The sequence below is a fragment of the Camponotus vicinus genome, unplaced genomic scaffold (assembly GCF_025532165.1).
Source record: "Camponotus vicinus isolate PSW18456_S1 unplaced genomic scaffold, iyCamVici1.0 SCAF_2, whole genome shotgun sequence".
NCBI lineage: Eukaryota > Metazoa > Arthropoda > Insecta > Hymenoptera > Formicidae > Camponotus > Camponotus vicinus.
This window is the reverse complement of record NW_028141956.1, coordinates 2,475,770-2,730,221: the sequence shown is the minus strand read 5'-3', so window position 1 is coordinate 2,730,221 and position 254,452 is coordinate 2,475,770. Positions and strand designations below refer to the sequence as shown.

The 254,452-nt window shown below is 32.4% G+C and overlaps 1 protein-coding gene, 3 long non-coding RNA genes and 1 pseudogene across 13 annotated transcripts; 1 reads left to right on the top strand and 4 right to left on the bottom strand.

Moving 5' to 3' along the window:
- Window positions 1-6,997: 6,997 nt before the first annotated feature.
- On the bottom strand, window positions 6,998-8,789 carry LOC145966360 (uncharacterized; annotated as a pseudogene).
- A 4,292-nt stretch (window positions 8,790-13,081) lies between these two features.
- Window positions 13,082-146,489, bottom strand: LOC145966256 (dipeptidase 1). Of its 6 annotated transcripts, none has more exons than XM_083090220.1 (13): window positions 146,136-146,489; window positions 118,080-118,656; window positions 110,670-110,978; window positions 66,350-66,630; window positions 65,723-65,879; window positions 41,730-41,862; window positions 36,994-37,144; window positions 31,264-31,333; window positions 25,351-25,527; window positions 21,591-21,675; window positions 21,021-21,096; window positions 19,972-20,110; window positions 13,082-19,324 (listed from the first exon to the last, which is right to left on the bottom strand). In XM_083090220.1, the coding sequence occupies exons 2-13, from the start codon at window positions 118,395-118,397 to the stop codon at window positions 19,235-19,237; spliced, it is 1,986 nt and encodes a 661-aa protein (XP_082946346.1). In that variant the 5' UTR covers window positions 118,398-118,656; window positions 146,136-146,489; the 3' UTR covers window positions 13,082-19,234. The 6 variants fall into 6 exon arrangements, 5 of the variants coding, with proteins under 5 accessions (XP_082946346.1, XP_082946345.1, XP_082946349.1 ...); XM_083090219.1 differs by having other exon boundaries at window positions 146,207-146,489; XM_083090223.1 differs by having other exon boundaries at window positions 146,396-146,480.
- Window positions 146,490-201,826: 55,337 nt separating this feature from the next.
- LOC145967298 (uncharacterized) lies at window positions 201,827-203,379 on the bottom strand. 2 transcript variants are annotated; one of them, XR_014437334.1, is made up of 3 exons: window positions 203,208-203,379; window positions 202,177-202,523; window positions 201,827-202,128 (listed from the first exon to the last, which is right to left on the bottom strand). It is a non-coding gene; the product is annotated as an uncharacterized LOC145967298 (long non-coding RNA). The 2 variants fall into 2 exon arrangements; XR_014437333.1 differs by having other exon boundaries at window positions 201,827-202,110.
- A 15,394-nt stretch (window positions 203,380-218,773) lies between these two features.
- LOC145966583 (uncharacterized) lies at window positions 218,774-222,540 on the bottom strand. 3 transcript variants are annotated; one of them, XR_014437078.1, is made up of 3 exons: window positions 222,342-222,540; window positions 219,520-219,649; window positions 218,774-219,444 (listed from the first exon to the last, which is right to left on the bottom strand). It is a non-coding gene; the product is annotated as an uncharacterized LOC145966583 (long non-coding RNA). The 3 variants fall into 3 exon arrangements; XR_014437079.1 differs by having other exon boundaries at window positions 219,520-219,643; XR_014437077.1 differs by having other exon boundaries at window positions 219,520-219,628.
- On the top strand, window positions 222,214-224,060 carry LOC145966582 (uncharacterized). Of its 2 annotated transcripts, none has more exons than XR_014437075.1 (3): window positions 222,214-222,474; window positions 222,662-222,926; window positions 223,512-224,060. It is a non-coding gene; the product is annotated as an uncharacterized LOC145966582 (long non-coding RNA). The 2 variants fall into 2 exon arrangements; XR_014437076.1 differs by lacking the exon at window positions 222,214-222,474 and adding an exon at window positions 222,492-222,586.
- The last annotated feature ends 30,392 nt before the right edge of the window (window positions 224,061-254,452 follow it).

Below are 254,452 nucleotides of genomic sequence, written 5' to 3'. Positions count from 1 at the left end.
TTTATTTTAAATTTGAATTATATATAATTATATAATTGTGCAATTATTAAATAAAATAAAATTAAAATTGATTAATTAACATTTATTCAATGTTTCCGCATAAGGCAAAATCTATACTTATTATACAGGGTGATTCTGAACAAACGTTTGTCTTTAAAATATCAAATTCTCGAATGAATTCTAAGACGATTTTTTCTCTTGCAAAATTTTGCCCGGAGCTTAGTTTTTATACTATAAAGGAAAATAGTTAACTACTTACGGAACGAGTACAAGAGGTAGGCAGGGACGGCACGATATAGGCGATTACGTGGGTCGCTCGCCGCAATCAGCTGAATGCTATACGCGATGACTGTAACAATCAGTGTGTGTCTGTGTGTGTGTGTGTGTGTGCGTACACATTCTCACATACACACTGATTATTACAGTCATCGCGTATAGCAATAAGCTAATCGCTGCGAGTGCCCCACGTAATCGCCTATATCGCGCCGTCCCTGCCTACCTCTTGTACTCGTTCCGTAAGTAGTTAACTATTTTCCTTTATAGTATAAAAACTAAGCTGCGGGCAAAATTTTGCAAGAGGAAAAATCGTCTTAGAATTCATTCAAGAATTTGACATTTTAAAGACAAACGTTTGTTCAGAATCACCCTGTATAATAAGTATAGATTTTGCCTTATGCGGAAACATTGAATAAATGTTAATTAATCAATTTTAATTTTATTTTATTTAATAATTTCACAAATATATAATTGTATATAATTCAAATTTAAAATAAATAATTATATTAAATTTCTAAATTGAAATGTTAAAAGAATCAGTGGGTAAGTAATCATACATAACATGATCATATTTCTCTTGCAATTATCAATAAATAAAATTTTCTATTCACTTTTTAAGAAATGAATTTGATCTATTAAATATATATTTTATGGTGGATTTAATAGCTCATTTCTATTTAGCCATAATTTTTATTGTGTAAAATTAAAAAAAAGTGTCTAAAATTTTAAGCTGCCTTTAATGTTCCTTTTATACATATATTACAAAGCGCGAGCCATTTAGTTCCATCTATTATATATAATCTAAGAAAAAAGTGAAAAGAATCGGATTTCAAAGAGTTGGACACGCCCCAAACATAAGCATTTTATCTTCGCTTTACTTCTTTGCCGAATATGTTCTCCTAGTATATATACAATTAATATAATTGTTTTTTACCTTATTTACAACAACTAGCGAAACGTATTTATTGTACGTAATTGAGAAATGTATATATAGGAGTAATATATAATTAAATAATATAATTATATATACAAATACTTAAATGTATAAAACTATGTATGATAAACTTAGATAAATAATATATGTAGGACGTACTTGCGTAAAGCTTTTTTTTTTAATTATGTAGATTATATAAAAAATGTATTAGGAATTAAAAGAATTCTAATTCTCATTTCGTGTCGATTATAAATAATTCAAAAATCAAACTTCTATGTATAAAAATAAAATGCGATTTAATTTCTTAGGGAGAATTTATGTATAATATTTCTACAATGTAAGATTGATATTTCATAGAAAATATTATATTAAACAAATTGCTCTAAAGTACTCGGCTAATAGCAATTATTGATTTCAAATTTAATTTTAATATATTATTTTTTTAGGAAAATTATTTTCTCAGTGTCTATCTTTATAGAAAAATGATTTTTTGACGGAAAATTACTGTAAATTATTTTTAAGGACTTTTTTTATTAAACATTTTGTTGCATACAAGGCAGAATATTTTTTATGTACTTGTGTATATGCCTCTCCTTTTACGATATCTTTTACAATTTTCGATTTGCAAGAATAGATTCCGAAACAAAGGAATATGACCGACTCGGAACCAATCAGAATCGAAGATTCCAAATAGTTGGACACGCCCCAAGCATTTTAGCTTCGCTTTACTTCTTTGCCGAATATGTTCTCCTAGTATATATGCAATTAATATAATTGTTTTTTACCTTATTTACAACAAATAGCGAAATGTATTTATTGTACGTAATTGAGAAATGTATATATAGGAGTAATATATAATTAAATAATATAATTATATATACAAATACTTAAATGTATAAAACTATGTATGATAAACTTAGATAAATATTATATATAGGACGTACTTGCGTAAAGCTTTTTTTTTTAATTATGTAGATTATATAAAAAGTATTAGGAATTAAAAGAATTCTAATTCTCATTTCGTGTCGATTATAAATAATTCAAAAATCAAACTTCTATGTATAAAAATAAAATGCGATTTAATTTCTTAGGGAGAATTTATGTATAATATTTCTACAATGTAAGATTGATATTTCATAGAAAATATTATATTAAACAAATTGCTCTTAAGTACTCGGCTAATAGTAATTATTGATTTTAAATTTAATTTTAATATATTATTTTGTTAGGAAAATTATTTTTTGAGTATCTATCTTTATAGAAAAATGATTTTTTGACGGAAAATTACTGTAAATTATTTTTAAGGACTTTTTTTATTAAACATTTTGTTGCATACAAGGCAGAATATTTTTTATGTACTTGTGTATATGTCTCTCCTTTTACGGTATCTTTTACAATTTTCGATTTGCAAGAATAGATTCCGAAACAAAGGAATATGACCGACTCGGAACCAATCAGAATCGAAGATTTCAAATAGTTGGACACGCCCCAAGCATTTTAGCTTCGCTTTACTTCTTTGCCGAATATGTTCTCCTAGTATATATGCAATTAATATAATTGTTTTTTACCTTATTTACAACAAATATCGAAACGTATTTATTGTACGTAATTCAGAAATGTATATATAGGAGTAATATATAATTAAATAATATAATTATATGTACAAATACTTAAATGTATAAAACTATGTATGATAAACTTAGATAAATATTATATATAGGACGTACTTGCGTAAAGCTTTTTTTTTAATTATGTAGATTATATAAAAAATGTATTAGGAATTAAAAGAATTCTAATTCTCATTTCGTGTCGATTATAAATAATTCAAAAATCAAACTTCTATGTATAAAAATAAAATGCGATTTAATTTCTTAGGGAGAATTTATGTATAATATTTCTACAATGTAAGATTGATATTTCATAGAAAATATTATATTAAACAAATTGCTCTTAAGTACTCGGCTAATAGTAATTATTGATTTCAAATTTAATTTTAATATATTATTTTTTTAGGAAAATTATTTTTTGAGTGTCTATCTTTATAGAAAAATGATTTTTTGACGGAAAATTACTGTAAATTATATTTAAGTACTTTTTTTATTAAACATTTTGTTGCATACAAGGCAGAATATTTTTTATGTACTTGTGTATATGCCTCTCCTTTTACGGTATCTTTTACAATTTTCGATTTGCAAGAATAGATTCCGAAACAAAGGAATATGACCGACTCGGAACCAATCAGAATCGAAGATTTCAAATAGTTGGACACGCCCCAAGCATTTTAGCTTCGCTTTACTTCTTTGCCGAATATGTTCTCCTAGTATATATGCAATTAATGTAATTGTTTTTTACCTTATTTACAACAAATAGCGAAACGTATTTATTGTACGTAATCGAGAAATGTATTTCGAAATAAATTAGCGAGGGATAAAGTCGATCATTCGTAACCGATCTTCGAGTAACCGTAAAAATGATCAAAAGAAGAAATAATTTAAATTATAAGCAATTATTTCATAAAAGTATCATTTAATATTGAAAATATTAAAGAAAATATGTTTCGATATAAGAAATAACAAAAGTTAGATTACACTTTTTTAGGAGAATCTTCTTATGACAGTAAACTGTCCCCGAAACTGAATATCAATCGAAGCGGTAGCGTTGCGACGCCAATTAAACTTTCGGTTAAGATATTTTATAAAGCCGTAATCAAAAATCTAACGACACTTTTGTTGACAATTTTTTTGAGGGAATATTACTGTAAATTATTTTTGAGAACTTTTTTCATTAGTCTTTTTGTTACATACAAGGCAGAATATTTTTTATGTACTTGTGTACAGTAAGCGACAAAGCCGCGCTGCTGATTGGCCAGTTCTACGCTCCCTTTGTGCCGTTTAGGAAAGAATCGTTGTCGCTGACTGTACATGCCTCTTCTTTTGCGGTATCTTTTATAATTTTCGATTTGCAAGAATAGGTTCCGAAACGATGGAAAATGACCGACTCGGAACTAATCAGAATCGAAGATTTCAAAGATTTGGAAACGCCCCAAACCTAACCATTTTAGCTTCGTTTTACTTCTTTTCCGAATATGTTCTCCGAGTATACAGGGTGTCCTAGACCACCCGTACACTCCTTTTCTTTCAAAAACTAAGCATTTTAGAGAAAAACGTTTTCGACAAAAATTGTATGGTTTTGAGGGGAACATAAGATGGTGTCATTGGTTTGACCTTGGATGGTATCGTTAAGGTGAGGTCAAGGACACCTTTAATTTCTTAAATGGAACCACCTATTTTTTATTGCATTTTCTTATAGCTTATGTCGAGAGCTTTCCAAAACACTATAATAAAGTATTTTTTCATCAAGTACTTTTCGAGTTATAAGGCTTGAAATAATTTCTTAATTTTATATAAACCATAAAATATCTAGTAAAATATTCATTTTTCGATTATCTTACCTTAATACTTTTATGTACAAAATAATGAGAGGAATCGATTGGTGTAAAGAAAACACATAATTGTTTCGAAAAAAAAATTTAATTGTTAATTGCAAATTACATTTTTTTTTTCTATCAAACGTATAATAAACGTTTGATAGAAGATAATAGGAATTGTAAAAAGGCCTATAGTTGCTAAACAATGACGATTATACATATTTATTTTCTAAAGAAATGAGATTGTTGAATTATTATATTGCGTCTGATTATTACATTTCGCTATTTGTTGTAAATAAAGTAAAAAAACATTACATTAATTACATATATACTCGGAGAACATATTCGGGAAAGAAGTAAAACGAAGCTAAATTGGTTAAGTTTAGGGCGTTTCCAAATCTTTGAAATCTTCGATTCTGATTAGTTCCGAGTCGGTCATTTTCCATCATTTCGGAACCTATCCTTGCAAATCGAAAATTATAAAAGATACCGCAAAAGAAGAGGCATGTACAGTCAGCGACAACGATTCTTTCCTAAACGGAGCAAGGGGAGCGTAGAACTGGCCAATCAGCAGCGCAGCTTTGTCGCTTACTGTACACAAGTACATAAAAAATATTCTGCCTTGTATGTAACAAAATGACTAATGAAAAAAGTTCTCAAAAATAATTTACAGTAATATTCCCTCAAAAAAATTGTCAATAAAAGTGTCGTTAGATTTTTGATTACGGCTTTATTAAATATCTTAACCGAAAGTTTAATTGGCGTCGCGACGCTACCGCTTCGATTGATATTCAGTTTCGGGGACAGTTTACTGTCATAAGAAGATTCTCCTAAAAAAGTGTAATCCAACTTTTGTTATTTCTTATATCGAAACATATTTTCTTTAATATTTTCAATATTAAATGATGCTTTTATGAAATAATTGCTTATAATTTAAAATATTTCTTCTTTTGATCATTTTTACGGTTACTCGAAGATCGGTTACGAATGATCGACTTTATCCCTCGCTAATTTATTTCGAAATACATTTCTCGATTACGTACAATAAATACGTTTCGCTATTTGTTGTAAATAAGGTAAAAAACAATTATATTAATTGCATGTATACTAGGAGAACATATTCGGCAAAGAAGTAAAGCGAAGCTAAAATGCTTGAGGCGTGTCCAACTATTTGAAATCTTCGATTCTGATTGGTTCCGAGTCATATTCCTTTGTTTCGGAATCTATTCTTGCAAATCGAAAATTGTAAAAGATACCGCAAAAGAAGAGGCATATATACAAGTACATAAAAAATATTCTGCCTTGTATGCAACAAAATGTTTAATAAAAAAAGTCCTTAAAAATAATTTACAGTAATTTTCTGTCAAAAAATCATTTTTCTATAAAGATAAACACTCAAAATATATAAAATTACACAAAGTTAAACGCTCCCCAAAATTAACAAATTAAAATGAATAATAAGAGGCAATAAGGAGCCAACGCGGTTGTAGGGCGTGAAAAAAAAATTTTTCCTCCAGACAGTCAATTGAAACGATCTTTCTTCTTTATTTCATACGTTTCGGCCTCATTTCGAGCCATCTTCAGTGATTCTAATACAATCAAAAAATGCCAATTAAGACAGTAAAAAGGATGCGGTGTCATTACAAAAGAGAAAAAAAAAGCATAATCACATACATACAATAGTCTATAGGAGTGAACGCTATCCCATCCAAGTCGATCCACCCGAAAAAGACCGATGCAAGCAGCACTCTCAACGGTAAAAAGCGCGAGGAGCGATGCACTGACAAAGTAAAACAGAGTCATATATTTGCAATAAAAATTGATTGACAACAGTCAAGGGCTACTCACTCGGACAACGAGAAGACCGACAGAGACGAAACGAACATCCAGCACGCAAACAATCAACTAAGTCGAAAATTCAAACAACAACGGAAAGCGCTATCAAACTGTGGTCGAACAAAAACAATCCATGTACATGGAGGGCAAACATCAGCTCATTAAATCTTAGATATGTTTTCAATAATCGACAGACACGATGTGTTCAACTTTAAAGTATCGCTTTGGAGGTTCAACGAATTCCTTTGGCGCTTGATATGAATCATTTCAGATATTAGTCTTTTACCTAAAAACATTTCCTCATCCAAAATGTCAACCCTATCAAAATCAAAAGTGTGATCAAGCGCTCTATGTTCCGCGATGACGGACGTAAGATTCCTTCTATGTTCTTTGATTCTCGTTTTCAACAAGCGTCCAGTTTGTCCCACGTAAGAAGCGTCGCAGTCCATGCAGTTAATTTTATACACTATATTACTGCGCGAATCTCTCTGCAAACCATCCTTACCGACCTTAATAAATCGGCGTCAGTTATTGATTCCCGTGTAAGAGAGCCTAACATTAAGATTCCCGACGCAATGTCGAAAACGTTCCGATATGTTCCTCACATATGGGACATTAAAATATGTAACCCTGCTTCCCCCACTAACATCATCTGTCCCGATCTCACAGTCCGTCAGAATGTTATTGCATTTGTCACTGAATCTGTGAAACAGAATATTAAGCCGGTCAGCAATAGTGTGAAAGATAAAAGAGAGCGGATATCCATTGTTCAAAAGAATGTTAATGACAAATTCAAAATTTTCTTTATGGAATCTTGGATGAGAAAGCCAGAAAACCTTATCCGTCAAGCCGATTATCGTACCCTTCTTCTGGCAAAGGGGGTGTCGCGACTCAAAGTGGAGGTATCTTCCGGAAAAAGTCGGTTTATGAAACCAATTAAATTCGATAAATCCATTTTCTAAAATGATTGTGATGTCAAGAAAATTCAAACGGTTGTCGACACTCTCCTCCATAGTAAACTGCAGCCTAGTGGAACGAATTGAACGTGTTCATAATAGTATTAAGTATCGAGGGGGGAGCCGCCAACACAATATCGTCAACGTATCTGAAATAAAATGGAAGATCCACATCAAGAGTCGCGATCGCCCTAGCTTCTAAATCTTGGAGCGTGATCTCCGCGATGATCGGGGAAAGAGGAGAGCCCATGGGCGTGCCAAATGTTTGTTGATAGCAAACATCATTAAACATAAAAAATGTAGAGTTCAAAATGAGGCGAACCGCCATTAAGAACTCATCGCGAGGTATCTGGCAATTCCCTACTATATAGTCCCATCTGACACAAAGACTGTCCAAGGCCATATCTAACGGTACGTTGGTGAATAGAGAGACGACATCCAGTGAAATCCATTTTACATCACCATCGACATTTCTACCCTTGAGTCTGTCGACAACTTGTGCGCTATTGATAATTTGGCTGTCAGGTCTCGGAATAGACTTATAAATAATGTTATGTAAAAATTTGGCGAGGCCATAAAGAGGCGTGTTCTTAGATGAGACTATAATGCGTAACGGATTATTTTTCTTATGAATTTTCGGCAGCCCATAGGCCCTCGGTAAAACGCCATCCGTACAATTTAACGCTCTGTATCTCGCAACAGAGATGTAATCACGAGCTCTCCATCTCACTAACAAATCATGCAAACTGCTAATCACCTTATTAATCGGGTTCTTATTTACTACTCTATACGTGTTTTTGTCTGCTAACAAAATAGACATATTAGAAAGATAATCGTCCTTATTCAACGCGACTGTTATATTGCCTTTATCGGCTCTCGTGAACAAAATGTCAGGATTCTCCTTTGTGAATTCTTTTACAGCATTCAAAGAACTCAAAATAATTTCATCAACAGGAGACTTTTTTGAAAAGGAATTATAAAAGGTACTTATAATAGGGAAAGATCTGTTTCTCAACGTCGTACGTATCTCTGTGGGCAGCCTGTTGATGTTATACTCCACATTCTTCAGTAATTCGACAGTCGTTCTTTCCTTGTCAACCACCGGTAAACAAAATTTCTCTCCAAGTTGTAGTAAACGTTTCACATCATGGGGTATGGGCGCCGAAGATAAATTAACAAACCATTCGTCTCTTAATTCCAAGATCGGAGAAACACGTGGCGAGAAAGATGAAGGATCAAGGTTGATACAAATAGAAGAGGGGGAGGGTAGGGGATTAAAGGAAAAATTCACATTATTATATATTGCTGAAGATTGACTAACTGGATGCGTCACAACTGCAGATTTATGATTCGGATGCATGTAAAAATAATGAATCGGACGAATATCTTTCAGTGTCTCTTTCAGTTGTTTATTTAACAACCATTTAAACTTCTTGTCTAGTTTCGAACTTACATAGAGATAGAAAGCGTGTGATTATGCTTTTTTTTTCTCTTTTGTATTGACACCGCATCCTTTTTACTGTCTTAATTGGCATTTTTTGATTGTATTAGAATCACTGAAGATGGCTCGAAATGAGGCCGAAACGTATGAAATAAAGAAGAAAGATCGTTTCAATTGACTGTCTGGAGGAAAAATTTTTTTTTCACGCCCTACAACCGCGTTGGCTCCTTATTGCCTCTTATTACTCAAAATATAATTTTCCTAAAAAAATAATATATTAAAACTAAATTTGAAATTAATAATTACTATTAGCCGAGTACTTAAGAGCAATTTGTTTAATATAATATTTTCTATAAAATATCAATCTTACATTGTAGAAATATTATACATAAATTTTCCCTAAGAAATTAAAACGCATTTTATTTTTATACATAGAAGTTTGATTTTTGAATTATTTATAATCGACACGAAATGAGAATTAGAATTCTTTTAATTCCTAATACATTTTTTATATAATCTACATAATTAAAAAAAAAAGTTTTACGCAAGTACATCCTATATATAATATTTATCTAAGTTTATCATACATAGTTTTATACATTTAAGTATTTATATATATAATTATATTATTTAATTATATATTACTCCTATATATACATTTCTCAATTACGTACAATAAATACGTTTCGCTATTTGTTGTAAATAAGGTAAAAAACAATTATATTAATTGTATATATACTAGGAGAACATATTCGGCAAAGAAGTAAAGCGAAGCTAAAATGCTTATGTTTGGGGCGTGTCCAACTCTTTGAAATCCGATTCTTTTCACTTTTTTCTTAGATTATATATAATAGATGGAACTTAATGGCTCGCGCTTTGTTATATATGTATAAAAGGAACATTAAAGGTAGTTTAAAATTTTAGACATTTTTTTTTCATTTTTAACACAATAAAAATTATGGCTAAATAGAAATGAGCTATTAATTCCTCCATAAAATATATATTTAATAGATCAAATTCATTTCTTAAAAAGTGAATAGAATATTTTATTTATTGATAATTGCAAGAGAAATGTGATCATGTTATGTATGATTACTTACCCACTGATTCTTTTAACATTTCAATTTAGAAATTTAATATAATTATTTATTTTAAATTTGAATTATATATAATTATATAATTGTGAGATTATTAAATAAAATAAAATTAAAATTAATTAATTAACATTTATTCAATGTTTCCGCATAAGGCAAAATCTATACTTATTATACAGGGTGATTCTGAACAAACGTTTGTCTTTAAAATGTCAAATTCTTGAATGAATTCTAAGACGATTTTTCCTCTTGCAAAATTTTGCCCGGAGCTTAGTTTTTATACTATAAAGGAAAATAGTTAACTACTTACGGAACGAGTACAAGAGATAGGCAGGGACGGCGCGATATAGGCAATTACGTGGGGCGCTCGCCGCGATCAGCTGATTGCGATACGTGATGACTGTAACAATCTGTGTGTGTGTGTGTGTGTGTGTGTGTGTGTGTGTGTGTGTGTGTGTGTGCGTACACATTCTCACACACACACTGATTGTTACATTCATCGCATATAGCAATCAGCTGATCGCGGCGAGTGCCCCACGTAATCGCCTATATCGCGCCGTCCCTGCCTACCTCTTGTACTCGTTCCGTAAGTAGTTAACTATTTTCCTTTATAGTATAAAAACTAAGCTCTTGGCAAAATTTTGCAAGAGGAAAAATCGTCTTAGAATTCATTCAAGAATTTGATATTTTAAAGACAAACGTTTATTCAGAATCACCCTGTATATTTTTTAAAATGTCTAAAAAAATAATAAAATATCAAAAATTCTATCGACAATTATATACGTATACACACATACATATGTATATATATATATCTTTTATCTTCGATCAAAGAAATATTATAGTTAAATATTATAGTGTGTATACTTTTTAATCGTCAAAGTCATACAAATAAATTAAATATTAATTATAATATTAAAAATTATAATGTCAAATAAACTTTGCCTGTTTATACTATTATATTCACTATTTTGCCAATTCGTTTTTAATTGTATATTATATTAAATAAAAGTAATAAATGAAACTCATATAATATATATATATATATATATATATATATATATGTATATAATAAGTATACTATATTTAGATAAATATATTATTATAGTACATAATTTTTGTTTATTACTTTTTCATTATTATTTATTAAAATATTTAATATAATATATATACATATATATATATATATATATATATATATATATATATATATATATATATATATATAAAATTTCCAATTTTTTATTCTACACATTTTGCAAAGATTCTCTAATGTAAATAATATTGTAATTTTTTAATATTTTTTAAATATATTTAAGTATATTTAAGAAGCATTACTTATACATATATTTCTCTATAAAAATTTATAGTATTACTCGGGGAATCATAAAATGAATATTGCGTCAATAATTTGATTGATTTTGTAAATAATATTTATTAGATAATGTGTGTGCTTACGAGTATTAGGTAACATAATGTACTCTAGGGTCCTTCATAGAAGGCGTACAAATCATTGTTCCAGCAATGTCTTCTAGATTAACGTAGATAAAATTGTCGCCGTTGCGATCGTCTTCGTCCTTGCGAAATCCATTTTCTTACGCAAATTAACAATTTTTTTTTTTTAAAGATTGGCACCTAAAATCGAATCTATTTTCTTTGTCGAGGTGTCGCAGATCACTTTTCGCATTTATCGGCTAAAGTTTGCAATCTATTTGTTCTAATAACTTGATCTATATGCCGTAAAATGGCATAATAATTCGTTTTAATTTGCAAGCTTTACTCTTTAGAGCGCACGCATAAGTGAAATGTCTCTTTAAATATATTTCTTTAAACGCTTATCTTTTTTACTTGTAACAACTTTCTTTACTTGTATATGTATATATTGCTAAAAATTCAACAATCATCTATTAGTAATAAGAAATCGAGTAGAAATGTTGCTGATCATTGCTAAAATGCTTCATAGTATACTTATTGTGAAATCGAATTTCATAGCAGAGTACGAGTGTCTAATTAATATAATACAAGCCGCTTAATTGCAGGAGGTGATTTATAGCTATAATGCTTCGACAAGTCAATGCGCAAGTTTAAGAGAATATTCTTTTTGCAAACTGCCGTCGCGAGAAGGGTCCAGCTTTATCCTTCGCGGACACGATCGTGAATTAATTGATACGATTCGATTTTATTGCCGCAAATCACGATTTATCACGACGTACATGACGATCGACTCGACGCTCTTTCGGATCATTTCTAACATCAAACCAACTCAAGTGTCTAAAATTAGTTTATACACGATCTAAATTTATCTTTCTCACTCTCTAACTAAAACTGCTCTCAAGTAAATGTATCACTTATAAATATTTCCCTAAGTTTGTCAGAGTCGGCGAGCATGAGCTCGAAAAACGCGACCCCGACCTTTTTTAAAAAATTCTCAATTAGTTTATTCCTATTCTCTTTGCATTCTCGCGCGAGTTGTTTTTCATTTATACATTCACACTGTTTTCTCTCCTTCTTTTTTTTGTCATATAGGATGAATCAAACTATTGCCATTCTTTTTCTTTAAAAATTTTTTGATTAATTTAAATCCTAGTTTTTTTAAATGAAGATATCGATATAATTTTTGATAGAATTATCGATTAAAAAATAAAAAAGTTTGTTTTGTTAATACTTGATAATAAAATCTTATTTTTTATTTTATTTTGAGATTTATTCTTTCAATATACTAGTTGTCATAGTGTTTTAACACATACAATCTTAACCTACATGTATAAGAAATGTACTTATATCAAAATATCTCCAATATTCTTTACAATATTTAATATTAAAAAAGTTCGAAGAATATGAGCTCAAAATTAATCGAAGAATCCTAAATAAAAAGAATAGCAATAGTTTCTTATTTAGACATCCTATGTGTATATAGTATATATTTATCTGTTCTTGTATAGATAATAGCAAGTGAGTTAGTCTCATGCACATTTTTATGTCCGCAAGTACATCGATGTCTAATCTGCATAGATATTAATGTAATCACGCACATATCAGTATATATTTATAATTATTTCATAGGATGCCATGTACATGTGTGTTTATGTTTCTTTTTTCCTCTTTCTTCTCTCTTCCTCTCTTTCTTTTTCTGTTGCTCTCTCTCTTTCTTTTTATCTTTCCTCTTTTCTTTCTCTGATTGTGTGTAGGTGTATATATTCGCGTATATATATATATATATATGCTATGTTTCTTAGGTAATAGGTATCAATAGTGTCTCTTGTTTATAGCGTTAAGAATTAATTTATTAAAACTTTCTCTATTATCTTCATTTTCATAGTCTCTTTAATTATTTCTGGCCATGCATTAATTCCTTGCAATTTATTTTTATCGCACAAATCTCACAAATCTTTCTCGCTTTCGCTTACTCTCTCTCTCTCTCTCTCTTTCTCTCTCTCTCTCTCGCCCCATCACATAGTTAAATTTTTCTAAAAACTTTTACACGCTGTATATAGTCACATCGAACAGCTCGAGGCATCCTGCTGATTGTACTTGTATTTGTTGATAATGAGATTTCCATTAAACGCCTTCCATTCCATCCTTCGTTCTCGAGTTCTCGCAACGATAAACTGCAACACCCTTCAGAACGGCGTTTCTAAAGTGCTCTAACTCGTAATCGTCACTTTTTTTTTCTAGGATTCATCTCGAGCGTTCAACAGAGTGATAAATCGAGAATGCGAGCGGTCGAAAGTTTCTCGTCGTATCTTGTTGGAAGTTTACCGTAGAAATTTACAGCTATTCCCCCCTGGATCAACTTGTACGACTTCTCGGTATCGATTCGACTCCGTTGTTTATATCGGTAACAATCTACGTCACCTCTGGAATCTCTGGTGTCAAGAGAATCGGTGAAGGATATCGATCTTTCATAAACTGAAATTATTATTTTACCTGAATAAAATGTTAGGGGAGATGAACTCGGCTGCGAAGGAAAAGTCTTCGTAGCGACAAAGTCTCTGGGAAAAATGGAAAATGCATTTAACTTAGTGTCATAGTGATCATAACTGATTTTTCTTGCACTTGCATTATTGAAGTGCCAAGAGAATATGAGATGTATCTGTGAGACGTTTAAGTTTTTAAACTAGTAACTTTGCCCAGATAACGGGCAAAATCGGCTATAATATTGATCGACGTTTATCTTTGCTCGCATTGCTCGATGTATCAACGTTCGACCGCAAAACTTGTTTCGCGGTGAGTAGTCGGGAGTACATAATTCTCGCCAGATGAAGTGAAAAATCGTAGCTACGGTCAGACACGTATTATAGTCTCTCGAGTACAGTTACGATTACTGATTCGCTCTTTCCGTCTGTTATACGAGGTATCCCAAAATCACCGGTACTTTATTTACTTCATTATATCGTAGAGATGATTGTTAGTGAAAGTCTCACAAAGTATAATTTATTTCAATTTTATTTTATGACATAAGATGTCGTGATAATTAAAATTTTATCAAAATAAAATCGGTTTAAATATTAAACAATATGACTTTTTTACTATCTCTTTAATTTTAAATCTTTACTTTTTGATAATTATATTTTTTGTAGAACTTATAATGATGATTAAACTAAATATTAAAGTTTCGAATATATATTTCGAATATATTTATATATTTTTTTCTTAACTTGCATGTGTAACCTCTATTATCTATTGAAATATATTCCGGTAATTTTGGGGTACAATTCACACATAATCATGATTGGATATATTCTATTTACATGCACGTCTTGTCTTATTAAACTCGCCCGTTGTTGTGCGTTTAGACATGTCATTAATTATATATAATATAATAAGTATAATATTTTATATTAATCTGAGTTTCTAGGCAGTTGTGTGTTTTATGTTATATATGTTAAGGTTTATATAACTAAGATTTTTCTTTTCCTCTTTTCGCCATTGTTTTTCCACCTTTTCTGCCTTTTTCTCTGATTCTCCTTCGATTAAGTCATCTTAGAAAAAATGGATTCTACACATGCGTGATTGATCATCCTACTTGTTAGGTTTTACAAAATGAACACGTTGATCGAGAGAATAATGGTCGAGCTGTTCGAGAAAAGAACGTTTACACCCATCTTTTCCAAATTTGATTTTTTTCATATCTCAAGTAATAATGCGATCATTAAACGAAACTTATTTCAAGACAAACAAAATTTTATGATTATATAGATTGTCGGAGACGATACACGAGATACAGATATATCGATAAAATTCATTTCGCGCGCAAATAATTGACATTATTCGGATACGATTATCGCGCCCTTCTCGAAGCGCTCGAAATTATTCCGGTCTTTGATAATACATCTCTTGTCTTGTCTCGCTCGCAAGTGTTACTGATTCATATACCCTCGAAATGGTCATCTATGAGTGATCTTGATTCAAGTCGTCTTTTAGTATTTGTCTCGGCATCTGCTCGCGTTTACGCGCGCGAGAAGGAAAGATCTCATAAATTATTTATAAAGAATAATTGTGATAGTCGCATTTGTTTATCTAAACATGTGATAAATTACGAGGGTTTATATTACGGAAATGCTACGAAAGAACAGTATATATGTGTCTCCTCTCCCCCTGATGTCCTAATTGGTGGTATTGAGCAAAGTGCCGTAATTACGTACTCGTTAAACTTACTCCGTACGAATTAGAAATTATGCGTATCCTCCTATTGGTCGTTTATCGCTACTTAACAGTAGACTATCTGGCGATTACTTGCGTTATTACTGCTAAAATGTATGTAAAAGGGAGCTGCGTCTCGCTAATATTGATTAAAATTGTAAACTCTTTTTTTTTTTTAATAATTTTCAATGTATTCGCTAGATCTCTCTTGGGATAAATGCATGCTGATAGCTTTATTAGCCGAGGGAAGAAGGATTTTTTTTTTGCTGAATCGAGATTCAAATGCAGCCGCGGGGAAGAGTACAGTCAACGATATATTTTTAATTAATTAATGACTAAGCATTTTAAACTCTTCTAATGTTGCAAAAACATGTTTCTCGTCAAGAGTCTAGTTCTTTGACAGTTCGAAAGTGCGGACGAAAATTCCGTTGCTCGTAAAATAACGCCGCGAGTCGTCGAAGGCATCAATCGTTTTACACAATACACAAATACGTGTGCTTGCGTTAAGAATATTCAGTAAAGTATTTACGTATGGAGAAGTTTCTCTCGTAGATGTACGGTCCACGATTAGATTAAGCTATGTTTCTCGTCGTCTTTGTTACGAATCTATCCTTTGCTATCATTTAATGCAATATTACAAAATTGTAATCCGAAGATTTCGGCGCATCGACTAAATGCACGCTCCCCTTCTCGCATTGTCTCGCTAAATTTGTTCGATTAAAGCGATGTGACGATCGGTTAATACTGTAGTTTTTTATCTAGAAATTGTTCGCATAATTATAAAAGCAGAATTATCGCTTGCAAAAAAATACGTGCGTGCAAAATTAAAAATTTCAGCATTTCTTTTTATCTTTCTTAGAATTTATTGAAAATATTTTTGAAGTACCTTTTATATAAGCTATCTTCTATCTTCCATTAAAAAGCATTTTCATTAAACCGGCTGTTACATCACTTTAATGAATCGACCGTAACGTACCTATATATCTTCGACTCGTAATAGTCGTACATATACACTTTTTTTTCGACGATACGAATTTTCTCCCTTCAGCGACGCGTCCCGATTTGTTTAGATGGAAGCACGAAATGTTTCACGAGGCCCGCGGAAAATATCACAGTCCTGAGGAAAGTCACGAAACTATTTGCGACGCATCCAGGAGTTGTTGGTCGGGTAGCTATTTTGAAAGTAGCGTGAGTCCAAGTTTGACGCGTCTTAAATTCTGAAATACAAATTCGTGCGATGTATCTTCGTAAGTTCTTCTGAAAATTCTTACACGCCATTTTCAAAATTATCAGTTTACGTAACGCAACTCTTGCGAAGAATATAGGTCGCATTACGTGTTCCATGAGATTTGTAAAACCGATCTTGTTCTCAAAGCACTTATGGCTGTAGGACGATTCAGAACGACGGTTCGTGCAATCGGTGCAGCAAGTGCGGCGGTGGAATTCAAGCAAAATGGCGTAACACCCAATCCATTATGCTTCGATAAACTCGTCTCCGTAAATATGTAAATATATTTTAGCTGCAAATCATAATTGGCGATTCTTCTCTCTGTTGCAATTATTATTGAGTTGTCAATTTAAAAAAATATATTGCTGTAATTTTGAGATTTTTGAAATTGAGAATAATGCATCATAGATGTAAATCAAGTTTTCGTAAAGTTTAATACAAGCATAGCTCGGCAGTGTTTAATCAGCAATGAATCGACTCGCGTGTAATGTATATACTCGTAAGCGTAATCAAACAGCATGAAATAATGAAGCTGCAGATCGAACAGATTTTGGGAACAGTTGATATTCTTTAGCAATCTTATTCAGTTGAAAGACTATACAGTAGCATGTGTTATGAAATAAAAGGTAACTTTTTTATCTCTTATACACAGTAAAAATTTAATTAATTTAATTAATTTAGTTAATTTTGGTCCAATTTTAAAACTATAGATCAGATGCGAAATTAGCAAGGAAAATGCAATTCGTTGCATTGCTATCAATTATAGAAGTTTGCTATAAAGCGAGGTTTGTATTTCTTTTTATTGACACGTAGAAGCTATTTCCGGAGTTTTTTAGTTTATCCCTAGAAGCTTGGTATCTGTCTTATATTTTTAATTTTTTCCTTGGAGATTTCGTTATATTCGCACATTATAAGTGCACTTGTCTGACCGTTATATATTATATAGAGTATTTTAAAACTGTACTCTCTCTCTCTCTCCCTTTCTCTTTCTGACAAATGCGAATTCATGGTGAATTCATTGACAAATTTAGAGTCATTTCTCCTTAAAAACTAATATCAATTTATCAATTATAAGCAATTAGATATATATGAATAATTTTTCGTATATTATCTTCAAAGAGTACAAATAGATGTAACGAAACTTTTTTTATTCGCGAAGCATATTTAATTTTAAACAAATTTTATATAAGAGGTTTTATTTAATATTTATCTATTAAGGTATTAAATGTTGCAAATTAAAAATGCCTAAGAAATTTTGTATCTAATTGTAATGATGTTTGATGTATGATAGTAATGTCATTTATATTTGTCTTCAAATCAAAATATAAAGAACAATATGGCTGCAATGACAATCGTGCTGCATTCAATACGTATTTTGTTTTAACGCCAGGAATTTTATACGATTAATCTGTTCATATTCTTGCATATTTAATATATGGCTGTCTGATTCTGTATTTTGTTAATTTAATATATGGAAATCGTGTGTTGCGCATGTTGTAAACGCATAATATGAGATTCAGGTGACCATAATTGATACTAAGTGTGCGTGAAGAATTTAATCTTTATCTCTTTGAAGGAGAACTTTTTTGAAGATTTTTCCGACCGCCTTGCGATTAATAAAATAACTCAAGTATAAGCTAGCTGTGTCTTTGCGAATTTATCTTGATGCGCCAGAAATGTAGCGAGATGTTACGAAATCGTGATTCATGCTTTTATTTCCATGTGTTTTCTGATTATTATTTATTTCAAGTTAGAATATATATATAGCACGTGTGCTTTAATCCTGATGCAAATTGCGAAATGATGAATATGTATATCCGGATTATTAAGTTAAGTTTGAAGTCTGGACGGAAATGCCTGACAAATAATCGCAAAATCATGCCGAATAATTTATAAGCGTGTAAGAAGTACCGAGTTAAAAACAGTCATTAATCTTTCTTTAACATTATGAGGTTATTACGCTCGTCCGATATTATAAAATTAAGTGACGTTTATAGGAGGCGGATAATTATCTTTCAAATGTGACCGCAATTTACGTTATCGTGAACGGCGCTGATCTTGACATCTTCCTTTCGAATCCGATGGCGCGTATCATCTTGAAAATAATCTTCCAAGGGTCCTTTCTCGACGCCATTTTGAAGAACCGATCGCGTTTCCGCGCTGAATCCTCGTTTCTCGTTGGAGGCGCGATGGAATCCCTGAAGTAGAAGTCGGCAGTTCTCTCGGTGTAGATTAGTTGGTCGTTTCCGTTGGAGATATCCGTGGATATCCTCTTCTTATGATCTTTTGGCGATTCAGGACACGCGTCCTCACAGGCTCCAGTAATGCCACGGTACCCGCAGGATCCTCGGCGATCGCGTAAAGTCGAGAAATCCCGGCACGAACGTCCTCAAAGAGGATCAGGACGCGCCATACACGCAGGCCGAGTTGTCTGGTGGACTGATCTTCTCCACCGGTAATACCGCCGCTCTGTGCCACTCGTCACGAACCTGTTTTCCGGAAATGACAATGATTGCATACTGTAGCAAGATAAGAGGATGAAATCGACCTACGGTCAACATTACATTTTTGAACTTCTTTTCTAAGATTGTGAAGAAAATAAACTTTTTGGCAAGAATATTATCGGGTTCCTATCAATGTTTGCTAATTTTTATCTGCAACAGCAGTTGAAATAATACGTACACATTATTTTACTATTATAATTTTTAATTTTTTTTTACACTGATTTCTAAAAATGTTTATCCTGACTGTATTTAATTAATTCTTGTTGTTTTTTATTTTTTCTATGCAAGTTTATCTCCCTTATTTTGTGTATAAAAACAATTTCAACGAATAAATAATAAATTGCGAAAATAAGAGCAAGTCATAACACGCTCAATTAGTTTGACAAGCTTGCGCAACAAAGAGTGCTAAAACTTTGAAACGTGCTTTAAAGAATGCTAAAACAATTGTCCGATAAATTTAACGTGTCCGTGATTAATCTCAGATAGTATCCCGAATTATGGACCACGTCGCTGGAACTCATTGTCATACAGGATTATATGTTTTGTTGGAGTAAGTAACTAAAACGCTTTTTATTTACAACTGTCGTAAATGGTGATCGTAAAAACTGCATCCGTTTAAAAACGAGCCGTACCTGTTCAACTTTCGCGAATACTCTCAGTAAATTGAGACCGGCCAGTTTCTTGATGTCGTCCTCCGTCCATGCTGGATCTTCCAGCAGAGTGGCCAGTAGTTGTGGATACCTCGAGACATCTTCTAAGCCCGTGGGAGTACTGTGGAAAGGATAAAAATCTCGTGTAAGGGTTAAACGATTCATTTCGCTGATTCGAGTGGATATTCAGAGAAAGATAGTCGATACCATTTGACTTTGAATTGTTTACATTTTTGAAAAAATATTGTCTAATAAATAAAGCTGCTTTTTTATTTCTTTTCAGTATTACAATTACATTTATTGATTTAAATTTAAACCATAAGCTACTATAACTTTACATTAATTCTGTGAACAGTCTTCTTATTATTATACTAAGCATTGAATTTGAATACAGAAATGTTATCCTTGTAAAATTAGTTTAATATGAAATGCACATTAATTCAAGTATAACGAAACATTCGCATAAAACCTTATGTTTCTACTTGATGATGAATTTTGACGTTTTTAGAGCACATAATAACAACAGAAATATAAATTAAATTTTTTTTGTCTAAAATAATAAAGTATTAAGAACTACATTAAATGTTATAAATGTTAAATTGAAGCCGATTTAACATTTAAAGAGTATCATGAGATAGAATAAGGAAAAGTTATATTAACAGCGATATATTTTGTAATATACATTATGAGAATCATCATAAGTACTTTGTGAAAGTTTCATGGTTATAGAACAAAAGCAGCTCCTTCGTCATTGTTTCATGAGTCCCCCGTAAAATTAACCTCCCGGGACTCATACCCTTTTCAAAACAAGCGAAGCAATTATTCCGAGTGTTGTAAAAGAGCGGAACTCTGTGGGTTAAATACATATTTACGTATATTACGCGGGGACTGTGGATTTATTGCGCGATTCGTATCTTTCAACAAGATTAATCATAAATATTATTGAATTGAATTATGCGACAACACGCCCCCTCTTTCTCTGAATATCTCTGCCTCTTTCGTATGTAGAAATATAGTGAAAGAATAATTACAAATTTATCCCGTCGAAACCTGCCCCGATCCCGACGTGATCAATCCCCGCCACCTTTCGAATATGATTGATGTGTGCTGAAACAGTGCAGAACCTTAATCATTCCCCGTCATGGTGGCGCGTAAAAAGCGCGCGCGTCACATAAAATATTTTATTATATTTTAATATAAATGCATATGCGCGCGTTTACCGGGGGGAATAAAATGTGACTGAGGAATAATGCGCGGTTATGAAGTAACGCGCTTATGAGATTGTCACGCATGCACGCGTAAAATAAAATGTCCTTTTATTATCATGATAACGAATTTTTCAAATATTTGCGAGCGTTAAAATGGAAGCAAATATTATATCCCCTGTAAAAAGATAGGTGAATAAGATGCATTACACAGTATTCTTGTAAAATTGAGATAAATGCTCGTTTGAGGAGTATATCGGACAAGTTTTTTTTCTAAAGAAAAAGTGACTTTGAAATGAAATTTGCAGCGAAGAGATTATTTCGTGACGTAAAATACGACGAATATGATAATTGCACGTGCAATATCGATACTTCGCAAATAGCGTTTGTACGTACCAATAACGTCTTTTATAGTAGCAGTGCTGTTGCATGTTATGAAGTAGGTATAAAAAGGGACCATCGCCACTCCGCCGTTCTTAGCCTGCGAATAAATGTCATTAATGTCATACACGTTGTGATCATTTTTTTTTAATTTTTAAATACATAATAAAAATATGTTATAGCACCACACATTTATAAAATTATATATATATATATAATCTATCATATATAGAATTTATCTATAAGAGATTACCGAGATTATCGAGAAAAAATCTTAATTTTATTGCTATTCTTTAAAAATATTATATAATCTAAAATTTAAATAGCACAATACAAAAATAAGTGAAAAGTATTTTACTAATTTTGTTGATTAAAATTAAATTGTTTTACTATTACTTATCTTAAAGTCAAGCAAGAATTGAAAAACTTAATAATACGAAATTAATTTTTAAGATTGTTGTTGTATAATCAAGGATTAGGATTAATTTGCTATAAGTATCCTTATTTTTTTAAGTTGTTTTTCTTTAATAGAAGCATGCAAAGTCAGCAATTCATATTTTGAATATTATTCATATTATTATAGTTACGTTTCACAAATCTTATATCATATTAATTATTTAAAAAATGCATTTAAAAATTTGTACGAACGATATGTATTGTGACTGCATTAAATCTTGGAGATGTTCCAAGAAAATAGTAAATGATAAACACAATTGAAAGCCATATATAAAATAAATATCGAAGAATATTGTAAACTTTATTCGAGATTATGTTATCTTTTTGTATCAGTTTAACGGAAGTTATCAGGAAAACTATTTCAAGGGACGCGGTTCGCAATTGTCTATTTGATACCTAACTTTACTTAAACTACATGGGCAATGTTAATTAGGGCAGCAGGACGGCACGGTTAATAACACGTTACCGGGCAAGCCATCCGGCTTAGATCGTTGTTACTCATCCTCTCGTTCTGCGGGTATAATTAAGGGAATATTGATCGTTCGTGGAAGAGGATGAAGTTCGTACGGAGATGTTAGACTGACTTCTCAAGAAGCTGAGGAAAACGTCGGTTAATTAATTAGTAACTAGGTACCTTCTTTCTTGGAGGTGTCCAACAATCATTTATTTGTATCATTTTAAATTGAAGATGCGTTTCAAAAAGATAAAAGATATTCATGAACAATAAGTTTTAAAAAAGAAGTGTTAGTATACACAGTAGTTTTGCCTCTAAATTATCTTTTTATGTTTCTAAAATTGAATATATGATTTTCTGAAAAATAATCATCAATAGCTGATTACTCTGAATGCTTATTAAAAATATTTAACAAATAATGGGAAAAGGAAGAGGTAACTAATCTAAATTGTAACATCATTAAATGTGAATGTTCATACGTCATCCATGTATCATCGATTATTTTATTATTTTCGATATTTATAATATATCTTTATATTTGTATAATTTTAACTTGTTTCTGAAAAAATAATAAAATAATAAAAAATTATAAAATTATATCTTAATTAATTTTTATACAACTATATATTTTATTTATATCTTTCTTTTTCTCTTTTTAAATCAAACTTTGATTAAAATTATGTATTATTCTGATGAATATTGAATGGCGATATATTATAGAATGTATTATGAAGCTTAAAATTATTGTATACCGCTTACGAAAGTCGAAGTGTTGAGCTAATCGGCAATAAGTTGAATTTAATTTCGCTAACTTAGTGCTCCTTGAGCTTAATCGTCGGTTCGTCAATCGTTAATCGACGAGCACGCGCCGCGAGAATGAGATGAAATTTTAATGAAGCGTCGTTTAAGTTCTCGCTCAGCCAACTGTTACACAATTAATCAGACGTCAATTATTACACCGCGTTTATGCTTCCCGCGAATTTAATGGAAAAATTTTGGTGTCGCGATCAGAAGAGAGAGAGAGAGAGGGAAAAAGGGAGAGAGAGAGAGAGAGACAGAGCGAACTAGATTAGCGCCAATTGGATTAACGCCAATCGTTGGTAGTGGGTGTGCGCAAAATTAGCGATAATAACGTGGATTAAGCTTCAAACTTCTAACACACTCGTGCTATTTTGGCGCGTTGTTTCCGGAGTCGCAGTAGCTCGAAATCATTTTGACATATCTCCCCCCGAACCTCGTTCCATCGATTACGAATAGTTTGCGATTACTCGAACAATTTCAACGTCTGATACTTTTGTGTACGTTAATATAGATCCTACGTTCTTGTATGCTTTCAAACACACATACACACACACACATATATGTATTACCCCACGTACGCTTTACAACTTTGTGGATTACAAACTATTCTCCTATCACATTCGATTCGCACACGGTTTGCTTCACTTCGCTTGCACTCTACGAATTTAATTTTGACGTTACGCATCTCGCTCCCAGAGATATCAGATCTGTCGATAAAACTTGCGTTTAATCACCGGTACAGCCCGTATATCTTTCGTTTTGCTTTCACATCGTTTTTATTTCTCTCTACATACGTTCAAACGATTACGATACATAAAAAAGGAAACAAAAAAAGATTGCCGGCGGTTATTTGTTTTTGCACACATACGTATTATTTCTTCTCATACTTGTGTGTGTGTGTGAATATTTATATCATATCTTAACTATTCAATATATTTCAGTCTATCTATATATTTTTCATTATAACGTTATTTTAATATTATTCCTTCTTTAATTATACAACTTGGTCAGATTTATATAATAAATTGCAATATAGTAATTTTATAAATAAATTCTTGATAAAGTTATTTTGTGTTATCGTAATAAAATTGATAATTGCATCGTGAGTTTATACTTTACGTGCAATTGTCGATATTGAGTTTATTCTCTTCTGTTTCTTAAGTATTATACTATTATATTATTATACAATTATATTTTATATATATACTATTATATTATTATATTATTATGTTATTATATTTTATTATATTATTATACTATTATATTATTATATTATTATATTATTGTACTATTATACTATTATACTATTATATTATTATACTACATTAAGTTTCTGATAATATTTAAGAAATAGAAAAGAATAAATCTAGAATCGACAGCTGCACGTAAAGAATACGCTCAAGATTATCGATTTTATAATAACACGAAATAGCTTCATCAAGAATTTATTTATAAAGTTACTATATTGCAATTTATCACGTAAATCTGACAAAGTTATATATATATCGCGGTTCTACGGGCAGGTTCTCGCACATTAATATTAACTTTTGTTAAAATCGAGCTTCTTCGATCTAGTTCGTCCGTGGCAAGCACACATACATATGTGTGTGTGTGTGTGTGTGTGTGTCGGTCCGCAATTAAATAATCTTGATGTTGATCGAAGGGTTACATCGCAGCGGCGAACTTCCGATTTACACTCTCGAGAGCATGCTTTGATTTTTTCCATCAGTCGTTGATATTGCTTGCAGTACAAAGAGATATTCATTCAATTTTTTTCTGTAGTCTGTTCGTACTCTGTATAGTGTTTTCTAACTGACGGACGCGGTATCGGAAAAAGATCCGAATAAATAAATAAATAAATAAATCTGTCTGCACACGTACACATAGTCGACGTAACGTTTTTTTTTTTCGTGACAAACACTTTTCGACTTGGCTCGCTATCTGTTTTCGGAAAATGTGTAATATCAGCGACGCAGTGATCGAATGGATTCGTTTTTCTAGTTCTTTTTTTTTACGTATTTGATTGCTTCCCGTATTCTTGCCTATGTAACGTGAAAAACTCACCAGGTTTCTGAGGACGTCGTCCGGCACGTTTCTGGTGGAATTGCATAGCGCCCTGGCAGCGCTGTGCGAGAAGATTACCGGCGCCCTCGTAGTCTGCAGGGCCGCTCTCATCGTTCTTGTCGAGACATGCGAGAGATCGACCAACATGCCCAGCCTGTTCAATTCCCTGACAACTGCCTGGAGAATAATGAAGCGCGCGTTAAATCTCTTCCATCTTTTATCTGTATAAATAGGTTCACACACACGTATGTATTCATACATGTTTGGAAAAAGATAGAGTAAAACTATATCAACTGAAGGATCATGTTAAATTTACATCGATACGTGTATTAAATCGCTTGACTTCTTTGCAAAAGATAAATTAAACTTAAATAAAAAGCAGAATGGATAGATAAATAGGTAGAGAAAAGATGTTGTACACACAGCTTTTTCAAATTTTAGCCGATGCCTTTCACGTGTTATCGTCTTTTAAATATCGTTTTCTAAGCAACAAATCAATAGCAAAAATACTCTGTGAAAAAATTGGAACAATTCAAGTATCGTAAGTGTTCCTCGAAATGATTGAATATCGGATGGCATGCTGGATTTGAGACGAGGTGCCTTTATTATGGCGCAGAAGCACGTGGAAAGGATCGAGGGGAGGCCGAGAAAAAGGTAGCACAGGGAAGCGAAGGAAACACCGGCGTTTCAACCAGCGAACATTAGTCGAGAACGCAAGCAACCGTCCAATCATTCCATCGTCGAAATCGAGGGAAAAAACTAGGACGTATTGGTGGATAATGCATAGGATCGAGCTTCGTGTATTTGTCTAAAGCCTTCTGCTTTGATAAACACGTAAATCTTCACTTGCATCACTTATCTTAAGAGCTGAGTAAATTTAATTTTGAAGCGCTGCGAGGGAGTTTCAACGAGATATAAATTGGCGCATTGACCCCGATCAATCATCGAAACTTGACTCATCTTACTTTCACAATTAACGAATTATTAATTAATCCTGTGCAGGATTGTTGAAAATAACTAATTAAAGGTAAACAAATATGGTTTAATTAATAATTTCTCTCCCATTATTTTCTTTTTATTGTTAAAATTTAATTAGAAAGTTATTTTACAAAAGAAAAAAATTATACTACGCGTGAAAAACTGTTAAATATTAATATGCGAAACAATGATGTAAAAGATATCTCGCTGATATTTAAAAATATTGTTGTCTAATATTCAATTATTTATTTTAAAAGCTACGATACGTTTGAGTGTTCTACATGAATTCTTTACAGAAATAGCGAGCAATTTTTGATAAAGACAGCGTCCTGTCGACGCGAGCGGAAAAGGAAATGGAGGAAGGTGGGTGGAAGAACGAATCACAATGGTCCCGTTTTTCCGGCTTTAAGAGAGAGGGTGTAGTTGGCTTTTCTCGGCGCGCACGATTTCATCCGAACGATGCGAGTCTCGATGCGTCGATGGCAGAAACGACGCGCATTGTTTTTGCAAGAAGCAGCCTCTGACGCGCGTCGTTTCAACGAGACGGACGATTACGCAAGGATTATACAAGGGGTTATACAAGGACGATTATGCAAGCGGTTATTTCTTATCAATAGCATTAATAAATGACAAGCATGAAAATTGATGGGGTAAATAGCTGTGAAATTTTGCAAATTATTTTAAATTATTTTTATTAACGAACAAAAATCAGCTGATTGCTTGAGAAGGAATTTGACATATCGTACAACTAAAAAAGAAAAAGTACCATTTAAATAATATACGCTAATCTTTCCATCAATGATTTAACTTTGTTAAGTTAATAATATTGCGTATTTAATATTCATCGATGTATTCGATATCACGTGGCAATTCTTGCGAGAATCGAGAGGGAGAAACCGAATTTCGCAGTCGTCAGTATCCCGTAACGGGCGAATGGCGAATTTTCGGCCGTAATCCGATGCCTGTTGCTGGATATCGAGCGCGACGAGGCTGGACGAAACTAATCGTCACATCCAAAAGCCGCAATAAAATCAAGCCCACGTTGAAACCGTGACAAATACTACGCCGCGAGCTATCGCCATAATTCCACGATATATCACCGCGATGCGTTAACGGTGATTCGAAGTGGGGGTGTGCGTGCGTGGGTGCGTGCGTGACGTACACTCGTGTCGTACATGCGCACCTGGGGAAACGCGCGCATGCCGGAAAATACGGGTTTCGTTCGATAGAAATAACAGGCCGAAGGAACAAGAGGGTAAAGGGTAAAAATGTCGAATTGCGAGCGCGTTTTGTGGAAACAAACATACACGCGCGACTAGCATCGTCCGAGTTGCTCGCCGTCCATTGCCGGAAGTGCACATGTCGGTATTTACAACGGCAGGACATTACGAAATATATATGTGTATATATATATATATACACATGCGAGGGGATACGAGAACAATTTTCAGATAATTCCATTTATCTTTCCGAACAAGCCGTAAAGTTGCGACTTTTTTTTTGTAAATGGCACGTGATATCTACTGTTTCGTCCGTTCGTGCTACGCGAGTAGATATTTTCAATATATATTTGCACTTTGACATATTGTAATTTAGAAAATTATGTATCGAAGTTAAAAATTTTTGGGAAATTATTGTATCAAAATCGTTTATGATTCTATTCAATTATTTACATTACGAGCCTCAATTTTCATGTCTCTTTTATTTGCTATTATTATACTTGCAGTTACATGAATTTGTTTCTTCTTTTTATTTGTACTTCGAGATTTAGAAAGTGTAATGAGAGAAAAATCTTTCTTAGAATGATTAATCTTTGTTGAAAACTGAACCAACATACAAAATAACTTATGCTTGATAAAAAAATATTTTGATATCATGATGAGGGGGTGAGGGCAGTATTATTTTTTTGATAAATTATTACAACATTTTATGGTAAAACTATAAAAATATTTTGTCAGTACTATGCTACTAGCAATAACATTTTTGTATCGCCGATGTTTCAATGTAGCTAGAAATATGCTACAATAATCGAGACATGTCAGATTTTTTGTTCGTAAAATAACAAACAGTAAATAACACAAGACAAGATTGATACCATTTCACGAGTGGAATATTTTTTTATAGAATAATTTACTAGCTCGACTCTATTCTTCTTAATTAATAAACATGTCGGAACGATACATTTGGATTCCGGCAATATTTAAATTAATTAATTCTATTTTCTGTCTTTTTTATAGCAAGAAAAATTAATAATAGATAATAGATTAATGATAAATAATAGATTAGTGAACAATTTTGGAGCTAGGGAATTTAAAGTGTTTGTAATTTTTAATTTAAATAAGAGGGTTAAAGGGAGTAAAAAATTAATACATTTTTACGTAAATAATGCATCAAAATAAGCTACATTAACTATAGAAAACAGTTTTTTATGGCTAAATATATGGTGTATAATATACATAATATGATATATGAAAAAATAAAATCTTTTAAAAATAATATTTTAAATATTATATCTTCAAATTTTAGAATAAACAAATTTCAAATTTAAAGATGTAATATTTGGAAAGACATTATGTTTAAAAGATTTAATTGTTGAAAAATTACAGATGGCAAGAATATCTATTTAGTATTTCACGAGAACGAATATCAGTGACAAACTATGGAGCATTTAGCGACGCGCATCGAATTTTTCCCCAGAAAACTTGTCATTTATTAATGCGAGATTTAGCCGTTGCAAGGGATGCGAGATAACGGAGGTGGACCGTTTGATTTACGTCCTCACGCGTTTCCCTCGTCCGTTTTCCTTTTCCTCCTTCCTCATATCTGTTCCTCCCATTAAGCTTTTCGCTTTTTTTTTCACTTTTTAAATCAGAGCCCGCTATTGCCGCGAGAGTACGAATTTCGACAAAAAAAATTTAATCGATATGATGAAATGATCCGGATGCGGATAGGATTCGTTTCGTTTTTTTTTTTTTAATTTTCAGACGGATCTCGGGATTCACGTAATGTCAGAAGGCGCGCGCGGCAGAAATCCGTTCCGACGTGATCGTCGAACCTGCGTTAATGCTCGAAATCCCTCGACGAATTCAATGCGCTAAAGTGGGTCGAGATATAATTTTATGAACGCGGCGGAGCGATGAGAGTGATAAACGGAATGTAGGTCGGACGCAATCGGTCGCGCGTTTGTTGACGATCATTTTCCAGGTTACGTAGCGGAAAAATAATTCGAGCCATCGAGACGGTGAAATTGCAATCTAAATCCTGCCGTAAGAATTGAAAACGCAGATTCCCGACATAATATGGGCGTCCTTCCCTTCACTCTTTTCGCTCGTAACGTCTCGTTTATCAGGGTCGAAAGTCATTGGAAAATTTTAACGCGCAAACTTGAGACATGATAAACATTTTGTCGAATATTTCTTAATCCTTACTTCGTGTACGGGGATCATTTTTGGGACCCATCATTTTTAATGATATTAATTCAGTCAAAAATTAACGATAGGATCGCTGTTCCTAAAAAAGTTGTTAAATAATCGAAGAAATGAAAGCGAGGAAAGGCTACTTGCGTTAGTTCTTTTTGAATGGAAAGCGAGAAAAATCTTTCGAGGACAAAAAAGACCCTCTTATACATTTGTATACTTTTTGTGAAGAGACATGAATTTTTACTTTTCTTTAAAAACTTGTTTTATTAATATTTTATTTTTAAACATATTTTGTTTGGTTTGGTTTGGACAAAAAATATTGAATATCTTTCTTCGTAGTTAAAAATATAGCACAATGCTCCGAGGAGATATCCCAGGTTTTCCACTTTTTACATGTGTACTTTATAAATATTTTTTAAATGTAAACAACCGATATATATATATATATGGCCACTTTGTAATAATAACAACGTTTGTCACAAATAGAAAACATTTTTTATTTACTGGAATCGACTTTGATGTTTGAAAAATTACGACTTTTCCCGAAATTAAGCATCTAATTTTAATTAATTTATATGATATATTTTTTAATCATTGCTTAGATTCTCAACTTTCATTGCAAACAAGTTTCGTTTTGATTTAATCATTTGTTTAAAAATTATACTTTTTTTTTTCGCAGCGATGCACTTTGAATATTTTGCTTCATGTATTTGCAAATAAAAATATATTGAATATATTGAAAAATATATTTGCAAATTTATTATTTTAGCTTTCATTTAAAAGGTTCAAAGAAGGTATATGAATTTTTTTGAACATTTTGGAAAACACAAAAATCGGACAAAAATAACCTGTACCCTTTGAAGGTGTTAAAAATAACAATGCAATATAAAGGTTAATTATTATATTATAACACAGTAGCTAGCTTATATTTGAAATTTTGCAAACTGTTCTCTCGATTTTGGAATACGAAATTAATTGGGGTATTCTGCGCATGAATGAAACTACCAGAAGGAAATCGTTCTTTAAATAATATTCAGCATTGATTTAGAACAATAGAGCATATTATTGTGAATTACTAATGAGAATTATTGTTTAATATATATGTGACCATTGTGCATGTATGTGCGGTACTGGTTTAGAAATTTTGATCACCGGCTTATCTCTCTCTGGTATTCCATGCGCTGATATTATTATTTCCCCGAGGAAATCTCGCACTTAGCAAAAAAAAAGTTGTAAACTTATAATGCAATACTCTCTTATATATTATAAACTAAACTGTCGCGCGGTCGTTTCGCGAAATAATACCGAGGCGCGTCTTGGCCGGAAGTCTGCGCGGTATTATTTTTCTGCAGGATGTGTCGCGTAAAACCCCATCCGCGGTCGTAAAACGGAAGCTCTTTTGGAAACGTGTATGTACATACACGTGGGCATTTTTTTGCGAACACGATATCTCTCTGTTCGCCGAAAAAAGGTGAATCCGCAGCGGAGCTAGTACATAATGTAAATGTTGACTCACTTTCCCAAATTCGCTGAGACCCGGTGTTGAGTCCTGAGTGTTGTTCGTCTCGCCAACAGAACAGACTGCCCTGCCAAGAAAATATCTGTTAGAACGTCGGTTTGTGCTCGCGAGAATCCAGCGGTAGCACTGCGTGCTCACGCTTGCTTGCTCTCTCTTTAGACGAGCTTTTATGTGTGGGACGAATAATATTTTCTAAAGTATCGGATCGTCTTGTGTAAACGTATTTAATACGTTGATATTTATTGTATTCAATTTCTGGCATGAAATTGTTAATAAAGTAGCGAACCATTGATCGTGGAAGTATATTACTAATTGAAAGAATTCGATCATTACCAGCGATATCCACGCTTAAAAATAGCGAGACTCTAAATTAGATTTTTATATCTAGTCTTCTTAGTTCATTAATGATTTAGATATGGCTTGAGCTAAATACTCGAATAGGCGCGAGTGGATTAAGTGATTTAGGTCAAACCTACACAAACTCTGCTTTTGCGCATTTCGTTATCTTCTAGGATCACTAAAACAAGCTTCTCTTGAAGCTCATCCGAGTTGCATGTAACTTTTCAGAAATAATGCGTGTTTCCATTTACCTATTTATCGTAATTAGCTCTCTTGCTGTCTGTTAAATATAAATTAATTGCTAGTAGAGCAAGTTTCGAGATAGCTTTAAAAATTGTACCTTGTAATTGTGAATGTGTAATGACTATTAAACAAGATATAATATTATAAAGTCATATTAATGGTAGTTATTTTACTACTGCTAAGTATAATAAATTCCATGTTTTCTTAATGGATCTTACAAGAAACTATTATTTACAATTTGTTAATTTTTCTCTATAAATATCTTAGCAATCATATTTTACAATAAATTGTTATGAAAATAATTATATTACCTGAAATTAATCAAAGTGTGATAATTTGTTATTTATTACACTCTTGATACTTAATTTTCACTGGTAAACGTCTGCGTTTGAACTCTAATCTTTGATAAATAAAAAAAATAATATATATAAGTTCATTAAAAAAATTATTAAAAAGTTACTTTTCAATCGCAGTTTGATATATTGTGTCTTATTTTTTTTCTTACAAAAAATGGAAATCAGGAGACATACGAAATATAGAATAAAATAAGATAAAAGTGTGAAGATTAGAAAATAAGTGATATGAAGGCGCAAACGATATCGAGGATTCCCCATTCGCTCCCAGACGAGGTGGAAACATCAGAGATGATTTGGCATCATCATCTAGAACTGCGGAAAATTCAATCGGGTCGACAATCTCACGTCCCTGGAGAGAAGAGGAAGAGGGAAGGAGGACACGCGACCGAAACAGAGGAGGGACGATAAGAGATGAGAGAGAATAGGGTCAGAGGCTGACATTAAACCACGGATACACGTCGGAAAGCAATTCGGATATTGTCCCAATAAAAGCGCGCTTTCCCTCATATGGATGCTGGAAATCTCAGGCCGCAGAGATGAAACCGCATTTTTATGACGAGTTTTCTTCAGATGTTCTATATGTTACGGTCTACACTTTCATAGGCATGCACTTTTCTAGATGTTCCAAATCATTTTGTTGTTCGAGCAACTACTATCATCTTACTTGGTTCTCTTATATAGAAATGCGTAGATTTTTTTGAAAAGTAGAAAAATTACTTATATTTAATTTAATTTTAAATTAATTATAATTATATTTAAATTAATTAATTTTGAAATCAAATTATATATAATCTTTGAAAAATAATTTAATATAATCTAATTTTAATATATGAGAGAAAGAGACAGAGAGAAAGAGAGAGAAATAAAAAAAAAATTATTTCCTCAATTTTTAATGTTATTACGATTTTTAATTTTCCAATTTTTGGTCACTACAGAGTTTTATAATATACATTTATTACAAATATCTTTTATTCGTATTGTATTTCTTGATTAACACAATTTATTTAAATAATAAATAAAAATATATAATATAAAACAAATATAAAATAAAACACCAAAATAAATAAAAAACATATAATATAAATATAATAAAATAAAAAACATATATTACTGTTAATCTATTTTCCCTTCATATCGAGAAAACTTGATCTCAAACCTGCCGAGAAAAGATTACCTTCCGTGTCGTGTGTGTGTGTCGTAAGACAACATTGGCGTAAATTAGGGAGTCAGAGGGGAAAAATATGTATTGTACTATATCCGAAGAGAGATTTGCACGTGAGAACCCGACGTGACTCCGATTCTTATTTACTGCGGTAAGCATCGCAGCGTCGAGGGAAACATAAAGCAGGCGAAGATCGAAAAGTGCACGGCACAAACCAGGTCGGTGCCCATTGCCGTATAATACTTCGACCTTAAAGCGGCGTTAGAGTTAGTGACATTGGCGGTCACTGTCGTAATTTACATCCCGAGAGCCAAGCAACGAGAGCGAGGCATCTAGCGCCGCTCCTCGAGGTGTAAATCCTATTTCGTGTGGCAGGCCACAGAGGGTGAGATTATTACGGTTCGAGCATGAGTCCCCTCGCTCGTAAAAGGTACAGTGAGCGATGGGTTTTCAGTGAGCAAGGGATGAACGTGGTTAGTATTTTCCAAACTTCGACTGATGAAAGATCAATATGGTGGTTGAGAAAGAGAGAAAAGAATTGAATTTGCGTGTGTGTGCTGCGAGAAATATCTTTTGTTCGATATTACATTTATTATCTCGATAACATCGATATCGCAGCATCATAATGATCGTTTCGTGAAGAAGCAACGCGCGAATGTATCCCAAATTTCCGGCTACCTTCGTTCTTCATATATGAGTGTTATGTCGGAAGGATAATGGGGAGCTTTGAGGAAATAGAAAACTTGAGCGCGGAATTGTTTCAAATAGCTGCGAATAAAATTACCTTTGACGAGGAAAATTTGTAAAGTGGCCGCGATCTTTGTACTAATTAATTGAATATAATCACATGGGAGTCGAATGTCGTTGTTTTGCTCTCGTATTTAGTTCTACTTTATGGCTCACGCAGCTCGCAAATAACGTACGTTGGATTTCCCGCAAAAAACGCAACTCGTCGCGGGTCACGTGATTCAGGATCGAACGGATGCATAAAAGCGGGGACTTTATTTACAACTCCATGCGGTACTCGGCATCAGGGGATGCATAAACTTCGGGTTAAGGATCGATGTTTGAGGCAAAAGAGGAGAAGCGCTTTTATTCCACCATTGTTCCTCTCACAGTCGCGGAGACGCGAGCGAGCATGTATAATAATAAAGTGCGCAACTTGCATATTTTTAAATTCTGATTATACCGCGGAGAGTCGAATAACTTTTTTTAGTATTTCCCGTTGATATATCGCCGTGAAAAGAAATATGGAGTTTTTCACGATGAATTGAAATTGCAGCAAATAAATGGTGTCTTTAGAACAATGATATGTAAAGTAAGATAGAAGCGGACTGCAACGGATTATTGCTCTTGTACATTGATGATTGAATATAAAAACGATGCTAAGGCAAAGGAAGAAAGCATCGGAAAAAAATCTTATTTAATATTTTTTATTTGTCAAATAAACAATCATAATTATTATTTATAAAAATATTAAAAGAAATTAATACACACAAATATTTTCTCTTTTTTATTTACAAATGAAAAATATTAAAGCAAATGAATTATTAGAACTCAACAAATGATAGATCGAGTAGTCAGATAAAGCCTAACAAAATTCTAAAACACGAGTAACTCAAAGAAATATCTTTACAATGATAAATTAAGGAAGTGAAATTAAGAAAGTTAATTTCTAGACAATGCGAAGATCGTAGTCTTCTTGATAAGAACATTGTTCTTTTCTCTTTCTCCCTTCGAAACGAAATTTCTTCTTCCGTAATTTTTTTCTTCGGATGCACTAGGAAATAAGTGGCGGCTTTGGGGCGCTTCCGAAATTACTGAATAGAACTTCCGAGCGTCCAGATTTCAGGTTACTTCGGCTCTCGGTTAAGCCGATCAACCGTGGAATTGGTTTGCCTCTAAGAGTAGATCGTGATACGAAGCACAACGAGTCTCGAGTAAAAAAACTGGATGCTCGATGAACGAGCGGCTTGTACATCGAGAAAACTTCTTGAGCGCGAGGTAAGAGGCGATAAGAACGATGTCGAAAAACGTAACATCCTGCGGAGTTTTGATGATCTCGTGAATGAGAAACTGCAATCTCCCAACTTTAATGAAACGTACATCAGAGCAGTAATGGTATCGAGGATTATATTAAAATGCATTTTTTAATTTAAAAATCAAAATTTATTTTAGAAATTAATAATATGCAAATAATTAAAAAAAAGATATTTTTTTAAGTCGGCGTAAAACGATAAACTCTTTTTATTGTTCACGTTTTCCCTTTACAAATTTTAAATTTGTATTAAGTTTGATGGGTTAAACTGGAAGCAGTCTCTATTATATATACAAAATGGAACAATAATTTGATCTACTTGTAATATCTCTTGTTATTTTTAGAGATACGAAAATATTGTAATTACGAAAATTGTACGGTATCAAAAGGATCAAAAGGATATTAAAATTGTACGATATCAAAAGGATCAAAAGGATAATAGGCCAATAATAATTTTTCTGTGGGTGAAGACGCTTCGGAGTTTCAAGATCATCTTCATTTTTTTATTAAATAGAACCATCCTAATTTGTTTATATAAATCGATTCCTCACAATTTTTGGTATAAAAAGTTGCAGGATGACCAAAAATTGAATAGTTTACACGATATACTTGAATAATTTACAAAATATACTTTAATTTCACATAAATTATGAAATTTCCTGTAAAATATTCGTTTTTGATTATCCTACTTCAATACTTTTATGCGTAAAAAAACGAGAAGCATTAATTAGTGTAAAAAACATATAGTTGTTTTAAGAAAAAAATTGATATAAAATAATTAATGCATGCATATAAAATTTAAAAAAATGTAATTTTTTTATACCAATTGATTCTTATCATTATTTTGTGCATAAAAATATTGAGATAAACCGAAAAATGAAATTTATAAAATATAGTTTTTATGTAAAATTAAAGTATGAAGATATAGTTTTATGTGAAATTAAAGTATAAAATGTTTCGTAAACTTTAAATTTTTGACCAATTTTTTACTTTTATAATTTTTTACGTCAAATATTGCGAGGAATCGATTTGTATAAACAAATTAGAATTTCTTTCGCTCATTTTAAAAAATGGTATAAGTAATCTTGAAATTTCCGAAGTATTTGCTCCACTTGCAAAGAAAAATTATTATTAGCATATTATGACTCTCTTGATACCGTATAACTTTCGTAATTACAATATTTTCATATCTCTAAAAATAACAGAGATACTCCAGATGAACAAAGTTATTGCTCAACCTTGTATATGTCTATATATATGAAAGTGTATAAAAGATTTATTTTATATTAATTTAAATACCTTCATCTCTTTTTCTCAATATAAAGAATGCTAATCTATTTTTAAATATGCTCAATGTAGAAAATAACATAATAATGTAAACTTTTATTATTACTTTAGTTTTGCTCGTAGATGATTAAATTTGATTATAGTAAAATACTTCTTTATTATCAAAATTATAATTCTTTATTAATTTTCACGTCATGCGATCGCTTTGTTATAAGTCTATTATTTCTCGTTGCGATTTAAAAAATCACGATAATTATGTTGTTTTCGAAAAAGGTTCTTGTACACTCATAATTCATACTCACCAGGAGGTGTCGCACGCATGTGTCAAGGTAAGATATCGCGCTCCCAGACCGTAAAACGTCCTGAGAACGCCCAAGGAATTCCCCAGGGAGTGACCCCCTTCTACTCCGATTAGACTTGCGATTTTTCCTTCTCTATGGGCCTCAATGAGACCTATACAGATATATGTCATGATTTAAATAAAATCTATATTGATAACATTTTGATACATTAATTTTTAAGAAGAGAAATTATTTGATAAATAATATAAATTTTTTATTTCTCTTTTTCCTTAAAATGATAAATTGCAGTAATTGTTTCAAAATATTTTACGAATGAGAAATATTGATGTAAAGCATCATATACACTGCTGTTAAATACTATATAAATCGTATTTATAAATATAATTGCATCGAAAGACTCTAATTTATTAATAACACTTTATTGTTCGATATATTACTGGATATAATAAAATTAATATTATTTTGAATTGATATAATATTAATGTTATTTTAATAATCATTTTAATAATCAAGGACTTTTACAATACGTTTTGGAGCGTATTATTTTTATCTTACATATAGAATTACTCTATGATTATATAGTCGGTCATGTTTTAACGATTAAACGTTGTAAACGTGCTAAAAATTGCGATACTGTTGACAATAAATTCGCCAAGAATACTCGAACCTCGGGGAACACGAGTTATTTGAGGCTCATCCCCTCTCGTAAAACTTCGAATCATCTTCGGTGAACTTTGTTCTCGGCCGAATTATGTTCCTTCCGTGAATCAGCGAAGTTTCGTCTGTTTCTTCGTCATATCCCGTCGGCGCGAGTTTTATAATTCCTCCTTTTTTTCTTCCGTGTAAGATTAAAATGACACACTTTATGAGATTGAGCGGGACTTCTCGGATTCGGAGGAATTATGGTGTTCATAGATTATTTACAATCACGATCGGCGAGGAAATCTCGGAAAGTCACTCCCTCTTCGGACCGGTTGAAAAAGTGAATGAAAAGATCGGTAAAAATCGGCTTCCAGATCCGCTTTCGAAAGTGCTTTCAGGAGGGCTGTCGATCGCCTCATTGAAACTTTCAGGCGGCATCGAAACGACGGTGGGTATTAAGCTGGTTGATTTATCGTACTTTACATCGAACATATCGATCCGTGCGAGTTATTTATTTAGTCGTATATCCTGGAAGTTTGCTTTGCTGCGGTATTAACGATATATACGTTTATCTATCTATAATCTCATAGATTAATGATAGATTCGTCAGACACGTAAACTTCTTCATCATCCTGTTGCTTTTCACTCACTCCCTCAATAAGAGTTCTCTCTCACTCTCTACTTCTTATTACCGAACTTATGCGATTCACGATGTCTCGTTCATCTCTTTGCACAGCTGTCGGTAGAATGTTATTGATGTGTTAGTTGATATAATTGATATAATTGAATTTGTGCAGACCGCACGAGAGAGTCGGATCAATTTCAAGGATATGGAATATACATCTCTGTCTTTCCTTTTTGATTTCTTTTTCTCTTTCTTACAAGATAATCTAGTTTTAATAAGTTTGCTTGCCTTATTCTTTTATTTCGCAATATGTTGTAAAACATTTTATGACATTAAGCAGAACTTAATTTTTTATTTAGAAAAAGAAAAAAGTGGAAAAAGAAGGTAATTAATGGCTCAACTGTAGAATTTCTTAATTAATGTGATAGAAAATTCACAATATGAAATATTTGTAAATTGTACAACAATAAATGTAACTTGAGAATATTATTGAGGATAATTCTGCAAAAAATTCTGAACAATTAATATTAATCCAAAGTTTTTATATATGCCTTTGCTTTATGTAATCTTTTATCATAGCAGACTACACTAAAGCACTTTATATAGCATTTAATATGATTTAATATCTTTTATCTCGATACAAGAAAGCCGTATACTATCCGCCGTATCTATTGAGAAACGCGCCACTGATCTCGAAAATTAAAAAGCTGGTAATCTCCTCTTGTAACTGTTCTCTGCTGCTTTGAACGAAGCTCGCTCGGAAGCAGCTTGCTTCTGCTCAAAAATAAAACGAATCTAAATGAATATGTCTAGTGCTTTAACGAGATTCCTGTTTTTATTATTAATTGCTATATCTCTAGCCGAGTCTTCCACCACATGCGGTGTATAATATAACATCTAAGAAAGTGCCGGTTCGCCTATAACAATTATGCATTACATGTTTAAAAGCTGTGCTAAAATATAATGAAGAAAGATCCTCATACAATTATTATAATTCATTAATTTATTATTATCAATAAGTCCGTTTTTTAGTCCGACTACTAATTATATTAAAATAATTATTTTATCAGTGTATTTTTTTGCATGGAATCAGAGAATCTACTATGTATATTATATAATACATTGTTTAACTATTAATTCAAAAAATACTTAATTAAAGTACATTGGCGTTTTTTGTGCACTAAATTTCTAAATTCAGTGCAGTAAGTTAACAATATTGCGATTTCGACCACATCCAGGTACTATTGTGGAACAGGTTTTTGTGCACGAGTCGCTGGCTTTTCTACCTTTTGCCTTCTTCGTGCCGCGACCTCCTTTTCACTTCCCACTTGGCGAAGTTTCTCGAGCTTATGAAAATGGCTGACAGCTTTCCAGACCGAGTTACTCGCGGTAAGTTCCATTGCAAGGCTTTCGTTTGCAAGGTAGCTCCAGTCCTATTTCTTCGCTCTTTTTTATATTTCAGCGACGTACATATCTTTATTTGCAATACACAACGCATGCCCAATCGATTATCCATTTACATAGGTGTAATCGCCGCAAAAGGGCCAAGTTTGTCATCGTCGAAAAATTAAACTATCAATCATAAAAAAATCTATGCCAGATAATTAATTGGATATACATTGTGCATTTGAAATAAAATTATACGTGTTAATAATGATATAAAATAATTTAAAAATTTTATTAAAATATTTTTTGCTAATAAAAAATCTAACTAATAATTTCTTTCAAAAGATTCTGTCTTTTTAGTGATGATGTATAATTTGAATCTATAATCCTAATTTTTCTACATGAATTATTTATGCAACATTTGCCAAAAGTTTCTGCTATATTCTTATCTTTTGTTCACGTGACTTCGGTTTGATTTCAATGAGCTAATGAAAATGGCAGTCGGATTCCAGTTACTTATTGTTGCAAAAACTTTCGCAAGCTTTCTGCTATCCTCCCCTGCTTGGCATTTTCTTTTCTTTCAGATTATGTGCACAGTTTGTTCTTTATTTTTGTGCCGGTGTTACTTTTGTGCCGGTATTTTTTTCTCCTTTTCCAGAAATACCTCTCTCTTTCTCTCATAAAAACAGCTACTGCATATTCGATGAAATTTATTCTCCATTAGTCGGTTTCACAAACATTCCACAGATTTAGAGTTAACGGACGATAGATTGACCCATCAATTTAAAAAAAATTTTTGTAATCAATTTTCGTTAAAAATAGAAAAGTTCAATAGTCATCGGCGCGAAGCGGTGTGTTCATAAAACAAAAAAAATATTTGCATGCAGTGTTTTGCAATCTTTTTATCTTTTTCCTGTATTGAAATACATTTTTAATACAATAGTTTACATACATAACAACATTGCTAGAAATTTGAAACAGTAGCTATAAAAAATTATTTTAAAAAATTTTTATAAGTATGAATATATACAGAGTGTAATATGATAGAAGTTGATTACTGCATTAATTGATGTTCTGTTAACATTAAAATTTTGATGATATTTATATTATTATATTATATTTTGATGATATTTATATTAATTTATATCAAGATTAGTTTGAGTTGTAAAGGGATGAAGATTCGTCAAAATTCTTGTCTGAATTGAATCTTTTTCAAGCAAGCCTCTTAATATCGTCTTTTTTAGTACAACCTATAATATATTCGACTTCATCGAATATTATAAAGTCAGATCCTCCGTGTTATCTCATGAATCAGTGAGAATCTTCGTCATGGAGCGGAGATAGCTTCATACTTTTGTCCACTGACGATAAATCTTCCACAATACAAAGTTATGCCATCGAGTCGAATCCAATAACGACTTTCCTCTTCAACTTCGGAGAAGTTGAGCAATTAATAGCGACCCTTTATTCTCTTGAATCGTCTCGATGAGAAACTTTCTCTAAGACGTCGCTCTCATATCTATTGGTACCTTGGCGACTAGCGTGTTACATTTAATAACGTAATATAATACGGTCATCACAAGAATTCTTTCGGTTACAAAAGATGCAGCTCAAGCTAACCGAATTGCTGAAGGACAACGGGAATTCCTGATAAAATACTTATGTACCAAATTCATTGTATGCGCTTTGCTATTGTTGAAGCTTCTGCTCAAGCTCGTAAATAATTCTCAATTTTTCGTATCTGCTGGATGCATTGTATTGTTCGTGTAATATAAACTATTATTTATTTAAAAAATTAATTTTATTATCATACGTGTCATTGCATTAAATATATTTTATCAGAGTAAAAAGAGAGGATACTTTCACGCTCGTGAAGAAATGGAAAAAATAAACGCATTGTATCTTTTTTAATAAAAATAGATGTGTATATATTAGAATAAATTTCTTACCGATATTAGAAAAAATAATAAAAAATAGCAAAAAATGTGTTCACGTAAAATGCAACAAAAAAAGAAAATTATGACGATAATATATAATATGCAGGAACATTGGACGTGGGTCAATGTTAATATAGCTTACTCACCTTTGACAGAGGTAACCAGGGTTAAGTGTTGAGCATTCATTTCGGCGAGTCGACGAATCACATCGATCTGTTCCAGCGAGAGTTGAACTGCGTTTAACTGAGCGGCACCGCAAGGAACGTAGGCGGACCAAAACTGAAAAAAAAGTATCGTATCGTATTCTTAGAGTGTTCCGAAATAGTTGGTTATTATTTTTAGAAATATGAAATGATACAAATCGCATATGAGAAATAAAAAAACACAATAATTAAAGTGATTCTATATGATATCAAATATTATATATAATAATTAATTAAAAAAAACAAATATTAAAAGATACGTGAAAGATATGTTTCATTGATAAACGATAAAAGCGTAATAATAACAATATTTTGCTAATTAATATTAAAATATTTAGGGCAAACGCAGTACTATATGTATATGCGACATAGAAGTTCATTTATACTCGATATTTATGTAATCGATATTTTGATTTTCATCTACAATGCAATTTAAAAAATGTTTTATCTCGTAAGATATCTACAAAATAAAAATCTTCTGAATCTAAGATAATCGATTTTATTAGAATATATAACTTTTAACTGTTTTATTAACTATTATCTTCAAACTATTATTATTATATGTATAATAATAGTTAATAATTATATTAAATTATTATATTTAACTATTATATTTTTAAACTATTTTTCTTTTGTAGATACAGTATTGATTGATTAAAAATATTTTAAAAAAATGAAAAGAGAGCGAAAATAATTTATATATATAAGCGTTGATATAAATTACTCAGATCAAAAGTAAATGTATTTTGCAAAGTTATGCAGAAAACTTTTTATAAAGAGGAAATCCGTGAAATTGCGCATTCCTCTGTTGGACATTTCATTCAGCTCTGGAGTTAGCAGCCGTAGTAAAGCATCGTGGTGGCGTATTCTAAACGGAGGATTATTAACTGTATTTCCCGCGCATTCGCGTGACTTTGATATTGCATGACTTTTATAATGTCCTATTATATTGCCACGTAATTGTTCACACCGTTTTGTAATTGTCGAGCAAGATAGATGTTACCAACATTTTATATTAAATAATCCAAATTTGATTTCCATGTGAAATAGCTGTTTAAATGAAAAAGATCGATAGTTTTTTATTTATAAGAAGAATACATTATACACGCATTTTTATATTTTATTAATCTCTTAAGTATCGATTATTTTATTCGTATTCAATGCCTATCCTTATTCTTTGTTGCCACATATCGGATAAAAGAATTAATTGAATTGAAAATTTCAATATTTAAAATCAGAAATTTTTCTCAAAATCTAGGAAATTAATCAAGAAACTTTCAAAATTTCTACTTTTTGTACTTTTTAATTTACATGCAAAAAGAAACGCAAAAATTACGTAAAAATTTTGATATCCATGGTCGAATATTAATCATAGAAAAAATAAAATATAATTTTTTTTTTATTAATATTCGATCACGAAGTTAAAATTCTTATATGAATTTGCAAATTTTTGCGTTTCCTTTTTGTATACAAACTAAAAGATATGAAAAAGAGAAATTTCGAAAGTTCTTTTAATTAATTTCCTATATTTTGAAATTTCTGATATTAAATATTGAAATTTTCAAAATTGAGATATTAGAATTTAGATATTTCTTGTTATTTGACAATTGCCTCTTTCGATTAAATCGGCATAAAATATATTCTTGCAATCCGAAGTCTCACATTCATGTTATGTCGGTTTAAATTTCTACTCACACATAATGTAATAATCTAAATATGCTTATCTATCCACAGTTTGTGCAGCTATACGTAGCCTCTCGTGGCGTTGAGTTAAACGTTCACGGTACTCAGCGAATGTTGAATTCCCCAGATCGGTCGAGCATTCGACGTGCGTCGTCGAGTAATCGAACGTCCATATCGTCCCAACGAAGGGAGAGATGCGTAGCACGCAGCTAGTTGTGGGTATACGGTATTCGGTCCGAATTTCACTGCGCTCTCTCGGCTTTGAGAGAGCTAGCGTTACCAATTACTCGATGGTCTAATTAGCGCTGAGTTGCCGCGCGTTGGCGTAAATATTGAATTTCGGTTCCGAGTATAGTCTAACGCGATTGGCATCCTCGATTCTCGCGTCGCCGGTCTTCTCTTTCGCTGTTATACTAATCTAAAGATGTAAATAGAAAAAAAATAAAAAAATTTTTTTTCATAAAATATTTCATATATTTTTTTATGAGAAAAACAACAAGCCTCGTTTTTTCTTAAAAAAAATTTTTTTTTTCTAGATATTTAACGTCTATAATATTTTGATTATTGCAATTTGATTTTTTATTTTTTAGATTTTGAACTATAGATGATAGATTTGAACTAATTACCATTATTTTAAATGTAGATCGCATTTTCCATGGCTATATAATTACGTAATTAGTATTTTTAATTAGGTAAATTCTGCAAAAGAATGAATTGTTTTTAGTTTTTATTATAAGTACAAAAAAAACGATTCATAATTTTTAAAAATGTATTTTAGTTACTATTTTAACATATTAAGAAGATTAAAATTCTTGCATTTTTTGAAAAAAAATTTAATAGATTAATGAGATTTTTTAATTAAAATGATATAAAACAACATGATTTGGAAAATTTCAATTAAATGTATAATAAAAATTTTTGTTTATCCAAATTATGTCGTGTTTGCAATTGACCGTAAATGTTTCATTAATTCATTTAAATTACTTTTAAAGAAAGATACACAAATTAAAAATATAACTTTAATTATTTTGTTATATTAAAAATAAATAAAATACGTGTTTTTCCTTTGTTGAAAAAATGATTCTTTTTACATTTCTCTATACTAATCGCATGACGATGTGGATGAGGTGGTAGGTCAGGATACTGCGAGGGGACAAAAGGGAAAGAATATATATGAAGAAAACACGGAGAGAGAGAGAGAGAGGGAATCAAAGAGAAACAGAGAAAAAGATAGAGAAAAAGAGGGGCAGGAGGAAAAGCAGGTAAGATGCAAGATGGATGATACCGGGAGTTCTATGCAACTGAAATGAATTCTCTTTCGATGGAAACATTGCTTTACCATTGTAGCATTTTACGAACAGCTTTTCGATGCTTGCACCCGTCGTATTATCGCGCATTGCGATATATATTTTCAATTTTTCGATAACATTTAATAACGCGAATAAATATGAGTAAATATACTTGTATATTATTATTTATTATTATTTATTTCAACCCCGCGATTACGGATATAACACAAAGCGTGGATGCTGAGCTCCTTAATAAATTGAAAAATTATCTGTTCAACTGTTACAAATACTCGACACTCCCCGTAGAATCCACGAACCTAATGCATACGATTTATCGCTCTCGGCAGTAACGAGCTACCCGAATTCAAATAATCCACGCGGTGTTTTGCGCGGTAATTTACGCGAGTGCGGATGTGCGTGACGCGCGCGTAGACATCTTTCCGGTACATCGCGCGGCAGAGAGAGAGAGAGAGAGAGAGAGAGACAGAGGGGGGAGGGGGGGAGAGAGAGAGAGAGATAGAGGGTTATTCGTCATGGGAAAATAGACGCGCGGGGATGCTAATAATCTGGCGCCCTTAACTGATGGAGTTAGCATCGCGAGCGGAGAGCGGATCTGACGTTTCCCATCTTCCGGACACCCCGCGCCGCGGCAGTTTGCGCGAACGATCGTATGGCAAATCGCAGTTAATAATGATATCGCGAGAGGTGGGAAGGGGATCCGGCAGATAAAGCCGTCCGACCGGAAAGTTACGTGCCTTCTTGCAGAAGGAGAGCAGATAACACACTGACGAGGCCCGAGTTGAAAACATGCGACGGCTGCCAACGGAATATCCGCTCGATAGCGACGCGACGTTTCGAGAAATCCGGGGCGGAAAGCGTGTATTTATCGAAGAAAACGTATCTCGAGAGCGTCAGCATAAACTGGATAAACAAGGACGCGGATTAAATACAAGCGGCTTCGTCGTCGCTTCGCGGAATAACGTCAAATCTTGCAGACGTAATTGCGCTAATAAACGCCAAGATGCTTGAATTTATGGGTAGCTGAGAGAAGCGCAAAAGAGGTGGATGCACGTTCATCCCCCGGCTATCTGTGACGTTGATACCTCATTGTCGACGTGTAGGAGTCAGCTGACAATAAGCGCGAAACATTATATTCCAGTCGCAAAAACAATTGTTTTATTCGAAATAAATGAAATATCTACAAATTTACATTTTTCTCCCGTAAATTTTTCTCTTCGACACATTTACGGATTTTAAATAATATTTCGAATTGTTATATTTTACACTTGTTATATTTTTTTTTTGTTATTATATTTTTTATTTTTCCAGTTGAAATTTGCCAAAACTTACCGGAACTCGGTGAAAATGCACATTATCTGTCTTGTGTGTTCACATAGGGAAAATTACAATATGTTATATATGTACAATATGTTATATATGTTATATATGTTCTCTTTGCTAAGGCAAAGTCGCGCGATGGAGGAAAGCTCTCGAAAACAAAGCTTTGATGCGTTTTGCGCGCAAGTGCATCTACAGTGAGACTTCTCTTGTTTCGTATTCCCTCGAAACGGCTTTTTCCCGACAAGAAAATCACTTTCTCACAGCCTGTGCCAAGGGATATTTTCAGGAGGAAAGTCGTGGAGAGAGACAGGTGGTAAGGGTACAGTTCAGAGTAAACACAACGGCGAGTCGGGGTTGTTAGTCGTCCAACGTGGCCGACTTTGGGGATGAAGCTTTCAAGCTCGCTGATTATCCTTTATCGCGGCTCTTCCGCCCGCAAACTTCGGCAATCATTTCGCGGTCACGGTACTTTCTCCTCTTTGTCGCCGGGAGTTAAGAGGGCCAGAGGGGGAAAAGATCGAGCAAAGGAATAAGCAGATCAGGAACTTTCCGTGTACGCGTCCCGACAAGCTGAAAGGACGTCGAAAATTTCGCTGCGAGCAAAATTTCTTCGTAAACAGAATTGTCATTGTTAAGGATATCGACCTACCCACTTGGAGTACCTGCGCTCGCGCAGCCAAGTTTGAGTGCTTTGATTCGAGAAATAAAAATAAAAAAAAGAGGAACCGAGTTTATTGTCGCCTCGACTTACAAATGCACCTCGATACAGTCGCCCCCGCGAATTACAGAGCGTTTTTCCTTGTTTTGTTATGTCGCTTTTATAGTCATACTTCTTGCACGGTAATTCGGACGACGCTAAAACGAGCGCAAAACGGGTGTACGTTTTTTTTTTTCATGCGATCTTCATGCTCATTTTTGTAGAACTAAACGGAGTAAATTTCCTTCAGCGATCGCAAATGTTTACTTAGGAAAAAATTCTACTCCTTCCGCTATAATTTTATGATAAACATTACATGTCATATATTAAAAACTTCATCTGTGTATAGTGTATATCTATAGATTTTCTCGCGATATATCACGCAACTGAAAATTGATTTGAAAATTCTATAGAATTAAAGTCATATATTTTTATTACAAATTGAAAAATACACATACCGCAAAAATAAAATTAATAATAATAGTAATTAATAATAATAGTAATAATGATAATAATAATAGTAATAATAATAATATAATAATAATAATAATAATAATAATAATAATAATAATAATAATAATAATAATAATATCGTTATATTTAATATTTTATTCATTATGTTTTGTATTATTATTCCTATTATATTATTTCAGGCTGTTTAATCGTAGAACGCTAAACAATTTATCAATAATTCTATTACAATTTTAAATGCATAACACGTTTTCATTTTTATGTAGCTGTACATATTATATTGCAGATAAAATTTAAATTAATTTATTAATGAGATGAATGCTACATTATGCTCCGCTCGTCTTTCCGTTCATCTGATGTGAGCTTCCGGCATTATCAGCGAAATTATACTGACGATAGATTAATATTCTTGAGCGAAAAAGTAATTAATTAATTAATTTTCATTAATGAATTAATGTGAGAGAATGTTTAGCGAATTCTGTTGAATTCGAAATATCTCATTGATTCATGAATTGAAGCTAATCCGTAATTGTTAATACCTCATATAATATATTATATATTAATAATAATATTATGTTATAAGCCACATATTACATGCATATTTGTATCAATCACAACACGGTCTATATAAAGGGTTTATTCATTTATTGTTCGTATTAATATTTATTGGAAATCGTATTGTGTAATTACTCCAAGATTAATTCTGAATTCATATAACAATGTTATATTGTATAAGATACACATCTTTGTTTTTTATTTATTTACAGTTTACACTTTTTTTATTACAATTAAGTATATATTCTTTAATTTTGAAAAAAGAGAGAAATACTCGTATATATACAATTTACATACGTTTTCTAATTTATTATAATATATTATGTAATATTAATTATAATATTAATTTTTTATAATATATTATTAATAATGCGGTCATTATCTCGTGAAATAAATATCCCAAAAAATCGGCAATAGAAAAAGAAGGTAAAATATTTTCTGTGACACACACACACACACACACACACATGCGATTCTTATATATATTTCCTTTACATTCTTCGTTATAAACTCATTTTGTTTCCATTATCCCAGTTTCGTTCAGTTTTCAAACAAAAATTACTAATTTGTCACGCAGCGTGCAGCAACCCCTGTCGCTCGTAAAAAAAAGTAGATCAATCATGTCCCATCAAAACGCAGTTAGTAAAATTTTCGTCGCTGGCGAAAACTTTTGCGCCAACTACTTCGCGATTCCCGGACGCTTCTCTTGTGCCGCTTCTGGTTCGCGGCGCTTTTTCATAGCGCTTTCTTCGGCTTGCCACAGGAAACCATTTTGCCACCAAACTCCGCTCGCCATGCCATTCTCTCGGCGTGCTTTTATCTATGCATAAGTACCCGCCTTGAGCCTTGAACTTTGCCGATGCGGATTTTCGCCACGTTAATGCACCTTCGATTCGTTCCCGGCTTGTTTCGTTGTAAGCACGAAATGGAAGCGAACATCCGTGCGGTGTGATAAATTGATTTTGTAAAGTAAAAAGGTTTGGGTTTTCTTCTCGAGAGAATTCGATGCGTGGTTCTTTGACGCTTTGAGGATAATGTAATGTTGTAGAAATTACCGTGATAAAAATTGCTACGTGAGAAATATCGTACAAAAATTTTGTAACAATAACAGAATGAAATTTGTAAAAAAGGTAGTCAGATTGTATTTTCCTTATTTCGAAGTCGATAAATGGACAAACGGACTGTTTTAGATAGCTTGATCGTAGAAAGTATTTAATTATCAGCTGATCATCAGAATGATCATTTTTATGAGTACGATCAAAGATGATTTTTAATTCTGCGTCGAAAAGTTTCATATCGTCATTTTCAAAAATCTCAAACAAGCGCAAATTTATATAAGCGAAGAATATATTATTTGAGAATTTTATTATCGATAGTCGCTTTCAAAAAATAAAAACATGCACCTATCAGAAATCAATCTCACATTAGAAGGTACAATTTTCAACTTTGTGAGTTTTATTATCGATAGTCGCATACATAGTGACCATCAAGATTATGGGTTTTATTATTGAAAGTTACTTTTACAGAGATAATAAAATCTTCAAGCTTCCATCGAGAATCAATCTCAGGAAATAAAACTGTCAAGCGAGCTTTATTGATAGCTGCTCTTTTGTAAAGGAAAACTCTTATGTGAACAATCATCGAGAATCTCTTAAAGTCTACATCTTACCACAAGGAATCGCTCACGAGTGGACATGTGCTTATATTAGTAATATTGATTTATAATGGACGAATAGGAGTTTTTCCGTTTAGTTTAGTCTCTTCATACTTTTATCGTGTTTTAGGGAGAGGCGGAGGCAAGAGGAGATTCCGCATTCAGTTTTCAGACATACTCTTTCTCTGTCCATTTTCTGAGCAGGCTTTTATCTGCGAGTGAGCACTCAGGGGTAACCGAAGTTCGTCTGTACGAACGTGCTTGTCGTTCCGCTTGGACCGCCATTAAGGGTGAACTCCTGGTTTAACCCTCGATGGATTTGTCGTAGAGTTTACGCTACTATGACGCGTTATTTATACTTCCGCCGGTCGTAAAATTGCTAAATAAATCGCGCCGTTCATAGATACTGTGGTAAATCATTGTTGACAAGTACGATGCGACAAGAGCTGTCCTGTAACGCGAACGATTGTGCGTAAAATTTATATTGCGTAACGTCAACGCGTATATCTGGAAGGGACTCGACGGCGCGGATCGATACGTCCTAGATGGCGCATTGTTGTTTGATAAATATTAATGGTTCAAAAGCGCGTGTTGTGTACTTTTTACGGAGAAAAAAAACCGCGTTCCTGAAATTGATACGCAAATGGCACCCGTTCATTTTACATCGCTATATTTTCTTCCATCTTGGAAAATAATGACATTTGGAACTCGCAACATTTCCCTGCTGCTCTTGTAACTGTTTCAAATTTTCATCTTCCTTAGTTTCTTCTACACAAATTATTTTATCTTTTTGTTATAAATAAATGACAAAATTGTCTATTTATTTCTAAATATTTGTAATCTGTTTTTAGGATAGATTGTATATATATTTCTAAATATGTATAATATATTTTTAAATAAGCATTGCAATTTTTATACATTTATATAATTATATAAGAAAATTTTTTATATGTAATTGTATATCCGATTTTTTTTCATTTCTTCAAAATCTCACTTTAAAAAAAAATAATGTGAAAATTATTCTTTTAATTATTTTTGTAATTCATTAAAAATAATATTTCCTTCTGTTTGACAGAGATTATATAAGAAAAAGAAAACATATATGAACATATTTTATATAATTATATGTGATGTACGAATTTTTTTCTCCGGATTATTTTTTAATATATTATAATATTTCAAAATTAGTAAATCTCAAAGAATGAAAAAGAGGTAAGAACTTAATTAAAAAAGTGCATTTTTTATATTTTTTTGTAGTTCGTTATCATTTTTATTTTCGTGATTATCTCGTTTTATTTTGATATAGTAATTTTTTATGATTCTTGATGTTTGAAGTCAATGGCCTTAGATTCAAAGAGTGAAATTACAGCTTTAATTTTAACGCAAAATGTTTAAATGATACACATGTGTATTTTTTTAATATCAATATCTTTTCATCAAATCAGGTAAAGGTTGACTCCATCAATTTACATTTTATATTTATTGTTACTTTCAATAATTTACTTGTGCACTTAGCTTATTTTTATTGCCAAGCTTTATTTAGATGTTTTCATTCTGATTTATAAACAAGACCGAAGAGCGCAGCGGAGGAAGTTTTCTTTTATCAAGCTTTAATATTTATTTGAGTCTAAAAGAGAGTGAAAGGGCTTGGACAAGCAGTCTCGGGAACTAAAAAATTGAATTTCACGAGCGCGGCTGCTTCTTGTCGGTGACAATGGCCGCACCTTTTGTCGAGATTGTTTCGATAATTGAATTAGAAGTCGCGAGTATCTCCGGGTAGGGGTTACCAGAAAAACAGATAGAAGCTTTCGCCACCCTTTCATAACGTGTCCGGAATTCTAAATCCGATTGTTCGCATTGTATTTTGTTCGGCTTTCTCTAGTTTTCTTTTGTTGTAGTCTTCGGCCATTAATACAGCATAATGCTTACGAGGATTTTCATTTAATTTTCAAAATAATCCACTGAATATTAATTCTTATAAATATTAATTCTTATAAATGTATTTAATTTTTAAATGTATACAAATTATATATATATATATATATATATATATATATATAAATATATTAAAAAAAACTATAATATAACATTTACGTGCATAAATTATATCTGTATACGTATTATGTGTATATTAAATCGAATAAATTCTTTATATTAGAATTTTGCTTGGAATAAGGTTGAAAATAATTTAAGAAGAAATTTTATCCTTATTACATCTTATCCTTTATTATATTATTATAAGTTCGTGTATGCTGTATTGAGAAAATAATAACACAATTTGCAGCCAATCGGCAACATAATGCATAGAAAAGCTGATTAAACTGTGCACAGAAATCATGTATGAAATGAAGATTGATTATATGCGTTGAATATGCGTGTTAAGTCCACTCCGCAATATGTTAACATTGTAGCCCATAATAGTGATTCGTATAATTTACAATAGCATTGCTGTAGTGCTGTTATTGGAGAGGATCAATATCCCGAAACTTTGAAAGGATGCGCTCCAACATTTGGTGTACATCTCCCAATATTTATCAACTTCAATTAATGCATTTATATTCATAACCGTTTATTTAACTCTAGAACACATGAGTTTTGCCTAACATTTAAATATTTTGCTTATTTTTGTTTGCCTTATCACGTTTAATGTTTTAAAATAAATAATGTATAAACTTGTAAATACTTTGCTTTTGTTCAAAATTGTCCTGAAATCATTAGAATTGTTTATAGATAAGTATAATTTAAAATACGATGATTATTGAAGATGATGCAAATATCACATGTTTTATCAGAAATAATTATGCATATGTATATTATTAACTTATTATTAATTAATATCATTATAAATTTATTAATTTTACATAAACTTAAATTTAAACGGGCAGTAAGAGCCAAACGCGGATGGTAGTGCGTAAGTTCAACGAGAATTAAGTTTTCGTTGAAACTTATTTGTGTGCACAGGGCACAAATTTTCTTGGTACGATACCAAGCAAATTTAAAATAATTCTCAATTCGAGACTTTATTTTAATTATTATCCCTCTTTCCCCCCCCCGCCCCCCCTCTGTAATGTTGTAGACGAGAAAAATATCGGGCCGAAAGTCGCTGAATCGGGAATTATTAATTTTAATTTATTAATAATTAATTTGAGAATATTACAACAAAATATAAAAGTTATATAAAAAAATCTGCATATCATAACTTTCGATATTTATTTTACTGAAAGATATCAAGAAGACTTCTTATATCGCGCATAGTGGTTTAATTTGCAACATAATTTAGAAAAATGACATCTCTTATCATACTTGAACGACATGAGATTTGTTTTTCGCCGTTATATGTTTATTTGTGATGAAATTTTCTATTTTCGCTGGATCCCTCTCTTTCTTGAAAATATTGTTTTAATTTCTTTCGGACTGCGTTTACATATGTATACACATATATATACATACACATTTCTGTCTTGTATTACTCGATTCCGAGAACAGGAAAATTCTCAACGCATGTTCAGTCTCGTCGTCATAGAAACCGCCGTCAATTTGTCAGAACATCGCGAGAACACATCAATGGTAGAAACGAGACGTAAAACTCCCGTGCGCAATAAAAGAATGACGGCATGGGGATAAAAAAGGTGCGGAGATCGCAAATGATACGTCGCTGCAAACGAATCTGATTATGGTGCAACCGCGTTTTATTCGACGTTACTGTCGTACGACGAATCGCGATTATCCTTTGTCTCTTCCATTCCGTGCACTCAAGAAATCGATTTTCTCACATTTCTTTTATTATTTCTTTTTTATTTTCTTTTATTATTAGTTTTGCACGCACGTTATTTCTGTTAGACACTTTTCTGTTATCGAAAGAAAGAAGATAGCTCGGCTATTCGCAAGTAAAAACTTTGTGTATGGTTGCGCGTAAATGATTAATATATTTTAACAATCATCGAATTTACTGGGTTCATGTCATTCATATGATTTGCGAAAAATATAAGTCGCTATGAAATTGATATTCCTGAAAAAATATAATTTACACCTGTTTATTGTTATTTTATTGCTAATATGTGTAATATGACTTATATTTTTCGCAAGCCACAATATATGAATCTTATTATAAAATTAATATTATTATGATAATATTAATATTGTCATAAAATTTTTGAAGGATTTTTTAAAATTTAAAGAAAGTCATACGTGATTTTTTAAATTGCTTGTGCATTTCCTTTATGTCGTGGCACTGAATCTTTCAAAATGGCTTTCCGACGACATAAATCGTGCAAAACGCAGGACCTCTCTGAAATGCACGAGAGCGATTATTATCGCTGCGGCGAACTCTCGGCTTCATCTATCGTTTTTCTCCTGCTCGTATAATTGAACGCGAATGATTCATATCGTATATCAAACATTTCTTTTTGTTTTCAACGTCGCTCAATAGTCAAGCCAATTTTATGCAGGCTGATTTTACGAATATAAAAAATATCTTTGTCTGGCTAACAAAATGAATGTAAAGTTACTAATCAATAAATGAAAAAAAAATTATCTCTGCTACTATAAAATAATGCATGTTTCTTATACAGGGTGAGCCATTTTAATTAACGCACGCAATTATTTCGGAAACAAAGCATTTTAGAGAAAAATGTTTCAGACAAAAGTTGTTTGGTTTCGAGGGGGCCATAAGATGGTATCATTGGTTTGACCTTGAAGAGTTATTTGAAGGTCACATGAAGGTCACCTTCAATTTCTTAAATGGAACCTACTATTTGTCATTGCATATTCTTGTAGCTTATCTCGATAGCTTTCCAAAACACTATAATTAAGTACCTTTTCGTTAAGTACTTTTTGAGTTATGAGGCTTGAAATAATTTCTTAATTTTACATAAACCGTAAAATATCTTGTAAAATATTCATTTTTCGATTATCTTACCTTAATACTTTTACATACAAAATAATGAGAGGAATCAACTGGTGTAAAAAAAACACATAGTTGTTTTGAAGAAAAAATATGTAATTTGCAATTAACAATTCCATATTTTTTCTTAAAAACAACTATGTGTTTTCTTTACACCAATTGATTTCTCTCATTATTTTGTACATAAAAGTATTAAGGTAAGATAATCGAAAAATGAATATTTTACAAGATATTTTACGGTTTATGTAAAATTAAGAAATTATTTCAAGCCTCATAACTCAAAAAGTACTTAACAAAAAAGTACTTAATTATAGTGTTTTGGAAAGCTCTCGAGATAAGCTACAAGAATATGCAATGACAAATAGTAGGTTCCATTTAAGAAATTGAAGGTGAGCTTCATGTGACCTTCAAATAACTCTTCAAGGTCAAACCAATGATACCATCTTATGGCCCCCTCGAAACCATAAAACTTTTGTCTGAAACATTTTTCTCTAAAATGCTTTGTTTCCGAAATAATTGCGTGCGTTAATTAAAATGGCTCACCCTGTATATTACATTTAAGGTTGTGATAAAATAATAAGCACATAAATTGCTTTAGATTTTTGAAGAGACAAGGTTTGCAAGGAAAAAAATATCTGAAGATTGATATAAAGTTCTGTTCCTTTCTCGTGCATCTTTCGACTTTTCGATTTCCTAATCTCGGAAATAGATTACATATTTCTATTTCAAGATATTTCGTTGGAATTTACAAATAAGAGTACACACTAAGTCCACAGTCAAACAATTTTTCTCTCGATATTGTCTGAAATATTAAAATTTGAAAAATTATGCTATATTCTTTTACATTTGTATAGCAACTTTATTCTCGTATATACATTGTATGCTAGATGCATCTACGTTTGATGCACCAGCGAGTCTATCGCGTCTGGATGCATTCATGCGATCATACATTGTAGTATGTATTCCGAAGCTGCAAGAAAGAGCAATTTTTCGATACTAGGAAGAAAGCGCAATTTTCCGATGCTGAATTTTCGATATTGAAAAGAAAGTCCATTCTACGCCCTGAATGCACCGCCTCTGATGTTAAACACGCAATATTATATGCATGGTGTATCTTAAATAATTTTTACATCATATAACATAATTTTTGCATATACATGTATCTATAGAATTTATTAAAATTATGTCGATTCTGGTGAACTTTTTCTTTAAGGAAATAGCTTAAATTTATACATATTGTACGTACAATATAACAGTAGACATATTTAAAGTGTAGACTACATATTAGCGCCTAATAGAGCGATTTCTAATTCCTGGTTTGGTCAATAGACAATTCGAATGCGAATGAGCAATGACTGACACGTGTTTCCACATATATACGGCGAATCTCCCAATTTCGGATTTCCATCGTCGCAAGATCGCGCAAATACCGATTCGCTTAGTTCGTTTCACGTAAAATGATAGTATGCATACTGTATTATGAATTACGCTGCGGAGAGATGGGAATGGATTATATGAATTGGATATTCGAGAGGAAATCCGAAATTCAGATTGCAAACTCGAATTGTATAATTGTTATTGTTTAACAAAGTAAATTACTTGAATTTCAGAGAAGTTGTATAATTAAAACAGAATTCACGTTTATTTGAAATATTTCGTACGCAGAATAATTTAAACCAATTTCTTTTGACAAGCTTTACTCAAATGACTTTCGTTATGATTATTATTGGATCTATTGGATATAATAATATCGAATTATATTGCAACAACTTGAAGCTGATTGTGACGGGAATTGATGCAAAAATTGTAAATACAGATGTAAAAATATTTAAGAATTAAAATTAATTATTCAAAATTAATTATTTAAACATTTATCACGTTTTAAATTACACTCGAAGAATCTATTTGCTAATGGAGAATGAATGTAATCATTATTACATATTTTTACAAAGCGAGATTTTGATAAAATTTCGATGTTACACAGAAAGCGATTTTTGCGCAGTTTTTGCGTAACAGATTGCTTGAAAAATCCTTGAATTTACTTATACATGGTACACATAAAGATTTGTAAAAAAAATTTTCTATTCATAGGCCTCCCGCATATGTATCATGTGGTATAAATATTTCTATATATAAGTTTAGTTATTTATTAGACGATGTCGAACTGGGGCTTAGTTTGAGCAGGCAGTTCTTATAACTGACAAGTGAGAGGGCCAGTGAATTTCATATAAATAAATTCGCAGAGAGGTAACATCAGGAGCAGAAGGCATGTAACTCTCGGTGGAAGTTTCAAGACTGCTATCCCTTTTTGCTAACCTACCCTTCCGACCATGTTTCCTCGTTCCTTATACAAACATTGAAATGAGTACCCCTCGTATTCTGCATGCATACTTGAGAATTCTATATGAGTGTGCTTTGAACGATTCTCATAATATAAGCATATAAAGCAAACTAATTTTTTCGATAAAAATGTTTGAAATGCCTTTCTGCAATTTATTCCAATCATGCGGAACAATTGAAAAAATTATTGACGAATAAAATCGATTGGTAATTACACGCGTCACGTAATTTTAATTAAACGAGAGAAAAATAATTTAGGTGCTTGTAATTGTCGAGGAAGTGATATTTTTCTGGTTCTTGCCGAGATTTGGTCGGGTACTCTCTTAGATCAGTAAGAAGAGAATTAGAACTTTTGGTCCATATTTCTCTTAGGTTCTGTCTGGATCCTTGTTATCCCAACACAAGAAATCGAAAATCGAATTTTACCAGAATTTTATTTGCGACTTTAAAGCAAATGGCTTCAGTGCCAAGTTACAGATCGAGGTAAACAACGATTTGGTTTGTTCTTACATAGCCAAGAAGAATAATAGCGGTAAAGAGATCATCTTTTCTCTATTTCTTTCTCACATTTTAACGCGAGAAAAACGAGATAATCTTTTCAATGCTGTTATTCCAAATTTATGCAACGAGATCGAGCCATTAAAAAAAAAATGTTTGCATCCTCTCCGATGTCACGTACCCGATCGCTTGAAAAAGCGATCGACATAAGTCGTCATCCTTCGCGTGATACCGGAAATGAAGTTTTTGGCAGGAAGCCTGGACAATCAATACCCTTTACGAACGACGCGCGATAAAACACGCGGCTCGTTATTAGCACGGCGCGTTTTACGGTCGGGAAATAGAAGGAACAACGGAAAAATAGCCGGTAGCTTCGCAGTCGAGTCAGTTTCACAGACAAGGGGAAGGAGGAAGTGGATACGCTCCGCTAATTCGCCGATAATAGTACATCCGAACTCGAGATGGTCCAAATGAAACAGCTTTTTGCACGACCATCATTCTTCGCTCGTTTATAGTCGTTCGCGGATAGTATTCTTCTCCGATATTTGATCAATAACAACGTCATTTGAACGTCATTGATCCTACGTAGCAATATGTTACTTCAAGTTCAATCGTGATTAAACGAAAACTTTAGTAAATTGCCATGAAATGTTTTCTAGTCAAGTTAAACTTTAAGAATAATTATATGCTTGAAACCTTCCTTGATTAATAAGAAATTGATGTGCAAAAGATGATATCGAACTACGTTATAGTTATCGAGAACATCCGTTACAATCAATCGAAACGCATACTCCCTCCATTTTTTTACCAACCGTAGGTTGGCAGCAGTCGGGAGTAAAAATTAGAAAATACAACGCAATGCCAATGTATTACACATCATTTCTATGTCTATAAAAAAAGAACAGACACATAATATTATATGAAATACCCCAATAGAGCAGCATTTTTATCAGTCGTAAAATTAAATATCGACCTTCCCTTTCTTCAAAAGAATTTAATTCACCTTCTGTTCAACTATCTAATTATTAATCGCTCATGGACGCAAATTAATCGAGGGATTCATTGATTCTAATATCCCTCTTTTCGAGAATACCTCCGGGAGATCCACAAGGGTCTTCTCCCTTGGAATGACCAGGTGGGGCGTTATTATCCAATATGACCTAATTATCGTAGTGGTATACCGACGTTCGCTATAAATGGAGCCGCGTAAACCAGTCCTGCGTGTATCTGCAGCACACCCACTATAATACCCGTCTCGTAATAACGGCCAATTCGCATCCACCTCGTCCCCTCGTATATCGCACGTGGCGTTCCTCATTGGCTGAGGACGCATATGCCGAATCCTATCGATCTATCGAATTGATTGACATATCGACACCTGTCGCCGCTACCACCGATTTTCGTAAAACTTGACGATCGCAATCGATCAGACTGGTTACCAAAGAGTATCTTCCTTATCCGCGATGTATAAATGTCTTTAATTTTTCATATATTAATATAGACAATAAGAGGGATTAGAAAAAATTTATTTATAATGCAGAAAATATTTATTAAAAATGATATGATATTTAATATTATATACATATGCTTAAAAAATATAATTAAAAATTTATTAAATGGTGGTAATAAAATAATATCATTAATGATAATTTTACTTACTTATTTGTTAGTAATTATAATGTATCATGTATTATAACTTTGATGTAATTAAACAATGAGGATGAAATATATTTTGTGCATTGCTCAGAGAAGACTATTGTTTGTCAAAGATAGTCGATCTTCAGAGTCTCTCCTCCGTAGAAAGGTGAACAGGGACATGAGCTAAATTCTGATGATTTTCAAAAGTGATTGACGTATCGACATCTGCCATCCGGTTGATATCGTCATTGTATCGTGCAATTTCGATGTTTCGTCGATTTTTGTACTTTGCGTGAATTGGATCGCTACAAAAATTGGCGTATCGAACAATTTTTCGTTCCACTGTTATTGTAGTCGAATTAGTGAAACCAATTAAAACTTAATCACTATATTTAGCAGATTGCATTGTAATTGCAAAGGGCAGATCAGTTACGGCAATGGCTATAAGGATTTAATTTAACTGCAGTGGTGAAATATATGACAAAATTAAATAATTTAATGCGATTAAAGTCTCAATAAATAAAATACAGTGTAACATCGCATGATTTGGATAATGACGAATGTGATGAAGCCGCAGGTAAACGTACAAAGTCAAATGAGAGACAGATGACAAGAGAGACAAGTGATAGGTTGGTTGACATTTTTGTCTGTAATCCGATATTTGAGGGAGAGAGATTGATGTATCGACATCTTTGACAGGACTGAGCTATTTTTATTCATTTTATTCATGATTTGTTCATTCCTCCGATCATTAATCAGATTTTAAGAGCAACAATCTCAAGCTTTAATTTAATTCTTTGTAATTATCAATTGCTACGATTATTTTTAAATTTTAATTAAGTAATTAAATATGTGAACGTGAACAAAAGAAATGTGACGCTAGTAAAATTCCACAATTAATAGAATAAATTTGCCTTTTTCTCAAGTGTAACATGTTCCTCAGGAGGACAAATTAGTTAAATCTTAAGCGTGATGCTTTGAGAAAAATGAACAATTTGTGTACGAGATTATAACTCTGACTTTACAACGAAAATTTAATAGCTTTTAATCATAAAGCAGCTTCTTTCTTCTCGAACAAGTGTATCAAACTTTTCGTTGATATTTAAAATTTTATCCGACAAAAACGTAATAAAATAAAAAATCAAATTGTAAAATTTTTAATTAAGTCGCTTACTAATTACTAGTTCTTAATTCAATAATAATGTTTCGCTAACAAAGTGCGAATAATTCACGACTAATCCACCATAAGTTGAGAAAGTTAATAATAAAAAGAATATTAGCGGCTCTCTGCAATAGTCGATTTTTACAAGGAAAAGCTTGCGTTACATTTTAATAGCAAATAAAAATATGATAAAATTAAAACGAAAACGGGTCATAAATGGGACTTGACTAACTGACTCTTTAGTGAAATATTTCAAAAAGAAATGTTTGTATCACTAAAACTTTTCAACTTATAGCGAAACTTTGTGGCTGTGTAATTTAGCACTATGTTATGGAAGTACTTAAAAATAAGAGAAGTTGTATTTTCTGAAATATATTTCAAATGTAGAGAGAAAGAGAGAGAAAGAATTTAAATATACAATTTGTTCCATTTAATATTTTTGATAAAAGAAGAGTAAATAAGAATGTTGAAATTTTGTTCTTGTGGTTTTAATGTTTTTTCAAAATCTATATTTGCCTGTTTATATTTGTCGAAATTCAGGCACATTTTCTCTCTCTCTCTCTCTCTCTTTCTCCAGGATCATAAAGAAATTTTAACTCGAGTTCTCCACGTGAGGCACGAGTCGGCGTAATTAGTTGTCTCGATAATCGAAGCCTAAAGTTTTCCCACGACCTTACCGGCCCATTGACACTGGCAACACTGTTACCAAGTTCGCCAACGAACTCCCCCTATCCCCCTACCCACTCTTTTCCCGACGCCCAAATAGTGTCGGCGCAAACTTGTCCGAGTTTCGACTGCAGCTGGAGTCTAGGCAGAATACGTAATGAGTACGTGGGTTCTTGACTTCGAGCTATATACACGAGTCGGCCCATTATGACTAATCGTTTGGTATGCCTCGCTATCGAGTCTCGGCTAAGTATTCGTCTGGTGAATGGAATTCGTACGTGTAAGAATTACAATTTCAACCGTTATCGTGTATTTGCATTCAAACAAATGCGACGACATTTGTTCAGGGTTAAGAAACGTTATTAAATAGCAAATTATCTTAGATAATTAGCAAATTGCATAATATATTACATAAGAAGCGAATAAACGAGGAAGTAATCAATAAATGAGTTTTAATTGCGAGTGATTGAAAATAATGACAATGAAGAAATAATTTCATTTTAATCGATCACTTTAAATCTCTATAATAAAACATTTGTTTCGTAAAATTAATTAAATACTTCAAGTGGAAGTTTAATTAACGTAAATAAATTATTATGCTATGTTAAATTTATAATTTAATAAAAGGGAGAAAAATCCTTTGCAAATATTTTTATCGTTCATTTCAAACACTATTCGGTCCACTTTTCGAGGTAATTAATATATTTAGTATTAAATATATTTTTCACCCTTGCATTTTCACCATCGGCAATTTATATAGAATATATCCTACAACCGTTCCCACTATCGAACGTTCAGTTCAAGCACGGTCGGATCAAGCTCTTACTTTACTACTTGATGTCGCTCATCGTGAAGCGCTTCTCGCACGAGATCGAAGATTCCTAGATAATTTCCCGTCACGCGATCGTCAAGTGGCCACTTACTCGGGTGCGATCTAATTTCTGGCTTAATCTCGAAGACGGGTGCGGTCCGGTGATGGGGAACGATGCGAACGCGAAGCAGTCATACGCGCAATCAGGATGCGAGAGATTGGGAGAACGATGAGAGGAAGGGGAAGTTTAGATATCGGTGGCTCTATAGTGACGTATTATAGCGATTGCCGGCAGCAACCTCAGCCTAAGTGAATGGCTCAGCCGAGGGCCTTTGCTGATTATGGTGTCGCCATTGATCCAGATCGAAATTGGCTTGCCTCTGTCATGGAACGCACCCAGAGGGCCATTAATATCCTCCGCGGGCCAAGAGCGAACGGATGCGACGCCCGTATCGATGAGAAGAGACGAGAGTTAATCGCAAATATGGCTGCAAATCGAGGTGCGAAGCCTCCCTCTCATCCATCAATTAATTAATTAGCAGCCGATCGTTTCTCGTTTCTGTTGAGATAGTCTTTAAATCACATAATTGAGGATTTAAGCTGCGAAATAAATATATCCAGAAAAATAAAACATTTTAACAAAAAATGTTATTATTTAGGAATAATATTTCGTTGTTTTATTTTGTTCATATTTTTTCAAGGATAATATTTTATCGGGGAAGCAAAAAATATTTTCTTAAATTTTACATTATAAAAATATTCCTTGCATAGCATTTTTAGAATATAATATTTGATTTTAATCACTTTTCTTTTTGAGATTTTAAAAAGTCAAAAAATGTTTCATTAATAACAAGGAAAATATGCTGCCTCTAATGAAATATTTGTATAATTATTCTCCACACATATTAAAATTTTAATCGATATCGTAATGATTTCTCTTCAATCACAGAGAAAATAGGCCATTCTTGATTCATCTCGTTATAGAGACTGCCAAATGAAAATTATTTATGAAAAACCGAACTTCTCTGACAGCAATCGATTTTTCGGCAGTCGGTTAATGATAAAAGGAGCTTTTCGATTTATATAAAACCATGATTAGGAGAATGTCGGCCCGCTATTTGTCTATCTATCAGCACGATTAATAAATTGTCGGGATTAAAAAGAGCTGAGAATCTGTAATAAACGTAGTGCTCCCGGAGATTGGATTCGGCATAAATCGATGAAACTGAAGCATAATTCTCGCTTGCTTCCAATCGTCTCGAACGTGTTCCTTCACATTTCCTTTCGCTTAATCTGTCTGTGTCATTCCTGATTAACGAAGACTAAAACGACCTACGAAAGATAAAGATGTTCCGTATTTGATGACGCTAAGTAATAAAATTACATCAAAGTGTGAAATTTATGGATCAACTGCAGCATGTCACGCGACGCAAGTAATAGATTATAAATATCGGATTGGATACAAATGCCGTTTTATTTTTCCATAAAATTTTCCGATATAGATAAATTATGCAGCATTGGAAATATGCCAATAATAAATGGATTAATTTAGATCATTTAAGGACGTTTATTGCAAACTTTTATGTCGCTTATTACTCTTTTCAGTCCAATGAATAAACTTATTTGCGGGACAAATATATAATTTTATCTTTTAGCCAATATATGTATATATAATAAAGAGATAAATCTAACTTTTTCGCAAATTTAATTCAAAGCAGAAAATTGCATACAATTATTCTATATATCAGATTATCTGCTATTAATAATAATATATAAACGTTTTATTTTATATGTCACAGTGAAATTCATTATGCTGACATTAAAATAGAGTATGCGTTTTAATTAATTTCATGTCACTTTAACGCAATCTATAAAGATCAATAATTGATTAATAAAAACTTGCAAACTTTCATTTTTTTAATATAAAACTATATGACTATAAATTTATTATATATATTCATTATACATATTTATATAAATTTATTATATATATATTTATTTATTTATTTATAATTTATACGTAAATTTATTACATATTTATAAATTTTATGTTCAGGAATGAATTGTAAGCTGAAACAAAGAATTGCTAATATATAATAAAATAAAATATATAACGTTTTGCTTAATTTGACCCATTTTATTTTAACTATTATCTTTTTAGTATCGATTAAATTGAAAATGGAATTTGTGATAATACATTGAAGCGCGATCTTTACGATCGCAGAATTACATGGAAGATGACATCTCCCACGCGAAGAATTACACGGAAAGTGAAGATGATAGATGCTTTTGACAGTTGGCTTCTTTCTCACTCTCCAAGTTACGGTACGGCTTTGTCAGTCTTTATCAGCTAATTGCAAATTTCAAAGATAGTTGTCCGCTGGATTGGATTAAAAACTGACAATCAATAGTTTCCAGAGATCAAAGAAATCTATTTTCTACTGCTCGAATAAAAATACCGCAAATACGATAAGGTTTATTATATTAATTTTATTATATTAATTAATAGTGTAATTAACGTACGTCAGAAAGATGAATGTGAAGAAAGCCATTATTCCTTAAATTATAACATATATTTTGATAGAATTGAATTTTTTTAAATTTAAATTTTTTAACAATTAAAAAAATCATAGAAATTAATCACGCACGTGATGAGTACGTGTATGGATTCTAGACTTGAAACTTTTCCAAAATTTCTCGAGATCGATAGATATTTTTTCAGGACATCCCGTAGACGCGGCGATGAAGACTCGAGGTAGATAAATGATCCTTCTTTCGTCTGTCTTTGTCGATTGCCAATATCTCGGCAAGAGACAGCGGGATCGAACAGGCGGGATTCCTGGTTCCGATAAGAGTTAGTGCTCACTTGTTGACCCGTTTCAATGATCGTAACTTATCGAGATACAAGACCGGCGATTGAGAGCAACGACGTGAAGCCAGACGCTGAGAATTTCGGATTTATTGGGAAGTCTTAATATATATATATCGCATGAAGCTTTTTACGATGACAAGTGCGATCGATCGCGCGATGATGACGCGGTCTCGCGATTGTCAGGAGAATCAGCTGATCCACTTGGCCATCAGCTGGATTCGTTAAGAATTCACGCTCGATTGAACATTCTCGTGTTTCATCGACAATCGTCGGTGGTAAATTGAGGATACGCAGTCAATTGACTGTTAATGATACCCGATTCGTCCACAATTATCACGGCAAATCGAGGGAGTCTACGATCGACCGTTTGGCGATTTTCGACGGCGAGCCGCTCAAAGCCATTAGTTAGCTTCTGATCAGCCACTCCAAGTGGCGTTGCGAGCGAGTAAATTTTCTGTTTTATCGTGTGCATGCAAATCATCCTGGGAAGGCATTTCGACACACCGTTTGGCACGATCTGATTGGATTGGCGCGCTCGTAGTCGAGTAGAATTACAGACGCGGGATATGCCGATCAATGGCAATTCGTTACAATGGATGGCTACAGATGAAACTGATAATGAATTGGAATTGTTTACGTGTTACATAGTCGTTTTAGCAAATACTAGCAACTTGCGAGTAGCGATTCCATTTGTATATAATATCGATAATTGGCGGCTTTTGCGCGTGGATCCGATTGAGATACGTTTCTACGTTAATGATGGGTCTATTCGTTGTCGATAAGATTGCTTTGCCGTAGACGAGATGCCATATGTCGTGTCTTTGTCTAAGTTGGATTGCTTCCCGCTCGTATCTAATTGCCAGCAGTTGGATCACCTTTAGAGCAGTCACGAGCATAAACTCGCTGCATCAAATAGTTTCGGTTCTGTTGAAATTTCCGTACATCAAACACCGTTGATTTTCTTAACACATACACACACATGTATAAATCAAAGTCTATTTAGGTCGATTTTCCGATGATATTCCATAAAAAGTTTACTCTGATTTGTGTTAATGGCAATAGAAAGCAGATAATTTTAGTTCTATTTTCGCCCAACTGCCAGTGTGGGAAATTAATATTTGATTGATGCTCCTCAAGATTTAAATCGTTCTTTAACAAAATTGCTTTTTTGCTATGTTTGTTTCATAAACGATAATATAAATCAATATAAAAATTGTGTGAGTAAATATTGTAATAAGTAAAAGTAAAAGTATATCTATAATAGGGGTATATTTCTTCGCTAGAAGAGCGGGATAAAAGTAACGACCGAGGAAGAGAAAAAGTAGGGAAACTTAATGAATGCCATGTTGGGTTTACCTGTGCACCGACGAGGCCAGCGCGTAATCTAGGGATGTCCGTGTGACTCCAGTCTGATCTGGCCCAAGGGTCGACCCTGCCGAGGTCGCTGCTCAGGTTGACCTCGCCAAGTTGATTGTGTACGAACTTTCTGACGTTCCAGGGCAAATCGTTGTGCCTGCGAAAATCGAAATGCGACTTATCGAGCAATATTATAATATTTCAGTATCAGATTCTTTATTAATTTTTAAATTTATAACACGTACTAGACTATGATATTTTTTGTTCAAATACCGAGTATCAAATATTATACACTCCTAATATTATTGCATACTTGAACAGTTTGCGAAATGCGTCATATATGTATATGATTCTGCAAATTATAATGTAATTGGAGCGAGCATTGAATCCAAACAGATTCTTGTCTCGAAGAGAGAAGGAGAGAAAGCCATCCATTGCGCGATATAATATACGAGATTTGGGAACAATAATTTGATATTAATGAGATACACGTGTTCTGGGAAATTACGCGAAGCTGCGTGGGATGTTGGAAAACATGAAGTAATTGATATCTTTTCGACGTTTTCACCCACATAAATCGAAACTCATTTTCTACGGTCAATCGCATATCGAATAACAAACGCTCACCCGTCGATCAGAGGCACTTCAGTGAGGATCCTCCTGATCACGTCCAGCCTCTGCTGGTGCGTGGCAGGCGCGGATTGAAGTAGAAACGGCAGACAGAGACCTCCGAGGAGCAGGACGGCCACTAAGAACAGGACAGGCGCCAACAGCCGACATCTCCTGCGAGGACTCTCGTCTCTGCGATCCTTGCTGCTGCCGCTGCTGGGCGAATCCTCGCACGGCGGCGGTAGCCGTACGGTGCCGTTGCACGGCGCCACATCTGGCAGTTCTGTTAGGCACGTGGTCTGAAAGAAAGAGAGCCCGTGTCATAAATGTTTTATTTATTCTTCATCTCTATCGATTGTTTCAAAAAATTCCTAAAATTATATACGTATAGCCCTTTTCCAGAGCCTTTTATTAGCAATTTAATTATAACTCTGGTTCTAAAATTTTCTATTTGCTCTTTATCGATCTCGATAAATTATTAATCTCGTCGCGGAGATCGTTGTTATAATTAACAACCCAGAAGCTAGGAATATGAATTTCAACAGTGTGATAAATATATTACGACATATCCATTTTAATTTGTGATAACAAAGTTGTTTTTAAACAATTATTAAAATTATATATGTACAGTCTCTTTTTAGCAATTTAATTGCCAGTATAACTTTGATTCTAAAATTTTCTATTTGCTCTCTAGCTCTATCGATTTCAATAAATTATTAATTTCGTCGTGGAGATCGTTGTTATAATTGAATAACTGTGAAGTTAGAAATATAATTGAGTATTTTAACAGTATGATAAATATATTGCGACATATTTGTTTTAGTTTGTGAGAGCAGGTTGTTGTTTTAAAAAAATGTATGCTAAAATTACATACATGTAGCCTTTTTTTTAGCAATTTAATTGTCATAATTTAAATTTTATTTTAGTTTTAATAAGTACATAATTGAGTAGTTTGATTTTATTTTATTTTCTCATGGCTTAGGGCGGGTAATATGTGTGGAGATCAAGTTTGCGTAACAGATCTCGGCTCATGGAGCAAAGAGAGCTTTTTGAGTCAGTAGTAGTATCGTACATACATTCGAGATATTTGCTTCGTTAAATTAATTAATCTAGTTAATATCTCTGCCGTAGAGATTACACGCTGTTGTCCAGTGACCGCGTACGTTTATGGGAATAAATAATTACTCGCGACTGTAATTTTATGAGTCGTAAGAGATGAAAAGATATTTTTTTTCTTGGGCAATATTAAAATGAAGCACAAGTTATAAACATTTTTGTATATCCAATAACAAATATCTTGTTAACATATTGAAACATTTCTTTTCACAAGTTTAATTAATATATTTGTATTTAAATCTATATATCTTTAAAGATATATTTTTATATATTTTATATTTTTTTGCGTTATATTTCTATTCATTTCTCTTACATCTTTTCGCGTTAACATTGTTCAAGCTCACATTTCAAACGTTGCAAATATAAGCTTTGCAATTAACTGGGACATAAATCTTCTCGTTTCGCACACGTGTAAGACTTTTCGATGCGGGTGAACACATCCGGGTGAAGTTAGACAATCGCGCGTGTTAACGACTATTTAAGCGTCTCTTAGAAAGTGCATTACGCTAGTAGTGCATGTAGCGGAAACGAACGGTACGGTGGCTGCAACCTGTCCGCGGAAAATTACAACTAACGCGGATGGAAGTGCGACCTCTCGTAGAAGGAGGGTTAGAAGGAATGAGAGCTCCTTCGCGACGTCACTGCGACGCTCTGCAGAGCAAACTTTTGTTTGCCCTCCTTTCGACCACCATAAAACACGTTAACGCCCGGGTACGTAAGATTTTCCGCGTATATAGTGTACATGGTGGAGTGGTTGCGAGCCCAAAGACACAGGGATACTTGGCGAGCCTTTGGGGGATTTTCTTAGCTTCTACAGTTGTCATAAACAACTCACCAAGTCACAACTCTCTTCGCGATGCTCATCAGATTTCGTGTGGTTTTACGATTTTATAGTAAATCAAATAAAATCATAATTTTCCGATATGATTGATAAGAGAAACATTAACGAAAAATGTATTTTCTAAAAGTTTTCTCATATATAATTATTTAATTTTAGATGATTTATTTATTATTATTTTAATTAAGCATTTAAAGAAACTAGGATTGCACGAGATACGAAGTCTTAATAAATTCGAGACAAGATCAAGACTAAATTTTCCATTAGTTATCAAGACAATACCACGATCATTATTAAAAGATTGTCCTTATCAAGATTATTGATCTTTAAAAAGCTAAAATATGTGTATTTGTAAATTAGATGAGAAAGAATCATATTATATTATATACAAACTTAAAATATTTTATATATAAAAATATTTATATTAACAAATTTAGAAATAATTATTAACAATAAAAAATAAACAATATAAAATTTTATACAATTATTTAACTACATAAAATTTTGTGTATTGCACATTTACGCGATTCTCTTCTTATGTGTGTGTGAATTGCATTTGCATTCTAGCATCATTATATGCAACTTCTCATAAAGAAGACGTATATATATATATATATATCATTTTGGAAAATAAGCGAATGACATAAATAGCAATAATTATTTTAAAATATATTATAAAAAGCTTATGTTAAATATTATTTTATAATCGTTTGGTATTAGATAAAAATTTTTAATAAAATCGAAATAAGACGAGATTTTTGCTACAGATTCACTGAAGACCAAAATAAGATTTAAGTTTTCGAAAATTTTCGATATCAATACAATAATATTTTTACGAATATTGTCTTGCGCAACTCTAAAAGAAACTTGAGTTGTGCAACTTTAAAAGAGACTATAAAAGATTGTAAATTTTGAGACATTCGACATGATAAAAGATTAAGTAGTCAAATAGCAGTAATAAAAGCAGAAAATTGAAAACTAATGTTTCGTTATCATAGATTAAAGTTAAAAAATAGCTGGGAACAAAACAAAACAAAACAATTAAAAAATATTACCGCAATAGTGGCGAAACAGAAAAATGTTGAAAGGCACATGTCGCGTATACCGCTTCCTGCGAAACTTACATTGTTCTGTTGTTTATCTTTTTTCCGCGCTGAGTTTCGCATATTTATAGCGCATAATAATGCGGATACGAGGGATGCGAGGGATACAAAGTTTTGCGAGATGCTCGTACGCGGAGAAAGAAACTCGAAGGGAACGACGAGCGCCGGATGAGGCGAATTCAACTGCGAGCAACGAGCTAAATCGCCAAAGTTATCGTCGGCATTACTGACGATTCGCAAAAGAAACGGCGGTATGCGTTATCGTCGAAGCGCGAAACGACGAAAACGCGATTCCCATTTCTAGCCGTTCTCCGTTTTCTTGTTCGCGACTCCGTTCAGTGAGAATCGATTGTCGATACTGCGGATAATTAATAGCTGCCTGGGGGTAATGAAACTGAAAGTCATGGGCTCGCCCCGTTTTCACGCATATAACTCTAACAAAGAGAGGACTTCTCGCGACAATACTCATAATTCATTGCTTAAAATCAAGATTGCTTGTTGGATTATATAGTGCGATGGTGATTGTACAACGGTTGCTGTGCCTCTTATCTTTTTCCCCCCAATAAATTTATATCCTTGAACGAATTTCGCTTCGTTCGTTAAATATAAAATATGAGATATATAAAATATAAAATATAAGTAAAGGGACAATTTATTTTTTTTTAATTTCTTTAGTAAGTGTTACATAGAGAGAATAATTTCGAACTCTTGATTTTCCTCGCGCAAGCAATTGCCGACAAATTAATTCGTACTTTGCCACGCTCCAGCAACGTTAAGATAATTATTGTCGCTCGTGATAGTAATAATGGGCGACTGCCTTTTAACACTGCTTCCCTAGAATTTAACGAAAAAGCGAATTCGACGTACTTTTATAATCGCGCTAAAAGTTTTTACCGCGAGCGTAAACGTATTAATTAAGCGCGTTAATTGAACGCGTTTAAAAATGAAACGATACGATGCGATAAAATGGCTACGAGAAATATGCAATTGTCTTAGAGTAAAATTTTTCTTGTCACTACAAAAAATCGAGCATTTCTGAAAATATCATCCTCGTACATTATTCTTGAATCTTTAAAGATATCGCAACTTATTTCTCGGGGAAAGTAAAATATTATTTAATATGTCAATACCATAAAAGTTCTTCGCAAGATAAGATAGAGAAAAGTTTATATTATATTTTCATTTTACTGATATTTTTTTACTTTTTCCTGTAAAAATAATATTACTTGCTTCTCTTTGAAAAGATTTGCTTGATATCTTCAATTCCAGAGTTATTTTCGGCTGTATTTTTGCGATATTAATGCATTTTATGTATGCGTACAAATGTCGGATAAAATGGTAAAAGTGACAAATAGCATGAATAAAAGATCTGATTTCCATATTTGAACTGAAGCATGTTTAGTTATACACTTTTTTTTACTTTGCAATTGAAAAACAGTAGTGTCACGTGCGCACGTTTGCCGTGATTACGTTGTTTCGCTTGCTACACAGCTCGTACCGCTCTAAAACTATAATAGAAGTCCTTCCGCATCTGACGTGTTCTTGCTGCGATTAAGTCTCAACCCGACTTCTCGAGGAGACGCGAACTGCGGGATTCGTAGTTGGCTCTTTAGTTACGCGCCGGGAAACCTTGAGGTGAACGCCGTCGTTGATTCTGTCTAGTTAATGGAACTAAGAAGCTCGTAAACGTATTAACTGCTGCAAAGGACATTGACTTTGATCCGTCGATGACGGGCGGCTGCCTTTGTTCCCTTCAAAATAGCGCGATCGACGAACACGAATAACTCACATTTCAAAGGCTGCTTTTTTATATAAAATTATCACACATACACACACACACACACATATATATATATACATATATGTGATGCACACAGTATTTAATATTTTAATAAATTTATTTATGTATATTATGTATATTTTAATTTTAATTTAATACATATAATATTATAAAATGATAAATGATGTTATATTATTCTGATTCGAATTATGACGTGCATTATTTTGAAATGTGTTTGTAATAACTATATATTAGTATCAGAATAATTTAAATGAGAAAAGTGCATATTTAACATTCTTATTCTAATTTAATTCTTTTATTTAAAAAAAGAAGATAAGAGATCACTTGCAATTGTAATTCTTTTTTTACGGTAAGTACTAAAACTAACCATAATATATGAAGAAATATGAGAGACAGCAGTTTCATGAAGAAGATATAACGTAATGTGAGTAAGGGCTTTCTTTTCCACTTAATAAAAAAAAAAAAAATAAAAATATTTGCGGAAGATGAATCAAGAACTTGTTCTGTGTGTCCGAGCGACAAGAGACTTAGAGTCCTCTCTACGAGATGCATTCTCGTTAAATGAGTCCTGTAACGAGGCTTCTCGCCAAACTCCTCTAACAAGGTCTTCCTTCCAGCTTCCTTGAACCGCGCCAAATTTTACGTCCCGCTACAATGACAACGGGGGATAAAAGCAGAGAGTTTGGGCACAGACGCTTATCTCGCTGTTCATAATTTCGAAAATCGGACAAGGAATATATATATATATATAAGGACGCCGCTGTGAAAATGATAAGTTTTAAGCTGTAAAGTCCTCGCGGAGTTTACTCATCGTTAATAGCCGTTGCGACGTCGAGGATCAAAAGTGGAAATGGAGGGGAAAAGTCTAATAAAACGAATATAATTCATAGTCGCGGTCGAAAGCCGCGCGCCAAACATCATCCGCGAGTTTTTCCGCCAAGTTGAAGACGCTCTCCACCCTTTTGCACGCGCGAATGTGTATGTGTGTACTTGCGCGCCCTCACGAAAGCACGTCGGAGAGGGATAGGCGAGCGAGAAGAGGGCTTGAGAGGCGACGGGGCCACAGACCGAAAGCATTGTCAAGTTTTCGTATAAATTTCTCCTCGACGTGAATTCAAAGAATACCGCGGGAAGAGGGCGAAAGAAGGGGGTAAGGGAAGCTCGTATAAAGCCGAGCCGGAAGGGGTAGTCGAGACGAAACGAGAGCGGAGGGTTGGCCTAAAGGGGAGGTAGCATTCGAGTCTGCGTAATCCCTTATGTTCCCCTGCTTCTTGCCTTTATCTAGGGTGCCTCCTTGTTCCTTTAATTCCGGTACGATTAACGGTCAACGTCGCCGAGAAATTAGTCTTTTTCTTACTTCTGTCCTTTATTCTCTCTCTCTCTCTCTCTCTCTCTTTCTTACTTCCCCTCATATCTCTATTACATCTTGATAGTTGCTATTCTTGCTTTCCTCTCTTCTTCAACTTTCTCATTCGCTTTTAAACGCGAGGAAGGAACTTCACCGTTGGATTCATCTATCTTTATCTCTTTAAACTTTAGCTCAAAAACATTAGAAAAATTAGTGTTACATTGAACGTGGATATATAACGATACTCTTATCGCTATGTTAATATGTTAATAGCGGCATTCTATAGGTGCGAGAGATTGGTACGTGACCTCTTTTATTTTATGCGCGATAAAGTTTGCGTTGTATTTATTTTGCAACGAGAGCAGCGTCTCGATGCGGGTTTTATGTTAATTAGTTTAATCGAGTGATGCTGTAACGCTGATGAGTGTGTGTATTTATGTGTGATGTTGAATCGGACGAATGAACCGTGAACAGAAGCAATTTTCTGGATGTTAAACAACGCCTCGTTCTTTAAGAAGAGATTTTCTAATTTGCCGGAAATTCGATTATCACCATCGACGGCACTTCGCGCGACTTGATTGAATGGAAATGCCCGGAATAATTTCGTAATTTCGTGCGTCATTTCGGAATCATCAACGCGCATTTGTCATCCCGAAAACAAATATCGCGAGCGGAACTTTCCTCGTTTATTATCATTGCGTTTTCGAAAACGCCTGTATTCCCATGACTCTTTTAATCCCTACCTCCCGGACCGGGAACGTTAATTTCGTCCATTCTATCTACGATCGTGTAAGCCGGTCGTTAAATGTAAATTTTCCGCGCGCGACAACAAGAGGGAACGACAGCGTGGGCGCGATTTAGACTAGCGCGGATTAGACTTAATGAATTTACGCCATTTCGACGGTCCGAATGTCGACGACGTGTGCGGAGACGCGCCAACGTACGGGACATTTAGTCGGGAATTAAGGGCGACCTTTGTTCCCGCGCGGAACCGTTCGCGAATTTACGCACGTCTGCGTACATTTTGTTTCGAGTAATGAGCGAGCACCGCAAAATTGGCACGAGAACTGACGCGAAACGGAGATGAAATGGGACTTTTCAACAAGTTTTTGTCTGGACGAAAAATGGCGGTGCTTCGTCGGTCAATTAGCCAGACGATCATTTATGAAGGCGAGAATATTCGTTGACATGTCGCAGGATATGATAATAATGGTATCATATGAGGCATCTCTGGTCCACCGCTTTTTAGAAGAGATTTCTTCCGATTAAGCAAAATTTTGGGCTGAATTTAATATCCAATTCCCAGTTTTTCGACATATCGGTATCTTATTATTAATGATATCTAATTTAATTTGAAACACGAAGAACTTTCATTTGAAACTCGATCGCGAAGAAACACGAGAGAAATTTTGTCTCAAACGCTTTTGAGTTTCTTACGCACTTACACATGTAAACACACGTTGGCTCTTGCTTGTCTTTTAGGTCACTTCCTTTAATGACGGTTCCTTCGATGCTTTTAGTTAATTAACAATTATACGACTTTGGTGGAGAAGGCGAACGAGTAAGTTACCTTTGTAAAAAGGAAACTTGTCGAAGATAGAGGAAGAGGAAGAGAGAAAGAGAGAGAGAGAGAGAGAGAGAGAGAGAGAGAGAGAGAGAGAGAGAGAGAGAGAGAGAACCGTTTCTTATTGGAATTAAATAATTTAATGCCTTGCGTAATTCTGCGAGCTCTTCTAGAAATTCCGAGCGAACTTCTCTCTCCCCGTTCAGCATTTAAATTGAAACTTTGGCCTTCGATATCCTTTTACGACAAAATAAAATAATATGCATTAACTTTCAAGCATTGCGACGCTTTTTCTACGCTCGACATTTCTTGTTTCATTTGCCTGTTATTTCTATAATCCGATTAAAATTTTATGTAACTTGGACTGTCACGTCATCTCTATCCCTCTGCAGAATATGAAATTATATTGTGATTATATATAAAAATAATAAATGTAACATAAAATAATAATATAAATGTAATATATATAAAAATATATTTAAATCTACTTAGTTAGTTTGTGCGTCGCTTTATTCGCATAATTTTTTGTATTTATTACGCGATTTATTTAAAACATTTTAATTCTGGCGTCAATAGACATTTTTATTATACACAGTTAGACAATTAAAAATTCCTCGTCTTTTTGTTTAAGAAAAAAGTTGCATAATAATTATTTATTTAATTATTTTTTCTTATTGTAATAGACTCGTTTGCAATATTTAACAATTACAAAAATGTGGATGATTTAAAAAGAGATGCTAGATTAATACTAAATATATTTGATATAATAAAAATAATAACCAAATAACAGCATTAGTTTTTATCAAATTAAATTCTGCATTAATTAATATTGTATATTATTGAGTCATATTTCAATATCAGTTTATCAGAATAATAATTTAATCACAAAAACATCTCGCGATGCAATTTTGTATAAGTTATAGTAAGAAATGGCGTTCATACAGAAAAATTTCAGAAAAATTAATTTAGAAAATCAATATAATATGTGGAAAGTTTGCAATTTCTGTCACACCAGGTATATATATAAAACAGCCTTTATATCACCACAGTATTTCCATTAAATTTGCGCGCCTTGCGCTCTCGTATATCGGCAGAGAGATCTTTTCTTCTCGCCTTGGCCCGTCTCCCATCCCGGCGATAAATTTCACCCAAGTTCTCGCGCTTGTATGTCATTTTCGCGATGACATACAATACACGATGCTTCATGCATCTTTGCAAAATCTTTCGAGAGCGCGAAGCTTCGTCTTGAGAAATTGAAACACGATTCATGGCTATACCTTCGCGTCTCTCCGAGATGTTGTTTTCCTTCGCAGCCACCATGCGTGCGAGACAATCGATTTTCTCAGTTCTAGAAAAAGAACTCCCCCGCAGACGACTGTCCCTCTCGCTCATCGCAACAGCGAAATTAATTGAAAACGCGCTCATGCATCGGTGGTAAAGCAAGCTCTTAGTCTCGCGAGGGCATTTTTCACCTCTATTAATCTATCTCTACTGTATATGTTGTATTTATTATCAAACACAGAACATAAAGCTTACATTCATATACAAATTATGTATAAATTATATATCAATTAGAAAATTGAATTAAATTAACTATAAAGTGATTACTAATTGTTTTAGTGGAAAAGCAGAATCGCGAGATGAGAAAATCATTATAATTATATACAAGAAATGCAAATATATGAAAAGTACTAATACATATAAAGTGTGCGCGTATTTTATTTTCCTTATATTAAGTAGAAGTGGATATAAAAATTTTTCGAGCGCGCTCTTACAACGTCCCATAAACTAGAGCATCTGCTTTTCATTGTCTCTTTCGCTCCGTTGAGTCTGTCGCGCATGAATTTCCATATTTTCCTCGTTTCCCGATTGGGCTATAACTTCTACGAAGTGATGACTTCCTTTTTTTTTCTTGTCTCGAGAGAGAAGAAACTTTGGTCTCTCTGCGAGAGTTAACTTTGCCGCTGGCCCAAAGTACTTTCGACCGCCACCTTGTTTTTTCCTTCTCTCGCGAATCGACAATGAGAGATGCATAAAACATTACCGAGCTCCGATTTCCTAATCCTGCAGTACAGCATGACGGCTGTATTATCCAGACTTTCCTTCTGGAAAACGTTTGTCGATAACGAGTACCTTGATCTATGCGCAATTCGTTGTACTCAATTTTAAAACGCCAATGTAAAGCTGCAGCCAATAATGTCTTCTCTTATACATGTAATATTTGAAAGACATGTACATATTTATAAAGTAATATTTAATATCAAATATGATATATTTAATATTATATATTATTAATATAAATTTTATTTAATATTAATATTATTAATATTATTATGACAAATATATATTATGATAAATATATATAAATTTTTTTCATAATTATCTTAACAAAAAATATGTCACATATGTAGCTTTAGTCTTTATATATTTAATTATTTTCTAATTATTTTCGAAATTGTAATACAAGAAAAATTAATTATTTAAATTTATTTTAAATTATTATATTAATAATATTATAAATTGAAATATTATAATATTATAAATTTATTATTTGTAGTAAAATAGTTTTATGTGTATTCTGTTGTAAACAATGTAGAACAAAGTTCATGATTATTTCATATTGACCTTAATAAAATTAGAGAATATTTATTAGCGAATTATACGTCCAATGATGAAAAGAAATAAAATAATTTTAAAAGCGGATTATAAAGTTATTGTTCTGTAATATTAAAATGAAAGCAAAGATTATTGAGATTTGCACATTAGCATAAATCTTCTCCTTATTAACTTGAAAATCATCGGCATAAATGTATGCTAATGCGCAAATTAATAATTTCTGTTTTCGCTCTTTAACATTACAACAACTTTCTAAGTCGCTTTTAAGATGCATCTTTTATCACTCGACGTATAATTCGACGTACCTATAATAAAAATTTTACTACGGATCGTAATTAAACATTAATTAAATGCGACTACTCCTATATCCAGCATCAAACATTTACATGGTGGACGGGATTACATTCATATAACATCACAGGAAGGTATCACATCCGCGAGACGTAACTTACAAAAATACAGAAAATTCTTCACGCGCGAGCGTGTTAGTGAGCAACCAGGAGGGAACCGAGCTATGAAACTCTTGGACAAGCGAGAAATTAATCGCGACTGATCCGCCGCTTCCGCTTCTTCAGTTGCTCCGTAGATGAAAGATGCATAAAACATTATCGGTGGCCGCTTCGCCGACAGCATGGCGTAATTACTGACCCGTCTCACCCTTTCGGATCGATTACCCACGGTGTGACGTTCCGATTTATTTCTCGTAATTAATTTGCCGACGATGAAAACGCGACATGGCGCAGCGGTGCGCAAGATGAAAACGCGAACATGATGATAATCTGATAATCGTAACAGGCGGAGAATCGCTCGAGCAAGTTGTCACCGTGAGCAAGTTGTGATCTCGTAACGTGCGACGAGGATCGAAGAGCTCGACGTCGCTCCTGTCGTATCTTCGATATCGAAATGCGATTTTTCTAACATGATAGACAAAGTGTAAGAGAGGAGAAGAGAGAGAGAGAGAGAGAGAGAGAGAGAGAGAGAAAGATAGGAAAACTTCGTTCCGTCATCAAGTCCGAGTGTCCTGGTCAAACTTGGCCGACTCTCGCCCTCTTTCTCCCTGACATTTTCCTTCCTCGCCCGTCCCACGATGAAAGATGCATAAAACATTATCGGCATTCTGTTAGCTGCGAGTCCAGCATCCCACCGGCTTCTCATTGAAAAGGTATCTTGCTTCCGTTCCCGATTTTCGATTCGGCGTGTGTGCGCGCGCGCGAGCTTTTTCCGCTTCCACCGCGTTTATGAAAAACGCCCGTGGAAAATGAATCGGGTTATGACCTGATCCTTCTCGCCACGTTGCGTCGAGACCTCTCCCGTCCATTGACCTTATCGCGATATCGATCACCTCGCCGATTTCTTTTCTTTATTTATTTTTACTTGTTTCTTCCGCAGCTAGTTTCTCTACCTCAGAACCATGCCATCTTTTTACTTTTGTAAGAAACAACATCCACTATTGTTTTTCATATAGAATCTTTTTATATACCTGCGTATAAAAAATTATAAAGTGCTTTATAGATTTTATATATATATATATATTAAACTACATTTTCTCTTTGTATTTTTACATAATTTGCGTTTTATATAGTTTTCATATAATTTACATTTTTATATAATTTAATTCACCAAACTATAATTTATAAATTTGTTTGATATATAAATATTTTATAAAATATTTTATATTTTGAGGGATCATACACGCACAAATACACAGTTTAAAAAAATTTATGATTGGTTATTAAAAATAGATTTTTTAAAACTATTATCTTTTAATTCCTTTGCGTAAATATATTTTTCTGTTTAAAATTTAAATTTAATATAAAAATTTAATATAATTTTAAATTTAATTTATTACATTTAAATTTAATATAAAAATGTAAAATTTAATATAAAATCATCAAATAAAGACATGATACAAATTTTTATATTTAATAATACGCGCGTATGTGTGTGCGATATGAACGGTAAAAATTGTACATCTGATTAAACAGACAATACGTAAAATATTTCGAAAATTAAATATAGTGAATACACAAGAGAGAGATACGAGGGATTCATAATAAAGTATATCTATACTCTAATGAGGAGTTGGAGTTTTACAATAACGTATATGAAAAATAACGTATGAAAAATAACGTATATGTATAATTATGGGTCAAAAATTTTTCCATTTTCAAATAATTGGAAAAATTCACATATTGCATATTTGTGATTCGTATTTTATTTTGTATTTAATTAATTTTATTTCACACACACATATCATAATTATAATATATTCTATTACATATTATTTACAAATTTTATTGGATCTTTTAATTACGTCCTATAGAGAGTAATTAATATAGAAAAAGTCGGTATATAAATATTGAAAAACTTAGCGGAAATATTGAATGAAATAATAATTATTGAATTATTGCAATTCGATTTATCTTTGTTGAATTGGTTTGACCGATTAAAAATATCAATACATATTACGCGATAATAATTAACAATTTTTATTTGACGATATTTTTATTTGATGATAATTTTTATAAAAATATAAATATATAAAACAACATAATTATATCAGTGGTTGTCCATAAATGAATAATGGGTATTTTCATTAAATTTTATTCCGAAAAGCTGGAAAAAAATATATAATGATATTTGAAATTTCTCTAGAAATAATTTTAGAGGAAACATCAAAATTTTCATGGAACAGATACAAGTATTTTTCTTAATAAGTGAGCGCATTAAAATTTTAACACAAAAAATCTAATATTTTGACGAAAATTAATTCGCATAAACTATGTCAACATATGTTTACTTACTATAAATATCTATTATTATTATCACAAAAAAGTGCAAATGTTTCCAATTCGTTTGAATTAACACAATTGTTAATTTTTAATATTATAAATTAGTTCTTTTTTTATATAATTATTTAATCTATTTATTTTTATCTATCTTCACATGAATATAATAGCATGTTAATTCAATTAATCGTTTAAATTATGTTATTCAAGGAATCTTTAAAATTTATCATTATTAGATTATAACTTTCGAATAATTTATTTTTAGATTCATTACCTATTTCTTAAGATTTGCGAATAAAATGTAAAGGATCATTAAATAATTTTGCCATTAACATTTTTTTCTTTAATAGGAACGCAAACTGTTTTCTAAAAGATGTCGATATTTTAAGTCCCGAATTGCTAGCGCGTAAATAATTTAGGCGAATAAATTTACCGTATCCGTTTGAGGTGACTTCAGAGAATCTAGGGACAAATAAGCCGGCTTTTCCTTGCGTTAAATGCTACTTAAACGATCCTTGCATGGTGCCTTACAAGTCAAATACAAATACACTATCGCAAAAGACGTATTGGCTTAACTTAAATAATATATATCATTAATACAATATATACAATATAAAAACGATATATAAAAACGTTCTTATTTTAAACATGTAATTATTGTTTAGACAATTGGAAAGGAAAATAAAATTATTACCTAAAGAGGTAATTTGTTATAATTGTCATAATTTGTTATAATTCGTTATAATTTGATATATTATGTAAAGAGAAAACAACAGTAAATTATCATTTATTAATTAATAAAATAATAAATTGTTTGTAAATTTTTTATGATAAATGATAGAAAAATACTAACTAGTAAAAATCATTAAGTTGCACTTTATTTCTAATGGTATTAATTGAAAATTTTTTATCATATGTAAAATAATAACAAAAAAACAATGTGGTAAAAATGGTGAAAAAATTTAAATTTATTAAATTTAATAAATTTAAATTTATTAAAATTGCTTCATTATCTCTTGACTTTTCAATGAAGCAGAGAAGTTTTTAATGTTCTGAAATTTTTAATGTTTAAAATTTTTTTCCAGAAGACTGACAAATCTGAAATCGAAACGCATTTGATGATATTTAGAGCGCGCGGAAAAAACGGTCGAGCGATTTCTCGAAAGAGAAAACCTCTCACAAAATTCTCGCGGCTGTAGGAGAATCGTCGCGAGGCGCGAAAATATTGTCACGGAAAAAAATCATCTCGGGACCGTTCCTGTAAACTGAAAAATCGATGCGCTCGTTAAAACGTTACCGCTCTGTTGGTTTCAGTCGTATTCGCAGTTGTATTCGAATGTGTAGTTTTGTGTTCGCACACACTTTTTTCCGATTCTTTATTGATTCCTTGGCTAATCTGACGAAAGAGATTGATCTTCTTCAAACGTTTAAGCATTTCAATTATTTTTTAATTATTTGTAACCTAAAAATTTTTCCTTAATTATCTATAATACAATAATTGTTCTTTAATTATATTTATAGTTTTTTAATTCTCCATAGAATATCCATGATTTTAATCCCGATTAACAGATTCTAGTAAGTTTTTTTCAGATTAAACAACATTTCTTAAAATATCTTGATTTGCTACTATCGAAGAAAAGATTTGGCACAATAAGAATAGTTAAAATGTAATGTTAGAATTGACTAGCCGGCTCATCATTTTCTATATTGCGATTTGTTCCTTTATATATAGTATGTCCTATTGTCATTTTCTGTTTCAATGTGCATTTTTCTTCTTACGGAAAATAAAGAGGAAAAAATTTAAACGAAAAGAAAAAGATTGATACTCTCTTTTTCGCATTATTTAGTTTATAAAAAAATAAAAATTTAAAATCGATAGTTTAAGACTCTCATCTTAATCTTTAATCGGCCATATAAAATATCTAGTATAATTTTACATAATATATGCACATTCAAAATAGAAACTTCATTATATAAATATTTATGTAAGAAATATTTGACAATTTCTTTCATAATTTGAGATCAATTTTACTTTAAGAAAATCCTTATTTTATATTCAATTGTTGGCGCAAATTATGATTTTATTATAAATTTGCAGGAATTTCAGCAAGAATTTATTTCAAATAATAAAGAACGTTTTATGTACTATACGCATAATGTATACTTACAACTTTAAAACACACTATAAATCGGTGCGAGAAAACATCTTAACCATATATTTAAGAACTTCTACAAAACCCAGCATCTCTCTCTCTCTCTTTCTCTTTCTTTCTTTTTCTCTCTTTCTCTCTTGTTGGTTTGTCCGCTATCGAATCTCCATTGTCAAAAATTACGGCGCACCACTTTGGTCACGATTTAACAGCCGCGCTATTTTGCGAACTTTGCCCAGAAGTGGTGCAAAGGAACTTCCTTCTAAAGTACGCTTAAACGATGCGGTTTTTGGGATGATTTCTCTCGCGCGCTCCCCCAAAGTAATACTTATGAAAACACTTTATAATTTGTTAAATTTTCAGAACTTTTTAAATGGCAAACACACGCAAAATATATTTATATATAAAAAATAGGAAATATAACAATACTTTCTTAATATTTCTATAAATCAAATTTATGTATCTGATACAATTTATTATTTTTCTATCAAGAGATATCGACATGTAAAATTGCAAAAATAAAAAATTGATTTTTCAAAATTTTTTAAAATAAAATTTTAATTTTATTGAATAAAATGCTTTCATTCACACGTATTTATGCTACATCAATTTGTCTCATATGAGAGTCGGATTTCCTTCTCGATTCCTGGTCTTCTTCCTGTCGCATCAGCCATTTACGATCCTTTTTAGACCTATCGGGTCTTCTACGGCCGAGCGATTTCCCGTTAAATCGCTCAGCAGTCTAGCTAAATGAAAACGTGTTTCCCGCGCCGTGCGATCGTATTTCAGTGCTAATGGTTGTGGTTGAAAACGCAATCGATACATTTGAGTATCAATAGTTTTATTCATTTGATAATTATTTTCTCTAAAAAAATATTGATATAATATTAATATTCGATATCTGAACCGCAAAATTGATTAACACTAGAACAATCAAACCTATCAAAATGACGGATTTCAGACTTTTCCGTTTTAAATTACAGAAATTATCAAGATGTGCTTTTGTCGAAACGTATATTAACTTTTATCAAAATAACAGAATGATTATACATGCCAATTTACTTTCTATCTATGTATGTATCTAAATATATAATAACCCGTCAAAATGGTAGACTTAATAATTTCATATTTCGTCACAATTTATTTGAAAACCTGATAACATGCGATCGTTAGTATGAACAAAATGAAACGACAACACAAAAGTTATTTTATGTAGAATACAGAGCGGAATTTTTTAAAGAAATATTATATGTGCATATTTTTTTTTATAAGTAAGCTAAACCGATATCATGTCGCACGGCTTGCTTGTGGCAAATATTGATGGTATTTTTATAGTAATTCAAAGGAAAATCATATTTTCATTGTTAATCCTCTAAAATTCATATGATAAGCGCCTAAAGAAAGATATATTTATTCTTAAGTACATTTTTTTTAGAGCAAAATAATTTTGTTGAGCTAATTTGAATTTTATTTTGATAACAGTTTTTAAAGTATAATAGTAATGGAAAATATTTTTGCAAAATATATTTATATATTTATTTATATCTTTTTATTTTTTATGTAACAGAATTGAATGATGGTTACCAAAGGATTGCGAAAAACATTAAATTACTGTAAATATATTATATAATATATTATAATATATTTTAAATAATTTTATTTCAACAAGGAAAAAATAAATGTAAAATATTAAAAATGTAATTGAAATATTTGAACTTTATGTAACTAAAAGCTAAAAAATTAAAAATAATAACAAATGAAATATTTTTTCAAATATTCACCAAACAAAAAAATGTGATAAAACTAAATATATATGCCACGATTGTTCTAATATTAAAAAATCGGTATCAAGAGAAGACATTTTTTGAATTGTATTCAAGATGTAAACGATAAAAAAATATTTATTATAAAGCTTTAAAAATTCAAGAATTTAATAAGAAAATTCTCTTTTTCACATTTTATTTCTGGACATTAATAAATATTTAATTTGCAGCTTAATTTGATATATGTTACGCACACTTAATCTTATAATCCAAAGATAATTAAAATGTAAAAAAAACTAAAAATTGGCAAATAAGAGCCAAGGCGGCAATAATTAATTTTTAAAATTTTTATTATTTGAGTCTTATTTTTATTTTAATTTTATTTAAAATGTTTAACACCATATTATAAGATTTTTGATTAAAAAAAATCAATTCTGAAAAATCGAAAAGAACCTATTGGCTTTGTTATATGGCGGTTTCCATTAAAATATGTATCGGTAACCTGTAGCGGTTTATATTGACATATTGACATTACATCATACATATGATGTTTATCGTTACTGTACGAATATTTGGAATGTACATGTTGACTGATGTTGATTTTAGCTGCAGTATACGTCGAATTTTCATACTAAATAATTGTTGTTGCGCGTGTGACGCTTTTCTAAATTTTGGAAAACAATTTCGAAAAATCGTTTAAAACTTTCAAAATCTCTAATACTTCTGTGATTTCTCATCACACGATTTCGTGCAAAACATATTGCGCCATTGAGAGAACTCTCTCTCTCACACACACACACACATATATATATAATTCCGTAGTAAATTATTTACACATAAAATATCGAGATGTCGGGTGCAGCCGCAGTAGACGGAGGTCTCCCGCAATGAACGTTAATCCGAAGAGTAGACGAACCGCGTGCTTTCAATCCGGATTTTTCCAGTCTCCCTTGTGCACGAGACTGGCGCATAAAGGCCGGTGTTCACAAGCCTGATGATAAAACGATGTCCCGAGCGATATTATGTAATACTCGCCGCAACTCGGCGGAGCGTGAAGTGTTTCCTTCCGCATGACGGCCATAGTCTTCCCAACCCCGCGATTTAGTCGGACACACAGGTGAGCGAGGTATGCCAGACAATTCTACAGGCACGAAGGTCGACGCTCCCTTGTCAAACTTTCGACACAAGAGACGCCTTTTGATCAGAGCCGCTGAAATCCCATGGCTCGTTGTTGAAAATTCAGAAAATACTCAAACGCATACGTAAATCGGGTATTGAAACAAAACATGGAGAAAATGGTTAAATATCGAAAATAGAAGAATATAAACAGGTGGTGTGAACTTTGACATGTACACACAATACAGACAATATAATAAGATATTTACAAATTTATCAATAATAATAATAAAATAATAATACAATAATTAATGTGTGTCCACGAATCAAGTTGTATATGGCTCCTTTAATTTATAATTGGATTTGATAAACTAAAATCTGTTTTTAATTATATTATTATATTATTGTGACTTATGAATATGTTAATTTATTATTTTGTCGATAATATTATAGTACAGTTATATGGAAATTTCGTGATACGATTCGCGCAATTTTTCGTTATTAATTTGTAAAATTTATAAGCGCGCTTATCGTTCTCAATCTCTCCCTCTTCATTTCTCCGATTCAATTGAATCTCATTGATCGTCGATTCTTATGAAATTAAATCGCGCGAGGGTGGAACGTCGCCGAAAATATGGCATGCGCGATGATCGCCTCGTTAGCTCGACATTCGCATGAAAAGGATCCATTCGTCGCGAAGCTCGAAATTTTTCAGGGACAGAGAAAGACGAGGAAGGAAAATTATGAGGGGGCGTTTTGTGAGCCAGGAGTCGCGGGGGGTTCTCACCGAACTTGTCGCTCTTCGAGGACGCTATTGTGCTCGCCTATTGGCCGGATCGCGCACGATTTTTCACAGTACACTTTTCCCTTGGGATACCTTAAACTCCTTTCCATCTCGTCCTACCACTTTTGATACCTTTGCGATAATGATTCATCGGGAGCTTGGGAAATGACGCACCGGATCCTTTATTGAATTAAATCCATTGTGGAAGTGATACAATGATACAATGATACAATATTCAAGCGCTATAGCAAATGATCTTTCACCCCTTTTTGTGAAAAGAATATTACGCGTATACGTTCCTAATTTTTTTCTTAAAATCTGCGCAAAAAATATAATTTTACATACTTGCATAATTTATTTTGCTGCTGCATTTTACAATCAGGACTTTGGGAGAATTCCGTGAGATTTTTATATGCTTACATTTTTTATTTTCGCATTCTGCCGGCTGTTATGGAATATTTAATCCTGCATATATAGCACTTGCTGTTAGTATCACTGGTAAAAAAAAAATAATAAAAGAAATAACAATGTACAACTGGATTTTATAGATACACTAGTAACACATACGAGTCGAAATTTGATAGATAGTAGTCAAGCCAAGTGAAAAATGGTTGTATTTTAAATTATTGACGACGTAGATAGATGACTTTGTATGCGTAATTCTATTAACTAAATCGCTCACTATTCACACAAATATACATGTATAAATCAAATATATGTGTTCTACCATTATTCTTTATAAATTTTATTTATTAACAGTATTATCAAGAATACGTTATTATACGAATCGTTTTTTATATATTTGTATGTCTCCATCTCTTGGCAACGTGTTTTCGATTTAAACGATGACTAAAAGAAAATAACAAGTAATGGAAAAAGATCTCGTTTTCGAAAGAAATATACGAGAAAGAAGATCGCATTAAAGATGAAATATTAAAATAAAGTCGTTATGAAAATTTACTCGATATGGACTCATGTCGATAATATTTACATCCTTCATTGGTTCGGAATGAAATCCAAACAAGTCGATTGAATTAAAATGAGTTCGCCTGTGGAAATTACAAAATACTATGCAACGATACTACACGGATGCTTACAAAAGGTACAAGAAATTAAAGCGTTTGATTATACCTAAAGCTGCCCGTCGCCGATATTGCCTTTATCGTTCTATCGTGTTACTTGCACTGACTGCACTTTATCCGCTGCATTCTAGTGAAACGTTGTCCCCATTCTGCCTCGTCGGACTTTTTAAACGGGATTTTTAAATCGATCAACCGCAAGTGATTTGTATGTTCTCGTCACTGTTCTCAAATTTGCGTTTACAATTTAACGAATGCCTACTTCATTTTCTCTCTATGAATTAAACATGTTGCTTCCTGACATGCATCGAGGCTTATTGTAATTGCACAAACAACGAGAAAATAACATAGTATTTTTCTGATCTGTTTTCTCTCTCTCTATCTCTTGCTTTCTCTGACGATAGTTTAAGGAATTTCAAGTCTAGTTAAGTTCCCGCTTAAGATTCACGCTTGCGAAAGTGCCAACTCCAGCCAGATAATTTCGTGCCTCTCTCTTCTAATTATTTGCGATCGCGTCTTTTAAATTCCATGCACGTTACCGGCCACGTGAATGGAATCTCAAGCAACGAGAACTTCATTTCCGAGATCAGACAAAGAAATATTTCCAATTGACCCTTCCTTGATTTTGATGATAATTTTAAATACGTTTCAACGTAGAAAATAAAAGACATATATTGCTTAAGAAATTAAATTTATATATAAATTAATATTTATATTTAAGCAAATATCGTTTAAAACAAAAGTAAGTTAACAAAGATGTTTCAAGCAAAAATTTTATGATTTTTAAAATATTATATGAGTTCAGATCTTGTACGATAATTGAAGGAATTGTACATAGAAGTGCACGAGGACTCGTATCAACAGTAGCATAATATTATATCTCATGACATACATCGTCCTACCATTTTCTTTATTTTCTATTTGTACCAACAAATATGAAAGAGAAGATGGATATTATCAGATATCTCTCAATATCGCAGATCTCATCTCGAATGCACGGATGCAAATTTATTACAGTCAACCGAAAGCATAGTTGAAATATTAGCCGAAATACAATCTGCAGAACTATACATCTGCAAAATGCATTAACTTTAAAGCACGGAATCCTTCTCTCGCGCACATTCCGCATAGAGACATTAAAACTACATTAAAGACCGAACATTCCTTATTTTTCGTCGACGCCGTCGACGCTTTTTTTCCCTCACAACGATTTTAAATTAATGTTCATTGTAGCGTATAAATTCCAGATACAATTTAACACCAAATTCCAATAAATACGTACTCGCGCGGATACGAATCGGAAGTGGAAAGAGAAAAATTGTTGCGCATCTCCGTTTGTTTCGTTATAGTTTGTCTTCGTCGCGTATCTATAAATATTACGAATTTTTAAACGTGTTTTTCGGCAAGCAATATTTTCTTTTTAAAATGCCAGCTTTCCTCTTCATTATTATAAATTATATTACCTATTATGTATAAGTTCACGTTATTGGGTTTTTTTTTGGCAATGCTTTACTCTTTCAGCAAAATTTCACTGTAAAACACCCTTATTTGATCTTCGACTTATGAACGATCAAAGCTGACATCATGCTTTGCGAAAAGGAAACTTTGCATATTAAGTGGTTATTGCATGACGAGTATTTTATATAAGTATTTATTGCATGACGAGACAGTAGTATTAAAAATAATATCGAAGAAGCAAATTGAATGTAAATTTTCTCATTGGAACATCCGTTCTTACAATCTCTTCTCCTTCTATCTCCAGACTTGATATTGCGTATTTCCATATAGCTTTGGTAACCGGATAAATTACCAGAGATACATTTTCCTTCAGGAAATCAAGCGATCTGGAGGATTTCCAGCACCAATGTCTCGAGGCAGTCGGAAATACGCGACTCGGTGCAACGGAGTCGCGCAAGAGGATCAATAAGATAGAGATCAAAGATTTCGAAACATGCTTTCGAATTCGAATGACAAGAATCTGAGCTGGCAGATCAATCGTAAACTGCACTGTGTGTAATACAGATAAGAGTACAGACGCAAAATAGACAGGTAATATTGCGATTAAGAGAAACATTCTGCCAATCGATCGATTAAAAATTCAATCAACCGATATTCAAACGTGAAAATAAAATTTCATAAAATTTTATATTTCCTTTAACCTCGACGCATTTACACGCAGCATTGGTAACTATTTATTCATTCGTTGCACGCATATTTGTAACATATTGGAAACGCATTTCATATTTATTCATATTTATATATAAAAAAAAATTATTTACATAATTTACTTATTATTGCATTTAATTTTTCTATTATATAATGAATAAAAATTAATTAAATTATTAAAGCCAAAAGTTTTAAAGCTGATACACACTCGATATTTTTTATAGCATATAAATTTAATTATGCGATACCGAGATTATATAGTTTACATTAAAAAAATTTGCTATAGCTTTTAATTGTTATGAACGTTAATTTACACAAGTTAGCCTTCTTCGCGCTTATAAACATGATAAGTATTTTATCATCTAGATAAAGCGATCCCTTAGGACATAAAGGAAAGAGAAACATAAGCGATTGTAGTAGAAATAAGAACAAACTTAGAAATAACATGAGAGAAGATCAGATACCAAAGTTACTTCATCTATACTTATATACAGGGTGATTCTGAACAAACGTTTGTCTTTAAAATATCAAATTCTTGAATGAATTCTAAGACGATTTTTCCTCTTGCAAAATTTTGCCCGGAGCTTAGTTTTTATACTATAAAGGAAAATGGTTAACTACTTACGGAACGAGTACAAGAGGTAGGCAGGGACGGCGCGATATAGGCGATTACGTGGGGCACTCGCCGCGATCAGCTGATTGCTATACGTGATGACTGTAACAATCAGTGTGTGTGTGAGAATGTGTACGCACACACACACATACACACACTGATTGTTACAGTCATCGCGTATAGCAATCAGCTGATCGCGGCGAGTGCCCCTCGTAATCGCCTATATCGCGTTGTCCCTGCCTACCTCTTGTACTCGTTCCGTAAGTAGTTAACTATTTTCCTTTATAGTTTAAAAACTAAGCTCCGGGCAAAATTTTGCAAGAGGAAAAATCGTCTTAGAATTCATTCAAGAATTTGATATTTTAAAGACAAATGTTTGTTCAGAATCACCCTGTATATATATATATATATATATTTTTTTTTTTGGAATGTCCTTATACATCTCGGGAAAAAAGTTCGGAAATGATATCTTAACTATCTATTTATTTCGCGCCGAAAAAGCACTTCAATCCCTATAATTACAAGAAAATTAATCAGACAACTAATTATGCAATATTGCATTCTGTTTTACCTCGGCGCATAACAGTTTTATTATTTATAATGGAATATCGATTTCTCTCTCTCTCTCTCTTTCTCTTATGATTCTTCCGTGTCATCCGGCACGCATGGTTAATAAAGCCTTTCTAGGGCGTTTCATATATGGGCCACATTATGCAAACGGATTATATGTTACGCAGCGGGATCGTTGTAATGTGCAGCATGATGAATAATAAAATGTATTACTGCCGGTTGTGCGGAATCGAGAGTTCCTTGGGCGCGCTCGTCCGATATATCTATGTAAAATTTCTCCGAAAATTTCATGCTTTCGAATAAATCGACGTTTCTTCGTATGATAGGAGAAAGGACGGGACGATAAATCGCGTTTTATAGCGCGCGAATCATTTTATCGTCGAAAACTCCGTAAAACGCCCCGTGTCCAAAACTGCAGATAATATTACGCTTCCTGAAAACGGCCGAATCGGATAATTACTCGAATAGAATAATTGGACCCGATTCATTCCGAACGTAATTCCGCGGGGCATTGTTTGCGGGAGTAAGAAGCTTACTGCTAACCATTCAATTTTACTGCATTATTTTGTTCGATGTCGTTGCAGTTATATTCGTTTGCGTATTAGTGAATCTCGTTTGTTTTCGCATTCTATTTTCTGCTAGAGGCATTTATTTGATAATGATTCCGGAAATTCCCGCTAGACGTTCATAAAAGTTCGTACGGGCTTTTTAGTTTTTATATTTCCATTGTATTACATAAATAACAATAAATAACGGTATAAAAAGTTTATGTTAAAATTGTCGATTATTATGATTCGATTTATGTGAATCGCTCTTATATATGATATATGAGAGATCGTGAAAAATTTAATAACCAGATCTAAAACCAATGTAAATAATCCATAATGAAAATTAAGTTAATTTCTCTCTCTCCCTCTCTTTAACTCTTTGTCTCTTTGTTTTTGATTAAAAGACAGTTATAACATTTAATTTTGACATTTCCATTTATTTTTAGTATTATACTGATATTTTACTGGCAGTAAAATGCTTTAATATATCCGACGATAAATTGTGTAAAATAATAACAATCAAATAAAATAATAATAATTTGCAACAAATTGAATGTACGATTGCCGAGTAAATTGAAATAAAATTGAAAATTTGTTTTTTATAAAGGAAGTATATAGTGATTGAGCATAAGGGTCACTTATTTACTTTCTGGCAAATAAAAGAATTATTAGGGCAAATCGAATTATATATAGCGGAGCAATGTGTAATTTAACTTTAATTAAAAATTGAATAAAACCTGCCATGTTTCAATCAGCCATCATTATTATGTTGATGAGAATTAATTAAATTGTCAAATGGGCTTGTGCGCATAATTCATGCTGTAAATTAATAAACAAAAAGATGCAACGTGCGATCAAAGTTACACTCATGATCTGAATCATTCTCTAGAATAGCGAGGGATATCAATTAATCGTTTCATTTCATTCAACTCGCCGAACAATAGCTTATACCATTGTCGTAAATTCCGTCCATGTCGGAACTTTTCGGCAGCGCATGTTGATGCAGATATTTTAGCAGTTTCGAGGTCGCTTATGCATATGTACATATGTGGGGGCGTTTCAGAAAATTCTTTTCTCTCTCTCTCTCGATCTTTGATAAGTTTTGATTCTTTTTCCCTAAAGAAATCTTGGAAACAAAATATAATAATATATTTATTGCATAGTTTCAATTTTGCTAAAATATATATCCGACAATTAAATCACGGAAAAGATTCATAAAGAACAAAGTTCACTTTGGGGAAGCACGTATCTTGCTATTGAAGCACGAACTCGAAACATTTCTCTTTACTTAGAGAAATCTAAAATACTGCAGAAATGTTTCACTAGAGAATCTATATCAATGAATCATTTTGTTACATCCAAAATATTTAGTTTGCATAATTCATGTAGCATAAATACATCCAAATTGATTTTGCGATATGCTGACATGCACTTTGCATTCCCATGACAACACTAACGATGTTTCAAAGGACATACTAACCAAACGTTAGTAAACATGCATTAATATATGTTGACAAAATCTATAGTAGCTCTCGTTGCAATTCTAATTCATTATATAGCGAACAAATATGAATACACTCGCAAATTAATCTTTCATTTGTATGTCTAATTACACGACGAATTAAAAGTTCAATATTGATATCAAAGTAGATGCAGGTTATTCTATTTATTAAACAAACGATCAATAGTAGAAAAAGATGTAATTGTGATATTTGAAACAACGAGCTCTATTTCTTCAGACGGAATTATTTTTAAATCCAGGTTGACAAGTTCGGGGAAACATGTCATTGAGGACATGTTCCTCATGCCGGAAGGATGAAAATGTCTCGTGTCAACTTGACGCAAGGGACCTATTCAGGCTTAGCTAGATATAATCGCTCCGAATAATTCAAATACTCGCGTCGTTCTGTTATCAACTCAAATGCATGGCCTGGAGTTCCCTTCTTCCGACAGTTCATTCGGTATAGAAGGAGGCAAACGAGAGTCAAATGGAAATTCGATAATAATTATTGCATTCACTACCAATGGGACCGTCATCCTCCCCCTCCGTCTTTCTTGTAGACCGTCGAAAGCCGCGTAGATCGTGCCTGTAGCGTCCATAAATTTCGTTATACGACATTGCGCAGCTCTCAGATTGGTTAAGGTACGCTCGAGGAGCTAGACAAATGCTCGCATTTATCAACTGGCACCTCTATTCTTCGCGCCCGATAATTCGATTAAAAAAATCATCGAACGCCACCGGAAAGACAGGCCCTTAATCGTCGGTAACTCATTTAGCGGATTGACTTGTATCCTTTAATTAAGATACTGTGTCATGGATATCATGATCAGTTCCAGATCGAAGTTGATCTTTTTTCAATATTTAATATTATTTCAGTTTTACTCGTAAACACTTGTTTAATTTGCGAGATCCAACCCACAAGCTCAATGAAAAAAAAAATTAGGTAAACCTAGAACAATATATAACAAAAATGTTCTGAATATTCCGAAATAAAATGCCTTTATGCGAAGTTTTTTATGTGCTTCATATCAATATTAATGCAATGTGTACTCTTGTAAATGTCTACAATATTTGCTTGAAATACATTGCACACACAAGAATAGAGATATTTGGTTTTATTTTGAAAACTTACATACATATATATTGTTTCACTTTTATTTACTCTATTAGTTTGCCTGATCAAATTATTTTTACACTCTATCAATATTTCTTCTCTAAGGAACACTGTTAAATTTAATTTGTTTTATTCTCCCACTTATTTGGTGTTATATATATTTACAAAGAAAGAAACATTTAAATGATTTACAAGAAAAAATATACATAAATATAAAAAGATGTTTAAATATTTTAAAAACTATTCGTGAGTACGTATTACGATTCAATTATATCAATTGATATTATATATTAATATAATTTACCAGTTATCACGTATCGTAGATTTAGACAAAATTATTATAGCGTAGAAAATCGTAACGGAAATTATAATAATCTGGTTTAGAATGGTTATCTAAAACAATTATTAACGTTATATTCGATGGCCTATAAATTCGCAATTAGAAAATATGTTACTGTGAATGATGCAGCGGAAGATATTAATGGAATTATCGCTGCTATCACGAGTATTAAGTACCTTGCGAGCGAATAATATATTTTGACGACTGATTAAGTCTGCGATTTGCATATGAAAATGCATTGAATAACGTCGGTGTAATAATGACGATGGCGGAATATGGTTATGAGCGCGATTCGATATTACGGAACGGCATTACATCGACTATAATTTCGCGGCGTGCACTGACTCGAAATTACCATCCTGACTAAACATCGCTCTCGGGTGGCAATGGCAAGTAAATTTCGTTTAATGTCGCACGAATGCGCATCTGCCTATCACGCATCTATCAAACTCGTCGAAAATGTGCATCTCGCTTGCAATAAGAATCCGAATAAGGAATATTCGTGATGGAGCAGCCACTAATCTTTAAATTTCTGTACTTTTTGCATTGTCTGCATTTTGAGGTAACGCATTCAGATCGAGAAATAGAATTTCACACTTAAATTAAAATTACACGAGAGATTTAAAATTGAAAAATAATTATTTGCAATAATTATCTGCTGATAATATTGACATGATAAAGTAAAAAAGTATTTATTTCTCTCTAAAGAAGCACTTTATCTTGTAATTCAAATATAATCTATATCTATAAAATTCATATCGATTTGAAACCTGAAACTTTAAAATAGACCATTTTGTCCAGACGAGAAATTTTGCACCGTAGACTCTTTTTGACTTTACCAGTCGATACGAGCGACTTCGAACGTTCAACTAACGTTGGAAACAAGGTCAGAAGTTTTCGACCCGACGATAATGTATTCCCTGTAGAGAAGAATCTCTGGCTTGGAGTATCGAGAAGATTGGTTTTCTAAAATTGCATCATGGCGCGTGATTTCTCCTGATTCGAGATGTTATAATAATCCACGATATATTTGAAATATCGTCGCAACGCGTGCAACGCAGATCAGCAGGTATCGCGAACGAATAAAGCACCGTTTTGAATTTACCCAGATCGGTAAATGTACGGTTAATGAGGTATGTTTGATTACGATTTGGCACAGCCACTCTTGGCGTACGTATCCGTGTACATGCATCAAATTTATGCCCGAGGCTAGTAGGGATTGAAGCGCGTGTGGCCACTTTGCTGATCGATTTAAGCTTACGCGCAATAAAGTTTCACCCTCCAGATAGCCTAGTTCTATCTTCGCATGATTATCTTATGTGATACTGCCGCATCTGGATTATACCTCTTTTTTTTATATAAGTATTAACTCTAAGATTTTTGAGAATTTGTTATATGGGATATGTCTAAAATAAGAAGAATATTGAAATATATTTTATTGCGATGGTTTTGATTTTTTAAATCGCGATTATTATTTATAAGGCAGAGCTGTAATGAAAGCACATTTTTTAGAAACAAAAAATGTATATGTATATAATAAATATTTTATTAACAACTTTTTTTGTCTGGAGTCTTTGATAAATTTTAGTTTGATATTTTTACAGGTAAAATTTAAGGAGCTAATATTAATCTTAAATTTGCATTAATCTTTTTACAGGCAAAATTTAAGAAGCTAATATTAATTTTAAATTTTCATTAATCTTTTTACAGGCTGCGTGCATTAAAAATAATTTAAATATTTTAATTGTAAGCGCAAAAGATTAAATATCTTTGGAAAGTATGTATCAAAATTTATTATTTTGTTGATAGAATAAAACCCACTTGTATCTGATTGAAAAACACAAGATTGAAATTTAGTTTGCTTAAATTTTTCAATGTCACTATCAATCCGTTTATTCTCAACAGCTTAACGACCTATTGCGTGTAATGCGTTTTATTATGTAAATGAAGAATACATGTTGAATAGATACATCAAATTTAACGAGTCCGTTAACGAGCCATTACGAAATTCGAAAACAAACACGATCAATATTGTTTTATAATGCATGCATTATTAAATATGTTTCGATATATAGTCTGTTCCAAAAATCGAATTAGAAATTTTAATGAAAAATAAATTAAAGCGCTAATTTCACTATTGATTGTTGGGAATTTTAGCAATTGTCAATATATCGATTTAATTGAAAAAACCTGTAGTTTTGATTGTAAAACAATTAATCAAAAGCAATTAATATCCGCTTTTGAATTTATCTGTTTTAACGTGAAATCGCTAGTGAATTCGCCGTATCTACCTTTGGAATTGTGTCTTCTATTCAAAAGATAGATTCTATGACGAATTCATTGGTGATTTCATCAGAAATCTAATTATTTTGTAAAGAATTATAAATTTTCAGTTAATTCGGATATATTGTCGACCCCAAAGATAATTTTTAAAATTCTCAATTCGAAGTCAATAATCAATAAATCAGTGCTCTAATTTATTCCTCATTAAAATTTCTAATCTGATTTTTAGAATAAACAGAGTGGCTCATCTGGTGACATTTTCCCTATCGCCAGTTTATTAACATACATTTTATTTGTATTATATGAAATAAGCAGCCGTGAATTAATGCACCGGGGGTAGCGGGGAGCCCCCGCGCGATTCTGCGGGCAGAAAGTCGCGCAGGAATGCCGCAGAAGAGAGAGCCACCCTTCCCCCCTTCGGGGGTGGCTCGCCATCGCGCGTTTCCCGGAGCGGAATTTTAATTTTTTCCCGAATCACCGCGCCGGCTGCTCCGTCCTTGCGACGCGAGAATATCGCGCAAGGAATTACGACAGGAGGGAACGAGGGGAGGGGGGGAATATAACCGCGGAGCAGAGGGAGTGCCGACGTACACCGAGGCTGGGGGAGTAATTATTTAAATATACGTCGCCGGAGGCGAGAGCGCCTCGAACGCGGGAATATTTCACGGCTCCGCGCCATATTACGCCAGTAACTTACGTCCGGCCGTCCCGGCCAGATGTTTCTCTCGGAGACGCCGGGATGGTGAACGAGCGGAGCCGAGCGACACGGCCTCGGTCGCCTTCGACGACGACGGCGGCGGCGGCGGCGCCGTCACGTGGTGGTCTCTCTCCGAGGGAGGCGCGAGGGAGGGGTAGGGGTTTTGCGCGCGCGGAGGGACGAAGCGGACGGACGGCCCCGGGGGTTGCCTGTTGTGCCCGATATTGATGTCAAGGTCCTTCATCTCGACCGTACTCGTCTCCTCGGCCTGGCGCGCGCGCGCGCGAAATCAATAGGGATAAAACCGTCTCCGATAGGCAGCCTCACGAGCCATCTCCGTCGTCGGAGCCTGTCGTCCGTTCAGAATTTTCGAAATCGCATGCATGTTGAAGATGGAGATTTTGAAAGGAGCCAATTATATTTATTTTCTTAATAGAAAAATCCCAGCAAACACCAAGTTATATAACAGTTATATAACTGTTACATGTTATATAACTATTATGTGTTAAATAACAATTATATTGTTGAGTGGGAAATTATAACTAACAATTATATAACTGTTACTTGGTGTTTGCTGGGATGTACCTACTCGAAATGTTCTCGTAATTAATGATTACTAAGGGATATCTCGTAATTGGATGTGTCCAAGTAATTACCCAAGAAATCACCGTTACAATGAGTAATCGTTGGGCATATTTTATTTCGATTAGATTCATGCATCAATTGCTATCAATTTTTCTCTGTCTAGGTTATAGTTCAAGTAGCCTCTCAGAAATCTCATCATTTTGTGAATCTCTGGAAGCTAATCATGTTCTATTAAAATTAAGAAGTTCCCAAAAAGTAATCAGCCTCTGAGAAGCTCATTTAGAATGATAATATTGAATATAATAATAACTGTATATGATTAAATTATTATTATACTCAATATTATATAATTATATACAATTATTATATTATTATTATAGAGCTCAGAGGCTTATTATTAGAGGCTGATAATTTTAGTACACGAATCTAGAACACGATTAGCTTTCAGAGATTCAAATAATAGTGAGATTTCAAATTATCATATAAATATAATTATCATATAAATTTGTATCTATAATTCCTATAATCAGCGACCGTGCAAAGTTAATCTAATTATCTAATAATAAAATATTAATGATCATGCGGATATATTTGTTAGGATTTTCAGAATTGCTGACAATTATGGTCTCCTACTACTCCTTGATCATCGGTCATACCTTAAACAACCAAAGGGCCGCTATAAAGCTCGTATCGCCATTGAACATCGAGATTGCATTGTGATTACGCATTCGCGATTAGAACATGACCAGGTAGGACTGAACTGGTTTTATTCTCACTGGTTGAACTCCAATTTCCAATGCGTTATCAACAATATGATCTTAATTTCGGCAGCGTAAACCGATGCGGGATTAACAATGGGCAATGTAATCGTCGGAGCCGCTCGAATTTCTAGCAATTTGCTACACTCACTTTAGTGTAACAGGGCAACAGTCTCGCGGTAGTAAACAACGCGCGACATAATCTTAATGGACAAATGTGAATAACATCCCTCCGGCGTTGTAAGCCCTGAAAATCCACATCCCTCGTGCAAACACTGTTACGGCGACGGACAGTGTTACGAGCGTGCAATGTAAAATTATAACGTCTCCGCGAACGGGTTACTCTGTCAGGTCAGCTTGACATAAGAAACGAGACCGAGGGACGGCCAGTTGTCACCTTTAAATAGAGGTGTATCTCAGCAGACTCTCACAGGTTGAACGCGCGTCTGTTAACAAAAATTATTGTTATCTACTTCGCCAGTCGGACCTAATCAACCTCTGGACACTCCTTCCGCTGGTTTTTCTACCTAGGGGAGGATAGATGGAGGGTACATCCTGGGTCGCTTCTTATTATCACATTCTTACGTTGGTACGCGACGACGCTTAATCACCGCGACTCTAATTCCAGTGTTATCACATGCAGCTTTTTCCGCCGATCCCTCCAGTGGGAGGCAGCCGTCGTGGGTGATAAATTATGCCTCCCACGCTTTGCTTCCCACGTCTCTCGCCGATTGTCCCCCTTTTTACGCGCCTGCTTCTCCTTCTTTACTTTCATTCCATTCCCTTTAGAGCGTTTCCAACGGTGCGAATCCTCTCTGTGTCTGACCCTATGGCCATGATAATCTTGATACTTTAACAATGATCTCAAAATCGTGCAATTATCGCGAAATCTTTTCTTGTTTTTACGAGACTTTGTTGATTCCTTAGCATTCAAATTGATTCAAGAAACAAAATAAGAAGGATCGCAAAGGAATATCTGTTAATTTGTACGATTCTAGCCATGTTATTCATAAAGTTGATAAAATTGTAATTATGAGGCCGTGCTCTTTTGCATCTAAAAATTTGCAAAAATAGCCGACAATCAAGTCAGATGCTATTAAAAAGATTAATTCGGTACATTTAGAAAAATGTTTTGATGATGTAGGTAGATTTCTCTAGGTGTCATAAAATTTATCACTATCTGCTGGAACATCGTTTGTAACGCGTAGAATTTATAGCAGCAAATTCTAGTAATGTCTTCTGGCGAATTTAGGTACCGTTATCAAATATTAATCACTTCATTGCATAAATATGAGCTTAGATACTACAGCTTGAAATCTTTGTGAGAGACCATTTTTCTCTGTATCACAGTCAAGTTTTATGACAAATGAAAAGCCTTAACATGGATAGGTGCCATAGAAAAGCTTCTTTTTTCTACATTTCACTAACAATAATTCTGCCCCTGTCATTTAGATTAATTAAGTAAGTGCAAAACGTATCACAGTACTTTTCAATCATTTATCTATCTTAAGTTAATTTTCCTAGAAAATTCCCTAGAAACTGTAGTTGCGAGGCCATTTTTTTAGTGTACATATCATCGATTTGCTACTCTTTACTTTTCTTATCGATATAAATTAAAATATAGTTATATAAAAAAAAGGAATGTATATGATGTAAGCTTGATATATTGGACGTGTGTTCCTGTATGATACATAACTATACGTCAGCTAAAATATATGCAAAGATAAAGCTCCTCGCGCGCAAATTTACATAGAACTACAAGCGTAGCATATAAGCGTCTTGACCAATGAAATAGCCGGCATAAATTACGAGGAACAATATGGCAAGACTTATGTTATTAAGCGTATCATCGGAGTTTATATGCTATACGTATGCTAAGTTTGTGCATGATAGAATTAACAGTCGATTAAGTCTGGTGTTTCCATTAACGATAGTCGGATTTACAAGATTGTACAGTCTGACTACAATGGTTCGTAACTACTTTGTCTCGCAAAGATGATTATAAGATTGTTTTATAATAATATAAGAAAACGGGACGCATTCAACGGACATTTTTTTCAGAGTTAATTATCTCGCGTGCATCAATAAACAAATTAAAAATCCTAATCTTTCTCTTATAAGCTAGAGTTAAAGCGATTATTTACTATTTAATTATCAGATACAATGGCATTATTAAAATAGAACTGCTAATTTTTACTTTGTCTTTTGTAAATTAGCAGAGTGAGTCAGAGAGATGCGTGGGTTGAGGCTATTAAATAAATAATTTCCTTTTACTCCTCGTCGATCAGTCGAGCGAGGCGATTTCGTCGGCAACAGGTGCAAGAGAAAAAAAAGGTACGGGAGGCCGTATCGGTCCTGCGAGGTTTCTCGATTAATGGGATAACCTGCGGGGAAGCATGATTCGCACGGAGAAAAGAAGTTTAAAATTTCAGGAACTTTAAAATACTTCGCGGACTTTGCGGATCGATAGTTCTGCGGGAATATGCTTTTACTGTCGCGCCGAAATTGTGGCCTTCTTATAAACTTTCGGAGCTTTCAGAAATCCAGAAATGAAACGACCAGAAGATCCGAGGATAGTTCGAGGACTCGAGTTTTTACGATACGCATGATATTAAGATAAGTAACCGAATATTATCTTTTTTTTTCTTTATAGAAACTCAATAATATTTTATTTATATTATTATATTATATTATTATAGATAATTATATTATTGTAGATTATTAACAAAAAAAGAAGGGCATAAAAATCAATTTAACAAAAGTAGAAACACACTTTATAAAACTAGAATGCACTTAATACATAATGTCAACTATTTATATTGCAACTATTATTTTTTGCTAAATGTGCACTTGTTTATTATTACTTATTTTAAGAATAATATTACATAATGTGATTTTAGGAATAATAATTTTAACATTAATAAATTATATAAATAAAAAGGATGGAGACGTTCTATATTTTCTTTGAATATTTATCAATACGAAGCGCTTGGAATAAGTTTCACAACGAAGCGACAATTATAGTGTTCCAAGATTCAAAGATGTCTATTCTATGATTGCATAATAAGATCCAATTATTCTTGCATTTTACGCGGACCTCTCGACGAAATATAGCCGCCATCGTTTGATTTTCCGCGCCGGGGATATTTCCCTACGAGCGGCCGCGATACAATTTTCCTACAGTCATCCTGCCAAGTACGTCGTAAATTGTGCGATTCTCTCTTTCGTGTACTTCATTTTTCCATTAATGTTTCCCCATTATTCCTATCCACGCTCTTTCCATCTTCCTATTGTCTCTCTCGTTCGGCGGAAAATAGGCTCGCTCCCCTGACGTTTTAACTCTTCGCGGCAATACTGCCCCTCGTACGTACTGTTCGCTTTCACACGCGTATAACTTTTAACAAAAATGTCGAGCGAGTATTCGGATTTAATATTCCCGAACGCTCCTTTCTATACATCATTCACGCTAGAATTTAATTTCCTCAACGCTTTTATTTGCGTCCGCGTTGCAAGGGCGTTAAAAGCTCGCGCGTGCGGCTCGCACTCACGATAACAGAGCGTTACTGCTGAATCGCTTCGCCACAACGAATTTGCAAATTACTGTTATTGGAGCCCCTTAAATTCGTCGCTTGCAAGAGAGGGAGAGAGAGAGAGAGCAGTTTTCGCTCCGACTGTATTTTCCGGTTTGTACGCGGCCGTAATCCAATTAAAAGGTGATCGAAGCGCGGGAGGGAGACAATTCGAGAGACAGAGACAGAGAGAGGAAGAGAAAGAGACAGCAGCAAGGTGGGTGTACGGGTCACCCAGCGGCAAAAATGGCGGCTCCGTAGCCAATTAGGCCGGCGGTAACAGCGTCGGTTTTGAAAAATTCGATTAGCCGCCACAATGCCCGTCGCTGAACTTCTGCCATTTCCGCTTTCAGTCTGGCGAGCACGTCTTCCTACTCGTCGATCCTCCTCGATCGGGAATTCCTCGTTCGCCGTTCAAGCAGCGACACTTCTCTCTCTCTCTCTCTCTCTCTCTCTCCGCCTCTCCTTCCGTGGTCTCTTCAGTTTTTCACCTTCGGGCTAAATATTTAGCTCGCCATTGGTGGTTGGAGGGTGAAAAACGACGAGGATGGCGAGAGGGAAGAAAGAGCCGGCCTGAGAGGTTTCCGGGGGGGTGTGAACAAAAGGCAACCCTCGTCGTCTCGGAGGCACTCGCACAGAAAGTAAAGGAGGGTCGTCGGCCCGGTTGGAGGCCTGAAGAAAGCGCGAGAGAGAAGGAGAAATAGGGGGAACGAGAAATAGATTTCGTAGCGCGTTGGTGTTTTCTAATTTCCGCGCGCGCGTGGGTGGCGGATTCGTTTTACCGCTGTGGCCGTTGTTTTTGGCGAAAGTATGCGGGGGTGGCTGATACCGTATCGGGTGTTCGGTGACCTGGAGAGCCGGAATAAATTTTTTACATTTCGAGAGAGAGAGAAAGAGGGAGATCGAACTATTCGAGCTACCGTGATTTGTGATGCTTAATACGCTTAAGCGAATTTTATACAGTCTTTGCGGGTATTATTAGTTCGGCCAATTTAAACTTAAGAAAGTGTGGAGATTGATGGCAAAAATCTTTATCCAATATACCCCAGGCGGACTTTGTTTTAACATAGAGAGAGCCTGAACTTTTATTACGCAAGAATCTTTGATGCAGAAATTACCGAGTTGCAAAGAATGATTTTCATTGTGAAAGAATCAACTTTAAAAAGATTCGTTAAGAAAATAATGTGTGCAAAAGTTGCATCGTGTTTTACACGGATTACTTAAATTATCTTATTTTTCCTCAAAATTTTTTTTTTATTTTCTTGGAAGAGAAATTTAATCTTCCTTTTTATATTTCACGCTTGTTTCTCTCATCCATGAAGGAAAAATGTTATGACTAACATATTCCAGCCTCTGCTATTACTGTCTGTTGCCTCCTATAATTCTGCGTATCCTTGTTGGAGAGTTGAATATCTCACGGGAAAAGAGCAGGAATAATAACAGAAAATTATTCGGCTCGGAGAGAGAATATCCGAATATTTTTCCGTGCATTTATAATTCACATATTTTTCTTTTTTAATTAAGGCGTGATTAAATATCGTGGGCCGTTTCTCGGCGGCGAAGGAGCGTGCGTGTATCGAGTTCTTTTCTAAATTTAGCGTACCTTCATTGAGGTAACATTTTCTACAACGGATTACCACGTTCAAACGTCGCAACGGATATCGGATTTTTCCGTACTTCCGCGTGTTTGATCGAGGTTAACCCGAGTTAACAACGCAGAAACAGCACAACTTTTTCTCCTCGAACGGTGAACGTAATGACATTATACGGTTATGTAATAATACGCGTGTAGTATTCTAAGATTATTACTGCTTTTATCAATAATATGCCGCACAGGTGCAATATTAATTAATTAATTTAAAATCTATTTTCATCAACAAACATTGTTGGACATTAGCTTTTATCGTTGCTTTTGACCTTTTCACGTTATTACATGTATACGTATTATTACGCAATTTGGGCTGAAATATTTAGGCTGAAATATCCCGACAAAGGAATTTTTTAGATTATTTTTCGATTTTATCTAAATAAAACTCGATAAAAAAGGAAAAATAATTTTTAAAAATCAAAATTAAATCTCCTTGATTAAAAATGAGAATGGTGACAATTTGAGCACATTAAATATATTACTGTATCAGACGGAAATTAAAATTCCTTATCGTAAAAACATTGCGGTAAAGTAAATAGACACGATTGGAAATGTGATTAAATTGTCCTATTTTTTAAATAGCGCGAGTCGAATTAATGGCGGAAATTATTTTCGTTACATTTCCCATTTTGCGTCATGTTGCGCTTTCCTACTGTACTAATTTTACAGATTTGACATCTATCGAGAAACAGAACAGACTGATTCTGTCGCATGCTAATGGAAGCTCCATACTTACGACTTGTCCTTGTCTGAACACTTTGGAAATTGTAATTTGCATTTATTATCTAGAGTTTCGGTATGTCCTACATCGAAATCTCTGACGTCCCCAACTTCCCGAAAGACTAATTATTTTGCTAATGAAGACAGATAAGTTCAGTTAAAATTCATAAATTGAATATAAACACTTCATCGAATTCTTCCTTCAAGAGAGAGGTGACATGTAAAATTTTTTTCCATATATTTATCATCTTTTCTCGAATGTACATATAATTATTCCTACTTTTCAATCTTATAAGAATATATTTCGTTCATTATTTATAGAATGGTACGAGTAATGGAAATAACTGGCTCGTGAAATACTATTGTTAATTAGCTGAAGTAATACAACAACAATAAGACGGACATAACATCATCGTTTAAACTAAGTTTAATAATGCTCAAGTTTAATTAGCACGAAGAAGCCGCCAGCCGCAGTGGCAATCTGTTTAGTGACATTTTATTTACCGAATATGTGTATGTACATGTATATTAACTCTTACATACAATAATTATTTATATTAGCAAAATAAAAGTAATGATTAATAATAATAATAAAATAATATTCTCTCTCTCTCTCTCCTCCTTTCTCTTAAAAAAAAATAATCTTTTTTTCTCTCTAAAGAAAAAAATAAAAAAGACATTTTAAAATAAAGACAATAAAAAAATCGAAAGCAAGAAATCTAAATATACATTTTTTTATTGAAAAATTCAGACATGTAATACATGTTTACTCTATGTAATGTGACACAAATATCAGTACTGCAAAAGTCAATATAAAATCGAAAGCGTATCATTTATACATTGTACGTTCTGAGATTAACATTGGAAATCTTGGCTGGTTATTGCGGTCATTATACTACCAAATGATGCGAATTATTCAAGCGGAGAGTATCTTAGAGCATAATCGCCCCACTGGCAATTCCATTGGCAATTGATAATTAATGATAACGACGCAACGATTTAATAATTTATTCGCTATCAACGTGACATTCCGAACCGATGATGATTAATAGCGGTTAGACGAAATTTCAGCAGTCGGCAATAATTGATACATTCCCAACTCGTTGCATAATTAATCGTTGCATATAATGATAGCATGTGCGGTTACAATATATATTTTAAATGTCTCTGCTGAGACAGATTCGTCCCGATGACTTTTGTAATTTTTTAATAGGGGGAAGGAGGTGGGGATATATCACTAATCTGTCTCTTGACAGGAACTCTCCCTTGACGTTATTATTCTGACTTGTAGTCCCGAGAAACTCGAGGATCTTCGGTCCGAAATCCTCCACAAGAGAAGCTCGAAGTTCCCGAATATAATCCATGGAATCTCTTTACCTAATTCCCAAATACACTTGGAATGTCAAGATCTATTGCTCAGCCATATATCCGTCGTGTTATATATCCGCATTCGCGACGAAACAGGAGGAAAAGTGCATTTAAGATGATCATTATTAGAGACCCTCTAATAAGAGACTGGCCATCAGGGGGCCACTTTTGATTGGCCCGCCATTTTTAGGCAACTCCCTCATGTTCAAGTTTTAATTACTCTATTTTGAATATAAATGATATTTATTAATAATAAATATTATAGATAAATAGTGAAATTTTAATAATGATCTATATATAATATTCATTATTATAACAATGAAATTTTAATTATTATAGTAATATTATATACATATTATATACATATATAGATAATATAAGAAATATTATATATATATATATATATATATATATATATATATAAAAATTATAATAATAAATTTTATTTAAATTTAAATATTAATAATATTAATATTATAAATAATAATAATTAAATTATAATGATAATTTTTATTTTATTTTAACATTAAATATGGAAAAATTATTTTGACATATATTATTTAGAAAAATTTTAAAAATTAGTATTTTTTAATATTTCTATAGTAATATAAATATTATAGAAATACTAAAAAATAATTTAAAAAATTTTTTTAAATAATATATGTCAAAATAATTTTTCATATTATTTCATATTATTTTTCACATTATTTCATATTTTTTTCATATTATTGATGAATTATTGCAAAATTCTGCTGTACATTCACCCATTTTATTTTTATTTCTTAATTACGCAAGAATATTAACAGATACATCTGCAAACACATACATTAGTGCACATTCGTGTAAGTGAAATCTAGCGGTAGTTCTATCTAGTCTCTGCATAGATCCTATATGTATCTCTTTCGCAGGATTTTGCATAAACATGAACGAAACATACTCTCAATATGCGCTCGCTCTATTTGATGGCTAGTCTCTTATTAGTCACTATCAATGTAACGAGGAATCGATTTCTTTTGTCTTTCGAATTCTTTGATTATTTGGTTATTTTAATTGCATGTACTCATATATTACAATATTTTATTTTAGAAAAAATGATTTTGATACGATATTGAATAACATCCTTTTCTAGATTTATAAACTTCATTTTATCAAACTTGATTAATTTTTATCTTTTCGTTCAATTATAACTATATTTACGTATAATTGAAAGTAGATAAAAAATCGATTGAAATGTGTGAAGTGAAAGCCAAATTGGTTTGGGCTAAAGCTCTGTTTACAAGTTCGTGTTATAGTATGTACCTATATCGAAAAAAATATTAACCATCAAATCTTTTAAAATTAATATATGTCAAAAAAAAAATATAGTTCTGATAATTATTTAATGTTGATAACTTCTCATTTAAAGATACTTTTGTCCAAATATATTCCTGCCCTTGAATATTTTACATTCAAGAAAAGAAAGAAGGGGAGAAAATATACACATTTATAATATACACGTTTATAAACTTTTACATTCTCGCTCGTGCCCTTACTATACGAATATTTCATATTCGAAAGGAAAAGGGGAGAAATACACACAGGTTTATGAACTTTTATAATCTCGCGTATCCTCGCACTATATACGGTAGCTCTATAAGTATGTTTCTACCACGCGGAAACCCGCATAGTGTGCAATCTATGCACTCGACGAAGTTTACTCGCCGCACTGCAGTAACGACTCGGCTGCTGCGCGCCTTCTCGCCTCGAGAATAGATTCCCCTCTCCCCTGCTCCCTCTCCCACCTCTTTACCCCCTCGTCCCCCTCCCGTTCTGTTCGAAATGATTTTTCGGAGAGCCTCGTGTGTACACGATTTTTGCCACTGCACGCATTTCGCTCTCTCTCGCGCAGCCACACACATACATTACACGCGCTCGATAAGATACACATACACAGACACGTACACATGCACGTATATGCACGTACATCGTCGTACCTGACAGGTATCTTGATGATAGATATGCGCATGTACCGATCTCTTTTTTTTCATTCGTTTTCGCTTCTTTCGATCCCTTCGCGATTCCCTGGCAAGCGGCCAGAATCGCAGTTCGTCCGAACCAGGACGCGGGCTCTGAAGTTCGATGCGCGGCCCCGTTAGGCAGCACCCATTTCAAAATGAATTTTTCTCCTCTCTCTCTCTCTCTTTTTCTCTTTTTCCATCTCCTTGTTCCTTTTTCTGCGCGAAATGTTCCGGTAAAATGAGGCCGCGCCGTCAAAGTTCGGAAAACCGCGCGTACTTTTCCGAGCGAATCCGTGATTTTTTGGAACGCGGCGTTTCCACGTGAAAATAATAAACAGATAAATTGGACGTGGAGATACTTCTGTTATTAATCTTTCGTAATTTTAAAATCCAGTGTACAGAATGTGGCGAATGTAATGTAGTTGAATCTCTCTCTCGACTGGCTGTGCTATAATTATCTCATTCGTGGTTAATTAAATTTATGTTTTCAGATAAAGAAAGATGATTTATTGTATAGTCTAGGGATAAGATAAAATGGAAACTTGTAAGTGAAAATTTTGCTTTTTATCGCAGACGATATATATATATTTTGTATAACAAAGAGCGTGATGATTGATCGAGGAAGAAATCATGTAAAATTCAAATGTAATCTATTTTCTTTCGTTTACTTGACGACGCTGTTGGTATAATCGCGGAATTTTATATATATTCAATACTTTTAATGAAATACTTATATGGAGCACAGTCATCACTGGCGCTTAATCCGCAGCATTAGATTTTCATAGATTTGTCATAAATGTATATTAATATTCTCACGAGATAATAGAAGAAACCTGGAAATATATACACTATATTTTGGTAAAGGTGAGCAATTTTTAATGAGAATGAAAAGAGCGGGTAAAAAACTCATAAGTTCCTATTTTTAAAAAAAATTTTTTTTCACAACACATCTCTTATCATCACTATTTTATTATCATCGTCATTTACTTTCAATCAAATATATTTTCCTCAAAAATAATTAGTTTTGACGAGATGAAACCAGAAAGTATTCCTTTGTTTTTAGAAAAAAATACGGAGAAAAATCTAAAAATATAAAAGAAACCTACCGACTTCAAAGTTTTATAAGCAGAAGTTGAAGATTTACAGATGATCCGTGCCTGGCTTTCGGATGTGATATCAAGAAATTCATCATACTATTTTAAAGCTTTTTAACATAAAAATAATTATTACATATTATTAAAAAATATACAAAAATCTACAAAATCTATAAAAAGTTATTAAAGAAAATTCTCCTCGAATTTTAACTTTAAAGATAAATATCTCGATAGAAATGTAATGTAGGAAAAATTTTGTAGGAACTTATAGGGTTATTTTTACCTGTTCTATACTTTTTCTATTCATGTCCACGAGAGATTACCCACTTTTGCCAAAATACTTGAAACATCCTTTACGAATGTCTCGCCGAGACATTTATTATCGCATAATCATAAAAATGTTAATTTTAACGCATATCGGTCGATTATTTGTTCTTGAAGAAATCCAGGTGGAATCTACAAACTACATTTTTTTCGATTATCTTTCCCGTGTTTTCTTCTCTTTTCCCGTTCGCCTTTCCTGTTTTTTCACTATTCTTCGAGCTTCCGCGAGAGATTTCACGGACAGTTTCGGTCTCACGTAAAAGATGAAACGCCAACGGAAAAAGCAAACAGCGGGACGAGGTCTCAAAGCTGGAAGCTGCTTTTGAATTTTTCAGACCACGATGAATTACCTCTGATAGCAAGCGCAGACGCGAAAGTCGGGATCTCCTAGAGAGAGGCGACTTATGGATGGGCAGATCGCGCGATTCGTAATAATTCGATGAGCTCCCGCGTCCGCGAACATTACGTATTTATCGCGGGACGAATGGCAAAAGTGACTGTATTTTGAAGACAATCGATTCGAGTAAAATTCAGACGAATCAATTTGACGAAAGTATGGAAAATTTATTAGAAATTCTAATAAAGAATTTTTACACATCGAATTTCTAGTTTTTAATTCTGTTTATAATAATCTTTTTAAATACAAGTTAAATTTGCATCAGTCAAATTATTCACGCGATTTTAAATCTACATTAAATGCAGCAGCAATTGAGAGAATATGTCACAAGGATTTTGGGTCGCGTTAAAAAAAAAATAAATGAATGTACATGTTTTCATCAATAGTTCATCAAATTGCACTATGTAAAATATACATGTAACAATGAAAAGTAGAATACTTTTAAAATTCTCTAGCGAGATAACAACTCTTGCTATAAAGGATTAATATAAGGGTTTTAAATTTGCATCTCGGGCTCTGTCTTTTGTAAGTTTTATGAATACGTTAGCAAATTAGCTCATCACAACGGTGACGTTGAATGCATTAGAATGTTTCATAAGCGAAGAGAAATGAACCATAAAGTGACAATTACACAATTCTTCCTTCATGGAAGACGGCTAAGCCAAGTATTTTTAACTTTAAATTTTATACTAGCTCTATATTTCTAAAACATGGAAAAACAATTTTTTTAATTATGTATTTTATTCTTTGGATCTTTAAAACTTTGCAAGAACGCGTAATCTCAAAATTTGAGATGAAGCAACTTGTAATATTCCGAGAAAACTCAGTTGCGAACAATGTCGACCCTACTTACGTAGTTATACGATTTGCGATAGAAAAATCTCTTCATTATATTTATATCTCGAGATGCATCATTTTTCCTTTATATTTATGAAATCTCACGAATGGCTTTCTATCCTTCATCACGAAACGTTTGCGGACCTCTCTCGAGAGAAGGATTTCTTCCTCACTCTCTCTCTCTCTCTCTCTCTCTCACACACACAGAATAGTCCTTGACAAAACGCAATATCGCATCGCGATTACAAACGCGCGTGCACGTACTTGTGTAACAAGCGCGATATTACGCATGATTCGCAACAAAGCAAAGCCCAGGTGATTTCATCATCGCGTTTGAAATGTTCCTATCATTACGAGATCAATAACAAATCGAAACTGCACAGTGAAACGATTAAATTTCCTCACTTTTTATCTACAGTTAAATTTTGATAAATGTAGACAACAATGAGCATCGTGCACGAATATTTTTTTGATCAAATACAGAGTGTTTCGGTAAAGGTAGGCATGTAGAGTAAAAGGTAAAAATAAGCCCATAAATTCACATAAAACTTTTTTTACAACGCAGCCAAGATTTCTATCAAAATTTTTGAAGTTAAAATTTGAGAATTTTTTTCCAACAACTTTTATATTTGTAGATTTTAATAATGTGTAATAATTATTTCTATATTACATAAATGTGTTTAAAAGCGTAATAGATTTCTTGATATCACGTCCGAAAGCCATGGTCTATAACTTTCTAATTCATCTATAACCTTCACTAATCATTCATCTATAAATCCCCTAATTTATAAAACTTTAAAGTCGATAGATTTCTTTTATATTTTTAAATATGTTTTTAGACTTTTTCTTCATATCATTTAAAAAAAAATGATATTCTTGTTTTATTTCGTCAAAGCTAATTGTTTCCAAGAAAAATATATTTGATCTATAGAAAGTAAATGATGATGATAAAAGATACGTTGCAGACCAAAATTTCAGAAAAGTAGGAACTTATGGAGTTATTTTTACCTGCCTTTCTCATGCTTACGAGGGATTGTCCACCTCATATATCTTCAATTACAATTCCTGTCCCTTTTTCCGAGAAGCCCTCATCCAATTTATCAATTAAATAAATTTGTCAATTGTAAATATATTTGACTCACCTGATAGTCCATGTAATTCCCATAGCCCATGTGGTTGCATGTGCAGGCGCAGGCCTGAATGTGCCTCCGCATGTCGAGCTCGACCTCCTCGCCGCATACACCTCTGCTCGTCGCCATCATCGTATCCCCCATGCAATAGCCGCCGGTGCAATACATCCTCGGGTCACTCTGATCCAGGTAACCCCCACCGGTGTCGTCGTATCCGAGCCCGCTGGTGCACCTGGAATCCGAGGCGTATCCCACCCGGGACTGAGGACGCTCGTCGTAGCCCAGTCTAGACTGGGGCCGATGGAATGTCGAGGATACATCCTAGAAAGAAATAGGAAATACAAATCACTGCGCGCTTTTGCCTCGATTACAGGAACAGAATTGCGACTCTTTTTTCGAACATCCTTTTTTGAAAATGTATCAAATTTCTTTTCTCCGTTCGTGATTGAATTTTGAGAGAGACACGCGCGTAAATCAATCAATAATGATCGCATGCGCTTCAGAGGTTTATTGACATAAGTCGCAAATTTCTCTCTAATTTTGTCGAAAGCATAAATAATTTTGTTGTGTTTTAAATATATAATTTTGTATGCTTATGATTCGGATCTTAATTTTAATGATAAATTTTTTGATAAATCTGTTTTAATTAAGAAGCGACAATTCTGTTTTTTTAGTCATACAGTTTTTGCTGTTGATGATCCGCAGAATTATTTTTTTTATGCCATGTAGAAAACAATACAAATATGATTTGTTATAAAAATAAACAATAAACAATACAAATGAAAATCCAGTCAAACATTTCCAACATTGTTTTATTGCTTCATTGATTAAAACGAGTGATGTGTACTTTTTATAGATTCGACAAAAGCTCTTAACTAATTGCAAATATGAAAAATATTGACTGAAAATAAATAATTTGGAAATAATATTGTTTTAGATAGATGTTATCTTATAAAAAAGTCTTGCGAATGGAATTAAAATATGACAAGGAAATTATTTATATTTCTTATCTATATATGTACTATATATATTATATAATATAAAATAAAGATGGTTAAAAAAATATAGACTATATACTGCTAATTACCATATGTGCAAAATCCCTTTTCAATAATTACTTCAATTATTTTATTAATTATTAATTATTTCTAACACGCAATAAAAAGTTATATAAAGAAATAAATTATTTAAGTAAAACACACTTTTGAGTTTCGAATATATTTACAATTCGATTGATTAATTTATTTTTGTAAATGAGATATCGTTCCAGTCAAACGTAACACAAATGTATATATAAATGTAAAATATCTTAAATATCTTAAATATCTTAAATATCTTAAAATGTGAGGAGATTTAATATTCAAAAAATGGCAAGCATATATATACACACAGAATGTTCCATGTAAAGTGACCATCCCCTTTTATCTTTTAAACTAAAAGAGATAGATTATAACAAATATATATCAAATTAAATGGCTCAAACTGAATTTTATTGTGAATATAATAATATAATTGCTTGTAAATGCTATCTATATTAACGAACGAATAGGTATGCATATAATCTTTTTATAATAATGTAGACAATTTCGATATAATAAAAATTGTAACGTTTGAAACGAATACAATTCGTGTAATATGTAAAATATTTGTATTAAATTAAACATCACATTGTATTTATTTCAGAGTCCTACAACTTTTATTATGTCAAAATATTCACATCATTATAAAAAAATTGTTTGTTACTACAGATAGCTTTTATAAGCAACCCCTATGCTCACAACAAAGTTTGAACCATTTAATTTGATAATATATTTGTTATCGTTTATCGCTTTTAGTTAAAAATGAAATCATGAAATACTAGCTATAATTTTTTAAATGTTGTGTTTTACAAATTATATCGATATTTTTATTACGATCTATTATTATGTATTTTTGTTGTATATCAAGCACAAGAATATTGCACAAGGAATATCGCATACATCGCGGGAAAGAGGCTACAATGTAAATGTAACAATAATACAATAATACGCCTCTTTCAAAGGAGGAAAATTTAATTGTAAGATATTAAAATATCTGAGCTTTGCATCTCTTATATGATCTCTTATATGATTTGTTTTACAAAAAAACAAATGCATATTATTACTTTAAATTTTCTTTGAATAAGCAGCCGTTAAGGATTAAATGTATCGCGGAAAAGTACAAAAGGAAGGGAATTTTATTCGCTGCGTTTCTCTCTTGTTCATTCTTCTGGTATATCCGCAGTTACCGCGATACTTCATGGCTTACGCATCGCATCCTCGTTCGATATGGGCGACGACCGTCATCGGGGATCCTGCGACATTGTATTGTCGCGCTATCTTTACATTCCGCTTCGATACAGGGCGAGGGGAAGGGGGGATGAAGTCCCCCCCTAACAGTAAAGTATCGATATCGCTAAAATAAGCGGAACGTATGTGTATGGCCTTTGAAGCCACGTACAGGATTCTGAAATTCGCCTGGTATCGTTCTACCGTCATCGCCACACGATTCCAAACGATCGAGACTGTAAAAAACAGAGTTGGCACCTTCCTCTGCGATTTCACGAGCGAGGAAAAATGCGGGAAAACAAGACTTTTGATCGGCAATCTGCCGATTTTTGGAGATTCCTTCCAAATTGGTAAATTTTGTAAATTATTCTATCAAGGCTCAGAAGGGATTATATATATATATTTTTAAATATGTAATATTAAATATATTTACACATTATATATTTAATATAATAACATCTTAATTTGTCAAACATCACGTGCACGAAATTTCTTACTAAAATTCGTTAAGAAAAAAGAATTGAAAAATATATTATTGCTTACGACAGATAAAATAGCTATATTAAAATATTCTTAAAAATCCGTATCTTTTATATCGAGAAAAATTAGCGTTTTTAAATTGCTTTATTTAAATGAATTGCTTAATTGTTTCAATTAAATTGCTTTAATTTGTAAAATTTGGAAGATTTACCGAATTCTATTGTAATAAAAAGTTTTTTCGTCCAAAAAAAAAACGTATAATGCGATGTAGGAAGATCAAATAGAGAAAATACACGTTTAGGGAACCATCTGCGATGATATCGCTCGGAAAGGAAACATTGAGGAATAGATGGATGATCTGCACGTGATCGCTTTGTATATGTGTTATGCATCCGCGAAATTGCATCCGCGGGCGATGCGGCCCCGCGGCTAGCAATGCTGAAATTTAATAGGGTATCGATATACATACTTTTACTTTTGTTTTACATCAAATACGAACATTTATATCAAGTATCGACATTTTCTACATACCCGATATTTTTTCCTCATGCATATTTATGTCGATGTTATTTGCAATAGATGAGGGGAGGGGAAAACCTTTCGCAGCAATTAAATTTATAAAAGTCGATGCAGATTAACATCTTCATTCGAGCTTCTCGAGTGTATTGGTATTATTCTTTATCCTCAATTGCGATCGAAAAAGGTAAATTTAATCGATGAAAAAATGCTCGATGTTATTCATTCCCATGTCGCGCGAAAATTAATTAATTAAATTAAACGTCAATTTATCGACGGCGCCATTTTCGCGCGATTCAGCGGGATTCGCGATCTCTCTTCTCGGCGAGAACAGCTCCCGTCGAATCGATAGTCTGCGGATGGTGTAAGTTGGAGAGCCGAAGCGCGCTGGGCCAAATCAATTTTCGGATACCGAAAATCCTATAATGGCTCTTGGAAGATTCCTGCGGCCAAGTTGAAGCGGGTCCTGTGCCCAACTTGTACAAGCTGAGAAACTCGTGGCTCGTGCGGCTACTACGGATCTGCATCCCGTAGACGAGGGATGAAAGATGAGGTTCATTCTCATTCTTGCGAACGCGTGTACCGTATTCATAAGCGTCGTTCGAGTCGGTGGAAAAAATAAATCGATAACGATTAGCAACGCGACGCTTTCAGCGGTGATGTTACATTAAGGTTTTCTAATGCTAGTACCGCTATTAAGTACTACTAGTACTCTGCTTGCGTTCATGCGATTGGCTGCTTGCGACTAATGTAGAACGACCTTTAAACTTCGATGGTATCTAGGATATTTCGAGAGCGTATTCTTTTTTTTTCCTTCGCTTTTTTCTCTTCCCGCTTGGAAAGTTCTAATTGCAGTTACTTACTGTTCTTTTTCTACTGCGGTAAAGTATTATAATATATGTGATCCGACATTTTATTAGTGGAAAAGTTATAAGCGTATTGTCTTTTGCCAATTTTTCAGCACATAAAATTTTTAATTCAATGTTATCATTGGAATGGTTTATTGGACCACTATGCATGACCAGTCTTATAACTTGTATATCTCAGTGAAAAAAAATCGTGCGACAGCAATCGAAAATGGATTTGAAAAGTGAAGACTAATGCTATACGATGTCATTGACAGAAATATTTCAAAAAATTAGATTCCCTCATAATAAATTCATGAATTTGCCGAAATAGCCATTTTTGGACTATTTAACCACAAATTACTCGAAAATCTGACATGCTGGAGAAATTCTGCGGCCAGATTCGTTTTCAGCGTCAAAAAATCTATCAGATTTACCTACTGTGCTTTTTGTAACTAATTAAACCCAAAATTTCACAGGCCTATGCTATTACTGTTATATTACTATTATATTAAATTTATTAATATGAATTTTTTTATTTAATAAATAAAATGTTTTAAGTTCATATATAATATAGTGATTTTTAAATTTTGTAATTTACAAATATACATATATTAGCTTTTTTTTAAAAATCAATAATCTTAGCAAGATCACAATAATATTTTGACAATCTTAGTCTTGATAACTAACTAACTTATTTTGATAACTAATTAAAAATCTTATTCTAATTTTGTCCTGAATTTCGAGACAAAGCAAGACAATATTATTTCTTGGTATCTCATACAACATTAGTGAAAATTTAACTAATTTTTGCTCGCAGTAACATTCAATTTTTACTATATTCCATTATATTTATTATATTTATTTAAAAATAAACAAATTGTATTTATAAAATTATATTTATTATATTTATTTAAAAATAAAACATTCATATGATTGAAAATTAAAAGAAAATTATTATTTGTATTTAATTTCGAGAAATATTGAAATGCTTTTTGGAAAATTTCGTTATAAAAATGTATTTTGAAGTTTAGAGGTAAAAATATGTATTCCATTATATTTTTAAATATAATAATATAAAATTCTCTTTGTATCTTGCTTGTATAATGCAGCGATATGTTTTGCGGAAGATAATTTCCCTTATTTGTGTTTTCATTGTTTAATATCTGAAAAAACAGCGAATATTCATGCATGAAGAGTATTTGCGATTTGTATTATCGATAGCGATCGTTTCAACTCACTGAATCATAATGATCTTAAAGTCTGCTCTTTCCGCGCTAACTAAGCTTCTACTTCCCTGGAATGGGCAAATTCAATTTTCGCTGTCCGATAATCATAAATATCAGTCTTCGTAGTGAGTTCATTATAAAACACCGAACTCGTTCGATTTTATTGGATAATTATCGTGTAACACTTGCACCTGGACGCGATATTAAATTTAATCAACATCGGGACACGTAGTGGCGAATTATTGTTATAGTTAGTGCTGCGAACTACGATTAATCGCATTGAGACGAATTGTATAATTTCTTGCCTATTAAATATAAAATCGAAAATTTCAATTCTATGAAACACAATGAAACACATTTTATTTATATTACATGTATGTACATAATATAAATACGTGCAAAATATATAAGCAAAAATGGAGCATATCCATATATTTTTGCTATGTAAATACAATATTTTAAAATTGTTTTCACAAAAGTCGCTATTTATTTATTTCGTTAAAACTTCGCATACGTAATTTAACGAATGTCTCTGCACAATAATGTATAACATGACCATTATAACATAACATCAAATGAAAAAAACTATGTTGTTGAAATTTTTAAAGCAATCAGGAATGTGTATCTACAAAGACAAACCAATTTTTGCTAATATTGGCAAAATGTTTTCCATTTTACCACATTTGTTTTTGGCAAAAATTAATTTGAAATATGGGAATACACGACTCATTGTTGGTCGAAAACTTCGCGATTAGTGATTGTATATTCAAAATTTTCTTTTACAAGCATTATAAAAAATTATTTTTCAATTAACAATGCTGTTAGTGATTTATGCAAATATTCGCAGTCATGTCCAGCATTTGTGTTTCATTTTGTCAGCATAGTTATATAATAACAAAATAACAGCACTTCTTTAGCATTAACTATCAAACACTTTTAACATATGTTTAAACATATGATTAAACAAAGTAAAATATTGATAGATGTGTTCATACTTTAAATATTGATGCTAATAATAACGTTGTAAACACGAACATATCGCGTCTCGTATATAACTGGTTAATAATAATAATTTTAATATTAATGATGTCTAATACATTTATTGTTAACAATTAAACTTCCTTGCGCTATTTAAAAAATATTTTTCTTTAAGTATACTTAAAAAAATTAATTGGTTCAACTGCCTCATGCTTGCACAAATAGAAACAGAATGAATCAGTGAATGGAATATAGCACTAAATAAAACATAATTAATATAACATAATATTACATAAAAATATTTCATAAAAAAGTTCCAGGAAAAATAATATATTATAAAAATAATTATTCCTCGTTTTTGATCGTGCTTAATAACAAAATTTTTGCTTGTGTTTGATAATAATATTCGCATTTAATTAATTTAACGAAACCCTCTAATGTCACTGACAAATTAATCTGTCCTATGACAAGAGAACTCTATGTCTTAACCTTTAGAGGACCTTTTTTGTGCAGGTTTTTTCAAAACTTTTTATGATTTTTATTTATAACTTTCATATATATGTTAGCATTATACGACGAAAAATAAGCGACCTCCGTGGGGCCTAAAAATAAGCTTCCCGTCTGATACGATAACAAAAATGGAAAAATTGCATAAAACATTCATATGATTGAAAATTAAAAAAAAAAATTATTTATATTTAGTTTCGAATGAGAAATATTGAAATACTTTTTGCAAAATCTCGATGTAAAAATATATTTCAAAATTCAGAGGTAAAAAATGCAAACAAATTCATAAAAAGGACTTTTTGATAGCTGCCAACTGTCAAATCTAAATTCGGATAGGTTATATCTTTAGATTTCCAAAACTACATATTTTGGTTTATATAGAAATTGACAATAACATTGACAGCTGTCAACTGTCAAATCCTAATTCTGACATGATATTTAAACTCAGCGACCCAGAAGAAACCCTTATATACGATATTTTAACGCATAAAGTTGGAAGTCTAAAAATAGACTTCCCATCTTCTAAAGATTAATTCTTATTTTTATCATGTCAAGACATACCTGAGGGTAGGATTCCTCCTGATACGGCGTCCTGCGATGGCATTCGTCGTAGCACCTGGCGTCGTAGCCGCTGGGCGGCCGTGGATACGGGTCCTGCGCCGCCACCGCGGCCGCGCAGCAATCCGGGATTTGCGCCTGGTAGGTCTCGTAGGGACACTTGTCAGGCTGGACCGGTCGCGGAGCCTGGTGCACGCGTTCCTGTAGCCCGCCGACGTAACCGGCTCCGCCGCCACCGCCGCCGCCGCCGCCCCCGCCGACAGTCCCGCCGCCACCCCCGCCGCCACTTCCACCGCCACCGACGCCGCCGGCGTGATGCATCCTCGTCGTCGTCGTCGTCGTCGTCGTCCACTCCCGTGGACCTCCTCTCGCCACCTGACTTCACCGCACCACCACCTTCCCCTCCCCCGATCACTGCATCCTAATCTCGCGGGGAGCGCGACGCGCGATCGAATTCGCGGCCTCGGCCTGCCTCGTCTCTTCGCACGGGTCCATCCTCATCACACTCTCCGCACTCTACACCGCGGGTCCTACTCTCGTTGGGTACTCCGGGTCGCTTTAGCCCATCTCCGACTCGTACCTGCATAATTAGCGGCGTTAATAGCGCTGACAAGGGTGTCAGCCCTCTCGAGCTCGCGACAATTCGTCGGATACGAATGGACCGAGAAGCGTCGTCTAAGCTTATTCTACCGCGCTTGCATCCCACTTGAATTAATGCACCGCAATACCGCGGACCGAACTCGGGGAAGCATCTGTATTCTCTCGTAACTGCCGAAAGTAAACTAGCGGCTCTCTTCTTTACCTACTTCGCGCGCGTATTTACGAGTCGAGGGGCTTTTTTTTTGCATTATTTACTCGAGCTCTTTTAATCTTAGTCCCTTCGGGCGCTTTTTCAGTGTCGTCTCTCAGTGTAAGCTTTTAGATACTCGTATTCGTGGAACGGCGATGCTCGATCAACATGCCAGACTTGATCCACCCATTGATCTTGCCTGACCCCTTGTCTGGCGGAGCGCACGATGTTGCTATGTAAACTAATGAGTTTGCAAGTAGAAGGATGAAGAATCGGCCCTCTCAGCAAATGCAATTTTGACGTATTAAAAACGCTAAACGTACAACTAGCTACTTAATTGTGGACTAATTTCAAAACACGTGTTAAACTGTCTCTCTTTACGTTGATGGACAACGATTGTGTGGGTATCTTACGAACATGATCCACGATGAGTTTTGGAAAGTTATCTGGAGTCTCTATTGAAAATTTTCCCCGTAAAGGATGCCTCGTCGTTTTAGAAACGACGTGGACTTTCCTAATCTAAACTTGGAGAGTTTATGCGGCCTTGGCTCTCTCTCTCTCTCTCTCTCTCTCTCTCTCTCTCTCTCTCTCTCTCTCTCTCGAGCTGATGTATCGATATATAAGATCTCGTTATAGGTCTAGAATATATGCGCGAAACTACATAAGTTGGCTGACGTATCTATGTATGAACCATAATTAGCGCCTCTTAATTTATCGCACAAGAGCCATACAGGAGCGCCTGGCTGAAACTTTGATAGAGTGATAGAGCAGCATTATAGGGAAACTGTGCAAAGAGACCGTAACGCGACTGCTTAAGACACGGTTTCTCTGTCTCTCTCTCTCTTTACCTCTCTTTCGGATATATATTACATAAGAATTGGACTGATGACCATATTTAGAGTAATTATTTCGGTAATTATTTACTTATACGGACCACCTCCCGATTTCAATAAATCTCACATATGTTATCAAGATCATCACTGACAAGTAAAGGTACCCAACTGTCACTCACGGATTCTAATGAAACTTTGTACACTTGTAAAACTATGCAAAATAATAGACACGTATTTTTTTTTATCTGCGGAGAAGCGATTTTAAGGGCAGAAACAACCCCTTGTATACCCCTTGTCCTGATCTTGGCGACGCCATCCAAGGTCAAACTCATGGCGCCAGTAAATAGATCTTTCTACACCCTACAACTTTTGTCTGAAACAATTTTTTAAGAAACTTAAATTTTTTGCGATACGAAGTCCGTATATCCACCCCATATATACAAAGGGTTGTTTCAGGGTACCTTTACTTGTGAGTAATGTTATGAAGGTTTTAGTCGGCGGTCATTGTTTATTAAAAAGATATAAACAAAAGAAGTTTCATAAGTTCATTAATACATTTATCGAAAGAAAAGTCAATTGTTGCATAATTTCACATAGATTTGTAACTTTCTATGCAAAGAGAAGTGTATCCCGCATCACAAACACGGGTTGAGTTAGGTTATATCTTCCGAAAGTGGAGCCCCCCCGCAGAGGGGCGGAACATACTGTACCTACGCATGTACTTCTTAAGATGAAGCAAAATTTACTCTTAATGGAGGTCAAAATTAAGTGAACTTTGCTTCATCTTGGAAAGTACATGCGTGGACAGTGTGTTCCGCCCCCCTGCGGGGGGCTCCACTTTCGGAAGATATAACCTAACCCAACCCGTGTTTGTGATGCGGGATACACTTCACTTTGCATAGAAAGTTACAAATGTAACATTTTTCGCGCACAAATAGTTTAATAACTCATCATATTTTGTTGTTAAAGCGAGAAACTCGTAGAACTTCATGTTAACTGTACAACAATCTGTCTTGTACTAACTCACCTTTTCTTAAATATTTTCAAAGTCATAAGAAATATCAAAAACATAGAAGCCTATCATTGTTCCACTACCTGATTTCAATATAAGAAAGATAAACAACGTCAAACGACAACACAGTTTATATACGGTGTCATAAAATTACATATTATTCATTAGACATTTTTTGTTTATAACTTTTTAATAAACAATAACCGCCAACTTCACAACATTACTCAGAGTGATGATCTTGATAACATATGTGAGAATTATTGAAATCGGGAGATGGTCCGTATAAGTAAATAATTACCCTTTTTCTATGCTTAACGTGATATATTAGGGGGGGGGGAGGGAGAGAGAAAGAGAGAGACAGAGAAAGAGAGAGATACAAATCTTGTTTTCAAGAGCAAATAGTATAAGTGAGTACAATTAAAGTCTTTAGACAACGTTGTATTTAGAGTTAAAAGTTAAAATACGAAAGATTTATTTTAAATCCATATACGTAGTTTCTGTTCTGTTCTACTTATTCGTAAACACACAAAATTCGCGCATTCTCTTTGTTTTTATGAATCAAAATAAAAAATATGCTACATTTTAAAAAGACATTTTAAATTTTCAATAAAATAAAAAGTTTTAAAATGTTATTTCTCTTACAACGAATGCTTTTGTATATGTGTATAATTAAATCAAGTTATAATATCTTTACACATTAAATATATATTTTAAATTTAAAGAAATAATATTAATTTTATTTATTTGTTTAGTTGTGTAATAAATAACACACATAATTATCACAATAAATACTGTAATTATATATATATATATATATATATATATACTATATATGTATGTGTGTGTGTGTGTGTGTATGTATGTATGTATGTATATATGTGTGTAAGAATTCGTAGCCAAAATTATATATTCTGCTTTCATTTATAAATTTAATATTATTATCGATTTTAGTATCCGGTTCAACTAGTATATATGTATGATGCTAATATTAAATTAATACATCAGTCACTATTATGGTAAATAACAGATCAGTTTAATATAGATGCCTATCAGCAAAGCTATATTGAGCGCTCATTGCCTTTTATACTCATGACTGTGGAAACCCTTTGTTGGTTCCAGTAAATTTAATTCACATAGAATATTTATAAGATAACGTTAGTGTATTTAATTCGAATAATTTTATCATTTTATTCAAATATTCATCTAAAAATAATTTATATTAATATGTACATATGTGTTATTCTTCACTTTTCGGTTATTATTTTTGCGGTCGCAACTTGTCTTTTATCCGTTTAATAAATCAACTAAGATACATAATCAATTACTAAATTATTCAATTTAATTATCTAAAGAAAAAGAAAGAGAGAGAGATGAGAATCATGTTTTGCATAATCAAAAATGCAATTTCAAAAGCAATTAATTAATTAATTAAAAAAGCAATAAATAAGCAATAAATTAATTTCATAAACAATTTTTTTATGTTAGTATTTAATTAAATATATTTTTGCATATAATTATATGAAAAGCAAGGATAAAATAAAAATGAAAATTGTACGTTTCGATGAAATACAGAAAATTACTTGAGAATACTGTCAGTTCAATGTTATAGATTTAGTTTTATATGTATTATGTATGCATAATCGCGCGTGATAACAATTAGGTTCGATTACTGTAATATTTCTTCGGCAGCGATTCGGGACGATTAACAAGGCGTCCTCAGGAACGATTGATATTCGAAGCAACCTCATTATTACCCGCAATACGCCTCTGCTCCCATTTACTCGCGCCGCGTAGCACGTTTTGGACGTTTGCCGGAAATCAAAAATCCCTCCGCAAATACTTCGGAAGATATCAGCGGCGATTCTACCTCCGCTGTATCACAGACAGCATAACTTGTTTCGACCAACAAACTCGAACGTGCTCGGAACTGCAAATCCGTTGATTTCCTCGAGTGAATTAGGCGCTAGGAGGGTATCGAGGGAAAATTTTTCGCGGATTTCCGAAGATTGTCAGATAAAGTTCCAATATGGAGTTCACAAGTTGGAGTTCATTCTCTTTTATTATAGTAAGAATAAAGGAACATAATTGCACCGAAGCACAATGTCTTAATTATCAGTTCAGTTAACCATTTTTTTTTTAAAGATTATTTCTTTTCGTTCTATATACATTCAAACTTTAATTAATCTCAAAAGTAATTTCAAGATCTTTAAGATCTTTAAAAGAAGATTGGCCCAATAATTGTATCTTTAAAGAAGAATATTAGCGGATTGACAAGAATCTTTCAACAAACAAAATCGAACATAACAACATTTTTTCCATCACTTATATTTGTTGCATTTTTGGAATTTTAATCCAAAGTTTAATTAAGAGATATTAAAATTTTACGATGATATAATTTCTCCAAAATCTTCTGAAGATAAATCGATCAAAAAATTAGTGCTTAATATGATCTATATATTATTAAGGAGCAAAAAATTACGTCACGAAGAAATCTCTTAAGATTAACCTGGATCGCTTCTCGCATGATTCATAAAATAAAAATGGAGCGGCGTGCGGGGGAGGACGGGGTGCAGGTCGAGCCTGCAGTCCCGGTGCACGCGCGCGCAAACCCGCTCTCCCGGAAACCCGGTTCGATCACGAATTCCGTGTGCGCGCGCGTAGCGGCCTCCCCCGCTGGATTTAGTTCACCCTTTTGTTTTACTTCACCTCTCATCTCTGACCGCTTCTCGTGCCGCATTCTCGCGACAGCGGCGTCGTTTTACGATATACGTGTGCGTCCTTATTCCCGATGTGTTTCCCGCCCCTTCCCCCCCTTCCTCCCTCGAGCTACCGTCCGGTGTAAACGATAAGCTCGGTCCCGGCCATGAAAACTAAAACTCTCTTCCGGATTCTCAATGATTAGCTGAGAGCAGAGGAGATGGTACGACAAGAAAACGAGAAAGAGAGAGACCGAGACCTCCCACGCGCGCACTGTTTTATTCATTGTCCGTAGTCACGACAATTGCTTGCCTGACTTTGGCTCCGGCCGATTTCACGGACGATCGATTAATTGACTAGGATTTTGTGTTTTCGTCTCGATTTATCCTTCACACTCTCGCACCCTCGGAGGGCGATCGTTACGTTCTCCCCTCGTAGGGCGAATCTCGCAACTTCTCGCTTCCTTTAAACATGTATAGAGTATCCTTTGTAAATATTGAAGAAGAAGAATTCCACTCTCTCTTTCATTTATGAAGTTGTTATTAAATAATTTCGAATACCGAGATACGCTTCCTGATGACAAAAATGTCGAGATAGAGGGGATTAATTGTGAAGGAACTTGAACGAATTAAACTACGGATTACGAGCCACCACTAAATTACGTTTTACTTCTCGGGCAATTCTTAAGACTCGGCTTTAGCAAAATTTTAAAAATTCTCTCATCAATATTTGACGCTGGAATTTCAAGCGTAGCGAGAAAGAGGATAACGTCCGCTAAATAATTTTCCTTAGAAAAAGAATCGACTTTAAATTAGCTTGAAGAATCCGATGGAAGGGAGAAAAGAGGACGGGGAAAGTTGCGGCGAAATTTCAGGCATCTTGTATATTTATGAAAATCTGAAGAATCATCGTCGATAGAGGAGCTCGTTAGTAATAAGACTCTGCGCGCGCAAACTTGGGAAAGTTTCAATAGACCGTAGAAATCTTCCCCGGCCGCTTGTAGCCCCGATCGGAATGTATTTGCCGACATTTTAATATTCCATGATGGAACGTGACTACCGCAGTGACGTTTCATACATCTATTTACTAGACGGATTTTTATGCGCTTTTCGTGCCGCGATACGACACAGGGGTCACGCGTCGCGCTTTACAACCGAAGTTTAATAAAATATCCCCGACGACGTTGCACATTTAAGCACGGCATTCAAACATTTTCCGTTCGATATTTGTAAAACATTTAGAATCCGGTCTCTCGCATTGTGTCGATGCCCATGATTTTTACGGAATCGCCCGATTAATCGAGAAGTTATGCAATTTACGATAACCCTGTAACTGGAAAAATATCGTTTTAAACGGAGCGAATTAAAACTTCTTAGAATAAATTATTCAAGAACCAAATAAAAAAAAGTTTTATATAAAGCAAGTTGATTAGTTAAGTAATTATACTGTATAATGAAAAAGATTCTTTCGTAGCATCTGGCAATTTTAAAGACGTTGTGCAGCAAATGTCTCGCAAAGTTCAAAAACAACCATTACTCGAGATTTATTTAAGCAATAACAACGATTTATTATATTTTTATTTTTTTTTATCATTCTTATATTTATTTATTATATTTTTATTAGATTTATTATTTTAGATTTATTATACATTTATTTATTATATTATTATTAAGATTTATTATATTTTAATTTTTTTATCATTCTTATATTTATTTATTATATTTTTATCAGATTTATTATTAGATTTATTATATATTTATTTATTATATTATTATTAAGATTTATTATATTTTTTTTATCATTCTTATATTTATAATAAAAGTCGAACTTGTTGCGCGAATCCATTGTCTCTCACATATGTGCATGTCGAAAAAAAATATTTCGGGCTGACCAAATTATATTATCTCTTTTCGTGTAAATATCAGGGTGGACGATACGAAGAATGACGTTTCTCGGCCGAGGCAATTTCTTCATCGTTCCATCGTCGTGACGAAATTGCCGTTAGATCGGGCAGATAATTTTCTCTCTTCTGGATGGATTCGAGGGTGGCCCGCCGGAGCGAGAGGAATCTTCATCATTTAAGGACGAAACGGCGCCCGACTCTACATCGGACGCGATCATCAATCTTCGCGAGGTAAGGGTAACACGTTCATCTCCCAATTACGAGGCCTCTTCCTTCCGGAAGGGAAGATTTGCATCCCAGAGGTGGGTGCATCCTTCGGTTTGAATCGACTCTCAGTGAGATTACAAAGACATTCAGTTTATATATGTCTTTCGAAGAAAGAGGACAGTTTCCAACAAATGATGCTCACGAGATTTTTCAATCTTTCTTTAAAGTATATATAATCGAATACTATAAATCAAATACTTGCAGATTAAGATTAATCTAGAAGTCAATAATAAATAAAGTGAAAAAAAATCTCTTTTTTTAAATGCGAATTGCAAGTGGTCTATTAAGCTGTTAAATCATACTTTAAATGATATATTAATAATAATAATAATACAACTCTCGATTATGGCTGACCTGCACGCGACAGTAGAGTCATGTCTAAAAATCTTCTACTTTAAAGAAATGGAAATGGTCACGAAGAGGAAGCCAGAAGTCTTTTTCTCACAACACAAACTGCAAGCGATGTTTCTCTTCACAATAGAAACGATCTCAATAGGAAAACTGTATCTTACTAGACATCCTTCCGTTTAAGCGCAAGGATCGATTAAGTCGCTAGTATAATGTTGTGTGTGTGTGAGAGAGAGAGAGAGAAAGCAACCGCTATTATAATACACAGTTTCATACTAGTTATGATCTTACATAACAATGTAATGAGCTATTCTACTATATAAGATCATAAACACGCTATTATAATAATAAATGATTCCTTACATTTTATTTCATGACATTCTAATTTTAGATACAAGAGAATTTTTTCAGAATCTGCTGTCTCCTCAAAATATCGATGGATAAGATATTTTGAATCGACATTTTATTGATTTAAGAGCATATCGATGGATATAATTTTCTTCTAGTCGTGTTTTTTTCTTGTTGTTGAATTAATTAAAAGATTTTTGCTTGTTTTTCCTTTAAATTCCCCATTAATTAATAGCGAATATTTAAGGGGACTTTTTGTTGGCTACATATTTCCTCATGATATACTTTTACTATTACTTGTGGCATAAATTGATTGAAAAGAATAAATCTTATACTGAGTTTATTGGTGAAAAAACTTGTTCGCAAAGAAAAAAAATATCTTCGTCAGAATGTAATCTCTAGCTAGACGCGCCCCGATTGTAAACGCCATATGCTATACATGCACAATTCGTACGTGCACGCAAGAGATATGCCATCATGTCGTTACGTCGATAATGACACGCTACAACGTGTTACATTCCGATTATGGATCGAAGCTACTCGAAATTCATGTCGAGAGCTGCAAATCTGCGATGCAGGACATGCGATATATAATCACTGGAAAATTATTAAAATTAATTTTCACTTGTCAAAACGAATTCTCCATAAAATTCAATGTTAATCGCAAATAAATTATTTATTTTTAACAGAAAGCTATATATAATTTAAATTTAAAAATCGTATTATATATAAAAGAGAGATTTAATTTCGAAGTAAATTATCGAGCAGAAATTGATGCACTACTTTCTATTTATACAGTAATAACACGATAATGGATAATAAATCGTGTAAATTGTATTTCTGTTAAAAATAAAACTTTTAATTCTGAAATAATTCGAGTATTAATATTTTCAGAATTTCTCAGCGATTCGCGTTTTCCAGAGAGATCGAATGAATCTGCAATCGGTATCTTATTTGAACGACGATTCGATATGCGTATGTTACATGTGCATAATGCAACATATCGTACCTCGCTCGCTCGAGATGTAAATATGTAATGCGGCAAATATTATCTGACAAGCCATGTAGAGAGAACTTTTTCCCCGCGTCGACTTGTCGCGACAATATATATCGACACTAGTAATTTACATATTCGAAATTACCCGCAACTGTGTACTATATCATACTTATCAATGCAAATCGAAAAGCCGCGTTCGCGCAAAATCGCACGTAACAACTGAAATTTACGATGATTCATGATCGGTTTTAACATACGTTGCCCCGGGAGTATAGAGTTTGTTAATTTAAATGTTAAACATACACAGATGAAAGAGATCCAGTCGTTGCACTGATTATATCGAATCGTTCTCGTCACAAATCATACGATGTATAAGCTCATATCGCGATGCTTCGTAGATTACGTGTGTTACTCGCATTTCCTGGACGCACGTTAACGTCACAGCTCTCCTTTTTTCCGCTAAGAAAAGACTCGCGCCCCTGACAGGACGATCAGTCAAGATCGAGCAGGGCAAGACGTTTTATCCAGAGCCAATTACTAATCTTCACCTCGAATAGGGGCAACAATTTGCCACCGTTTTTATCGCTGAATCGTTCTTTTACAATTTCAATTTTGTACTTTTAATCAATAAATGCTTCAAACAATTAAATAAACTTCTATTTTTATTATATCTACATTTCTCTCTCTTCTACTTGCGTTTAATATTAAGATAAACAGAGAATGATATTCGTCAATTTTTTCACGAGTTATCAGCTAAGAAAGGGGATCGAGAAGAACTATAATATCTTGAGCCTGCGACTGCAGCGGATTAAAATTTGAAGCAAAGTTCAAGTCGGCTTTTCTCGATTATAATACCGTCGCGATCACAGATTCCAACTATGCCGATAAGTTGGATTAATTACGGGCCGACTAGGCAAGATTATCTATCCTCGGGGGATGCGAAAATGCGTCGGATACTTCCAATAATTCACCCCGTCTCTCTTTGCAACGCGAACAAGATGGGGAATCTTTTGTCCTCGTTCGCCAGCGCGATATCATCGCGCGAATTTCCCCCTAATTTTATTTCCTTATTTCTTTTTTCCGCATATTCCGTCGCGTAGCGTGGCAGCGGCCATTATTGATTTTAGTTGCGAAAGTTTAAATGTAAGGACTCCGAACGCGCGCTCTATCCGCGTTAATTACACGCCGTTTCTCGGACGGCGTGAAAGGAGCGTCTTATAACGGATGAAACGTTAATTGCTACCGCCTAGTCGAAGTGCATGAATTACCTGTATTGCACTAATGACCTCGTTAGGGTCAGCAGTTGCGAGCGGTATTCTTATCGGGATGATATATCACGCTACCTTAATCTACAGGCTGTTGCGAAAGTCGCCGGCTTCCCCTCGAAATGCTTCCGTTTCGACGGATTTTTCGACGAATTTACAGTCCATTCGAGATTCCATCGTCGATAAATTTTCAATTAAATGCATTTTTTTAAAGCTCCCGTTACACTCGATGCACTCGTGCAACTTTTAGTCATTATGTTACAACCGGTAGGTTCGCGAGCTCCACTTTCACAAACTCGTTGACAACTCTTCGATTCGTTTCGACCATCATCGGCGAATACGTTTGTGATAACTCGTCACTCGATCCCCGACGCGGCGGGAGGGATAGTCCGTTTATTTATTTATCCTTTTTTTTTCCTCTCGCACTAAAAGCCCCCTGATATCCTGCAGGAACTCGCGTCTATATCCGAGCTTTCACGACGACGCCGCTGAAACGACGCGCAAAGAAGTCGCGAGGATATAACGGCGATGGTCGTTTCGGGATCCTTACGAGATCTTTACGAGTTTCTTACGAGTTTGTTGCGAAGAAGAAGAAGAAGAAGAAGAAGAAGACAGGAAGAGAGAGAGAAAGGGAAAGAAAGAGCGGGAAGCTCACCACGTGGATGATCCTGTTTATTGAGAATTCGCGTTGCTTCCATCATTTTAAGACACGACGCATCAAATAACAACGCGATACTAACTTCTCTAAGAGAACGTCTGTATCTCGTTCTTCCTTCGTTATTATTTTCTTTCCTCTCCTTCGCAGTTTTCATAAGCGTTCGACGGTTGCGAAAGGCGTTTAAATAGATCCGTCTCATTCTTAGCCTCAATATTATTCAGACTCACCTCTCGAACTCATTAACATCTCATAGTGCTGTAATAAGATGAAGTTCTTTCGTATTTTTATAACACTTTTTTAAGATTATAAGAGGAGGTAACAGGATGATCTAAAACGAGATGATAAGTATCTAAAAAAATCCAATATCGTCAGAATCATGAAGTTTAAACTGGGAGCGAAACAGTAATCAGATTTGAGTGAGAAACAGAGTCATCAGAAATTTATGTCCGACAGAGGGGAGATTGTTCTATTACATGTTCGATGAGCTCTCTCGCTCTTTCATATTTATAACCGAATATCTGAAATTTCGCGCGGATCTTCGTCACGTTTCTTCAAACAGAATTACATTAGTTCATACTCGGGATATGTGAACGCCATTGATCGGCGAGCTCTTTCCATTCCTTTCGAAGAGGAGGATTCGCGCAATATCCCCCGTTTCCTCCGCGCGAGCGAAACGCAAAACTACATCTCTCGCGTGCTCGCGACTTCGGAGTCATCCACGTGACTCGCAGCTCGATCCGCTCGGGTAAGAAACTTGGGGGATATTTCGCGGGAATTCCCGGGAATCCCACCGATAACTCTCCCCATATCTGCGCTGACTCGGCCATTTCTCCGCTTCCGCGAGGACGACATCCGCGAGGAGTCCGATAAAATGGGTAACGCAAGAAAGAGAGGGACATTTATTTAGCGCTTCACGATGTAGTTCCCTTAATCCCGTGGAAGGAAAAATATCGGATATGTTTGCGCAACAATTCCCTCGGCATGATACTTCTGAATCCTGCAAGCGATACATGTAACGTTTTGCGCGTCCGATCTTCTTCCGGTTAAAGGAAAAGACGATTTTCCCAACTCTTACCGTCGCGATAAAAATATATTTCCTCTACTTTATCTATTTTATATTTAAAGTTGAACTTACAAACTAGAGAGAAACTTAGTTCACTTTTGTTTCGAACATTTCATGTGTATCTTCGCTGTTGCCGCAAAGAGTCTCGGTCGCGAATATCTCGGAAATCGATGACAGAGCTTACCGTAACCCCGTTTGAACCTCGCCGAAGTCGTTATACCGGTAAATGGAATGGGACTGCCAAAGAGGAGTTCTCATCTCGAGGTAAAGCATACATGTCGCCTTTCCGAGGATCGAATTTGACCTTGCGTGATGGTTACTCGCACACGTTGCATGAATAATAAACTTTGGCAATTGTCAAAAGCGTAGATATATTAAAGCGAAGTCGTTTATTACGTTATTTTTAATAAATCGATAAAATTATAGATTACTAAATGTGTGTCTGAGCGGCAGAAATATTATATGTATGCAGAAATAATATATATATCGATCGATATTGTGTACATTTTAATATTTGAAAAAGTAATTGGAGTAAAGCGTGAGTGTATTTAGTTCCCTGCGTTGTCGAAATGTTGCTTTCGTCTCAATTCTCGATCAAATTTATGGAAAAAATTAGTATGTTTAATTAGAACAATTTTATTGTAAAAATAATTTACTTTTTGACAAAACTGCATCTAGGCATCTTGATGTTCAAGAATTTTAGAAAATGATCTTTACATATAAACATATAAATAAATGTCAAACTAATTAAAGAATATCTAAAAATCGAAAAACTTGTTTGAGAAAAATCTGCTTGAATTATTATTCAAGTAAATCTCGCGTAAATACATTTCAAATGATCGACTCGTAAAGACCTATCGAGCGGAACGATAAATCGCCGAGGAAACATGGAAGATCAGACAGAACGGCAGAGAGTAAAGTAAGATGGATGTCGGGAGAAGAACAAGGAAGGAAAAAAATCAAAGACGAAAAACACACTTTGTACTTGAATTCGGCGAGAGGAAGAACAATGGTACAAGTCGATTTTTGCCGAGTGGCGACTTCATCACAAGGTATTATATGAAAGATTTGTGGAGATAATAACGCACTGAGAGAGAGAGAGAGAGAGAGAGAGAGAGAGAGAGAGAGAGAAAGAGAGAAAGAGAGAGAGAGAGAAAATTATACAACAGTACGTTTTTTAATAAATATATCGTGCGTGTGTTTTAAGATATATATATATATATATATATATATATCTTAAATGCGGAAATATCTTGTAATGCGGATCGGTAGCATTTTTTCCAGAAATGGAATATCGAGAAAAGCGAGCATAGTAAAAAATCTTTTAACGATTCATAACACGTATAGTATGAGAGCTGTTTCCTGTCGTTAGAATCAATACCTATAAAACAATTTTTTTATAAAAAAAAGAAAAACAAAAGAAATATATTTACCTTTCGCATTAAAAAAAATAAAATACAAAGTTTTATATATTTTTAGTATAATTAATCTTTGTTGAATAGAAATAAGAAACAGTTAAAGGATCATTAATTATTAATCTATTTTCTAGGTAAATCATGAATCATGAAAATATCCCTTGATTTGTATAATTTGTTATAATTTTTTGCAAAAATATTTAAACTCTAGAAAAATAAATAAATAAATAAATAATTTTATCTTAAAGAAAAAATGTCAAATTTTTCTCATTAACACTCTCTTGACATATTAAAGGATTGAAAATAAATAAAGTAGAAATATAGTTTTTAATCGGATTCAAAATTTTCTCTTTTAGGATTAAAATTTGACAAAATATACTTCATACATAATTAAAATTCTTCTTTATGTAAAAAGAACCTAGAGACAACAAATTAATTTCGATTAATGATATCTAACATCATTAAATTTACTTTGCTTTCCTTTAGGATGTAACGCTGGGAAATAACATTGCTCGAGGATAAAACATGCGTTTGCCTACAAACACGCACGCGATCACTTCCTGTCGTAACAACTTGACGGTGTTTAATCGTTAATTAGATGTCGTCAAGTTTCGTTAGTAATTGGATAAGTTTGCGACGACGAAGACACAATGCGTAGGACGCTCGCGAAGGCAACATCGTCGTGAACGAATGAACTTCGCGTTCGAGATAGTGAACTCCTGCCCGACAATGTGCGACGATTCATCGTACCTAGGATGAACATATCTACTTTCGAAGCGTTTTCCTATTTCGGCTTTCAATACACCTCACGACACTCTATTACGCGATATCGACAGCCTCTGAAGCTGCGCGCGTCGAATTCTGCGCGCAAAATAGTCGGGAAACTCTCGCAAAAATTCTCGAAACAAATTTTCGTTCGCGTAATCCATATCATCCATATTAAGCAAATTTATACAGATTTTCATATTTTTACTCTTATATCGTGTACATCTTTGACCTTGATAAAAAATTCCAGCTTTCTATCGTAGGACTTTCAAGAATATCGAAACGTCAATTTAATATTAATTGTTTTAAATAATTTATTGTTGAAATTCGTAATTCAAATACATTGGAATTCTCGTCTTTCAATTTCAACGAGACTAATTTAATGGGATTATATATTATCCCGAATTTAGCCGAAGAAATTCACGCTTGCCGTGCAAATTCCATTCCATTCGGTTTTCCGCAAGTCGTCAAGACGAAGGAGAAGAGCTCCGCGACGTACGCGGATTTTCTCGCGATTTCCACGTGCTAACGAGCTCCGAGCTTCTTGCATGAAATATATCGCTGGAACCTCGCTTAAGCGGACTGTGGTAAGGTTTCCAAGCTATTTCTGCGAGAACCCGTGAATTTCCTAACCGATTCTATCGTCTTGTCCACAGTATTACGACGTTTTTCTCGCTTGTGGCTGTTCTTCCTTCCTCGACCGAGCTCTCTTCGAATATGAGAGAGAAACGCGTGTCTGACGTTACGAGCTCTATTGACAATCGCTGTTAATCCTCGTGTTTTTATTATTCGAAATAACAATATATGACATGTTTAAAACAACCCCCATGAAGAAAATTTACGTTTTATCAGATTCACTTTAAACATTAGCTTGATTTTTAAAAGTTTTTGTAAATTAAGGGATTTGATAGAAAGGAAAGAGAAGATTTACTTTGCATTTTGGAAAAATATGAATTTCAATATTCTATTATTCATCGAAAATCACAAAGCTCTCTCTTTCTCTCTTTAGGCGAGACGCGGTAATAGCGTTTCCCATGAAAAATCGCAAACTCCGTGCAACATATTACAGTGAGCGATATTTCAGCGAGTGGAGGCAACCTCAAAGCCTGCGGTTCGCAAACTGTTCCAACTTTAGCCTCAACTTCAGTGGAGACAGGCTCTCTTTGCACACGCTGTTCGATAATCGCTTAATTAGATAATACCATCTATAATCGGTGTCTATTTAGTACCTGCCGCTTGAAAGCATTTACTACCGCCGAAGTAGATTAAATCTGCTGTTCGCGAGGAAAAAATTGCATCGTAAATTGTATCCTGTTGTATTTTAATCCTCTAGTGTTGAATGAGACAAAAATCTAAAAATTTTGGAAATAGATGAGTCAAATGTCAATGTTATACAGGGTGTCCCAGACTTAACGAATCAGCCGTTGATGGTAGATTCCTGAGATCATTTGGAAACGAAAATCTTAATACCAAAATGTTGAGGAAGATGTAGTTTCGGCACTATACAAGATTAAAGATTACCAATTAGCGCCTTACGTTCTCCTATGTAACAAGATAGCGCATCAAGAGGCCCGCGTACAGCGCAATAATATCGATATCGATAGAGGGATGAATATAAAATAAAAAATAGGATTCTACAGTGAGCGCGATTGTGTTTTCCATGCGACAGTAGTCAACAGTTTGAACATTTTTATGAAGCCTTCCTCAACATTTTGGTATTAGAATTTTCGTCTCCAAAGGATCTCAGGAATCTATCATTAACGGCTGATTCGTTAAGTCTGGGACACCCTGTATATGATTGAAAGCAAACATGTGATCGCTAAAATGAGGTATCCTATTGATTAAGTGCAACGACGACAAGTTCGAAAATGATTACAGGCTTGAATAACTTTTAAGATCAAAGTGCTCCCGATCTGCGCCGTGGAATCTAATGGGTAGATATTAGGGAGATACACGGGGCTTTACATAGAGTATCGACTCGAGTGAAATTTCATAACTGAATTTTATAAAGCAGAAATTCGATGATACGTCGAGCGCAACGGCAGTTCGATTCATATTTCATGCGCCAGGTACAAGGCGTTGGCCATGAACGTCACGATTCCGTTTTACGCATGCGAAAAATTTGGTTCCGCGCATGATTAATGAGAGCCTCGCGATGAAACGGATGTGCCGAATTCAAGCTATCAAAGAATTTGGCACGAAAATCAATAGTAATATTCCCTTAAGTATCCTTTGAAGATTTTCCGCGAGATTGATTTTTCCTTGAGAAAAATTTGAGAAAATAATCGCTATTCATCGTGGTTTGTAAAGTTTCACTAATTTTTGTTTAGTCCAATCTCTGATATATGAAGCTGGTGATATTCGTGAATACCCTGTAAAACTCGTGGCTCGTGATGAAAAGCCGAGCATTTTCATCATCTCAGAAAATCGATTCTGATGAAACGACGCGAACGGTATTATCGGCCACAAGAAGGAATTAAGTACATTATAGACGGTGTACCTCTTTCTTATACAACGTAACATTGTACATTTTCCCTGAACCTGCATAAAGGACTAAATCAAAGTAAGAAGAAAATGTGTGTTTAAATATTAATAAAATTTCTAATAATCAATTAATACAATTTTTGTTTAAAATAGAATTTTATCTCTTTTAAAGGATATGTGTAGATAAAACTTCTTCACATTATATATTTATAATATTTATATATTTTTAAATTTTCCCTGAAAAGAGAAATTTTCAATTTATAGTTTAAAATCAAAGTAGAAAAACTATAAATGAATTCTCAATTAAATTTCCCGGATATTCAATTTATATCATTGATTCAAAGTTTAAATGATTCAGCTAAATTTCGTATCTTATTTGAATTGCCGTTCAATCGAATTGTTCAATCAAATTCTTCATATCCTGTGCGGATAGATTTTTCTGAAAACGTTGCTCGGAAAAAATCTAGATGGTAACATTTCAATATCAATATCAAATCCGTTCGCAAGGAAAGTGATTTGCATCGCGATTGCATTACCTACTTTACTCGTGGAAATTAGTATCTGAAAAAATCTCGGGATTATAACTGCGGAAATTAATATACAAAATTTTATTCGTGACGATTTATTCCTTACGAGCATCCCTCGATCGCTTTTGAAACTCGATTCACGATGGTATCGTTCGCGATCTCGCAGGATTCTGGGGCCACGATTTTTATCCGAATAAGAAATTTCTATTCCTCCCGGAGATTCTGACGAATGTGCTATCTTCAAAGGCAAGCGCTATCTCGAACAGGATTAAAGTTCTCGCGGGATACTCTCCCGCTTTTGCGCGCACGCGGTAGGCGCGTTCGCAGGAGCGGAAACTTGTTTATGGCTCGTCGAGAGAGTCGGACGACTCGCCAAAGGTAAATTGAAGATCTCGTTTAAGTGTTCCTGCGCCCACACCGCGCCGCTCCGACAAAGTTTTATCGCCATGGGGGGGTCGAGCTAAACTAAAAGCACTGGTATGGCGTGCCTTTCATTTTGCGCGAGCCACGACTCGACGGAATCGAGTCGTCGGGACATTCTCGTCAACACGAGCTGAAGTGCCTCGGCTGATTCAAATATCACTTCTCGTATCTTTCGAGAGCAACTTGATATAATCCCATATTGAGCATTCCTCGGTACAATAATTTATACACTCGCAAAATTTTACATCGATCGTTTTAGCGGTGGAATTATTTATAAAGCAATAATAATCAAGAGGATGATAGGAGAATACGATATTGTCGGAGTAAATTTAAAAGTATTGGGAATAAATTTGTGTATAATTTTATATTTTACATAGCTGTCACGTTTTGAGTTAAATCAAGTTTGATGATTAAATTATTTAAGATATTTACCCGGGATTTGGATCTCTCGTTTGTGCATTTAATTTAAATTGTTAGAGTACTCCAGTCTGAATAATTCACGAACTTTATTTCGAAATTTTTCGACGAGTTTTCAATTAATGGGTTTTTTGGTTGATTTATAATTTGGATATTTGATTTTAAATATGATTGGTTTTAATTTAACATAAATTTGTCGAGAATTGATTTTAGTTTTTAAATTATAAAGTTTTATGAAGAGAGAAAAATAATTTTGATTAGAAAATTTTTTAAAATGAAAGTTAATCCTTTTGATGGACTTGATGGTCATCTTTCTTGGGCATTTAATTCAAAATTATGTATTAATTTTGAATTTTAATTGATTTAACTGACGCACCATTATCAGCGACAATTAAAGTTATTGCCATATTTATAGCAGCAATAATTAGTCAAACTTCAAATTATTATTGAAAAGAAATTAAAGTTTTAAAAAAACTAATCTTTGGCACTGAATTTTAATGTAATTTATAAATAAATTATTATTAGATTTTTTATAATAATTCTGGAATATGAATGCCTTGATTGTTTCGCATATTTATAACAAGTGATAAGAATTCTCGCGCAGAATTTCCACCTTTACCCCTTTTAGAATTTTGAAGTAAGAGGTTATTAGTATGTTTTCGGTTTTCAATCCGAATTAAAATAATTCAATTTTAAAAGATTAAAATTTTGAATATTGTATAGGGTTACACAGCTGAATCTTTTTTATAATTATATAATTATTAAGGAGAATTTTGCATTTGAATTTTGAATCAATGTTTGATCGTTTTCGTTATTGTTTTCAATTCTTCATGTGTTGAATGTGTGAGAAACATGGCGAATAATGAAGACCAAGATGAAGATCAAAATAATATCTTTTCTCATCACGCTGAAACGAGAAATAGGATGATGCTGCATTGTTAGAATAAGTGGACCAATACAATCTCAATAGCTCTTCCGCGATAATATCATTTCGAGATACTCGTGCGAGAAACGTCTCACGAATTCAGTTCGATTAAGTCCATGCTACAAATTTATATCCATGATTATCACGAATTGCAAATTAATTCATGAAAAATATGAAAGGTTATTTTTTTATAATATAACCATTTTAATTAAAGCTAAACCTAGGCTCTTTACTCATCTTTTTACGCCATTAAATTACGAAATTATTTTAATTACTTTTCACATAACAATGAACAATTCGGTCATTTTTTCAAAGTAAATAATAAAAGAATATTATAAATAAAAATTAGTTGGAAATTTAAAGCTTAATAAAATTTCAAATACAAAATTTTCCTCTCCTTTGATATAAACCGTGGAATGAGCCCGATAAATAAATTGACTTTAATAAATGTCGCTGGATGAAAGCGATTTTGAAACGAAATCAATTTGTACGAAAGCCCTCGCAACGTTCGCGAATGACACATTTTTGAGCAAACACGAAGGAAAAACGCGAATAATAGACATGTTTAGCCATTGTGCGCGGCAATTACAAGATGACGATTTATTCGGTAACAAGCTTGGACGGTTGTAGAAATTCGCTGCATTGTATTCGGAACGCAGTTTGATCGGAAGGGAGTTTAGTCGGGGCGATTCACTTTGACAGAGGCGCGATTCGAATCGATTGCTGAATTGTGTAGTATAACTATTATTCTCAACGACGTTTCCGCTATTTTTAACTTTTATATAACTGTTTTCAAACAGCTCGCGCTTTTTGTCCGAGTCAACAACAAGCGTGCAATAATTCCCTCGAGCATACAATAATTATCTCTACAAGAGAAAAAATTGACACGTCGTGTCTATTGAATCGAGGGGAAACTGGAGAGTTCATTTTTTTTTACTTCTTTCCCTTTTTTAATACCTCCATAATTTTAGATTATTTCTATTCGCGGTTATTTCTTTGCCCGCTTAGGAAAGTAAGTGCCGAGAAATGGGGAACAAAATGTAATTTATTCACCCTAATCTAAGGACTGTGCGTTTCACGGTTAAAATCGAAAGTACGTTCGCTGTGATATATTGCATACGATTTACATGGAAAGCGACTGATCTATCGCGCGCGAAAGTGCAAAGCGAATCCTTCCTCTTACAAGTAACCCCATCGTCACCTTCTCGATTACTTGCCGCGAATACATATTAAATAGGTCCGCTGCTCTTCCACTTCTTGCTTATACGCGGCCGTAAATCGAATATAGACAATTATTTGCGGAAATCGTTTGTCAAATTTTCACGGCTCGCGTACAAGTGGAATTTACGTCTTTAATTATCGAAAATCTATAAAAAGCACGATTGTATTTAGTGATTTCTGTGAGAGACAGGAGGAATTGCCAGGATGAATATCTTCGCGAGAAGTATTGAGTCCACGATAAAAATCACGATCGTCTCGCGGCTTAATTAAATTAATAATTGCATTACCTCCGATATCTATGATTGATGAAATTTACAGCCGAATAAAAATAAAATGCTGCTCCTCGACTTAATTTAATCCCGCATACGAAGCGACACTCGTGCCATTAATATTCAAACTTTGTTTCGAAAATTTCTCGAGATTTAACGTAGCCTCGATGGCTTTAAGCGAATCGCGCGATATCATTGTGAAAATTTTTCATATTTAATACCTCGGCTTGCGATAATTTTACAACTGATATTTAAATATTAAAATAATATTTGCGTGTAATCAATATTATTTAAAAATAATATCCTTCTTGTTAAAAGTAAGATTTTTATTCTTAAAATATATACGATACTATATAAGCTGTTTCTATTTTATAAAGTATTGTTAAATTATCGGATTGTGAATTTTTGTAAATTTGCCCGCAGCAAAAAAAATATCAGGATTAAGACCACATAATTAAGAAAATAATCATTAAAAATATCCAATGAACATTGAAAGCTTAACGATTTTAATTGCTTAGATTATCTCTCATTCCCTCTATTTAATAAAATATAATCTTCTATTCTTAGTTTCGTGTATAAAAGTGGTGTTATTGCGAGATGAGAGTCAAATGGCCAACACATTTAATACTAGATATAAAATGGAGAATGCGAGCCAAAGGGAAGGGGACACCTAGTGCGAGGAAGGCGAGAAACGTGTTAAACGAGAATTCAAGATCCAGCTGTGAGAATCAGTCCCAGCAGCAAGTCCACTTTTTCAAGCGTTACAAGAGCGCCAAGAAGCTGTCCAAGACATTTTGAAATTTTATCGAGCATTTTATCGTATTCCATTGAGAGGTGAATACCGAAAGTGCTTCACTTTTGCGACAACGTTTACGAGGCGCTTCGATTGCTGCAGAAGCCAAGTATACCTTAAAGTTACTTTCTTTCTTCTCACTTTCTCCTGCGACGCTACGTCATCAGGCGTTTTTTTCTGTCTTTATATCTATCGACGCGGGTTATTATTACTCAAATATTTGGCTGATAAATGACTGATTTTCTACTATTCGCTTGATATTATTTTCGTTCGTATTGGATAAATCATAAATAAACGATTATTTTGAATACTATTACTTAAATGCTACATTTTCGATTATCGGAATATTAAATGAAAATATAACTGATTATTTTATAGCATTAAATGAATTGATATTATTTTCGCTGCCATTAATCGATTACCGAATGGCGCGTCGTGGAAAAAGGGCGCTTGTTTGGTTTTTATGCTCTCTCGCAGGCTTTCAATTTTCCATCATGAAAATATTCTGATAGGAAAAAGCGAAACGACGAATCAACTGGTTGCGACGCGAGGAAAGGAGAGGAAATATATGTAACGCGGGAAAATGCGAAGCCATGGTGGGTGCGCGTAGAAAGCGTTGAAACCCCTAGCCGGCATTTGCATTTCTTCTTACGACGTCCTTTGAATAACAAATAAGCTCCCTCAACCGCAAACCGAATGCGTGCGATATCTTGCGGAAGGATGCGGATGATAATAATAATAATAATAATAATAATAAAAGCGGAGAGAAGAGAGACAGCTCGATGCTGCTGTGTCTATTTTCCGTCTCTCAGAGCGAAAACTATGAGTTATGTTCTACAATTGTAGAAATACACGTGCGTAGATTAGATGGTTTTAAATCTTCTTTGATTATTTATTTACGTGTTAAATGAAAATGATAAATGTGCATGCATGTCTAATATACACGATAAAAATGATAAAAATTCTACTTGTTTAAAGAAAGTTAATAAAGCAAATATTTTACACATAACATACACACACACGCCTATATATTTTTTATATAATTATTTCAAATTGATATTTAAAAATAAATAATTTTTATAACACAATTTACATAACACAATTTAAATATGAATTTGAAATAATTATATAAAAAAAGACAACCGAGAAAATATATATTTCTAATGTATTTATATTTATTAAAATAATTTATTTTATATAGCTTTGGAATTATTAAGAAATTGAAATTTTTTAAACGTTGATTTTTTTTCGACTTGTCAAAAAGTTTCAAAAATTATATAGAAATACGGTGATAACAATAGTTTGAAGAACTACTTTTTTGCAGACTAGTATCATGCATCATTTTATTTTTCGCTGTTCTATCTTCTTTATCCACAAATCGTTGGGCGCGGTAACAGGAAGAAGGTTGTGGATTTGAAGAATTTCTGGTACTGAGTTCCCCAACGACTATAATCATAAAGATTTATTATCACTGTAAGAAGGAGAAGAAGGAAGCAGATGCAATTCCCACGATATTCAAGAGAGAAATTAAATAAGGAACAGAAATTTTTTCTAAAAGGCGACAAAAAATACTCAACATTGCTTATTTTTCGTGTTTTTAAATCCTTTCATAGCTCATTCTTAAAATCTCTTTCTCTCTCACTCCCTTTCGCTAAATTTAAAGAAATTGAATTTCTATTTTGAATATTTTATTTTGTTAAAGAATTAAAAAAAATCCATATAAATTATGACTCGATAAAGTTATCGATTCTGAATTGATTTTTTACCTTCAACAAGATATTCTACATACGATAAATATTGAGAGGAACTACTATAAGGGGAAAATTGTCGGGGTTGTCAGATATAATTATATAATTATTCCTCGAATATTTCTCACAATGTGACTTCTATCAGACGAAATTAAAAGACGCTTCTTGCTTGATGTTATTATTGAAACTTATCGAGAATATTTCTAATCGGGGTCATTTTAATTTTGAAAATTACGCTAGACTGCTTATCCCTGACAGAGAAAATCGGGTGTAGTTTCCGAATTGCATAGCGATCTTTAACGAGGTGTCCACTCCACGAACTTCCACCGACGCGTTCGCAGTAAATTTGTCAATTCGACGACGTACCAGGAAAATTGCGCGTCGCGTTTATGCAATATTCATACATGGCACACAAGCGGAATGCTGTTGATCCAATAGAGAGACGAATTAAAACGTCGCGCTATGAACGACAGAGAGAAATTTTAGAGCAATTTTTCTTTACGATATAATTCAAAAAGCTAGCGCAGAAAATATTTAAAAGAGATATTTTGTATACGACTAATTTTTCCTTTACATTCAGTTTTTTATCTTATGGTAAAAAGATTGCGCTCTAAAAAGTTGCAATAAAGCCTTGTAAAGAATTATTAACATTTATTAGAAACATTTATATAGATGCTATAGATTTAACAAAAATGAATTTTCCCTTCTGTAGAAATTTATGATAGGATGATGCAGTTAGGTCCATCGTTAAAGGAAGAAGATTGGACATTAGACGGCAGCCAGTTGGGGCGAGAATAGAGAATCGCAAACTTGTTAGAAGGAGCCGCACAATCGAGAGGATGAAGACGTGTAGCGGCATAGAAAAGAAACTTCCGCCGGGAATTCTAAGTATGCTAGCAATTAAATTCTCGAGCGTGTTCAAAACGAGCGGAATTCACTCTTTACTCTCTAATTTGTCTTGAGGTAAAATATATCTCTCACCCATCCATTGCGAGCCGCCGACGATGACGTCATCAATCTGCGAAGCCGAAGAGAGTAACGGAATCGCGGAGCACTGCACAAAAGATTATCACACTCCGTCGTTCCTTTCATATCCAACAGCGTCAAATAATTTTAACCAGGCATTTTAAATTCGTATTTTTCACATTAAAATTAATATTGTTATTTTTTAGTATCAAAATAGCGCATTATTATCGATACAAACACAATTATATACGTGTAAATAAAAGTTAAAATATTTTATGAAATTAGTATCAGGCATGACCCCTGCAAAATTAAATATTTTTGCATACATTATATTGGCAAATTTTTATTCGAAACTTTTGAATATCATAATATTCAAAAAATTCAGAAATTTTAATTTAGAGATTAAAAAAGCGCCAATAATGGTTTGTAATTAAATTTTTAGAAAGAATCGTTCCAACTTTGGTAAAGTCTTTGCAAAAATCGGTGATTTGAAGTAAGAATATGCAATTCTCTTTTATACACACGCATAAAAATTTGGAAAGTACGTAAATTGGAAAGTACGTAAGTAAATTGCACTGGAGTTTGAAAGCTTAACGGTGCGACTCGTGATCGTAATCAACTACTGCAACTGCAGTCGTGTCGAGGCTCAATTGAGAGAGAACCCTTTTCGCGATCTAAATTCACCTTGACGAAGGAAATCCAGATTGATTGGAGTAGACAATACTTTTTCCCTGTCACGATTACGCAAGCGTTCACGGTGCGGCATCATGTCGGGAATCATACCGAATGCAACTGAACGCGGATATCGACGACTAGAAATATTTCGAAAATATATCTCGATTGGATAAAAATTTTATTGATTGACATCGCTGAACGTATCACGGCGGTAAATCCATGTAGGGATTTACTGCAGAAAATTACACTCGGGGCTCAACGACGGATACAGAAATCCATTAATGCTTTTTTTTTATTTTTAGCAGAAATTCTATAAGGCTTTGGATGTATCTCGCACACATACGCATAATAACACTGAGATAAATTTATTGCGGGGCACGTTTGTGTATATCCAGCTTTAGAATTATGGAAATTTTTCTTAGAGTTTTAAGAGAAAAATTTTATATATAAATTTTTCGCGACTTAATGTTATATTAATTTTAATTCTTTTACGCAATAAACATTTTCTTTGACCAATTTAAATCTCTCTTCTCTTTGTATGCGAAGCTTTAAAAAACGACGATGCCTATGTTTGCGAGCAAATGACTATCAATTTATTGCAAAATTTATGTCATGATAAACTGTCAACAGATATTCATGTACACAGACTGCATTATGGGATGAAAATTAAAATCGCAAAATGCACAAGTAACGAATGCTATTTCGATGCATCGATTATAATGTCTGTATTAATATAAATGAATGTCAGAGAGCATGGCGTATTTTTAATTACGCTAACGCAACGCCATTTGATCGGAATTAATCAATTAATCAATTAGGCGAACATCCGATGAACGTTATTTTATCGCGTGTAAAAGGCGTAAAATTTTCATAATGTTCACATTTTAAGTTATTTCTTTGACAGTCAACATTTTCGCAAATTTTTTTCTCTCAAGTAGATACTTGCTAAAGTATTTTCTCCCTTAAATATTTATTATAAAATAAATAACAAATTCGTCAGTGTTACATTAAGGTAAAATCGATATTCTCTTACAAATTCAAATTTATTCCCCCGCTTTCTCACACACATTTCTACGTGTGTATCTCCTTTATAATTCAAATTATTACAGCGTATGTCAAATAATTTATTTTCACCCGTTTTATCCCCTATCAGATTAATAAAATCGAGAAAATAAGACTGCAAATATAAAGAGAGAGCCTCCAAGTTTCAAATTTATCATGAGATTTATTTCGAGAAATTAGATTTAGCTGCACATTGCGAGTAATACCCGAGTTGTGAGTAAATGTTGACATCTCTCTAAAAGAGTTCATTTTCCAGCGAGCTCGCGAGATCGAAAAGATCGGAGCATTTTCGCTTCGAGAAATGAAGGGAACAAGAGCGATTCGATCATCGATGTGCGACGCGATTGGCGCTACTGTATCTCGCGAATTTAATTTCGCGGTGAATAATGTCGGCCGTGCACGAGATTAATATCGAAATATCACGTGGATTACCTTCGGGGTATCGTATCTGAATTCGCGGCGCATTATAAACTTTCATTTCGACCTCGGCTGCATCGGAGGAAAACGGGAGATAAGAGTAGGTCACTGCGCATTCACGACAAATATCGCGCTAAGACGCGGCCTGGATTTACTGCGGGAGAGCCTGACTGGTGACCGTACATTAACTATATACGACGATGTAAATCCGATTTTAGGTGAGTCGAAATATTACACGATGTTTCGAGGAAACACCCCATTAGGGAGGATTGTGGGACATGGCGTCTTTTGAATAATATTTTGACATAACGATGAGTTACGCGAAACAATTTTTAATTAACTGTATATTAGCTGTGTATGTTTATGCATTAACTGTGTCTACATTAAAGGAGAAAGATGCCAAAACTAACATAGCTCTCGCGTAAGCTAATATATACCTTCATTTCTCAGCAATCAAGTGCTGGGTTTTATCAGAGTTAATAGGAATTTCGTTCGCTTACTTTATGTATAAAAGCCCATAGTTTGTGCATTCGTTGCTCGTTTATACGGTAAATTGACTTGCGTCGAGAGTTCCTAAAGTTTAAAGGATTTTCTCCTGTGATTTTTTTCAACGATAGAATTACATGTAATTTAAATAGCGTTACAGTGAGATTTCTTTGTTTAATAATATTACTTTAGTGGATTATACATTGTAACTGTACAATTGTAGAATTTCTTTTTTTTTATATTTTTTACTGTATTTCTGTAATTTTCAGTAGATACACGAAGTTTTAGAGAATAATTTTTTCTAATCAACTTGCCATCTCAATTTTTATTCGCTTTTAAAAATGATCTAAAGATCTTTTTTCAAAGATATTTGGAGTAATATTAAAAATATACAATCTGAACAAGAATCTATACTATCTGAAATTTTTTTATTTTGAATTTTTAGCTCAAAAATAAAATGACAGAAATGAAATGACATGAACATATTACAGTTTTATTTTTTTTTGTACGATAATTTGGTTTTATTATAGATTGAGGTCTTCAAAAACTTTTAAGTTATACTGACAATGAATGTAATTTATTTTCAATTTTATGTAAGTTTTTTACGATAAAGAAATTTATTTTTATAATTTCTGAAAAATTGTATTATAAAGTGAGATATAACATAACTTATTAAAAAAATATTGTAAAAATAATGCATTTATCTTTATATATAACCGTAAATTAGATATTATTTGCATATTACTATTGTTACATAAAATGTAACAATAGTATAATAAATATAATACCTGTAAAATATATGCGTTTCAAAAATATTTTGCAAGAATTATTAATGTATAATATACATGTCACGCAAGCTATATTATATCAAAATTATAATCATCAAAACATAATGTCAAACGAGGAAAATCAATCGAGGATTAAATTTATTAATTGCAAATCTGTAATATTTATTACGATATATGAGGATATCACGCGAGATCTCAGAAATATTCTGCAATGATATAATGATATCTTTTACATTCCTTTCTGATAAATGACCTATTTGAAGCAGTTTCTGGAATTTTGCCATTTTACATGAATATTTCTCACTGATTAACTAATGTGAATAAAAAAAAGAGATAGATTCCCTTTGTGCTTTTAGTCACACACGTTGTAAATTTTCAAAATGATTTCCATGATTCATGTACGAGGATCGAGCACCGCGTGCACGAAATCGAGATCGCGGATGCGAGAGAGCGCGGTTTCATGGTGCGTTAAAATTTACAGAGAGAGAGACATCAACTTTGGCTTTCGAGGAGGACCCGACGAGACTCGTTTCGATCGGGTTTTCCACGACTGTGCGAGACCCATTACATTTCTGTCGCGGCGTCCGTTAACTCCGCTCACACAGATTCCCGCGGCACCGCAAGGGTTGACTTTCACCAGGAACGAAGCGCGCGTATAATCGGAGTTATCACACAAAAAAAGGAGAGGCGAAGGGAGAAAAAGAAAGAGAGAGAAAGAGAGAGAGAGAGAGAAAGAAAGAAAGAAAGACAGCCGGACTTGTCGGTTTTCGTAAACGTGGAACGAAGCGACGAACGAGCAGCAGCAGCAACGACGCGAGGGAAAAAGGTAAACAGAGCCGTCGCGCACTCGGCGACCGCCGCGGCAAGACTGGGGTCTGCTGGTGCCCGGCCGGGGTAGCTGCCATGGCAACCCGACCACCCCCGAAAGCTTCGTCTCCTCTCTCCCGTCCGTCTGTCCATCCCGCGTCTCGCGCACCCTCGCTCGCGTCCTCCTCCACCAACGCGGCAACGCGTGCGGCGCGTCTCTTCCTCTCCTCCTCACTCATCTCATCTCGCTCACCACCCCATTGCCTTTCCTTGTCCGTCTAACTATCTATCTCTCCTCCGATGGTCCTCGAACCGTTACCCATCCGCGATCCTCGAGCAAACGGAGTGCAGATGCTCGGCCGAAAGGGTATATCCCGTGGTTTAGGATGCACCTAGAGATGCTCGTGATACTTGGAAGCACATCGGTCCGATACCGAATGATACAGTTGCGAGGCTTAAGGCACTGTCTCGGGCAACTTTGCCCTCCTCCATCTTTCCCGCTGTCATAACGACCCTCTCCTTCTTCAAGCCGATGTATCCACTCGATATCCTCGCTAAAACGAAGTGCAGATGCTCGTGCGGAAAGGGTGTATCTTTGCTTTGGGTATGTAAGGATCAAAAGAGATGCTCAAGATACATTGATACCCCGTTTCCGATACTGAGAATGGCTCCCGCGTTAACTCGAGATACTTTCAGAATATCTCTTTTACGGGAGGCCAGTTTGTCGACGGTGCACAGCTGCATCCGACTTTTAAAATATCAAACTTTTAAGTATCAGTTCATTCTCTCTTAATTGTAACAAGTTATAATTATCGTAAAAAAGATAACGCAGAGCGTGCGGATACCAGGTTTCATAATCTTTCTTTTTCTTTTTCATTCTATTGTCACCTATCTTCTTCGATAGCTAAAGGTGTAAAAAAAATCGCTCTTTTTCTTAATAGAAAATAAGCTTAATAGAAAAAAATAATTTTTTTAATAATATTAATTTTTTCTTCATAGTTTTTTTGTTAATATAATAAAAAAATTAAAGTTCTTATATTTTTAATTCTTACCTTTTCTTGAAAGTAATTTTAATAAATTATAATAAAACTTTTAAAGACAAATTATATCAAACACAATACATTTTTAACGACATATATTTTTAATTCATTTTTATTCGAAAATAATTTTTTAATAGATTTAAGATAATATTATAGATATAATATTATAGATTTTAATGGATTCAAAATATATAAGATTTTAATCTTTAAAATCTTGTCTATATCGCTTAATCTATTAAAAAATTATTTTCGAATAAAAATAAATTGAAAATTTATTAGTTATTAATAAGAACGTTAGAATTTCTTTATTATATTAAAATATTAACTGAAGTACATTTAAAAAATTGCAAACTGTGTTTATATCTATAGACAATTATAAGACAATTTCTTCAATTTCAATTTTGTTTTATTTTTGAAAAATTTACTTATTTAAAAATAGTAATTACATAACTACATAACTAATTGGAATGCCATCTACATTTAAAATAATAATGATTAGTTTTAATTTATCGTCCAGTAAATCAAAAAGAATGAGAAATCAACTTGTAATAACTTGTATAAACAAAATATAAATATCAAAAAGAAAAAAAAATATTTAAACAAAAAACCGAGACATTTTTTGTACACAATTTTTTGTAAACACCATATTTTGAAAAAAAAAATTTTGCTTTTATATCTTTATCAATAGCAAAACTTGGGTGTAAATGGTGGATATAGATCCTCAAGATATTAATAAACAATGCATAGCTTTATCTTTGCGTTTATATTTTCCTCCCAAATATCTAACATTATTTTCAAAGCTTTTTAGTTTTGGAGTATGTCGGGAGAGAAATCGCGGGAAAACCACCGCTACCAAGGAGACTTCTGGTCTAGCCGGGTCCCTGTGTAACCCGCTACAAACTCGCCATTCCAGCATCCTGTTTGTCTTCTCCGAAATAATGCTCCGCGACGTAGACCGCGACGTAAAACGCTTTACGCCAAGTTTTGTCCGGGACGTTTAAGACTTCCATTTGAGGCAAGTGACAAATTTCGACAAAACATTGCAAGGATGTATAAACGTGTTCAAAAATAACTTTAAATCGCCCTCCTCGATAGGGCGATTTGCACTCTCCGTATCACTTTGTTTGCTTGTAAGTTTAAGCATTTCACAATTATTTATAAATAAAGCAAGCAAACATACGAAATTGTTACGACTTGCATCTATTTTCTGAAATATTAAAATTTGATGCTTATATTAATAATTTCTTCTTTCTCAATTTATTGTTAAATTATTGAGAAACGCTGATTGTTACAAACAATCCTCAATTTGTACTGTTAAATCACGAAGGATATTAGATATTATCCAGACATATTTAATTTGTACTTCTTTTTGCACAAATTCCTTTAAATTTAAACTTTATCATTTACCTTATTTCACTATCTTTTTCTCTCCTTTCTTTATTCTTAATATACCCAAATATTAAATTAATGTCTAAGATTATTAAAAAATCTTTGTCAAAGAAATCTTAAATATTTATTCTAGACAAACCTTCATGAAATACTTAAATACTAGATTAATATTTAAATTTATTAAAGAAATCTTTGTTAAATATTTATTCTAACATTCTTTTTTCTCAAGAAAATTTTTAAAATTATTCGATTATTAAACTATTGGATTATAACCATGACAAATTGTTCAAGCAATCTAAGATAGAGAATACTTTTTGAGAACAACATACTTTTCGAGATCGATCTATTAAGGGACGAGAGAAGAAGAAAGAAAAAGAGAGAAAAAGAAAAAGAGAGAAAGAAAAAGAAAAGAGAAAGAGAAAATAGTCTTTTTTATGAGTTTTTCTTGTGACTTTTGATTTTTATTCCTTTTCTACATTTTTGCGTCTGGTTCCCTTTCAGACGTGACGGTGAAAAAGTCATTTTCGAGTCTCAAAGACGCGCACAGTATTTCCGACGATCTTAGATCCTACGTAAGAAACTGTTACGCGGTTTCCTTTTAAAGTAAAATCCCCCTGGAATCTCGAGGTTACCTGAAGGGTAATCGAGAATTTCCGCCCTGTGGAATCTTCGATCATCATCGATAATTGAGTTACCGTTTTAACGCTATTAAATACATCTCTGTAGACCACTTGGTTGACTTCAATAACGCGCTCGTGGACTTTGCATCGAATACATTGCGAAAATTCTCTCTTTCTGAGTTCTCCTCGTTTCCTTTATCTCTTTTTTTTATCTCTAATCTCTTTTGATTTTCTTCATTTTTATCTAATTCGTGCTTAGCTCGGATTTTCCATTTATTTTGTTATCATTTCTTCGTGCAATCAAAATATACCGTAATCGAAAAATCTGTTGTAATAAAAAAGACAAGTGCAAAGTTTATAAAATCAAACCTTTTTTTGTACAAATAATACATGCCAATATTTTGATATTTATTTATTAATATACAATTTGAACAATAATAAATACAATTTATTTATCTAAACGTGAAAAGAAAAATAATTAGAAACAAAAGTTGAACGTTTGTTTGCATATCATAAAAGCGGTGGACGCGAACGAATTTTCAGTTCGTAAATTTTCAATCGATTTATCATTGTGATTTAAGCAATTCTCGAGAAGATTTAAATATTTCAATCCTAGCGTGCAGATATAATATCATTTAAATTCGGTTACATAAAATTCTACAATGTTTTTAATGAAAGGATTGATTGCGATATCGTTAAAAATTCCTCGCCATTCAGCCATTATTTTTAGTATTGATGCGACGTGAGTGCCTCTATAACTATGCGTTGCAATGTGTTGCCATGGCAGGGTTTAAAGCGTTATCGTTGAGCACATTAGCCTTACGGAGCTCAAGGTGTTAATGGACGCAAAATCGATACATATCCTCCGTCAATTTTATAACAAAGAATTGCTATAAAAAAGAAAGTGAAAAAATGTACCTAGAAATATAACGCTAAGGAAAATATTAAAATTACACATGATGCCCCAGATGCGTCACATCTTACTTTTATTGCAACAACATTAAAAAAGACAAGCTAAGAAGAATTTATTTTTAGTAACAAGTATATCGTTTTTTTTATAAACGAATGACGGTTATAAAGTCTGGAAGGAACTTTATAATTTTTTGAATATAAATGATAGACTTAATCTTCGTTTAATGTGAAATACGTTTTCAATAATATTATTATAATTGGAGAATTATATTTATTGTTAAAATTGACAAATTATATTTATTGAAAAATAAAATAAAATAAAAGAGATGATATCTAATCAAATTTACACCAAAAAGAATTCTTTTCAAATCCTTTAATACGTCTAGACAGAATATCATTTCTAATTGATATTGTATATCGTATAATAATTAATTTAAATGTAGAGGAAGATGGAGCGCAAGATGGAGGATATTTTCGTGCTTGTTTTTCAGTTAGTAGCAATATAATCTGATTTAATGCTGCAATTTTCCAAATTTACCATTCGAAATAACTTACAAGTTACATTACCTATAAAATGCGTGTCTTAACGTTACGATTCATGGTTTCCATATTTTTCGCCAGCTCTATGCTGCCATTTACGCGGATCGGCATTAATGTAAACGCAAAATGCATTAGCCCTGCCGGGGCGAGAGTAAAGCCCGCGAATTTATCCGGAGATTGTACTGGCAACGAGACGCGATACCTGGGAATGAACAGGGCTGAGTCTAGCGTGGCTCGCACCCTCTATTCGCATCGTTGAATTATTGAAATTTTCACGATGATGCGGAAAAATCGCGTCTACCTCGATAATTAAGAGCAGCCCTTATTATCCAAATATTATTTTACAGCTGTCGAATATTTCTCGTCCTCCTAGTTATTACATTTCCAATGTCCCGAATTTCCCGAGGCGCTATAAAGTTTACTTTTCTTACCCTCCTCGCCTCTTCTCGTCGTCCCGAGCTGAACATCCGCGCTATCCGCGGAATGCGCCCGGCTCCGTCGTTTTATCGTCCCCGATGAGAAAAAAAGGGATGTAACTTCGAATGGAGCCGCCTCGCCTGCTCGCTCGTTTCTGCCAGTCGACCGGGATGGATTACAAAGGAACAGCTCCTAGGAATGTCGGCCGTTCCATCTCGTGCGTGAGCGCTTTTTCTCGAGTTTCTTCCTCCCACGCGATGCCGGATACCGTACATCCGGGACGAACGGCTTTATTGCTGCGAGTCAGGCAGGTAGTATGTGTATCTAAATACACTCTGCTCGTCTCGTTCCAACGCAAATTCCGTTTTCCCGGATCTTTATTTCCGCTTTATTACGAAACTCTAATTGAAGGTACATGCTCCGTTATTTTCTTGTCGTGCGAAAGTCGGGAAACCCGTCATTTTTACGCGACATTCTGCGAAGTTTACTTAGGACGGATCTCTATTTCATACAAGTCTAAGTTGTGTGTGTATCTGTGTATGTGTATCTTTAGACATCATTCACTCTACTAACACGAGCTGCGTAACAACAGTAGGAATTTCTAACACATGATGAAAGCTTTTTGTTAAAAATTGCATATTTTTATATAATTTGAAAAGATATATATCTGCCGTTAAATTTTTTATTAGATTCTCTTATAGTTTGAAATTAATTTTTTTTAGAAAGAAGAAAATGTCAAAGTATGTATACAGGGTGTCAGGCAATTTTTGACCTTCACGAAGTAAGAAAGTAGATTGGCTCAAATTAAGAAGGAAGGTACTATACTATTTTGCGATATTCGCAATAATTAACGAAAAATTAATTAAAGAAGATCGGCCAATGCGCGTGGCTAGAAGCACACGACGGCGAAGGCGGTCTGACTGTAACATAATGGCGGCGCGCGGCGAAGCGGTGATTGGGGAGGGGAGGAGCGATGAGTGTGTAAGCGCGTGGCGAAGACTCCTCCCCTCCCCAATCACCGCTTCGCTGCGCGCTGCCATTATGTTACAGTCAGACCGCCTTCGCCGTCGTGTGCTTCGAGCCACGCGCATTGGTCGATCTTCTTTAATTAATTTTTCGTTAATTATTGCGAATATCGCAAAATAGTATAGTAGCTTCCTTCTTAATTTGAGCCAATCTACCTTCACACTTCGGGACTGTCAAAATTTCCCTGCCACCCTGTATATGTATTGTATATATTCTACAGAAAGAGATACGTGTGATAAATAATATAGTAATATTTCTTATATTTATATATTTGTATAAATAATTTATATAAATAAATTATTTATATATTTTATAAATTTATATAATATAATATAAATAAATTAAATTTATATAAATAAATTATTTATATATTTGTATAAATAATTTATACAAATAAATTTAGAAAGAGAAAGAGAGAGAGAGAGAGAGGAATATAGCGTTCTATGGAAATTCTACACTCAAATAATATTAGCGTATTACGTTAAGTTCAACGATGTTAGAAAATATTTGCAAATAGAAATATAATTTTTATTTCGCTAAAAACTCTGTGCTTTTTCTGCCAAAGAAAGCGAATTGTATAAGCGGCAGTGACAAAAGAAGTGATTCGCGGACAAGCTTCTATACAAAATACCGTCGCAAAAACCGCGGGTTATTGTCCGCTTTTATCCGCAATATTTCGACACCGTTAAAAGCTCTCTTAATTGACTTGATTAGATTACATGCTCGTAACGAAGTTTCCCACAAAACATCGACCTGTATCAATGTGTGTGACAAATACGATCATGCCTTTTATTTGCTGAAAAAGGCGCATAATTCCTTTAATAGTTCACTGAAAAATGTATTTTTTCGATTAAAATAACAGAGAGATTCAGTGAAGAGTAGTTGAAAAATGATTCGCGAAAAGATTTTTATGAAAAACACATGAGCTATATAAATTATGACACATAAGAAATGAATCGAAAATGGATTTTACGAGAAGACAATTTTGTTTTACGAGAATTTTGCTATTCGTGAAGACTCGGCAACGATCTGATCTGAAATTATTAAACGATGTTTGCGTTATCTCGAGGAGGCAATGTCGCGCCTGCAAAATACGAATTTATTTCAACCCGATTGTTCCGGTTCCGTTATTATCTTAAACGTATCCTTCGCTCTTAGGGGGTAATTATTACTATGGCGTGATAAATCTATCTTAATGCTGCGCCTGAAATGTCCTTCCTCTCCTGTAGAAGCAGCTCTCTGTTTCTCTAGAGACTCCTTCGCTGGCACTCAGTTCTCTTGCTCGAAAGGATTTAAACGCAGATGTACGAAATTGTCCAAGCAACCCGGGTGTAATCCATGCGGATAATCAAATAGGCAAATTTCCGCCCCTTTTGCGTAGCGGCGCGAATCGAGCTTCCCCCAACATCGCTTAGCAGCGATCGTTTATACCGAATAAATAGATTTCGGTCTGTAGCACAAGATGTAGCAAGAGTAGGCAAAACCGCAATAGTAATTTTCCATTATGTAAGAGAGAAAGAGAGAGAAAGAGAAAGAAGAAGGGGAAAGAGAGAGAAAATTTTGAATTAACGAATTAAAGTTTCAAGCTTATTATAAGATAAAGTTTACAAGATAAGATACAGTTTACACTAACTCTTTTTTTTCATCACAATATACAGATTTTTACGCTTTATGCAAGATTTTACAAGAAAGAACAACGCGCAAAGAGATGGAAAACATATAATTTTTTCGAACAAGTAGAACCAGTCAGATTCTACTCCGACAGCGCAAATAGAATAAGGCAAAGATAGGAAGCGTACTAGTTTTTCGCTCGAGTAAAATTGCTCGGATCCTAGTCAGACATTTTTAAATGAGATTAGGCTGAGCTTGTCTAACATATCGCCGAGAAGAAATACGAGCAAGTGCTCTTAATTACCCCTTAATTATCTTTGTCGGAATAGTCATTAATTTTCACTGGTCGCGAGAGAGCCCGTCACTTTTTCTCGCGGATATATTTATAAGGTAGCTCGACCACATACACATTTTCTAAGAAAATCTCTAGAAGAAAAAAACGAAAATCTACGAGATAAAATTTACAAATTGTCATAAGTACAAAGAAATGACGCGTGTTGTTTTTAAAAATCTAAGAAGATACACGAGAGATCACACTTTTCACGTTAAAAATATATGACCCAAATATAACATTTCATACGAAAGAGAAATGATAGTGATATTTGTGCAAACGTTAATGTCTGCGCGTGAATCAAAGCTATCCTGAGAAGAGGCAAACAATTAATTGTATCGCTAGGTATACTTAAAGCTATCGTTATAAATGGCATACTTATTCACGATAACACATAACAATTATTTGCCGATATACACGTGCTCGCGTGCTCGGTGTACGTTAAATTCCATGATAAACAGACTGCAATGTCAGTACATTTTCAAGATTGTTGACGTTGCTCGTTCGCATCTAAATCGTGTAATTAGATTTTCCTATGGATGTCACTTTGTGGCAAATTGATTGATGCTCTTTAAAAGTCTCGTTTAATTGATAGAGTGTTGGACATTTCAATATCTTGGACGCTCAAAGAAAGCATAGAATACGAATTAATAACGATAGAAGGCAGAGAAAATTTAATAAGCAGCGAGATGCGAGGCTATCATGTTCGATAAAATTTTAATAGCAGTGATCTCTCTCTTTATGGAGCGGCATGCATATATTTCTGTGTAAAAAGTATTGTTTCAAAAACAGAAAATATTACTATCCTTACAGTTATTATTCTTATTAGCAAGGATAAATTTTGGCTTCATGAATCAAGTTTATTTTCTCATCTAATGATTATTTTTAATAATAATCTTAAAATATTCCTAATGATCATACAATACAAAAAAATTGTTTTTTAAATATCTGTGAGAGTCAAAAAACGTCCTTATTGATCCTCTTCCCTTATCTATAAGGCTATAATTTTTCTTGTCATTATTTGTGCTACTTGCAATAGATTGCAAAATATGAATAGAAATTAGAGAGTGAATATAATTCGTAAGAGAAAAAACATCAGCAAAGTCGCGTGGATAGATAATAGAAATTAAAATTTACTAATTAAGAATTGTTGAGTGATGTATATAAATTTATGTTTGATATTGTCGTATCAAGATTGTATATATTAATCTTTCGAATCTCGCGTTATATGAAGTAAGATGTCGCGACGTTGATACTTTGCGTGGCTCCTCCAACATCCTCTGAAAACAAGCGGCACACCGGAGACTCGTAATTATGTTGAATAGTGTGTCGCATAAATTCTATTGCGTCTCCGACAAACAACAGGAGTGCAGCGCAGCCTCGGCATTTTGTACAAGGAACGTCGCATCTGATTTTCGTCCTTTTCGTGTTCATTTCTTCGAGTGCCAATTAATCCTTTCGCCATTCTTGGAACGAGCGTACCGGCAAAAAGATGTAATGCGCACGCATTATCTAATAATTTAATTAAGTTGACTAAAATCTCTATTGTTTTATTTAATATCTTGATTGAATGGAAGATCAGTTAAACGGAGAGAATAAGCGAGCTAAAATAATAAGATCCGTACTAATTAAAATGCGCTCTTTCTGTAATTTATTATAGAGTGTGTGCCGCAGGATATTCGCTCTTAAAGATTTAATTTATCGCAATGACGATTTTAAAGAACATTTTCTTCTCAAGATGGATTTTATAAAAGTGTTATAATCAAATTTATTGGAATAATTTTTTGGAATAAATAATTAAATCTTTCAATCTTCTTTCTTCATTATTATTCTAATTTCCTTCGTGATTAAATGTTATTTTTATTAATTGCTTTTATTATAAGAATAACATCGTAAAAATAGTGAAGATATTAGTTAAAATACTTAGCTAATAAATAAGAGAAATTATTTTTATTAATTGCTTTTATTATAAGATGTAACTTTATAAAAAATTATGAAGATTAAAATACTCGACTAAATGAGAATTTTCGAAACTTTATACACAAATATCTCAGTGCTATGATTAAATTTGATTTATAATTGTTAATTGCATTTATTCATAGATTAATAAAGCATATAATGATAATGTAAGTAAGAGTAAATTAATGATATATAAAATTTATATTTATTATAATTATTTGATAAATCCATGCACACATAAAATACGAATACACGTAACGTGTGTTGTTCTTAAACATGCTGTTCAAACTCGAATGAATATTTTGGCACGAACGAAGTTCTATGTACAAAGTAAATAGCCTTGAACTGTAATACGATGTCACGTTGATCCTCTAATGAATTCATTAACGCTCAACGCAAATCAATGCATAGGTGAGTAAACACGATTGTCTAATGTACACTCATCGATCGTTGAAATTATGACGATCTCCCCGATGAATGTGCCAACGCAATATTCTTTCAAAATCGCAAAACTATCATATTTACCACCAAGTAAATTGTCTCTCGTGCGTTAGGTGTAACGCATCATCGCATCATCGCATGTCCCAACAAGAATTCGCTACTCTGTAACCGTCTATGAATGCGTTACTTAAGAGACATCGAGCAGAGAAATTCGCATGAACATAGTTGCGGCACGAAACAATGTTCCCTAACAAAGTTACGGTGGCTTTACTAGCAAAGGTGAGAGATATAATGACAAAGATCGTGGATCTTTTTTTATAAGCTTCCGCATTCCTAGAACTTCACGAAAGAAGAAATTGCTGCACATTTTCTTCCTCTTTCTTCCTCGTATTCGAGAATAGCGTTATAAATAGATCTCGTTCATTCAAATCGCTTGACACTTCCAGTTCGTTAACCAATTTTCGACAAGCTTCTGAGAGCAACAAAGGGGATAATTTTTCGAAATGAAATCTCTGTACTTTTCTTACAAAGAGAGAGAAGATGAGAGATAAGCCATGGGAAATTGGCTGAACTGCGACATCGGTTCTTCCAGTTTCTCACAATAGCACTTGCTGCTCACGTTGTATTACGAACTCCTCGGAATCATTCCACGTCGATGGAAGTGAAATTTTGCCCGTTCGTGACGACCCTCGCCTGCAACCTGGCCGCACGAAAGCCCCCGGCCACGGTCGAGTTAAGCTTTGGAAAAGCTCCGAAAGCGCGCCCGGCTGCGGTTTCCCATTGCAATAAATAAAGCTGATAAGCCGGCCTCGTTGTTTGCGAACGTTTTGCTATTACTTTTTCCCCCTCGCTTTTACCGTTCCCCGCCTTTGCCACTATTCTTCATCGTTTCCGTGACACGATGAACGATCGCGACCGGACCCGTAACTTCGATTCGACGCCCGATCATTCCCAGTTTGTTCGTTCGCCTCTTCGCGCGTTATCTGCAAATGTCCTCTCTCTTTCTCTTTCTCTTTTCATGAGGCAGTGCAGAAATGTATTTTCAATTTTAATAAAGCTGGCTATTCATTATGATATCCGGACAAGATCGCAAAATGTAAAACTGAAACTAGAAAAATAATAATTGCGAAATATCAAAATATGTCCATATCGTACAGCTTTGAGTTGCTAAGTCATTCTGATTTTTTACGATTTTCACTGTTGAGTGACTACTTTCGCGCTTTAAATTAAGCTACAATGTTTTAAATTTTTATAGAAAATATCTTTCCGCACATTTTATGACAGTAAAATTTTGATAGAGGAAAAATATTAAAACCGACGTATTATTTTGATTTTAGCCTTCAGTTTTTAACTGAAAATTTAAAATAAATATATATATATATTTGTAGAGATATATTTACTAGAATGCTTTTATCACAAAATTTTGATATTAGTTTTAAGCTGAGAAAATAAACCTTTTTGAATTTTGATAAAAAAATTAACATTTAAATAATTTCCCCGAAAACGAAATAAAAATAAATTGCAGTAAAAATTAAGATGAAAAAAAATAAAGACAAAAATAAAGTAGATTTAGCAATCTCAAAACAATTAATGTTTTATAAAAAAAAAAAGATTCTATTATTACCATACCACGATTTATATACCACGATTTTGAGATACGTAATTCACCAAAGAAAGTCGCAGGAAAAAAGCTTTTAAATTTTACAAGAACTGTATAACGATTTAGTATATAAACGAGCAACGAATACGCAAATATATACATTTCTAATGGGTAAAATAATTAAGTCCACCAATTTTATATATAGAATTGCACAAAACAAGACAAGAAAATATTCTTAAAAATATTGTACCGGCATTGATAATTTTCGAAATCAAATCTTATTTTGGTCTTAAATAAATCTTCATAGCAAAAATCTTGTATTGTCTTATCTCGAGTTTATTAACCATTTTTATCGAATACTGAACGATTGTTTAAAATAATATGTTTAACATAAGCTTTATAATATAATATATAATAATTATTATAAATAATAATAAAAATAATAATAAATAATTATTACTATTTTTTATGTCATTCATTTATTTCCCTAAAAAGATACTATATATATATATTTGTTGTCTTTACGAAAAAATAGTTACATATAGTGCTACCAGAATGTACAACCAGACGCGATTCTCTCGCACGCACACAATCAGAGAACCGCGTGCACATTCTGTAAAGTTTCGTATAATTAAATAATTGTATAAAGTTGTTTATTTTTCTATTTTATTACTTGTTCCTAAAATTATTAATCTGAATATTTTTATTTATTAAATAAGATTTTTTAAAGTATATAATACGTTGATTTTTTTCTTACCTCTCTCTCTCTCTCTCTCTCTCTAATTTAAAAATATTTTATTTCTTTTTAAATCAATCAATCTTGACAAAATAATAATAATAATAATAATAATTTTGATTTTAATAATCTTAGTCTTGATAATTAATTAAAATTCTTGTCTTGATCTTGTTTCGAATTTCGATATCAAGACTAGTCTTGGTACACATTGTGTACACATATAACTCTATTTATATAGGCTTTAAAAAGCGCTTAATAGTCGAGAAATAGAGTCGGTTGAGCTTATAGTACATGTCGATTTTAGTTTTTTTTTATCGTAAACGATACACACTGTGCGCCAAAAAACATAAAATAACTTCCTCTTTTTCTCCATTTCTTCATTTTATAACATCACAATAGTTATCTGTGTCGGCTTTGTGTATAGCTGGCATCTAACTTGCCTCTTGTTCAATTGTGCACATGTGCATATATACAGTGTGCGTCAGGTGTGCTCGCGGCCGCGAGGAAGTGTTTGCCCATAACCTGCGGCTATCGTCTGGGTTATCTTTGGTTCCTCCTGAAATTCCTCTCGGTCGTGGCGCAATTCTGGTTACCAGACCCGACCGACCTCAAACTGATATGGTTCGATTGTACGACGCGCATACACACGTGCATCTTACACGTGCATAATGGATATTAACCGCACTCGATTATGCCCCGACACGAAACGCTCTCAGCGCATCCTTAATCCTTCTATCTGCGGACTGCGTAAGGGATTGCAGTTTGCGTCCCTCGGGAAAACAAGTTTGAGCGGAGAGGCCCTCGTTATTTCGCGAGCAGAGCTTTACCATGCAACTTATTGGTACCTGATGTAAACTTTATAATAGACTCGTTAGTTTGAGGGAAAAAAGCTTCCAAGCATCAGATTGCGAAAAACTTAGGCTACTGCCTTTCACGTACTTTTTTCAGCAAAGAATCCTCTCGGAATTTATGCCAGTAAATTATTTCTAGCTTTGATGAAATATCGCATACGAAGCTCGTTTTAATGCTCAAGATAATCGCAGATGTCGACGGTTATTCGAATGAAAAATCACGCGAATAGGTATCATTTCGAAAGAATATGAAATACATTTTTGTAGAAAATCTATTAGAGTAAGATTACTTTAATCTTGCATAATTTTCTTATAATTTATTTTATTCTACGCTCATTAAGGGCTTATATATATATCGCAAATAAGGTAAGGACATTTTAACGCGTTTCAAATTATATAATCAATTATATAATCTTTAAAAAAGTAAAATAATCTCTAAAAATTTAATTGTGCATCTAAAATGTAGTCTCTTTAATACTAACAATAAGTGTTTTGGCGCATTGCGTTCACGTGTGTATTCTCAAACGTTGTAAATTATTCGAGGTATTCATGGCACACAATGAGAATAAATTTGCCAAATATATAGAATAATCTCGATCATTCTATTTTCACGAAATTAAATCGAACGCATGTGTTCTCTTCAAATATTCCATGTCACACGTGCACAATAAATCCTCTCAAAACACCAAATTTGATTTGCATGCATAGTTATTCAGTTCAAAGAACATTAAACATATAGAGAAATATCTTGCCAATTCATTCGACATCATCCTTTTTTAATATTTATATTCTTGCTGATTTAATAATAATTTAATTTTAAAAATTTTATAACCAAAAAATATCATGATTTAAAAATTATCCCCTTTTTATGGGGCTGATATATTGTATTTTATATTTTAACTTCGTAACATTTGTATGTCAACTTTTTTTCTTCTTTTCTTTCTTTCTCCATAATATACTATATCGTATATATATTTTCGATTATTTAAATAAAAAAGATACATATATGTCAGAAAATTTATATTCGCGTATATCTCTGCAAAATATCCGCTACATTGCAAAAGTATCTCATAAAGATATTGCATGGTGCGATGGACATCTAGTTTGCACACATTTTCATACGAGACTCATATCGTTATGCGATCGAATGAGATTTATATGACTCGTTAAAGCTTTCATCGGATACCTAGCGGTATAAATCCGCACGATTATACGCTGCCTCGATATTTTCCGGTAACTGCTTATATTTGACAAATATACAACGTGAAAATAAATTTCGCGATTTACATGAGCTCCTGGCGCGATGAAAGCATGATATTTTGAATATTCCGCTTCACAAATAGCCGACGTAACAAAACTTAATTGCGCAAACTCAGTTTAATCTCGGGTGCAATATTATGCAACCACATCGTGATAACCTGTAAACATTACATGCAGTTATACACACGTGGCAAAGTGCAAGTATAACGCGCCGATAATGAAACATTGCGTTTTTCTCAATAAAAATGCAAATGAAGCACATTTATTCGTCATCTTACTCTACTTCTTCTTTCATTGTGTGATACCAGCTGCATCTTATTTCATTTAGAGATTAAATGTTGTGCTTTATCAGACTGGATACAAATTCGATTGTGGTTGATTAATTATGTAAATTTCGTTTATTTACATGTTAAATATCGGTTTTCACCGAGAATTCCAAAGTTAGAAAATTTTTTTGCCGTCATCTTCTTTAGCAAATTACATTATACAAATAGCGGCATATCTTTTTATCTATATATATATTTTTTTTACTACAATTTTAATACAATTTTAATACAATTATGACAATTTGATCAGTTTCTGAGATAAATATCTGTAGATATAAATTTCTATTTTGAATTTTAAATTTTAGAGATTAATGATTAATGATTAATGATTAATGATTAATGACAACAAAATGGTATATACATCGATTTATTATTCTCTACAATACTTAATTATGTAATGTAAAAAAATACTAACAACAAATTAATAAATATCAGAAATCTTTAAAATTCTATAAAAAAAGAATATATATATTGTATATATATATATATATATATATATATATATATATATATATAATTTTGTCCAGGAGTATACATATATCTTTAAAAGCTGATATTTAAATTTTAACGAAAAACTTAAAAAAAAAAGTGAAAAAAATATTATGCATTAATTTTGTCCAGAAGTATACATATATTGAATAATGTTACACTATCAACAATTACTTGTGCAGAATATAATAATAACCGTGAATGGATGACTTTTCAAGCAAGAATAAATCTAAAATATAAAAATTTAGAATTTTTTTTATACGAGAAATTTAAGCGGAATTTTTTATTTATTTATTTAATAATGTTTTAAGCATTTATATATATAATAATGATTTAACTGAATGAGAAACATTAACATAAAATATTTCATGTTATCATTTTTAATACATAATGTGTACGTTAAATATACATAAAATTAAATATAAATATATGAAAATAGAATATATATGTTTGAAATATACATATAAATACGACAATTCCATCTACGTGCTAACATGGTACAAACCTTTGATTTTACAGTCGATAAATCACGCTAGACTTTCTGTTCAAGCCATTTGATATTTCAACTAATAGAGAAACATTCATTTTTTATATTATTATAAGTTCTATGCATAACACATAATACATAATATAATTTATATAATAAACACGACAATAAAAAATAATTTTTATAATAATTTTTATATTCTAATATATAAAATATAATATGAATCATATAATAAACACGACAATAAATAATTTCTTGTACGCTCAGATATCTGCGAAAAATAATCTATACGCATGCTCAAGTATTTTAAACTTTTCACGTTAATTATCAGTCTTAAGTGATAATTTAAGCTACGTGAATTACTGATAATTGACGTGAAAAGTTTAAAATACTTGAGCATGCGCAAAGATTATTTTTCGCAGATACCTGAGTATACAAGAAATCTGAACTTTATGTTATACAATATAAACTGTTTCGTCACACTGTGTTGTAAAAATCGTAGACTGCACATTTTGTTATTATTTAGTATATTTTATGTATTTTGCCATACTAAAATGCTGCATAATAAAATCAATCATAAAATATCGGGTTATATACTTTGTCATAATAAAACATTGTATAAAATATGCTGAAATATGTATATATTTGAAAAATGTGTCTCACAAAACGCTTTTCATTAGACTTCATTAATGTCTTACAATATAGCATATCGAAAGTCATCAATCTGACATATCATGTCCACAAATATTTATAAATTATGAATCAAAATTTGGTTGATAAATTAGCATATATTGTAATATTGTAATATTTAAATATTTTAATTATTAACGCTGTCTACGTTGTTCATAACACTGCGGCATAACAATTGCGTTTTCCACATCTTTAAGTAAAGAAAGTATTATCAATAAGTTCATCAAGAAACTTTTAATATTTAACTTTAGAAAAAAATTGCGAATGTTCACATAATGTGCAACAATAGCTATCGGTTATAGAGTTTGACAAAAATATCTTAAGTGATTTTTACATGTATTTGTAATCGGAATTTTATGATTACAGATGATTTTGTGACGAATATATAATTTAATAACTAATCTTTTAAAACTAATCTTTTTTTTAAGCTGATCAATACACTAGGGAGTGATTTCCAAAATTATATGCTGAGAGAGACTTCCTTTTTCCTCCTCACGAAAATGCATATAAACTGTGATATGATAGGTATTTTTCTCTCTATGTGTTATTATAAATATTACTTTTAAGATAGCTTATTGTAATATATAACAAATTAATATATAATATATAATAATCATATTAATATAATTATTTATAATACAAATCGTTAAAAAGTCTATTTAAAATTTAGTAGAAAAAAGAAATATAATTACATTCTAATTTTTCAGCATATATATGTACTCTTATTGATAAATGTTACAAAAGAAGATCACATAAGCTATTTGCAATTGGAATGATTGTTAGACATAAACATAGCGAAAATCAACGTATTTATGGTGTCATAATTGGATAGCATAATAGATATCAAACTGAATGGTTTTCTATTTCTTGTTCTTGGGATCTCGCACGTAACATTCGAAACCATTCACATCATTTTACATCATATTAATGGATGATGACATCATGTGTTATGTAACACAAAGTACGAGCCATATCAAATTAAACGCTTCTTTATAAATGCTTTTTATATCATGTAATTCATATATTTCTAATTTATTTTAATTATTTGCAAAACAAAATAATATATTTCCTATTTTAAGCGTTATAATACTGCACTCATCGATCCACCGTGATATATATGTCGATATTATAGCGCTTAAAACAAGAAATATATTATTCAGTAAAGATAGGGATGTATGTGGGAGGAGGTCAGACGTGTCTAATACGCCCATTTGGTCAACGAGCGACAGAATTCATCCGTGGCAACGGCATCGACGCATATCCTGTGAGAGTATTCACACACTTTTCAACCCAACGAATAATTGCTAGGAAACAATATTCGTAGACTAGACAAATATGTTAGGTGCAAGTGGATCGGGAATCGAACCCTAGTCTTTCGCTTTCCGAGCAACTACTCTAAATCACTGAGCTATCAAGACCTCATGCTTAATGCTGCTTTTTAACACAGTGATATGTGACTCCAGAGCGATGTTAGTATCTCACTCAATGGATGCAATGCCGATTCACGGAGGATCTTTAAAAGATATTGGGCGGTATTTCTGTAGATTTTTGCGGATACTCATTATGTACCAAAAAAGATGCCAGCAAGACATTATCCAAGAGATGCCGCAGTGATTCTCCAAATATTTAATAATTTATAATACCTTAAAATATTTAGAATATTCAGGATTGTTTAGGAACTCAATAATGGATTTTATATCACTTCTTTTTTTAATCGTTAGATATAAATTTTACATCAAATGTATCTTCAAAACTGTAAATTATGTGGTGTTATTTAACAGTTAAAAACATGTAATTGCATTTTAAATGCACCATTGATCGTCATAATTTTAAGTGACTTTGTTACAAACTGAACGTTGATAATTAAACAAACGTACAATCCCGACACACAGTAGTACTTTGTAAATTCGTAATAATATTCCTATATTATTATAACAGCTGTTTATGCGAAATTATTCGTGTTTATCTCCATCTATTGTGTGTGTGTACAAGTAATATATAATCTGAAACATATATATATATATATATATATATATATATATATATATATAAGTTTATATTGTCTGAAAAAAGTTTATTTTACCGATACAATATATTTTATTTCGATTCTTCAGAAGCGTCATTCACGTTAAAGTGCGTAAATTTGCTTTTATGTACCGTTTGTTCATCCGAATGTACACCGCGTGCACTTTGTGGAGTACGCATTCGGAGAAACAAAACCGCTATCGGTTTCATTGTACGCTCCATATCACGCGGCGATAAAATCCATCGGCGATAACGTGTACCGCCTTACGACCGATCTTTTTTCTACCCTGAAGCCCGCTGCAGAATTATAATTATTGAACCGTGCAACTTTAGAATTTTATATCATAGGCGTTGAAGGTAAGAATTTTATTTTTCAAAGGATACATTTTCTTAGAGATTGCAGCAGCTCACTTTAACAACTTGGATAGAATTTATATTGAATATTAGTAGCACAATTTTATTAAATTTTTTTCGATAAAATATGCGAATTTTTATCTTCTCTTATAAAAAAAAAGACAGAACTGATACACATGCATCATTGTCACCACATCTGCTGTCAAGAGAATTAAAATATATGTATATATATTCAAATTTTTGTCTTTTTTTATTATTTATTTTTCAAGTCTTCATTGATATTCTAGATATATATCATGCACAGATAATAGATACGTATATTATGATAACATTATTATTTACAGTATCATTACATATACATTATTATTTATAGTAGTTTATTATTTATAATATCAATCGAAAGTATTGTATCATCCTCAAAAAAAGAAACGCAAGTAAATGATTAAATTATGATTATTTTTTTCCTCTACTTCATGTTCGTAAAATATGAAAAGTCTATATCATTTATTAAAAATATATATTATTTATTTGGTTCTTAAAATTAATAATTAATATATAATTATTATATTATTTTATATTAATTATTATACATTAATAGTGATTTTAATATTATTTAAAATGCATTATCGATATTTTTTAATGTCATCGTATTAGTTATAAATTTGTATATATTAATATACAGGATCCTGTCTCCAAAAATTCCGGAACGATCAAATATCTCAAAAACAAAGCATTTTTGTTTCAAATAAAAATTTTAAGATTTTAAAAGTTCTATTGAATGGTCATATCCATTTAAGCTTAAGTGGAAGAATCAAGATTATATGGAGTTTTTCAAAATTATATGAAGTTTTAACTTTGCTTTTTAAATGGAACTCCCTGTTTTTCATTGCATATTCTTGTAGCTTGTTTCAAGAGCTTTCCAAAACATTATAATAAAATATTTTTTCATTGAGTACTTTTCAAGTTATGAGGCTTGAAATAATTTCTTAATTTTACATAAAATATTTAGTGAAATATTCATTTTTCGATGATATTACCTCAATTTTTACAAACCAAAACTTTTACGCACAAAATAATCAGAGGAATTAGTTGATGTAAAGAAAACACATAGTTGTTTTTAAGAAAAAAATATGTAATTTGCAATTAACAGTTGCAAGTTCTGTTTATAATAATTTTTTACGATATTGAAACATAAAAAAATTAAAAATAAATGAATAAATAAAATATAATTTAGTAATATTTATATACATTTCTGTTCATTAAAGTAATGACTTTGCTGTTTCCATAAGTAATGCAATATTTTTGACTTGTACCATATATATGCACATTTTCGACTTTTTCAAAATTTTGATTTTTCAAACCTTCATTGATATTCTAGATATATAATGCAAAATAAACTAAAATACACATGTATACAATACATTATAACAACACCATTACCATCTCGCATATAATCGAATCTATATTCATATCCTTGCGCCCATAACTGTGTGATTCCCTAACGAGAGGCGTTTGCTCAGAATGCCACCTTGTCAACGATAGCCGCATCGGGAGACATAGTTGGGCGGGCGGGTGGTCACCGAGGGGATGACCGGGAGGAGGAAGGATAGTAATTAATGCTGCTGCAGCGCTGCAGCGAACCAAGAAGCTGCGGGACAGACCGGGTGGCAGCGGCGGTGGCGACTGCCAGCCAAAAGCAAACATTCCTAGAGTCACGGTATCCGGTATCCCGAGTATCCAGGTATTGGTTCGACACGTACCAATTATAAGCCGGCGCACTGGTCATTTGTAACGCGCCGGAATGCCGCGCGGACTTGTCGTGGGGAAGGCAGCTGCGGTCGGTTCTTACCCTGGATTGAGCGCCATTCGACCCTCGTATTGTGTACTGCCGAGGATACCCCACGCACCCTTCGCGAAATACTTTAGCTAGCCTAATGGGGACGAGAACACGAATAATCGTTCGTTCGTGACTCGAACGTACAGTGCGCGTCAACGATCCTGTCTTACGCGGGGCAAGCGTAGAACTGACCAATCAGCCATTGCCACACTGCCACGACTGATTGGCCACTTCTCCCCTCACCTTGTCCCGCCTAGGACAAGATCGTTGACGCGCACTGTACCTCTCGGGATCATCCATGAGTTATCGTGAGAGCTTAAATTAATTGAGAACCCAGGTTTTCAAGGCGCCTCATAATGTCGAAGCTGTTCTAATGTGGCGAGGTGGGCTAATAGCTGACAAACTGCCAACTAGTTTACACTGATTTAGCCTTGTCACGAAATTTGAGTCGATGTTTAGTTTCTCCTGCGCGCGCTCTTTGCACCCGGAAATAATAATTCGATTTCGCTAATCGCATAATCGCGCGATTGTGTTGCGTGCACCGAGTTCGACTGATAACTTCGTGCAGCTGGAAACTGGAATAATTGATCTCATTGCACTTACGGTGAATCGGTAGCGTTAGACTGGCAGACAATGCTAGGCAAAACTCGGTCATTAGTTTCGATACGCAATCGTTCTATACCGAAACCCAATTCCCGTTCTTAATCAGTCGATTTTACCGCGAGCTGCTAGTTCATTAACTTAGCACAAAATTAGTCTATTATCTCGACTTAAAATATTGAATTTTTAAATGAATAGCTATCAAATATTTCATAGTTTGAAATCATAAGTCGAATACATTTATTAGTTTGCATGCCTTCATTTGAACAAAAAATTTTCAAACATTTATAAGGTAAAATAAAAAAAGAAAAAAATATGTTCTATAGATTTATGTGTCTGTAAGAATTTTATTTTGCATAAATATTAATATGATATTCTTTTTATGATATGATTTTGTTAAATAAATTTTATTACTAAATTTTATTATTTTAATAAATTTTTTATTTTGTTAAATTTTAAATTTAACTGCTAAACATTATTTCATTAAATAAAGAGCTTTACTTGCTGTTATTACTTATAAATAATAAATGATCTGTAAATATAAATCGATGTCTGTTGGAATACGAAAGTGTGTTTTACGGATTAATTATGCCGAGTCTTTTTTATCACTGGAATGCGTACGCGGCTTCTCTCTCTCTCTCTCTCTCTCTCTCTCTCTTACGTTTCCATCTACTCTATATTTCATTCGCAATGAGACCGTACAACTCTGTATTGTATATGAACCCAGATATCGAGTTATAAAGCGTACAAGAGTGATATGTTTCGCGCGGGGACAGGCAGAGCGGATGTCGTGAGATTAAAAGAGCGAGAATATCTTCTTCCAATCTCGGGAGGCACGAATCACACATTCCCAATTGTTCTGTGTCCTGATTCGTAGATTTGCAGAACTGATCCCATGGATATACTCGCGAATTTCATTTTTCGAATATTAACTCCTCGCGCAACGATAGCTCTACAGAATTCTTCCTGATTCCCTTTCCTCTCGTCTCCACGTATTTTCTCTGCTCAAATTGGATTTGATTTCTTGTATTTCGAACGATTCTAATGACTTGTCGAGAAACTCTAGGAATATAAAACCAGTTATTTTATTCTTTGCCGACTTTAATTTTTCAGAATTAATTAGAGAGATATGTGCATAAATATTAAAAAATTGTATAAATGATTGATGAATGATTTCAGAACGTAATACAATTTTGAGAAGTGAAATAATGAAAAATAGTATAAATAACACCTATTGCTGCATTTTATTACTTGTAATTAATCTTAGAAGAAAAATTTAAATAAACGTCTTATATGATGTAAATATTTAGTGAATAAGCTAATCTTCTTCCCTAAAATTATAGACGTTCAACATAATCAGCTAGATATTAAAGTAAAGATAATGCAAGATGAATATTTAAGGCCATTAAGCAGGGAGGTTCGCAAGAGTTTACTGGAATTTGTAACTGCAGTACGCGGCAGGAAAAATGCGGCATAGCACCGCATTATTTATAAATATTCACGACATTGTAAATAACGAGATACAAAATAAACACAAATTATTTGCTTCCTGCGGTCGTTTCCGTCATTGAAAAAATGCTCACGTGTATATTTAAGAGGGGTGGAAGAATGAAAGAATAGTGAAATATAACAGTATTTTCTATTTACCACAAAGAACCAGCGAAATTATTTGTCAGTGATATAAAACGATTGATTGGCTAGTTTTTAAAAAATATATACACTAGAAAATTATATTTAGTAGAAAAGTGATAAATAAAATTATATAAAAAAACTGACTCACTTTTAACAAAATAATAAAAATTGCATAGAAACTATTTCGGCGAATACGATTTCATACAGAATATGTGAAAAATAAAAATTGATTTACACTATTTTATTTACAATTAATTTTGACACCGTTTTAAAATTGTATAATTTTATATACATCGAGTATCTTGATTTAAAAATTATTAAAGAATAGTGAAACAAATAATAAATATTTTAAAAGAAGCGCATGTAATTGATTGTTGATTTTTGCGTTTTCCTTTACCTTGTAAGGAAGAGAGCGATTATAACTTTAGCAAGATATAAAAGGTGTCGACGTTTGAACGACGTTGACGGATACGCGTCTTGAAAATGCTGAAATAATTTCAATCGTGAAACGCTTGCGAGGGAAAAGTGAGAATCGAAAGATGGGTGTGTTTAAAGCCAATTTACAGAGTTTACTTTAGAAGATGATTGAATTATCCAAATTGAAAAGAAGAAGAAAGAAAAGAGAGATGTTACATAATATTTAACAGAATTTTTATTTCTTCCTAGAAAAATCATTGAGAGTTTTGATATATAATATCGCTTCATAATTTTACATGAAATATTATTTCATCTCTATCACACTTGATTAAAAATAACTCGCTTAATCAATTTTCAGTTTTGAAGAATAAAAATAAAAGTAAAGGCATGTAATATTTATATCGAAAAGATAAATCAAATGTAATTGAAATAAATGGGATAGAGTACAATGATTTTTCAACGATAACAAATTAATAAATGTTATATTGTTATGAAGAGAAAAATCTCTGCACATTTATTTAATAATAATTAGGAAATAATTTAGAAATAATAGGCAGTATTTTTAATTAATCTTATTAGGAGAAAGAGAAAGAAAAATTATCTCAATCCTAATTAAAACTATTGTTTACTCGTAGGTCTCAATTTTCTCAATTGCAATTAATTTCACCACGAAAGTAATGATGTACGTTACATAATAAAAGAAAGGAGAGAACTGGCGCTACTCTACATGCATTTGCTTTGAGTAAATATACAGAAGATCAAGCAAATTGCAACGCGCAAACTGTTTTATGAAGGTAAAAGAGTCCACTTGTGTGAATTTTTACAATGCACCTCGGTAATTACTATGCTCTTTTATTCGTCTATCATTGGTCGACTTCTACCGAGTGTATAATAAAGTCAAAGTAATTAGCGACAAAAGAAGACATGACAAAAGAAGAAATTCATGAAATTAATCATAAGTTTGATAAAGCTAATAAAATATATAGTAAGTGAAATATAAAACATATAGTAAGGTAATTACGGTCAAAGAATTTGAAAGTATCTATTTTTCTCGAGATATCGCAATTTGGCGAAATTGCGTGATTCTAATTATATATCCTAATCATATGATTTAATCATGTCCTAATAGAATGCATTGATAATATTTTTAATTATATTACACGTAAATAAAATATAAAATATTCTGTTGAAAATTTCGAAGGTACTTTGTATACTTTTTTGCTACACATTCTGTTCAATATGACATCTATGTATTATATTTTACATATAGCTTATATCATTTTTCGGGCCAGTATTCGATCTATCTTTTGTCGCTCTTGACCACCTTTATTATAACTATTTTTAGTGACTTAGACCTCTATTACAGATAAATGAATGAAAGAAATTCTCCTGCTGTTGCTGGTTAATTACCGTTATTGGAAGGTAAGCGTAAACATTTTATCGTTCGTTAGACATTGTTTAAACATAACTTTGCTTTAATTAATATAAACGTAAGTCGTCAATCAAAACTAATTGATTAAAATTCTAACAGTATTATATAATATAATTTATAATAGAATGTAATCTATAATAAAATAAAATTATTAATATAAAATTATAATATATGGTTATTATTAATTATAATTATTAATATAAAATTTATTAATATATGGTACTTATTTATTATAATTATTTATTTATTATGTTATTATTTATTTTATCTTCCATTTTATATTATATAATTTAATTAATTGATAATTAATTTCTACATCAAAGTAAAAGCAAAGCAAATTATTCTATATAAATATAAACAGATAAATTATTTAAAAATTTTGATAAAATCATTAACACGTTTTTTATAAAATTAGATAAAATAATAAATTAGATAAAATTCATTAACTAAAGTAATGTTCTTTCTATTGTTTTTTATATTATATATTTTAATTTGTTTTTACAATACATGTATATTAAAAAAAATCTATATTAAACATTATTTAATTTAGTATTATCTGTTCTAGCCCATCCATTTTAAGGCAACAGATTTACTTGCAATCTGTAATTTACATCTGTATCTGCAATCTATATAAATTCGTTACCTCAAAATAAAATAAAAGTTTGTTACTCACCGATCGATGCGCAAGAGCGGAATGATGGTATTAAAACTACGTTGATCTGTAACATACGAATGGATTTGTAAAATCTAAATTGTAGCAGCATCGAAAATAATTAATATTTTTAAAAATTAATTTGCACTGAATTTTCTATTATACAAACGTGTTATGTAATAAGCAGTTGTGTGAATACACAATGAAATAATTTTACAAATTTTCATATATGTGTATATATAATAACATAATTTTATAAATTTTATAAAAGAACCATCTTCTCAAATAGAGAAATTTTTCCAGAATTTAAAAAATATTTCTCTTGATATATAACATTTTTTTGTTTAAATTGTTCAAATAAATATAAATCGAATAAAGCGCAAACATGATTTATATAAATTACAAACAATTAATATATAAATAATAAATACTCATCCCAGAATTGCTCCAACATCTGACAACGTCTAGGCCTTTTCCTCCTTTAAATTGTCAGCACCATCAAGGTTAATCGACAGTTTAACAAAGTTGTGAAAAGTTTGTACAATTTATACAAATCACTCGCGAAAAATGCGCACAGTTTATTACGCAAGACTTGCATAGTACTCCCGAATTCCGCGATGGCGAAACAATATGTTTCGCATCAGGATCGCTTCGAGTCGACGATAACTTCGAACATGAGTTAAATCTCCAAAGTGGAAGAAGACGGAATCGATGGATGGAATTGACGTCTTGATTCTTGTCTCAGAGCATATTCCGATTTCAGAATTGAATTTAAACTCGCTAGACATGATTCGTTAGAATATCACAGTGACTTATATGCGATGACGGAGAAGGATGCTAATTCGGAAAGGAACCGATTATCTAGACAAGATTGAGGATATGGTAGTCGATTTTTCTTGGCGCAAAAATCGTATCAAGTCGTCCTAAAGTTTGTCAAGGCAAAATATATGTGTAGGAAAAGAAGACCGTGGTGTTCACAAACTACACATGAAGATATATATAAAGACACCATTAATATATTTATGAGACAAAGAGATGCAGGACGACAATCCCATTTGCTTTTATCGGATAATCGATCGAATCTAACCGATTCGGGTCGAACACTTGTTATGAATCACTGTATAAAGTAATTTATTATATTCGTGCCGTTGTGTATTTAATGCAATATAATACAAAATAAATTTTATGCAATATAATACAAAATAAATTTAATGCAATATAATACAAAATAAATTTAAGCCGAATTCTGCTTTTTGAATTTAAAAATTAATTATTTTTTAAATTAATTATTTTTTAATTAAGCTATTCATATATTACTACTTTTTATATTATTTTAATTCATTTAATTTAATTATTTTAGTCAATCCATTTGTATTTTATTATGCGATGTCAAACTGATTGACAGATCACATTTAGATCAGCAAAAAATTTTAAGCATCAGATAACATACATTTCATTTTCTAAGCATCATTTAAAATAATTATTGTCCCTAATTATTTCAGAAAAAAATCAAAACAATAATTTAAAATTTCTATCTCTGATCTCGTCAATTGTAGTAATTATAGCGAATTATTTTCTGATACTTTTCTGATCGCATTTCGAATGAAATTTCGACAATGTGCAGAGCATTTCATATCACTATCTTGTTGCTCGAGTGTCGCTACGTGAATGATAACAAAGACACGAAACAATACGCGTAAACAAACAACGTAATAAATCACGTAAACAATAGCACTTTATACGTCGTCAAAGCTCACTATATTTATTTAATTTCATTGTCGAGTTATTTGATATATTATAAAATATACATATACAATACGAAATATATTATGTTTCTCGAATTATAGAATAATTATAATTAATTATTATAATAATTATAATTATATTTAATTATTAATTAATTGGTTGATATATCATGAAGGCTTTCGTTACGTTAATTACTCGATTCTATGATTTGTGATACGCGTGATAATTGAATACGCGTTTTCAATTCGAATAACAAATTATATTTAAATCGGAGAAAAATTTTAAATATGGAAATATATTGAACTTTACAAGTATCACTAGAGAAATAATTATTGATTGAAAATCGAAATAATAATTTATAATTTTTATCTCTATCGTGTTTTAATCTCTAGTTGAAATTATAAATGTGCACGTTTGTGAATAAATTTCGAAAAATATGTAATATATTTCGAAAGTATCATCGTCGCGTTGCAATTGTTTATCGAAAGTTAATTAATTGTAATGATTACAGCAAATTATTTTCCGATACTCTTTGCGATCGTGTTTCAAAAAGAAACTTGATAATATACGGAGCGTCTCGCATCTATTATTTTACTACTCGAGTGTCACCGCATGAATGACAATAAGTGTGCTACGACATATTAACAATAACATATTACATCCAAACCAAACATTTTTTGGTAACAACCAAATACTAACATATCTAACAGTTAATTTGTTGCGACCTAAAATATTTAACACATTTTAAATAATATTTTAATATAAATTAACAGTGTGTACCTATATGTGTTTTCTATATCTCGTATTTCAAATTAATGTTGAGATAAGTAAACTATCATAGCAAACAAAACCCGACATTTATTCGAGGATAAAATTTATTTTATTTTGATTAACGAAATATCAAAGACATTAAAAGTATCGAAAACATTAAAAAATCAAGAATCTTTTTCTTGATTTTAATAACTCAATATTATGAAATTATTGTGCATAATGGGGAAATGTATTTTTTATCTTTATTGTATTAAAATCACAAACTAACAATAATAATTTAAAGAGAAAAAAAATAACGATAAATTATATAATATTTATTAGATACACATAAAATTAAGAAAAATTCTATTTTTTTATAAATTCAAATTTAATCTTAGAGAGTCCTTTTTAATTCCTAATAAATTTTGATTAATTATCTACATTTTTATTAAAATTAACGATTAAATAATACATGACACTCTTATAAATTTATTATTAAAAATTTGCTGTTAGTAACAGTCTTAATGATATCAACCGTCAATGATTTCAAATTTCATAGATATTATATACATATTTTAATGTTTAATTAATATTACCTTAAATTATTTGATAACAAATTTTAACCATTATAAGAGAGAGCAAAAATAGAGAGTAAATTATTTAATTTTATTAATTATTTCCCATTTTTATAAATAAAGAAATTTAATGCAAGAAAACTTGACATTGCTAATTTTCTATAATTGTTACATTTTATTTTAATTAGTTAATTGTATTTTAAATATTTAATTATATTTTAATTATTTAACAATATTCGGATATTAATAATAATTTTTTTTTATAACAGAGATTAAAACATCAGTTTTGATTCCTATAGCAGCGTCAAAATTTTTTTATTTTTAATTATTTTGATTGTTAGGTTTCTTGATATATAATGCTTTGCGAAATTTTATATTTGAAGATATATCTTGTAGATATGTATAAGCTGTATATATCATAATTACATTTCATTAAAAATATCATAATTATACATCATAATTATGTTAAAAAATACATGTACAAATGCACAATATATTTGCAACTGGGCGTGTAAAGATACACAGTTCTTCTTTCTGTTGCTACATTTGGAGTTGAGATATTATCATGTTGTGATATTATCATGTGTTTTTCTGTTGCTGCATTTGGAGTTGAAATATTATTATGTTGAGATATTATCATGTGTCTTGATAATATATATTATCAAATTTACCGAATTAATAGAATTTTTTTTCCACATATAAAACAAGATAATTAATTCATAATTTCTGCTTCATTGTCAAGTTAAGTTTGAAAGATGCTAATACATTTCTGCCCAAATTTAATAATAAATATCAAAATATTATTCACAATTACACAATGATGCTCAACGCAATGATGATGACTCCTCTATAAATTCTTTAAAGATAATATTAGATTGAAAAAAGAGAAGAGGGGAAAAGAGATTCTGCATTATATCGCGATGTCATCTTCTCGTGTGCCGTTTTCTATTACGTGATTTTATATTCTCGAGCAATCTCCGTCCGTACCCGTATGTGATGTGCACATATGCACGTGCACGAGGACTTTTATACCGGTTAGAGGGAAGAAAGTACGGAGTACATCTTGGGATGAATTATGATCGAGATTTTTCATCCAGTGGGTCGCTACGTGAGTCGCATCGTAACGCGAAACTTGTCGTAGTGTCAATCGCTCGGCTTTTCGCCAAGAAAGTATGACTTTCGCGCCGAAACCATCGAAAAATTCATTAGTTTCATGTCGAAAAATACCGATATTTCGCAGATTGTAAATCGATCGCATCTTTCGCGAAACGAGTATCGGTTTTTACATTCCGTGCAAACTCGCGTCCAGTTTAGGATAAACAAACGCGCTTTTCGATGGTGGGCTCTAATAGCTTAATGAATCTGCGTGTAAACGAGAGGCCGTATCGTACCAACGTTATGATTACCGATCGGTGTATACTTCAACGTGTATCCGCCACGAATGGGTTCGTGAATAAAAAAAAGAGTAGTCTTGCAACGGACGGCGCTGCTGCAACGTGTGTAACGGAGATGGCAGACAAAAATAAACATGGAGAGCGCGTTATCAGAGTGCTGTTCGTCTATCGGCTCGCAGTTCGGAAAAGCGGGCTTCCGCCGGCGTCGACAGTGACTTTGTTTACGTTCTTTTCAGACTGTAAACGCTTTTCGGATCATCGAATTCGCGCGGTGCTGCCAAACACCGTGATACAAATCCCCATTGATATGACGGTGGCAAAAGTATGAATATTTTTTCGCCACTTTCTTGAGCCTTTAATGACAGATCCAATTTTTTAGAAATAGACTTCTCGAAATTATGGTATCATAATTTATTTATTTATTTATTTATTTATTTTTTGATTTAATAGGAAGAAATTTTAGTATAAAAGAATAAAAATAAAAAATAAGAAGGATACATCAACAGATGCCTATGACATAAAAAAATTTATTAATTAATTTAACAATTATATAAAATAATAAACAAAAAAGGAAACTTTGATAACAGAAACAATATTTAATAAATAAATTCAGTAGTCAATAAAAATTAAATATAAGTATTATTATAAGATAAATTATAATTAAGTAATTGAACAAGATTAGAGAAAGGCAATTAACAGAACATATTACGTTTAATGTACGATTAAACGAATTAAAGGTGTTAAGTGAATTTTTCTTCAAGCTAGAAGCAAAATTACTCGACAAAAATTTAAACGAATAATAATGTTCTTTCGTCAACCATTCGAGCTCGAATTGATTTTAAATTTACACAGAAATCCTCAGAGATGGCCCAATAGATGTGAGGGACGTTTCATATATACAAAAAAAAAATATATATATATATATATCATGAAAAAAAGTTATTGATTCGTAGCTTCACAGATATCGTCTATGAATATTATTACAGCATCAAACATGCAAATATGAAATAATATACGAAGCTTTTCGTGCGCATTCGACCAATGTGCATCCGCATATTTTATAGTAGCGGCCTCGGGCTTTAATTAATTAAGCCAATCGTATCTCGCGCGCAAGATTCTTATCCACGTGTGCTGCTTGCATACGCGTTCGTACCAATTAAAGTTTTGTTTCTCTTCGTCTGCGAGACACATAATATTTAACGCTCACGTTATTTCCGCTAACAACGGCGCAAATTCTGTTTTTAATTAAAACTATGCCTATCGCCGCCACGAATTATGACATCGCCACCGTCGCCCTCGTAAAGTTTCAACCGGGTTTCGCAGGAAGGGGAAAAAAAAGAGTCGTAACCCTTTTATTATTGGCCGTTACTGTACTTTACGCGACGCGCCGCTGCATCCGGTGATATTGGCAAAGACGTATTTGCCCATCGATCACTATTTCGTGAAATACCGAGTGTCCAGGCCAGTGTAAATCCGTCTCGGATTTATTTGCTGTCAACAATAAATTCGAGAATCGCGAAATACTAAACGCATCCTTTATTTTATTTGTTCCTTCGCTCCCGCTTGTGAAAAGAAATGCTGTTTGACACGTCGGATAAATTTCACAATAACGTAACGCGTCCAGCAGAATGGCTTCGAATTTTTTTTCTTTTAAATGGCTATGAAAAATACTAGCCTTTATGTGCGGCAATAAACTCCGATTCGTTTGCCATCACTTTGGCAATCATTGATGGCGCTCGCCTCAAAAAACATGGATCTCTATTGGATCTTGTCAAAGCCGACGTTATATTGTGTCCCATTAAAGCCTCATTAAATATTAATTATAAATAACTTTTTGATTGAATATCTGAGTTTTTAGAATGATTTATACCGATTCCTTGCAGATTGTCTGCGATAAATAAATAATGGAAGCATAATCTTGAATTATTTATCCGCGTTCAGTGTCGTAAGGGAATTACCGCTTGAAAACTTTCACCCCCTCTCTCACCCTTCTTCCCCTTGTTTCATTACGCTAATAACTCCGAAACTATCGACAAGGAGTTCGTCACGATTAAATACACGTTAGTCGTCCTCGTCCGCTTGACTAACCCCCTGTCGGTCTTCACCCACTTGGAGAAAACGGTTAGTGCCCAAAGGGCTGAAGCTGACGAAGGGGCGTCATTTACGACCCGGCGACCAGCCCGGCGAATCGATTTTTGTTCGATTATCTTGTTAGAGACGCGACCGGAACCACGCTATGTCTGTGCCTTCATTAAAGTCCACTCGACCGCGCGGTTGTTCCGAAGAGGACAGAGTCGGAGGGTGGATCCTTTCGGGGAGGCCACGGCAATTGCAGCTTGGACTACGATAACTCGCCAAGAGAAAAAGAGAAAGAGGGAGAAGAGGAACGAGGGAGAAAGAGGGCGAACGTACAATATTCATCGACTAAAAATACATCACTGACACGGTGCAACCGCCGATATCGAAAGGACGGTCTAGGCCGATGCGGCTGGACGGTTTTAACATCCCTGTTTACCTTCCTTTCATCAAACTTACTGATCGCTCGACAACTATACCAATAAATGACGAACAAAAATATTATAAAAATATATTTTATTATCGTTATATTTTATATTTGAATATCATAAAAATTAGAAAGTATGACAAAGTATTAAATTTTTGATTCTTTAAAATAGCTCCCCTTTGTTTTCAAATTTGCCGCATATACTCTTGACATTCTTGACAACAGTCTTCTTGAAAGTTGTTATTGATATTTGATTCCAGCATGTTTGCAAATCCCACAATTGTTGAAGAAGATTATAGGACAAAATAATACATTTATGTACCGTATATTATTGAATAGATATTATTTAATTAACGTGATTGTAATAAAAAGCATCAGTATGCATTTTTAATAATATCAAAAAATAAGTATTATAATAATTATATTAACTATTAACTTTTAGAAACCGAATAACAGATAATATACATTTTTCATATTTTATAAACATGAACAAAACAGTTAGGAGAAAAAAATAAAAAACTTAATCATTTACTTGCGCGCGCACGCGTTTTCTGTATTTTTTGGGAATGATGCAAAACTTTTAATTGGTATTGTAATAATATAATTTGATCTAAATTTATCTTAATGATGATTATTTTCTGCTTCAAAGTGTTTCTTGTAATGTATAAATTAATTGTTTTTACTTCAAGAGACGAAACAAATCATACATATTAAAAACAATATTTAGAGATACAAATTAAATATAAAATAAAAGTATTTAAATTAAATAAATAAATTTAAATTAAACATATAAATTAAATATAAAATTAAATATAAAAATTTGAAAAGACACAAATTAAACATAAAGTAAAAATGAAATTTAAATTAAATATAAATTAAATATAAAAAATTTGAAGATATAAAATAAAAATATAAAATAAAGATATGAAATATTTCAAGATATAAATTAAATATTGTTTTGTTAAGAATCTTATGGTATCACACAACGACCATGACAGGAACTTGATTAAAATAAATCCCAAAACTATTTAATCAGGGAAATTTATTGAAGCGTTATTTTTCTTCGTTTCGCTTTATATGCTTCTAATATGACGCTACCTATCTCGTCACATAATTAATCTTATCCGATTAATCTCGGTTACTCTGCGGTAAAAGTGTCAAAATGACGACACTGATCTTCCTCTAGGACGCAGATCAAGCTGAGCGAAAAGGCAATTCTTCGAACATGTTCGAAACGACTCCGGATTCGAAGGGCTCACGAAAAAGGAAGGTAATTATCGTCTTCGAGTGCACCGCGCAGATAAAGTCAGCCGATATATATTGTAACATCGTCAGATGCTCGCTGTAATGGAACAACGCCGTTATTTCGCAAAATCTCTATCTTCTATTTATGTTTTTTCTCCTTTTTTTACTCCCTTCGCGCGAAATCCGGATCAAGATGGAAGACATCTCCAATATTTAATTGATCGCACGAATGAAAAGCTTCTTGAGCGATCTTTCCATTTTAAGAATAAAAATCAAATATATATTTTATGTCATTAAAGATCATATTGAGACTGTTTCAGTTTAATCTTCTATTACATATATGTATACAAAAGCGAAATAAATACACTTTTTTGTATGGAACGTTAATTAGCGCATTCTTTTAAAGCAAAGTGGTGGCTTGTTACATGATTTTAACGACCGAGATTGTAACATGGAAATCAGACTGGCTGCTAATTCGCTTCATTAAGCGCCATTCGGAAATACATTGACAAATGTCGTCGCTATTTGCATTTCGGGATCGGTATCGATCGCGAGAGATATCAAGAACCGCGTTATCCCGAGAAATGGCTGATAGGATCTTAATTGGACATTCTACAAATCAAGCTATAGAATCCTACGATTACGCATAAAAGAGAATATAAAACTTTTAGAAATATGAAAAGGGACATGCATTAGAAAAGAGATAAAAAATACATGTCAAATACAAAAGATATTCAAACTTATGTGCAATAAATAAAAATTTAAAAAATGTACCTTTAAAATGTGTATTTGACATTTATATGTACTTGACATTTTTTATCATGTAATAAAAGTTTGTCACTCACTCGTTGTTCTATTACGGTGGAATTTGCTGTTTTGACACTACGTTATCTGGAATATACATCTATGAGATTTAAATTTTAGCAACGTCCAAAATAATCAATATTTCAAAAAAAATATTATTGTACACATTAAAAATATAAAATTCAATGCATAGAATAATAAGCAAATATTTGATGGAATAAGTTTCTAAATTCTGAAAAGATTTCCTTTTCTAATATAAACTTTTACAATATCAGATTTTATATAAATGTCTTTTTTTCTAATTTTCCCTCTTATTTAAAGATATTAAAATAATCAAGTCAAATTAATGCATGTACGTAAATAATAACATACAATTAATATACAAATAAATTAGTCATTCCAAAATTACTCCCGAGATTTCGCATTTAAATCTTCTCCTTCTCAGATTGTTAGTTGATTTATATGAAAAATTCATACAGTTCATATATACATTTTATTACAGTCTCTTATTTACGATGAAAACAAATGCACGATACTGCACTGCACTCTCGAATTAATCAAGATGCGACAAATCATCAGCACAATGAAAACGGATGGCCAATACTTTGTATGGTGTTTTCAAACAAATTAAAACGTGGGGAACTATTCGCAGCACGTTGAAAACTGTATTATTTTACGCATCGAATGCGTTCGCCACATATGAGTCATTTGATCAGTTACTGGTATCGATTCGTAACAATATAGTGTTTTGGATATTTTTAGCTTCCTATTCAAGATAAACCTTTCGACTATTAAGTCTTCTTGTCAACACCAAGGAATGGAAAGGTTATATTAATAATATTTGAAAATGAGAGAAAGAGTCCATTTTAACAGTTTCCATGCTCATGTAACTTTTTTCAGTAAATAGAATTTTAGATTTTAAATAATTTTATAAATATTTTAAATATTCAAATATATTAAAATATTTTGTATGCGAATATACATATGAATATTAATTTATAATATAATATATTGTGAATATTCCATATTAAATAATATTTAAAGCTTTTCGAAATAAAATCTAAAATATTGAATTATATGTATTATGTAATAATTTATTAATAATACTCTTCAAAGATTATTATTGCGCTTCGTATTTTATGATTTTTATTTCAATTCGCTGAGATTTTAATCGATAATTCTGGCGATCCGTACGCGACGCATTCTGGTGATTGAACGAATCAGCTGTGCGTAGACTACTACGTGTGTAGTAGCCGCGACCTATCCCATTCCCTCCCACCATCGCGCATGCGACCACTCATTCATATATCGTATCAACAATTCGTATTATTCCGCGTTTTATATATTAATTAATTCTCTTCGATTAATTCTCTTCTCTCGAATTATTCAATCTGGCGACTTGTATGTCATCCTATTCTTTCGATTTAGAAATAATAATGACATAACAAATTACATATCGATAAAAAATTTAAAGAAATGTATTTAAAAATATCAACAATTATTGTTAAAGAAATAATGGCACATAAAACTACAATGAAAGTTTACATTAAGATTATATAAGAAAAATAGGATTTTAGAAAGAGATTTTTTTTTTATTATGGCTTCAGAGATTTTTTAATTGAAACATATTTGACATTCACAAATTTTAGATAATTTGATTACTTTGACTATTTAACTATTTGACTATTTAAATTTCGGATAATTTGATTATTTGAACTATTTAACTATTTGACTATTTGAATTTTGGATAATTTGACTATTCAACTACTTGGCTATTTAAACTTCAAAAATATGCCATGAACATAGCATAATCAATTGTTTTTTTATAATTTTGCGATACTACGTTGTTCACAGACTTCTATATATTTATAGTTTATACTTAGACTGCTGAGACATCTATATCACATATAGTGAAATGTGAAATAATGGCAATCATTTATAATTGGACAGAATGTTATACGGATATCATAAAATTCGATATGCCGTATCGTTTGATAAGACTAAATGAGACGTGATAGTAAAATGTATACATTTAAAACATTTTAAAGTAAAAATAAAATTAAAAAAATACAAAAATTTTGAAATAAAAATTAAAATACAAATAAAAAAAATCAAGTGCATATATAGTTTTTATAAGAATAAAAAATACCAATGACTACAGTATACTTGGCTGTTCGAGTAGATATTTTAAAGGAAGAAATATCAAATCTTTTCAGTAAGTACACACAAACTTTTCTTTTTAATTTTAACTAAAAATTTTTTAGGCTTTTATATCAGGTGAAATACAATTTTTGACTTTTTTAAATATTTTTATGTATTATTAGATATGCATCAAATAATTATAAACCAACTTTTACATGAATTACCTTCACATGAATTATTAAAGTTATCCCTTCAAAAATAAATGTCAATTGACAGCTTGGTTGAATGCGATAAAAAGATAAAATTAAATTCGAAGTAAATATGATACAATGTCTAATGAACATTTTACTGCAAACGATTATTTTCAGTGTTCAGAGGCTCAGAATTATATCAAATCATTGCAAAACAAATTTGACGAACGTTCGGATAAAAAGTTCACAATTTTCTCTCTCTCTCTCTCTCTCTCTCTCTCTCTCTCTCTCTCTCTTAGTTTCTGTTCTCGCATAATCCTGCTCGACTAGAGAAGGGTCTCTTAGATGTTCCGCGAAGATCTCTTCGTTCACTCTAGTGTTTGTTCAGTATCCACTCATTGTTGGAGTCTCGGACCTTGGCCGCGCTCTTCGTTTTCTCTTCTCTCGAGCGACTCACTCGCGATGAACCTCTCTCGGTCCCATCTCTCTATAGTATAGTGTCCTCTGCAGTGCTCGCTGTGGGCAAAGATGAACTGCCAGGAGCGACAAACTGGAAGGTGTTATCACCATGTCATCGACGATCGTTACTAGCGGATAATGAAATTTGCTATTCTTGGGAATTAGCAACACGGATGCTGACAATTAATAATAAACATTATACATACAGGGTTTACCAAAAGTGTGGAAACCCCTTAATATTTCGAAAAATACGCATTTTTTAAAAAAATGTTTCATACAAAAGTTATAGGGTTTTATGTGGCACATTACATAGCAACATTATTATGACCTCGAATAGCGTTGTCAAGATTATGTGAAGGTCATCTCCAACTTTTTAAATGGGACACCCTATATGCTTTTGCATATTCTTGTAGCTTATCTCGAGAGCTTTCCAAAACACTATAATTAAGTTAGTTTTCATTAAGTACTTTCCGAGTTATAAGGCTTGAAATCATTTCTTAATTTTACATAAACCGTAAAATATAAACTAGTAAACTAGTAAAACTAGTATAACTAGTAAAATATTCATTTTTCGATTATCTTACCTTAATACTTTTATGTACAAAATAATTAGAGGAATCAATTGGTGTAAAGAAAAAACATAGTTGTTTTTAAAAAAAGATATGTAATTGTTAATTGCAAATTACATATTTTTTCTTAGAAACAACTATGTTTTTTCTTTACACCAATTGATTCCTCTCATTATTTTGTACATAAAAGTATTAAGGTAAGATAATCGAAAAATGAATATTTTACTAGATATTTTATGGTTTATGTAAAATTAAGAAATGATTTCAAGCCTCATAACTCGGAAAGTACTTAATGAAAACTAACTTAATTATAGTGTTTTGGAAAGCTCTCGAGATAAGCTACAAGAATATGCAAAAGCATATAGGGTGTCCCATTTAAAAAGTTGGAGGTGACCTTCACATAACCTTTACAACGCTATTCGAGGTCATAATAATGTTGCTGTGTAATGCGCCACATAAAACCCTATAACTTTTGTATAAAACATTTTTTTTTAAATGCGTATTTTTCGAAATATTAATGGGTTTCCACACTTTTGGTAAACCCTGTATGTATAATTTCGGGTTTATTTTCGATCAATTCTCCTTAAGGTAAAACAAATTTTTTTTTTTAAATTAATTCTTATATTATCTCTAATAAGCCTCAAAGCAATAGGCACGTGTTCAATTTCTTACTTTTAATGAGTCCCTCTATGTGGCAAGCGCAACGGATTATATATAGCATTATATCAGCTGACATTTCTCATTAATATAAGAGCTGAATAATTACCGATAATCACTTTATTTCCGGTCTGAGAGCCTGGCATTGTCCTCCAGCTGGAGAACTTTAAGAACTTCTCGTTACATCGATAGCGCATACAGCTGCCGTAAGGATACTGCATCTCGCGACGAATTCTTCTTACTTCAAGCGAGAGGCGGTTTATACCGGGTGGCTCGAGATCGAGAGAGCAGGGCAAGCTTTTGTTACGGTTAGGATATTCGAGAGCAATGCATTTCCCCATCCCTTTCGCTAACTCCACTCTTATAAGAAACGACAATTCTTCTCCTCCTTGGATCTTCCCATCCAAGCTTTCTACCACCTTATTCCTCTTAGTTATTTTGCCGCAAGAGCAATATCTTGAAAACGCAACCACTGGACCGTGTTCAAAGTTCAAGGCACCTTTTATACATTTATCAAAAATTTCGTCCGTCAGAATTTTTTATTCAGCAACCAGAAATGAAAAGTAATTTGCTCGATTAATCGACGATTTTCAATTAATGATGACGATTTTATTCCTTTAAATATAAATACAGTTTTTTAATTAATTAAATAATTAATAGAAAATTATTAATAGGGAATAGGTATAATGAATGATAGAATGTCATTTACATATTACGTCATTTTATGTCTTACTAACGTATTTAAAACTTCATATTGTTAAAATATTACGTGCGAATAACGAACACAATTCGCGAGATTATTTTTTTTTTTGCATAAAAATCTCGCGCGAATGTAAATATCTGCACGTGACCTCGATTTGTTTAAATGAATCGCATTTCACGGCGACCACGTCGGCTCCTTATTTGAACAATCCTTATATACGTGCGCGACAATCGCAGATCGCGGAGATTAGAACACGCTCGACATCTTGGAATCGCGAGATCTTCCCTCGAGGAAAGTTCTCGACGACGGTGGTAATGGATCCGAGGCCATTGCCAGCGGGGCCCCAGGCACGAAAACGATGAACGTACTGGAGAAAATTTCGCTCGGTGATCTACACACAGTGGCGTTTCTTAAATTGAGGAGGCCTCATCGTGCCTACATCACGATATTTCATTTTCTTTATCATATTATATTCTTATCTTTTATATATGTATGTTATATTTCATATATATTTTTTTCTTTTTTTTTAAATATATATATATATATATATATATATATATATATTATATATGTATGTATTAAAAATATAGGCTAACTATATTTTAAACACGATAAAACGTGATAATAATGAGCTTAAAAGCATGATTAACAATGTATAATCATTAGTTTAATAATAACACTGGTCGACACCATTTTTGACTTAAAGTAAACGAAATTGTTTTTGGTAGATTTTGATCCTGTTTACGAATTTAGCTGTTTACGAATCTCTCTCCGAAAATGTCATATCACGTTGAGTTTTTGAGATATTCTAACTTAAAGGTGCAAAAAATAAAGTATTTAGTCATTTTTTACGATTTATAAAGTACAAGAACTTCTAAATATCTCGAAGAGATTGGGTTTGAGAAAAAAAGAGATTCATTTCAAGATATTTAGAAAAACTCGGATCATAGCGATCGAATATGCTTTGAAAAGGGTAAGAGAATAATACTTTAATTTATAATATAATGGCACTTTTTTTGTGACGTCCACTTGGATGCTGGAAAAAAATTTTAGAAATTTTATAGGTAGTTGAAAATGGTCAAATATCTCATTTTTTGCATCCTTAAGTTAAAATATCTGTAAAACCTGACGGCTAGATTCGTAATAAGCGTATCAAATTATATCAGAAACAACTTCGTTTACTTTAAGGCCAAAAAAAGTTACATTTTTGTCGACCAGTGTAATTATTACTATAATAATCAAATTTTTTTTCAAAAATTAATCTGAGAATCTTTCGTTTGTATTTCTGGTCGATCTTCTGAAGTGTGCGAAATGTCATACTTCTCTAACGGAAATCTGTAACAGACAGTTAAGCGAGAAAAATATCAGAGTGTGAATAACTGGACCCAAAATTGAATCGTTTCGTTTTCCGGACAATTCTTCTTATTATTGATTATAAATCCAGGCCTCACGCATCAATTTATCTATTGTCAATTAAAAAGAATCTCAAATTAAAGATACTTTTTAATAAAGATCGACCGATAATGTGGACAACAGATAGGAAATATTCAGATTGATTTCTGAGTCATTTAATTACATTGCTTAATCGCGTTTTAGACTGTTATTATTATTGTAATTTATTGGAGGTCCGACATTTACCGCTGTTTATCATTTCCGTTGACTTTAATTATTACCAATGATTCTGCTGATTCGTTTTAAATTAATAATTATATATAATATATTAATGTAATATATATATAATTTGACATATACAACGTTGAAAATAGAAAATACTAATAAATAACAAAATTATCATTTATTTTATTCTATGTCGGAAATGCTATAAGCTGTATTTGTATATTTCATAAAAAGTATTTCCCAGCTAATTTTGATACGCCATATTCTCAACGCTATAAAGAAGAGACTGAACCTATATATATATATAGGTTCAGTCTCTTTTTTATATTATATTATATTATATTTTATATTCTCAGCGCTATAAAGAAGAGACTGAACCTATATATATATATATATATATATATATATATATATATATATATATATATATGCATCCCTTCTTACCACACACATACTCTCTCATACGTAATTTAATTTAATTTAATATTTTCCAGCTGCCGGGAATATCAGAGCGACATAAAGATCTCAACCATCTTCCGAGACGACCGTCTTCATCGAGAGTTAACTCTGTTACATCCACACTTCTCTATTTCTCTCTTCACGATTTCCCATGTGTGTTTCATCTTTCTTTTTAAATCGTCCCACAAGCGTCGAATTGAATCGAACGTCTGTCAACGCCTAAAAAAAAACTGCGAAATCTGAAGAACGTGCCGGAAAAATTAAAAATGCTCAAAAATTAAAAAGCTCTCCGCTCGCTGTCTTTTGTTAACGAATTCATTTCCATTAATATATTTATTGAAGTTGAAAGGGGAAATGTTTGCGGTAATAAAGTGTATTTATCATACATTTTTAAACCTGCTCGTAAATAAAGTACATATCGATAATTCAACTTGTAGTAAAGTAAAATGAAGATAACAGATCGTTACGAATTACGATGGCGATATATGCACATGTTTTTCTCATGTATGAATATATAATAACGATAAATAAATTTATCCATCGGAACATCCCTGATTTCTGTAAAATCTAATTTTTCTGATTTTTTTACAGATGTCCATTAGACATATAAATGTAGAGTAAAAACAAGATTTCATACGAGGATTAAAATATTCGAAGACCTCAACGGAATCCGGCTCACTTCTGGCAAATTAGAATTGTATTAAAATTTGCATTTATTTACAATTATACTGCATTGTGCTAATCAAAATATTGTATAATATCTTTGTTTACCATTTGTATGGCAACATATATGATCGTCTTTATATCGATTGCGCGATGACATTCTCGAAAAGGATGTTCAAGGTAAATTCTAGAGAGATAAATACCGGATTTCACGCACTTATTTTCAGTTCTGGATATATAATACTTATATTTATCATGAAATTTCTGAAATTTTTGCTTAGTCGAAATATTTCAGAATAAACAAGGTTGAAACAAGAAAAAATAAGCTTTGTAAAAATGTTATTTACATCTCATTTCACATTTATTTTTCAATAAAGACTGTAAAAATTGAATTTAATCGCTTCGCGATTAATGATTGTCGAAAGTTATGCTTTTTTCAATCTTTCCGTTCGCGCAATTCAGTGTAGCATATTGTTTATTGAAGACTATTCAGAGCGGGAAATGACGGGGAACGCATCGCCATCCTTTATTCATGGAGCCCCAGGGGAACTGTCGAGTTGCGGACGCATTATTCGTTCGAGCAAAATAGGTGGCCACAAGCGCTAAACTTCGATCTAAAGCGTCGACAGAGCGTGCGAGTTTTAATTTTCTTCCCATAAATCGCGAGATATGATCCGCGCGAAGATTTAGCATCGTCCAAAGTGAATGATAATGAGAAACGGGCTCTCTGTCTGGTCTCATTTCCGTCGGCGATATATCCTCCTACATATGTGAATCACGTTCGCTTCAGTTAGAAATCATTCTTCCGCTTCGGTTAGGAAAACAAGCAAATCAACCAGTCGATTCAAGAAAAATATCGTGTTTATCACATTTTAAAATCGTTCAGTTAAAAAACGAGAATTTAAGCAAATGTGATCGAATATTGAATATCATCATGCTGTTGAATTAATCGAGTATACAAAAAAAGTTATTGCTGTACAAATATTTCCGATGATACTTGTTAAAATAATTCGAGAGATCTTAATATATTGACAGCAATCAATTAATTATCTAGTATGCGAAATATGTTACAATTTGTTATGTTTGATCGATTGTGATATATGTTTGATCGATTGTGAGAATGTCATAAAATGTTACAAGTATTAATAAGGCTTCCGTATTGCAATTGGGGTTTAAAATGTACTGCATGACATAATGAAAAATGATTTTTAGATATGTAGAAATAATTTTTTTTTAATATTCACGTTATGTAAAAAATTATGTAGAGAATGATATAAAAAAGGATTTAAAAAATAATTTTTTTTTAATATTCACGTTATGTAAAAAATTATGTAGAGAATTATATAAAAAAGGATTTAAAAAATTATACAGGAATCTATTTCCTTTCCTTTTAGAAGGAAGCGTCTTTTTAATATTATATGGACGCTCGCTGCTCGCGGTGTTCATCCAACACCAATAATAATTTTTACCACCCTGTTATTTCCGATATCGCGTTCGATTCCATCGACTGAAGCGGGCCACTAAATTTGTCCTGCGATGCAATATGCAAACGATAATTATATCATGCCACGATTCGACATTATAGAGCATTTTCGTGTTGGAATGAACAGTGTCCCTTAAATGAATTAAACTTAACCTATTTATATTAACGATTTAATGAGTTGACTATACATGGAGTATATTGGACTATATATGGACTATAATTTCTAGCGTTATTTTCGATGCCGCGGACAATTCTATCCATCGACTAACTGGACAAAATACGCAGGCTGCAACATATTACGTTATATGATATTTAAACATATAGAATATTACTTTAACATCGAAATTTCTCCCTGAAAAATAGTTTAATCAAAGAACAATTATAATTTAAAGGACAAATTCTAGAGAGCAACTTTAAATTTTCGTCGGAAATTATTTCTGATGCGAAAACTGCAAATCGGAAACTTCATGACCATTAAAGAGAATCCGTAAAAGCGATGGTGCGCTCATCCATGCACGCATTTGCACGCGAAATACACACATATGACGAGTGAGCTGGAGCGCGTGATTCCGGGCTGCGGCAGCCAATAAAGACTTAATTACACGCAGTAAAACCGGCAGATAAAAGGGACCGACTCTGCGAAACCGATCGCAGCTGTCGCGGAACACGGCCTTAATGAGCTATCGTTCGTGCCTTTACTGCTGCTCGCCTTCCGTTTCCGCGAAAGTTATGACCCGAACTCCGTCCTCGACTCGACCGGCGTCTTCAGGAGCCGTTGTCAAGACCGGGGGATTATTATTTCTGTTGCGCAGAACGAGCCAGACTCATTAAGAGCCCAGGAAATTACCCTAAAGTCGAATTTAATCTCCTCGCTCTCATCGTCCTCAATTACAGATCTTATCTCCATTTGTAGATGGATAGATAAAGCAATCGATGTCTACAGGTAAATAATTATTGAATCTCATACTCATACTTTCTTTAATTATTGAATCTCATACTCATATTCTACTCAACCCTATACATATAGGGTAAAACAATGTTAATACAACGTTTCACATTTGCTTAGATTAATATAAAATACACTTATGATAGGCAGATATTATTGTTGGCAGTTGAAATTTACAAAGATTTATTAATATTACAATTAATAATTATACTAATTCTTAATTAATTGAATTTTATATTCTAATTATAAAATCAATTTTTTTAAATATTGAAAAAGATATTTTTCTCCGAACTTTTTATGAAAAATACTTCAGATAACTATAATCAACAATAATAATTGTTTATCAAATTAAAAAATTCGATGAAATTTGTAAAAATTTATCTATTTAACTCAATAAAATTTATTCATAAACTTATTCATTATTTATTCATATATTTAACTCAATAAAAGTATTGATTGAATATTTACAAGTCATTCTCTTGTATTTCTTTTTCTCTTTTCCTTCCAATAAAGAACACCGACACCTATTTGTAGTGTTTTGACTTTCACCATTATTTCTACCAATCCTCTTCGTTCCATAGCTCTGTAATTTTTCTTTTATATCGTTTTGTCCATAGTCGGAAATAAAATAATAAAGGAAATAATAGAGCTAGGATATATTACTCCCAACACATCTTTGCATTTTTAAAGAAAACTACATCTTCATATATACATATTGAATAAGAAAAAAAATATTTATATATGACTTTCTCTCCCTCTCTCTCTCTCTCTGTCAGTTATATTTTATAAATTATATTAATTAAATTATATTAATTAAATTATATCTTTAAAAATATAGTAAGAACGTATATAAACAAATAATAACAATTATTTTTATGAAAACGTATAATAACAATTATTTTAGAAAAATGATTAGAAATATTATCAATAAATTTTACAGCACTTTTTTTTCTTGAAAGTTACTGATTTTGTAATTTTTTTTTAATATAAAAATCGCATTTAAAGCAGGCCTTATTTCTCGGTCGATTGTATACTATCGAGTATCTACTGTCATCGACTCCCGTTTCAATAACGCTTAATAAACTTATTATGTTTGATAATAATGAGTAAATTTTTCTGCAGATATTTTACATCGTTTTATACATATATACAGAGTGTTTCTTAATAAGTGCGAAAAATTTTAGGAGATGATTCTTTGTCGAAAATTAAGGAGGATTTTCATATAAACATATACTCCTACATCCCTCTATACTACTACATCCCTCCCTGTGGAGTTATACTCCTCCAAAAATGAGTGTAAAAATTAGATTTTTATTTTTTTCTCAAATTTGGAACAAGTTAAAGAAATGAAATTAGGTGAATATTTTCTACTAATAAAAAGGTTATTTATTAATATTTTTTTCAGCCTCCCGTATAATAATATGTGCATTAGAGAACAACATAGATAGCTTTATAATCTTAGTCGATTCATCATCTATTAAATTTATATGCTTCTGACATTAAGAATTATAGATTCGATTAATCTTTATTCTTGCGTCTCGAGACAATGAATCATATTTAACTTCGCATTGCCATTTGCCTTACGTTGCTCATATGTTTCTCAATATTCCATGCATATTCAGCATTCATAAAAAGAGAATCATATTCGGATCTAACAAACGATCATATGCGGCAGTGCGGTAGCATGCGCCTGCAAATGGGTTTTCGAGCTTATGTATGCGTGCCTTTGTGTTAGCGAGATGCGAAGCCGGATCAAAGAGAGTTTCCACGATTTTGCAATTCGTACCTGTTCATACTTTACTGCCGCAACTCGGAGGCCACGAGCCCAAGATCTTCTCAAAGAAGATTGTTGATTTGAGCCCTCGCCGATTCTCGCGATTCTTTTGCGCGAAGTTCCCTTTTCGCGAGGTGGAGATAAAAGCGAAACACTTGGAAAATAGTTTCGATATGTATGTATCATCAAGCCGGAGATATATGTTCCGACAACGTGACGGGAACAATAAAGTTTGGGAAGTCACCGGAGGCTCCATGAAAGACTTCCTTCTTTCTCTCCGATTACGTCACATTTTCACAGCTTGTAATCATAGAGTGTATCTTTCGCTAATTTTAGAAAAATTAGCTCTTGCATTAAAAATACTGAACCAACATAAACTTTCACATTATGTTTTTTAATAATGATATAATAAAATAATAATAATAGTAATAATTATTAATAATAATAAAATAATAATAAAATTACACATATATATTTATAAATAAAAATATTTTTAAAAATTGTAATATATATTATTATATTATTATATTGTGTGTATATCATACTGTGTGTTACATTATATTGTCCGTATATATTTTACTGCGCACTGAGACACAAGAATGTAAAAATTACGATTTGTGCGACATAAACATAATAACAATATTTTAATTTATTATATATTTAATATGTATTTATCAACGTTATGCATACGGAATGACAGTGAAAAATGTGATTTGCAAAAATTTACTTGGCCGATTCATGAGAAAATTATAAATAACAATTACACTATTCGTATATGCCACGCATGCAAATTTGAATAGATGGCAAATTTTAATATTTTGCATACATATTTAATTTTCGTAACGTCATACATTAATTTATTATTAATCGATACATATTTTATACAATATTAATTAATAATTTGTTGGTTTGTGTGTGTATACGCTTAGAAATTATTAATTTTGCTGTCGCGGAAATGACATATCAAAAAATTTTCTTTATTTTATATAAATATAAATTTTTATGCATGTATCATGTATATCATGTATATTAAATACACGCGTAAAAAGCTAAAAGAAGAGACGCTATATTTCATTTTGCATTGCTTACCGCGTAAAATTGTTCAATTTTATTATCGCATGTTGGTTCACGACGGTCGTCTGATCAAGGCGATGCATATCTACTGCACCTCTAATGCTTTAAGTTAGCGGGCCGACTAAAGCCGCACGCTTCTACTGCATGCGTAGAACTAATCGCTCTGATAACTAGCTTACAGCCAGGCTGCAGTATCTATTCTAAAGAGAATGTACAATAGCTGAGTGAATATAATCGCGTGCACTTACTATCAATTAGATGTGCATTAGCCGAGTTTGAAGGCCCATCTATATTTTTCAACGTAAGGGTGATGTATATTTCGGGATAATGCAGATCGGAAGCGATTGCGTATAAAATGATGTACATGTCGCAATTGTACGATAATTTCCAAGTTTCACCTTTTGAGGATTATCTACTTTTTCATCGCCATCGTCATATTTCTCAATGAACTTAAATTATTTTTAACGTTAAGGTCTCTCAATACAATAAATGACAATTAATCGAATAATCTCGATCAAATTGTTGGTAATATGCAAGCCTGGTATTATCGAAAACAATATATTGTCAAGCGTAATCAAGCTGCATTATAGAATATGGATAATTAATGACAAAATTAATATTAAATATTTTGTATCCATTTACAGGCATTCATTAAGATTAAATTTATCCGCATCATGTTGATGTTTCAGCTCTCTTTCAGGCATAAATAATGACAATAAATTGTAAATGAAATTTATATATTATATTTTCGTAACGCACAGAATCGAACAGGCATCGCGCAACAAGAATTATGTCGTATCATTGATGAAATAATATGGACGTAATTATTAAACAAAAGGTAAAATTTCGTGCATAAAACTTCCTCGACAGCCTAATTAGACATTCGAAAATTTACGTCCGGAATGCGAAATTTATTTATCGTGTCGGTGAAAGATGCATGTTTGAATCAGAACGTAAATATGTAAATCTGATAATTTATCCGGGCGACAGTACGAAAAATGGAAGCGACGAGAATGAAGAACAAAACAATTTGATGCGTCTATCATCATATTTTTAGTGACCCATTATAGCGTCACGTACCGATGTTTACCAGGTATATATAATGTTCATAGAAATTTACATGAACAAACTCCGAGGGACAGTGAAAAATTTTTTGAAACAATGTTATAAACGTTAAATGGGCAAGCGAATATATGCTTTTAATTAATGCCTTACATTCTGACGAGATTAAATATTTTTAATTCTTTTAATATTTTTATAGCGTATAATTTAAACTAATTTAATTTTATTCTCAAGGTATTTGATTATTTTTATATTAAGATGAAAAATATATTAGTATGTTATTAATATATTATTAAATATATTACATGTTTATTAAATATATTATAGAATATATTATAAAATATATTATATGTTCATTAAAATATATTAAATATATTATATATTTATTAATATGTTATTATATATGTATATTATATATAATTAAATATATTATTATACATATGTATTATATATTATTATGTATTTATATTTCCCTTCTCTCTTAAAATTTTTTTAAAAACCTCGAAATTATTTACAGAGAAAATTTCACTATCTGTTAATGACAAATCGAAAAATTTCTTGTAAATATGTAAAAACTATCTATAATATATGTGATAGTGATCGATATAATCAACTCTTTATTAAACCGAAGAGAGAGAACGTGCTGCGACACTTTTGGGATCTCTTTTATATTATCTAAAAATGGATATTAAAGTCTAAATAATAAGATATGATACAAACTCGATCTATTTTGTAAGCTCTCGTAGCGCCTGTATATTTACAGGATCGAAGTGTCCGTGTTCATTTACATACTTTGCGAGCGTCTGATCGAATTTCGTGAAAGTTTCAGCACGGGGCTACTGTATACGTGCATAAAGCTAGTCGTCGGATGCCTTCTGTTGTAATATGCACGTTGTAAGACCTCGATATCTGATATTAAAAGTGCTTCAGCGGATCCTTGCATTTAAAGTGGTGCGATGTCGCGCCACGAACTTCGATGTAACTGCTGCGTAAAGAAGTCCCATAAAGTTTGCGCACTCCCGTACGCTTTTATCGGCGGCAACTCCTTCGTCCTTTTTTTTCCTTTATTATTATTTTTTTTTTAGTTTATTATTTGAGAACTTTGTCTCTCCCAGTTCCTTCGGGCTTACGATATTACGTAGTGATCGCGGAAGTGTATATTGCGTGACGCAACTTTTTCATAGGCTATGAAAAATATTACGGTTTTAAAAAAAGACGCGAGAATGTGTACTTCGGTAAATCTGCTGATATACCAGCGTAGGAATTTGTAAAAGCGAATAATTTTTAAAGCGTAAACACAATAATTAGCGCAGAGAAGTAATTACACATTGGCAAAACTAGTTCTCTTCCAAGTGAGCTTACATTAAACGGTAATGTTTCCGTATTTCTCTAGAAATTGCTCTAATGCTCAACAATGTTTCGCTTCATTTCGCCAACACGATAGCTTTTATTTTCAATAAAATATATGCAGTAATATACTATAAAGTAATGTTAAAAATTTTTAAAGATTTTTTTGTAATATATGATAATCTGAACGTATTAAATTTTTTAATTTCTTTTAATTAAAGACTTACATTAACTTTATGACTATCTCACTCTGTTTTTGATTTTTAATTTGCTTAAATAGCGTTTTAAATTTGCGTATTTTTTAAAACAATTTTTGTTTAATGCTGTTGATGAAAGAGAGAAATTTTTTGGGGGTATTTTGTTTAAATCTTTTAAACTTTTAATTTAGAAAATTAAAGAATTGATTTATTTCTAAAACGCGAGGCACACACACATCATCCTTTATGTATAATAAATATGAAAAATATAATAAGTATAATAAGCTAAATAGCCACATATCTAGCATAATTATTTTACATAAATACAATTTTTTAGAAGGAATTATTTTCCTTTGTAAAATTCGTTTACACAATAGCATAAAAGTTTTGAATAGGACAGTCATGTAAATATAAATGAAAGCTACACTTTTTCTCTGATTTCTGAAACATACGACTCAAAGGTTATCTTGTGTCAGGAGTAAACTACTTCAGCTCTCCCTTTCTCCTTGTCGGAAGTTCCTTAGAGTGACGTAAACTTGTGGCATGCACGAGACAGATGTGAGTGGCGCGACTGATATCCCTCGAGAACAGCAGATATCAAATGAATACGACGACGATGTGCGGCACGTTGTCGTTGCCATTTCCGAAAGGACATTGGCAAAGGATATTGCGATATGTTGGGGATGTTTCCAACCGTATTTGCGTAGAAACACCGGCGGAACATTAACGCGAGGCCGCGATGCGCCTTTCACGAACGTTACTCGCATGCAAATAAATAAATGGTGGAATTGTCGAGCGCAACGCATACATGTATAAATTTGTATACATGTATGATATTTTGATTTAACTATCGTTGTTTTATGAATATTAAGCCATTATCAAAACAAGAATGAGAAAAAGAGAAAAGTCCAAGAGCTTATGGATATTTTCTCGAGTAAATACTAAAACGTGACATCGGACGTAACTACTTAAGCTTAGATTTTTATTAGTCCCATTTTTATATTCGAATCTCATCTCAAAAGTGAAATACTAATCAAGTAAAATATTCAGAATAAAGATTCATATCGAAATCATTTTATTGTACGTATAGATATTTAATCTTCTTTTTTTATTTTTAAAAATTTTTTTTAATTTATGTTATTTCGAAGAAATAACATAAATTTGAAGAAAACTTTTTTAGATATAAACTTTATTTAAAAAATGGAATAAATAAGGATCTCTCCAATTCTTCATAATTTAAATAATCTCTTGTAAAATCTTAAACACAGACAATAAAAATATTATCAAAATATTTTATATGTAATTATATACAAATATTAATTATTATAAAAATATCTAGTTTATAAATATTTTAAATATATTTTTAGATAAAATACAGAATACTTTATGTCATTATATTACATGATAATATAAAATAGATTATTATGGCTGATAAACAAGAGCAACAAAAATTTCACACATAACTAACAAATAAAATAAAATAAATTAATTATGAATTACGTATCTTACGGTTGCTCGATGTTTTTTTGGATTTCTTCTCATCTCCTTGTTTTTGTTGCTTCTTCACAGCATTCACATGACACTTGCAAAAACGCGATTAATTACGATCGCGTATATAAGGAAGACTATTTTTATAAGACAAATCACTATCAAAGGCTGCCAAGAGAAAACTCTTGATGGATAATGATAGGACACTTTTCTTAACATTCGAAAATTGGCAGAATAATAATAATCTTTTTGTTTTCCTGCGCGTCGATCTCTGTCTTTTTCTTCTCCTCGATCTTTACTTGTAATGAGGCGCACATCCTACTACGACGCATTAAAATACAATTCGAGTCTCGCCGCAAAAATGACAACAAGGTCATTGCGCGTCAACAATAGCGCGCTTTATGTTGCAAGGACGAGCACCGAGTAATCAATTCATTGACATCATGAAATATTTAACGCGCTATAAAACGCCAACAGAATAGACTTTTAAATTCCTTAAATTTAATTAATTATTTATAAACATTTATAATTAATGTACCAAGATTCTTCGAGACTTGAACAACTCTATCTTGTGTGATTCGTATATTACTGCGTATCCTCAATCCGCAAACAATTGGCAAATTACACATAAATCGGCGAAAAATTAAAAAAAAAACTACATGTTAAAAAAGTAATAATTGGCCATAAATAATGAAATTTGCAATAGTAATAAAAGAATAATTTATAGTTTCCCTCGTATAGGACCTTTTATCTGTTGGATTCGAGAGAGATTTTTGTTAAATGAATATATCGCAAAAGGCATTTATTTTATAGCACGTTAAATATTTCGTGACGTCGACAAATTAATCCCCGAAAGGTATTCAGATTTATCAACAATGTTCGGTGCTCGTGTTTTTGCGGCGTACAGCTCGCCATTGTTGACACGCAGTGGCCTTGTCATTCACACGGCAAGGCTCGAGCAAACAGGTAGCAGTGCACGATATTCCGTACACTGTCCTTCCCTGAAAAGTACGATGGCGATTAATTTTAACTAATATAGTTATACTATAATAATAACATAATAATAACATAATAATAAATGAGAAAATGTGATAGTAAATATTTTATAGCATTATATTACATTTTGCATAATAATACATTAGTTGTTTGTTTATTTGTTTATAAAGATACTTGATTACAGAAAAAAATTTTAAAATGCCATGATATTTAAAGTAGTGAAACTTTCTAAAGCTGGCTTTTAAATTCATGTAAACTATCATGGATGTGTAAATGTAAAATGGGTTAATTGAGCTTTCTTTGCTCTCTTGAAAACTCAAAAAGGATGCAAGTGCACTTCTCTCTTCGCTGTTGTTGTATCGCATTGCATCTTCTGTCACGACGTTTCCATTATGTATAGCGAAAATTCGCGGATGTCGCAATTCGCCGCATCTTCCGCGCTGATGCAGTCTCGTGCACACTCGCAAACGCACTTATACGCCTGTGTAATCCGCGATTCTGTAAGAGAAACATGGTAAGGAAGACATTCACACATACACAAGGGGAATGAGATTAAAGTCTTTATTACCGACTTTAATCTGCACATATCAAGCTCAATCGGAATTAAAAGCTGCAGAAACAAAAGCAAAAATAAGAAATAATATAATTGAAAATAATACAATTTCACGAATTAATGATGTAATCACATATAAAAAAGCTAATTTAAATTACGGTGATAATACAAATATATATTAACAAAATCACGAGTATGAAAGAGGTAAATTTGGAATTAAACTAAAAAATTAGTTCAAAAAGTAATAACAACTATTAACTGGCAAAATTGGCAAATAAAGTTCGAAGCGTAATAATTGGAACAAGAAAAAGAAGAAAAAGAATCTTTTTTTCCTTTACTTATTAATATAATTCAAAACATTTATTTATTAATATATTCCAAAATATTCAGTTTTGTTACAATACATACATTAAATATGAACGTTTGGGATCATTTTTTGTTTTAATGTGTCACTATTAATGTTAAAGAATATGGAATAATAATACATAAATTTGTATTATATTATAATATATTAATTTATATATTAATTATATATTTCAGAATCGATATACGCAAAACCAAGCAGAGAAACTACAATGCAACACTCCGCATTAATTTGATGAGCACATCCCCCAAACAGTTCTAATCGTTATGAAGTGTTGTCAATTCGTATGGTATTCAAACATGATAAGCTTCGATACATCCGTATACCAGAACTCACACTGAGTCTGTACAAATTAACTGATGAGTATAAAATGCCATTGTGTATACATACACATATATTCTTTGATTGGATATGAAATGTTACAAATTTGGACATAAAAAAAAGCGAAGCATATTATTTTTTAATATTAATATTAAAATGATATAAAATAAATATAATATAAATTAATTAATTAATATAACGAATTTAATATTAATAAATGAATGAATTTAATATTAATAATATATCGAATTATCCCTGGATTCAGAAGAATATATACAGGGTGTCCCAGGTATCTTCCGTCCAAAAAAAAAGGCAGATTCTCTGGCCAATTTAAAAACGATTTTTCCTCAGCGAAAATGTCGCGGCACTAATAGTTTTCGAGTTATAAACGATTGAAAATAAAGGGTTTTTCGCAAACTAAGGCTTATGGGAATAAAATATTAATAAAGTCACATTCTTTAGTTAATGTTAGGCAGAGTTTACTTTAATAGAATTTTAATTTAAGGCTTAGTTAGAAAGATACATGATGACAAAAATTGGGAATATGCAAAAAATAATGATCTCCCTCGACATTTTCGCTGAGGAAAAATCGTTTTTAAATTGGCCAGAGAATCTGCCTTTAAAATATCAAGTGGTAGTTTCGGGACACCCTGTATACATATACATATATAGATATATATATGTTTATATATGCGTAATTTTGCTATATATAAAACTACGGAAGACGCAGAGAAAGAAGAAATGGACAAAGTGCGAGGACGAGAAAGGAGGAGAAGTGCTAGGCAGACGCCGATTGCAGTATAGGAATTGGCGCGCCAAGCACATTACCAGAAGAAGATGTTCAGAGATTGTGCCCTCGAGCGCGACGTATTCGGGTCACTGGTACGTTCCCTTCGCCCATCCACCTTCGTCTTTCCCTCCTTCCCTTCCTCCCCTTATCCTCTAATCCCGAGGGCTGTTCTGTTCCCTTGTCTACCACCCTGTCATCTGATCATCTCCCGTGAACTGTCATCTTCTTCGCCGTCGCTTTCCTCTTCTCGTCTTAGTTTCAATCGGAACGTCATATCAGTCGCACGAAGAAAGCGGCAAAGAATATCGGCATACGTGTGTTTTGTCAATCAGGACTGTTTTCAAAGAGTTTAAAAAGGGACGTTCGCAGGTGCGAACGATAAAAGCTGGATTTATCGATTATTTCCACCTCTTTGCTTCAATCCCGTTATTTGGTGTGCCAACATTTTAAGTCTTGCGTTATACATTTAGAAAAAACACTTAATTATCTGGAAAGTTTGCATTGAAAGATATTTAAATATAAAAATTTCTCTCTTATACTCTGTCATTACACATTTTAATCGAAAGAATATATTTTTATTAACAATGCATATATATATATTGACGATAAAAAAATATAGAAAAGATTTGCGCTTTATTAAAAATAAATGTCGTTTTACTTTTCTACTTCTAAATATATTAATTAATGGAATAATTTTAAATTGCATAGAAAAAAATAAATACACACATACACATACATTATATACATGTTACATTTATATATGTATACATATATATATATATATATATATATATATATATATATATATATATATATACAATGTGTCTTTATATATTAAAGCGAAAATAATTTACACAGGTAATTAATGAAAAAATAATCTAGTTGAAAATTCAATCCTTGTTTAACGATTATTTTCTCGGGTGTTAAATATTTCTGGAATTTTTTCAGTCTTTTTTTTTTGCGCGCTTCTTATCCTATCACACAATACATATTTGATCTTTCGGACTAAAACTTCTTACTGTCACGGAATTGAATTCTTGCGAGCGCGAGCAAATTCTTCCACTCACGGGAATTATTCGCTTCAGAGTTTCCGTCACAAATATGAAACGTTAATTTCCTCTGGAAACAATTCATTGACTACATAATTTTTTCCGCCTATCCGATTAAATTTGCGTCGTATCTTACTATCGAGACATCGTTTGACGTTTCGGGAGCACGCTATTGACTTTTGTGTCTCTTTAACGTCCCTAAAACGAGCAATATCAGGAAGACTCGAGGATACCCCGTTTTTTCGATACGTCGGTCCAACTATTTCAGTAGCTTGCCATGGCTTTGTTCCGCCCGTCGATTCTCTCGCGAAGTGGTGACCTCGATCTCTTAAATAAAGGCTCATTATCGAGAAAAGGATTGTTTCGTTGTCATTACCTCGTTGTCGTTGTCATTGCGGTCACCTTTAACGGACCATTTGATATCAATCGATGAATTTATAGACCGCATCCAAGACTAACTTCACGAAATTGAAATCTTATAATCTGTTTAATATTTATTAATTGATATAAAATTGAAATATTATTAATATGTACGATCGTTCAAAAGTCGATTATCGAATTAAGCGAGAAATAGAATTCAAATTATATTTCACAATCAGGCAAACTTTATCTGACAAACTAATCTCTTAATTAAATCGCGATTAAAAATATAAATTATAAATATCGAATTGTATGACTTAAGATTCATCGAATAATCATCTTATAACTAAGTCAGCTAAATTTTTCAGCAGAAATGCTAAATAAATATATTAAATGCTAAATACATTAAATGATAAATACATTAAATGCTAAATAAATTAATGTTTTTAATATTCTATATTCTCTTATAATGTCTATTTGTATGAATCGTTCAAGTTGATAATCATAAGAATGTACAGATTTAACAAATTATTAAAACCATTTTTCTAAAGCCGAAAATAATTGTAAGATAATAAAAAAATGGGGAATACTTTTCGCACCTAAGTTTTAAAATTGCTGCAGCAAAAGTCGATAACGAATAATTTGTTAAATGCCGCTGAAGCGAACTTATGGTAAAGTTCGCTGGTAATTCCGTCATTTAGGATAAAGGAAAGTCGAACTCGTGTGCCAGAAGCATCGGCGAGCGCTTAAATGTGCTACATGCTTTTGCACACGTGTCTCGAACAATATGTAACTAGTTGCACTTACATGGGAGACTTTCTAATGACAGGAAAACTTCACTTGAGTAAGCAGTTAGAGATTTAACCAAAATGTCACGAAAACTACATAGCGAATATGTCAACGTGACGATAGGAGCGGTTATGCATTTCGCAGAAATGATTAAATGGCTTTATAACTTTCAAGACCAGTTATGAAGTTACATATAATCTACGCGAATCCTCTCGAGACATCGATTACCTATCTCTTTGAGGATAGTATGAGTGTGTTATGTATTTATAAACCTTTTTTCATTAAACGCACACTTATTGAATGGCAGAATGCGCGTAACTTCGCGTTAAATAAAAACTAACTGTGCCTGAGAGAGAAAGAGAGAGAGAGAGAAAGTTTGGCAAATAATATTTTATTGCATTTTATTTGATTCAATTGGAAATTGCTTGTGATTAAAAATTTTGAAAAATATATAATACAACATTTAATACGGCGATGCGTGAAAATATTTCGAATGAGAATCAGAAATATCTGTCAAACACAAAATTTGTATATCTTTTAAACGCCGCATTAATATAAAATTAATCACTTTATTAATGAACGCATTCCATTTCATCATATATGAATATTAGGATCTCAAGCGGTCGACTCGAAATTAACAAAGCAAAGCAAGCGAAAATCCCGCTAATAGCTTGGGAAATTATTCCATCCAGAAACTCGATTTTACCGCTCGAGCGAATCTCTGCTCCTCCTCCCTCGTCCTCCTTCCCTCCTCTATCGTTACCCCCGCAGAACGCATACAAAACGTGCGTCCTGCTATGACAGGCCGCAGCACGCAGCTTTTTTTCGTCAATAGAGAAATTGTTTTTCTGTTCCGTTAAAAAAAATGGAAGCACACGCTATTTTTTTCCGTTGCCTCTGCCGTACGTTTTAGCCTGGGAATTTTATGGCGCTCATCCCCTCAAATACTGGGAATATAGGAAATTTAAGCTCCAACGTACATCTAACAACGCGCGCTGAACGCGATTGTAAAATTTGTCCGAGCCAACTAGGCCCTTTCCCTTTCTCATAGTTGAATAATTAAAAGATTATATACTCTTATTATTCGGATTTAATCTTCATATAGCTTTGTGCGACAAAAAAATGAAAGATCTTATCTTTCTCGTCCTGCTGGATTAAACTTCACGTTCGTAATTACTTGTAAAAATGGCAGCTGCCTGTGCTCGCGCTGAGAATTAAATCAGACGTCGCTCGTCTCTCTGAGGATACCTTGGTTGAAATTATACGCGGTTAGAAATACGGGGGAGAAGCGCACTCCTCGTGGTATTAAACATTTTTACACGGAAAGTAATATTGCACTTCGCTCCCCCAAGAGCATCGTACAGTTGTAATATCAATTTAAAATTAGATACCATGTATTTCTATTGTGAGTTTAACTCTGGTGCTGCTTGTTAAGTATGCATTGTCGTAAGCTGCTTTCAGAAGATGTGACATCATGCACACCGATCTCCGCGAATACATTGGCTAACGTATTAGACTAATGTAAACATGTAGGTTGATACGATCAATATTTCACATAATATGCTCAGCATTTACTATGCGAAAAAAAAAACAGGTCTATATTTAGCGAAAATATTCATCAATCTTGAGAGAACAAAAAGGAAGTAATTGTGTCGCAATTTTTTCCTATAAATTATTTGTTTTTTCTTATTATTTCGATTATCTTTTTGAATAATTTTCATTTTATTTATTCATTTATGTATTTTCCCTCTATCGAAAATTGAAGTAATTAATTAGTATTGATTTATTTACAAAACTATTACAAACAATGAATTTAATTGCAAACCTTGCACAATACTTACTCACTTATCTAAATGGCACCTGCATTAAAATGCCAACGTGTTGGCAACAGTAGATCATGTCGATTACTTCCTTTGACGTTTTGAAAAAAAATTGCTATTATAGCGAACGTTGTATGTGTCTAAGGTTAACATTGGCATATAAAATTTCTACATGCGCAATATGATAAACATGACATTTAACGGATGTTAGCGCATATGCGCATGTCATGTCATCTTGGACTGGCTTAAGGATACATGCTAAATGCCATGTGCACATTTTAGCTCGTATCTAAATGCGTGGGATTAACTCCAGCGGACATACGGAGATGTATGCGCATGTAAATGTTGCACCGCGAGTAGTAATGAGGTATGTAAAGCGAATTTCAGAGAAAGTGTTTGAAATCGCTATCAAACGGAAGTCTATCTGTCAAAGATAGACTAAGATACAATTTTTCTCTATCTTATATGATTACTTCACTTAATTTTGCAGCGTATATGTTATTGCACGTTCTTTTACAAAAATTTTCGTATTTTGATTAATTGCCAATGACATGTGTTTTAAAAAAAAAATTTAATTCCATTTTTATTCGCAACAAACACGATATTAAAATTTGTAAAAAGTGCGAACATTTTATTAAATTTTTGCTAAGGGGAATAATTGATTACGGATTGGACAGAGTTTTCGATATTAAAGTTTCATCCGATGGTGATTGGGCGCCAATCATGGTGCAGTTCGATCATTGCACAGAGAGAATCCATTTTTGCTGGTTTAAATTAAATGCCTTACTCTGACGTGAAATTGAATACTCTTGTTTCGATATCCGTCGTGACATAGTCTAATTCGATAAATTTTACAAAACAAAGATTGTCACGTGTACTTTTGCGATGGAGTGACCAGATTTGTCTCGGTCGCTTAACCATGTGAAAGATAATCATGTGAAATGGCGGATTTAATTTCTCGCGTCGCGCGCGAAATAAATAACGAAAAATTATGGCATTTGACGTGTAACGAACGCCGAACTTTTCTCTTATCGGAATATTTTCTTACCGGCGACAATAAAGTCTAGAAAATTGAATTCACGACAATGTCGCGGTCGAACGCGCGTGCGATACTTTATGTATTCGTGGTTGTGTCTTGTGACACCTTAATTGCTACGATAAAATGAACGGTAAAGTATAATTGCTCATAAACATGACATAAAAACGAGATTGACTCGTCATTTTATTGCTGTAAGTCTCCGCAATGCGTTGAAGAAAGTTATACCGACGACACTGTATTTGCGATGAACTCATGACTTTCGCTTTCCCTTTAATTATATGTTTTAATGCGATTCGCCATTGATAAGGATCCGAAAGGGATCGAAACTGTTTGGAGATATATGACAATCGTTTGAAGGTATACGACATTTATCTTTATCGAAATAAATAAATTCTTTTTATCACGCACTTACTGCGTCCAAGTTTTAATTGGCTTTTCTTTTTTATCATTAAAGTTTGATCTTAATTGTGTACTTCTCTCATGTTGTACATTGAAACAAAGTAAGAACAGTGGATTATAATATTAGCAAAATAATAATCAATTAATCAATCTGATGTGTGGTGTTTTATTTTTCTTTTCAAACATTTCCAGTACTTTGTACTGTACATATGTATAATTTTGTACTAAACATTTTTGTGCTGCATATACAGAGTGTCCCAGGTATCTTCCGTCCAAAAAAAAAGGCAGATTCTCTGGCCAATTTAAAAACGATTTTTCCTCAGCGAAAATGTCGAGGGAGATCATTATTTTTTGCATATTCCCAATTTTTGTCATCATGTATCTTTCTAACTAAGCCTTAAATTAAAATTCTATTAAAGTAAACTCTACCTAAAATTAACTAAAGAATGTGACTTTATTAATATTTTATTCCCATAAGCCTTAGTTTGCGAAAAACCCTTTATTTTCAATCGTTTATAACTCAAAAACTATTAGTGCCGCGACATTTTCGCTGAGGAAAAATCGTTTTTAAATTGGCCAGAGAATCTGCCTTTTTTTTGGACGGAAGATACCTGGGACACCCCATATATACAGGGTGTTTCTAAAACTATATCGGAGATTTTAAGGACGTATTCTAGGGGTCAAAATAAGAAAAAAAGTTCATATAAACATGGGTCCAAAAATGCTTTTCCTCCGAGTTATAGCCCCCTAAAGTTGAGGGAAAAGATCGAAAAATGTATTGTAACTCTCGGAAACTTTTTCATAGAACGTTAAAGTTTTGCACAGAGAAAGATAGGCATGTATGTGGGAGGAGGTCGGACGTGTCTTTACGCCCATTTGATCAACGAGCGACAGAATCCATCCGTGGCAACGGCATTGACGCATATCCTGTGGAGAGAGCATTCACACACTTTTCAGCCTAACGAATAATTATTGTAATAATTAAAGTTTTGCGTAATAATTAATAATGAGCTTTATTTTTATGTGGTTTTGACAATTTGACCCGATTTTGAAGAAGAGATATGGGGGGGGGGGTGCTAACTTTCAAAGCATTTTTGTACCCATGTTTATATGAACTTTTTTTCTTATTTTAACCCCTAGAATACGCCCTTAAAATCTCCGACATAGTTTTAGAAACACCCTGTATATACTGGAAATGTTTGAAAAGAAAAATAAAATACCACACATCAGAGTTAATTGATTGATTATTATTGTTTTCTTCTTTTAGCCGAAAAATAACTGCATGTATATATATTACTTTCTTCATATTAAGCGTTTAATCATAATAAAATATATAGATTAATTATACGTATAATTATACGTAAATGTAAAAAATGTAAAAAAAATCTTTTTTTAATAGAAAACAAATGTTAATAAAACATGTACATTTCATTGAAACAAAAAACAAATTTGGATTTTTTTCATTATTTTTCTAATATAATATTATTTTTCTTTATATTTTTTTGTTAATGTAATAAATAAAATAAATTCTCATATTTTTAATTTGTCTTTTTTTGAAAATAATTTTAAAGAAGTATTAATGAGACTTTTGCGGCAAATTACATCAAAATATAATATGATTTATATCATTTTCAGTTAGAGGCATAACAAAAAATTTTTTATTATGCATCTAATTAAAAATTACCAGAATTATGGCGTGTTTTATATCATTTTAATATTATAGAAATCTTATTAATTCATTAAAATTATTTTTCAAAAAAAGAATAAGTTAAAGAACTTTATTTATTTTATTGTAAAATGGTGATTGAAGTACATTTTTAAAAATTACATACAAATATATTTTTATATCTATAATAAAGACAATTCATTCAAATTCAATTTTGATTTGTTTTTGAAAAATTTACCTAATTAAAAATAATAATTCTATAGCCAACTAGAATGCAATCTACATTTAAAAAGAGTGATGGTTAGTTCAATCATTTAAAAAAATAAAAAAATGATAAAAAATCAACATGCAATAATCAATATAAAATCATGTTAAAAATACGAAAAAACAAAATTTTAAATAAAACCAGACTTGATGTTTTTAAAGAGAGAATCATATTAAAAAAAAACATTACCTTCTTTCTTTACATTCTAATTATATATGAAAATGAATGCAAAATTCAGTAAAAGTACGTTAAAATTAGAGTTAAAATTATTATAATTAGTAAGTTAAAATTAAAAAAAAATACACAATGCAAACACATAATACAAATCTAAAAAAAAGTTTTTTCATCACTTTAATAAATTTAATGTTATAATTAAATTTATTAAAGCATTATCTTCTTTGATCTTCCACAACGAGAAGAAGATTCAAGAAAAAATACATAACTCCTATTACACGCGATAAAATGTAATCAATTTAATTAATTTCGTAAGTCATGTTCTTAGACGAGATATATCACGATAAAATTAATAAAACTTATTAGGGACGAACGAATAATTTTACAAAATCGCGTGGTGTATCAGTGCACGTTTATAGCGCCGCGAATAAAGTTTCGAAGTTGAATTTAGCGACTCGGCGGTTCGTATCGTGCGAAACACCGCCGCAATCGCGAAACATGAGTCCAGCAGTTAGTCACTGCTAGCGGTTAACAATCGGATCGCAAAGTTCCCACGGTACTGCAGCGTGTCATGGCGAAGCGAGACGCAAAGCCATCGCAGATCAATTCGTGCGTGGCGGCGTCGAATAAAATTTCTTCACTCTCGTTGTCGCACTCGTTTATTCGAATTGGTGCGTGCGCGCGAATCGGCAAAACTGCAGTTTTACATTTTTGCATTTTATTTTTTACTTTTTTTTCAGCTAGATTAGGTTCGCGGAGGAAACGGGGAAGGGTGGAGACTTCCGGAAAATTGCCGTATATATATTTTCATTAGCTGGTGAGCTTAAAATAAATCACGACGTATATACATGTTTGACGTATGTCGCAGTTTATATATGAGAATCGTTACGTTGAATATTTAATTTTTAAATAACATTGTATGATGAGTTATTTCTTTATTTTTACAGCGCGCAGTGCAATTATAATTTTGCTGAATAAGAAATATATACGCGACAAGATATATAAAAACATATATCAAAGTAAACGCAAACCCACCCTGATGAATGAAAAATCAATAAGCTCGTATTTATTTCAGCATTGCTTGCTAATTAAGCGATTGTATAATTAAATATTGCATTATTTATTAAAAGACTAAAATGTGATAATTATACAAAGGATATTATTAAAGGGGAAGAAACACCTGTACATTTCTATCGGTATTAATATTCAAAAAATTTCATCCCACATATCCCGTTCTATGTTCTATGTTCTCAATCTTTTTATTAATGCATGGAAGCATCCATCAAAATTTCTTGCCAATTTATCATGTAATACTATTCTGAATCTCTCTTAAACAAAAGCCGTTTAATCGCATTTGAATTGACGCAGATGGCGAGGACATTGAGTTTCGTATCGTCCGAAACGAAACTGTGGAAGTTGTCCTATAAATTGTGCATTTCCATTTCACAAGTTTTCCTGCCGATTTTCTTCATAACACCAATTTAATTGGATATGTCACATAGTTTTCGCCGTTATTTATATTTCTATTATTTATATCCGAGATATGATATATGAGTATTTTTTGTTAAATAAATACTTGTAATACTTGGCATCAAGATTTCGTGATAACAAAATATACTAAAAATTTCTTACAAAATAAAATACATATATTTGTCAGCGTGTGATCTCTTAAATATTCGATGATAAATTCTTAGTCGTAGTTCTTTGAGAAAATGCGCTTTTCCATGGAACATTGGCCGTTTAAGATCACCACAATCCAATGCGGCAAGAGACAGTTACTCGAAATCTGTTGGCAAAGTTCTCGCCGTGTGCAGTGTCGCATCAAACCCCTAGGCGGATTAATTTAAGGGGCAAATAAATCATGACGCTATCTCGGTAGCTACGGCAAAAACATTTATCTTCCGACCACCGCAGAGGTAAGCGCGAATGCGTACACACTCGGCTCGATCACTAACCAGAGTCGCTATAATGACGTGAATTGCGTGCGTCTAATACAGTATGATACGAAAAGTAATATTAATTATTTATTAAGAACAGTTTATTATTTATTTTATTTATTACTTACTACTTATTATTTATTATTTATTATTTATTATTTATTATTTATTATTTATTATTTATTATTTATTATTTATTAAAAGTAATATTTATTTTTTATTACATATGAATTATTTATCTTATATGTATATGATTTAATTTAAATGTTTAATTTAGGATGTTGTGTCCTAAATTGGACATCAAAATTAAATAGTTATATGTAAATTAAATAATTTATGTGTACTATAAAAAATATTAAATTAAATTAATTTTCATAAATATCGGTAATTATAATATCGCTCTTATTTTCAAAAGTGCATAAAAAGTTTTTCAACATTGAGAATCTGTTTTCAAAAATGTATTAAATTTCTTTTGTTAAAGGAAGGACTATTATTTTTCGCAAGATATACCGTTTCGAATGAACTCGAAAAAGCAATGAATAATGATGAACTTGATGTCATAGCTACTCTCTTGAAATAGCTGTTATACTTTAATTTTTCCACGAAAACATCGTTTTAACATCGTAGGATTTAATCTTTAATTGCAGATTTATCGATAAAATGTTTTTATTGCAATATAATTTTAATAACGTACGGCTATTTTTTCACAATTATCTATTTCGTTAACAATTTTGATAAAAGCAGGACGCGTGCGGCAACGCTGATACCAATTGTAACATTGTATCTCGCTGGTATAAGTATCAATTTGTTACAACCATGTACTGCTCGTGACGTACCAGACAAGACCGGCGGGTGAAGGCATGGTTAATGGAAACAATATTCCGCATCGTCAGTTTTGCCTTTTTTTCGCAGCATAACGTAATCCGTACACAAAAGAACATCTGGTACTTCTCCGAATATACATTCGTAAATTCGTGGTTGTCTATTGAAATATTAGTTTTTTCCCCGCAACATTCACCCTTGTTGGCTCGATTGAAAAATCACAGGCCGAAATATAGATACCCACGTTTCAAATAATCTATATTTGTACATTTTCGGTAGAGAAACTGATCACACGAGTGGAGATTAACGCCGTAAATAATACCCAACAAGACAGACGTAAATAAACCGGACAAACCGTTTCGTCCAACGTCACGCTCGACCTTTCGACCCTTAACACTTAAGTGTCATACCGCGAGAACTTGGCTTTCCGCGCAAGAACCGACGGTTCTGTCGTTTAAAATAGTCGCCGGCAGGCAAGCGGAAATAAATGCGACTAGCGCAAGAAGAAACACTTTGCGCGGCTCGCCGGTCGGTCGTGGAAAAGCTGCGACCATTAGGGGATTAACGACGATAAAGTGACGTAATAAGGAGAAACGGGACACCGTGACAATGTGCAATCCTCCGGGATCGTAATGAATTATACGACCCGCTTTAAAGAGCCTTTTATTGTCGACCCTCCGCCGACGAGCGGTATATTAAATTCATCAAAATCCGCGCGCGAATTATCAGCGCAAACGATCCTTGCCTTACACGATTTGCGCACACGTCGAAAAAAATTCCGACGTTTCATCATCTCTCTATTTTCCCAAAATGTCGTTAAATTTTCCCGCTGGATTCGCTGAACTCGCTTCTCACAAGTCGGAACAAAAATTTAATCGATCTTGTCGACTCCTTGTTTTACGAGAGAGATTGACATTCTACATATTTGATCGAAAGTATATTCGATAAGAAGCGTATTGATGCATCGCGAATGATATGCAGAATAAGCTGTAGAAATGAATAAAATAAGCTGATGAGAAAGTATAAGATAAACAAAGAAAAATAAATATAAAAATTTATTTTTATTATATGTAGATGCAATAATTATATAAATCATTATTTATTTAATTCGAAATCGTTAGACAGATTTGAAGAATAATAATAATTACGGGAAGGATTTCTTACTTAAAAGAGGGAGAAAGACAAAAAAAGAGAGAAAATATTACAGAATATTTTTTAATTAATTAATTTGAAAATTATGCCTCCTCAAGCTGTATAATCCTAATCAGAACGAAATTTAGCTGTGCAAAACTTTCTTTTACGTGCAGCTCATGAGCAAATAATTTGACAAGATCTTTGTAGAATCATTCTTTCTTTTAATTGATGCGAATAATTTCCTTTATTCGTGAAAGTTACTGAAGTTGTTATGGATCGAGCCATCCTCTCGACGACATAATTCTACGTGAAATTTTTGTCGAATGTTATTTCAAGATCTTTCGACTTGTCGCTTTCGTCTTTCTCACCTATGTTTCATCGAGCATGAAATAGATACATAAGTAATGGCTCTTTTACATTCCATTTGCATTCCGTTTATCTATTCTGTATTAATTGGAGGAAGAAAAAAATGATCAGTCTTTCAGATTAACGATAGAAATTAGCTTAGAGTTGGGAGATTAAAAATTGAAATGCCGAGTAAAAATCCGGGATCATGAAGAAAAATGTCGTGAAGAATTCATAATAAAACTCAGTCTCTTGCCTCTCTTACACAGTTTCTGCATTTCTAATGCGCGATTTCTCCCTCTAGCAGTCGCCGTAGTAAATGATGACATCATAATGTTCGTAGACTTATGCGCATCTCGATATCTTTTCGCGATATGCATACGAAAAATAAACAGCGCGGTACCGCGTGCGAGAGGCTCCATGTGCATTTGGCATTCTTACCTGCTATGTATTATTAAAGATTCTCTACGCGAGGACACGAATAAATGCATGAACACTTTATGTAAACCGGACCATATTCTCTAGGATCTCGATTGGTCGAAATCTTCTTCTTATAAAAGAATTCGAAGCCGGCGGAACCGCGACTATCGGGAACGCCTTTGAATGTCTATAGCCGGCATGTTTATTGTTATCGATATATAGCACGTAGAATATCGAATCCTCTGGTTTTTGCACACAAAACTTTCCGCAGCGTGCACAAGGAAGATCGATGCAATGCCATTATAAACCTGCGTCTTTATATAAGTATTTAATATAATATAATATAAATATATAATATTTAATATAAATTAAATATTATTAATTTAATATAATATTTAATATAAATTTTAAATGTTTAATATAAGTACATAGATATATTTCATGATTGAAGAATTATTTTAATTCAAAGTTAATTGATAAAAAAGCTACAACATAAATACAAGAGCTAAATATAATTTAATAAGAGAGAAATGTACGAAATATAAGATAAAAAAAATTTGCTGGAAAATAAATTGCTAAAAATTTTCAGCAATCTTGCATTAAACGTTCGCTTTCCGTAAAAAATACAGCATATACAAAATACAATTTTCTGTAAAGACTAAACGAAATGAAATTTCAATTTTATTAAGTTATTTATATTCTTTTAATTATACAAAAATTATAAATTGTAAAAAGTCATTAATTATAAAAAAATCTTCGCTAAAATTAATTTATGGATATTATATAAACCATATTACTTACTGAAAAAAAATTTTTTGATGATATCGATATGGTTATTGATGTGTCGCAAGCGCGCTAAAATTCTGTAATAGCACTTGGCAGCAAGCGTTTTAGATGGTCTTAAAAATTGATCGTCACATCCATCGACAGTAAACGCCATGGCACATACGGAGAAGGACTTGCCCCTCGAGCGTTCTTCCATCGTTTCACCATAAATGATGTCTCCGATCGTTTCTCTTCGGGGTCTCTCGTCGGTCACACCAAGGAGCCTTGATCCATTCGTCACGATCGCGACGATGCCACGTGAACGGACATTGGATCATCAATCCACGCATCTACGTGCGTAAAGATCATCCGATGCGTGTGTAGGAAAAATTCGTATTCAGCGTTATACCTTAACTAATCTCAGAAACAGGACGAGAATTCTCCCCGCCATTAGTAAAGTTACCATCATTATTTATCAGGAAGAATAGCAAATCTTTCGAGCTATCTGATTTTATTACATTTCAGAATGTAATCTAACAATAATTATTCGACATAATCATCTTTTCAATCGTGCAAAATTTGTTGCCGCATTTTGACGGTTCTTTCCTAGGTTTAAAAGATAATTTTTAAAACATTGCTCGTCATTCTTTTAAATTATTTTAAATATTGACGTGGTATAAAATGTGCGAGGTAAAGTGAATAATTATGAGGAGACAAAATTTTTTTGACAATTCCAATATTAATGTTGACGGCCCGCTTGGAAATTGTCCAGATTACTCCCTTCCCCTTCCCCTCTCTTTCTCTTCTTCTGAGTAGATTGCATCGAGAATTCTGTCGACGCAGCCATCCAGCCGGCACAGGATAGCATCGGCCGTGCATTCGGACGTGTCGGATAAATTTAGAATGAATAAACGTACATATATATGTGTGTGTATATGTGTGTATGTATCCGACACGTAGACGTGGCGAATGTCGGATTTCGGGATTCAGCGTAAACTCGATCGCGTTCGCGCGTCCAAAACCTGAAGCCGGTTTTACCGTTTTTTTAGTAGCCTGCGTATCTACCCGTCTACCTAACATTGGGACCAGGTATCCCGCTTCGATTTTATACCCGCGGGAAGAGAAATGGTGTGCAATACGCTCGCTGCGTTCGCGAGGCCGACGTACGCTCGAGATTTTTATTCGATTGCCGCGGGGCCAAGAATTCTCTTTTTTATCGGCATCCGGTCTAACTGCGCCGTTTGCGAGAGGTATCTTCTTCGACGAGTATCACCGTAAGTATTACAGCGCAGTGGGAATAACGTTTATTCGTTCGCGAACGTCTCTTTGGTGGATGTACGAGAGAGATTTAAAAGGCGGCCAGAATGGCTTAAAAATGAAGCTAATTTTTTAATATTTTCTAAGAATTGCGAACTGAAAGAAGAAAGACAAAGATAATAAAAAAATTACTGATCACTATATTAATTTTAATAGATATAATAGCTTTGCTCTTATAATTATATTATATAATTCTCTTATTGCTTTTAATCTCTCTCACTCATGTATATATTATATATAATTCACTTATTATATTTAATCATTTTAATTATAATTCAAATACATAATTTGTAATAAAAAAACATAAAATGCTTAAAATATATTTGTAATTTTTAGTTGTATATATAAGAAAATTTTAGTTGTATACATTTATGTTGTATACATGTATTATATAAAAGGAAAATTCTTTCTCACTTTTTTAAAATTCACTGAAATTTTCTTCTTCTGAAAAATAAAATCAATAAAAATTATTTTTCTAATTATTTTTCCTGTACATATGAACAGAGATTACTGTACAAAAGGAGGAAAACATATATATGAATATATTTTATATAATTATTAAATATTTTATATAATTTTATATAATTATATATTTTATATATATAATTATGTATATTTATATACTCTCTTCTCTTCTCTCTTGATTATGGACTTTTTATAACATCAAGCTCAGTTATATTCTTTTTCTAATTATGCAAAAAAGTCTACTAATTTTCGGATGAGACATTCATCAAGGACACCCAATAGATTGTCATCTCAATCGATTTTTTCGCAAGCGGATGAACTTACGGTTTGACATCCGAGACATGGCTAATCAATGCGAACTTCGATGCGCCGAGTGATTTATGTGGTTTACTGCGGCCGCCTGCCAATAATAGCTCCTGTCTCGCCTACTGTTCCTTCGTCTTTACGCGCGAGGTAAACGTAAAGTTTTCCACGTACCGAGCAGCGAGTTGCAGCAGCATTAAATAGCGTGTGAATATAAAGACAGATTAACGTGTTTGCATTATACATAAATGTAGGATGAATTCTCTGACTCTCGCCAGTATTCCCGATTTTTTCGCGTATTTCATCGCAAACGCGAGTGCAGAAAAAATAGATTTAATAAATCTCTTATATATATTTTTATATATTTTTTAACAAATTTAAAGAAATGTCATCTTTACGTAATTCGATAATCTTTAATAAAAAAAATTTTAATGACAAAAAAAATTTAAAAAGAACTTTTGAATTAAATTCATTAAATTGTCATATAATTTTGTTATATGACAATTAAATAATATAAAAGTAAAAAACGAATAGCAAAATGAAACTTAAGAAAAGTAAATATTGAAGAAAACATTTTATCGAATTTTTAATACATAAATTTTTGCAATGATATTGCGATCGACAGAGCTTTTAATTAATTATGAAAAAAAGGTCCTAGCAGTTCATCTCTTAGTTTTTAAAACGACACAGTGAGGGAAAGATAAATATCAGAAACACGTTTCATTGATAGCCTTGCGTTGAGGTTCAGATCCCAGGCTATTTCTCTTCCGAACTCCGCGCTGCGCAAATAAATACTTATGGCTACGGGAATTCAGTAGTTTTATCGTCCCTAAGCGCGGCTGCGCCTATATACATATGTTTTACTTAGAGAAGCTGGACTATACCCATTCAAAAAAGACGATAAGGCTTTCCTCGACTGTATGGTTATCCTGAAATGTATAGCTAGAAAATGTCCTATGATCTCACTTCTAAAAGCTGATAGCAATTCAGATATGTTTTAGATAGAATCTATCATTATTAAATATTGCTTTTTTGAAGAAAGTTCTTAGGTAATAAATTTTCATTGTCAACTAAAATATCGAAAATTTTGTAATATTTGTGTTGCAGTTAGAATATATATGGTATAGGGTGTTTATATAGGGTTTTTATAAAATTTTAGACCAATAAATATTGAAGGCGGAAAGTAGATGACTTCAAAATAAAAATTTTTCTCTGCGATATTTTAATATATGATATAAAATAAGTTTTCTGTGACTTCAGCAATACACAAACATATAAATGGAAAAATCAAATTTTTATCTTGAACAAAAAATGGAAAAAAAAACATGTCTTCGAATACGTGAGACAATCAATGTCTCAACGATGTCATCATTATATTGAAATTAATGAAGGAATTTTTAAGCATTTATTGTAAAAAGAGTGAAATACTTTTGTGTATTTTTTTTAAATTTTTATTTTGTTTTTTCTTCAAGAGTGAAATATAATTTGAGTTTTCCACTTTTCCAACTATGTTTATTTATTGTTGAAATCCCAAAATTCCTATTTCATACCATATAGTATTAAAGCAAATTATTATTAACAAAAGAATGTTTGTTTTAGAATCACCTATTTTCCTTCAATGTTTGTTGATCTAATTTTTTTTACTTTCTCTTTCTCTCTCTCTCTCTTTCTATATATATATATATATATATATATATATATATATATATTAATAAATAACAATCAATATTTCATTGATAATATTTTATTTATATATATATAAAATATTATCAATGAAATATTGATTGTTATTTATTAATAATAATAAAGTCAATACTAATACTAGAACAAACGTTGAATGTATACTTATTAGTTCTACCACATCCGTCAATTTGATTAGTATTTGAAAAAATATTTTATTTGTTATTATTTGACATTTTTTAAATAGCTTTTAGTTATGAAAGTTTTTAATATTTCACACTTATTATTTTTGTTATTGAAATAAAACACTATTCAGGATACTTATATATTATACTTTATATATTATTAAATTTATATATTATTTCCAGTAATTTAACGTTCCTCAGAAATCTTTTTATCGATTTAATTATCGCGAATTCTATCACATAAGAAACAAAAAGATACAAATATATTTTGCAAAGACATATATATTTTCAATAATCACTATATTTTATAAAGTTATCAAAATAAAATTTTCGAATTAGATGAATAAAATAATTTTGTACTAAAGAATATGTACTCTTCTCTTAAAAATAAATATATCTTTTAACATATTGAGCGCTTATCGGATAAGTTTCAGCGGACAACAACGAAACAACTAACAACAAAAGCAGACCAACAACGAAAATGTGATTTTCTTATATTATTATCGTAATACTACGTCAACTGATATTTGTCGCAAACAAGTCGCGGGGATGATATCGGTTTAGTTTATTTATAAAAAATATATACTATAATATTTCTCTGAAAATTTTCGTCCTATATTCTACAAAAAATAATTTTTATTTTGTCATATGTCGTTTTGTTCATACTAACGATCGCATGTTATCAAGTTTCCAAAATTTGATGATTATTAAGTCCATCTTTTTAATGTATTATATTTAGGTATTTTTAATATATATAAAACTTCTAAATTAAATAGTTGGTAAAAAAATTGGCATGTATATATATAATTATTTCATTATCTCAACAAAAGTCAACATACATTCCGGCAAAAGCATTTTAATAATTTCTATAACTTAAAAAATCTGAAATCCATCATTTCGACATTTGGTTGATCTAGTATTGAAGAATTGATAGAGTATGTGCAGAAGAGAACTGCGTGATTTAATTTTCTGCTCAACAATTTTAATTCTTACATCCTTCCATTCTATTCTATTCTAAGTTTTTACGACAGCACGATCTTTTCCCTGATGACGTTCCCTTAAATTAACGTGCCCTTAGGTTTTTTTATCATTCCCAAGGGCTCCCTTCTGCGTTCCGAAAATAATCTTCACAGGCCGTGTGACACACAAACGCGCTCAAAGGGCAGCTCGTGCTATGTATCTGACGCAACGGATGTCGATCTTTGTCGACGTCACGCGACATCAGGGCGAGGCTCCGTCGTAGCCGGGATAATAAAACGGGGACGATTATTTAATTAATCCGAGCCCGAGAGGGAAAATAAGCGCGAGCGGCACGATAAATCGCGGCGTTGACTTATTAGCCTTTCATGCGGATCTACCTCGTGCTGCCTCCGCTCGTTCTTGCTTCGTTGACCCGAGAGATTCTCAATTTCCTGAAGACGGTACGCGACGACGACCAAGACGGCGACGACGGTCACGATGGCGTCGGCAGCTATCTGTGTACTTTGCCATAAGGCCATAGCGCCTGCTCGTCTCGCTGCTGCATTATTAACCGGGACTTGTTAACGTCGTTTCTTCCCCGTCTTTCGTAGGGACAGCCGCAGTGTACTCTTACCTCCGTGTGTCCCGCAACCATTGTGCCCCTCTCCCCGCAGACATTGCGGTCTACCTTGGGTACACGATCTTACATAACGGCGGCATTCCGCTACGCGCGACATTAACCCCTTCACAGCAAAATTCTTCTCCTCAGATGCACAGAGAAAAAGAGAGGAGGAGAAAAAGATATTTAATAAAATTATTAAAATTTATTATATATGTGAGAAGCAAGAAGAGAGAGAAAGAGGGAAAATGAGAAACTAAAACTAACATACATTTTAGTTTTGGACTTTAGTCGATGTAGCTAAAGGTCTAAAATAAACATTTATTTTCACACGTATTTACTAGAGAGTGTGTTATATTGCATTGTTTAATATTGTTCCACAGTTTTGAGCATACTTTAAGAGTAAATAAAAATAAAGATTTACGAAATTGATCGAAAATTGATACATACATTGATAACTCTAAAAATATGATAACGATCATGAACAAGGAAAACACAAGAAAAATAAAACAGACTTAGAAACATACATGCATGTAAAGTAAAAATCAATATAGTTACTGAAAAAAATGTTTTACTATTATACTACCGCTTAAATTGTGTAATTTGCTCAAGAAAATTATGAGAAAAAAACTTTTTGTGAATTTCAAGCACTCAATACAATTTAGCAAATAAACAAACAACTAGATTTGTAATTAAATAAGTCAAGTTCAAATTATTTTTAATAAAGTATAATACTTGTTGAGAAATTGAAAATTCTTAAAAGAAATAGACTTTTTAAAAGACCCACATCGATTCTAATACATTCCCTTTAACAGTAAAAATCAAAAAAGTTATTAATGAAAAAATAACTTTGTCTTGTACAAAAGAGATATCTTGGCCATTGAAGATTTTTCTCTAAGATGTAAAGTAATTAACCTTAATTAAATTTACTTTTGAAAAAAATTTAAAGATAATCGAGTTAACTTTCGATTAACATTTTCATATATCGTATTTAAATATATTCACGTTTTCATCTATTATGTTTATGTATTTATTATACCTATGCTAATTGTTGATACATAGTGTCTGCGAATTATACTGCGTTCATTAAATTAGGTTATTCAACGTTCGTAGATACGACCCACTTATTGTTTGTACATGTATAGACGCAGCCTCCTTCTTGATGCAAATGTGCAATAATTCACGACATTTCCGGAGTACGCATGTGTAACATACAAAGTACCATTATATTAGTTTGCTGTCAATGTATGTGTGTATATCACGAAACTCTTGATGTAATTATTTAAAATATAATTTAAGAACTTTTCTTTATATAAATATTTTTATAAATTTAAAAAAATATATTAGAATACAAAAACACACATTTAGATAATTTTTTAGATATAATAGTATAACAATTTTAAATAAAAATAACTTGAATTCAAACTAATTGAAATTAATAATTAATTGCTTGACAATTTAAACATACGTAATTTCGTAACTGTAATTGTATTATTTAAAGAAACCGAGAAACAAAGAAACGGAGAACGAAAGAGAAAAATTGTTACGCTTATTCTTGGTAATAAAGTTCTATGCAGAATGCGGGACAAGCGGATCTCAAAGCTCTCGCAGACTGCAAAGAGCCGCTGAAAAACCATATTTAATTACTTTTGGCGAGAGGCGCCAGGCTTTTCTCCCTCCTCGATTTTAATAAGGATTCCGCGGAGACATAAAATTTTATGACTATCCACTCATTGAAATTCTACTCGTCCCAGCGCGATCGGTAGATACACGTGACGAGGCTGACAACCCCTTTCTTGGCGCAGCAACCGTCCCCCAAGAAGAACAAGACGAATGTTTCATAAAAACGATCGGATGAAAATCCAATCAAGCTGGAGCTCGGCTTTCCAAGTTCGGAGGTCATGGAAGGTGAAAGGGCAATGATTCTTTCAAAGAGTAGAAAAAGGGCGATGGAAAAAGAGGTATATTTTATTAATACTTCACGATCATCCCCTAAGAGTATACATAAATAGTTTAAATATCTTGAATATTTATAGAAGCTTTATGTGCAACAACTTTCAAGATATAATTTTTCAACCCCTTTTCCCCCCTTTCAAGTCATAACACGCAAAATACAACTTTTAACCATGAATGTTACGAATAATTATATAAAAAAAATTAAAAACAAGCAGACAATTTTTGCAGTAATTAAAACATAACATTGCGCGCGCCATTCATCTTTCCGAATATTAAATAAAATCAAAATAAGATCTTTCTATCTAACTCTTTCTTTCGCCTATTCTTTGTCTTTTCTTTAATTTTAAATAAAATATTTAAAAGAATATTAATTATAATATAAATTAATTATAATATTAATTAAAATATTGAAAGGTTTAAAAAGTTTGATATATATTGTAATATATATTTAATATTGTAATTATAAATTTAATAATATTAAATAATATTAATAAAATTAAATAACATAAATAATATTAATGTAATATTTAAAACTGTCAAAATGTCACACGAATCTGATAACCAACAATCAATCAACATCATATATTCTTATTTCTTATTAAATTATCTTTACTGTGAATACATATCGAATATTAGATATCATTATTTTAAATTTTGTCATTTGTTTTTCATCGATTACATATTTCCAACGAAGGAAAGAAACAGACATTTCATTTTCTCTTAATTTCATCCTCTCCTTTTTCTTTATTTTATTCTTTTCTCTTTTTCTCTTTCTATCTTCTCTCTCTCTCTCTCTCTCTTTCTCTGTACATACATACAGATATATACATACATATATACATATCTACACTTACATATCTCTATACATTTTATGTATGTACCTTTCTCTATTAACCTCCTTTTCTCTTCTCTTTTTTTCTTCTTCGTTTTCATTAACTTTTTTTCTTAAAATTAAGAACTGTCACTAATTAATTGAAAATTGATAGTTTGACAGCCGCAGACGACACGAATGAAGTAAGTCACAGCGAATTACTATTGACGATCAATCATCGCGGAAAAGCTGTAATAATGTCAATAACATATCTTTTCTAGAGAAGGCTATAATGTTATGTGCAATACATTGATTGTTACGTGATGCTTATTACATAAAATGTGCGATTATTACAAATATTACATAAAGGTAATATAAAGGTTCTTTTAGATAAATAGATTCAGGGAGTTGTTGCACAAAAGAGAGAGAGAGGAAAGATTCGATATGGAAGACTCGAAAGGAAAAAAGAAGACAAGGTCGAAGCGATAGAAGAGGATTGAAATATATTTCTTCGTACTCCTATATAGGCTTGCAGTTGCAGCTGAAACGAGAATTCGCTTCTTCTTTTCCCATCTCGCGTCTGTCCACTCCAACTCCTTCAAGAAGTAAGACCAGTTTTTGCGCGACAATTGTCTTTTGCAACAGATAAAAAAATGTAAGTAAAAGTAAAATACGATTTATATAATAAGAAAAATGTGTAATAGATGGGGAAATTTGATTTATATTATAAATAAAAACGGATCCACGTCGCACGTTGAGAAACATAGAAACATGTTTAGAAACATAGGAATACTTTTTTATTATATACATAGATAGATTTATATAAGTAATATATAAACATTAATTAATAATAGTATAACAATTATTATATAGATGTAACTACAAATATTTATATATGTATATAATGTCGCTAATAAATACATAAACAAATGTATGTATATTAAACAATAAATAAAAGAATAAAATTAGATAAGAAAGAAAGTATAGGTTTTCAAATATTAAAAGAAGAAATTATTAATAATTAATTAACACAATAATTAATACAATAATAAAGAAAATCACAAATGTATAAACATAATTTAATTATAATTAAATTAATATTATATAGGAAAGGAAAATATTGATTGTCAAATATTTCTTTTTTCTAAAATACTTTCTTTTATATATTTGAAGCCGATATCAATATGTGATCGCTTTCGATTGAACACCATTCGCTCAACATTTGCTTTTCTCTTTCCAGGGATAACAATGGTGAAGAGATAAGAAAATCATCGCGAAATTCATCGCTTGAAACTTGCTACGAGATGATCGCAAATCGCAAAATCCAACTTACGACCTGTACCTTCGTTCTCTCAAGTAGAACGGTTCCCCAAACATTCAAAGTTACGTGTCGCATGTTTTTTTCGTTTTTGAAGTTTTCACTATTGAATCAGCAGATGCAATTCTGACGCCCGTAATTTCGTGCTCTTTTGCATAAACTGATTTTTGAATACTTCAAAACTCAAGATTGTAATCGGTTTTCCATTCTGTTTATAAATTTTTGGAGCACAAGTTATGCCTTTTTAAATTAAACATCTATTTAAAGAAAAAATATTAAAACTTAGAGCTATTCACAATAAATTTTAAAATGGATATTTCGTGCAACTTATTCAAAATAAAAATCGAAACGATAGAAAATAATAATTATATTATCATTCTGTTGTGACATATTATATTTACGAGCGATAATTATTTCCTTAACAATTCTTATATACATTTCTTGTATTCGAATATAATTTTGCATAGTAAGTACTGGTCAAATAACTATAATAATTAATTTATAACGCTGAATATTATAATTATTTCAACTATTTCGCATTTATTACATGTAATGTCATTTATATTATATACATATAGTGTATAATATCTCTTATGATTCATATTATAATTAAGAAAATATTTCTCTAAATAACAGCGTAAAATGGAGTTAATTAAAATCGATGTTTGTTTTTTTGAAACATATTCAAATCTTTCTTCGAAGAAATACAAGAGAGAGAGAGAGAGAGAGAGAGAGAGAGAGAGAGAGAGAGAGAGAGAGAGAGAGAGAGAGAATGTGTGTGTGTGTGTAATATAAATAATATATAAAATTGTATTATTTTATATACAAAATTATATATTATTAATTATATATAATTATTCCTTTCAACGGATACACTTTGACGTTGATGAAGGGCTTAGTACCTGGAAGGTTTATCCTAAAGGGGAAGCTAAGTATCCTAAACACATACCGCGTTGTTAGTTTTCAGTATATCGCGGATTATTCGTCGCATCTTCTCGCGATATCGCGATTTTAGATTTATAATTCGACCGAATTAGAAATCTCATTAAACATTGCTGAATAATGCTCAATGAAAGCTTCACCGCGTCAAGCGGTTCGGCCCAAATTGATTAAAGTTCGATCGATTACCGATAAAAGCAAGTAGGATCGTCATCCCTCTTGTCCCATACACCATATACCAGTAGTATGGCCATATATGTGTAGTCTATCAAACATCACGGCCTCCTTTTTTCTTACACTTAAAGACACATATGTTTTGTCTTGACTAACTGGATAGGACAATTTAGTACTTGCATGCGATGAGAAGTTGACTGCCATTTTCTCGATAAACCACTGTCTAGATAATCGGAAATGAGCACCTTTCTCCCTCGTTGTGCGTATAAATCACTGTGATATCAACGAATTATCAAGCTAAGCTAGTCAATCAGTCTAAGCTAGTCCGAGTTCAAGTCTGAGATCGGAATATGCTCTGAAACAAGAATAGGGACATCAATTTCAACGATTGCGTCTTCTTCCGCTTCGGACTTAAGTCTCTCGAAGAGAAAACTCGAAGTTATCTCGATTTAAAGTGCGATCCTGACATAAAACAGTGTATTGTTTCTCGATCGCGGAATGCAGGAGTATCGTGCAAAGTATCGCGCGTTTAAATGCGGCAATACCGCGCAAAGTGTCGCGCGTAATAAACTGTACGAACTTTTCACGAGTGAATTGTACAAACTGTACAAACTTTTCGCGAGTGAATTGTACAAATTGTACAAACTTTTTACAACGTGTACAACATGGTGGACTAACTCTGATGACCCTGATGATCCTGAGAGGAGGAGGAAGCCTAGAAAAAGTATCAGGCATGGGCTGATAATAATTCTTTGTAATATTAATTATTTTTTGTGCGCTGCTATAATTTTGATTTTATATTTGTATGTTATAAATTAGCTTCAATAACATTAATTCTGTTGCGCATCGTTCGGTGAATGATAAATTTTGTTTTATTTTCAATTAATTTGCGGATCAATGAAAATTGTACCTCAAATAATGTGTATCTGGGGATATATATTTTTTTTCCTTAGCAATAACATACAAATATTAAACAAAATATAGACAAAATATATAATATCATAGATTCGTTGCCTTAACTTTTAGATAATGTAATAATTGCGCACAATGAACTCTGAGTCTCAATTTTGACACATTTAATAATTAAATTTCTTTTATAAGTGCTTAAAATAAAATTTTATTTGGAAGGATTTTTACAATTTCTTATATATATAGTATATATATTTTAAAATTTTTCTCTTTAAAAAAAATGTACTTTTAAATAACAATTAAAGGAAAAAGAAAAATATATTCAAAATAAAAATAAATGATATTTACTCTATAATTTTGAACAAAATGGATATGAAATATTTGTTTCGATTATCACGCGAGCTTTATAAAATAGTTTTGAGATATGGCTTATGAGTAACTCGGCGTCCACTGGCGGAGGGTTAAAATGGATAGGCTAGAAAAAAATATTATAACCTAAATATATATGATCGTTTATCTTTCGCGACCTGAATGTTGTATGCGTTTAATAAACGACCGCAATGTTTTACATTCGTAAACGGGCATAAAAATTTTTATACTTATTTGCCGACGATTATAATCAACCGGCAATAAAGAAAGTTTTCCTCTCCTTTCTTGATCTTTGATCGAGAACATGGATATGAAGTAACAAGGGGTAGGTCCAAATAACCGGAAGAATGAACATGAGTTACACAAGGAAACTTGGAAACTATACATGAAATTTTTTAAATATTGTTTTAAAATAAAATTGTATTAAAGATAAAAAAAATAATCTTATTATGCATTCGTCTTTATAAAACCATATAAAAGAAAACTTATAAATGTTTAACTGCTCTTAATTTAAAAAATATTATTAACAATAAATATAAATAAATTTTCTTGATATTAAAAAAGCAAGAATATAATTCTGGACTAGTCTTATTATATGAACAGGAATCATGTAACGTAATAGAGTTTTATATTTGGAGACTTATCCTTGATATTTATAATTGTTACAAAATTAATCATGTGAAATTACACGTTATAAAAAGTTACTGATACATCCGGAAGAATGAACACGAGTTACAGGAGGAAACTTGGAAATTATACGTGTATGTGTGAAATTTTTTCAAACGTTATAAAATAAAATTGTACCAAAGATAAAAAATAAGACCTTATTCGCCTTTATAATGTCGCATAAAAGAAACCTTTTAAATGTTACTGTTTAATTACCCTTTTAATTTGAAGAATATTTTTGATATAAATAATTTTCTTGATGTTAGAAAACCAAGAATACTATTCTGGATTCGTATTCTTACTGTATAAACAGGAATCATGTACGTAACAGAGTTTTACATTTCAATACTCCTGATACTTATAATTGTTACAAGATTAATCACATGTGACATAACATGACACGTTATAAAAAAATTACTAGTCCATCATATCACGCGTCATAAATTATAAATATGAAACACGTTGCAGCAATAAGAGTAGCTCGCAAATATGTTGTAGCAAAATAGCGTAGCAGAGCTTGGCCCGTTGAGAATTGCTGACGTTTAAATATATTATTTGGCGCGCGTGACGTAGAACGCGCGCACTCTATGCGTTTTCTCTTCCTTCGTGTATCCGCCAGAATAGAATTTTATATGGCGAGGAAAGGAGGCGAGGACGACTCTACGCGACTGCGATATCGTACTTCTGCAGATGAAAATAGCACGGCAACACAGTATATTGCGTACTTGAAGAAAACGTCTCGCGAGCGGAGCGATCGAGTATGCATCCAAATTACGCATCTTGCATATTTATATAGTCTGAGAAAAATATCATATCTTATTTCTTGCTTTTTCAATACACACACTGAGAAAAATCGTTTGATTGTATCAACAAGACGTATCTGACAGAAGGCATTTTGCTTAAACCAAGTAGAATTTCTAGTTATCATAATAAGACTCGATTTTTTATAACTAGAACGTTTAATAGACTTTACTACAAGGATTTGGTTAGTATTTTCTAGTTGGATCTATAAAACTTCTTGTTATATTAATTAAACATGAACAGAGCCATTTTTTTTATAAATTTAGTATTATTACCAAGAAAATTTGATAAATTTAACAGGAAGAAATTAATCATACTCATTTCTGGTAATTCCTAAAGAAATTCTGATTCGTCCATTTTTCAATAGACATACTGGACATACTTAAATCTAGATTTCTAATTAATGCAATCAGATTTTTTTCTCAGTGCATGCACGCACATACAAATGATATCTCTAGTGACTCTAATAGTTCTGGGCTGCCGGATTTATTGGCTAAGCGAGGACCCGCCATTATCCATGATTCGGAATATCTCAAAAAGTTACGAAAGAAGGTAGTGAATCTTGTGATTAGCGAAGTTTGTGATTGAGTTTTGAATTTGTTGGGAGATTTATTTCAAGTTTGTCAAGAAATTCATGATTACGAGTTGCACTGGCCATTTTTGCGCTCCACGTTCTTACATACACAGAGGTAAATGTAATACTTGTGCAACAAGAGAGTTTCAGTTCTCTCGTAATACAGTACTTTGATTGTCTTCGGAAAGAGAGAGAGACAGAGGGAGAAGGAGAAAGAGACAAAACATTAAGTTTTCTCCGCTCTGGAAACAATGCTGAAATTTAATGACAGCGGTAAGCTCTCACAAGAATCTTATTAATGATTACTTCCCTCCATGAAAACTACAGTTCCATTATAACTGTTCTTCGTAAATGTATAGTTTCTTGTAAATCGCATTTTACGTTACGTTACATTAAACATTCATCGTAGTAGTCGAGGATTAAATTCGATTCTTGCAAACGCCTCGAATTACATCCTTGTTGTTCCGGAAGTGCGATATATCCTTTGCGATCGAATTTAGCATCAGAGAACACGAATACATTGTAATTCGATGCATTAGAGGGGGATGCAAATCGGTCGGAGATCGGAAGAAAATTACACGAGGCCTAGCATCCGCTGCATATATTGAATTCTAAATATTCGTGTATTACGTATGCGTTAAGAAGCCGAAAAGGTACGCTGTTTACAGAGAACGGCACCGTATTTACGTATCACGTACAAATGCACATCCTTCGATACGCGCAAAAGGGGCTGATGCATCGCAGCTTTCAGCATCAAAGTTCTAAGACGAGTCATTGAGATGCAGACGTCGGACACCCCCCCCTCGCGTTCTTCCGGCTTTTCCCTAGCCAGGCGTTTTCCCACCGCTTCACAAGTCAATACGAATTCCTTTGAGTTTGAATACGTTTAATAGCGATAAGATAGATAGAAACAGGGTTATTTCTAGGGTTGCACAAGACTCAAGATAAGACAATATTCGTAAAAATATTGTACTGAAAATTTAGATCTTATCTTGATCTTGTATCTTTGTAGCAAGATTCTTGTCTTGCATTGTCTCGATTTTATTAGCAATTTTTATCTAATACAAAACATATTACATAACATATAATATTATTTAAAATAATATTTAACTTTATTTGTTTATTTTGTTTATGGTATTAATTGTTTTCAAATTTGTTAATGTTTTTTATTATTAAATAAATTTTTTTAAATTTGTACATAATGATAATGATTTTTTCTTTTTAATTTACAAATATATTTATATAAATGAATCTTTTAATCGTATTTCATTAACAATTAGAAAAGATCATATAAAATTTTCTCATGATAAACAAGCTTTACAGGGAAATAATTTACGGAAATTTTGCTAACTCGATATTTAAGCAAAAAGAATGAGAAATTTAATATTTGTGTTGAATAATGAATTAATTTTAATGTAAATAAAATATAGGACTTGAATATAAAGTTTTAAAATATGCCGAATATGGAAAACATTTTAATTAAACAAATATTAAAACACAATATATTATACATAAAACATTGAAACATATTGTGCATATCTGATTTACTCTTATTGTTAGAAAAGACATGGAAAATTGAAATCCGAAATATTGAGTCAAATTCTTTGTTATCGCTCATTTTTTGCGGTTCCTCATCTGTGAAATATTTCGTTTCATACATAACTATCATTGTGAAAAATCGCATATTTTTGATGATTTAAGCGCTTTTAGACACAAGCTCTTTATATGTATTTATTCATTATTGCGAAGAAAGAAACATTTTGAGACTCAACATCAAAGGCGCTTGTAACTTTTTGCCGTCAAATATGAAAATCTACAAAGGCAAAGTTAAAAAACTTCATAATAGTTTTATCGGAAGCACAGTTTTATCGAGTGGAAGCGTACTTTTATCAAAAATGTTGAACCGACTCGGAAAATTGAATTTTTCTTTTATTTTCTATGGAAAAAAGCTTATACTATGAATATGATTATAATAAATATTTCATCACATATGATATTTGATGTAACATCATAATTAAAATATCTTTCCGTACTTAATGGAAAAATGGCAAAGTTTTTGAAATATTTTTCCATTTCCTCTCTCTCTCCCTCTCTCTCTCTCTTTTTCTCTAACTCTATCTGTGTTTTAGTCTTCTTGTTAAATTAACTTCTAATTGAATTAAGAGCATATATAAGCTGTTTGAGCTCCGAATAGCCGCATCAAAATCTAATAAAAATAAAATTTGCCAATTATATGCCAATTTTTGTATATAATTTTTTAACACTTTAGATTATTTCATAGAATTATAAAATAATGTAATAAAACAATTTAAACAGATTTTCTCGAAGTGAAATATACGTATTTTGTTAAATGATATAATGAGCTTGATTAAATTCTTTAATACAGCTAAAAATTATAACGTAAATCACACTGGATACAATCAATTCAGGACACGATGGTTCGTTATGCGTATTGTTTTACACGTTAAATATTCCAGCAGTAAATTTCCAAAACACTTCAATGTCATTCTTATCATGTCTCATTTGTCGAAGGCTTGCCTTGAAATAATCCATTTGGTTGCTCGATAATTCATCGTTTTAACGACGTCGTAGTGACGTTATTCGCCGAATCTGCGCGTGACGAACGGATTGAAATCGAGGCCAGGATGAAAATTACATCGAGTTATATTCGCGGTCGATTCGCCCAAATGTTCTTTTCCGCCATGTCGCGTAGATGGGAAATGATTGGCTAAGATTAACCGCAAATCGAATAAAAGAGTTTCGTCTGGCACGTCGACCCGATTGTCTTAATTTAAATGGAATTACATATTGTCAAGATAGAAAAATATAAAATATTAATTATGCATTCCTTTCCGCAATTGCTATGAAACTCAAGTAAGTTTTAGCTGTATATCTAAGAAAACATTTATTAATTTGAAAAAGAAGAGATTAAATTACCAATTATGTTCCTTGAATAGCTGACTATTAATTTCTTCTTCCGAGCTGCTCGCGAAAAGTCACTTTTATCAAGAGACGGTAGTGTATTACGCCAAGTTCACTCGCAGAGAGAGGCACCTCGTGTATTTATACGCGAGTCGGATAGTTGAAAGTAAGATTATCAGATTTCAACGGTTGAGCAAACCGAATTCTTATTAGGCTTAATCGATAAAGCGAGTTTGAATTGTATAAAGAAAATGTTTTTTTTTTGCGTTGCGTGATCTATAAACGGAGATATCATGGTGCAATATTAAAAAATGAAAAATTTATTTAAAAATTAAAAACTAAAAATTAATATTGGAAATTAAAAGAACTATTTTGTATAACATTTTTCAATTAAGATATTTCTATTTAAACTTGTACAAGTTTTTATCCTTAGTTGGCGCAATTTTTTATATCACTATTTTTGTAGACAATACACACAACAATTGAATACAATTAATGCGTCAACTTGACGCCCTTTTTTTAAAAAAATTAGTTTTTAGGGATTACGATTGACAAGCGCTTAAAAAGAAAATGAATGTCACATTAATTTTTCTCAAACAATTATTGTGTACACACATTTTTATACATATATTTTTTTCTCTTTTTTTCTCTTTAATAAAAATTCCCTTTAATAAAAATTCTCTCTGCCAAAAATTGCACAAGCTGATATAAATATTAAGAGTGTCTCATATGTGCATTTAAAAGACATAGCGGTATCTTCCAGCGGATGGTACGCAGTTGTGAATGATTGAAATTAGAATTTCATGCCGCAATTTCTCCCGGACGACCCGCCAAAAACTCGGTCGCGATGTGCATGAAATTTTAATTTTAATTAATTGATGTCGTGATGTTGCGCACAAAAGCAGATTTAGGATAGGTTAGGCGCTCCCAGATACGGATGTGTCAGTTTTATTGTATACGTATGCATGTGTATGTGTATTAGACATTATATATTTCCCTATTATATAAATTTATTATGCAAATATATTAATATATTAAATTTGAAAGATGAATGAATGTCCAAAACAATATGTAAGTTTTAATTGTGCGATGCATTCGGGAATTGGATTATGAAAAGACGATTGTCCGTAAATATCATCGTGTTTTATCCATAAGTATAATCATTATGTTTTATAAAATATAATTATGTGTTTTATACGTTAAAGAAAGAAGAGAAAGAAAATATAAAAATAAAACGCAACAATAATCGAGAATTTCAAATTATTAACACACATATAATACAACAGGGAAAGATAATTATATATAGATTATATATATATATATATATATATATATAAAAATATATATATTAAAATTATCTATATAATATATATATATATATATATATATATATATATATATATTATATAGATAATTTTAATTTAACTATAACGCTGTTTATTATATTCGATTATCTATGATTTACTCATATAATTATAACTATAATTATTTATGAGAATTCTGCAATAATAATTATTAATTCCAGAATCATGAAATCTCATTATATTTATCCTACTAACTACATTAAATATTTATTTAGTCTGCATGTAGTAGCTTCTTGATAATCATCATAATTAATTAAATAGGTACCGGAAAAAAAATAATTAGCAATATTTATAAATAATAGAAGAATCCTGGATTTCTTACATTTTAGAAAATAAAAAATTGCAAAAATAAGAAATAGATTTACAAAGCTTAAAAATGCAATTATATTCTTTTATGGAATGTATATAAATAAATAATCTCACTTGTTTAGTTTAGCGGAAAAAAATTTATTTTTGTATTTGATAGAATACACTGAAAAAATTGTATTCTCAACTTAAGAATATGCCACTTATCTTTAGAATATATACTAAAATAGGCGCCAAGAGGAGATCTTCTTGGCGCCTATTTTAGTAGCATAGTAGTGGCATAGTCTTAAGTTGAGAATACAATTTTTTCAGTGTATGTATGATTATTTATAGGTTAATCTTCGTAGATTTAATATTTTGCAGATTTTCAACATTTCGCAATCATTACAATACATTTCGTAAATTCGCAGCGTGGTATTTTTTATCGTGTAAAGACGGCTAATGATATCCATCGGTTCGGCCACGCAGGAACCTTGATGCACGTTAAATCAATATTTCCCAGTCGACGTTACAATGCCGTCGGTACACAATGGGAAACGCAACAAGTATGCGTTGGGGGGGAGGTCGTGTCACGACGAAGTACGCGCATTTAAATTGCCTGATTAATTAATTGCCGGATTTGCTCGCAAGTATTATAGTCACGGTCGTGTCACTGATGGCCAGTGAAATCAGCGTTTTTTCCGCATTTTTCAAAATTGATAGGTCCATTTAGTCGTAAATTAATAAACGGCGGCTATGAAACGGCGTTTTTTTTATTCTTCCTTGTGTGACATCGACACTTTCGATGGATAAAAACTTAGCGATCGTATAAATAAACGTATCTCATTTTAGGTTCATCACAATTTCGTTCTTTCTTAGCAAAATTATACACATGCATAAAATGCACAATTGAAGAAAAGTGAGCAAATAATTTAAATGAATGCAACCCTAAAATAGGTATATTGCTTTTCAGCTGGTACTATTTCGCGAAACTACAGAAAACAATCGTGATATTGCACAAAAGTTTTCATTTTTATGGACCAACCACACCTCCGATATCGGAAATTATCGCGCGATCCGAATGGTTATTGTCGATTGGATATAAAATCTTTAATACCACTCTCTAATACGGCATTGTTCACTTCTACGAAATATCTCGTAAGCTTTCAATGCACTATTTTCGAACAACATATGTGATCAAACTCGTATATTAAATATACTCTAGTCTATCCATCAATAATTGAATTTTGAGCGATTAAATACTTTTCAACTTTCCTAAATTATTTAAAAAAGTTATAATACGTCATGTGTATAAATCTCCTTGTATTTTATTTATTTATTTATTTATAATTTTTTGCGGAATAATAAATGAATTAATAAATAGAGGATGAATAAAATTATTTATCTTCTGTTATATCTTATGCTTGATTTTTGGTCGCGAATTTGATGGTCGAAGTTTTATCGAGAGTAGCAAATTTATGAGGCAAGAGAAAGGATGGATCGAAATATTCCCGACGCTGAGAAGAAAAACAGGATCCTTTCCCATCGCATCACAAAAGCAGAACGGCTGATGAGCTTTCGCTATTTCGATCAGATTCGAGCGCGTCGATCGCCGATATTTGCCGTATTATCGATATAATCCTGACGAAGAATTCGCTTCCATCGGATGCCGAAGAATGCGGGGGACACACGTAAAACAAATTCCATTCTTTTCATCAAGACCGCCGGATTTCTCGCGACATTAGTATCGGTCTTGCCTCTCTCGAGCTTGCTACGTCCATCTACCTCGTAAAATCTAACGTTCTAAATTTATCGAACTGTTGATTAAAAAAAAAGCATCGGTTTTAATCCTCGGATTATCAAGCTTCAAATACTTAAATACAAATCTTTCATATTTCTTTTTTTCTTTCCTATATTTCTATAAATATAGAAAAAAGTAATGGCATAATATATCGAGAAATTCTTGCGACGCATGTAAAAGTCAGTTTGGTACTAAAATTAACGATCGAACAGACACATATCGATCGACATCGATGAACATTTACAGGAGTGATTTACAGAACGTATCAATCAGAGCGTCAACGAATAAAATATCGGATTTCGATATTTTTTTCGGCTCGCGAGACTGTTATTCAGACGATCATGAGGGAAATACTCGCGTCACGAGAATGGTAAGGAACGTATTTTTCTAGTAATGATAGCGTGTTTTGAAATCTATCTGCACTTCTGTGCAATCGTGAAACGCACTTATGGCATTACCCGTTTGTTACAGAACGTTATAACGAGGATTGAATATTGTAAAAATATTGTATTGAAAAGTTTCAAAAACTTAAATCGTGTCTTGGTTTTGAATGAATTTTTGTAGCAAAAATCTGATCTTCTCTTGCATTGTCTCGATTTTTTAATACCGAACGATTATTTGAAATAATATTTATACATGATCTTTACAACAATTTGAGATAATTATTACTATTTATTTCATTTATTTATTTTCCAAAAAACACAGTATATATTCATTGCCTGTACATAAACGTATTTGCAGATGCAAACGCGGTTCACACATCAGAAAACTTTTGCGTACATGTGCTGTACGCAAAGTTTTGTGTAGCTAAATAATTGTGTAAAATTTTATTTATACCGTTTATTTAGTATTACGTTATTGTATAAATTGTTCTTTTTATTAATATAAATGTTTTTATTTATTAAATAAAATTGTTTAAGTTCGTACGTAATTAAAATAAAAATAAAAGAATCGACCTAAAATACTAATAATTATTAAATGATAAAATTGGCAAGTAAGAGGTGCTGTAATTGAAGCATAAGAAAGAAAGACCGATTCTTCTTTGTATATAATAGTATGATTTTTTTCTCATCTAATTAAATCTACAAATATACATATTTCAGCTTATTTAAAAAGTCCACAATCTTGGTGTTATCTTGATGAACTAATTAAAAATCTAGCCTTAATATTGTCTCGAGTTTCGAGATCTCAAGACTAATCTTGGTATCTCGTGCAATCTTACTTACAACTCGACACTTGCTCGAAGGGATGGTTAAGGTCGCCGTTGTTATTTCATAGAGAGAACGGCCCAGGCGAGAAATACGTTTCTCTGTGATGGAGGTGGAGGTGCGGTCGTATATTAGAAGCGCGATGTCCTCACGTCCGCGAAATTTCCCGTCCCGCTTTTACACGTCTCGGCGATATGGATCGCTCGCGTCTGACCAGCGACTCGCCCTTACTACTCGGCGCTCGCTCCCAGGCATATTTCATCGCGATCCGCATACGTATTCCTGTTTCTGTACCCGAGAGTCGTGCCATTGCAGGCGACATCCGCCCATTTTTCAAGAGGCGTAAATAACTTTATTGTTTTCCGAAGCCGGCGTTATGTGTCAAATGTCCCAGAATTGCAAGTGCAATATTTCTTCCAACTGATTCTTTCTTTTTTTCTTGAAAATGAGACTTTTATTGGATAAATTTTGAATAAGGCTCTGGCCATTCTTTTTTACAAGTACTTTTTTTACTAGTATTGCATTATAATGTAATGTGATAACACGAAATAATTAGAAAATAAAAAAATTTAATAAAATTATATAATATATTTAATAAAATATATAATTATTTAATAATTATATATATATATATATATATATATATATATATATGTATAATTTAATAAATTTTGATAAAAAAATTACATAGAGCATATTATATGCAGATTAGCTTTAAGGGGGGAAGACCCTCCAGACAACAGGTTTTTCAATAATTTTTTACAAAAAACTGAGAGTATTTATTACATTGAATGAAATTACATATTGACATTGATGTTCAAATGTATACACACAAATTTTTTTATAAGAAAAGAAAACAAAATGGCGGCGCTACAGCTGCTCAAACTTGGCTCCTTCAATTTGCGCTGTGGAATGCCCAGCCCCTTGTAGTCAACTGAAATCAACCAATCAAAAGTTTTTCATTAAAATAAGTTATTTCGCTTTGTATGTACCTATTTTTAACGAAAAAAAAAAAATGAAAATTTGAACACAAAAATAAAAAAATTACACTTTTTTTTTTATAAACAAATTGTTAAAAACAATATTTTTAGTAATAATTATTACTAAAAATATTGTTTTTAACAATTTAATTTTTTTCTTTTTGTGTTCAAATTTTCTTTTTTTTTTTTTTCGTTAAAAATAGGTACATACAAAGCGAAATAACTTATTTTAATGAAAAACTTTTGATTGGTTGATTTCAGTTGACTACAAGGGGCTGGGCATTCCACAGCGCAAATTGAAGGAGCCAAGTTTGAGCAGCTGTAGCGCCGCCATTTTGTTTTTTTTTCTTATAAAAAAATTTGTGTGTATACATTTGAACATCAATGTCAATATGTAATTTCATTCAATGTAATAAATACTCTCAGTTTTTTGTAAAAAATTATTGAAAAACCTGTTGTCTGGAGGGTCTTCCCCCCTTAAGGCGCGTCTGTCAAAATTTATTTTCTAATCCATTTTATTACATATTACAGTTAAATTAAAATATAATTATGAGATAATTATGCAAATCGGCAATCACTTATCAATGCCGTGACGAGACCGCGTTAATTCGGGAGATACAAGCTTGCGGTTTCACCGCTCTGCGATTAGAATTTAAAAATTCATATCCAGTCTCTACCAGTCTGCCGTGGACGATTGCACAGGCGGTGGAAAACCACGTGCCGTGTCGGCGGAAAATGAATCTCTCCTGGCGGCGAAGGGAAAGAGAGGTTCCACGATGTAAATATGACGTAAAGCATACAAATATAGTTCTCGCCTAGCGGAATCTTCTCTTGTATAATAAACGCTCGAGACAGTTAGTCTTCAAGTGTCTGTAGCGCTTCTGCTCTTCTCAATGTTCAGGAGTGCGAGTCGAGTAGTAAGAGAAAGTCACTGGTCAGACAATCCGTATCGCCGGAATGATGGACCGGAGTATATCTCCTTAGCGCAAGCAAATCGAGTAACGTCTGATATCGGTTTATCACGTAAATGCGAAATTCTTTGCGAAGTTTAGTTATATTACATCGACCTTGTGTAATGTAAATCACGCATGATATTTTGATATAAAGATATCGCACCTAGACAGGGTGTTTACTCAAATTTAAAAGAAATTTCCTGATTTTCTGGATATTTTTAATCAAAATATCAGATGAATAGAATATTTTAAAATTTTATTTATGCTTTTTAAAATAAGATTTTTTCTTGAATTCGTTTTTACTTATACGAAGGAAAAACTCAGAATCATTTAAGTTTCAAGTTTCAGATTTGCAAATGTACTGAAAAAAATTTGAATAGCTTTTAAAGATAAACATTTTTCATTTGCCTAACATTTTCATTCTTTTATCATTAAAAATTACAATAAAAAATATGTATTGCATATTTAATATTTTGTTAAGAAATATACTTTGAATATATATAAACAGAGAGAGATATATATTTCAATTCACTTGCCGACTACAACATAAGAAAAAAAAATGATCGAAGAGAGGATTTCTTTATAAGCTCGTCGAATCCCAATAAAATTCCACGAGAATCCTCTGATTTTTCCACAAAAGAAAACCTTGGGAATTCCAGGCTTCCCAGGGAGCAGGCACCCTGGAAAAACATGAATATTGTGCGAGATACGCGTTTCAAGTTTTCTTTTTCATGAAAGAGCCGTAAATCTTTTAAATCGCTTCGTATTAAATTCGTTATCAATTTATACCAATTTGCAGATTTCCCTGATGATACGCTCGCGTTATCGCGCTTATCGTCGGATCGATTGAGCGATCGTATCGTGTCAGGGAATGAATCGACCGCGCTTGATTACCGGCGCGTTTTACGCGACCGCCGTATTGTGTATCCGCGGGATTGTGCGAAGTTTAAATTGATATTGCCTCGTTGCGTGATGCATGAAGGCGGCATTGTTTTTCTTAATATTAATCTCGCGCCGCGCCGCGCAAGTTCAACCGCGGAATTATGTTGCCGTGCAATTCAGCAGCGGCCTGGTTAGTTAGTAACGCGGTTAGATTGTGCGATGATGTTCTCTCTCCCTCTCTCTGTTCGAGAGAGAGAGAGCTTTATCCCATTTCTAATATACTATCGCGGATGAAATACTATATGTATAGCGGAAATGGCATGGTATCGCTTCTAACACGTGTATCTACCAACGATTTGCTATCGCAAATCCAGAGAATGAAGCTCCAAATTTTTATTATATCATTGCTTCATATTAATAATTTTTTTCTTTATTAATTCTTAAATTCCGAATTATGTTTTTATCCTCTGTACTCGATTTTGTATCAAATAGCCCAACAGTTTATTACTCTTCTCCTGGAACTGTATGTTGACCATTTTTTTTTTTACAGTAAGAGCACCTTTGCTCGGTCCTTTTGTTGCGATTTATTGCACGGCAAATATCTAAGCGGCATACGCTCAGACCACCCACGCAACAATGGCTAGGTATACCTAAATGGGAAGTGTACTTAGGACATCGGAATCTGTCGCGTAAGAGGAGCGGAATGGGAGAAAAAGGACGGGCGGAGAGCGGGCGAGAGAAGCGGAAACGGTTTTAAGGTCTTTATCGTCGGCGTTTAATGACCCCGCGGAACGAGCACGGGTTTATCTAGGGATCTTTATATTGCTTCTTTCCGCTCTAACGTTGGGATGTAATACTAGATTAAGAGATTATTGAACGAGTCTACTTCGCGAAGTTACGAAACATTCTCGCGGATTAAATGCTATTCCTTAGTTCAAACTTTAGCAAGCCGCAGCACGATAAAATTCATTCGATGAAAAAATAACATTTATTATGGATAAGGAATTAAACGGCTTTGAAATGAAATCAACGGAATAAATACACGTCCAGAGCAAAAAGCTTTTTAATATACAAGATAATTAAAAAAATTTAATAAATTATACCATATTTTTTATACCATTACATAAATATTGAAATATACAAGATCGTATTTCAATATAAATTGATAAATATTCTCGATTAGGTGTTTATTTCTTTAGGTTTACTCAAGCGCCAGTTCTTATAAAATTGCGTTATATTCTTTTTATAATACATTTTTAGATATACATTTTGTTTTATATACCTTTCTTGTAACTTTGACGCATTTGAGAGAGTACAACACAGTTTTTATCGCAGATTTATCCGTCAAAAGTATGTAAATAGCGCAACACGCGGCTGATGCCAAAGTGGTATTTACGCATTAATTCATACAACATCGTAAACACGTCGTTAAATGCTCGGAGCGTAATAGCACTGGGCGGTGAAAGAAAGTATTTATCGTACCCATAATCATAAAGGACGTTGCGTAACTCACGATGGTGAGATTATGAGTTCTTTAAGATAAATTACGAGCTCGAGAAGCAACGCGCACATTTATTATATAGGCCGTGTAATTTTGCAATATTTTATGGTACTAATGCAATACAGATAAACTGCATTGTTTCTATAAAATTGTCGTAACTCTGAAAGGCAAAGTGCGTGAAAATTTTATGCTTTTAAAGTATAAAGGATAATTTTTAAAAATGTCTATCGATATTATTGCACAAAAATTCAACTTGTTAAAAGAATCAAAAAATTATGAAATGTAAAACGAGAAAAATTATTTAAAAAATTACATGTCCATGTAATTTCTTATAAAAAAAATATGAGCTGAAATGTAATTAGAAACAAAATACGAAAAATACAAAAAAAAATTATATTATAATATATAAAAATATCAAATGCAAATTTTAATTATACGATTCTTTTATGCGCATGATATAATTTTTATCTTAATTTTACATGCAATTTTACTTTAAAAAATTATATATCATTAATTAAATATCATAATTGAATATTATAAATATATATCGTAACTAAAAATCCAAATTATGTAAATAAATTGACTGAAACGTATTTAATGGATATGTTTATGTAACTTTTCGAGATTGAAAAAGTACATCGCCGATGGCACTTTTTCAAAAATTTCATCTCTGATTCGGTGGGAGATACCAAAAATTGAATTTATAAATAGCTGGGCTTGGTGAGTGATGATATTAAATGTATATAAACATTTAATATATAGGGTGTCTCTAATTTAAACGTCAAAACTTCGGAAGCGTGTAGAGGATAACCGACCGATAAACTAAGATAAAATGTCGTTTCGAGATTTGCTCGTTTTTGCTCCATTTTGGAGGAAGTTGCAAAAAAGAGAAACAAAAAAGTTTTCGTTTTTTCACTTATTTATTTACACTTATTTGTTCATATTATCATCTATTTAATAAGGATTTGGTTCGTATTTTCTAGTTGATCTATAAAACTTCTTGTTATATTAACTAAACATGGACACAGTGATTCATTTTTTAATTTAGTATTATTATCAAGAAGATTTGGCAAATTTAATAGGAAGAAATTAATCGTACTCATCTCTAATAATTCCTAAAGAAATTCTGATTCGTCCATTTTTCAACAGGCACTGGTTGAATCTAGATTTCTAATTAATACAACCAGATTTTTCTCAGTGTATCTTCATTAAAATAAGTGTAAATAAATAAGAAAAAACGAAAACTTTTGTTTCTCTTTTTGTGATTTTTTCTAAAATGGAGCAAAAATGAGCAAACCTCGAAAAGATTTTTTCTTTAATTTATCAATTTTCTGCACGCACCGCAAATTTAAATTGGGAACACTCTATATATTTCTAGTTGACATAATAGCCGGTTTATATGTTTACATTACCACACTCTCATTCGCAACATGAAAGTGATATATGTATATGTGTCTGTGTGTGTGTGTGTGTGTATGTGTAATATTTCAGTTTACTCTCTAATAATAGCGCTGGATTAAGTAATCCCTTTTTACATTTTGAAACCAAGCTTCAAACACTCAAATACTCATCGCGCAATTAGCGCGAGCTGAGTTCGAATTCATAACGTTGCTGTCACTTTTACGAACCTGACCTCGCGACTCGGGCCGCTGTGTTGCGTGAAATAAATATGCAGATTACGTGGGAATTTAATTGACAAATAAATATGCTGCATGGTGCTCAAAAAACTGCGCCTCTCCACGAAAATCTCGAACGCTTGAAAATCCGTGAATAGTTGAACGCACACGCATACAGAGTGACCATAAATATGCAAACACGTTTAACGTAATGGTAGAAATTCTTCGGCAAGTTTGGAGACTTCTCCTTTTAATATGCAGACAACATTAATGCTCTTTTAATTAGAAACTGGATATTTGTATAATCAAAGGTAGATTTTTCTATCATTTTGCGGTTCAGTGCGTATAACACACGAAACCAACAATATAACAAATCATAATTCTAGTTTGATGTATATGAATTTAAATGCAACAGCATTTTAACTTGATTGTCAGTTATCGAAATATTTTTTGATATTGAATATCGAAAAATTGTAAAAAAAGAATTGGCATTCAATCAGAATTTTGTTAAGCACAGGTTGCTTCCAAATTGATCAAAGTATTTCACGCACCATGAATTTCACGGTGTGTACGTAAATTGCGGCTACATTGTGTGTGTGTGTGTACGTACCGTGACTCCCCGGGCAAGATCAATTAATTCATTTTACTGACAATCACTCGAGTTAATTTACGTGACTAAAATTTGCACGTTTTTTGATACATGATGGACAGTTAAATATTGCATAATTTTTAGTACAATGTCAAAACGATATTAACTCGTTCTGAAATTGTATCCCTTTATAGATGTTGCTCTGACAGGGTAGATCTAATATAAATATTTACGGTGTGTGCGTAAATTGCAATTATATTGTTACACGTAAAGTTAAGTAATAGAGCAATTATAAAATACAACTTTGTGTAACGTAAAAAATGTTATAAGAATATTTAAATAAAAAGTAATGTTACAGTATAATACATAATGTGATGTGAAATCAAAACATTAATAATTAAAATTTGTTTAATTATTAAAATAACAAAACATTTGATATAATATGTAGGTATATAATATTTGCGTGAATTTTTGTTTTCACCACAAATATTATTTATTTTTGATTTAAAATAAATTTGTAATAAAACAAATAAACCAAAGAAACGTTATATGTTCTTTAATCAGTTATTACAGATTTATAAATTACTTAATCTTAAATTAACTTAATCTGGGAGAATGTTCAAATTTGTTTTCGCGTGTGCAGTTCATCCGCTTTTGTGCAGAAGAGTCAAGGGTAGCATCCAAAATCGAAAAAGAACGGAGAATGATTCGCAGCCCTCAAATGGAATCCTTCTATTTGAGGGTTGAATGGAGAGGAAGTTGACGCTGCCAATAAAACGGCACGCGAATGTCGTAATGCATCCGGTAGAGCCGAGCGAATGGCGAAACGAGGGAGAAAGATACAAACAGAGAATGTAACGACATGACGACGAAAGGGGTTGGCGAAAGGGAGGTAGTAGTTGGGGAAATGGAGGTGGCTTAACAAAAAGGTGGGTGGAAGGGTGGAATGGACGAACGAGAGGAAAAAAAAGGAGAGTCTCGCGAGGTCTCGTGTAGCCGACTAAACAATGGCGATGGAGAATAAGCTCCTGCGTCGAGGCGTAGGGACCGCGTAAAAACGACTGCATTCGTCGTATATCATTGATACCGGGCTTTGGCCTCGGACTTGCCCGGTGAAATTCAATTATGCAATTTTAAAAGCCCGCCGAACACACGCAAATGGAAAGATCCGGTAAATGGATGTCGCGGTGTTTTCTATTCGCCGGGGTTGCAAGAAAATCGACGTCGCTACGTCGTTATGTGTCATACAAGAACATACACAATACGAATCTAAATAATCTCTTAATTCGAGAATACATATAGGCATTCTATAAGAAAAATTAAATTTATCTTCTAAGTGAAATACGAGAGATTTGAGTGTTAAATGTTTGAACATTCTTTCTCCGCAATCGGGTAAATTCTCTAAACAAACATATTCGCGATTTTTTTACAAATATATAACAAATGCAATGGTACGATAAAAAATACAGCATGCATATAATTGTGTCAAACATGGAAGTTTATTTTTACACATCAATGTAAATACGTTTAACAATCAAAGTTTGATTCTCAAAAAAATGGACGAGATATAATTTCATTGCATATTCGTAAAATATATACATATATATATTTAAAAATAAGAAAAATAAAATAGGTTTATTCTGAATATTTATTCTAAATATTTATTTTAAAAATTTTAGAAAATTATCTAAGTGTATAAATGAATGGCCATATATTCTTTATCATTTGTAAATAATAGATGAAAATTTTTTATAGATAGGAAGAAATATATATATACAATGTGCATGGATAGGAAAAAATACAAAATGCAATATTATTTGTTTCTGGAAATTTGTGAAAAATATTTGTTGCAGAATTTATTTGTATACAATTGCAAAAGTACTCCATTGTTCAATAATATATAAAAACAAGTAACGTTTGTAATTTAATATGATATATAGAAGTTGAAAGTAATAGCCAACTATTAGATAAGTACATTGTTAAAATTGAAAATTCCATCCGTTTCTCATTAAAAATAAGAGTTACTTATCGATCTTACCTGCGATATAGTTATAAAAATACTTATATATTTATTACATAAGAATTTTTATAATTATATTTTTGTAAGAACATAAGTAAGTTAACAAAAATTATTTATATTTCATATAAATAATTTGCTGCAATTTTGATAAAAAATTATTGAAAATGAAATTCATTAAATGTAAAGAGAAATGTAAAAGAAATTTCTCAGATTTATCGTGATACTAATGAATTTATAAAAAATTAAAACGTGGTTAACAATGTGTGATTAATTAATTTAATGTGTGATTAATTTAAAAATAAATTTAAAAATTTTCTGTTTACCGTACACATTTTCGGATTTTGAGAAATGTGAACTTTTAATTTAAAACGTTTTCCAATTATTTTCAAATAATCTTTAAAAATCTGATACATATGTGAACTAAAAAAATAGGACGAGTAACTGAATTCAGAAAATCAAATTTTCCAGCCTTTCATTGAAATTAATTACTTCATTATTAAGTTTATAAATAAATCAAAGGTTTATTTTAGTCTTAATATATAGCAAATATTCTTATAATAAAATTTATATGTGGTTATTCTTTATTAATATATAAATTATATTAATAAAAACGAGATAAAATATAATTAACACCAGCATCGTATAAATTAACGACTTTTTGCTCGTAATTTTATATTCTTTGAAATATTTATATGCGTAGAAATGTATATAAATAATATTATTATAGTAATGCAATAAAGTCCCATGTAAATTTATACAAATTTCATTTATTCTTATTAAATTAAAATGATTGATGATCTTTGACGACATTTCTCGTGGAATATTATTAGTAGATTAATAAACAAGCATTAGCCGATATCGAAATAATATATCCTATAATAGTGAACTATTACGACACTTTGATATTTACATCAATAAAATTAATAATCACCCTTGTTTAATGACATTATTCTGATTATATTAAATTAATGCTTGTCGTACATACACAATTGTATATATCATTTCGTGAAAAGTATTAATTTTATCGTCGTAAAATCACATCGGACTCACTTCACCGATATAATTAATTAATTTAATTGAGATTAAAATGTTTATAATTATGATGGAAAATGATCATAATTGATTCAGGAAATGTGCACTTGACATACAAAATACAAAATACGGGAAGACAATCGGATTTTCACGAAAGAGCTTTAGGTGCTCATCAGCGTCGCGTGCCAATAAAAACAAAGACAATTAAGGATACGCGATTGTTGGAGCAACAGCGTCCCAGCAGGGCTTTTTCGTGTATAATTCAACACAATGCGATGCACGCACACACACACACATACACACACGCGCGCGCGTGCGCGAGTCAAGCAAGCTATTCGGCCATGGCATCGGTAAAATACACTCGACACGCGATCGGCTCGTTTCACCAGCTCGTTGCGACTAGATCGGCTCGTTGACTTGCTTCGAGAATAGCTATGCTGACAATATTTTGATAACATCGAAGTGTTGACATTATCGAGGCAACTGCAGGACCGACTGCAAAATCGATCGAGACGAAGCGATTGTAGAACCAAAAGATAGAAAGCACACATACTCGAGTTATATGAAAATTTAAATATTCTCAAATATTCCTAGAAACCATCAATTTTTAGTGCCAATCTTATTCATGTTGCACCATATAATATTATAGAGCATTTTCAAATTTATATCTAATTAATTAAATCAGAAAATAGAGTATATCAGATAAAATCAACTTTTAAAGTACAAATTAATTCTTTCAATAATTGTTTGTTTGATTTATTTAAATTGAAAAGGTAAACCATAGAATTAGAATTGCAGTTGAACATCTAATGCAAAATTTTTGTTTCTTTTTTTCTTTCCGTATAAAATATTTATAAATTTTTATCAATAGAATTTTTTCAGTTTATTTTTTATTTAACAAAAATCCAATATCGCATAAATACTATATATCAAATAATAAAATGAAAAATATATGACTTGCAAAAGGATTCGGAAAATAATTCGAAAGATAGTAATAATATATTTAATATTTAAATGTTGCTTAAAGTTATAACATTTAATAAAAAACGTTGATGTATTAAATCATTGCACGGTTCGTTAAAGTTGTAAAACCATTTTATAATGGATTTGTCACGTCATCAGAGAATTTTTTATTTCAAATGTAAAATTAATGCGGTAATTACGTGAATCTACGAAACAAACCGCAAAATTTTACTGCAAGAATGGCGAATTATAAAGTGCATTGTCGACTTTTGCGCGAAATGTGTGTCTCATGAAATATTTTCACAAAAATTACTTCACTTTTATATGAAGGAAGAAAATTACAACTGAGTCGACATTTTACACGACTATTATTCCTTTGTAGAACGCGGTATTCGAAGTGGAAAGCATTTGGCCGATTCCCATGGAGCTTCCGTAAGGTTTTCCACCGGTTACACAACACAATAATACGCAGTACACGAGACCATGACACGCGAGACTCTCGAGAGCGAATACAACGAGTAGAAAAGGCCACGTATGGGCGGACATATTACAGTATACAGGATGGATCGGGAATCAGTGTACAATTACAAAAAGGGCCGATTTTTTCTGTATAAAAGGATGAAATTTAAACTCTGAAGTCTGAGACAGATTCTACATTAAAAAATAAATTTCTATCTTCAAGTAAATAGGTCTAAACAAGATAAGCCCGGTAAGATTGCTTCTAAAAATAACACAGGCCCACAAAAAAAAAAGTACCCTGTGCTGGCGATCTGTCTAGGCTAATCTTATGTATTTTGGCCCACTGAATTCGAATCTGACGTCAGAATTGCTCCATCACGTCACAGTTTTTTTTTAAATCTCAAAAATAGACGAAAATTTCGTAAAAATCGACATTCTAGGGTAATAAGACTGTGCTTCTTAAAGAAAAAGTTACCAAAATCATATTTTAATGTATTTTCAGACATTATAAATCCAAATCCGACCTAGAATATAAACGTTGTGCTCAATTTTTTTTGTGCTCATTTTTTATTTTTTTTTTTCAGGTTGTAACACCTAAAATTTATTGCAAACAGATTCTATTTATCAAGATGCGAAGATATTAAGATAGGTTTTTACCTCCAGATAGCACAATCTTTTTTTTCATGTACCTCTAGCGCTTTAAAGACATGAAAAGAGGTTTGTGACCTATATATAGAAATTTCTGCATCTTATACGAACTCAACAGCTAGAAGCTGTAAGTTTCGAAAAAATTTTTCTCAAAATTTGGACTTGGAGAATATAAGATTAATTCTTTCCAATATAAGATTTATGAATGAATTAAAATCAAATATGGAATACGGAAGATTGCTACTTTTTCATGACAAATGTTAATGGAATCGATGGTATGATTGGTGTGACAAATCGGATTTGGATTTATAATGCCAGAAAATACATGGAAATATGATTTCGGTAACTTTTCCCTCAAGAAGCGCAGTCTTACTACCCTAGAATGTCGATTTTTACGAAATTTTCGTCTTTCTCTTTTGAGATTAAAAAAAAACTGTGACGTGATGGAGCAATTCTGACGTCGGATTCGAATTCAGCGGGCCAAAATACATAAGACTAGCCTAGTCAGATCGCCAGCACAGGGTACTTTTTTTTTGTGGGCCTGTGTAATCTAACATTGTAACTATCAAAGTAGCTTAAAATAAGTGAATGCCTTATACAAACTTTCAGTTTTCTAGATTGCAGGAATTCTTCACTACAGGAATGAGTTTAAAAATAAGCTATTTTATATTTCGCATGATTGGTTAGAGATAATAAAATGAAACAAAAATAAAGATAAAAGCGGACAGTGAATAATATATATTTTTTTAAATGACAACTCAACAAACAGATCTAGAAAGCTTGTGAAAGATTGCATAACACATCTAATCATTATATTATTAGTTACTTTAAATAGCTAGTATAAGATTATTTTAAAAATTAATCTTACCATATTTATCCCGCTGGATCTTTTATTGCAAATAATTTAAAACAATATCACATTCTTTGCATTTGAATAATTTAATTTTTGATTGTGTAAGAATTATTTATACGTCCTTTTTCTTATTTACGTTTAAAAAAAATGATAAAGTGAAAATATTGGATATATCTTGTACACTGAACAGCTGTTTATGTATATTGGACAAGAATGTCATGTATTACATATTTATAAAAATAATAAATATTTCATGTACATATATGTATTTTCATATATCTTTACTTTGTTTACTTATTTATATTTATATGTATGCTTTATAATCGCAAATTCCAACAAAAAATTTCATTTAATTTTTTATAAATAAAATAATTTTATTTATTTATAGAAAAAAATATATTTGAAGAGTGCTTTATTGTTTCTAATAAGGTAAGAGGCTAACGGCTTTAAATTTCAGTAAAAAAAGGATCTTACAGTTGCATTGCTCATGCGTCATAATTAGCATAACGAATTGTTGATGAATTTAAATCTCCCCATTACATTTGTCGCAAGCTTTTCTCCATGATAATTTAAGTTCTGTACAACGTAATTTATTCTTACATATTACATCTTTATGCACCTTGTGAATAAATAACTGCGAAAAATCCCTCTCTTTATTTACCATCATAGGCAACGTGTACACGAATATTTGTATAACACATGCAACAGTTCATAATAAAAATATACAAATCTAACAATTGACAAACAATGGAAAAGAAGCATTTATATGTATAGAGCTTATATAGAGTTTATAAAAAATGTTTACATATAATTACCATTATATTATTTCAGTAAAAAAATATCATAGGACGAGAAAAATGATCTCGTATCGTTCATTTATTACAGTTTGCGATTCTCGGCGAAAATTCGACATGACATGCGTTTGCGCATAAATATATACGAGCGTACGTACGCACGCATAGACTCGATGCACGTTATCGAAGCGTGGTTGTCTTGTTTGCGTTCGGCTCGTTGACTTAAGCCGATGATGCACGTCCCCTGAGTCTGCGTCGAATATAAATTTCCGCGCGGACACGACGTCGAATAAATTTGATCGTGACGAGATAACGTCTCGCTGCCTCTTTAAACGCTCCCGTTTTCTCAAAGTCATGTGTCGTGGCATTTTGATGAATTTATATGTGCCTGATTGAAACCTGTTTTTCCAAAAACAAGTTTTTCAAACACGATATGTTTGAAAACAGCTTTTTTATAATATTTATTTATTTATTAAAGAATAAAATAAAATCCTTTTAATACGTGCTAAGAAAAATACATCGATAAACGCATGTAAGATAGAAATATATTTGAAAAAAGATGATTAACGAAATGAAATTTTGAAAAATAGAGTATTTAATTTAAAATTTAAATATTTTAATTTTTATATATTTCCATAAATAAATATTATATAGATTTATCTTACATATTCCTTCCTCATACATTCAATAATATTATATTTCGAGATATTTCCTATTTCTCTCGACTGTAGAATTTGTAATTGTAATAATAAGATCAATCCCTAAATTTGAAATCATAACGGATTTATAAAATTGATTCGGTGTCCCATTAATTGCTACATATAACTCACCTCGCCGAAAGGGCAAACGTCACGTCATGGCCTCGATGTCTTTCTCGAGAATTTCGGGGCTTTTGACGATATTAAATATCATTAGATTTCTCAATTAGAGTCCCGTGATATCTCGCGTATGCATCGCGTATAGTTTCGAGGAAACTCTCATTTTGCGTTTCACGGCGATGTCATGTGTCGCTGAGATTACCGGATTCGGAGCTCTTAAAGTTTGCACCTTGACGCGGTTAAACGTTCCCGATATCCAGTCACGGCTCGTCTATGTTGCAGGGAGGTCGTAAGTCGAGATATCTCTCGAGAGGTAGGGAGTTTAATTAGGGATTATAAGCAACGAAACGGTGTATTCCGCTTATGATCATTAATAACTAAGGCGCTTAGTTCCTATCGGCCTATTCTCGATACGTTCCATTACCGCCCGTTCGTTCACGATAAACCCATCGATAAACGAATCTTATTATTCTCTTCCTATACAAAATGATAATGACTCGATAACAACTGAAGCATCGGTTAATATGTATAACGTTTCAAGTTGTAACAAAATACGACTGCTCAGAATCTTGATCCTGAATATTAGGCTTGCACGAGATACCCAGACTAAGTTTTGATATTGTATTGCCTTGAAATTCGAGACAAGATCAAAACATGATTTTTAATTAGATACCAAGACAATATCAAGATTAAGATTGTCAAGATTATTAGGCTTGTCAAGATTATTGACTTTTAAAAAAAAGCTAAAATATGTATATTTTTAAATTATATGAGAGAAAAATCACTACAATACATATAAACTTAAAAATCTTATTTAATAAATAAAAACATTTATATTAATAAATTTAGAAACAATGAATATTAAATATTTACATTAACAGATTTAGAAAATTAGTAACTAAATTAGTAACCAAATTAATAATATAAACAAAGTAAATAATATAAAATTTTACACAATTATTTACACAAAACTTTGCATACAACTCATGTTTGTAATTTTTTTATTATGTGCGTGTGAGTTGCATATTGGCATCATTGTATCAACTACTTTTTCTATAAAGACAACGAATATACACTTGACGAATATACATATTGCGTTTTAAAGAGTAAGTGGATGAGAAATATAAATGAATTAGATGAGAAAAAATCATGATATAATATATATGCACGAATTTAAAAAATGTTATTTGATAAATAAAAACATTAACAAACTTATAAAAACAACACATGGCTTATATGCAAAGATGCGTTTATGCAAAGATAATATGTGTTTTTTAGAAAATAAACGAATGATATAAAAATAGTAATAATTATTTTAAATTATATTTTGAAGATTATGTTGAACATTATTTTAAACAATCGTTCAATAAAATATTGGATAAAAATTCTTAATAAAATCAAGACAAGACAATAGAAGACAAGATTTTTGCTACAAGATTCACTCAAGATAAAATTGAAGTTTTCGAAAATTCTCAGTGCCAATATTTTTACGAATGTTTGTCTTGTTTTTAGTTTTGTGCTCTACTGAATACCATTTTATTTTCCTCCAAACACTTGTTAAAAAAGAAAGCAAGGAGACTCACTCTTTCCACGCATTTGAGAAATGCAGCTTTGAAAATTACTTTCTAAAACTACATCTTCAATGATATAATATATTGGTCAGAAATATAAATAAGGCAGAGAAATTGGAATTAATTTTTTCTTGCAGAAAACTCTTCTAAATAGTGATCTCCATCACTGCGAAACGTTGAGAGGGTAGACTTATTTTTTAGATCTCACGCTAGACGCCAAAATTAGAGAAATTAATCTCGCTACGGGAGGACATGTTTTTTTTTCTTTCCGCGAGGGAGGCAAATGAAACGCCTTTCTCGTCGAGTCGCCTTCTGTTTCGTTTCTCGAGTTCGTCTTCTCGTCGTGCTCGTCCCCTATAACGTGAGACACGTGCATATTCGTTCGTCGTGTTTACCTGCGGGAAAAAAACCATCGACCCCTCCCGACATTCCTCACCCCTCAAGACGTCGACGGGGAAATACTCCAATTTGTCAACCGCGAGCGAGTGCTTTTTTCTCTGAGACCCCGTCACGCTTCGAAAGGGAGAGCAGCTCTCACGATAGACGTCGCCGACGAAAGCTTGAGAACTTCGCATCCATTCCACTCTTGCATGTTCCTTGAATAGTACATTGCTCCTTCGTTTTGTTCTTATCTTTACTTGTCTGCAACCGACCGCAAACAATGCGACGTCGTTTGCTAAATATTCGGCAAACGTAGGATGCGTATTTTCGACAAATACTAGATCAATATAATTAATTCAATCAATGTAATTAATTACATATACGTATATTCGATATCTAAAATTAATAATAATTAAAAAATCATTCATTGAAATAATGACAGTTTGTATTTAAAAATTATAGAAATAAGGAATAATATGATTGCTAATTTTATCAATGAAAAAATTGCTATCATATTTGTCCAAATTAAGCAGTATTTAAGTATATAACTATTGTGTATGTGTAATTATAACATAATTTTTTTTTCATAAACTTTACATATACGTATATATATATAATTTTTGAAAAACAATATTATTAAATGCGAAACATTATGAGTAGGTAATACAAAAAAATAGAACGGCTATCTTTGTATTCATTGCGAATAATTAATCCATTACATTAAGAATAAAACGTAAAATAAAAAAAAACTGTCTTAGAATCTGTCAAAGATTTTAGGATACACTCTTTCTCTCTCTCTCTCTCTCTCTCTCTCTCTCTCTCTCTCTTTTTCATAATATAAAATATTACATCCATATAATCATAATTAAAATCAACTGCAAAATTAACACATTATTGACCGGTCACGAGGAAACTCGAATTTTCAAGGAAAACGTTATTAATCGATCACGAGTAAATTCGTGTTCCAAGCTGAAACATTGTCAACCGGTACTTTATACATAAAAATAATGTATAAAGTAAAAGAATAATAAAAATTACACAATAAAATAATAATGAAAAAATAAAATAATACTAATAATATATAAAGTATATTGAAATTTATTTAGATTGCTTCATTTTCATATTCAATTATGGAAAAATAGCCGATGACATGGAATAGCTTTTGTATAAAATTACCGGTCAACAAATTATGCGTTAACAAATATGTTACATAAATATAATTTATTTATTTATAAAAGTGTGTATTTATAAAATTGTAAACTCTCCGAGAAATAGCTGTAAAAATGATCATTAATTCCGAAGTAATTTGTGTGTATTCTATTTTATAGAAAGCAAGTGAGAGAGACAGAGAGAGAGAGGAGAAGAGAGACAATAGCGAGCGCAGGAGGAAGTCGAATAATGAGTGCACAGAGTTCGAATCGGTACTGTGTCGAGTTACGAGAAGCATCGAATATTCAGTAAAGTCCTGTTTGCACACGTGTTACATTCTCGCGCCGCTCCCAGACATTAACTGCAACGCCTTGTAATTCCGATGCGGAATCGCCTGTACGCGCAACGACCTCCGGAATGCACTAGATACATTAAATTCCGGAGTTCACTGGCAGCTGGACCGCAGAGTGTATCCGCGCTTAGGAATTGGTTAGCTAAGATTTACGTCGCGAAAACCGTGATAAGGTTATGCGTATCAAGGAATCAGAAATTTTCAGAAAAAAGAAAAATTTAATCACAAAATATAATTTTGAGAAACAATATTTCATAATATCGTGTAATAGATATTTATTGATTAAATTAATAGTCGTCAACTTTTAATAAAACCACTAATTTTATGGCATCATTATTTTATTCTAATGTCTAATATTGTAATTTATATTTAACGCTCCGCACAAAATTATTCCAATTATATTTAATTATAATATATTTAAATATATTAAAATTATATATAAAATTAATATTATATATATTTAAATATATTAAAATTTAGTACGAATCTGTACAGAAAAAGTAAAAATTATTGGATTAATCAATATCCTAAAATCTAGTTGTAATTATATGCACAATATGTCTTACCCTCAAACTATTATTTCTTAATGCAATACTTTTGTTATCCAAATATCATAAACTTAAATATTGACTTAAATATAACTTACATATTCTCAAAAATTCCATATCCAAATACAAAAATCCTTGCTTGATTATTTAAAAAAATTTTCATATTTATTCACAATTTATATTTATACAATGTATCACAAATTATTGATTACAAAAGTTCAGAAATTAATAATTATTAAATTTGTATGGTATTTTGATGTAATAATCTAACAATAAATTTTAAATTGAATGTACATAATATTTATAGTAAATACATACTATAAATATCTGGATTTTATAATTTTATTCAGACACTTTCTTATTATGTATGCAAAGGTATATAAATGAGTATATATAATTCAAAAAAGATAAATTAATAATATGTAATTTACCGCTGTTTCATTTATATTCCTTTTATGAGATACCAAGGTAATAATAATTTCAAGGGAATGCTGCTTGATTAAATGCTTTAATAAGATCGCCGGATATTCTTTATGGTTATTCGACATTTCTTGCATTTTCTTATTTCGTCCGTATCTAAATCATAATAATCGTTAATTTTAGCTAGATTTGAAGCTTTTCTGCTGCATCTTTATTAACTTTATGCATACGTTCTAAGTAGTATGTCATAAATCTCATCGAATTCATAAAAAGAGTCGTTTAATTCTCAATTTAACAATAAATTTTTAATCATATTTATTTA

Excerpts from the sequence above, each read along its gene's own strand:
- LOC145966256 (XM_083090220.1), bottom strand. The coding sequence starts at position 118,397 with ATGCATCACGCCGGCGGCGTCGGTGGCGGTGGAAGTGGCGGCGGGGGT. Across the intron at positions 110,979-118,079 it reads AGGAGGAATCCTACCCTCAG|GATGTATCCTCGACATTCCA; the intron begins GTATGTCTTGAC and ends ATTTCTTTCTAG. Across the intron at positions 21,676-25,350 it reads ACGACGTCCTCAGAAACCTG|GCTAAGAACGGCGGAGTGGC; the intron begins GTGAGTTTTTCA and ends ATTTATTCGCAG.